The following is a 288,358-nucleotide window of genomic DNA, read 5'->3' on the forward strand; positions in this document are numbered from 1 at the left end:
CAGCAGACCGACTTGTCACACTTCCACAGCTTGCAGGCAGGCCTCCAGCCACATCCTCTCCGCCTGCTACATCCTCTTCGCTCTCGTCATCCTCCTCCTCCTCCTTGGCTGGTGCCGCGATCTCCTCTCCAGCTACACAGCCCCCGCACCCCAGGGCCTATGCTGCATGCCAGGTACGACGGTGTCAAGCAGTGTTAGACATGTCTTGCCTCAAAGCGGAGAGTCACACTGGAGCAGCTCTCCTGGCTGCTCTTAACAAACAGGTGGAGCAATGGCTGACCCCGCACAAGCTTGAGAGCGGCAACGTGGTGTGTGACAACGGCAGCAATCTCATTTCCGTGTTGAATTTGGGAAAGCTGACACATGTACCCTGCATGGCACATGTGCTGAATCTGGTCGTGCAAAGATTTGTGTCCAAGTACCCAGGCTTAGAGGACGTCCTGAAGCAGGCCAGGAAGTTGTGTGGGCATTTCAGGCGGTCTTACACGGCCATGGCACGCTTTGCGGACATTCAGCGTAGAAACAACTTGCCGGTGAGGCGCCTGATTTGCGATAGCCCGACTTGCTGGAATTCCACCCTGCTGATGTTCTCTCGCCTGCTAGACCAGGAGAAAGCCGTCACCCAGTACCTGTATCATTACAGTACAAGGGCACAATCTGGTATGATGGGGATGTTGTGGCCCAACAACTGGACACTGATGCGAAATGCATGCAGGGTCATGGAGCCCTTTGAGGAGGTGACCAAACTGGTGAGTCGCGCTGAGGGCACCATCAGCGACTTGATCCCCTACGCTTACTTCCTGGAGCGTGCCGTGCGTAAAGTGGTGGATACAGCTGTGGAGGAGCGTGAACGAGAACAGTTGCGGCAGCAGGAGTCGTGGGAGCGATTTACATCCGAACCAGATGTTTCCACAACACCTGCGGCAGCACAGAGGGGGGAGGAGGAGGAGGAAGAAGAGGAGTCGTGTGGGGAAGGAGAGGAGTCAGACTCTGATGATGATGATGAGGAAGGTGTTTCTGTGGAGGAGGAAGAGGCGGCGGAAGAAGAACAACCGCGGCAGCCATCACAGGGGGCTTCTGCTGCTCCACGTTACCGTGGTATTGTTCGTGGCTGGGGGGAGGAAGAGGAGTCAGTGAGGAAGAGCAAGAGGAGATGGAAAGTACGTCTGCATCCAGCTTTGTGCAGATGGCCTCTTTCATGTTGTCCAGCCTGTTGAGGGACCCCCGTATCAAAAAACTCAAGGCGAATGACCTGTACTGGGTGGCCACGCTACTAGACCCTCGGTACAGGCATAAAGTGGCGGACCTGTTACCAACTCAACAGAAGGCGAAAAGGATGCAGCACTTGCAGAACAAGCTGTCGATGATGCTTTACAATGCGTTTAAGGGTGATGTGGCTGCACAACGCAATCAAGGTACCACTGGCAGTAACCCTCCTCCTCCCAAGTCCATGCAGGCAAGGACAGGACGCTCCAGCGATCTCAGGGTGATGTTGGACATGCGGACATTTTTTAGTCCAACTCCTCGCCATAGTCCTTCCGGATCCACCCTCCACCAATGCCTGGACCAGCAGGTAGCTGACTACTTGGCCTTAAATGTGGATGTACACACTGCGAAAAGCAACGATGAACCCTTGAACTACTGGTTGCGCAGGCTTGACCTGTGGCCAGAGCTGTCCCAATTTGCCATCCAACTTCTCTCTTGCCCTGCCGCAAGCGTCCTGTCAGAAAGGACCTTCAGTGCAGCTGGAGGCATTGTCACTGAGAAGAGAAGTTGCCTAAGTCACGACAGTGTTCAGTACCTGACCTTTATCAAAATTAATGAGGCATGGATCACGGGGGGCTACTGCACGACCGAAGACTAAGTCAGTCCCCACACACAGCATCTCTGCCTGCAGGCCACTTGCCATCTCCGCCACCACCAACAGGGTCCAGGACTCTAGGCGGATTGCTGAATTTTAAGGGCGCTGCTAGCAGCGGCCGCTACACTAATTTTTCTGGTGCGTGTACATGTCTGCCTAATTTTTCTGGCTGCACTGCGGGCGGCTGCAACACAAAAACAAAAGGCATGTACATGTGCCCATCCCCCTTCGTGATCATTACCTTGCGGCGGTGAAGGGGCTTGCGTATCACAATGAAGCAATGACCGCCGGCTATTTGAGTGTCTCGGGTGGGACACAAAAGATAATAAGGTTGTTGCTTCATTGTGGTCAGACCAAATTTGATCAGCTGGACAGTCACTGTTGTTCTATCATTGAGCTACCACAGCCCGGCGACCATATGGGCTTGAAAACCGCCACGGCCTACACTCGCCACGGTGCGCACCAGTTCAGCACGACTGTCACTACGCAAACAGCTGTTACAGTGAGTTTGGTGTGTCAGTGTGAAGCAGAACTCTAATTACACTCCCTGATTGATGTATACATGTAAGGAAGCGCGGAAGCACAGCTGCTAGCTCTCAGAGCGGGGCGGCTGCTTCCGCATCCAGCATGGCGGAGCCGCCGCATGCCGCGCGAGCAGCGGTGAACGCGGAAAGGCCGCCGCGTGCAGTGCGGCGGCTCCCGCGGCGGACACCAGGGACAGTGCTGGTGTGGCTGGGACGCATAGTCCACCAGCGTTGGTAGTGACGCGCGCGCGCACTGAGGCAGAAAATATGATGGCCAGAAGTGAGTCAGCTGATCAAGCTGGTCAGCTGACTCTGGCTCCACTCCTCATTGGTCCAGCACTTAGGGAGGTGCTGGAGAGATACCTGTGTATATACTGCTGGCTGTTCAGTTGCTGCTTGTCTGGCGTTGTGATCACAAATGTGGGAGCACTCAGACCCTTACTCAGATCCTTAAGTGTGCCGGGACCAGCTGGAGCTGTAATCCTACACTTAGCTAGATTCTGTTGATAGCTTAAAGTACTAGTTTGATTGTGATTATCTGTTATGACCCTTTGCCTGCCTGACTATCCTCCTGAACTCTGATCTTGTGCCTTGCCATTCTGATACACTGTTGCCGAACACCGGCGCGTCCTTAGACTCTGCTTCTGCTTCCTGATTTTGTACCTCGATATATTTGATACCCTGTTGCCGAACCCTGCCTGTACCTTGACTCCGCCTTCTGAATCTGTACTTTATCTGTCCGTGTGTTTACAACCTGGCTTGTCCGACCTCAAGAACCGACCTTACTATTAGAGGCAGTTCCCTGTCTTGTCAGTGACACTTCCTCCAGAGTGTCACTCTCAGATATCCTTCCTACTCTCGGCCTGACTCCTCCCACCTTGGAGAGTTCAGGCCTTCGGGAGGAATCTGTGCAGTGCTCCTCACTGCTCTGAGGCCTAGTCCTCTTAAGTGTTACTGTTACACCAACACTACACTCTACTCAGGTGAACAGAGGTTAGCTGGTATATCGGATTATCGGTGATACTGCAGATCACTTATAATCTGGTATACATCTGTATTCCCTGTGATACTGCAGATCACCGGTAATCAGACCCTCTCTGTGCTTCACCGATCGTTACAATACACATGCAAGATGTTTTAAAGCACTTTAGGCCTGCAATTCAGCATTCAATGTGATTTCTGCCCTTAAAACGCTGCTTTGCGTCACATCCAGATTTTTCCCCGGGACTTTGGGCATGTATCCCACTCCGCCATGCCCCCCTCCAGGTGTTAGAGCCCTTGAAACATCTTTTCCATCACTTTTGTGGCCAGCATAATTTTTTCTATTTTTCAAAGTTTGCATCCCTATTGAAGTCTATTGCGGTTCGCAAACTTTTACGCGAACCGAACCTTCTGCGAAGGTTCGCGAATGGGGTTCACGAACCGAAAATCGGAGGTTTGCGACATCTACTAGTCCCCACCTTATTGCCTGATAAAGCGGGCTGTGCCTGCGAAACGCGTTGCATCTTTGGGGTACTTTTCAATAAATGTGTTTATAATTATTGAGACTGTCTTTCTTGTCTGCTTTCCAGAGGTAAGTCCACCGCTTCCTCCGAGCAAATTTTAAAAGTTTTATTCACTTTTATCCTGCTGGCGCCTCTGTTCTCTTACTGCTATACGGTGTCCACCCTTGGTGGAGGGGTGACCTACCCCTTTCTTTCCGATCTACAGAGAACGACTTCTTAATCCTGAGTGAGGACAGGTTTAATCTCCTCACCTGCCTATACAGTGGTTGCCTATGTGGTAACCCATGTTTGTGAGTATACAGGTCCTTCTCAAAAAATTAGCATATTGTGATAAAGTTCATTATTTTCTGTAATGTACTGATAAACATTAGACTTTCATATATTTTAGATTCATTACACACAACGGAAGTAGTTCAAGCCATTTATTGTTTTAATATTGATGATTTTGGCATACAGCTCATGAAAACCCAAACTTCCTATCTCAAAAAACTAGCATATTTTATCCGACCAATAAAAGAAAAGGGATTTTAAAACAAAAAAAGTCAACCTTCAACTAATTATGTTCAGTTATGCACTCAATACATGGTCGGGAATCCTTTTGCAGAAATTACTGCTTCAATGCGGTGTGGCATGGAGGCAATCAGCCTATGGCACTGCTCAGGTGTTATGGAGGCCCAGGATGCTTCAATAGCGGTCTTAAGCTCATCCAGAGTGTTGGGTCTCTCAACTTTCTCTTCACAATATCCCACAGATTCTCTATGGGGTTCAGGTCTGGAGAGTTGGCAGGCCAATTGAGCACATGGTCAGTAAACCATTTACCAGTGGTTTTGGCACTGTGAGCAGGGGCCAGGTCGTGCTGAAAAATGAAATCTTCATCTCCATAAAGCTTTTCAGCAGATGGAAGCATGAAGTACTCCAAAATCTCCTGATAGCTAGCTGCATTGACCCTGCCCTTGATAAAACACAGTGGACCAACACCAGCAGATGACATGGCACCCCAGACCATCACTGACTGTGGGTACTTGACACTGGACTTCAGGCATTTTGGCATTTCCCTCTCCCCAGGCTTCCTCCAGACTCTGGCACCTTGATTTCCGAATGACATGCAAAAGTTGCTTTCATCCGAAAAAAGTACTTAGGACCACTGAGCAACAGTCCAGTGCTGCTTCTCTGTAGCCCAGGTCAGGCGCTTCTGCCGCTGTTACTGGTTCAAAAGTGGCTTGACCTGGGGAATGCGGCACCTGTAGCCCATTTCCTGCACACGCCTGTACACGGTAGCTCTGAATGTTTCTACTCCAGACCACTGCTTCCGCAGGTCCCCCAAGGTCTGCAATCGGTCCTTCTCCACAATCTTCCTCAGGGCCCGGTCACCTCTTCTCGTTTTGCAGCATTTTCTGCCACACTTTTCCCTTCCCACAGGCTTCCCACTGAGGTGCCTTGATAGAGCACTCTGAGAACAGCCTATGGCCTTCTGGACAGCAGTCATGTCGGCAGTCTTACCCATGATTGCGGTTTTGAGTAAGGAACCAGGCTGGGAGTTTTTAAAAGCCTCAGGAATCTTTGCAGGTGTTTAGAGTTAATTAGTTGATTCAGATGATTAGGTCAATAGCTCGTTTAGAGAACCTCTTCATGATATGCTAATTTTTTGAGATAGGAATTTTGGGTTTTCATGAGCTGTATGCCCAAATCATCAATATTAAAACAATAAAAGGCTTGAACTACTTCAGTTGTGTTTAATGAATCTAAAATATATGAAAGTCTAATGTTTATCAGTACATTACAGAAAATAATGAACTTTATCACATTATGCTCATTTTTTGAGAAGGACCTGTACATATCTCGCTAATCATTATTTCCAATTGCTATCGACATACTACACTATATTGGGCTCTCGGTTTCTCAATTTTTAGCAGCTGATGTATAACTGACAGAAACTGGTTATTCTTCAGTTCTGACAAAATATTGTCAGAACTGGAAGGGATCACTGTAAGAAGAAAATGGTGAGCTTCTGAGAGGAACTGACAGGGAGATAAGTATGTAATATTCATTTGCAGCTATATCATGCGTTTATTTTAAATAATTTTACTCAGTTCAGGTTTAAGTTCAAGTTCCCTTTAAAGAGGAACTTTAACCCAGGATTGAACTTTATCCCAATCAGTAGCTGATACCCCCTTTCCTACGAGAAATACTTACCTTTTATCAAATAGATCATCAAGGGAGCTTGTGTAGCTGATATTGTGGCAAAACCCATCCCGCAGTGTGATGTGAGGGCAATGGTCCTGACAGTTTCCTATTTGAGAACCTCATTGCATCATGGCCAATAACTGCTGTTTTCAGAATATAAATCGGAGTGGAAAAATGATACAATAGGTAAACAATGACTAACTTATTTATAAAGTAATTGTAATGATCTGCTCAGCTGGCTGCACAGGCAGACAGCTGTTTGACCATTCCTTATGTCTGAGAGATGCAGGTCTCTGGAAAAGAGACCTGGCTTCATCTTGCAACTTTCAGAGTTGCTTTGCTGAGGGATTTGCATACATGCAAATTACCCAGCTGTCTCCTTTGAGGGCTGGCAGTATAAAAGCCTTCTGCTCCCAGAAGGCTTTGCTGGTCATAACGGTTTAACACACTCCTGGAGTGTCAGCCTTCTCTGTTGGATTGTTATAGTTTTCTTAGAGTAATTCTGGGGACAGCACTAGGCAGCTCCTCTAGTGCAGTTAGCTTGCTTATCTGTTTTGCCTTGCTTAGATCGCACTAGCCCCTAGCGGTAGCGCCTGTGGATCCTTCTGATCTGGTATCCTGTCCCTGTGGATCCTTCTGATCTGGGATCCTGTCCCTGAACCCGGATCGCATTCGCTCTGGCGGAAAGAGCAGTGGATCGCTCCTATCCTGTCCCTGAACCCGGATCGCACTCGCTCTGGCGGAAAGAGCAGTGGATCGTTCCTATCCTGACCCTGAACCCGGATCGCACTCACTCTGGCGGAAGAGCGGTGGATCTTATCTGTCATATTCCTGTTTTCCGTCTTTCGGTCTGTCTTGTCTGATACGAACGCTTGCTGTAGGCTCGGTGAGGTAACAGTTAAGCAAGCGCTCGCGTTCTCTGTTTAGTGTTTGTGTGTCGGTGGTTAGTTAGGGTTGCGTGCATGTCTCTGTTGCGCTTAACGTGCGGAGATCGCGCTGTAAAAGCGTTCGCTGTTGCGAATGAGTGCGGTGTTCGTGTTTAGTTAGCGTTTGTTATTTTCCTTATTAGTCTCATTGTACGTTGCTGTGCCTTTGCTACTCTCGTGCCCTGTCTTGCTTAGTCTTGTGTCTGTGGACAGGAATTTCCCTCTACAGGTGCGTTGCACATTTTGCTGGGTTCTCATAGATTATACGCTTGTGGAGGATTTCCGCAGTGTCAGCGCACATCCTGTGCACTGACCACGGAGAGAATTCCACAATCGTTACATTTATACTGTAAAAAAAAAAAAAAGACAGTTTTATTCATTACTTTATTTTCACTACAGTTTCTCTTTTAAGGTATACTGTAACGTAAACCACTGCATACATACTGTTAGTGATGGACGAACTTTCCGGAAATCAGTTCGTGCAAACAATTCCGCATCTTTTAACGAAGCGGCGAACTGCCATGGACTTCAATGGGCAGGCAAACGCTAACACCTATAGGGACTATTTCTGGCCACAAAACTTATTTGACGGTTGTTTAAAGGGTCCTACCACCTGGACAGTGGCATGCCGGGGGGGGGGGGGGGGGGTACATGGCAAAATGTTATGTATTTTACGTAGAGTCGTGTTTTAATCTCTAAAGAGCAGAAATCACATGTTTCTAAATGTGGGGATTAAAATGCTTTAAAACGTCCGGCATGTACATGTTGATTGGGTAGTGTAAGGGTTAGGCCCAGTTCACAGTAACAGACAAAACCATGCATTTACCGCACTGCAAACAACTGCAAAGAGCTTTAGTGATAACGTCAGGTGAGCAAATTATTGTTTTTACTAGTTGAGGCCTCTAGGACATAAATGTTAGCCCTCTTGGCGACAATATTTGTGTAGTAGTGATGATCGCCATGCTTGTGCGCATTGTTCGTGGGAGTGCACTGAACTGCAGTGCCAGTGAGGTCTTATACAGAACAGTACTGGAAAGGTAACAGTAGTGGTGGACACTCAGGTGCTATGGTGAACTGAATGTCACTTAACTCAGGTGACAATTAGGTTTATGCAGAAACCACAAATATATAGTTACTGTGCTGGTGAACTACATGTAGTAGTCTAGCAGAACACCACGGTCGGCAACAGCACACAGCACAAAAGCAGAAAAAAAAAGTAGGAACAATCCTAATAAGGACTATGGTACGATTTCTGGTGGTTGAAAAAAAAAAAAGCTGCCTCCAAGTATCTAAATGAGAGACCAGGAGCCCAATGGTGCAGTATTGTTTTTACATGTTAGTATAATGAAGGTTATACGTTTTATACTCACAAGGGTGGGTTGCAAAGAACTGCAACCACTGTTAGAGCTTACAGGAAAATAACCGTTCCCACTCGGTGTTCTAAGTCTGCTTAGCAGGTTCTTGTCGGTCGCACTCCTTGGACTTATTGGAAACACTAAGGTTTACAATTAGGGACCCCTAAGAGTATGAGTAGTCTAATAAAAAAACTGATGGAGGAACCCTGTATATCTGATATCAGGTGTGTATATGTTAGGAGTATAACAGTCCTACTTCCTCAAAGAACAACCCATTAGGGCAGTGGTTTCCAACCTTTTTCTAGTTGTGACACATCACACCAAGAATTCTGATATTCACAACACATCACAAATGAGTAAAAAAAACAATAAAAATGTCAGCTACTAATTAGTGGCTTCAGCTGGCACAGTAATGACTGCAACATCTGCTAGCACATTGGTTGTTAGGACCAAGTGATAGTAAGGGCTGGCTTAAGGTTCTAGGTGGGGTGAAGGTGCTGAGTGCATGTGCAGAGGCGGATAAGGGTGCTCGCTGGGGAGAGGTAGGTGACGGTTCTGGCTGGGCAGAGAGGGATGAGGGTGCAGGCTGGGGACAGGAGGGTGAGAGTGCTGGGTGGGGATGAGAGTGTGCAGGCTAGGGACAGGAGGGTGAGAGTGTGCAGGCTAGGGACAGGAGGGCGAGAGTGCTGGGAAGGGATGTAAGAGTGCTGGCTGGGGACAGGAGGGTGAGACTGCTGTGTAGGGATGAGAGAGTGCAGGCTGGGGACAGGAGGGTGAGAGTGCTGGGTGGGGATGAGTGTGCAGGCTAGGGACAGGAGGGTGAGAGTGCTGGGTAGGGATGTAAGAGTGCAGGCTGGGGACAGGAGGGTGCGAGTGCTGGGTAGGGATGAGAGAGTGCAAGCTGTGGACAGGAAGGTGAGACTGCTGTGTAGGGATGAAGAGAGTGCAGGCTGGGGACAGGAGGGTGAGAGTGCTGGGTGGGGATGAGAGAGTGCAGGCTGGGGGCAGGAGAGTGAGAGTGCTGGCTGGGGATGAGAAAGTGCAGGCTGGGGACAGAAGGGTGAGAGTGCTGGGTTGGGATGAGAGAGTGCAGGCTGGGGACAGGAAGGTGAGAGTGTTGGCTGGGGATGAGAGTGCAGGCTGTGACAGGAAGGGTAAGAGTGCTGGGTGGGGATGAGAGAGTGCAGGCTGGGGACAGGAAGGTGAAATTGCTGGATTGGGGCAGGAGAGTGCTGGGTGCGAAAAGCAGGGTAGCTTTCTAAGGTTACGGGCTGGGGCAACATATCGCTGCACAGTGCACATGACACCTCAGTTACCTGCCTCAGTGCTGTGAGCAACAGCATGTTCGTCCAGCCGGAATTATTAAAAAAAAAAAAAGTGGGCTAGAGAATCCACATCTCTGCCCCCTTGAGTGCGGTCCTCTATATTCTTTTGCAGCATCCTCCCCTGGCTCCTTCCACTGAGCCCCACCTCCATTTCAGTGATTGCTCTGAGCTCATAGAGGCGGGGCTCAGCAGAAGGAGCCAGGGGAGGATGCTGAAAAAGAATATAAAGGATGGCACTCGAGGGAGCGGCGATGAGGACTCTCTAGTCTGCATTTTTTTTAAATCATTCTGTGCCAGAGAATAGTGCAGGACCTCATGACACCACCCCGAAGCTGCCACATGAATGTGTTGCGACATACTGGTTGGGAATCATTGCACTAGGGTAAGTGTAAGTTTTTACACATGCACAAAAGACAACATGTTTCATGGGTGCTGGCCCGCTTCCTCAGATCAATACAAAAGGGCCGTAGTTGCAGTAACCACGGATGTGAGCCCTTCTTAGATGTTAAGCACCGCTAAGAGATGTGAGTACTGCTAACTAAGGGACTTTTGTATTGACTTGAGGAAGCGGTCAGCACCTGTGAAATACGTTTTTCTTTTGTGCGTGGATAAAAACATATATTACCCTAGCAGTTTGTCCTTTGAGGAGGTAAAATCTTTTTAATCCTAACCTTTACACACCTGATATCAGATATACAGGGTGCCTCAAACAGTGTTTTATAGACTAAAAAAGGACTATGGGGTTCTCTAGTCGGTGAAGTACTAGTGTCAGTCTGGCAGAACACCTCTCCAACTATATAGAGAAAAAGGGCAAACAAGTAGTCCCTGAATACTTGTCCATCTTACCCACATAAAGGATAGTGGGTGGGGCCAACCCCAACAATAATTACTCCCAAAATATATCTATACATATATGGGTTACCAGCCGCCTTAATGTGACAAGTATCAAAATGTATTATTCAATTAAGGACATACAAAATCTCTAATAATACACATATGAGAAGAGCAACCATGATTCAAAAATTTAAAATTGCGTATGCAAAGGCTAATGTAGCCATCAAAGCAGCAAGTAATGATTAGTGTTCCAGTTCAAAAGTGCACATAAACAATCCCATACATGCACACCTTAAGCATCCCGCGCTTACATACTGGTGCCATGCGAATCCTAAGCAGTTTTGGTGGGGGCCCCCCTTAATATTTCCACAATCCGGCAAGCTCCAGGCAACAACCACTAATGGTGGAGGTCAATTATCCCCTTACTCAGTGTCCATAAGGTTAAGGCTGACATGATAAATACCCCTGGAGTGATTTTAGTTCATGCTTCCATATAGGGAAAGAAAGGGTGGATCTTACCGCAGATAGATGCTGGCGTCCCTCTAGCTTCTCTGCTGCATGTGACGCTGTTTCTTCTACTGCTTGTGGGGCGGCCTAAATTGATACAAGGCCGTTCCGTTCGCCTGCTCCTCTCGTTAGTTTGGTCACCTCACCCGGATACAGTCCGGTTAGCTGTTCACTCCGGAGAGGCCATCAGCGGGAAGGCAGGACGCCAGACACTCCTCAGCGCGGAAGCGTAGCTGGGAACTCAAGCTGCGTGGCTTCGCCCACCGACGTTTCGCGTCATGTGTGACGCTTCATCAGGGTGTTGCTTCAACATACGGCAGTGTGATTAAAAACAGTCTGGAGGCCCGCCCCTTCTCCATACTCGCAGCGTAACTTGTAATCTGCGGGCTACTGGGTGAGCTGACAGTAATACATACATGTGTCGATCTCTAGTCAGCATTTGTACAGAGCAGACACAGCTGCTAAGTCCTGCAAGGGTCCATAGGAACGTCATTAGTTCACATTTAGTTCACATTTAGATGTAGAGAGGGGCAATTTGACACAAATAAACGGCAGGCACCTAAATGGATTACACTCCACTTTTTCTGATATGGTTATCAACAATTCTACTCAATTCATGAATCCACACTCCATTTATCACAAGGTCTATACTGGGCAGTCCACAACGAGGATATATAAATGGAAAGGCACACTCCCATTGTTCTTGGCACCTATCTCGCATGGCACCTGCCATTCATTGCGGGTTCACACATATCTCAATCGATCAATCATATCGTCGGATCCGCAAAAATGGGGTCAGGTCCAGTTCTGCATTTAGACCAAGTGGTGCCACCATCTTTAATTTAAAGATCCAGGATGCTTCCTTACAGTACAGAAGTTCATCAAAGTCCCCTCTCCTTGTTGATACCTTTAATTTATATATGCCCTTGACCAAAGTACCTGTTAGTTCATTATTATGACATTCTCTATAGTGTTCATATATACCCCCTACTGCTTTACCTCCTCTGATTTTACCAAAATGCTCTAGCACTCGCTCTTTCATGGCCCTTTTTGTCTTGCCAATGTACTTGAGCTTGCATGGGCACTGTATCATATAAACGACACGTGTTGTATTTCAATTAATGAATGATCGTAAATCATATTCTACACCACCCATGCTGTTTTCAAATACATTTGTGCATTCAACAAAGGGACAAAGTTTACACCTGCTACACTTATATGACCCATTAGGTACACCCCTCTGTAGCCATGTGTCATTGTTGGCACTATATTCACTCTGGACTAATTTGTCTTTTAAATTGGGTGCTCTTTTTGCGGTAAGTAATGGACGTGGGCCCACCACCTTTGCTATCTCGTCTGAGGCCGTCAAAATTGGCCAAAACGTAGACAGCAATTTACGCAAGCCCTCCCAATGGGTGCCGTAGCTGGTCACAAGCCGCATATGACCCTCCCCCTCCACACCGGACCTCCCACCGCGAGCGGCCAAGAGATCCCTTCTGTCTAGGTTCCACGCTCGTTTCAACGCCTTCCGTAGAACTGAATGTGTATATCCACGGAATCGCTCGTACATGTCCCTAGACTCGCGCCGAAAGTCATTCTCATCAGAACAGTTCCTCCGTAGACGGAGAAACTGTCCATAAGGGATACCTCTTTTTAACGAGGATGGATGGTGGCTGGAGGCATGAAGAAGCGTGTTGCCGGCTGTAGGCTTCCGAAAAGATGTGGAAGCCACTTTATTTCCATCAACTCTAAGGCGCAAATCCAAAAAGGATATCTCACTACCATATGAATATGTGAGTTTAATATTACGCTCATTAGAGTTGAGGGCAGAGATAAATAATTTTAATTCACCTACACTGCCACTCCATGCCACCAGAACGTCATCTATATATCGAATCCATAGGGCGACGTGCGCCCCAAAATCCGGGTTAGGAAAGACGTCTCTGCGTTCCCATAATCCCAGGTGCAGACATGCATATGCAGGAGCGCACGCCGCCCCCATGGATGTACCACGCACTTGGCGGAAATATTTGCCGCCAAAGCTAAAACAATTCTGGGTAAGAATCAATTGCATACAATCGACGAGGAACTCATTGTGGGCCCCCGCGGTGGGATATCTCTCATGGAGGAAGAAGTACATTGCCCGGAGCCCATCCTTATGTGGAATCGAGGTGTACAACGATTCAACATCGATTCCCACAAGGATGGACCCTGGGAGCAGCTCGGGACCAGCAAGGACACCCAAAACATCACGGGTGTCTTGAACATATGATGGTAGGGATCGTACCAATGGACTTAATTTTTTATCTATAAATTGCCCTATTCGTTGGGTAGGACTACCAACTGATGAGACGATAGGTCTTCCTGGGGGATTAGAAGGGGATTTGTGCAGCTTAGGCAAGACATATATAGTGGGGATATTATATGTATCAACCTTCAAATATTCCCATTCAGTTTTTGAGATATGGTTGTAGAAGAGACCGTCATCTAACAGATCGTTAATTCTATCTTTTATAAAGGGAAAGGGGTTTTCACGTAGAGGTAAATACGTATTTTTATCACTCAGCTGTCTTTCTATTTCATTGACATACATATCCTCATTGAGTACCACAATGTTACCCCCTTTGTCACTTGGTTTGATAATTATTTTAGGTGCTGAAGTTAATTCTTTTAGAGCCTCTACTTCACTACTGGAGAGAACACCTCTCCAACACAGCTAAAGAACTCTGGACACACAGAATAGCATTAGAACGATGCAAAGAAAAAATCTGTCCTAAAAAGGGCTATGGGGTTTTGTAGTCAGGGAAACCACTAGTAGCAGAACACCTCACCAACAGCTAAAGAGCACTGGGCACACAGAACAGCAATCTAACTAAGCTATCTCTCACTCAGCAGAGCTCTCTCCCTATTGTACCTAGTACAGCAGTCACAGGCAGAATGTAAAATTGCTGCTGTGCTCGCGTTTTTATAGGGGGAGAGGTGGTCCAGGAGGGAGAGATATCTCATTGGCTGCCATGTGTCTTCTGACTCTGGGGTGAAGAGTACATTTTTGGCTCCATGTAAATAAATGGGGGTGGATCGAACTGCACGATCTTTTCACCCAGCCAATGATTTCTGGGAACCATTCCCCAGCGAACGGTTTGGTTCATCACTACATACTGTACTCGAATATAATATTATTTGATGACACCACTTTAGTCATAGTCTCAGCATGTATTAGTCATACACTAATACATGCTGTACACACTGACCTATTCCATAGCTTAAAGAGGAACTCCAGTGAAAATAATTTAATATAAAAAGGTGCTTAATTTTTACAATAATTATGTATACATGATTTAGTCAGAGTTTGCTCATTGTAAAATCTTTCCTCTCCCAGATTCACATTCTGACATGTATTACATGGTGACATTGTTACTGTGGGCAGATTATGTAGCTGTTCTGGCTTTAACAGACAGCTATAAACAGCCATTTCCTGTGTGTGTCATTGTTACATTGTGGCAGTTTGCCCAGAGTACCGTATGGTACCAGAGCCTCTTGTGGGAGGGGTTTCAGCACAAAATCAGTCATACAGCGCCCCCTGATGGTCTGTTTGTGAAAATCATTATATTTTTCATGTAAAAGTGGGTATCAGCTACTGATTGGGATAAAGTTCAATTCTTGGTCGGAGTTTCTCTTTAAGAGGAACTTTAACCTTGGATTGAACTTCGAACATCGATACCCCTTTCCCACGAGAAATCTTTATTTTTTTTATTGAATAGATCATCAGGGCGTCTGTGTGGCTGATCTTGTGGTGAAACGCCTCCCACAGTGTGATACCCATGGTCATGAAGACAGTTTCTGGTCTGTGAACCTTGATGCATTGTGGGAAATAATGTCTGTTTCCAAATGCCAAGCAACCAGTATCTCTGTGCATATATGTGTATTAAAAAAAAGACAACCTTTTAGCCTATCACATTGTTGATGGGTGTGTTTATAGATAATGGCAGTTGGTGCTGATCCACAGGCTCATTGTGGATGAAACAACATGAACTAATTACATGGTGAATATCCATCATTTATTGATCTGTCTTTTATTTTTTAACTTCTCACTTTGCAACTTATTGATTTATTATTTTTTCCCCCTACTGCTATCTCTTGGTAAAGTTCCTCTTTAGCACCACTGTACTCCAACCTTTACTGTACAACAGCTATTCTCAACCAGGGTTCCAAACTGACACAGAACTCCTCCAGGGGTTCTGTGTCAATTTGATACTTCCGTGGGACACAACAGTACCACTTTCCCCATTTCTGCAGCACCATATAATCCCGTTTCTGTATCTGTCTACGGCATAGCAGCCGCACAAATATGACATAGCAACCACACAAAAGGGGGGACAAAGCAGAGCAAAGCCACACAAACAAGAGAAAGCAGGCCCAGAAACGAGGAACAACGCAGCCACACAAATGGGGGCCACATTTGTTAATAAGAGGAGGCACATGGGAACCATAACTGCTAACAAGGGGGACAAAGAGAACCTGTACCTGTTAAAGAGAATCTGAAGCCTTAAAAAGTACCTCGTTTTATTCCAAAATGCTCTTCAGCCTTAAAGGAGAACTGAAGAGAGAGGTATATGGAGGCTGCCATGTTTCTTTCCTTTTAAGCAATACCAGTTGCCTGGCAGCCCTGCTGATCCTCTGTCTCTAATACTATTAGTCATAGCCCCTGCACAAGCATGCAGCAGATCAGGTGTTTCAGACTTTAGAGTCAGATCTGACAAGACTAGTTGCATGCTTGTTTCTGGTGTTATTCGGATACTACTGCAGAGAAATAGACCAGCAGGGCTGCCAGGCAACTGGTATTGATTAAAAGGAAATAAATATGGCAGCCTTTGTATACCTCTTACTTCAGTTCCCCTTTAAAGGGAACCTAAACTGGAAGGGAGATGGATGTTTCCTTTTAAACAATACCAGTTGCCTGGTAGTCCTGATGATCTCTTTGGCTGCAGTAGTGGCTCAATCACAGACCTGAAACAAGCATGCAGCTTCAGTCAGAGCACCTGATCTGCATGCTTGTTCAGGGGCTGTGGCTGAAAGCATTAGAGACACAGGATCAGCAGGTGAGTCAGGCAACTGGTATTATTTTAAAAGAAAAAATCAATATCCTTCTCAGTTTAGGTTCCCTTTAAGAGCAAAGATGATTCGCTGCATCCCCGCAGCTGTATGCGGTTTTTATTTCCCCCCCCCCCCAAATTCCCGGCAAAATTCTATGACTTTCAAAGTCTGTGAAAGATTTCTGCTCTCAGTGAAAGAAGACTGAGAGGGGCGGGTAGAGGCAGCGATCGACGGTGGTTGAACGGACTGGAGGCAGAGCTACAGCTCAAAGCTCTGCTTCCTCCAGGAAAAAACGGATTTTGCAGGGCAGGGGGGAGGGGGGGGGGGTATAAAGACCTCGTACGGCCCCAGGGATGCGGCGAATCATCTTTGGTCTTTAGGCTGAAGAGCATTCTGAAATAAAAAGAGGTAATTTTTAAGGCTTAAGACTCTCTTTAAAGAGAACCCGAGGTGGAATTTCATTATGTTACTGGGGCACAGAGGCTGGTTGTGCACACTAAGACCAGCCTCCGTTGCCCCATGGTGTGCCTCCATGTCCCCCCTGCGCGCCGCTATACCCCCGCAGTGTTGGCGACACGCAGGGCGTCGCCAGCACAATGTTTACCTCTGCGCTATCAGTGGGAGGGAAGGGACACGGGTGGCTAGCACTGATGCGGAGGAGGCGGGGGAGCGGCGCTGACAGACAGCACTTAGGTAAACATTGTGCTGGCGACACACTGCTTGTCACCAGCACTGCAGGGGGTATAGCGGCGCGCAGGGGGGACATGGAGGCACACCATGGGTCAACGGAGGCTGGTCTTAGTGTGCACAACCAACCTCTGTGCCCCAGTAACGTAATTAAATCCCACCTCGGGTTCTCTTTAAGGGGGACATAGCGGGCCTCACTTAATAAAGAGGGCACAGGTGCCATACTATACAGAGGACATGGGTCCATATTTTATATAGGGAATATATACACTCACCTAAAGGCTTATTAGGAACACCATACTAATATGGTGTTTGACCCCCTTTCGCCTTCAGAACTGCCTTAATTCTACATGCCATTGATTCAACAAGGTGCTGAAAGCATTCTTTAGAAATGTTGGCCCATATTGATAGGATAGTATCTTGCAGTTGATGGAGATTTGTGGGATGCACATCCAGGGCACAAACCTCCCGTTCCATCACATCCCAAAGATGCTCTATTGGGTTGAGATCTGGTAACTGTGGGGGCCATTTTAGTACAGCGAACTCATTGTCATGTTCAAGAAACCAATTTGAAACGATTTGAGCTTTGTGACATGACGCATTATCCTGCTGGAAGTAACCATCAGAGGATGGGTACATGGTGGTCATGAAGGGATGGACATGGTCAGAAACAATGCTCAGGTAGCCCGTGGCATTTAAACGATGCGCAATTGGCACTAAGGGGCCTAAAGTGTGCCAAGAGAACATCCCCCACACCTTTACACCACCAGCCTGCACATTGGTAACAAGGCATGATGGTTCCATGTTCTCATTCTGTTTACGACAAATTCTGACTCCATCAAGACTCATCAAACCAGGCAACATTTTTCCAGTCTTTAACTGTCCAATTGTGGTAAGCTCGTGCAAATTGTAGCCTCTTTTTCCTATTTGTAGTGAAGATGAGTGGTACCCACTGGGGTCTTCTACTGTTGTAGCCCATCCACCTCAAGGTTGTGGCTTCACAAATGCTTTGCTGCATACCTCGGTTGTAACGAGTGGTTATTTCAGTCAACGTTGCTCTTCTTTCAGCTTGAGTCAGTTGGCCTATTCTCCTCTGACCTCTAGCATCAACAAGGCATTTTTGCCCACAGGACTGCCGTATACTGGATGTTTTTCCCTTTTCACACTATTCTTTGTAAAGAAATGGTTGTGTGTGAAAATCCCAGTAGCTGAGAAGATTGTGAAATACTCAGACCGGCCTGTCTGGCAACAACGACATGCTCAAAATTGCTTAAATTACCTTTCTTTCCCATTCTGACATTAATTTGGAGTTCAGGAGATTGTCTTGACCAGGACCACACCCCTAAATGCATTGAAGCAACTGCCATGTGATTGGTTGAGGTTGATTAGATAACTGCATTAATGAGAAATTGAACAGGTGTTCCTAATAATCCTTTAGGCGAGTGTATGCAGGGTACAGTACAGAGTAGACCATCACTCCATAGAAATGGGGCTCAGAGGATGGTTTGTCGATTGTGCAGTTAGGAAGGATTGGTTAGTCTATTTGTACCCTTTAGCAAATCAGCGTACAGTATATAGTAAGAGTTATCATAAAGTAACATGTTTAATGGGTGTCTTTGGCTTCAATTCATCAAGCATTACCGCATTCGGTAATGCTGAAAACAGCTGAGTTAACAGGGCACTTAAGAAAATGTTAATTCATCAAAGCTGTTACCGAATGAGAAGCTGAAATCACAGAGCAATGAGATAAATTACCGACTTGTGCTCAACACATGTCAGCAAATGTCAGTAAATGTTAATTCATCAAGGTTACCACATTCGCTAGCACATTCGGTGTTTATCTCCAGCTCTCCCCTGTCGTTACAGGCTTGGAAAGCCTTCTGTGTGAATGTTTTCATGATTAACAGGAGCAGGCAGCCAATAGAAACAGCCCCTGTTCTCCTGCAAGTGCCGCTGATAGGTCACACAAGCTTCCAGACCTCCCAGGCAGTGAGCAGAGATAACGGGACAAAAGATATCCCCAGATGTCCTTCGGTGGTTTAACCCTTTGAGTCCCTGTTTGAATATACAAAGATGCATGTGGTGAAATCACCAAGCATGACATTTGTAAAGTCTCCAGGAAGTTTATCTACGTTGTGGCAAAGAAGTAAAATGTTAAGAAACACTGATGGACAGATTCAGAGCAGCAGAGGCAGTATAAGTAACAGTAAATATAACACGTTTACATGTAAAGGGATGTCTGGATGCCTTCTATTGTTATCAGCTTGTAACAACACAGAGACATTCCAAGCTGCTCTGCACCACTCTGCCGTTATCTAACAGCCTACTTCGGTAACTTAACGAACCTCTACCACACATGGGAAAATATTGATGAATTAGCACAGTGAAGTGTAAAATACCGAATGCGGTATTTTAAGGACTGGGATTTTGTTATCGAACACCCTTTGATGAATTGAAGCCAAAGTCCATTATCATTGTGGACAGAGGGTTGATTAGTCCCTGTATACTCTGCAGAGAGGGTCATCATACAGCAAATGAAGCTAGCGAATTGTTTCAGTTATATGTTGCTGTGTGCAGCCGGACAGGATTTGTTATTCCCTGTGTAATTGGTTGGTGTTGAGAGGGTCATCAACACACAGTAATTGGGTTCAGTGGATTGTATAGAGTTATATATTGATGTGTGAACAGTACTCTGGGTAAGAGTTAGTGTACAGTACCAAACACTAGAGGAGGTTAGTAGATGGTGATATTATGGTATCTCTGTATGGCCAGAAAAGGTAGTTTGATTTTTGTGTACTCTGTAGAGTCAGTGTGCAGTATAGATGAAATACCATCACCAATGGGGGTCAGTGGATGGTGTCAGTTCCATGTGTCACCATGTGGTAAGGCAGAGGTGATTATTGCCTCAGGAGCTACTGAGTGGAGTATCAGTGTGTGTATCATAGAAAGGTTTTTCACAATATAGAAAGATGATGGCTTCTTTGTTATGTGACGGACGGTGTGCAGTTATTAGGCCGGGATGGTCACAATATACTGTGGCAGATCAGTGCATAGTATAGCACACAGTAATGGCATTCAGTGGATGGTGTCAGTGTCCCACGTCGTGGTGCGGTTAGATGCGTTGATCAGTTGCCGCTGTCCACAGTCAAGGGTGCTGAAATGCTTCTCTCTCTGCATCCTCCGTATCGGGGCTTCAAGCATCCAGTGGACAGTGCGCTGTTGGGGCACAGGTAGGCAGACACAGAGAAATAGAGGGGTGCCTACTACCATCATAGGGCCCCGGTTTTGGTCTCTGGGGTGGACGGGTCGCATACACTGCGCATGACACTGCGGATCTCATCCGGATTCTGCCCCCTCCCCACTGTCGGGGTTGTCCAATGAGTACTTCTCGGTGCGCCTGGGCGACCAATAAACGCATTCCGGGGGCGGGAGCGGCCGGTATAGACGGTGCTGGGAAAGCCTGGGGCCGGCAGAGCGGAGGATGGAGAGACGGGGCAGCCGGATGAGCGGAGGGGAATGACACGGGGGATAGGATGAGGCTCCGGAGCAACAGAGCTCGGCTGCTCTACTATGATCCGCTATGTGCGACATTTCATCACCACCGGCCTCATCATCGCTGTGTGCGCCCTGCAGGACCGAGGTGAGAGCAGCTCGTGGCCGTTTTGAACCTGTGTTCTCTTTCCGTGTCTGCTTCCAGTTCACAATGCTCCCTGTGCCGGTGACTTCACTGCTAATAACTGCCATACTGCCCCTGCAATGCTGATATCTTCCCTACTGCCCCAAGGTGAGAGCAATGTACGCCGTCCAGTGTCCGAGCTCATCTCTCCTACTGGCTATGCAGGGCTTCCCCCTGTCTACTCCACAGCCTCTTCCAGTGCAGATACCCCCTCTCTGAATACAGTCCCAATTCCGTCCCCTACATCACCAAGGTGACAAGCGGGACACTGCCTTATACATTTGTGTCCTTTCCTATCCTAATTCCCATGATACTTCCCGTTTCAATCCTAATTCCTTCACTACTGCCTCAATGAGAGCACCTAGCTGGATGTCATGCCCTTTGCCATTCTGCCATGTCCTCTACTGCCTTTCTCTGTGTCCCACTGCCCCTTATGATCTTTTTTTCTCCTGCTCAGTGTTAATTCTTCCCCTATGTGCCAGTTCAATTGTGCCATCTGCCTCACTGTCCCATCCAGTGTCCCCTGCAATAATAATATTCTACATACATCTTAGTGGGGGAATCTCTTTACTGCTACAAAATGAAAACGTTGTCCAGTACCCAGTGTCCCCACCCTACAATTTTACCATATGACATACAGCCTATTTAAATTATTTGCACTCTGCTATGTTCCTATTCATTCCACCAGCTTCTTTACTGCTCCTCCAAACCGAATTTAGTAATCTAATACCTAATTTACTACTGACTAAACTGACAGCACTTACTAGGCCAACCAATGCCATGCTAGCAAATCCACTGCAGCTTCATCCACTGACTCTTTCTGGACTGTGTTTCTAAGTCTAATAACTCTTGTGTTTCCCTCACCGAATAGGTGATAACTCCCTCAATTGTGCAAAAGTGAAAGTTCTTGTCCAGCTGTATGATGCACTTCATTCTTAGAATACCTCTTCTGTCCCACATGATGCCATCTTCCTGGTGTTTTAGCAATAGCAGCCTGTCTGTTTAGGATGGTACAGTCAAATCATCTCTTTATGTAGTAGGTGTGTGGAGGTCCATGAATGTGGCAGTATCTTCATACAGGCTCTAGATAGGACAAACGTTTTGCCTTCGTAATTGATGTGTATAGATCTTTAGATGGGGAAGTACAAGTACCTTAGTCAAGTTATGGTGGGCAGGCTTTGTCTGAACAGGTTATGTTTGCAAGTCACTGGATTTTATAGTACAACTACTTTTGTATAGCTAGTGTGTGTAGGTTCCTAGATGGTAGAGTAGAATACCGTTTTTCTATTGCTAGTGTTTGGATATCCCTACATGGGGCAGTAGGATGATCGCTTTGTATAGTTGGCGTGTGCAGGATTCTGGATGGGACTGTAGAATTGCCTGTTTGAATGAGCTATCTATATTCTGTGTTTGCTGGCAAGTATTGGGGTGATAGAATACTCTTTCTATGAGGATGTTGTGTGCTGGCTCATGGAAGGGGCAGGAGAATATTCTTTCTGTGCAGATGTTGTGTAATGGTTATATGGATGTGGCAGTCAAACTCTGTATAGTTAAAGTGTGGTTGTCCTTGACTATAGTGTTCAACTTTGTTGACAAGACAAAAGGGTCATTTGTTGGCTTTTGCAGGTTCTTTGATACAGATAGGAAGCCAGATATGCTATGATGTTTAAACTACAATTACATTTTTTTTCTTGCATAACTGTTCTGAGTCTTCAGGCATAGGGCTGCTACCAAATAGTGCAAAGGACTCTTCTCATACAGCAAGTTCATTGTATCTGAAATGTTGCATATATAAAGATGGGGAAGCAAAATACACATGTAAAAGCATCCCCTTTTGTGTGTTTGCTTTGGCTAAACTGTTGTTCAGTCACAAACTCTTGGCACCTTCTCTCCACGATTCTTCTACAGCTGACTGCTGGGTCATTGGCTGGTTGTCGTTATTTTGACTGTGCCTTTTGATGTGCATTTTGTGTAAATGGTGACAATGACAGCCCAAGGGGGTCATCAGTCATAAGTTAAGACATGGAGAGGAGAGGAAAGGTCGATAGCACTTACTGCTAGAAAGTGACAGGAAGGTGACTGTTATTGCAAGAGATGAACACTGACCAGAGAAGAGGTTGGGTGCTGAAACTCAATTCATTTTCATCCCGCCACTTGTAATTAGCATGAGTCAATGTCACAAGTCATGCAGAAGTGACAAGTAGCAGCTCTGTTGATGCTACAGAGATGTCATTCACGTTGGCCTCAGCCTTGGTACAGCAGAGAGCAGCGAGGAGGCTCGTGTTAACGATGATGTAATGTATAATTAGCGGCGCATTCATTTTCTCGCTCTGAGTTTAAACTCATTGAAGTCTCTTGGTGTGATAGCAAGAAGCTGCAGCCTGGCACCCTCAGCATGGGAGAGGGTGGGGAGCATAACCTGGTGGCATTGTTCATAGGTGGATAAATGGGTTATGTAGATGAATTATTGGGAAAAAAAACTAGGTACATCCATGTAGAGAATAGAGACATCAAGATATGTTGTTGTTCATGCCAGTAGACTAATGTCACTTAGTCTGAGGAAGTTGTCATCAGCTTGCTTGCGGTGATGTGGGAACTAAGGAGATGTCCGCACCAGATATTCCTGTGACTTTACAGTGAAATTGCTGAATGATCCCAGGTGCAGCTTTAACTTCTTCTCTGCCAGATTTTTTCTTTGTGTTGGCTGTGATAGATTTGTACGGATGCTACCATCAGAGAAGTGGTTGGTTAGATTTGTTCCAGATTAACAGGCTGCAGAGCTCAGGCTGCTGATCAATGACAGCTTGAAGTTTCCACCAGTAATTGCAGAAATGAGTCGTGATGTCAGCTGCACACGGAATTCCCCCACATTGTCCTAGCAATTAATGTGGCCATTGCTCAGAGCACAGGGAGCAGATATTAGAGTAAAGGAAAAAGCTGCATATGTCACAATACTGAGCGGATCTCCGTAGAAATAATATTTTACTGCTGAGATAATGCTGTATATGGTGAGCATTGACCAGCATGTTCTTCTGTCAGTGACATGTAGTCTTAAGCTGACTGTAAAAATGGGAGGAGGGAGCTTTACATCACCAGAAGTATAAATGAGGGCAGTGATAGAAGGCACTAGAGTTCCATATGTGTGTCTCACAGGGATAGCCCTGACAGTTCCCATGGGTATGACACTGAAGACAATTCACCATACTGCTGCTGGGACAGCAGAATTATTTTCTTATGTGTTCTGTTTGAAAACTTGCCCAATCAGAGCTCTTGAATTAGAATTCTGATCTTTTTCTGGGCACAGTGATCTACAAAAATTTTACAGAGATGGGACTTGGTTTCACCTGTTAAAATGTTGGCTGTACAAATGTCTGGCCAAACTAGAGTATGTCAACCAGAATTCTCAAATGACAGCTGCACACATGGTAATACTATGCTGTTGTAAAGTGAAGCACCACCCTGAAAAGTTAACACTAACATGTATAATATAAGGCACTGGGGCCACAAACTGGCCCTCAACCCATATTTACTTGGACCTTCATGTCACACCACAACAGTTTATTCATTCATTTGTTCACTGGTAGACTGTTCAAAAAGCATTCAATTTGCTGTCTGCCAGTGTGAACCATGAAGTATGAGTGTACTCACATTTTTGATACAAAGAGAGGAGCCTTGCCACACCCCCTGAAGGAGGAGAGGATATGGCATTACAGTCAGTATGACCTGACAGTGTCAGGTAGGATTTACCTAAACTACTGTGATGGTCAGAGCAGATGTCTGCTTGTTTTTGGTCTGGATTTGGATGAAAAGGTTCTGGATAGTGTCAGTTGTTGCACATTAGCAACCACATTATCCTGTAGATTTGTATGGGATCCAGGACTGGCGTGTAATGGGAGAAGGGTGGGCCTTGCACGACACTCCTCCAAGTCCAGGCCTGGGTCTGGCAAAGCGGGGGTTAATTGGCTCACCTGCATGCATGGCTCACTCAGTATGCAGTGGGCTGTGTGTGTGGAGCAAAGAGGCTCTTGAAAGGCTGGCAGGCCTGGGGCAGCAGGGAAACTGCTGGGCTGTAAAGTGCTGGAGGGGAGTTGGACTCCAGTGCTTGTAAACCAGTGGAAGCCTGGAAAAGGTGAGTGGCTTTTGACTGCCATTAGGCCTGTGGCAGGGTGTCACTGAAGAGCCGGTTTGGCTGTAGATTGAAACGGGTGGTATACAGTAACCCCGAAGATAACCTGAGGTCAGGGTTGGCACAGAGGCAGAGTGCTGTGCCTACAATGTGGCTGCAGAAGGCAAGAAGCCTGAGCTAGAGTTGGTGCAGAAGGTTATAGATTATGTGTGTGACTACAACCCTACTGAATACCCAGTGTGGTGTATTGTGTTGCTGTTTGGACATTGGTTGACTGACAATAAAGTGATATTGTTTTCTTTTAAACTTAAGAAGACTAACTGGCTGATATGTTGTGACCCTTGATGCTTGTGATCTCCTCTACCAATGAGCTAAAAAAACAAAATATCACACTACCAACAAAAGGCCTAATTTTTTTTTCTTATATTATGACATTGTAACGTCAGTGATTGTTTCATTTCATGTAATTTATTATGTGATATAAAAAGAGTCTTTGACATGCGCGTACGGGTATAATATGGCAGAGGTACACATATTTTCTTTTATTTGTGTTATTGTGAGCACAAATTTTGTCTAAAGGTACAAACATGTTCACCAACAGGTTTTGGGTTATATGTACAGGTCATGTGCAGGTGGACAGGAACTGACCTAATCCAACAGGATGTGATTTCTGCAAAGGTCAAAGGTTTAACTTGTGTACCTGACATCACTGTCTTCTGCTTTACAGTTCCTGTGTTCACCTAGTTTGTGTTTCAAAGTACTTTTAGCAGATGTCCTTATATGCTGGTCCGGATACTACCAGCCTCTTGCTCATTAATTGCTGTAGGTCCATTTCGGTAGTATTTGTATGAGGATAGTAAAAAATGTCAGTGCCTCACCACAGCTTCCATGGGAAAATGAGCCGACAGTAGAAAAATGTTAAAGATATGGTATGTTCCTGCATTTTCTGTGTATATAGGGATTGTTTTTGAGATTATAATGCCCTTGTTAAGATACATTACGATTGTAGGTATAATGGTATATATGGATCTATATGCAGTTATAAGCCTCACAGTGAGAAACACTTAGGTACTGTATTACATCCTTCTGTTCTTAATAACTGTTTCTTTAGATTGTGTTGTACTGAGCACCCACAGTTTGCCTTTGAGGCCTGAGATTCATGGCATTTACCTGTTCACATATTGAGGAACTCAACCCACATGTCAGATGGGTTGGTATCTATTCTGGACAATCCATTCTAACTTTAAGTGTGAGGCTAGGATAGAGAAAGGCAGGCACACAGTAGTCAGTGCACTGACTAGCTGTAGGAGAGTGGCAGTGGTATATGTGTTTCAGGTTTAGATCCCAACATGCACCTCTCAAAATGGAGAGAGCATACTGCACTGCTCATGCTCACCTTAAATGTATTGCTTCAATGCTTCAGCACATATTAGTGCATGGTGCATGTGAATACTTTGACAATATGCTTACTCACTTGACCTGGAGGAAGCAGGTTGGCGAAACGATAATCAGCCGTGTGTTCCTCGCCCCCTCTGTTTCCACCAACCCCTGGATGGTATGTGTAAGCATATTGTCCGAGTATTCACATGAACCGTGCATTAATATGTGCTGAAAAACTGAAGCAATGAATTCAAGGTGAACCTAAGTAGTGCCCTTTCCTCTTTCCAAAACTGTCTATTCTAACATCAGCCTGAGCACTTCATATCTTTATTGTCCTTCTATTTGGGTCTTGGCAGAAACATGTGTCCTGTTCCATTCTTTTTAACATCCATCTTAAGCAACCTTTCCTATGCGCCATCCATTTCAATTCTGTTCCAACTTTCCTGATGTCTTGTAGTCTGTATCTCGGATTTGTGGTATCTTCCTTGTCTGTTTACTGCAGTTACCCCCTACCATTCTCCCTTCCTACTTCCCTTACTCTGGGAGTATCTCAGGTTCTGCTCTGTATGTATGTTGTAATCCATCCCAAAGCTACTGGATATGCCACTGTGCATTCAAGATACTTCATGTCCCCTGTTACTTAAAGGGAACCTTAACTGAATGGGGGGTAAAGAGTTTCACTTACCTGGGGCTATTACCAGCCCCCGGCAGCAGTCCTGTGCCCTCAGAGCCGCTCTGGAATCCTCCGGTCCCCCGCTGTCACTTAGTTTAGTTTTTGATGACTCACCAGTCGGCCGGCCGCCATGCGTATTATTGGATGCATTCCCTACTGCAATTAGCGCTGTTGCGGACCGCAACACGTACAAAAATACACATTGCCACATTCCGCACGCGTAGATATGTGGCAACGTGTATCTTTGTACGCGTTGCGGTCCGCAACAGCGCTAATTGCGGTAGGGAATGCATTCAATAATACGCATGGCGGCCGGCCGGCTGGTGAGTCGTCAAAAACGAAACTAAGTGACAGCAGGAGCCCGGAGGATTCCAGAGCGGCTCTGAGGGCACAGGACTGCTGCAGGGGACTGGTAATAGCCCCAGGTAAGTGAAACTCTTTACCCCTCGTTCAGTTAAGGTTCCCTTTAAGGACCCCCCCCTCCTACATGGCAGAGGTTAATGTCTGATGTTCTTGTCTGTTTACTGTTACATGGGTCTTAACCACCTAACGTCTCCTTTTTCAACCACTACTACTGTCCTTCCCACATGGCAATAGAGTATCTTGTGTGTGTGTCTCTGTTTATTGGTATACCAGCCTAGGACACCTAACATCTCCCATCAATTCACTTAGTTGTGTTCTTCTTTGCTTGCTGTAACCAGTTCTCAGACCACCCTATGCCCCTGTTCATATATTGATGACCTGAGCCTAGTTGAAAGATGGGGATGCCCTAAATTCTTATTAGATCATTGCAACTTTGTCGCTAGCGGTCCCATCCATGAAGGTCCTCTTCCCTTGTGACCAGTAGGATGTATTGTGACCTATTCAGGTTTTTCCTATTTTAGAGTTAAAGAACTCTATAAAGTCATGACAATACCCAGTTTTATTTTCCCAGCAACAACAATCACACTTTTTTTCATCTAATAGGTGATACTGTGAGCCCTTTGAATGTTATTCTGTGGTTAGTAAGTCTATATTTTGTGTAGTAGCATGTCTGTGTTATGTAGCACTTCTTCTGCTGAAGGGACAGAGTTTGTGTTTTATTAGCTACATAGTGCATGTGTTATATTTTAAATAGGGTCATTGGCTGCTATGGTGATCTGTGGGATGTTGGTGGAAGATCTAGAGAGTTGTCCTGTGTAATTCTCTTTCCATTGTAATTCCTTTTCCTTGCTGGCTTCTGTTGTATCCAGCAGCTCTTCCCCTCTGTACGATCAGAACATCTCGACTGCTTTCTAAACAGCATTAAAATGTTCTCTGGCAGAGCTGCTGGCTCCAGCTTTCACCTCACTTCACCTCCCAGCTAATGCTGATGATTGGTTTTTAAAGGAGCACAAAGGGAGATGGCTCCTGGAATTACCATCTGCTTTTCATGAGGTGATGGCTGTGACCTTGACTTGAGAAAGAAGTAAGCCCTATGGATTCCATGGAGAAGGTGACTCCTTGTTAAGAGTGACCCATGGATGTACCCAAGAATAATTGTTAACTAAAATTATGTATCTTTGCATCAAGCATGTCAAAAGTGGCACTAATTGCAGAATTTATTTTACAACTATTGTTGCATTTCTCACAAAAATTGTGAGGCCACATCTTGAACAAGAGTTCAGTTCTGGACACAGGAATTGGAAGAGAAACTGTGTTTATTAACTTAAAGAAAACCTGAACTGAAAATTAAAAGTTAAAATAAACATACACAAGTCATACTTACCTCCTGTGTAGTCTACTCCTCAATCTCTTTTTCCTCTCCTGCGTCCTGTTTGTCCCCTGACATCAATGGAATTCTCCGTCCTCCATTTTGAAAATGGCCATTACACCATAACAGCTTTCTGGTCAGCACACAGTTAAACTGTAACATTGCCCACTTGAGCCATAGGGAAACCTGGACACATCAGTTCTCCTCTCAGCTGTAGCTGACAGCAACTGATATATTTCAGTTCTGACAAAATGTTGTCAGAACTGGAAGGGATCATTGTCAGAAGAAAATGGTGAGCTTCTGAGAGGAACTAATGGCAAGGTAACTATGTAATGTTCATTTGAAGTTACCTCATGTGTTTATTTTACTCAGTACAGGTTCCCTTTAAGAAAAAGAATGACATAGAGGTGATTAAGTTAATTAATACAAATATGTTTAAGGTTAATATTCCTAAGGTGATAAATAGAACAAGTGGATGTGAGTTCCATATGGAGGAAAGAGGGTTTTACCATATTGAAAAGTAAAGATGTGATACAGTTAAAGTATTGACCTATCGTGTATCCTCGAATATAAGTCGACCTGGTGTATAAGTCGACTCCAATATTTGACCCTCTTATGCTGTAATTTTTTTATTGACTTAAGTATAGGTCTACCCAGCAAAGTACGTGGGGGCCAGGAAGAATTAACAGCTGCACTTGGGAACCAGGAGGCGTTAATAACTACACTGCATACAGTATTGCAGCAATTAACCCCTCCTGTCCCTTAAGAGCAGCCAATAACTCCTCCAGGCCCCAGTATTGCAGGAGTGGGTAATGGGAAACTTACTAACATTTAAAGGATACCACAACTGAAATGTGACATAATGAGATAGACATGTGTATGTACAGTGCCTAGCACACAGATAACTATGCTGTGTTCCTTTTTTTCTTTCTCTGCCCGAAAGAGTTAAATATCAGGTATGTAAGTGGCTGACTCAGTCCTGACTCAGACAGGAAGTGACTACAGTGTGACCCTCACTGATAGGAAATTCCCCTTTTTTACCTCTTTCTTGCTCTCAGAAGCCATTTTCTGCTAGGAAAGTGTTTTATAGTTGGAATTTCTTATCAGTGAGGGTCACACGGTAGTCACTTCCTGTCTGAGTCAGGACTGAGTCAGCCACTTACATACCTGATATTTAACTCTTTCAGGCAGAGAAAGAAAAAAAGGAACACAGCATAGTTATCTGTGTGCTAGGCACTGTACATACACATGTCTATCTCATTATGTCACATTTCAGTTGGGGTATCCTTTAAAGATAATCTGTATTGGTTTCTTACAAAAAGGCTAATGCAATGAATGTGTGGCCATCAGCTTTCCCCAGCATCTGTCATTTAGCTGTGAACTAGCTGTGAACTTGAACTGCATCTCTGCTGCCTAGGTTGTGGAGTCCTAACTTCTATTAGACACACATGCTGTAAGCGTATCCGCTGGCCACCTATCACTAGTCCATGAGATAGAGCACCGCCTGAATCTAAAGCCTGCGGTTTTGGATTAAGGTGGTGCTATCTCTCATTTATCAAAAAGTTGGGGCACAATGTAAAATGTAAATAAACCAAAATGTGATTATTTGCAAACTATCCAAACTTGTATTTAACTGGAAATAGTACAAAGACAACATATTAAATGTAATTTATAAGAAAACAAGGGGCGGGGTACACCTCTTTGTGATGTGCTGCACAGGCAGATAGTGCAACAATATGAACTAATGCCCAGTTTTATTCTCCCAGCAACAACAATCCAATACATGATACTGTGAGCCCATTGTATGTACTTACATGCTCAGTAAGTCTAGATTTTGCATTGTAGTATGCCTGTGCTATGTAGCACTTCTTCTGCTGAAGGGACAGAGTTTGTGTGGTATCAGCTACAGAGTGACGCACATTACCATAGTAGCGGCCGCGCTAATGGGGTACCATGGTCGCGCTACGAGTGTATCTTATGGTAGTTACACAGGCACGTGGGGTGAATATTACCTTGAGCTTTGTAATATTACTGCACACTGTGTATGCGTGGTAAAATTACAATAATTGAATTAATCAAGTACAATGTTACACAAAGAAAAACACACTAAGTCTTTCTTTAAAGAGAACCTGAGATGGATGGTATGGGGTTATTTATACTTACCTGGGGCTTTCTCCAACCTCATTAGGTGCGTGGGTCCCTCGCCATCCTCTCCAGCCACTCCGTTCTGTTAAAATTTATCTCGGTAATCCAGCTGCCCGTGCTCTTTATTCATGCTCCGCTGCGCAACCCCCCCCCCCCCCCCTTCATCGTGCTCCCTCAGCCGGGAGTGTACTGTGGAGGCACAGAACGCTCCCAGGGATGGGAGGGGGCACGCTCAGCCGTGCCACGCATGCGCAGGAGCACGACTGGCCAGATTACCAGAGGGATTTACCAGACAAAAGAGAGGATGGTAAGGGACCCCACACGCCTAATGGGGCTGGAGGAAGCACCAGGTAAATAGAAATGCCCCGATGCCATCCATCTCAGGTTCGTTTTAAGAAATGGAAAAAGTATCTGAAATTCACAATTACGTCATCAAAAGTAAAAAAAAAACTGATGGAACCTTTCTGATGTACCTCATGGTACGCTACTTATGGACCTGTTACATAAGCTGGGGAAACTTAGGCTAGCATAAGTAAATATGGTCAGGTGACAGTTTATGAAAAAGGATAGCGGAGAGGGTGGGATGGATATTTTTTTGAATATAATAATTATCTGTATGTTTTCAATATTTTGGCTGGGCATGATTGATGGGGGCCACAAAGCCACCTTAAGAGCAATTTACAACTGTTATGAATACTGTAATGTCATTGAATGAACCTAAATAAAATATGTTTCAAAAAAAAAAACCCAAACACAAATTGCCACAAATAGGACATCCTCTGGATCACGATGCGTCAATTTTTTTTTATCGCTCTCCAATAAAATTTGTATCCTTTTTCTTAGACTTTTTTTTTCTCCTATAATAAAAAATGGCCACAACCAAGGTAGTAGTTCTGGGCCATCACGCATTCCTGAGCGCTGCGCAAAAGAGGCTGGGCAAGTTTATCCTCTCATGCACTGTGAAGGGGCTGTGAAGTAAGCAGGGAAGAAGCATTTCAGAGGTTGGAATAAGCCTGCTGTGGGTATTCCATTAAAGAACAAGCGACACCCATGCTAACCTAGAAATAAAAAAACATATATAAGTAGATAAATACTACTTCTACTTGTATAACAGATGTATTGTGCTATCCACGTAATGATACCTGTGAATTTTATAAAGGAAAAGCAGAAAATCCTATTCTAGGCAGTGGCCATCTTGCCAAGCTAATGCTGACATCATTTCCTCACTGACTCTTGTCCCCCCCCCCCCTTCTCTTGCTCATTGTGTATTCATTAGCTGCCCTCCTCCCAGAGTCTTCAGACACTCCCACTGAGGTGTATACTAGGAACTGCACTGTCTTATCCTCCAATCACTGAGTCACCTCAGCCTTGCTTGTAAACACAAGTGAGCAGAGGTGTTTCAGATAAGAAGCTAGGCAGGGAAATAAATGGAAGAGGAGGAATATATTATAGATAAAAAGAACTCCCAGCATTCAACTCTTTGGCACGGTTTGGCACTAGGGCCAGTGCTCATAAAGTATGTGATGATTACAAACTATAACAGCAGAAAAAGTTTTGCAAGTTTTGAATGCAGGATTAGCATCTTTATCACTTAATACATTTAGACCAGTTGCTGTTGAAATTTGATTTTTATGGTGAGAATACCGCTTTAAAGCAAAGGACATGTCAGAAATTAAGAAGTGACAATGCAGTGACCCAGGAGGGGCTGAGAGCGGCTCAGAGGGGACCCAGAAGCATGTGGATACTGTGGGTAAAGTATCTGTGTCCCATTTATTGTCTAATCCACCTCAGGTTCAGTTTAACTTACCGGGAAACTGTATTTGGAAAGTTTTTAGTTTTGAGCTCCTTTGGAGACCAAAACATATGTGTTTGGCTGTATGTACTGTTAATACTGCATGTTTTCACTTTATATAAATACTGGAAATGAAATTGTTCCACTTTCATCCTCCGAAGTTAATCTGTTTTTCAGACCTAGAATATGTTCTGGCCAACAGTGCTCACAGCAATACTTTATTCTCCAGGGGACCCTTCTCACCTCACTTCCACTTTCAAATCTTCTCACGTGTTGCACCAGTATTCTTGTTCCTGCTTGTCCTTCCAAGCTTCCTCCTAATCCTCTGTTTTTGAAGTGCTCCCTGAAGAGGAAAGTTTTCATCTGATCATGTTCTCTCAGTTCTCAAGCCTCACTCTGTATGCAGTACCCAGAATGCTCTTCTTTGTGTTAATCCCACAACCTTGTATAACCTCTATCTCTGCTCCTAGCTAATTACACACTGCAAAGTTCAGATGCAACCCACCTCTTTGACCTATACCACTTATTAGTCTTGCCTGCTGATTAGATTGCATGCTTCTATGGCTTAAATTACTGCCCCCTTCATTTTTTATATTTTTTTTATTTGAAGCGAACTGATTATTTTATGTCTGCCTTACATAGCTGTGCAGTGTGCTGTTTTTTTCACCATATACATGATCAGTGGCAAGAAGTAATGGTGCCTAGAATTCAGCTTAGAATATTTACTGTACATTCAATGGCAAAAAACACCAATCTAACATCATTGTGTGCTGATAAAGTCACCCCTTCAGTTTCATGTGCATCCACAAAGGTAGATTTGCTTGCTTTTCCAATTTATATTAAACCCTATCTACATGTTTTAAACCCCCTTCTCCCCCATACTATAGATGGCATGACTCCTTCTTTACTTAGCTAGGTGCCCAAAGTAGCAGTGATGACTAGGGCTTCTAGTTAAGTATCCCTTATCTTCTAGAATTGAGCTGCAGTGCCCCAATCTCCAACTGCCATGGCAGGAGGAGCTCACGTCACTCCATCCCTCCTTTCACCGCCAATTGGAGGGGAGACATGGTTGCTAAATTTCTAACCAGTATAGAGAGTGGCTGGATTCTGCAAGTCAGTCATGTGCAGGGTAAGACAACAGTGTGTGTAAGGAAACCTGTCATGCAGTGTGGGGGGTAGTGGGAGGTGGAGGTGCAGCACGAGTTGGCGCTGAAGTAACTCTGGATGATTGAAGCACGATGGATGTTCCTCCAGATGGTAAATTAAAGACTTGAGGAGAATGGAGGTGGGGATGGGGGGGACTGTTAAAGCATTAGGTTAGGTTAGTGGGAGGGTTAGCTGGACAATACAACATTGGCAATGAAAGTAGAACACCAGGAAGAGCATGAAATGCACTGGTGTAAGCATGAAATGTCACACAAATGTATATTTTACACACTTTTTGCAGTACAATATTACACGGCTCCGATATACCCTTGATGAAGCTTTCCCAACGTGCGAGATCAGTCTAACAATTAATAGGCTGTATTAAATCAATCAAAAATTGTTTAATTTGACATATCAGGGGCAGTAGATCAATGGTAGATGCCATCAAAGTGATCAGATCAGTCAGAAAAGTCAACCCATGCATGGTTAGCCTACCAAAGTCTGGTTGGTTAGACCCAAAGGAGTGGTCATCTCCAGAAGGCAAAGGCATCTGCCCAGTAACAATCCTATCATTAGGCCACTCCTATTCTCTAGATTGCATGCAGTGGTTTTCAAACTTTTCTGGATAAGTGTGCCCTTGATAAAGTAGAATTTTTTTCTAGGCACCCCAACTACCAAAATGCTGTTACGACCATTAAGGCAGCACAAGCCCCTCCCCCTAAGTAGCCAGGGACACTTATCAGGCAGAGCCACTCCTTTATGTAGCCAGTGAACCCCCCCCACCCCCATTAGGCTCTGATTCCTTGCATGGCTGTTGTCTGCTTTATTTTTTTGCTTGATATTCACGTATATGTACGTATATACATTGTCTGCTTTGACTTATTGCCTGATCTTCACACCTGCCTTACTGCTGTCTACTCAGTCCTTTCTATGCCATTGCCTGGCTGTTCAATACTCTGGACTCCCTATCTGATCAACAGTATAACACTGTTGTGTGTTCTCCAGGCACGCACACTAAAGTAGCACCCCTCTGATTGGTTTAAAGTTTCCAAATATGCAACTCATGATTGGTTACATTAGAATCCAAAAACCTCAGTAACCATGTCACCTATGGACCTCAAATTTAGGGGGTAGGAAGTAGGCACCAGAGCCACTTCTGTGTCAAATTTCAGAAAGAAACCTATCACGGAAACCAGCTTGGCAGTTCAGCACAGAAGCAGTTCAAATGGTCCCCTCCATATCGTCTAAGTTTTGGGTCCATAGGTGCTATGGTCACTGAGATCTTTGGACTTGAAAGCAACCAGGGTTGCCGCGGTATACCGGTAAGACGATATACCATAGTTTGATCGGTTTACCGGTTTTCAGGAGGCGGGGCTACCAGGGGCGTGGTGATGTAGCGGGGGGTGGGAGAGCGACGTGTCGGTGGTGCACGAACAGCGGTGGTGATAAATACTCACTTGCCGGCAACCAGGTCCGTCCTCCACGCTGTACTGGGCTTCATTGTTCTTCCTGTTCTTGCATCTCATTTCCCTGAAACAGCGCCCCCTGGGTGCTATTACAAAGGGATGAAGCAAGCAAAAACAGGAAGTAGAAAAAAGCCCAGTACACGCCCGAGGACTTGGCTGCCGACAAGTGAGTATTTGTCCCCTCTCCCTCCCTCCAGCTGTCTGTGCTGCGGCCGCCTAATTCTAGCTACACCTATCCCTGGCTACCTATGCTGCGCCACTTACCACTGGCGACACCTATCGCTGGCTACCTATGCTGCACCACTTACCACTGGCTACACCTGTCCCTGGCTACCTATGCTACGCCACCTACCACTGGCTACACCTATCTCTGGCTACCTATGCTGCGCCACCGACCACTGGCTACACCTATCCCTGGCTACCTATGCTGCGCCACCTACCACTGGCTACACCTACCACTGGCTACCTGTGCTGCGACCACCTACCACTGGCTACACCTATCCCTGGCTACCTATGCTGCAGCCACCTATTACTGGCTACCTGTGCTGTGACCACCTACCACTGGCTACACCTATCCCTTGCTACCTATGCTGCAACCACCTACCACTGGCTACACCTATCCCTGGCTTCCTGTACTGCGGCCACCTACCACTGGCTACCTGTGCTGCGGCCACCTACCACTGGCTAGCTACACCAATCCCTGGTTAACTATTCTGCGGCCACCTACTACTGGCTACACCTACCACTGCCTACCTGTGCTGTGACCACCTACCACTGGCTACACCTATCCCTGGCTACCTATGCTGCAGCCACCTATTACTGTCTACCTGTGCTGTGACCACCTACCACTGGCTACACCTATCCCTGGCTCCCTGTGCTGCGGCCACCTACCACTGGCTACACCTATCCCTGGCTTCCTGTGCTGCGGCCACCTACCACTGGCTACTCCTATCCCTGGTTAACCATTCTGCGGCCACCTAATACTGGCTACACCTATTCCTGGCTACCTATGCTGCAGCCACCTATTACTGGGCAGGTGGGGGCACATTATTTAATCTAAGGGGGTGGGGCCCGGGTCCAAATAATTGTTTTAATACTGTGTACCGTAATACCGTCATACCATGGTATTTTTTTTTTTTTGTTATCATACCGTGGAATTTCATACCGTTGCAACCCAATCGGGAGTATGCATCTCTGGAAATGTAAAACCAGTTGGAGGTGTGCTGCTTCACTGCACACACCCAGAGCGCTGAGATTCTGGGCAGCACAAGATGATACCCTTACTGCATATGTCTCCGAAAACAGCTGTTTCGAAGACCTAAAGGTTCACTGGGCAAGTGCCACAGCATATTTAAAATCTGCTCAGTTGACACTAAGGGGCCTAAGATGTGCCAAGAAAATATCCCCCACACCAAAAAGGTAGCCGTACATCTAGCAATTTTGGCGGCCGATCGACCAAAAGACAGATCCCTCTCTAATTGAATCTAATCAGAGAGAGTCCTGTTGGACTCTATAATCTGCCGGCCGATTCCCAATCCATTTCAGCATGCAATTGTGCAAGAATTGGCTCTGTGAAGCTGCTTCACTGCCCCTGGCCCAATATTTTATGTCCGCCCCCCCCCCCCCCGTTCCATCCATGCAGTTATAATTTACCTGATACTGTCCACATGTGTCCTCATAATTCCGTATTTGCACCCCCACCTTGTTGCCGGGGTTATAGCACATGACGTCACATGCACCCCATGTGATATATGTCAGTAGTCACATGGGGCACGAATGTGAAATTCGCTCAGTATGGAAGGTGTACAGGTAAAGTATAACTACATGGGCACTGGGGTGGGTGGGGGGCATAAAACACTAGGGGGGATAGCGCCGGGGTTCCGTTGCTTTCGTTGCTCATCCCGATATTGCATTACCGCTGTGTACCCGATCGAGCATGTCAGACAGAGATTTTCCAGCATGTCTGATCGATGCATGCATCCGATTTCAGCCTGAAATTGGTTTCATCATGGATTGGGCGTGCTTTTGGTGGCACTGATTTTCATCTCATTCCATTATAATTATCAAATCGCATGATTGATCAGCCACCAAGTCAAGAGATTTATAGCCACTCTTACAACACCTCCAGCTTGAACTGTTGACACAAGGCAGGACAAATCGATGATTTAATGTTACTTACACCAAATTCAGTCCCTACCATCTGTATGTTAAAGGGACACTTAAGCCAGGGAAAAAGAGTTTTACTCACCTGGGGCTACTACCAGTCCCCTGCAGCAGTCCTGTGCCCTCGCAGCCACTCACTAATTCTCTGGTCCCCCGCTGCCAGCTCGTTTTTGCCGACAGGACTGCCCACGCGTACAAAGATACGTGTTGCCGCATTACCTTCGCATAGATAGGTACCTATGCATAGGTATTTTTGTACGTGTTGCGGCCCGCAATAGCGCTAATTACAGTCGGGAATGCGGAGAAAGCTACGCGTAGCCAGGCCTGTCGGCAAAAAACGAAACTAGTTGGCAGCGGGGGACCAGAGGATTAGTGAGTGGCTGCAAGGGATCAGGACTGCTGCAGTGGGCTAGTAGAAGCCCCAGGTGAGTAAAACTCATTTTTTTTTTTCTGGCTTAAGTGTCCCTTTAAAGCTCAAATTGAGACTCATCCGACCAGGCAATGTTTCTCCATTCTTGTGTTGTCCAATGTTGGCAAGCCTGTGCAAATTGTAGCCTCAGATTCCTGTTCTTAGCTGACGGGGAGTGCCTTATACGTCAAAGTTCACAATATTGTATGTTCATAGATGGTAATGTGTATACCTTGGTTGTAAGGTGTGGTTATTTGAGATACGGGGCCTTATGTTATTCACTTTTTCTCCTGAGTTTTCTCCTTGGAGATAATTTTTCATCTTCTATTTAAAATAACTTTTAAGCATTCTGCAATTGAAAAAGTACCAAAAAGTAGTTGAAAAGGTACTATAAAAATTATTTTGAGCATTTTCTAACTTGCTGTTGTTTTAAAGGCATGTTATTGAAAAGTTTGAAAATATCACCTAGGAGAAAACTAAGGAGAAAATGTTAATTGCATATGGCCCACTGTGCCTTATCACTTTTCTCAAACCAGTCTGCTCTTTCTCCTCTGACATCAGCAAGTCATTTTCTTCCACTTACTGGATATTTTCTCATTCTTGGACCATTTTCTCTAATGAGGTGGTTGTGCATTAAAATACCAGTAGATCAGCAGTTTCATATAAACACAGATTAGCCTTTTTGTCACCAACAAGCATGCCACATAGGAATAGGGATCACACTAGTGCCGATGCACAACGGTGCATTCATAATGTATCCTGAGAGGCTGTGCTGTGTCTTTGATAGATGACGTATAGCTATTTTTGCTAAAGCAAACCTGAAGTGAAATCAAGAAGAAACAAAAAATGATACTCACCTATGGAGGGAAGGCTCTGGGTCCTATAGAGCCTTCACATTCTTCTACTGGCCCACTCATTCCAGTGCTGTCTCTCTTCCCCCCCCCCCCCCAGTAGCAGCCGAAGACTGCTCTGTGCCCCTGCAGGGGGCTTTGGGAGCCCAAGTGCTTCCGAAGACGGGTGGCTCCTGCACAAGCGTGCTCTCTCGTGTACTCACACATGCGCAGTATGGAACCGCCCATCTTTGGGAGCACTCAGCCTCCTGAAGAATTCCCGAAGCCTACCGCAGTGGGGGATTCAAACTGGGATGACATCGCTGGAACACAGGGACCGCTAGAGGAACAGGAAGGCTTTATAGGACCCAGAGCCTTCCCTCTCTCTATAGGTGAGTATGTTTTCTTTTTATTTTACTTCAGGTTTGCTTTAGCAAGTAATAGAATATGTGTACATAACAAAGTGGCTAGTGAGTGTATATTACTAGCAGAAACTTTTGTGTTCTCATTTACTGATAAAATGAATAAAGTTCACACTTCATGCAAGAGACTAAAAAGAGATGCAAAGAGGTAAAGCCGGCACCATCCAGGATGGTGCCGGCTTTACCTCTTTGCATACCTGTGGGCCCGGAGTGCTGCTGGACCTTAGCCTGGAACATCACCATTGAACTACATGAGGAGTGCTCCACATAACTCTTTTGACAGAGACTAAAGAGAGAGACACCAGAAAATATTTGAGGGGAATACTGGTGATAAAGACTATAGAAGAGATAGTGAAGTACTGCATAGTACAGTGAACAAGTTGTTTTAGAGTACTGAGAAGTGTTTTTGTTGCAATACACAGCAGAATCCACTTTCTGCACTTAGCAGCAGCAAAAGAAAATGTATGTGTACTGCGTTAGCCAAGAGAATTATGTAAGTAGTGCGAAAAGGAAAAGCCGATTCCAAAACGCATTATGCTCAAGAAATCAGTTCAACATACTTTTAATATCCATTTTTCACTAAGGTCCTTATGCAGAGCAGCAGAAGAGCTCAATAATCAGGTCATCAAAGTCAGCTACAGAAGAAAAAGAACTACTAAAGGCAATACATAATTAATATATACAGTATATGCTCAATTCAGCACCTCAAACCAATCTTTCAAAAAAGTCTACAAATGACGGCAGTATTATTCAAAACAGGATAAAGAAATTCAACAGACGGAAGCTCAAAGCTGCTCAGGGCTTAAATATAAACACAGGGGAACATTACTCACAGCCCTGTACGGCCAAACGCCCACATTTAATTAACCTGTCCAACTACAACCCGAACAGAACTGGACGTTCTGTCCAAGGGACTTTTTTTTAAGTCCACAAACTGATGAAGTCAGTTCTGAAGTAACACTGAGGGTTATTTTTTTTCAGAGATTACATCAAAAGGAATATGTGACTGCTTGAAGGGTTAGTTAAGAATCTTAACTTTGCAATCCTCGGGTGCTTAGTACAGCCCTGATGACAGCGGAAGGCTGAAACCTGGCAGGGAAGGAAAACGGGCTATCCCTTAAAGTACCAAGGACGATTCTGTAATCCTAGGGTGCACTGGATGCTGAAAATCTGTGCATATACCTTTACAGGCTCTGTGAAACTAGCGTCCAGTTTGAATGGACCCTCGATGTGAGTTATATGTTTTTAAACTTGGAACATAATAGTGTTATTATCACGCTGATACGTGAAGAGATCTAGCGTAACTAGTGTAAATCTAAGTTCTAGTGAGAAAGGCGTAGTCAGGGTCAGGCCGAAGTCGTTTACAAGAGCAGATGAGTGAAGTACAATAGAGTTAGGCAAAATCACAGTCAATTAACAGGCAGGCTCATACACATAAGTCAGATGTCAGTCGTATTGGAAGGATCAAACAGTAGCAAAGTCAGGGACAGGCCGAGTCATACACATATATCAGATGGCAGTGGTACAGAAGGGCTAGGCAAGAGCGAGGTCAAGATGCAGGCAAAAGGTCGGTACACAGATAATATACAATATTACGATATGATATTACAAATCTATAATGCTACAAAATAATAACACTGACTGACTTGAGTACATATATATTGCGCTGACGCGCAATATATGAAATGTAGCTCTCAATTTCTCACTAGCTAGGGCCACGAACCAGCGAACTGATTAGTATCAAGGCCAACGAGCAAGTGAATACTCTGGCCTTAAGTACCCAGGAGGCAGAGAAAAAGCCCAGCCCCCAGAATTCACAGCACCTCCTGCAAAAAGGTGTCAGCTGATGACATCACAGCTGACACCCCATCAGACACGCCTCCTCAGCCTATAAAGGCAGCTCTGAGCTGCACTCGTCCTGCCAGAAACACGCCGACCCACATCTACAGGGGAGGGGATGCCATCATGCTGAATCACCTATACAGGGTCCCGCGTTTGATCAAAGAGAAAGAGAAAGCTTCCTTCAGCTGCTCCACACTATCAGAAGAGCCTCCAGAGACCATACCAGATAAGTGTGTTACAATTATCTTTTGGTGTGTAAAAACTAAAAGCCTGTTTGTGGTTTATACCCTGGTGGTGGCCATGTCACTTTGATGTTGAGCACGAGTGGATGCAGGCTGCACTAAGCACCCAAAGGTTTAAAGTGATAGCGCCGAGGATTACAAAGTTATCTATCTGTCCCATGTGTGGATTGGAAACCTTTGCCTGCTTATTGGTATCCGGTCAACGCTTATATGAATTGCTTCTACAAGACTAGTTGGGAATCTGCTCAGGTCTGCAAGTTTTTAAGGTACCCATAGCAATGTATGGGCAGATTGGCCAAGATACAAATCTCTCTTTGATTGTATCAGGTCGGAGAGAGATCTATTGGCTGCCCAATTCCCAATCAATTTCAGCAAGAAATTCTGCCCACCTGGCTGTCCCCCCCCCCCCCCCCCCCCCCAACAGGAAGTGGGAAAATCTCTGCAACAGAAGCAGTGAACTTTTTATGCTCTGGCCTTGGAGCCCTGAATAACGCAGAGACAGAAAGTAAGGGAAGTTCTGATAGAGGCAACAGTAGCAAATGATTATAGATTTTAAGCTTTCCTCACTCTATTCAGTGTTAAGAAAACGTTTAAATTGCAACTTTGGTTAATTACCGTATGACTTTTTGTGTTTAGCAACCTACTGGAAACGATTGGTTAGCTTAGCTCAAAATCTCACTCATGCAGATCTAACTTCTGGCCTGAATTACATGGTCATCTCGAAGTTGCCTGGATTAATATTGCCATTCACTGTTACCTGTTATTAACTGTTATCCTGGTAGACAAACTTCATTTACTCAGTTTTTGATGGACTTTTTTTCAACTTTAACTTAAAATGCATATTTTAAACCATAGTAAACAAGCTTGACTAGCAAGGAGGAGTGTTTCTTGCCAAGTGGCAGCTATAACTCACACACCAGCCCACACAAACACCCACTCACACGCGTGTATTGATATGAAACATCTTGAAACTTCTTGCTAACATGATATCACTTTCCATTGCAGGGCCAGGAATGTAGCCAGAAGGGATTCCTGCTAAAAAGTCTTTGTTTTGACAATCGTAAAGTTTGTACTATGGAGAAATAATGCTAATGAGCAAACATTAAGCCCTAATTGCTTTTATAAAACAATTAAGTGATAATTATGCTGCCACCATTTTCTGTGTCCAGAAAGCTGCTTGCAAGTAGATCATCTCTAAAAAGCTGAAAATATCTGCATATATATATTTGCCAAAGTATTAGTTTATCCACCAGGTTGCAGTCATACTGTTCTGTGGAGTGTCGAGCTTTGCACAGACAAATGTAGGGACTGGCAATCCAAATAAATATACTAATCCTTTTTTGGTGCTCATTAATCCAACGTTTTGCGGCAATACAGCAGCCCTTTTGTCAAGGAAGGCAATGCATAAACGTGTGCACCAAAGGGGCTCCGGTGGTAACAGCAGTAGTCACCACATGCACAGAGCTCTTTTTGGTGCCTCCCTTAACAAAAGTGTACTGTGTTGCCCCAAAACGTTGGATTAATGAGCAGCACATAAAGCACATAAAGATCCGTAATTGTATTTAGAGTACCAGTCTCTACTTTTGTCTGTATACTGTGGTTCATCCAGTAACTAAGACCAGAGCACGCAAGCACTACCCTGTGTATAACCATATGGTATTCATCACTCTCTACCTTTAAGCCTTCCACACTTGCTAGATAGTTCATGGCCAAGGTGGCCAGGTGTACAGTGGCCCCCAATGCCCCTCAGTGCATCTGCCTGTCGGATCAACTCGGCCGAGGGCGTTTGTTCTCCTACATGCCCCACCCACTCTATTCTGCTACGTTGTGTGTTGTGCCATCAGTTCTCCTCCCCCCCCCCCCCCCCCTCCTTCCATAGCAATAGAACTGTGTCTGCACTGCATTGGTTCCAGAACTGTCACCCAAGGTATCCTGTCCTGATATCAGCGGGTGATAAATTGAATGTGTGTACACACCTTTGCGCTCAGATTCCAGTAACCTATGAACTCTGGTCTGAGGAAGTCAGTGAGGAAAACCTGTCACAGATCCTAGCTTTTCATTGTGAGTAAGCATAACAATCGTCAATAAATTTGTAAAATTCCAAGTTGTGTGCTCTTACATTGGCCTCACACCATACAATCTCATACCAGATAATACTGCATATCTCACTCGAGTCTAACCAGCATCTCGGTATTATACATTGATTTTGAATATAATTTAGTTTAGGTAAGTTATGTGATTGCATGATGTGTGGCAGGCATTAGCATTCTTTTTCATAATTACAGAAAGTTTTTTAGCATTTACAATAAATACCCTATACACCCGACTAGCTGGCTGCTGCTATCTCTAATCACAGGAATTATTTGCATAAGGAATCAGGATAATGAAACTGCATTATGTATAATAGCTATCACATTGGCTCATATGTCCAAGTATCTATGAAGTGAGACTTGTGGAGTAAATTGTTGGATTATACTGTGTCTGGCCCTTCCTTCTTCACTAAGCTGCTCTTATTGGTCAACTTTGAGCATCTAGTCATGTGATATTGGTAGCAAGATGAGTGCATTATAGCTCTTCTTGTACGAGATATATGATTGAAATGCAGAGCATCGTTTGTGGAGAGTATTTATGCTTGTTGCCTGATTGGTTTCTTTTTCAAACCAACTCTGTAAACCTGTTGGAAACAGGACAAACATTTTAGGGGAAAGTAACACTCATTCACACATATACTGAGGAAGGTAAAATCGCACCTTCCTCACACAATTTGTGCCACTTTGTAAGGGCCCTCATGAGACCCTTGTGCATGTTGGAAGGAGCAGCAGGTATGCTTATATGACCCCTCTGATGTCAGGGGAATTGGACTGCACCATAAACCTTTGCTTCTGTTACCAGGCACTTTAACGGGACCAGGGGTTTAGCTGGAAGAGCTTGAATGCCCACCAACACTTATTTAAAATAACAAAATCACTACATTATTAGAAAGTGCGTGTTTATGCAGGTCTTAAGCAAGCCATACACACATCGATTTATTGATGTATTGAGATTTGATGTTAAGTGTGTGGAAGGAATCAATCCTGCTCTGATCAGATTTCGATCAGAGAGATATCAATTTGACACATTCAAATGATATTGGTGTATGTATGGGCACCTTTAACTTAGTCCTAAAGCCTTATATTAGATGTGGCTGTAAAGTCTTTGAGTCACTTGGTAATGCAGAATATGTTAATTTATTAGCAACTTGTGTGAGTGTGTTAGCTGTGCACAGCTGTGCGCTTAATTAATGCAAAACTTTTATCATTACTTAAAGTACACATGAAGGCCTAGTGCACACCAGAGCGGTTCGGCAGCGTTTTCAGATCCGATTGCGGATGTGGAAACGCTTGGGTAATGTATTTCAATGGGCTGGTGCACACCAGAGCGGGAGGCGTTTTGCAGAAACGCATACTCCCGGGCTGCTGCAGATTTTGGATTGCGGCGGCGTTTCTACCTCCAATGTTAAGTATAGGAAAAACGCAAACCGCTCTGAAAAACGGCACTTCAGAGCGGTTTTGCAGGCGTTTTTGTTACAGTAGCTGTTCAGTAACAGCTTTACTGTAACAATACATGAAATCTACTACACCAAAAATGCTTCACAAAACCGCAAAATGCTAGGAGAAACGCTACAGAAAAATAAGAAAAAGCGTTTCAAAATCTGGTAGCATTTTGCGGATCTGCTAGCAGTTTTTGGTGTGCACCGGGCCGAAGTGAGAAAAAAGTTACATACCTCAGTAGTGGGAAGCTTCTAGATGGCCTGGGCATGTGCCGACCTTACTTGCGCAGGCCCAGTCCAGATGTGCTCGCTGATGCGAGTAAAATAGATATATAGACAACCTGCACTGGAAGGATGGGCTGTAAAAGGAGCCAAGAAGCTTCTGGATCATCCAAACGCCTTCCACATCTGAGGAAAGTATGTAAAAAAAAAATTTCACACTTCAGGTGTACTTTAAGAATTGGGAAGTGAAGGCTGCTTAAATCCTTATGAGATAAAACAGGTGCTACTGGCATCAAAGAAGTTTTTTCTGAATCAACCCCAATATAATGTATTTGCATACCGTATCTTCTTAATAGTGCTGACCTTTCTTTATCTTCATGAAATACATTAAAGGTTTTCTTTTACTGCTACATGGTCCTTTCACAGATTACTGGGCCCCTAAGTAGGTCTTCATGCTAGAGATCATTATAAGTCCCACCTCCCCTCACGTGGTATTGAGATTCCAGAGTTCCATTAAAGAAACAGCCAATCTGAGCAGGTTGGGGAATGGAATTCTTTGATTGGCTGCCATAGTCCTATCACCAACTGCTCATGTGACAAGACTGTGTAATGCAGGCATGTTACAGTACACGCATGAAGACAGGTGATGTTGCGTTTATTTTTCATGGCCTAAAACATGAGATCCTGTCACCAGCTTCTTTAATAAAGTATCACTGTAATAAATCCTGGTGTACAAATCTTTTTTTCTTCTATCCATTTTGGTTGAACGAAGTCTTGGAACTGCACCCACATCACCGCTTTATAATCATTGCATCGGTATTGTTCTCTGCAAAGAAAGTGATATTTCACTCACCATATATAGGGATTTTGCCTGCCTTACACAAACTACATAATGCAGGTTACTTAGTTTGTGTAGCTCGTGTTTTACACACCATGTGTATGTTCCTTGTATAGTCCTCGTTAGCGCTTTTTGGGTAGTAACGTCCAGGAAAATGTACGTGCACTGTCTGCACATGCTCATTTCACCGCAGTTTAGTGAATCTTCCCCATAGTGTCTAAAATGAACACCCTGCAGTTCTACTTGTAGCATTATATGTATAATATACTGCAAAAGTAATTTTTGTTTTGAAGATCCATACTTTCATATTCCCTGGGCTGTGGTCACATGTATGTGCCTAGAGGAAGCTGATGACTCAGATGCAAACTAGAAGAGAAAGTCACCATCTATCAATACTGGATTTTTCTCCCAGCTTGCATCAGAGTTTTCAGCTTCCTATAGGCATAATTCTGTAATTACAGCCCAAATTAATGTTATTTTCCAAAGCTATGCATTTTATGGTAAAGAGATTGCAAGACATTTGTTCTAGAAACAGTATGTACAGTCGCCATAGGTCCACTATGAATAAGACTAAAGTCTCGTACACATGCTAAATGGTTCTTGGCTGAGGCAGCCAGTTGGAGCAGCCTCTCCCAAGAATCTAGCGTGTGTATGGTGGCCTTGATGTGCTGTGGAGAGGTTCTGTGTGGCGAATCATCTAGGCTGTGTGCAGGCTGAGGGCATTGCTTTTCTTCTTAACCCTCCACCTTCATGCTGCTCTGTCATGTGCTGTGCATTGCCCTTCTTCGCTGTCCCATAGCAATAGTACTCATCACTAGTCTCTAGGCTAATGACGTGTCTGTACAACACTTGGCCCTCGACTGTCACCTAATGGATCAAATGCTGATAAAAATAGAAAAAATGTGCTGCTCTCCGGCAGTAAAATAGGCAGACTAAAATGCACAGGTATAGAAATCTGCAGAGGGCTTATTATGTGTAGCTGCTTATTCAGAAGGCCCAATTGGAGCAGTTGTAAAAAATATTGGATGCATGTGCAAAAGTATTCAGAGCATGGGGCGCCTCCATTAAACCCAACTTGGTTGGGCTTGTTCCATAGTCCTTGGGGATGTGCTATAATTTTCAAAATATTTTGTTTCAAAAACTGATTAGAAAAGGATGTTATTTATAAATGTCTTCATGTAACAGAACGTACTGTATTATTGGTTCTTATTGTTGTAACTCATCCATACCTTTATAGAGAGGATGCGGTCTGATGTAATCATATTAATGTAATCTGTTTTATGTGAAATGTTGTGCAGTGAAGATCACAGTGCTTTGAGAGGTTAGGGGTGAATCGTTGTTCTACTTTTACCCCAGACACTTTAGAATTCCCAATGTCTCAAGTGGCTATGCAAGATGATACGGTATATTTTAGATCACTGGACTTAGGTAAAAGATTAAAAAAAATTGATATTCAAACACAACTTTCAAACCAGAGTGTCTTCATGTGCTTCAACAATATTTAATTTACAGCCTGCAAAACTTTTACAAAACATGGTTCACACTACATCTAAAATTTCTAAAACCAACGCTACAGCATGTGAGCTCTTCTAATTACCCACTGTCCCCATCATGGTAAATCACCGTGTTGATCGCCCAGCTTGCGCCTATGCAGACCAACCGGTAAATCCAATCATGTCTGGACAATTGTGGGCCCTCCACCAGGCGCACACCCAAGGCCTCCTCATTCACACTCGAGCAATTGTGCACTGTTGCTTTAAGATGAAGCTTGTTTTTGTCTTCTGCTACCCCCGGCCAGTCCTTGGCTTTCCTCTAGTTTAAGTGAAAGGGAAGTCCTATCAATCCTACATCACATGGGGATATAGCCACTAAAAACACATCCACCTTCTTTCTATCTCATCTCCGTATTACCACAGATCAGGTTTTCTTCAATGCAAGTGTCATATACTGGCCAGCATTAGATAACAGTCCAATTGCTTCTCAAACCGCGCAGCGGTATATACAACAGCACTGCGTACTTTCAAGTGTAGTGATTGCCATGGGTTGGCTTGTTACTCACGACCTTCCTGCAGATATGGCGAACTTTAGAGGGAGCTATGCTCAGGGCTTCTCCTGTTCAGTAGCCGCCCAACACTCGGGTCGCATCACCTCCTTGCTTCCTGCTTAGGTCTCGTAACGTCTCCTCGCCATAGTGGTAGTGCTGCCCGGCGTCCCGGGTAGTGAGCGCTCACATGCGTCTGCCGAGCCCCGCCCACTGACGCGTTTCGCCCCGCCCACGGGGCTTTCTCAAAGTGTGTGGGGTTTGGCTCTATCAGCAGCAATGCCTCCTTATAGAGGCCATCATCCTCCGGTTCCTGGCTCCTCCCTGGTTTACCATCCACCATCTTTCTTTCAGTCAAGTTTAAGGGCAAAACGAGCTGCTGTTTTTTTCCCTTTTCAACATCAGATTGCTTTTTTCGGGACAAGTTCACTCAATCCTATTCGTTCTTCACTATATCCCCATCATTACTTTAAGAAATAAACCATATTCAAATCCGAGTTCAGGCTGTCTGGTTTTCTCGTCCCCAGACGGTAGATCCAGGTTGCTTCAATTTTATATAATTCGTTTTCAATATCACCTCCTCTCTGGGGCAATTTTTGCTTTATGATACCTCTGAATCTCAACACTGTAGGGTCTTTATTGTGAAAACGAGCAAAGTGTGTCCCCAACGGGCTGTCCTTTTCTGCTTTTTCAATATTTTTCACATGCTCCCCAATACGGGTACCTAGACGTCGTTTTGTTTTCCCAATATAGAATAAGTTGCATGGGCATTTTATACAGTATACCACTCTTTCTGAATTACAATTTATATTGTCCCTGATCTCAAAGGACCTGGTACCCTTTGCATTGGAAAACTCTTTTGTTCTCTCTACCAGTCCACACACATTGCAATCCCCACAGCTAAACATACCAAATTTTTGAGGGAATTTATTCAGCCATGTTTTTTTCTCTTTACTCACAAATTCAGATCTTACTAATTTATTCTTTAGACTGGGGGCTTTTCTCGCCGTCATGTAAGGTCTTTCGCCTACCAGATTTCCTATCCTTCTATCTAATGACAGAACACCCCAGTGTTTTTGCAACACTCTCTGCAGTGGATACCAGTGAGCCCCATAAGCTGTAATAAATCTGATGGGATCTTTCCTATCGGGCCTAATCCCACTTTTTTTACGTGGCGATCTGCCTCTTCTCACATCCTCCCTTTTTATTTCAATCATTCTTTGGAATTCCTGTTCCACCAATTCATCAGGGTATCCTCTCTCCACTAATCTCTGACTTAACTCACGACCTTCCCTTAAGAAATCCTCCTCCCGTGTACAGTTTCTTTCCTGTGCCCCAGCCTACGCTTGTTTACATCTCGGGCTGTGGGAACGACAGGATGTGTACCCCATGGACCTCTTCCGGAGGCATGTTCGCCTCTGGCTGAGGTTTATTGACGACGTGCTCCTGGTCTGGCGAGGCACTAGGGATCAGCTGAATTGTTTTATTGAAAGCCTGAGGGTAAATGAGAGGAATCTCAAATTCACCTATGAGTGGAGTGAGAATGAATTGTCCTTTTTGGATTTGAAAATTCAAAGGGATGGAGAAAGGCTGATAACCTCCACCTATAGGAAACCCACCGCTGGGAACACACTATTACATTACTCCAGCCATCATTTGGAATCACAAAAAAGAGCTGTCCCAAGGGGACAGTTCTATAGACATAAAAGAAACTGTACACGGGAGGAGGATTTCTTAAGGGAAGGTCGTGAGTTAAGTCAGAGATTAGTGGAGAGAGGATACCCTGATGAATTGGTGGAACAGGAATTCCAAAGAATGATTGAAATAAAAAGGGAGGATGTGAGAAGAGGCAGATCGCCACGTAAAAAAAGTGGGATTAGGCCCGATAGGAAAGATCCCATCAGATTTATTACAGCTTATGGGGCTCACTGGTATCCACTGCAGAGAGTGTTGCAAAAACACTGGGGTGTTCTGTCATTAGATAGAAGGATAGGAAATCTGGTAGGCGAAAGACCTTACATGACGGCGAGAAAAGCCCCCAGTCTAAAGAATAAATTAGTAAGATCTGAATTTGTGAGTAAAGAGAAAAAAACATGGCTGAATAAATTCCCTCAAAAATTTGGTATGTTTAGCTGTGGGGATTGCAATGTGTGTGGACTGGTAGAGAGAACAAAAGAGTTTTCCAATGCAAAGGGTACCAGGTCCTTTGAGATCAGGGACAATATAAATTGTAATTCAGAAAGAGTGGTATACTGTATAAAATGCCCATGCAACTTATTGTATATTGGGAAAACAAAACGACGTCTAGGTACCCGTATTGGGGAGCATGTGAAAAATATTGAAAAAGCAGAAAAGGACAGCCCGTTGGGGACACACTTTGCTCGTTTTCACAATAAAGACCCTACAGTGTTGAGATTCAAAGGTATCATAAAGCAAAAATTGCCCCAGAGAGGAGGTGATATTGAAAACGAATTATATAAAATTGAAGCAACCTGGATCTACCGTCTGGGGACGAGAAAACCAGACGGCCTGAACTCGGATTTGAATATGGTTTATTTCTTAAAGTAATGATGGGGATATAGTGAAGAACGAATAGGATTGAGTGAACTTGTCCCGAAAAAAGCAATCTGATGTTGAAAAGGGAAAAAAACAGCAGCTCGTTTTGCCCTTAAACTTGACTGAAAGAAAGATGGTGGATGGTAAACCAGGGAGGAGCCAGGAACCGGAGGATGATGGCCTCTATAAGGAGGCATTGCTGCTGATAGAGCCAAACCCCACACACTTTGAGAAAGCCCCGTGGGCGGGGCGAAACGCGTCAGTGGGCGGGGCTCGGCAGACGCATGTGAGCGCTCACTACCCGGGACGCCGGGCAGCACTACCACTATGGCGAGGAGACGTTACGAGACCTAAGCAGGAAGCAAGGAGGTGATGCGACCCGAGTGTCGGGCGGCTACTGAACAGGAGAAGCCCTGAGCATAGCTCCCTCTAAAGTTCGCCATATCTGCAGGAAGGTCGTGAGTAACAAGCCAACCCATGGCAATCACTACACTTGAAAGTACGCAGTGCTGTTGTATATACCGCTGCGCGGTTTGAGAAGCAATTGGACTGTTATCTAATGCTGGCCAGTATATGACACTTGCATTGAAGAAAACCTGATCTGTGGTAATACGGAGATGAGATAGAAAGAAGGTGGATGTGTTTTTAGTGGCTATATCCCCATGTGATGTAGGATTGATAGGACTTCCCTTTCACTTAAACTAGAGGAAAGCCAAGGACTGGCCGGGGGTAGCAGAAGACAAAAACAAGCTTCATCTTAAAGCAACAGTGCACAATTGCTCGAGTGTGAATGAGGAGGCCTTGGGTGTGCGCCTGGTGGAGGGCCCACAATTGTCCAGACATGATTGGATTTACCGGTTGGTCTGCATAGGCGCAAGCTGGGCGATCAACACGGTGATTTACCATGATGGGGACAGTGGGTAATTAGAAGAGCTCACATGCTGTAGCGTTGGTTTTAGAAATTTTAGATGTAGTGTGAACCATGTTTTGTAAAAGTTTTGCAGGCTGTAAATTAAATATTGTTGAAGCACATGAAGACACTCTGGTTTGAAAGTTGTGTTTGAATATTGTTCTAAGGTACCTGAGTGTCTCCCCATTTGGGTGGTGCGCAAATTATATTGAGGCCGCCAAATTGTTTGTTAATTGATGGAAAAAAAATTGATAGGTTAACGTGAATGATTTGTTTCCCAGATAACATTTAGATGGTGTTTGTATTAAAATGTGTTATGTCACACTTAGAGAAGCAGCGAGGTGTTATCAGTTGGGAGATGTGATCACAGCTGTATGTAGGCCATGTAATACATTAGCAGACACTCTTATAGTGGGAGCTGTGTGTTCAGCCTCCATACTTGTGTAATCTGAGAATTCTGTTACAGAAGACACATCCTTCCTGGCAGAGATCCACTCTCCCTCTACACACAGCTCAGCAACTTATTCCTGCATGGAGTTCCTTCCCCATAAACGGCTTAATGGTTATTCTTGCGTATATTTCTGGCAGTTACTATAACTGTTACAGAGAGAGGTGTGTGTGTGTGTACGTGTGTGTGTGTGTGTGTGTGTGTGTGTGTGTGTGTGTGTGTGTGTGTGTGTGTGTGTGGGTGTGTGTGTATATTCAGCACCTTGGATAGTTCCCTGCAATGATTATGGTTCCAGAGGACCCAGAGTTCAGAACCTGAGACAGTTATTTATTTATTATTTATTTATTTTATTTATAAAGGGCCAACTAATTACACAGCAGTGTACATTAATTTAGGTTACAGACAATATTTAGGGGTGACATACAGAATGACAATGCCTGAATACAAGAAAGACCAGATCACGCAGCACAGTATGAGTACAAGGTAATGCTTAGTCAGTCACTGGAGGGGAGCATGGAGATTAGGCAAGGTAGGTTCACTCAGATGCATAGCATGGGTGTACAGTAATGGAGGTGCATGATCAGGTTGGGCACAAAAGGAGGAGGACCCTGCCCAAAGGCTTACAATCTAAAGGGAGAGGTAGGGACACGAGAGGTAGGAGACCAGAGTTCAGCTGTGGGTTTAGAGCACTTGTGAGGGGTAGTAGGCCAGAGTGAAAAGGTGAGTTTTGAGGGCTTTCTTGAAGATGTTGAAGGAGGGGGCTGCCCTAATGGGTGGAGGTAGGGAGTTCCGTAGTGTTGGAGCAGCTCTTGAGAAGTCCTGGAGGCGTGCATGGGACTGGGTGATGCGGGGGCGGTTAGGCGAAGTTCATTGGAAGAGCGGAGTGAGCGGCTAGGTGTGTACCTCTGAGTAAGATCGGAAATGTAGGTTGGACAGGTTTTGTGGACAGATTTGTAGGTCAGACACAGTATCTTGAATCTGATTCTGGACTGGATAGGAAGCCAGTGGAGGGATTCAAGGAGGGGATCCGCCATGGTGGAGCGATGGGAGCAGTGGATAATTCTGGCTGCCGCATTCATGATGGACTGCAGTGGGGCTGTTCGGGTCATAGGGAGACCAGACAGCAGGGCATTGCAGTAGTCAAGGCGGGAAATTATGAGGGCATGGATGAGGAGTTTGGTGGTGGCAGAGGTCAGGAAAGGGCGAATCTTACAGATGTTACGAAGGTGGAAGTTGCAGGACTTTGTGAGGTTTTGGATGTGGGGAGTGAAGGAGAGTGCGGAGTCCAGGGTGACACCCAGACAGCGGGCTTGAGAGGTAGGGTGAATGGTAGTGTGGTTAACAGTGACGTGCACATCTGGGAGGTTTATGGATGTCCGGGGTGGGAAGATCATAAATTCCGTTTTTGTCTAGGTTTAGTTTCAGGAACCTAGCGGACATCCAGGAGGAGATGGCTGATAGACAGGAGGAGACCTTGTCCACCATGGTAGTGGTGGATATGTCAGGGGTGTGGAGGTAGATCTGGGTCTCATCTGCATACAGATGATAGTTAAAACCCATGGAGGAGATAACCGTGCCAATGGAGGATGTGTATAGGGTGAACAGTAGGGGGCCAAGGACCGAACATTGGGGGACTCCCACCGAGAGGTGGTTGGGGGTGGATGAGGACTCATTGAAGGCGGTCCCTACAGTATTTCTGAACACACAGATGGTTTATGCTGTCAGTTTGAGTAGCATTGTCAACATAACTGGTAGCATTTAGTCTTTCTAGTTATCAGGTAGCACCATGTGTCTTGCAGATGATCAGACCAAGGTGCCTTATTTCAGTGATCAGGTAGCATTGTCAGTCATGCAGGTGAGTAGGTAATATTGTCTGTATGGCAGGGTGATTAGGTAGCACTGTTTATTCTGTAACATAAAAAACTGTTGCTGAAAGGATTGGGAATTATAATTTGTGTGATTACATGTGTGTATTTCATCCCCAGCATGAACATCTTAATAAATGTGGCCAGGTTTACAGGATTACTTATGTTCCTCAGTTATTTCAAGCTTGAAGATTTTTTAGAAAACAAGTCGCTCTAGGATAGACATTTGTGGTTGTGACTTTGTATTATGTTGTAGGTGTCTGTTGGTGTGGTGCTATATTGTAGGATAGGGGGTTGTTGTTGTGACATTGTATTGTAAAGTAACTGGTTATTGCTGTGACATTGTATTAAGTAAATGATAGTAGTTGCTGTGACATTGTTTTGCAGCAAAGACAGTTGCTGCTGTGACATCCATTGTGTTGTAGGAAACACAGTTGTTGCTATGGAATTTTATTTTGGGATAGGCTATTGTCAGGTCAGCAGATGTTGATTTGTGCCACAGAAAACCATGTAACAATATACTGACAAGCCTTCTCGCTATTAAAGATAGGGGAGGTTGTAAGATGACATTAAATATGGGACGGGGGGACATAATGTTTCCAGCTCAGTCACTGCAGATGCACGCCCTATAAAGTATGCAAAGACAGCTCTGCACACACGTGTATTAATAGACAGATAATGCTGCAGCCATCGCTGTCCTCATGGTGACAGAGGCCATTGGAGTATGAATATGTCAGTGCTTGTCACTTGGAGGGGGTGTGAATATGTCAGTACCTGTCACCCAGGGTCACCACTCTCCCCCGTCACTGATTGTCTTCTGTGTGTCAGAAATATCCAGTGATATCACTCCCTTGAGCTAGTGATGTCACCGACAGCCAATCAGACTGAACTAGCTACAGCTTTGTAGCTGAACACATGTAACCCCTTCTCTGCTGCAAAGAATCCACAGAATACAGCCATCTTTTCGTTTGCAGAGCCCTCCACCCTCCTTATTGCTGAAGAATGGTGACATCACTGAGGAAAGTGATTCCAGCAATACACGGAACGAAGCGCAGCAGACTGCCCCGTGCCTGCTGCAGCTCCCGAACCAGCAGAACATTCCAAGATGCTGCAGATTGTGTCCACCATGCTGTGAATTTCCTGTTCTGCTTGTTTCAGATCATCAGCATGCACAGTATAATGATCAGATATTACAGGAACTCATTTCTAAAAGGTGGAATGCAATCTTCTTCTCAATTTCATATGAAATACTGTAGACAGCCCCACTATAAAGCTGCTCTAGTAATTCCATTTCTAATTGTCATTAGATTAGCTTCAAGGTTAAAACCTATCAATTTGGTTGAAAGGATTTTACCACAGCGTTCTTACTTCACTCTAAAGGGGGCATAATCCTTATTTTTAGAAACCAGAGAGGGACTTTTCTCAAGGTGGAACTAATAGCTTATTTTACAAATTTCTTTCACGTCATGCCTCCCCCCCCCCCCCCCCCCCTCCACATTTCACCATAGTTTATTCTCTGACTTCTGTGTATACAATACATATTCCAGAAAACAAGGGCACAATTTAGGAGTGAAATAGAGCAGAGTGTGGTGTAAAAACTGTATCATTAAGCACTGCTGCATTAAAAGTATAATGTTGTGAGAAGCAGTTATAACAGACTCTGGAAGATGAAAGAAAGTGAAAAGCAATGTAAAGTGATGGACAGTGTATCAGAGATAAAAAGAAAAATGATTGCCAGCACAATGGTCGAGTGGTTAGCAGGGCTGAGGAGTCGGAGCAATTTTTGGGTACCTGGAGTCAGGAGAAAATGCACAGACTTCGACTCCTAATGAATTTAAACTGTAATTAAAATAGAAAATATAATAAAATGTTCTATTTCTCAGATAATAGTCATCATAAATAATTTATATATACACTAATAGCCCTGCTTAGTCTACAAAAATGAAATAAACCAATCAAAGAATAGTTACACTCCCTGTATTTTTAAAGTCAGATATACATATCTGATTGTGACTGTACAGTATATATGATGTGTACACAGGAATGAATGAAATGATATATATATATATTACACATACACACACACATCTATGCTGTAAGAATAATGCCAGATGTGTAGCCGTGTCACTAATAGAGATGGTCAATGAGATGCAAATAAATCTGCATTGATGCTGATGTATGCACTCCCTTTGCTCATGAAATCAAATACTTTGATATGTTGTTAAAATTTGTTTTGGTGATTATGAATTAAAGGGTACCTGAGACGGATGAAAAGAAATGTTTTTTTTTTGATACACTACCTGGGGCTTCCTCCAGCCCCCTTCAGGCTAATCCAGGCACTGTCCTCCTCCGCCACCTGTATCTTTTGCTATGAGCCCCGGTAATTCAGCTAGTCAGCGCAGTCCGGCCGCATGCCACTCCCACAGCCACGAACATTCTGCACCTGCGCAATAGTTCTGTGCAAGTGTAGTACGATCCCAGCGGCAAAGTGTGTGCATGCACACTATGCCCAACTGGCTCAAGTACCTGGACCCATAGCAGAAGATCCAGGTGGCGGAGGAGGACAACGAAGGAATGGATTACCCTGAAGCGGGCTGGAAGAAGCCCCATGGATGTATAAAACTTTAATTTCATCTGTCTTAGATTTACTTTGTTACACAGTAGTACTATACTCTTCATATACAGAGCTGCAGGGAATCCACTGAGCATGTTGTGCACATTGAACACAGAGGTGTTGTCTATCACCCATAAACCTGGTTCAGATTGTACATGAAGAATGTGTAATAGAGGAAGAATAGCCTCATTCTCCTGCAGAGTATCTGTACATCACTCTTACATGTACCCACAGTTATATTGCCTAGGGCCTGGTCCATCTTCAGATTGTGCATGAAGAATGTGTAACAGAGGAAGAATTCCCCCATTCTCCTGCAGAGTACCTGTACATATCTCTTACATGTACCCACAGTCACATTGCCTAGGGCCTGATAGTTGTTCTTTGTTCCTGTCTTCTACAAATACTCCTACCAAGGACTAGTTTTAGTCTATGACTAAAAGTATTAGAGGCAGAAGACCAGCCGGCTAGCCAGGTAACTGGTATTGTTTAAAAGGGAATAAATAATAAATATGGCAGTCTCCATATCCCTCTCACTTCAGCTGTATTTTAAAATCCCTAAGAAGAGATGCATTTCATGTTACATACTTTCAATCAACAAAATTGTAATATGCAAATTAGAGGAGTCGTGGAATCCTAACCTGAGGAGTCTGAGTCGGTGTTTTTTTGTACAGACTCCACAGCCCTGGTGGTTAGTACTCTTGACTTGCAGTGCCAAAGGTTCAAATCCCAGGCAAGACACTAACAGCAAGGGGCATGCATGATCACCTAGAGTTTGACTAAAGGTCCGTACACACGCCGGACTTTAGGCAACGACGGGCGGATCGCTCAGAAACAGCCGTATCAGTCTGACGACAGAGCGTACACACGCCGGACTGTCGCTGGCACGCAGCATCTTGCAAAGATTTTGTCTGATGGGGAGTGCAGCTCCATAGAATAGACTGTGTAGAGTATGGCTCTCATACTACATGGAATGGGGTAAAATTGGTCTGTGATCTTGCCTTTTCCAAAGACTTTTATCTCAAGTGTGTATGCAGCATTAGGCCACATACACACATCAGACCATAGTCTTTGGAAAATGAAAGATCACAGACCAATCTTACCACCCTTCCTGTAGTATAAGAGCCATACTCTACACAGTCTTTTCTATGGAGCTGAACTCCACATCAGGAAAAAATCTTGGCAAGATGCTGCACACAAAGATGCCCGTACACATTCAAAAGATCATTATCTGCAAAAGATCTCTTCCTGCAATAGATCCATTCCTGCAAAATGCATCCATTCTGCAAAAGATCTGTTCCTGCCAAAAATCCATTCCTGCAAATTGCAATGATAGTCTATGAGATCTGCAGATCATCATACACACATGATTTAACTGACATTCATCTGCAGATCCGCAGATCTGAAAATCCATCCTGGTGGATCTGATCTGCAGATGAATGTCAGTTAAATCATGTGTGTATGATGATCTGCAGATCTCATAGACCATCATTGCAATTTGCAGGAATGGATTTTTGGCAGGAACAGATCTTTTTCAGATACTGATCTGTTGTGTCTGTACAGCATCTGTGTGTGCAGTATCTTGCAAAGATTTTTTTCTGATGTGGAGTTCAGCTCCATAGAAAAGACCGTGTAGAGTGGCCTTCTACATGAAGGGTGGTAAGATTGGTCTGTGATCTTTCATTTTCAAAAGACTATGGTCTGATGTGTGTATGTGGCCTTAGTCTCCTACGCATGCAATGATTTCCTCTCATAATGCCAAAGCCTTCTGCAAAGTTAACTGGCTTCCCTCTAAAAATTAGTCCCAAATTGTAGTAGGAACAATAGATTGTGAGCCGCCAGAGAGACCGTGGCTGTTTTACATTTTTCAATGCTTTCCATTAATTGCTGTGAAAAGTGTAATCACTATACTGTATATGGTAAATTTTAAAGACCTAGTCATAGTAAAAAATAAGTAATCGTATTATAGCAATAAAAATAAGAACATTGTAGTTGACAGTACATCACATTAAAATAAGGGATACTTGTGCTTTTTCTGTTTTTGGCACCAGCCCCCAGTCTGATGGGGAATGTGACTACAGTGTCCATCCAGCTTGATGGCCACCCCCTCGAAAACGTGCATGGGAGAAGAGCAGTGGGCTTTTATTTAACCTGTCAGTTGAAAGGGTTAAAAAATCAACACACATTTGTTGGCGGATGAAGAGGCATTATAGGGATTCCTGCGTGACACTTCAGCAGGTTTATGAGTGGCACAGAAAGTTTAAAAGTGAAGTGTCAACTCTGCTGCAGATAGCTTTGGCCACCATCTGATTCATAAAGTGATGACTGATGGTCAATCCTACAACCACCTCATTAATTCTGGCCCACTGATCTTCTCAGATCACTCCATCAGTTGAAGTGATATTGTCTGGCATAGTCGCCCAGGGTGAGCTAAATCAGAGTGGACACTCCACTTTTAAACGTTCTGTTCCACTCATAAACCTACCGAAGCAACACATAGGAATTCCGATACTCTCTTGGCATCTGTCGAAGAATGTCTGTTGGTTTTTCATGCTTACTACCCAAAAACTAGATAAAGCCCAATCTCCTGTCCAATGCCTTTGTCAAAGGATGAGGCCGTCTTTCTGTGGATGCTGTAGTCACGTTTCCCATCAGACTGTGGGACTTGGAAAAAAAAAAAAAAAGAGTACATATACGTTTTATTTATATGTTCAGTACAACTGTCTACTACATTTTTCTGACTTTTTATTGCTATATTAAGGTTACTTTTGACTCTGCCGTGTGTAAAGATTGTGGCCTGTAGTATGAAGTGGAGTAAAACGTGGTGAAATGAGGCCACATTAATTCCTGAAGGATAAATAACTTATAGACTATGGAAAGGCGAAGTACTAACACCGGTTAGAAATAACATTGTGAAAGGCAAGTGTAGTAGGCTCCAAAGGTAATAGATATAAAGTGAAGAGCAATGAAACCACGTCTAACAGGCCCTGTTAAATAAAGTGAAAGTCGGGTGAAAAGCATGTGTAATAGCCTCAGGGATGAAAAGGGTTTATAACAGGATTAAACAGAATGCCACATAGTACTAGGCAGTAGGTTTAATAGGCCCTTAGGGTGAAGTGGAGTGCAGTGAAAAGCGGTGGCACTAGGACTCTCTTTAATTAAGTGGGTTGAAAAGTGTTTATAACAGGCATCAGTGTATGAGATGTGCTCTTCCACATTTAGAATTAATTTAGAGAGCCAGTAAGTAATGAAATAAGATGAAGCTTACGGTAATTTTCATTGGGCTTTGCATGTACAAAAAAAGTTGTGGGGGGTCCCCACCACTAATGATATATGGAACCAAGCTATGCATTATGAAACATATGTCAGATCTGTATGCTCCTGTAATCTGTAAACCAAATCTGTTAACTGGTGCAAATCGCTTTTTCACTTTTCCCAGTTCTTAGTTCTTAACCCTGACTGAAAGGAAACCTGAGCTGGATGGAAAACTAAACTTTCCATTGCTTTTTTTTCCACATAAGTAATTTATAGGCTTGTATACTTATCCTGGACTGGTGATTCACAAAGTATTCAGGTTCATCTTAATTTAAAATTAAAATGTAAAAAACACAATACAGGGATAGTGCTGGGTAGGTCAGCACTGGGATGTATTGTTCAGTGCTTCCCACTGCTTGTCCCCTTAGGCCCGGTTCACATTAGCGGTCGCCGTCCGGAATCGCCGTGCCGGAGCCGGACCGCATGCAGAACGGACGGAACGGACGCACGGCATAGCAATGAAAGCCTATGCGTCCGTTCACATGCGTCCGTTTCGTCCGGATCCGGACTCCGGCATAAGACCCAACATGCGCTATTTTTTGGTCCGGCTCCTCCGGCAGCCGTATCCGGAGCGGAGCCGGACTGCACCATCCGGCCAATACAAACCAATGAGAACCGGAGAGCGCACAACACACTGGCTAAAAATCCGGATGTTCTACCCCACTTCCTATGCGTATTGTAGTGGCGATTTTGGATGGGGACACATGGGCAAGCATTTTGGAGTGGAGCAGCAGTGACTTTAAACGTGCTGGAGATGTTGGCAGTATGTCGGAGGTGGAGGTGAGTGCTAAACAGCGGAGGGCCTGATTCCACAGGTCCACCTTCTGCTGACCTCCCAGACCCCACCATTTTTATTCTATTTCTACTATCTTTTGCCAAATGGATCCGGATCGCATCCTGATGAACACCTGATGCAACCTGACCGGATCCGGATCAGAACCGTACGGTTCCGATCCGGATCCGGTCAGGTCATCCGGTCCGTTTGGCAGAGAACCGCAAGTGTGAACCGGGCCTTAGGTAGCGAGTGTGTGGACTCCTTTTCTCTCATGCATCTCTGTCCTTAGGTAGTGAGTGTGTGGACTCCTTCCCTCTCATGCATCTCTGTTCTTAGGTAGTGAGTGTGTGGACTCCTTTCCTCTCATACATCTCTGTCCTTAGGTAGCGAGTGTGTGGTCTCCTTCCCTCTCATGCATCTCTGTCCTTAGGTAGTGAGTGTGTGGACTCCTTTCCTCTCATGCATCTCTGTTCTTAGGTAGCGAGTGTGTGGTCTCCTTCCCTCTCATGCATCTCTGTCCTTAGGTAGGGAGTGTGTGGACTCCTTTCCTCTCATGCATGTTTTACTTTTGGTTTTCTTTTGGGAAAAACTTATTTTTTACTAAAACATATATTTTTTTTTTTAAAAAGGAGACCTATGTTGCACCAAGCAACCAGGGTGCTCATGTGAGTTCCCCCTTCCTCCGCCCGTCTTAAGTGTCTAGTAGTATAAGTGCCACTTAGCTGTTCCTCACCCGCCCCTACAGTGCTCACCATGCCGTCCAAGCAGATACTGCAGACCTTTGTACTGTATGGAGGGAGGTTGAAGATAGAATGGTGCTGTCTTCTTATTTGCTTGAGATTTCATTTCTTGACTTGCTGCTGTAATCCTTGGACAGCAGGGGAGGATGGGGTGATCATTCCTCTTCATGCCGGCAGCCATCACATCATTTTATCACATACCTAATGCTGCCTGCATTGGTTCTGTTCTCTTTTCAGGTCATATAAAGGTTATAACTACAGATACAGACTGAAAGACTAAGAGCAGAGCAGTGTGACTCCTGATTGTGTTGAGCACTGTCAGAATATTTCCTGGGGTCCCAGAGATCTGTTGCACAGTGACGTACATTGTTAAGTGAATGAATGAGTGATGACTCACACATTCAGTTGTACGCCGCGCTCTAGTAGTAAACTTGCATTACTGGCTGCAGCTGCTCCTGCGTGCTACTGTAGCATGTCATATGGGCTAAATTGATAAAGACTGTGAGGCCAGTGCTTCGACCCACTATACTTTCTGGACATTAGTCATGTCCCAGGCAGCTTCCTGTAGAGCCTAATGAAAAAAAACAAGCTTTGCCACACACTCACTACCTATAGAAACGATCATAAGCTTGTCAGCTAGCCCTGTTATGGTATTTACTTTTATTTTAGATTTAGATATACATACAACAGCCAGTCTAGTGGCAGTGTTTAAAGTAGGGGGCGCAGAATTTAGACCAAAAACATCTTCTAAAAGGGTCAGGTGTATAGTGCATCAAATGTTGCATCAATAATTTTCTGTTGATAAAAGCAGCGATAATATTCTGGTTAAATTGTGCAGTGAGGTCTCCACATAGTGACCTCGAGAGTTAAGGTAAAATTGTATGATCAGTGTGTACTATTTTGATTATAATGTGTGGAGGGTTGGGGGAAGGGCATTAATAGGCAATTATATGATCTTAGACTGATTTTAATACTGAATAACAACCATAGTTTACTGTTTTCCACACTGTACATGCATGGATTCCATGTATAAAACACAAATCAACCCTTGAAAATCTGTGTTCAATAAATGAACCATGCTGGCTCCAGAGATATATTATATATAAATCTGCTGTATTATTTCTGACTTTGTCTAAATTGGTGTCCTCTGCGCTTGAGTTAATAGACTCCATGAACCTAGAAAGCTGGACACTTGTATTTAGGCCATGGTTGGGGAAGGGTTTATGGATGAGATGGAAAATGGGGCCGTGTGTGTGTCTGCTTGTGTGTGTCTCTCTGGGTTTTCCGTTTTCTGCATGCCTTTTTCTTCTGTGGTATACTGATGGTATATAACAGAATATTGAAACGCATTATATAATTATATGCAGTACTTTATCAGGCCTGCCTTTTGTGTTTCAGGCGCAGGTGGTTCGCGGGAGGAGCCGCAGTTTGTGACCGCACGTGCTGGAGAGAGTATCATCCTGAGGTGCAATGTGATCCATCCTATCACAGCGCACCCTCCGCCATACGTTGTAGAGTGGTTTAAGTTTGGTGTTCCCATTCCTATCTTCATCAAGTTTGGTTTCTACCCCCCTCATGTGGACCCAGAATATGCAGGTAATTGTGTTTAATCGTTTAGTACAGTTGGTCATGAAAAGAAGGTGGATTTCATGATGCATGAGCATAAAGACACAGGCTACATTAATATCAGCAAACTCACTAGTGCCAAATCTGATATGTTGTATTTTTATATTGAGTCATCATTTCACTGTGCTCCAATTAAAGTAGACTTATTGAAGGGTACCTGAACCAAAAATACACATCTAAAGATAAATTAACTGTGGTTCTATAAGTAAGTTATTACAAGTACTTACTGATACCCATACCTCCCAACATTTGAAGATGTGAAAGAGGGACACTTAAGCCATGCCCCCTGTGTGGCCTTAAGCCACACCCCTGCTTTTGCAGAAGGGTGACAATGGGAGGAATGAGTTTGCGGAGGAGGGTGACACTGGGTGGAAAGGGGGGTGCCAGTGGGTGGGGGAGGAAGGTGCCAGTGGGTAGGAGGAGGGTGTCAGTGGGCAGAGAGGAGGGTGCCGTGAGCAGGGAGGAGGGTGACACTGGGTGGGGAGGAGGGTGTCAGTGGGTAGGAGAAGGGTGACACTGGGTGGGGAGGAGGGTGCCAGTAGGTGGAAAGGAGGGTGCCACTGGGTGGGGGAGAAAGGTGCCAGTGGGTAGGAGGAGGGTGACACTGGGTGGGGAAGAGGGTGCCAGTGGGTGGGGAGGAGGGTGCCAGTGGGTGGGGAGGAGGGTGTCAATGGGTAGGAGGAGGGTGACACTGGGTGTAGAGGAGGGTACCTGTGGGTGGAAAGGAGCGTGCCACTGGGTGGGGGAGAAAGGTGCCGGTGGGTAGGAGGAGGGTGACACTGGGTGGGGAGGAGGGTGTCAGTGGGTAGGAGGAGGGTGCCAGTCAGCAAAGAGGGTGCCAGTGGGTGGGGTGGAGGGTGCCAGTGGGTGGGGAGCAGGGTGTCAGTGGGTAGGAGGAGGGTGCCAGTCAGCAAAGAGGGTGCCACTGGGTGGGGAGGAGGGTGCCAGTGGGAGGGGAGGAGGGTGTCAGTGGGTAGGAGGAGGGTGCCAGTGGGTGAGGAGGGTGCCAGTGGGTGGGGAGGAGGGTGCTAGTGGTTAGGGGGGTCGTCAGTGGAGGGGGGGAGAATGCCCACGGATGAGGAGGAAGGTGCCCCTGTGTGGGGAGGAAATTGCCTTGGGCAGAGAAGAGATGACAGAAATGATCAAGGCGCCAGCCGCGCCAATAAGGGATGCGGGAGCCGGCTTTATTCCTCCCTCCCTTCCTCTGAATGCCCCCACCTGCTGTGAATGTGTCCCCCCCCCCCCCCCATATGCAGTGTGTGCGGAGTGGTAGGTCCTCTTACCGCAATCCATGCGCACCGGCAACTAGTCTCTTGCTTCCTGTGACGTCATGGTAAACAGGAAGCAAGAGACTAGTTGCCGGTGCGCATGGATTGCGGTAAGAGGACCTACCGCTCCGCTCCACACACACTGCATACAGGGGGGGACACATTCACAGCAGGTGGGGGCATTCAGAGGAAGGGAGGGAGGACTAAAGCAGGCTCCCGCATCCCTTGCTGGTGCCTCGATCATATCTGTCATCTCTTCTCTCCCCAGGGACTTAAGGGGGGCTTCCCGGGATAGCGAGAGAGCCCCCACCAAATCGGGAGAATCCCGACCAATCCGGGACGGTTGGGGGGCATGTGATACCCATGACCCCTGTTGTCTTTCCCATTCCCAGTTATTGTCTGGTTTATTATTTGACTACCCAGTCAGTCGATTCCTGCTTTTAGGAAGTGCCTACATCTGTAAATGAGTATACTTTATGTGCATCGGGCATGGCTGCGTTCATGAACCATGCATGACCAGGGCACGGGAATGAGCGTGCTTTTTACCAGGAAATGCTGCAGGGGGGCAACAGGGTTTATAATAGAGTACATGGACAGCTGCAAGTGTTTGTATACACTTACAGAGCACCACCCTGCCCAGCGCGTCCTTTTTCATGTTCCCGTCACCGGGAGCTTCATGCGCAGTACGAGATTTTCTTGTAGCGTGAACAAGGACGGGCACAGCCAGGGTCGCGCAGGTGCACTGGCCAGTCGCTTTAAAACAGAACTGAGTCGCGGTGGGGGACCAGAGGATCGTAGAGTACTGGCGTGGGCACAGGGCAGCTGCAGGGGGCTGGTAGAATCCCCAGGTAAGTAAAACTTTTTTTACTTGCTTCGGTTTGGGTTCACTGTAACGTTTTTCTCCTTTAGATTTCTCCTTGGTGATTTTTTACTCCTTGTCATAAAATGCCTTTTAACCACTTTACCCCCGCGGTACGGATTTCTCCGTCCCTTTTTCCACCCTTATAAAACCAAGGGACAGAGAAATCCGTACCTCCCGCGCTACCGCCACTGTCCGCGCTCCCGCTGGTCGTGCGCGCGCTCCCGCCGCTCATGCACGCCGCCGCCCGCTCGCCCGGAGATCAATGAACGAGAAAATCCATTCCCGTTCGTTGATCTAAGCCCCCGCAATGATCTGCTGCTTCTATGAGAAACAGCGCGATCATTGTGATTTTCCCAGCCTCATAGTGGAGACGCTTACAGGTCGCATGGACAAAGACTCACTGTGGCCATCTTGTGGCCAAATAGTAAAACTAGACCCTAAAGCATTTTACATATACAAATACATTAGTTTTACACCAGGGGTCTCAAACTCGCGGGCCATTTGCGGCCCTCGGTACAATATTTTGTGGCCCGCACGGGCAAAAGAAAAAAAGATACGGAAGTGAACTATTTTACTTTCTAGTTCGCTTCAGTGCTCCCAAGTAATCTGCCGCATCCCCGCCGCTAAACGAGGGTTGCAGAGCCCCCAAATCCCACGGGCAAACATCCACGACTGCGCTGAGGGGCAGAGCTTCCAGCTGTAGCTCTGCCCCTCCTGACGTCAATCGCCGCACGGATCGCTGCCTCTCCCCGCCCCTCTCTGTGAAGGAAAAGTGAGAGGGGCGGGCAGAGGCGGCGATCCGCCGCGATTGACGTCAGGAGGGGCAGAGCTGAAGATGAAAGCTCTGCCCCTTCCAGGAAATGCCGGCGGATTACCCCCCCCCACCCCCCCCGGGCGATTTGGAGGCTCTGCAGCCCTCGTTTTGTGGCGGGGACAGGGCAGATTACTTGTAATGGGAGCGCTGAAGCGAACTATAAGGTAGGACACTTCATGTTCAGAAGAAATAATTAAAACTGTTAATAATGACATTTGAGGACTTTTTTTGTGAAATCCCTTATGCCGCCCAGCCTCATCCTGACTTTGCCTCCTGCGGCCCCCAGGTAAATTGAGTTTGAGACCCCTGTTTTACACAATAAATTAACTCATTACCTCCCACACTCCCCAATTTATTTATTTTTTTGTAATTAAAAAAAAATACAAAAAAATACAAAAAAAAAAAACATGAAGGGACTGAACTTTTTAAATATTTATGTCAAGAGGGTATAACACTGTTACTTTATAAACTATAGGCTTGTAATTAGGGATGGACGCAAAACTGAAAAAAATGCACCTTTATTTCCAAATAAAATATTGGCGCCAAACATTGTGATAGGGACATAATTTAAACTGTTTTATAACCGGGACAAATGGGCAAATACATTTCATGGGTTTTAATGCATGCATTATTTAAAAACTATAATGCCAAAAACTGAAAAAAAAAATTCCCACATTTTTTCTATTTTCCCATTAAAACACATTTAGAATAAAATAATTCTTGGCATAATGTCCCACCTAAAGAAAGCCTAATTGGTGGCGAAAAAAACAAGATATATTTCATTTCATTGTGATAAGTAATACTAAAGTTATGGACGAATTAATGGAAGGAGCGCTGAAAGGTGAAAATTGCTCTGGTGTTCAAGGGGTAAAACCCCTCAGTGGTGAAGTGGTTAAGCCACTAGCAAGCAAGAAAATGCTCAGAATTATTTTGATAGTACGTTTTCACCAAAATTTGGTTAAAGTTATTTTAAATAGGAAATAAAAATTATCTCCTAGTAAATTACTAAGGAGAAAAAGTGAATTGCATATGGGTCTTAAGTTGGTTTCACACTGTAAATTGGCGATAGCGATGTGGTGCGTTGTGCCCACCGCATCACACAGACAAAAGCAGGCCTTCAGGGAAAACGGCAAAGGTTCACGGTGTTCCCTGTCTGGCATTCGGCCAAGCAGGAAGTGACGCGCTCTTGCAGTCACTTCCTGCTTCGAGTATGCGGAAGTGCACAGAAGCATATTGTAAAAATACGTTTCTGCACATTCGCGCCGCGATGATGCGATGCCAACTTCTTTAAAGAAGCCGTTGTTGCCATAGACTAACACAACTTCCGAACCGATGCAGGTTGCTGCAGGAGCTGCGCGGTTACGTAGGTATACACTAGAGTCAAATCGCAGTGTACCACAATGTGGGAATTATGAACTTCCCCACAGGCTATCATTAGCCTGCGGCAGCAGTGCAGCATTGTGCCGCAATGCCCAGCGCCAGTGTGAAAGGGCCCTGAGTATCTCATACTGTCTGCTAACTCTAGCCCCAATTCCTAGCTCCACTTCCACATAGTTTTCATTTTCAATGCTGTCCTTGGATATGTTTTTTTTTGTATCCTTCTCTCATTACTTATTCTCCTGTGTTGGTGGTTTATAGAGAATAATTAAACCAATTTCCAACATCTGAATTCATATTGTGTTATGATCAAGGAAATTTGATTTGTTTTATGACCTTACTAAAGGTTGCCACACACCATAACATTTTTTAAATATCTATTCAATTTCAGAATTGCAATCAATTTTACTGACTGATTGTAACATTTCAAAAATATGACCAATGTACCACACACCTATGTTAATTTTTTTCCTAAATTATGATAAAAATGATTGGAAAATTGCTAGGGTGTGTATATTAATAAATTAACACACCATACAATCTTTAGGAATTGAAGAGAAATATCTGGCATTCCGGATCGATTTAAATAGAAAAAAATGGGAAATCGGATTTTTCAGTAGAATAAAAAAAAAAAGCTTTTGATTCTTTCGAGAGATACGTTCGTTTTTATCGAATTACTGTAAAATCGGATCATTTTATTGTATCGTGTGTGTCCACCTTAGAAGTAAAACCCAGTGCTCAGTGTCTGGAGATCTGAGGGCCTTCTATAGTTATGTGTGCTCAACTGTTACATAAATAATTACATTTCTTCATACAATATGATTGATATTCTGTCTCCAGGCCGGGCCACCCTCCATGACAAAGCATCGCTACGCATTGACCAAGCTCGCTCACAAGACCAGGGCTGGTATGAGTGCAAAGTGCTGATGCTAGAGCAGCAATACGACACATTTCACAATGGCAGCTGGGTACATCTGACAGTGAATGGTGAGTACAACGTAAGGGCTGAGGACCTCCTAGAACAGCCTCCACCAGATGTTATAGTGTTGGTAGTTTCAATAATTTCTCTGTTGAGCAGTTGTACATGTTGTGAGCTCATTGCTGTGCTCTCTATGCACGCTGGACACTACTCCTTCTGAACTTGCACTAAGCCTTGTGGTGGCAGCATGAAGCAATAAAGCAAGGACACTTATTTCCACTGACCCTTTCCAGTGTGATTTTTGTAAAAATATTATTATAACATATTATATGTTATTGTATGCAAGATATCCAACAGAAGCCGCTAAAAGTATCATTGTGGGATCGTCAGACCTTCCAGGAAGACAGAAAAACACAGAGAGAGAAAAGTTGGAGCTCATATGGTTTAGTATGTTCAGAGCCAAATGAGTTTACTGTTATTAAGAGGCAATACCTGCCAGTGATTTGGCAATGTTCATGTAGCAATACAATGTAAAAAACACTGCGCTGGTGTGTTTCTGATACTGTTCAGGTGGTGCGAGATACCAAAAGGAATACACCAATCAATATTACATATAGATTATATCGCGCACCAACTTCTGTGAGTCTTTGCCACTATGTTTAGGGATCAAATGTTCAAAACTCTCTAGTCCCTTAAACCTCCAAGCATCAACGTGGGCATCCTAAGATGCGTGGATTCTTATGCAGATACACCTCCACCACACCCTTGAGAGTGGGCACTCACCCTTATCCACATACCCTCTGCTAGATGGGTCTGTTGCGCCTTGGGATACTCTCAGGCGATCCCCAGCCTCAACGATCCACCGCTTGTACAGTATGCAAGATCTCCAAATGTATACACCTCAAGAAAAGAGCACAAGGCCTCCCATAGCGTAAAACCATTCAAATTTTAATAAAAATATTAAGATTGCACACTCACATGTCCAAGGTAAAAACTGCGCACAGAGTTTTTTTGTTTGGGCTCTCCCCCATATGTTGGCCGTCAGGCAGGGCATAGGCTGAGATCAGGATCCCAAAGCTGTCATCCCTCACGCCATCCATATACCACGCTGGTCCACTTCCTCATTAGAAGTCCCCGCCCGACTAGTTTCGTCTGTTATGACTCATCAGGAGCATGCCCAATGAGGTAAGTGGAGCTCCTCAAGTACGCGCTGTTTCCCCACCCTCCCGTACGTCACCTCCTGCCCACTCTCCACTGCGGCATGCTCATAGAGAGATGCTGGCTGGGAGCGACTCACGTAAACCGGCGCATGCGCCCTCCTTCCACTCCTACTGCATCACGCCCCCTCCGTGTCCCTATTACGGCGCTCAGGGAGAAAAGGTGGGTTACGCCCCTCTCTCTACTACTTCATTTCTCACGCATGTCCCCATCAATGCGGCTAGCTCCTGCCACTCACCTAGCACGGATTTCACTCAGACATGCCCTGCTTGACGTCAGCCACAGGAGAGCTGCCCCCTTTACTAAAACTTTAAGACATTACTGCAGACAATCGTTATATCTTATTGTTACACTTACATAGCGATACATTTACAAGATCACAAAGCTAAAATTAAGACATTATCCTGTCATATTTAACATACTGAGGCATCATTGTACACACTTTATTTTGAACATATACCTCACGGCGGCTGAGCGACTCAGTGTAATTCCCACACCAAACAGTAAACAGCAAACATAATCTAATAACCTTGCCTTGTTTTAATACACCACTGGTACTAAACCTAAAATCATTTTTAACCCCTTATAAACCAAATAATGTATGTCAATACTATATAACAAAACCCCACATAACACTGCTTATAGCTTATACACCAAAGTCGTACAGTAAGTCGTGTGGCATCACATGCATTGATATTAAATTAAGTTCTTAAAGGTACATCTACCCATTAGTCATTACTAAGAAAGCATACAAGATCAATGTCCGCATTCATCCCTCTTGGTCTCAAGGACCCCATGTAATGTATCCACCATGTCTCCCTTTTGGAGACCTCTCTCACTATGTTTCCAAAGCTCATGCAGAAAAATGATAGGTGTAGGTAGCATTACAGTCTCTATATTGTATGTATAGAGTGGGATGCGATAATTTGGGCAACATTGTTAATTGTCATGAATTTCCTGTATACATTGTTGGTTGTTATGATGAAAAATATCAGTTAAATATATCATATAGGAGAAGTGAAATGAAGTTTATTGCATTTACAGAAAGTGTGCAATAATTGTTTAAATAAAATTAGGCAGGTGCATAAATTTGGTCACTGTTCTCATTATATTGATTCCAAAAGGTTTAGAACTAATTATTGGAAATCAAATTGGCTTGGTAAGCTTAGTGACCCCTGACCTACATACACAGGTGAATCCAATTTTAAGAAAGAGTATTTAAGGGGGTCAATTGTAAGTTTCCTTCCTCTTTTAAATTTCTCTGAAGAGTAGCAACATGGGGTCTCAAAACAACTCTCAAATGACCTGAAGACAAAGATTGTTTACCATCGTGGTTTAGGGGGAAGGATACAGAAAGCTGTCTCTGAGATTTCAGCTGTCTGTTTCCACAGTTAGGAACATATTGAGGAAATGGAAGATCACAGGGCTCAGTTCAAGTTAAGGCTTGAAGTGGCAGACCAAGAAAAGTCTCGGATAAACAGAAGTGAGGAATCGTGAGAACAGTCAGTCAACCCACAGACCAGTACCAAAGACCTACAACATCATGTTGCTGCAGATGGAGTCACTGTGAATCATTCAACCATTCGGCGCACTTTACACAAGTAGATGCTGTATGCAGAGGAAGCATTTTCTCCGCCCACAGCACAAACAGAGGCACTTGAGGTATGCTAAAGTACATTTGGACAAGCCAGCTTTATTCTGGAATAAGGTGCTGTGGACTGCTGAAACTAAAATTGAGTTATTTGGGCATAACAAGGGGCGTTCTATATGGAGGAAAAACACAGCATTTCAAGAAAAACACCTGCTACCTACAGTAAAATATGGTGGTGGTCCCATCATGCTGTGTGGCCAGTGCAGGCACTGGGAATCTTGTCAAAGTTGAGGGACGCTTGGATTCCACTCAGTATCAGCAGATTCTGGAGACCAAGGTCCTGGAATCAGTGACAAAGCTGAAGCTGCACCAGGGCTGGATCTTTCAACAAGACAACGACCCTAAACACTGCTCAAAATCCACTAAGGCATTCATGCAGAGTAACAAGTACAACGTTCTGGAATGGCCATCTCAGTCCCCAGACCTGAATATAATTGAAAATATGTGGTGTTAGTTTAAGAGAACTGTCCATGCTCAGAAGCTATCAAACCTGAATGAACTAGAGATGTTTTGTAGAGAGGAATGGTCCAAAATACCTTCAGCCAGAATCCAGACTCTGATTGGAACCTACAGGAAGCGTTTAGAGGCTGTAATTTCTGCAAAAGAAGGATCTACTAAATGTTGAATTAATTTCATTTGTGTGGTGCCCAAATTTATGCACCTGTCTAATTTTGTTTAAACAATTATTGCACACTTTCTATTAATCCAATAAACTTCATTTCACTTCAAAAATATCACTGTGTGTGTTTCCTGTATGATATATTTAACTCCATTTTTTTTATCGTAACAAACAACGATTTATACAGGAAAATCATGACAATTAACAAGGCTGCCCAAGCTTTCGCATCCCACTGTACTGTATGTGGTCAGGATTCAAGTCTACAGCTAGTTATAGGATCAGTTGTTACAGTGTGAAACTACTCATGCGATTATTTGTGTAGCATCATTCATGGGGTCATGTGTCTGTCTGGAACTCAGCCATGTCATGTGCTGTTATAGTTACCAGTAAGATCAGGTATATTAGTATAAAGCTTATCATATGATTGGGTACCGTATATAGAGTTGGTCATTTGATCCTGCGTTGCATTCTGCAGCTGTTCATGTACTCATACAGCAGTCTCAGGATGTACTGACGTGTGATATCTCTAATTTGCTGGAACCTGGTTTCTCATTGCTGCCTTGGAAATGTGTAGATTATGAGCCAGAGGTGGCGTGGGGGTGGGGACGTGAGAAGTTTGCAACTGACTGAGAAGGTAGATGTATTTAGGATGTAGATTTTCTCCCTAAGCAGGTTTTTCTCTTCTATCAATGTGTGTTTTTTTTTCTAGTCTTCTGTAATTACAGCAATGTTATACAGTGGCTTGCAAAAGTATTCGCCCCCCTTGAAGTTTTTCACATTTTGTCACATTACTGCCACAAACATGAATCAATTTTATTGGAATTCCATGTGAAAGACCAATACAAAGTGGTGTACATGTGAGAAGTGGAACGAAAATCATACATGATTCCAAACATTTTTTACAAATAAATAACTGCAAAGTGGGGTGTGCGTAATTATTCAGCCCCCCTGAGTCAATACTTTGTAGAACCACCTTTTGCTGCAATTACAGCTGCCAGTCTTTTAGGGCAGTGTTTCTCAACATTTTATTGGTATGTACCCCTTTTAAAACCCTGTACTCCCCAAGTACCCCCTAGCATAGTAAACATTGCCGCAAGTACCCCTTGACAAATATATATTTCATCATAGTACATGATAATTTGTTCTAAACAATTTCCAAGCATTTACTAATGCTTTTTTAATTAGCTAAAACACTAATTTGGTGTTGTTTAAATAAGATTTATCATTTCCTAAAACTCTCAATTTGTTATTCTTGGTTAAGTATATCAAGCCCGAGTACCCCCTGGAACCATCAGAAGTACCCCTTGGGGTACGCGTACCACACGTTGAGAACCTAGGTTTTAGGGTAGGTCTCTACCAGCTTTGCATATCTAGAGACTGAAATCCTTGCCCATTCTTCTTTGCAAAACAGCTCCAGCTCAGTCAGATTAGATGGACAGTGTTTGTGAACAGCAGTTTTCCGATCTTGCCACAGAGTTTCGATTGGATTTAGATCTGGACTTTGACTGGGCCATTCTAACACATAGATATGATTTGTTTTAAACCATTCTATTGTTGCCCTGGCTTTATGTTTAGAGTCATTGTCCTGCTGGAAGGTGAACCTCCGCTCCAGTCTCAAGTTTTTTGCAGACTCCAAAAGGTTTTCTTCCAAGATTGCCCTGTATTTGGCTCCATCTATCTTCCCATCAACTCTGACCAGCTTCCCTGTCCCTGCTGAAGAGAAGCACCCCCAGAGCATGATACTGCCACCACCATATTTGACAGTGGGGATGGTGTGTTCAGAGTGATGTGCAGTGTTAGTTTTTCGCCACACATAAAGTTTTGCATTTTGGCCAAAAAGTTCAGTTTTGGTCTCATCTTTCCAGAGCACCTTCTTCTACATGTTTGCTGTGTCCCCCACATGGCTTGTGACAAACTGCAAACGGTACTTCTTATGCTTTTCTGTTAACAATGGCTTTCTTCTTGCCACTCTTCCATAAAGGCCAATTTTGTACAGTGCACGACTAATAGTTGTCCTATGGACAGATTCCCCCACCTGAGCTGTAGATCTCTGCAGTTCGTCCAGAGTCACCATGGGCCTCTTGACTGCATTTCTGATCAGCGTTCTCCTTGTTCCGCCTGTGAGTTTAGGTGGACGGCCTTGTCTTGGTAGGTTTACAGTTGTGCCATACTCCTTCCATTTCTAAATGATCGTTTGAACAGTGCTCCGTGGGATGTTCCAGGCTTTGGAAATCTTTTTGTAGCCTAAGCCTGCTTTAAATTTCTCGATAACTTTATCCCTGACCTGTCTGGTGTGTTCTTTGGACTTCATGGTATTGTTGCTCCCAATATTCTCTTAGACAACCTCTGAGGTCGTCACAGAGCAGCTGAATTTGTCCTGACATTAGATTACACACAGTTCACTTTATTTAGTCATTAGCACTCATCAGGCAATGTCTATGGGCAACTGACTGCACTCAGACCAAAGGGTTGCTGAATAATTACGCACACCCCGCTTTGCAGTTATTGATTTGTAAAAAATGTTGGAATCATGTATGATTTTCATTCCACTTCTAACGTGTACACCACTTTGTATTGGTCTTTCATGTGGAATTCCAATAAAATTGATTCATGTTTGTGGCAGTAATGTGACAAAATGTGGAAAACTTCAAGGGGGCCGTATACTTTTGCAAGCCACTGTATCTTTAAGTAATTAGTATTGACTTACAACATCTTTTGTGTTGCTGAAAAAAACTAAGAAACTAGTATTGGTGCATGTTGCAGACGTTGGTACATACTGTAATGTAAAGATGGTAGACAACATATAGGTCATAATGACTATAACAATGTGACTAATAAAATGACAAAAAAAAGTCCTGTTCTTGCAAGCTTACAGTCTAAATCAGGGGTCAGGAACCTTTCTGGCTGAGAGAGCCATAAACGCCACATATTTTAAAATGTAATTCCGTGAGAGCCATACAATATGTTTCAAACTGTGACTGTGACGTCCCTGTTGCCTGTTGGTGATGTGTATGCAATTGATCTGCCGGGTAGCGGAAGTGTCACACGTCTCCAGCTTCTCTTGGGTTTCAGCAACATCAGCTATTTCCACGAGAGCCAGACAGGAGAAATATCAACTAACAGCTTGTACAATTAGCTAGCTGACTTGGGGGTTGATTCACTTTGTAAGCCGAGATTCCCGCACTAAGGCTGCCTGTCAAGTGCAAAAATGAAAGTGCGGGGATCTCGTTCTACAAAGTGACTTGACCTCACAGGGTCCAGAGTGAAACAGTTGAAGCAGCCGTTGATTTTGGGGTAGCGCTAGTAAGTTAGTAGTGCATGCTACAGCAGTAGCGTGCACTGCTTTTAAAATTTTACTTGCTCTGCCACACTAAGCTGCGCTGCTTGAGCAGTGTAGCTTAGTGAATCAACCCCTATTGATTTGTATGTGCGGTGGGTGCAGCCATCAAAAAAGCCACATCTGGCTCCCGAGCCATAGGTTCCCTACCCCTGGTCTAAATGAATAGAGAGAAAAATAAATGTCATAAGTAGTTTAAAACACAATAAAGCACATTGAAAACAATGAAAAAACATTTGTGCTATATGTCCAGATCCAGAAAATAAATCATTTATCTATGCTCACTGTATAACACATGATACAACTTACAAACAAAGTCACCTTACCAACAATCTCCCATAACAAAACCTATATACAGCCTGTATACTCAGAGGCATTGAGTTTTTGAATCCTATTTTGCAACAGGCAGAGTTTGGTCAGTGACTGAAGGGTATGGCTTAGGTTGGATTATATGCTTGTCTGAAAAAGGTAAGTTTTAAGGGTACACTTAAAGGTGTCAAGTTGGAGAATAACAGATGTGTTTTGGAAGGGAATGGCTTGTGGTAAGTTTTGTATATATGAATTTAAGGAGGTGATTCTTGTTGAGGACAGAAGAAGGTTGTGTGAGTGGATTTTGCAGTGTAGGTGGTATCTGACAACTAGTGAGAAGTATGGAGGATAAGCTTTGTGGAGAGCTTTGTGGGCTAAAGTTGTGAGCTTGAGGTGCATCCTCTGGTTGAATGGCAGCCAGTGACAAGCTTGGTGGAGGAAACCACCAGTTGAAGAACCAGAAAAGAGATAGATGTATTGACTAGCAAAGTTCAGTATGGATTGGAGGAATACATGTCTAGTTGGTGCATATATATATATATATATATATATACACACACACACACACACACACACACACACACACACACACACACACACACACACACACACACACACACACACACACACACACACACACACACACACACACACACACACACACACACACACACACACACACACACACACACACACACACACACACACACACACACACACACACACACACACACACACTGTTCTCCCCAGGCTCTTTTAGCCAGGTGCTCCACCCGGCTAGTTTTGGTGACCACCCGGCTGTCATCAGGCTCACCTCCTCCTATACTATAAGCAGAGTTGTACAGAGGTGCACCAGCTCTGCAATCTATCATCTCGCCCCACCCGGCTACTTTTTCATGCCACCCGGCTGTAAAAAATTTCTGGGGAGAACATATATATATATATGTGTATATATATATATATATATATATATATATATATATATATATATATATATATGTGTATATATATATATATATATATATATATATATATATATATATATATATATATATATATATATATATATATATATAATTTTTTTTTTTTACACAGTATGCTGGGTACACACTATGAGATTTTCTGGTCGATTTACTGTCAGATCGATTATTTTCAACATGTTCGATTTGCTTTCCGATCGTTTTCCGAGCATTTTCCGATCGATTTTCCTATTAAAGTGCACAGAAATCGATCGGAAAATGCTCGGAAATCGATCGAAAAGCAAATTGGACATGTTGGAAATAATCGATCTGACAGTAAATCGACCAGAAAATCTCATAGTGTGTACCCAGCATCATACTTTAAAGAGGTGTCCAGAAACTAGATGCATCTGTGTGACTGTTATGGAACTGCCTCTACTAAAGAGATACTAAAGCAACAATTTGTATTTGTATAGCTGACATTTTAGCAATGGCCATAATAGAGCCATTCCGGTCCTTTTATATGATTCATACGCTAGGGGTGGGATTTTAGAGGTAAAGAACACCTTTGCTTGATTTTCTCATTCACAGCAAAGTCACTCATTGGCCAAAGTATTCTGGTCAATTAGTAACTTAGCTGGCAGTGAGAAGTCCAGTTCAAGAAACTTACAAAAGTCTGCAATAGCGCATTATGGCTACCAAGAAAATGGTGGCTAAACTAACAGAGCTGGTGTAGTCCTTCAGATTGCAGCGAACCCTATTGAAAAGGCCTCTTCACAAATTTTCCCACAATTTATCATTTTTGTGTGTTTTTGGTTTTTCAAACTGAATACCTAATATTCAGGGTAAATTTCACTTTTACCTGAATCTGATCAGCAAACTTGTGTGCTACTCTAACGGTTCACATTAGATAATCTGTCCTGTGTTCATTGTATATAATCCTGCACATTGCATACTTACTTGTCTCCTAATCTTCTGATCTCTTTCCTGTCAGCTCCTCCAACCTTCACAGAAACCCCTCCACAGTACCTGGAGGTGAAGGAAGGCAGTAGCGTCACCCTAACTTGCACTGCTTTTGGGAACCCAAAGCCTACAGTCACGTGGCTGCGAGAGGGTGAATTCCTCGGGGGAACCTCTAAATATCAGGTGCCAACCCCACTCATTGATTTCATTTAGAATAGAGGATAAGAATCATGACTGTTGATTCACAAAACGTAACTTATGAAACCCAGTTTTGGGTGTCTGCATTGGTTTTGACAGTAGCACAAAAAGTAACACTATACATATAATGACTTCTATTTGCATGCGCCTTATTCCTTTTGGTAATGCTTGAGTTGTTTCTATTTAGATTAGGATCGCTTCGATCAGCAAACACCAGGGATCTGGTACTGTATGCTGTTCAAGTGGCCTCATTTGCTGTTTATGCTGCCTGTGGCTTTCTTAGCTTAGTCTGCTCTGAATCTGCCTGCTTTGAGCATACAGTGTCTGCTGCTGGTCATATAGCAGTTTTGCTTTGAATGCCTCAACCTTGTGGATTTATTCATCTTGGACTGAAGTTCCTAAGCTCTGCTGCCTTGCTTTACCATAGGCTTTCATTCATACGGGAGACTGTGGTGGATTTAATCACGATTCATAAACTGTGGAACTGTGTCTAATTTCATAACAATTTGAGAATCAAGCATTATTTTGTCCAGTAACATCATATATATGATGGTGCTCTGTGCAGTGTGTCTGCTGCAGTGTAGATTTATTATACTTTGGGGCATATTCATCAAGCTGCAGTAAAGTCTCTCCATGGTGTTAAAGAGAACCTATACTGAGTAAAAATATTTAAAATAAACACATGAGGTAACTTCAAATGAACATTGCATAGTTCCCTTGCCATCAGTTCCTCTCAGCTCACCATTCTCTTCTGACAATTATCCCTTCCAGTTCTGACAACATTTTGTCAGATCTGAAATATATCAGTTGCTGTCAATAAAATATCAGTTGCTGTCAGTTATAGCTGAGAGGAAAACTGATGTACCAGGTAATGTCCATGTTTCCCTATGGCTCAAGTGGACGATGTTACAGTTTAACTGTGTGCTGACAAGAAAGATGTTATGGGTAATGGCCATTTTCAAAATGGAGGACGGAAAATTCCCTTGATCGCAGGGGACAAATAGGACGCAGGACAGGAGACACTTAGGAGTAGACTACATGGAAGGTAAGTATGACTTGTGTATGCTTATTTTGACTATTACTTTTCAGTTCAGGTTTTCTTTAATGCACAAAGCTGCAGTTATATGCTGTGTGCAGGAAGCGCATGGCAATATTACCGTTACTACCCGCAGCAGGTTACTGTGAGTTATGCTGTTTGCACGTTAGTACTGTTGTTACCGTAGTAATGCTCAAGTTACTCGATTAGTGCGGGTTGTGCTAAAAGGTTAACTCACTATAACCTGCTGCCGATGGTAACGGTAATATTTCTGTGCATTATCTGCACACAGCAATATTACTGCAGCTTTGTGCATCAACCCCTTATCTGTTAATCTCCTAAATTATTCCAGTTGAGAGGCAAAATATAAATAACATGAGAACTTTTGTGAATCAAACACATGGTTTCAGAATAAAGACTTGTGGGTTACACAGTAATATTATCATGTAAGGGAACACCAAATCAGTTTATAGTGACTACTTTGGTAATCTGGTCAGTAAATTATTTAATCTGATTTACAGGAAGTGACATGGCTGCAGCATAAAAGGGTGTATTTTCTATCCTCTACCCGTTTAAGCACAATTGTGCAGTGCTGAATAATATGTTAGTGTTTTATAAGTGATAAAAAAACAACAAAAATAGCTTCTCCAAGGTGTCACTAATATGTCTATTTCTCTGTCCAGGTGAATGATGGTAGTTTAACCATCTCATCGATTGGGCGTGAAGACCGGGGCTCGTACACCTGCCGCGCCACCAGTATTCAGGGAGAAGCAGTTCACAGTACGCGGCTGCTAGTACAAGGTAACACTGTGAACTCTCTCCAGGCTTCCATGTCCCTGGGGTGTGCCCTCACTGCCTGGCCTCCAGGTGACGACATGGGCTGTTTTGGGCAGCTGAGCTAATATTTGTTCTGTCCCCAGGGTCGCCCTTCATTGTTTCCCCTCCCGAGAACATCACCGTTAACATTTCCCAGGATGCCCTGTTCACATGCCAGGCCGAAGCGTATCCAGGAAACCTCACCTACACCTGGTACTGGCAAGAGGAGAATGTCTTCTTTAAGAAGTAAGTTGGGTCATCATACAGGGGGGAGGCTACTTCTTTATAGTTTGAACCATTCTCTGCACAATATGATATAGGAAGTAATTTATTGTCTGTTTAATACTGAGCACTCTACTTGTACATTAGTTTCACCTGCTCCTGTTGTCATTGTCTATACAGTGTCTACACTGTGTCTGTTAAAGAAGATGGTTTATAATTGCTTTGTTTTTTGAATAGATGTATTATATATAATTAGCTTTCTGCTACTTTGGCATAATACCAAGCATATGACACCAGCTCTAGAACTAGCCAAAATATTTCCACTGTCTCTGAAAGAGGGGTGGAGTTAAAGTGTTTGTTTCAGACATTAGCTGCATTGTTTGTGCAGGTATAGCTTTAAAAGCTAAAAATCTGTTATCTGTATTTTGACAGTGATCTGAAGCTGAGAGTGCGCATCTTAATCGATGGAACACTCATCATCTTTAGGGTCAAACCAGAGGATGCTGGGAAATATACCTGTGTGCCTAGCAACAGCCTCGGACGTTCGCCATCAGCATCTGCCTATCTCACCGTCCAGTGTGAGTAAAATACAGCAAAAATTGGGTAGGTGGGTGAGGGGTTATAGCAAGGATAGATTGCACTCCCAGAACAGGAGCTCAGTCTGTGCATATTTATAACCTTCAGTAAGTATGTAGGAATGAGTTTGAAGTAAAACTGGTCAAAATCCTTGTAATAAAAAGATGACAGTTGTCAGGTTGTCATGGTGATCTCTCAGCCTCTGTGTCCGTGCATACTTACATGTGTGGATTAGTATTATAGATAAAGGTAGTCTGAGAGATATGTATTATGTACATGGAGGAACTCCGGTTTTATATTTTCTTTCATATACCTGTACTTTTTATTGAAGGGCTAAAGTCGTAGAGTAATGAAGACCCCAGAACGGTACCACATCTTAGGGAACATGTAACAGAGTATTTGGTTTATTTTCTGCGATGTACTGTACAAATGTGCAAGTATTTAATAATACTGTGGGGGATGTACAATATACAAGAGTAGTCTGCATTAAAAGGACCCTGAGCAGAGGGGTAAATTGATAATCTGGACTTACCTGGGGCTTCCTCCAGCCCCCTGTAGCCAGCGTGGTCCCCCGACGTCCTCTTGGTCCCTTCCGTGGTCCCTGTGGTGGCTCCGGTAATCCAGCAACTTTGGCTGAAGTCACGTGTGCGTGCCCCCGGCACATCATCACGCCCGTCGCTGTAAGCATCCAGCGCATGCAGGTTTCTTTAAAGACTGAACCACGCATTTGCAGGAGGCTTATGGTGACTAGCGTGATGAAGTGCTGGGGGTGCACATGCACAACTTCAGCCAAAGTCGCTGGAATACAGGAGCCGCCAGCTGGACCACGGAAGGAACCAAGCGGACGTCAAGGGACCTTGTGTGCTATGGGGATGGCTGGAGGAAGCCCCAGGTAAGTGCAGATTTTCAATGTACCCCTCTGCTCAGGGTCTTTAATTTATTGGTAGGTGAAGTAGCTTGAGCCCCCAAAAATGTATCTTAGATTGTGGAAGGGTCATTAGATTGTGATCTCCACTGTCAACTTTTATAAGTGTATAATAATGATATATTGCATCCGTGCTCACAGAGGGTTAGGTAATTTATAAGGGCACAGCAAGCAAGAGCAGTACTGCTCGGCACCCGGGTGGCAGTTTAAAGTTTAGGCAATTCCACAATACAACATGGGTATACAGAGGTTTACCTGTCTTCATCTTTGGGCTGTGGCTCCAGCAGGACATGCTCATGGTGGTAGAGTGGAAGAAGAAACACATTGCATATGGTACACAAGAGGTGCAGATAGGGCACTATCTTTAATGCTAGCTTATTGCTTACACAGGATTCAGCCACTATAACCCATTACAGCATAGTCTTGGGGTGCACAGGTGTAAAGAGGAGGGCTACAAGGGGAGATAGGAGGGGCACAACAGCCGCTTTGCTTAAGTGAAGCGCTTGGCCACGTGCTTGTCTTGACAACCAAATGTCCAAGCTCTTCAGTAGTACAAAATGGCTGTTGTGCCTGTCCTATCTGTCCCCCTGTAAACCACCTCTTTACACCTGTGCACCCGTGACTATGCTGTGATGGATTATAGTGGCTGAATCCTTTGGAAGCAATAAACCAGCATCATTAACAGTGCCTGGTCTGCGTCTCTTGTGTACCATAATTTATAAAGGCGTTCTGAGCTTTCAAGGGGTCTTTCATAAGGACCTTCTGACGTGATTTAGGGCTGTAAAAATACAAAAATTGTGTGTGGGTACAGGGAACCTTTTCAGCCCACGGAGGAATTATATAACCTATAAAACCAGTTTGATTACTCGGCATTATATATTTAATTCCAAACTAGAGGGAAGTATTATTATACAATTGTAATGTGAGTGGAACTATGACCTGTTCATACATAGTTGGCCTGACAAGTTGTAAAATATATGTATACAAAATATAGATTCTACATAGAAGGTGGTTTTCTGATGTGTATGAACATGATGCTGAAAGGAAATACTTCTCGATCTCTTTCATAGATCCTGCACGAGTAATCAACATGCCACCTGTCATCTATGTTCCAGTCGGTATTCATGGTCAGATCCGTTGCCCTGTGGATGCCGTGCCACCTGTCACCTTTGTGAAGTGGAATAAAGATGGCCGACCTTTGAAGACAGATAAGGTAGCTGGCAAGGAAGAGGTAGTCTAGTGAGATGTATGAATGGGGTGGAGTCAGGATGTAGTCAACATTTTACTAACAAAAATAGAGTTTTGGAATTGCACTAAATGATGAGTGGGTTATTATAGGTCTGAACCATTCAAGCCAGACCGAGTTCTTTGATTTATCAGGTTATGGAACTAGTGTACAGTTATATGATTGCAAAGATCATGGCACAGAGCAAATTAGGGTTTGCAGGTTAGGGCCCTTTTACACTGAATGCGTTGGTATGCGTTAGTGTGCGTTAGTATGTGTTAGTCTGGGTTTTTACCATAGCATTGCATTGCAAAAAAGCTTTCTTTTAAAATGCGTATGGTTTGAACTGTGCCATAGCAAAAACATGGACAATACTTAGAAAATCTGTTTTCTTTCAGTTACAACCGAGAGCATCTGATTCAGTGTAAAAGGGCCTGTTTCCACTAGGAGCGGTGCGATCATCGCACCGCGAGTATGCTGAAATACATGCATGCCAATGGAACAGTTTCCACTGCGTGCATGTTGTGCGGAGCGATCCGAGAATCTGCCGTATGCTGCAGATTCTCGCACGGCAGCAGCCGCGTCCCATCTCCTCCATTGACTTCCGCATCGGGAGATGCGGAAGTGATGTGGCCGGCGGCGAAAGTGATGCGATGCGGCTAGGTAGCCGCATTTGCATCACTTAGTAATGGAAACCGGTCCTTAGTGCAGGAACAAGTGTGTCTGTTAAAAACTGTCACTGAAAGAATACCTGGGATGGAGAGGTACTGATGGTATGCCTGGGGGTCACTGATATTGACAGTATACCTCTGGCACTGAAAGAATACCTGGTAGGGAAGGGCACTGCTGCCATGCATCAGAGGAAATGACAGAAAGATTACATTTTAGTAGAGGTAGGGACACATGGCATGCCTGAAATGAACTGGCACTGAGAAAATATCTGGGAGTGACTGGCCTAGATGGCATGCCTGGTAAAGTCTGACATTAAGCTTACACCCATGAGGGATAGGCATTGAGAGTGGGTGTGACTACTTCTGATGGCATATTGGAAAGGAAAGGAAAGCTATTGAAACCTAAGAATGAACCGTGTGAGAGGCTCAGTCCAATTGAATAAGACCTGGGAGATCTACCACCAGTGTGCACAATGCAAGCTGGATACGTGAATCAGAGGCAGCACATTTGGACCATTAGAAAAATCGAGATCTGCTCCCACACTTAAAAATCTTCCCTTTCAGTTGTCAGGATGGAAACTCTCAGATGATGGATCTATTCACATTGATGAGGCGACGGAGGAGTTGCTGGGCACTTACACCTGTGTGCCTTATAACGCGCTGGGGACCATGGGCCAGTCCCCTCCTGCTCGGCTGCTGCTGAAGGTGAGTGCTTTTCTTATCATTAAGAGCATTGTTTTGCTCTAGCTAATTCTTTATAGACTGCGGTTTATGATATCATGTTAGTATTCAACTGCAGTCAATGGTGTGTATGCTGTCTTTTTCTCGGGCCAAATAGGTTGTCTTTGGTGAGGTGGTTTTATTGTGTGTGAATGCGCTTTGAGAGGAAGAGAATGAAAAACGCCACGATTCTTGTGCTGAAGCTTCCTATGAAATGGAGCGGATTATTTTCCATTAGAGATCTGTGATTCCTGGAACGGAAGACAACATGCTAGCAAATGTCTCCAGCCCAAACAGCAGTGTGCAATATCCATTTACCATTATACACATATCAATTATGTATTAGTACTTTCCAGCGACCGCACCCTTTCCTTCCCTTCTGAATCTCCATCTATCTGCTGACCTGCTAATCCGTCATGAGGAGAGAGCTCGTCTGATTAACCCTGCACTGGCTAGCATGGTAGCTTGTCAAAGGGCACCTAGCCGAAACGTTGTGCTGGTTCTACTATGCTGTACAATTGCTTTTGTGATATGAAATAAATATGAGCATTGGATAAGCATCCACAAAGGGTAGAGTTCTGAATGGAATTTGTATGGACTTGAAACTTAGAGGTGTGATGACCCTCTTTCCCAACAGAACTCCCCGCATCATATAACCTGATTCCTGAGGCCTGCCACCACTCTTTCCATGTTCAAGAGAAGAAGGTACCAGAACACACAATGCATCACAGAATTTGCATAGCCACAGACTAGTCACACTGTCCCATGTTGCCCCCTCTACTGCTAAAAGCAGCTACAGTACCATATGATCTTTATAGATAGCCAATGGCATGCTAATAACTTTGGTTGCAAGCAAATTGTATCCATCTGGCCTAATACAGTGCCTCTTTGTTTTAAGTGACCAGTTCTTACCGGCATACAATTTGCATTAACCACTTCAGGACCATAGGCTCATAGAGCTTTCTGTTGGTGGGCTCTGATCGCTGCTGGGTTGTTTTGTTTATATTTTTTTATTTGATTGTTGTTGTTTTTTAATAAAATTACCTATTATTTATTTTATTTTTTCCCCCTCCCTCCCCCCGCCAGCCAATCACAGCGATCAGCCTATGAGAGCCAACAATCTGGAGAAAAGAAGATGATCTGGCACTGTAGCTTTAATAAAACGTGGCACGTGTACATAAAGATGAACACCGATCGCAATGAGCAGTTCAATAGTGAAAGTTCTTAGTGCTTATCGTGCCTCAGCTGGGGTGAGGGAGATGGCTGTGGGCGCCAGAGGGTGCACGGCCTTACGACCGTTTCGCTATGGGGTGAGCTTTGCTTCTTCCAAGGCCTGCGTGCATAAAAACTTTTGTGCACGCAGGCCTCGGAAGAAGCAAGGCTCACTCCATAGCGAAACGGTCGTAACGCCGTGCGCCCTCTGGCGCCCACAGCCATCTCCCTCACCACAGCAGAGGCACGATAAGTACTAAGAACTTTCACTATTGAACTGCTCATTGCGATCGGTGTTCATCTTTATGTACACTTGCCACGTTTTATTAAAGCTACAGTGCCAGATCATCATCTTTTTTCCAGATTGTTTGCTACTTTGTCCACACTATCTAGAGCACGTAGCTACTGCTGGGGGTGCACACACAGCAGCCATCTATGCAGCTGCTGACACCCACATGACCATACTCAGTGCCTGCCTCTCTTCTCATCCTGTTTATCCTATGAGAGCCGAATGCTCTTGTGCTTCCCCAGGGGACCGCTGAGTGACATGGCTGTCCCCAGTACAGCGCTGTACATTGTAAATTGACGGCGGTTTCACCGTCTAACAGTCTCCTAGCAGAGAGACTGACGACAAAGCAGAGCCCCGTCATTCAAGCGAGTATGGTGGGGATACATAGCAATATACAGTGTTTCTGATGCTGAAAATGACTGTAAAAGTGGATATCCTAAATAATTTACTGCATTTCACCATATGTCACTACAGTGCCTCTTTAAATTTTAGTGCAAGACAAAGTTATTTGCATCTAGTTCACCATCTACAGTGACGCTATGGAACAGGATGACTTGGGCTGATAAATCATATTTTCTTTTGGCCTCCAAATTCCCCAAAATATAATCACATGGAGCATATGTAGGATGTGGTGATAAACCAAGTCTAGTCCCTGGACGCCTCACCTAGCTGCTTATAGGATGTGCTGCTAGCATCTTTCTTTATTCCATATACCACTAGAACTTGGAGTCCTACGTTTCAATGACCCACAGCTGTGTTGGGGCATAAAGAGGTTCCGCACTGTATTAGGCAGGTGTTTTTTTTTTTCTGATCAGCTTATAGGCTTCTTGCAAATTTGTGTGTGCGTTTTTTATTATGTACGTCAAGCTGTTTTGTATAATTATATTGTCTTGTATCATGCTATTGTGTTTTTTTGGCCATTTTAGGACCCGCCCTATTTCACGGTGCTGCCTGGCTGGGAATACAGACAGGAAGCCGGGAGGGAGCTTCTTATTCCTTGTGCCGCTGCTGGAGACCCCTTCCCCACCATCACATGGAGAAAGGTACATGCCTCCCTTCCTCACCATCACTTGCAGAAAGGTACATGCCTTCCTGCCCTACTGTCACATACAGTACATAAAGGTACATGCCTCTCTCCCTTACTATCATATGGAAAAATGTACATGCATCCCTTTCCTATCAGCACATGCAGAAAAGTACATGCCTCCCCTCCTCACCATCACATGCAGAAAGGTACATGCCTCCCTTCCTCGCCATCACATACATAAAGGTACATGCCTCCCTTTCTCATCGCTTGCAGAAAGGTAAATGCCTCCCTTCCTCATCATCCCTTGCAGAAAGGTACATGCCTCCTTTCCTCACCATCATATACATAAAGGTGCATGCCTCCCTTCCTCACCATCACATGGAGAAAGGTACATGCCTCCGTTCCTCAACATCACATGGAGAAAGGTACATGCCGGCCTTCCTCACAATCACATGGAGAAAGGTACATGCCTCCCTTCCTCATCATAAAAGAATTCAAAAAAGAGCCAATCGCACTCTTCTGGCACGCCACCCTATGTAAAGGGGGTAAGGTGTGCAGGACTTGTCTCCGGATACCGCTGAGATTCAAGTATACAAGCCAAATGGAAGTCCGCACCGCCTTTTAGGGTAAATCCTGTTTTATTAGTATCAAAAAGACAGACACATTAACCACTTCCCGACCGCCGTATATACAATTGACGGCCGGGAAGTGCACCCCGCAAGGACCGCCGTATAGACTAATGGCGGCGGTCCTTGTAGGGGCATGGGCGGAGCGATCGCGTCATCCGTGACGCGATCCTCCGCCTGGCGCCGCTCACCCGCTGCAACATCCCGCCGGCCATACGGAAGCGCCGGCGGGATGTTAACCCGACGATCGCCGCATACAAAGTGTATAATACACTTTGTAATGTTTACAAAGTGTATTATACAGGCTGCCTCCTACCCTGGTGGTCCCAGTGTCCGAGGGACCACCAGGGCAGGCTGCAGCCACCCTAGTCTGCACCAAGCACACTGATTTCCCCCCCCCCCCCCCCCCTGCCCCAGATCGCCCACAGCACCCATCAGACCCCCCCCTGCCCACCCCCCAGACCCCTGTTTGCACCCAATCACCCCCCTAATCACCCATCAATCACTCCCTGTCACTATCTGTCAACGCTATTTTTTTTTTATCCCCCCCCTGCCCCCTGCTCCCTCCTGATCACCCCCCCACCCCTCATATTCTCCCCAGACCCCCCCCCCCCATGTACTGTATGCATCTATCCCCCCTGATCACCTGTCAATCACCCATCAATCACCCCCTATCACCACCTGTCACTTTTACCTATCAGATCAGACCCTAATCTGCCCCTTGCGGGCACCCAATCACCCTCCCACACGCTCAGATTGCCCTCTGACCCCCCCTTATCAATTCACCAGTGCATTAATTACATCTGTTCTTCCCTGTAATAACCCACGGATCACCTGTCAATCACCTGCCAATCACCCATCACTCATCAATCACCCCCTGTCACCCCCTGTCACTGCCACCCATCAATCAGCCCCTAACCTGCCCCTTGCGGGCAATCTGATCACCCACCCACACCATTAGATCGCCCGCAAACCCGCCGTCAGATTACCTCCCAAATGTATTGTTTACATCTGTTATCTTCTCTAAACACCCACTAATTACCCATCAATCACCCCCTATCACCACCTGTCACTGTTACCTATCAGATCAGACCCTAATCTGCCCCTTGCGGGCACCCAATCACCCGCCCACACGCTCAGATTGCCCTCAGACCCCCCCCCTTATCAATTCGCCAGTGCATTAATTACATCTGTCCTTCCCTGTAATAACCCACTGATCACCTGTCAATCACCTGCCAATCACCTATCACCCATCAATCTCCCCCTGTCACTGCCACCCAACAATCAGCCCCTAACCTGCCCCTTGCGGGCAATCTGATCACCCACCCACACCAATAGATCGCCCGCAGATCCGACATCAGATCACCACCCAAGCGCAGTGTTTCCATCTATTCTCTCCTCTAAACACCCACTAATTACCCATCAATCACCCATCAATCACCCCCTATCACCACCTGTCACTGCCACCCATCAATCACCCCCTGTCACTGCCACCCATCAATCACCCCCTGTCACTGCCACCCATCAATCACCCACTGTCACTGCCACCCATCAATCAGCCCCTAACCTGCCCCTTGCGGGCAATCTGATCACCCACCCACACCAATAGATCACCCGCAGATCCGACGTCTGATCACCTCCCAAGTGCAGTGTTTACATCTGTTCTCTACCCTAAACACCCACTAATTACCCATCAATCACCCCCTGTCACTGCTACCTATCAGATTAGACCCCTATCTGCCCCTAGGGCACTCAATCACCCGCCCACACCCTCAGAATGCCCTCAGACCCCAGCCCTGATCACCTCGCCAGTGCATTGCTTGCATCTATTCCCCCCTCTAATCACACCTTGAGACACCCATCAATCACCTCCTGTCACCCCCTAGCACACCTACCCATCAGATCAGGCCCTAATTTGCCCCGTGTGGGCTCCTGATCACTCGGCCAAACCCTCAGATCCCCCTCAGACCCTCTTCCGATCACCTCCCCAGTGCATTGATTGCATCTATTTTCCCCTCTAACCACCCCCTGAGACACCCATCAATCACCTCCTGTCACCCCCCTAGCACTCCTATCCATCAGATCAGGCCCAATACAACCTGTCATCTAAAAGGCCACCCTGCTTATGACCGGTTCCACAAAATTCGCCCCCTCATAGACCACCTGTCATCAAAATTTGCAGATGCTTATACCCCTGAACAGTCATTTTGAGACATTTGGTTTCCAGACTACTCACGGTTTTGGGCCCGTAAAATGCCAGGGCGGTATAGGAACCCCACAAGTGACCCCATTTTAGAAAAAAAGACACCCCAAGGTATTCTGTTAGGTGTATGACGAGTTCATAGAAGATTTTATTTTTTGTCAAAAGTTAGCGGAAATTGATTTTTATTGTTTTTTTTTCACAAAGTGTCATTTTTCACTAACTTGTGACAAAAAATAAAATCATCTATGAACTCGCCATACACCTAACGGAATACCTTGGGGTGTCTTCTTTCTAAAATGGGGTCACTTGTGGGGTTCCTATACTGCCCTGGCATTTTAGGGGCCCTAAACCGCGAGGAGTAGTCTAGAAAACAAATGCCTCAAAATGACCTGTGAATAGGACATTGGGCCCCTTAGCGCACCTAGGCTGCAAAAAAGTGTCACATGTGGTACCACCGTACTCAGGAAAAGTAGTATAATGTGTTTTTGGGTGTATTTTTACACATACCCATGCTGGGTGGGAGAAATTTCTATGTAAATGGACAATTGTGTGTAAAAAAATCAAACAATTGTCATTTACAGAGATATTTCTCCCACTTAGCATGGGTATGTGTAAAAATACACCCCAAAACGCATTATACTACTTCTCCTGAGTACGGCGGTACCACATGTGTGGCACTTTTTTACACCCTAAGTACGCTAAGGGGCCCAAAGTCCAATGAGTACCTTTAGGATTTCACAGGTCATTTTGCGACATTTGGTTTCAAGACTACTCCTCACGGTTTAGGGCCCCTAAAATGCCAGGGCAGTATAGGAACCCCACAAATGACCCCATTCTAGAAAGAAGACACCCAAAGGTATTCCGTACGGAGTATGGTGAGTTCATAGAAGATTTTATTTTTTGTCACAAGTTAGCGGAAAATGACACTTTGTGAAAAAAAACTATTAAAATCAATTTCCGCTAACTTGTGACAAAAAAATAAAAACTTCTATGAACTCACCATACTCCTAACGGAATTCCTTGGGGTGTCTTCTTTCTAAAATGGGGTCATTAGTGGGGTTCCTATACTGCCCTGGCATTTTAGGGGCCCTAAACCGTGAGGAGTAGTCTTGAAACAAAAATGACCTGTGAAATCCTAAAGGTACTCATTGGACTTTGGGCCCCTTAGTGCAGTTAGGGTGCAAAAAAGTGCCACACATGTGGTATCGCCGTACTCGGGAGAAGTAGTATAATGTGTTTTGGGGTGTATTTTTACACATACCCATGCTGGGTGGGAGAAATACCTCTGTAAATGACAATCTTTTGATTTTTTTACACACAATTGTCCATTTACAGAGGTATTTCTCCCACCCAGCATGGGTATGTGTAAAAATACACCCCAAAACACATTGTACTACTTCTCCCGAGTACGGCGATACCACATGTGTGGCACTTTTTTGCACCCTAACTGCGCTAAAGGGTCCAAAGTCCAATGAGTACCTTTAGGATTTCACAGGTCATTTTGAGAAATTTCGTTTCAAGACTACTCCTCACGGTTTAGGGCCCCTAAAATGCCAGGGCAGTATAGGAACCCCACAAATGACCCCATTTTAGAAAGAAGACACCCCAAGGTATTCCGTTAGTAGTATAGCGAGTTCATAGAAGATTTTATTTTTTGTCACAAGTTAGCGGAAATTGATTTTAATTGTGTTTTTTCACAAAGTGTCATTTTCCGCTAACTTGTGACAAAAAATAAAATCTTCTATGAACTCACCATACTCCTAACGGAATACCTTGGGGTGTCTTCTTTCTAAAATGGGGTCATTTGTGGGGTTCCTATACTGCCCTGGCATTTTAGGGGCCCTAAACCGTGAGGAGTAGTCTTGAAACGAAATTTCTCAAAATTACCTGTGAAATCCTAAAGGTACTCATTGGACTTTGGGCCCTTTAGTGCAGTTAGGGTGCAAAAAAGTGCCACACATGTGGTATCGCCGTACTCAGGAAAAGTAGTATAATGTGTTTTGGGGTGTATTTTTACACATACCCATGCTGAGTGGGAGAAAGATCTCTGTAAATGGACAATTGTGTGTAAAAAAATTAAAAAATTGTCATTTACAGAGATATTTCTCCCACCCAGCATGGGTATGTGTAAAAATACACCCCAAAACACATTATACTACTTCTCCTGAGTATGGCAATACCACATGTGTGGCACTTTTTTGCAGCCTAACTGCGCTAAGAGGTCCAAAGTCCAATGAGCACCTTTAGGCTTTACAGGGGTGCTTACAATTTAGCACCCCCCAAAATGTCAGGACAGTAAACACACCCCACAAATGACTCATTTTGGAAAGTAGACCCTTCAAGGTATTCAGAGAGGGGCATGGTGAGTCCGTGGCAGATTTCATTTTTTTTTGTCGCAAGTTAGAAGAAATGGAAACTTTTTTTTTTTTTTTTGTCACAAAGTGTCATTTTCCACTTACTTGTGACAAAAAATATCTTCTATGAACTCATTATGCCTCTCAGTGAATACTTTGGGATGTCTTCTTTCCAAAATGGGGTCATTTGGGGGGTATTTATACTATCCTGGAATTCTAGCCCCTCATGAAACATGACAGGGGGTCAGAAAAGTCATAGATGCTTGAAAATGGGAAAATTCACTTTTTGCACCATAGTTTGTAAACGCTATAACTTTTACCCAAACCAATAAATATACACTGAATGGGGTTTTTTTTATCCAAAACATGTTTGTCCACATTTTTCGCGCTGCATGTATACAGAAATTTTACTTTATTTGAAAAATGTCAGCACAGAAAGTTAAAAAAATCATTTTTTTGCCAAAATTCATGTCTTTTTTGATGAATATAATAAAAAGTAAAAATCGCAGGAGCAATCAAATAGCACCAAAAGAAAGCTTTATTAGTGACAAGAGAAGGAGCCAAAATTCATTTAGGTGGTAGGTTGTATGAGCGAGCAATAAACCGTGAAAGCTGCAGTGGTCTGAATGGAAAAAAAGTGGCCGGTCCTTAAGGGGTAGAAAGCCCTAGGTCCTCAAGTGGTTAAAAAGAACCACCAGGCAAGACAGTCCACTGTTTCGGGCTCCTGCCCTTCCTCATGTTGCCAGGTTCTAAACACATATTCACACAGAACACATATATATACAGCAGAGTAGCCAATCAGATTCAACATCCAAAGAAGAGGACCTGATGGGGAACTACTTATTTAAATATAAAACTCCACCTCCCTATGTAAACCCATAGGCTCATAGATCCCCAGTATATATCAAACATATACCAAATACATCAAATACAGATCTTATTCTTATTTAATAAAGGTCAGATCTACCTACATCAGATGTCCCCACTCATCGAGTTATCTCTCTGGCAATAGATCGCATACAAATGGACAAACTTCTCCACCGCCGGCTTGTAAACAAAAGTCTGTAGCAGCCATCCAATAAAAGCACTTCGCCCATCGCCTTCATCACAGTATATACGCCCACAGGACGCTCCCACCGGCGCCGACCAATCAGAGAAAAAGGCGTCAAATGACGCGCATCAGATGGCCGCATGGAACGCTCCAACTAATAGGAACATACAAAAGCCGCCGACCAATCATAAGAGGAAGCGTCAAATGACACACCTCATCTCGTAACGTCAATACGGCTTAATGGCCGCAATGACATGCATAAAAAACGCCGACCAATAATGAGGCAGAAAAGACGCACGTCATCCACCAGGCAAAGCATCGCCATGCCAAAGGGGAGGAGGAGCGTCACATTGTAAACAAAGAAGCCGACCAATGGTCACATAGTTCAAACCGGATGTGATATCCAATAGCCCATCCAGCAGGAATCCAATTGGACCATAAAGAGCATAAACAAAAACGGGGGCGACGCCTGACCCGGGTTCCGGTTGGACACATGACGGATTAGCTCCAGCGGACTTTGCCACATTCAGCTCCCATAGGCCCCGTCCGCACCTCGTTTCTGGCTTGAGGCCTCAGTAAGCACCCCTAGAGCATCCAGAGATGTCCCCCAAGAACAATCAGGGGAATCCGGACCCCGGAATTCCGGAACTCTTCGCTAGCAAGCAGAAGGGAGCGGCCTCCCAAGATGGCTCCCGTGCCCAGGCAGACAACTCCACGCAGGACGGTAAGTGGGCGGACTCCTCCGGGGTCACAAAAGCCGACCTCCAGAAACTCTATGCAAACCTGGAGAAGCTCATTAAGGCATCTAACGCCGAGGCTGTCAAAGAAATACGCTCTGAACTGGCAGCACTCGGTCAGAGAGTACATGAAACAGAAGTGGGGTTGGACAGGGTCAGGGCCTATTGCAAGCAGGTGGATACAGACATTGAAGAAATGCGGGCCGATATTGCTGTACTTTATGATGCTAGGGAAGACCAGGAGAATAGGGACAGACGGGGCAACCTTAGGATCAAAGGTGTCCCTGAGTCTGTCACAGAAGTCCAGGACTTTTTGCAGGCCCTGTTCCGCCATCTCTTCCCTGAGCTCCCTGAGGCGGAATTCCGTATGGACAGGGCCCACAGAGCTCTGAGACCGCAACCCAAGGAGGGAAACCCACCGAGGGACATCATTACAAAACTACATTATTACAGCACCAAGGAGGCTATTATCACTGCCACGCGTAAACTTCCACAAGTCACTTTCCAGGAGTTCAGTATCTCCATCTACCCAGATCTTTCTCCAATCACCCTGAGCAGGAGATGGAGCCTGAAACCTCTCACTACAGTGCTGGCTAAACAGAACATCAGATACAAATGGGGTTTCCCCTTCAAACTCATTATTCCCTACAAAGGCCGCCAGCTGGTTATCTCTCACTCCCAATATATCCCTGAAGTCCTGCAAAAACTGGGCCTGAAGCCGGACAAACCGCTACGCTCTCCTCCTAATGCCTCCCCACCCAGGAGATTGCCTCCCCCGCAACCTGTCTGGTCTACAGTCCCAGCAATCAGCTCAAGGGGACTCCGACCTGGCTGGTAACCCTCCAAGCAGCCCGGTCAGTTCAGCCTCCACATCTTCTAACCCAGGATGACTCTACCTGGCTCTCTTACTGGAAGAAGATACCTCTCCACGGCATCTGTTTCTACACGCGTTTCCCCTCTTTTTCTGGCTGGGTTTTTTTTTTTTGTTTAACAGCACTTTATGACTTTTCTGCCTGCACAACTAGCTTTACTACAGGTGGCACCAGTGGTTGGGGCTTCTGCTGTGTGTGTGTCCGGAGTCCGTGCGGGTGCTATAGCCCCGGACTGATCTGCAGTCTATTACTGCAGTAAAACTGATGATTACTCGAGGCATTCAGTCTTATGCCTCTCTTTTTGTTTTAGGAATCCTAGCTGTTCTTGCGGATTTCAGTTTGTTACCTTTTATGGTTATGCTGAACACTGTCTCATTCGTTTTATTGCATATCTAAGTCTCAGCCTGACCTTTCACTGTTGTGCCATTTTTTGCCATACTCCGTTATTTCTCAACTTCTGTGCCTTCTTATGTGTTTGGGAAGTGGAGGTGCGATTGGAATTATGGGCTCGAATTTGTCAGGGGGCTGATGTCCTGTTTGAGGGAGTTCCTGGGGAGAAGCTTTGTACGAGCATCCACATATACACCTCATGTCTGCTTCTCACCTTAACGTAACCCCTCCCCCAACCCCCTCCCCTGGGCAGATTAATCCCCTTACTGTGATAACTAATAATGTTAAGGGCCTAAACGCTCCCCAGAAGAGACGTCTCGCCTGTTTATACTATAAACAAGAGAAAGCAGATATCATATTCCTACAGGAAACTCATTATGTACACAACAAAGAACCCAAATCTTGGCACAAACAGTACCCGTTAACCTACTTCGCCTCATCCCCTCATAATAAAGTGGTGCAGCGATCATACTCCACAAGAGGCTCAACTTTATGGTTGAAAAAACGCTCAGAGATCCCGAGGGCAGATTCCTGATTTTGATTGGTGAGTCTAAGGGCTTACGTCTTACTCTGGTAGCTGTTTATGCACCTTCTGAGGGCCTGCGCCCATTTCTCCATAAACTATCCTCTAAGATCCTCTCACACAGGGAGGGTAAACTCATTATCGCAGGGGACTTTAATGCGGATTTGGACGGTCCCCGCGGTCGTGCAAGGTGTCCCCCCAAGTGCCTCCTCAAGTTTCTGGCTGATACTGGTACGTGGGATGTCTGGAGGGCGCTGCACCCAGGGCAGGGGGGGCATACCTTCTATTCCAACCCCCATGATACATACCCGCGAATTGATTTTGTGCTCATGGATGCTCCCTTACTCCTAGAGGTTGTTAGTGCTGAACATTCAGAGATATCATGGTCTGACCATGCCTGTGTCCAGGTTGCTTTCTCCTCCCTCGTCCCGCGCCCTCCGAGTAAATGGCGGATTAATGAATCCCTTTTGGTGGATCAGGAGGTCAAAACGCAACTAACAGCGGAAATCACCTCTTTTTTTAGAAGGAATCAGGTTGGGGACACTTATCAAGGGATCAGATGGGCGGCCCATAAGGCCACTATTAGGGGCGAGTTAATTAAAATTTCCTCCACTAGACGCAAGCAAGCCATGTCCAGGATTAATAACCTTAAAACTGAGATTAGAAGGTTGGAGCTCCAGCATGCCATGAGACCCTCCCCCACCCTTTTGGCCCAGATTAACTCGTAAGCGTATGGGCATAACTTCTCCTGCTTTCCCCATTAGGAATGGTACTAGGCAGGGGTGCCCCCTCTCCCCCCTTTTATTTGCTCTATGTATCGAGCCCCTGGCTATCAGGGTGAGGGGGTCTCCAGACATACCGGGTATTACGGTGGGGAGACTCGAATTTAAGTCTGCCCTGTTCGCGGACGATACAATCTTCTCACTGGCTAATCCCATAGTCTCGGTCCCAAATCTCTTTAAGGAGATTCACTCTTACTGCTCATACTCAGGCTTTAAGATCAACAGCTCCAAATCTGAGGCTATCCCGTTTGGGCTCTCAAATGCGCAGCAGGCATCACTCTCTCAGACTTTTGGGTTCAAGTTTAGACCTGGGGGGATTAAGTACTTGGGGGTGACGGTGTCGGACGATCACGGGGACCTTTATAGGCTCAATTATACCCTCATGCTCAGAAAACTGCATAATCTTTTGGATAAATGGCAGCACTTTCAGCTGTCCCTCCTAGGCCGCATCTATGCTGTAAAGATAACACTACTCCCCAAAATACTCTACCTCTTCCGAGCCTTGCCCATTAGAATTCTTAGAAGGGATCTGGAGGTTTTGCAATCCAGGATAACGAATTTTATATGGTCGGGTCGCAGACCTCGCATCAAATATGCTCATTTGGCCGGGCATAAATTCCAGGGTGGACTGGGTGCCCCCAGCCTATTGCATTATTTTTACGCAGCCCGGATTTCTCAGTTGTTCCAATGGTCCGCTCCCAGGGGTACAATTAGATGGGTCGATCTGGAGCAGGAACTAGTTCACCCATTCCCCATCAAGTGCCTTCTTTGGACAGACTTGGGGCCCTTACGGATGAATCTCAGTGGGAGGTCATCTTCTCCGCTATTGCCAGTTCTTCTAGACATACCTTAACCAAAGAAAGGAACTATAGGCTGTTTTATGATTGGTATAGAACCCCGGTCCAACTGGCCAAATGGAACCTAATTCCTTCCGATCACTGCTTCCGGGGCTGTCCGGCACCAGCAGACCAATTACACTGCTGGTGGTCCTGTCCCTTAGTTGCTGGATTCTGGTCCCAGTCTTTCACCCTGGCCTCGGAGGTTCGTGGGAAACAGATCCAACCTAACCCCTGGTCGGCCCTATTCCACAGGCCCATCCTGGAGCTATCCAAACACCAAAACAAACTCCTTGGGCAAATCTGCGGGACCTCTAAGGCTTTGCTGGCCAAATATTGGAAATCTCTTCCTCCTTCCAGGCCTGAGCTCATCAATAAAATTCAGCATATTTACACTCTGGAGAAGATGACCTCTTACATCAGAGAGACTATGCCTGCCTTCGAAAAAATCTGGGACCCCTGGACAGAGTGGAAGTCGTCCCAAACCTAAGACCCCTTCCTATGTCTTTCCCCACCCCCCCCTTCCACGCCTCCGCACCCTTACTATATACACTCAAGAAGGTCTGGCCACGGCAAAACTGGCTTTATGGCTCTCAGTGCTCTCTATTTTGTTTCTTTTGTTTTTATTTCCTGTTTTATCTTTTTTATTTTTGTTTAATTGTTATATTCTGTAGAACTCTGCATTGTTCCAGTTAATTGGCAAACTCTCTATAATGCTTCCAAAAGGTCTTGATGTCCCCACAGTTGTTATGGACACACTGCTGTTACCTCAGTACGGGGTGTCAACCCACGATATCATCACTGTACAATGAACAATGCTATATTTATGTGATTTGCTTTGGAAAATAATAAAAAAAAATTATTTTTTTTTTTAAACATAAACAAAAACACGATCAAATATTGCCAGAAAGATACTTACAGTAACATTAATTATAATTATACTCTAAAAAAAACAATATAACTAAGAAATCCTAGTGAACTAGAAAAACATATATACATCATGAGCAGACCAATTACCAGTCCAAGCGTAAATCATAGTCCCTATTTAAACCAGAATTGATCGTATCCAACTCTCTAATCCATCTAGATTCAACTTTCAATAATTTAGACAGTCGATCACCCCCTCTTTTATCTGAAGGAACATTATCAATAATGCATACTTTAAGTTGACTCACATTATGCCTAAAAAGAGTGAAATGTTCAGACACTGCTTGGTCTCTATTAAGATTACGTATTGCAGATTTGTGCGACGCCAGTCTGTCCTTCAATCTTTGGGTCGTTTGACCGACATAGCATTTGCCACAAGGGCATTTAAGTAGATAGACTACCCAACTGGAGTCGCACGAATATCTGCCACGTACCTTATAACTCTTTCCACTATTAGGATGTGTAAAAGTATCTCCCCGAATAAGACTGTTGCAAATGTGGCAATTGAGGCAAGGAAAAGTGCCACAACGTCCCCTGTGTATAACCTTATTTGCAACGTCCGAGTGTACTAATTTACTACGGAGTGAGGGGGGTCTCTTGTAACAAAACATTGGGGGCCGTTTAAACTCAGGTATATATGGCAATGAATTGCCTAAAATACTCCAGTTACGTTTAGTGTATTTTTCAATCTGGCGACTGACAGTGTTAGCACTGCTATAACAGCTATAACACTGTCAGTCGCCAGATTAAACTCAGGTATATATGGCAATGAGTCGCCTAAAATACTCCAGTTACGTTTAATGCATTTTTCAATCTGGCGACTGACAGTGTTATAGCTGTTATAGCAGTGCTAACACTGTCAGTCGCCAGATTGAAAAATGCACTAAACGTAACTGGAGTATTTTAGGCAATTCATTGCCATATATACCTGAGTTTAAACGGCCCCCAATGTTTTGTTACAAGAGACCCCCCTCACTCCGTAGTAAATTAGTACACTCGGACGTTGCAAATAAGGTTATACACAGGGGACGTTGTGGCACTTTTCCTTGCCTCAATTGCCACATTTGCAACAGTCTTATTCGGGGAGATACTTTTACACATCCTAATAGTGGAAAGAGTTATAAGGTACGTGGCAGATATTCGTGCGACTCCAGTTGGGTAGTCTATCTACTTAAATGCCCTTGTGGCAAATGCTATGTCGGTCAAACGACCCAAAGATTGAAGACAGACTGGCGTCGCACAAATCCGCAATACGTAATCTTAATAGAGACCAAGCAGTGTCTGAACATTTCACTCTTTTTAGGCATAATGTGCGTCAACTTAAAGTATGCATTATTGATAGTGTTCCTTCAGATAAAAGAGGGGGTGATCGACTGTCTAAATGATTGAAAGTTAAATCTAGATGGATTAGGGAGTTGGATACGATCAATTCTGGTTTAAATAGGGACTATGATTTACGCTTGGACTGGTAATTGGTCTGCTCATGATGTATATATGTTTTTCTAGTTCACTAGGGTTTCTTAGTTATATTGGTTGTTTTAGAATATAATTATCATTAAAGAGAATCTGTACTCTAATATTCTTACACTAAAAAGCATACCATTATATTCCTTATTTTCTTCTGTGCCCCTCTGTGCTGTTTCTGCCACTCCCTGCTGTTATCCTGGCTTGTAATTAACAGTTTTAGGCAGTGTTTACAAACAAACTAACCAGCTTGTAATAGGCTCATATAAGCAGAGTGTGTGAGTCATACAGAGTGTGCAGGGGGCCTGCAGAGGATGTGTATCCCTTCTAACCAATCACAAGCAGCCCTACACATTCCACACATTCAAGCATTAGCCCGACAGACACGACAGAGGAAAGGAGATGAGATTTATTACAGAGATAGTGCAATTAGGAAAGGCTGCAGTAAGCCAGAGCACATTAGAACAGGCATAGGAACTTATAGGATAGAAGAACTAAGGCTGACAAATTTGTTACAGTCTCTTTAATGTTACTGTGAGTATCTTTCTGGCAATATTTGATCTTGTTTTTGTTTATGCTTTTTATGGTCCAATTGGATTCCTGCTGGATGGGCTATTGGATATCGCATCCGGTTTGAACTATGTGACCATTGGTCGGCTTCTTTGTTTACGTGACGCTCCTCCTCCCCTTTGGCATGGCGATGCTTTGCCTGGTGGATGACGTGTGTCTTTTCTGCCTCATTATTGGTCGGCGTTTTTTACGCATGTCATTGCGGCCATTAAGCCGCATTGACGTTACGAGATGAGGTGCGTCATTTGACGCTTCCTCTTATGATTGGTTAGCGGCTTTTGTATGTTCCTATTGGTTGGAGCGTTCCATGCGGCCATCAAGCCGCATTGATGCGCGTCATTTGACGCCTTTTTCTCTGATTGGTCGGCGCCGGTGGGAGAGTCCTGTGGGCGTACATACTGTGATGACGGCGATGGGCGAAGTGCTTTTATTGGATGGCTGCTACGGACTTTTGTTTACAAGCCGGCGGTGGAGAAGTTTGTCCATTTGTATGCGATCTATTGCCAGAGAGATAACTCGATGAGTGGGGACATCTGATGTAGGTATATCTGACCTTTATTAAATAAGAATAAGATCTGTATTTGATGTATTTGGTATATGTTTGATATATACTGGGGATCTATGAGCCTATGGGTTTACATAGGGAGGTGGAGTTTTATATTTAAATAAGTAGTTCCCCATCAGGTCCTCTTCTTTGGATGTTGAATCTGATTGGCTACTCTGCTGTGTGTATATATATATATATATATATATATATATATATATATATATATATATATATATATATATATATATATATATATATATATATTAATATATATATTATGTATATATATATATATATATATATATATATATATATATATATTATGTATATATATATGTATGTATGTGTGTGTGTGTGTGTTCTGTGTGAATATGTGTTTAGAACCTGGCAACATGAAGAAGGACAGGAGCCCGAAACAGTGGACTGTCTTGCCTGGTGGTTCTTTTTAATGTATCTGTCTTTTTGATACTAATTAAACAGGATTTACCCTTAGAGGCGGTGCAGACTTCCATTTCGCTTGTATCCCTGCCTCATCATATGCAGAAAGGTACATGCCTCCCTTCCTCACCATCACATGGAGAAAGGTACAAGCCTCCCTCCCTCACCATCACATGCAGAAAGGTACATGCCTCTCTTCCTCTCCACGACCTGGAGAAAGGCACATGCTTCTCTTCCCCACCATCACATACATAAAGGTACATGCCTCCCTTTTTTACCATCACACGCAGAAAGGTACATGCCTCCCTTCCACACCATCACGTACATAAAGGTATATGCCTCCCCTCCCTACTATCATATTGCAACATAAAGGATGGTAAGTTTACCATATGTCCACCACAACATGTAGGACACAAGCTTCTCTCCCCATCAGCATGTGGAGAAAGGTTTGCGCAAATGGGGAACAATATTTATACTTTACCGCTATCCTTTTTTTTTCTAATGGTATTGGATTATAGATACGGTAAATGGAACTGATTACTGAGTATGTAATAAATGAGGCTTCAATATCTTTGTGCACGCCTTAGCACTGGCACTGCCATGCACAGTACCCTCCTGCACATGCACAGAAAACCAACCAAATGGAGGGGGGCATATCCCTGTATGTTTCTCTTCTTTACTGCCATCATTTATGCATTTGCTGCACAATTTCCTTGTTCCTCTGCAGCCATTTTCTGCCCCAGATACCAACATCATGCGGGAAACGCCTTCTTTGCTTCCATCCCCTGAGATGGAGCAGTGACACAGAGTTGCTGCTGGTTATATCTTGCATGTAGTACTATATGACCCAGATATTATAATAGGATGTACACCTCCGTAACGCCGAGAGAGCGTATGATGTACCTAGGCTTCTGGAAGCTGTTTGTCAGCCACATTCTTAGGGAGGTGCTCTACTGTTTCTACTACCTCAGGGTTCTCATGGTTTTAATCATTGGAGTGACAGACTTATTTTTGGGTTAATAGAAGTGGCAAATAGCACAGTCAGGAGATGGTTCTTCTATAGTTTAATCTGTGCTCTAGTATGTATTGCATTATGTGTGCTAGTTTTGTTGTTTACTCTGTGTCTCAAGATTGTAGTTTGTTCAGTGTTTTGAGGCTGGGGTAGTTTATGGGACAGTTTATGTCTTGGGCTCGCAGTTTATTCTGTGTCTCAGGGTTGCAGTATAGGCTGTTTTGGTATATTCTGTGTTTCCAGGTTGCATGTCTTGAGGGTCACACAGTATTCTTTTGTTAGTTTTATGTTTTATAGTTGTACTTTGTTTCTCTTTGTTGTAGTTTAGTGTGTGGCTCCTTTATCTTTTTTCTAATCATAACTTCATAACTACATTTTGATTTATTTCCAAAGGTTTTTAGTACACAAACTAATTGATCACATACTTACAAAAAACGATCAATATCTGTGAAATGAAAAGTGAAATACTTCTAAAGAATGGTAACAATCACAATACCTTGTGAGTGTGTGTGTGTGTGTGTGTGTGTATGTATGTATATATATACATTACACAGTACAGACCAAAAGTTTGGGCACACTCATTCAAAGAGTTTTCTTTATTTTGACTATGAACATTGTAGGTTCACACTGAAGGCATCCAAACTATGAATTAACACATGTGGAAGAATAGTACATAACCAAAAAGTGTGAAACAACTGAAAATATGTCATATTCTAGGTTTTTCAAAGTAGCCACCTTTTGCTTTGATTACTGCTTTGCACACTCTTGATGAGCTTCAAGAGGTAGTCACCTGAAATGGTCTTCCAACAGTCTTGAAGGAGTTCCCAGAGATGCGTAGCACTTGTTGGCCCTTGTGTCTTCACTCTCCAGTCCAGCTCACCCCAAACCATCTCAATTGGGTTCAGGTTTGGTGATTGTGGAGGCCAGATCATCTGGCGCAGCACCCCATTACTCTGCTTCCTGGTCAAATAGTCCTTACACAGCCTGGAGGTGTGTTTGGGGTCATTGTCCTGTTGAAAAATAAATGATGGTAAAACTAAACGCAAACCGGATGGAATAGCATGCCGCTGCAAGTAGTGGTAGCCATGCTGGTTCAGTATGCCTTCAATTTTTAATATATCCCCAACAGTGTCACCGGCAAAGCACCCCCACACCATCACACCTCCTCCATGCTTCACGGTGGGAACCAGGCATGTAGAGACCATCCTTTAACCTTTTCTGCGTCACACAAAGACACGGTGGTTGGAACCAAAAATCTCAAATTTGGACTCCTCAGACCAAAGCACAGATTTCCACTGGTCTAATGTCCATTCCTTGTGTTCTTTAGCCCAAACAAGTCTCTTCTGCTTGTTGCCTTTCCTTAGCAGTGGTTTCCTAGCAGATATTCTACTGTCCTGATTCACACAGTCTCCTCTTAACAGTTGTTCTAGAGATGTTTCTGCTGCTAGAACTCTGTGTGGCATTGACCTGGTCTCTAATCTGAGCTGCTGTTAACCTGCGATTTCTGAGGCGGGTGACTCAGATGAACTTATCCTCCGCACCAGAGGTGAGTCTTGTCTTGGTCTTCCTTTCCTGGGGCGGGCCGCATGTGAGCCAGTTTCTTTGTCGCGTTTGAAAGTGTTCCTAAGTGCAGTCTCAAAAACCATTAAAGTTTTCCCAATTTTTCGGACTGACTGACCTTCATTTCTTAAAGTAGTGATGGCCACTCGTTTTTCTTTACTTAGCTTAGTTTTTCTTGCCATAATTCAAATTCTAACAGTCTATTCAGTAGGACTATCAGCTGTGTATCCACCTGACTTCTCCACAACGCAACTGATGGTCCCAACCCCATTTATAAGGCAAGAAATTCCACCTGACAGGGCACACCTGTAAAGTGAAAACCATTTCAGGTGACTACCTCTTGAAGCTCATGAAGAGAATGCCAAGAGTGTGCAAAGCAGTAATCCAAGCAAAAAGTGGCTACTTTGAAGAACCTAGAATTTGACATGTTTTCAGTTGTTTCACACTTTTTGGTTATGTACTATACTTCCACATGTGTTAATTCATAGTTTTGATGCCTTCAGTGTGCACCTACAATGTTCATAGTCATGAAAATAAAGAAAACTCTTTGAATGAGAAGGTGTGTCCAAACTTTTGGTCTGTACTGTGTGTGTGTGTGTGTGTGTGTGTATGTATGTATGTATGTATGTGTATATATATGTATGTATGTATGTATGTATGTATGTATATATATATATATATATATATATATATATATATATATATATATATATAGCGGTTTGCAAAAGTATTCGGCCCTCTTGAAGTGTTCCACATTTCCACATTTTGTCATATTACTGCTACAAACATGAATCAATTTTATTGGAATTCCACGTGAAAGACCAATACGAAGTGGTGTACACGTGAAGTGGAACGAAAATCATACATGATTCCAAACATTTAAAAAACAAACTGCAAAGTCAATACTTTGTAGAAGCACCTTTTGCTGCAGTTACTGCTGCCAGTCTTTTAGGGTATGTCTCTACCAGCTTTGCACATCTAGAGACTGAAATCCTTGCCCAGTCTTCTTTGCAAAACAGCTCCAGCTCAGTCAGATTAGATGGACAGCGTTTGTGAACAGCAGTTTTCAGATCTTACCCCAGATTCTCGATTGAATTTAGATCTGGACTTTGACTGGGCCATTCTAACAAATGGATATGTTTTGTTTTAAACCATTCCATTGTTGCCCTGGCTTTATGTTTAGGGTCATTGTCCTGTTGGAAGGTGAACCTCCGCCCCAGTCTCAAGTCTTTTGCAGACTCAAAGAGGTTTTCTTCCAAGATTGCCCTGTATTTGGCTCCATCCATCTTCCCATCAACTCTGACCAGCTTCCCTGTCACTGCTGAAGAGAAGCACCCCCAGAGTATGATGCTGCTGCCACCACCATATTTGACAGTGGGGATGGTTTGTTCAGAGTGATGTGCAGTTTTAGTTTTCTGCCACACATAGCGCTTTGCATTTTGGCCAAAAAGTTCCATTTTGGTCTCATCTTTCCAGAGCACCTTCTTCCACATGTTTGCTGTGTCCCCCACATGGCTTGTGGCAAACGAGACTTCTTATGCTTTTCTGTTAACAATGGCTTTCTTCTTGCCTTTCTTCCATAAAGGCCAACTTTGTGCAGTGCATAACTAATAGTTGTCCTATGGACAGATTCCCCCACCTGAGCTGTAGATCTCTGCAGCTCCTCCAGAGTCACCATGGGCCTCTTGACTGCATTTCGCTCTTCTTGTTCGGCCTGTGAGTTTAGGTAGACGGCCTTGTCTTGGTAGGTTTACAGTTGTGCCATACTCCTTCCATTTCTGAACGATCGCTTGAACATTGCTCCGTGGGATGTTCAAGGATTTGGAAATCTTTTTGCAGCCTAAGCTTGCTTTAAATTTCTCAATAACTTTATCCCTGACCTGTCTGGTGTGTTCTTTGGACTTCATGGTGTTGTTGCTCCCAATATTCTCTTAGACAATCTCTGAGGCCGTCACAGAACACACACACACACACACACACACACACACACACACACACACACACACACACACACACACACACACACACACACACCTTTTATCATTTAAGAAACGACGATGTCAAAACTTGTGCGTCTGTAGAGCAGTCTTTTCTGCTGTGAAATACATTTTTGTGATGCTTTTATAGTTTCCTTTTGTTTCAGTGTTAGCAGAGCCCTTTTTTGTTTTTATTTTGTACTTATATAGCATGATATATTTTTCAGCACGTTACAGAGTCTAATCCCTAACAGAGTCATATGTCCCTATCACCGTTTAAAGCCACTTTGGATGGTAACCAATTAACTTATCCTGTCTGTTATGCTCCTTGTGTAATACGTGGTACACTAACAACACTGTGCAAGATGTGCTACATAACTAGCGTACATATGTGGTAACATTGCCGTGCACTGTCTGAGCACTGCAATTTTACTGATGTTACGTGAATCAACCCCATAGATTTTTATATGGAGGGGGAAATCTAAAGCAAAATGTGACAAAATATAACACACACACCGCTATTTACAGGTGTGGCGTTTTTATTTCAAGTGTATTGATAGTAGTCCTCTAAATGCCTAATGTTGAAAGTCTGAAAGTAAAGCCAGGTTACCTTTATGATTAAAGCGCACCTGAACTCAGAATGTCCTCCCTGCGCCAAAAGATACGCAACAGCATAATAACCTTTTTAAAGAAAAACATTTCTTTGTTACAGCTGATACAACTACTAAAATAAACCTGCACAGTTTCTACTTCCTGATTCATGGAAGCAGACATATTGTTAACAGCCTGTGCTTTTAAATGAGCTTATCTGCCATCTCTGTCGTCGTAGTCACGTGACACAGAGAAGAGATCAAATTACAACTTGTGATTAGACACAGATGAGGGGGAATAAAATAGGCTAAACTCTTTAAATACATACAGGGTGCATTTCTCTATTTTTTCATTCTGCCCTGTGCAAGAGTTAAGGTTCACTTTAACATAGACTTAAAAAAGAAAGAAAATGTATTTAACTCGCCAATGAAATCCTATGCAGAAAGTCTCACATTTAGGTGATGTAGTATGTCATATTTAAGTGATTTAGTATGATAAAAGAACATTATACAAAATTTCAGTTCTGCGAAATTAAAGGGAAGGTTCAGGGAAACCTTTAAAAAAATTAAAATCCATATCCACTTACCTGGGGCTTCCTCCAGCCCGTGGCTGGCAGGAGGTGCCCTCGTCGCCGCTCCAGAGGCTTCCGGTCGTCTTCGGTGGCCGACCCGACCTGCGCCTGCGCAGTACAGCCCGGAGGACGTCCGATGACGTCAGCGTGCCCGCGTGGGACGCAGAAGAGCCCGTCCTTGGAGCGCAGAAGAGCCCGACCTGGCAGCCGGCCTGGCCAGGTCGGGTCGGCCACCGAAGACGACCGGAAGCCTCTGGAGCGGCGGCGAGGGCACCTCCTGCCTGCCACAGGCTGGAGGAAGCCCCAGGTAAGTGGATATGGATTTTTATTTTTTTAAAGGCTTTCCCTGAACCTTTCCTTTAAAGAAAACCTTAACCAAATGCCGCTTGATCTCGTTTCTGCCCATGGGTGTTAACTCACAATGGAAAAAGAGACACTCCCCATCATACAGTCTATTAGGGCTCAACAATTAGATATATTTGGGCTCAACAACATATTCACTTCAAAGTACATTCAAATATACGCACATAAATTTAGAAAAGGCCATCAGTTCACGCACTTCACCATAAAACTGCCACTTAACTCTACAAAAAGCATAGTTTCCCTCCCACGGCTGATGAAGCGTTTATTAAACTCCTCCCTAAACCAGGAAAAGATGCCTTAGATCCAGCATCTTTTAGGCCTATTTCTTTACTAAATGTAGATTTTAAGATAATCTCCACGATACTGGCTGATCGGTTGTCCGATTTTCTACCATCTTTAATCAGTGACTCACAAGTTGGTTTTGTGAGGCAACGTAGTGCAGTAACAAACATTAGAAAGACATTGTTGCTGTTGGAAAACCATAGGCTGAGCCGAGGGGCAAGGCTGTCGGAGGCCTTCTTGGCTCTTGATGCCGAGAAGGCCTTTGACAGCATAGAATGGTCTTGGTTGATGCAGTCCCTAGGGAAGTTCGGATTCAAAGGGAATTTTGTATCCTATATACAGTGGAGGAAATAATTATTTGACCCCTCACTGATTTTGTAAGTTTGTCCAATGACAAAGAAATGAAAAGTGTCAGAACAGTATCATTTCAATGGTAGGTTTATTTTAACAGTGGCAGATAGCACATCAAAAGGAAAATCGAAAAAATAACCTTAAATAAAAGATAGCAACTGATTTGCATTTCATTGAGTGAAATAAGTTTTTGAACCCTCTAACAATAAAAGACTGAATACTTAGTGGAAAAACCCTTGTTTGCAAGCACAGAGGTCAAACGTTTCTTGTAATTGATGACCAGGTTTGCACACATTTTAGGAGGAATGTTGGTCCACTCCTCATTGCAGATCATCTCTAAATCCCTAAGGTTTCGAGGCTGTCTCTGTGCAACTCTGAGCTTGAGCTCCCTCCATAGGTTTTCTATTGGATTAAGGTCCAGAGACTGACTAGGCCACTCCATGACCTTAATGTGCTTCTTCTTGAGCCACTCCTTTGTTGCCTTTGCTGTATGTTTTGGGTCATTGTCGTGCTGGAACACCCATCCACGACCCATTTTCAGTTTCCTGGCAGAGGGAAGGAGGTTGTCGTTCAGGATTTCACGATACATGGCTCCGTCCATTTTCCCGTTAATGCGATTAAGTTGTCCTGTGCCCTTAGCAGAAAAACACCCCCAAAGCAAAATGTTTCCACCCCCATGCTTGACGGTGGGGACGGTGTTTTGGGGGTCATAGGCAGCATTTTTCTTTCTCCAAACACAGCGAGTTGAGTTAATGCCAAAGAGCTCTATTTTGGTCTCATCAGACCACAGCACCTTCTCCCAGTCACTCACAGAATCATTCAGGTGTTCATTGGCAAACTTCAGACGGGCCTGCACATGTGCCTTCTTGAGCAGGGGAACCTTGCAAGTCCTGCAGGATTTTAATCCATTGCGGTATAATGTGTTTCCAATGGTTTTCTTGGTGATTGTGGTCCCTGCTAATTTGAGGTCATTCACTAACTCCTTCCGTGTAGTTCTAGGATGCTTTTTCACCTTTCTCAGAACCATTGACACCCCACGAAGTGAGATCTTGCGTGGAGCCCCAGAGCGAGGTCGATTGATAGTCATTTTGTGCTCCTTCCATTTTCGAACAATCGCACCAACAGTTGTCACCTTCTCTCCCAGCTTCTTGCTAATGGTTTTGTATCCCATTCCAGCCTTGTGCAGGTCTACAACTTTGTCTCTGACATCCTTGGACAGCTCTTTGGTCTTTCCCATGTTGGAGAGTTTGGAGTCTGCTTGATTGATTGATTCTGTGGACAGGTGTCTTTTATACAGGTGACTAGTTAAGACAGGTGTCCTTAATGAGGGTGACTAATTGAGTAGAAGTGTCTAACCACTCTGTGGGAGCCAGAACTCTTAATGGTTGGTAGGGGTTCAAAAACGTATTTCACTCAGTGAAATGCAAATCAGTTGCTATCTTTTATTTAAGGTTATTTTTTCGATTTTCCTTTTGATGTGCTATCTGCCACTGTTAAAATAAACCTACCATTGAAATGATACTGTTCTGAGACTTTTCATTTCTTTGTCATTGGACAAACTTACAAAATCAGTGAGGGGGTCAAATAATTATTTCCTCCACTGTAGGTCTTATGCATGTTAACCCTCGAGCCCGTATTGCTATTTCTGGGCTTATGAGCCCAACTTTTGTGCTGGGGAGGGGGGTGCGGCAGGGATGTCCCTTATCACCACTATTATTTAATTTAGCACTGGAACCCCTGTCGTGCTCCCTCCTTCAGCACAAGATATTTGAAGGAATATAAATAGGCAAAACTAGGCTCTCCTCCATGCTATTTGCTGATGATATCTTACTCTGTATGTTAGACCCTGAGAGGGATATTCAAAAGACTATGTCTCATATTGCAGTTTTTGGCTCTTTTTCTGGGTTTGAAATAAATCCACACAAAAGTGATCTCTGTTATAATTTAAGTAGGCCTCAGTTATTGGGACTGAGTTTTAGGTAAAAGGCTTGTTCGCAGAATATACCTTTAAATAGAGTTTCTCGTGATGCAGGCAGAAGCATCTCAGTGTCTGCTTGAAGCAAATGATACAAGCAGATACTGAGAAGATGTTCCTAGTCCAAGGTCTTAGTCCTACACTGCCCCAGACAAATGGACTACGGGAACAATCAACATGGGCCATATTTATAAAACATAACCTTCTTGCAACTAGGGCATAATATCTTATTGAATATTAATCGAGTAGGTGTGTGTCCTGACATCACAAGGGATCTGAACTAATCATAGATGGCTCAGATGAGGTCACATTTAACTCTTTCTGGTTCATATAAAGAGGGAGCACGGAGGGAAAAGGGTCTGCACTCTACTTTCCAGCTATCCGGCTCTCTATGCTTCCTAGTTAGAATACTAGCTTCCTGTATGTATGATGTAAATATATGTGATGTACATAGGACATAGGAAAGACTATTTATACTTTGAAGAAATCAAACTGTAACACAAGATGCTTAATAAACCCCTTTGAAAGGTGAAGAAGGCTGTCTCCGCTCTATCTCCTGTATGCTGTCGCTGTGAGTTGCAGCTCTGATGAGTTGCTGGTGCCGGAGCTAAAGGTGATTTATTACAGTTGGTGCCGAAACCACTGTAATAATCAAATATTTAGTCCCTGTGTGTGACTACCTGACAGCCTTAGTGCTGGTCCTTATCACCTTCGGAAAGTATACAGCCGATAGCAGACTTTCACAGAATTGATCGCCAGAGCAGTTAAGAGAGTCTTTATTGTATCCAACCGGGATACTCGGTATAATCTTGGTTACAAACTTATATTGAAAAACATACGAAGCAAAGCAAACATCAGTAGGTAATAATACAGATATTGAGCAAAGCTGATTAATATGAGTGCGCTAGCTCCAGACCTGGACGGATATACCTTATAAATGGAAAAACCTCCAGACCCACAAGTGTTAACTAACCACACGCCCCGAAGGTGGGATATGGGCGAGTTCCAGATGTCACCCCTATTAAACGCTTGCTATTGGCCTATAGAACTCTGTGATTGACATCCAGAACTCTGTGATTGACATCCGTCTAGTGCGCAAGCGCGAAGCCGATGCCCTGTACCCTAAATACTCAGAAACTGGTGTTTAGAAACACCAGGCATTGTTTGGCATTGTATGGCCCTGGGCATCCCAGGCTCAGACAGCTAGTCTGCACATCCCATAGATAATGCTGCGTTCTGACCTTTTACTATTCCCTGTAATGTTCCCTCTTCTATTCCACTCTCTGCCTGGCCTTCTAGAATCTGTATAGCAAGAGAACTCTGCACATAATCTTTGACTGAAACACAGGTTCACTTTGGCTATAATAAGGGCCATACCTTGCAAGACCCTCTAAGAATCTTACAATCTCCTATTCTTTTCCAGCGAAGAAGCTAAAAAGTAACACCCTCAGATATTAAGACTAGGCATTCGCTATAATCAGCCTTTTATCACATATCTGGGAATTAAGCTCCCTAGACAGACAGACCAGCTATACAATTTAAACTACACTCCCCTAATCCAACAAATTCTAAAAGAACTCCAGGGATGGGAAAAACTTATTTTATCCTTATCAGGAAGAATACAATTGATTAAGATGTTAAGCGTAGCTAGGCTTCTATATCCTCTTCAGACGATCCCCATACTTTTAAAGTACAAAGATGTTGCTCGACTGGAATCGGCTTTTATAAAGTTTCTATAGAGGTCGGGGAAACCTAGAATAGCCATAACGAAATTAAAAACAACTATTCCCCAATTAGGACTTAACTTCCCAGACATTTGTTCTTATAACCTTTCGGCGCTACTTAGACATATTAGGGAATGGGTAGGAGACACCTCTTTTTATACGCCTATAAAACAAGAAAAAGAGATAGTGACCCCATATTCTTTTTTAGGGATTCTTCATACTCCTCTGAGCAAGTTACCTAAGCAGATCAAGAATAATATTTTGATAAGAGACACACTTATAGCATGGAGGGAGACTAGAAAATGTTTCAATCTCTCTGCTTATCTTTCCCCATTAACTCCTTTAAAAGGGAACCCCGGTTTCCCGTCTGGGGACATGCATGCGGCCTATGAACTTTGGGCAAACATGGGAATACATTCAGTGGGAGATTTTTTTGGATCAAGAGGGTAAGATTCTCTCCTGGGAAGGGGCCCTGTCGACTAATGAAATCCTTTCAAATCATGGTTTTTATTATGGCCAACTGAGAGGCTATATTATGCAAATGTCCGGAGGCACAGGGGCTGTCAGATCACACGCAGGCTTCAGCAATTTGATAGGCAATTTAAAATATAAACAATTCCTGTCATGGATATATACCCAATTTAGAGAAACGCATCCAAAGAAAAAAAACTTTTTTCAACAAATTCATAAATGGGCTGAATTATTTGAAATTCCTAAATATAAAATGCTAGACTTTCTTAAGGAAGGCTGGTTAGCAATTAGAACAGCCATAGTGGGTGAAGAATGGAGGGAAATGTATCTTAAAACAGAATTTAGAGCCTATATCCCCATAAAGGGTCCGTATCACCATGCTGGCCTAGACCCGTTAACGGTGTGTCCTAAATGTGGTAATCTCTCACCTTAACTTAACTTAAATCATATGCTATGGTTTTGCACTGCAATTCAGGGATTTTGGAAGGACACACTGGCCTTTTCCCAGGAGATGTCCCAAAAGACTAAGACAATAGACCCACTTCTGTGTCTTTTTCATACCATTGACAGATCTCTAAATGAAGAGATTCAACCGGTCACAAGATGGGAACACCTTCTTCTTTTGGCAGCCAAAAAGGCTGTCATGAAGAAATGGTTAGAGCCCAGTGTACCCTCAGTAGGGGATTTAAAATTAATTATTACTCATATTCTCCACCTCGAGAGACTGTCAATGGAAATGATAAAGCCAAAAACAGTCCCACGATTTTTGAAGACCTGGCAACCCTATATTGAGCACTCATTCACGAGAAATCAAATTGTTACATTAATGAAAACTTTTGAAGATACTTCATGGTATTTAAAGGGTAAGATTGGGGGATACCTAGGCCGATTGGAGATATAATTAGTGGGAGGAACATAACGACTAACATATCTCATGCATTAGGGAGCATATCTTTCCAAGGAAGAGGGATGGGGGAAGAGAGACAGGATTTTTATTATTTTATTTTAATTTTAAGTTTAAGTTTAATTTTATCTTTGGTTAGGGTTTATCAATACAACCTAGGTATTAGGCCACAAGACATAGATTTTGAGCCAGGCTTTACTAGAGAGTTAAAATTAGATCATGTCAGCAAGAAAGGATTCTATAGGTGGGTTATGAAGCCCTCACTATGCTGAGGGACCTGTTTATGTTTGGTTTATATCATAGGTGTAATTCAATTTTGGCGATCAATGATAAATGTCTGATATCTCTAGTTGTAATCCTTATTTTTGTGTCCTCAAAATATATGTTCAGATTGTAATACTATCGTCGCCTTGATATTGTTACTGAATCTTGTGGTTTATGTATTCCCCTTGCTGTTTCAAATAAAAAGTTTAAAAAAAAAAAAGAAAACTGCCACTTGACAAGTTTTTACGCAGTTTGTATTAAGAAAATCTAATGGTGTTTCTCAAAAATAGCAATAGCTCATATCAAATTCTTCCATTTATTCTTCTACCATTTCCCATCCTGCAAATAAGTGCTTGTGTAGAGGGTAACTTCAAGAACGTGACTCAAACATTGGAGATATATGCAAAACACAACACATACTGAGCATAGGCATAGGCCACCATGTCTTAACAGTTGTTTCACCATGGCTTCCTCAGAGGCTCCTGGTCCCTCTAGTCTAGATACAGATGCTCCCCATCTTAAACCACCATCTCAGCATTCTTCTAAAGTGCATCACCTTTCATTCACTTTCACCCAACTCTATGCTACCCAGCTAATCTTTGTCTGGAAACACCAGTACACCATGTTTTACACAAGTACTGTTGCTAAGCAACAATTGGTAAACATCCTGACTCTCCCGTCACTCCATTTAGGGACAGAAAGAGTTTGGGTATCTCATCCGCCTTGATAATTATTACATTGCCAAGCAAAGCCATGCCAGTACCTTTTCGCTTTCCCTGTCTCGTAAAAAGAGATGGGGTGAAATAGCACACACTAGGATGTATAAATGGAAGAGACCCAAAACCAGTCAAAAACTGTAGAGAAACTACCACTATAACTTACTTGTAAAACACAATTTTTTTTTTCTTAAAAGGAAGCATGCTAGATCATTCTGCTTGTTAAACCCATAAGGCCCCATTGGTAGCTGAGATTAACCTTACCTCTCTATGAAGTAAAACCTGATGCTTCTGGTGGTGGACTGGCAGACTTGTTTTTCCATTGTACGATAGTACTGTTGGACACAGAACATTTATATATCACACTTTTCTCCTGGCGGACTTAAAGCACCAGAGGTGCAGCCACTTGGGCACTTACAGTAGGCAGTAGCAGTGTTCGCTACTAATGGTCTCCTTACTGAATAGGTGCTGGCTTACTGAACAGGAAGAGCCAAGATTTGAACTCTGGTCTCCTGTGTCAGAAGCATAGCCCTTAACCAGTACAGTATAAGGTCTCCATTGCATGCCTCTTAACGGGAAAACCTGTCCTTTACTAATCATCCACCAAGAAGAACAAGGCCTACATGAATGGGAACCAAAATTTGTTTGGGAATCCAACCAAGTCTCTATCTTAATCTCCGTAAACTAATTTTGTACAATGTGACGCTGAGCCAGCCTGTGACTGGAGGGATCAAGCACCTCTGAGGAAGCCACAGCAAAATAGCTGTTAGGTGGGTGGTCCACGCCCATGACCCAGTATGTTATGTGTTTTGCACATGGCCACCAGGGCTGAGCTCTCGGATTCCGAATTTCGAGTTTGCCATCGGAATTTGGCAGTTCCGAGTAAGCTCTCGAAACCCGAAAATTCGGCAATTCCGAGTACCGAATTTGCGTTTACATTGAAGTCAATAGTGCTAAATTCCATGGTTAATTGTAAAGCCCCCTTACATGCTATCATCACCAAATTTGGCATGTATGTTAGGCAGATGAGTAGGAACATGGTAAAAAAAAAATTGTGAAAAGACCTTATAGTTTTTGAAAAAATCGATTTTAAAGTTTCATAGGAAAAATGTTTTTTAAACTGTGTAAAAGAGGTTCGCACCCTGAGCTATACCAGCCCGCATGGTCCATGGTATGGGGGGGCTCTGGAGGAGAGGGGCGGCCAACCTCCCCCTCTCCTCCAGAGCCCTTGTCCAATCCATGGACAAGGGGCTCTTCCCCACCTCCGGTGCCCCAGGAGGAGGTGGGGGCCGCCGACGTCCTGGGGGGTTCATGGTGCCATCCGGGGTTCCCCTTTAACAAGCGGTCCCCGGAAGCCGCCCTCTCCCCAGGAGAAATAAGTATAGGGGAACACGGTACCCCTTACCCATTTCAGCAGAGTTAAAAAAAAGAAATAAAAACACGACAACGAAAAAAGTCCTTTATTGTTCTAAATTAACCAGGGATACTTACCTTGCGATAATCTCATGCCAGTAACCTCAGGAGTGGTCCCACGCCAGTATCCTCTTATGACATCCCACCTCCCTCCCACACTGACGAATTCCCACCACTGAATGGTCACAGTCAGCCTCTGCATCTGTATAGCAGAGGCTGAGAACACGAAAATTTTGCCTTTAAAACAAGAAATTTCGGCAAACAGTGATGCAATCAAAATGGCCACTGGGAAATCCCCGATCGCTGGAGGCCACACTAGAGTGGCAAAACCAGTGATTTTTCACATAGATGGTGGGTCCAGGTGACCAGAGCAGGAGGTTCCCTAATCCCCTGGACCCACCCATTCATGTGAAAAAACACGTATTCTGACACTCTGAGGTGGCCTCCGGGGAACGGGGATTCCCCAGCAGCCATTTTGTTTATGACACTGTTTGCCGAAAATTCTTGTTTTAGCAAACAATTTTCGTTTTTCTAGCTTATGCAATACAGATTGCAGAGGCTGTCTACAGCCATTCATCCCCAGGAGTTCGGCAGGTGCGCGGGACCTCCTAAGAGGATAGAGGGGGGCACAGCGCAGGAAGGTGGGAAAGTGGGCACAGAGCGGCGGGAGAGGGGGAAGCCTCACCTAGGGCCCCCCCTTGCGCACTCATCCCCCCCCCACCCCCCACCTCCAGAATTCCAGCCAGCCAGCGGAACGGCTTACCGAGAGCGATAGCTCTGTGTGCCGCTGGTCTGGTATTCTGCACTGACACTGTCCAATCACGCTCTCGCAGTACTTCCTGTGAGAGCGTAATTGGACAATGCAATGCAGGAGACCAGACCAGCAGCGGCACACAGAGCTCTTCTCTCGGTAAGTGATTCCCGCTCGCTGCCGCTGCTGGCTGCAATTTTGGAGGGGGAGCACGGAAGGGGGACCCTAGGTGAGTGAGGGGGGAAGGCTTCCACTCCTCCCCGCCACTCTGTGCCCACTGCCCCCTCTTCCAGCATGGGGGCCCCCACTAACTGGTGACCTGCCTACCTAAACTGGGGACACCTATAGACCTGGGTATATCTATACTGGGGACACCTATATACCTGCCTACCTAAACTTGTAAACTTGGCAGCGAGCGGGAATCACTTACCGAGAGAAGAGCTCTGTGTGCCGCTGCTGGTCTGGTCTGGGCAAAATTTTCGTGTTCTCAGCCTCTGCTATACAGATGCAGAGGCTGACTGTGACCATTCAGTGGTGGAAGTTCGTCAGTGTGGGAGGGAGGTGGGATGTCATAAGAGGATACTGGCGTGGGACCACTCCTGAGGTTACTGGCGTGAGATTATCGCAAGGTAAGTATCCCTGGTTAATTTAGAACAATAAAGGACTTTTTTCGTTGTCGTGTTTTTATTTCTTTTTTTTAACTCTGCTGAAATGGGTAAGGGGTACCGTGTACCCCTATACTCATTTCTCCTGGGGAGGGGGCGGCTTCCGGGGTCCACTTGTTAAAGGGGAACCCCGGATGGCACCATGAACCCCCCCAGGACGTCGGCGGCCCCCACCTCCTCCTGGGGCACCGGAGGTGGGGAAGAGCCCCTTGTCCATAGATTGGACAAGGGCTCTGGAGGAGATAGGGAGGTTGGCCGCCCCTCTCCTCCAGAGCCCCCCCATACCATGGACCATGCGGGCTGGTATAGCTCAGGGTGCGAAGCCCCACGTGGCCGGGACTCCGCATTCTGGCTATCCCAGCCTGCATGGGGGACAAGGGGTTGAGGAGGCTTGGAAGGGGGGACCCCACGCTGTCTGTTTTCATGAAATGTATACAATATGTATACAGAACTCGGAATGCAGTAACCTGTTCTGCAGCAGTGTCATTTTACACAGTTTAAGGCCTCTTGCACACTGCACGCGATTCAGATTCAGATTCCGCTTTTTAATCAGTTTTTACCTCCGATTCAGATTCAGATTTGCAGTGTGCAAGGAGCAAACTGCAAATCTGAATCTGAATCGGAAGTAAAAACAGATTAAAAAGCGGAATCTGAATCTGAATCGCGTGCAGTGTGCAAGAGGCCTAAAAAACATTTTTCTTATGAAACTTTGAAATCGATTTGCTCAAAAACTATAAGCTCTTTTCACAAATTTTTTTTTACCATGTTCCTACTCATCTGCTTAATAAACATGGCAAATTTGGTAATGATAGCATGTACAGGGGCTTTACAATTAACCGCAGAAGTTAACACTATTTAACTCAATAGAAATGCACTCGGAACACGAAAATTCGGAACATGAAACTCGGTTTTCGCATGCGGTACACGAAATTTCGACGAAATCGGAATTCAGCTGTTCCGATCAGCCCTAATGGCCACTGCTGGTGTTACTTGTGTGAAGTTACGTAGTACCCTCTGCAAGATTAATTTTTTATATGGGAGTAATTGATAGGAGAAGTGGTTATATTTGATAAAAGCTCTTGCTATAAAAAAAAAATACCGTGAGATTTACTTGATATGAACTTTACATGTAAAAAGTCTTTCATCATGTGGACAGATGCTCCTACTGATATGATTATTTAAAGCAGACCTACACATACCGGTAAGTTCCAAGTTTGCATGTACATGTCATAACATACAGGAAGATATTATTTCCTAAGAAACAGAATTTTTAATTAGTTGAAAGCATCCCTAGAGTGTTTACCAGGTGACTCTGTCTAAGCAAAAATCTTAAGTTATGTATCCCAGGAGTAATAAGATAATGACATCATCTGTAACATATAAACTATGCATGGAGAGTTAGAGAAAAAATTATAGGTAAAAGTATGGGGTAATCCTAAGGCAAAAGATAACCGCTCAAATCCCACTGTATGAGTGAAATCTGTATGGCTGCCCCTTCAGTCCAGTTTATGAAAAGCTAAAATTGAACCAGCAATTGTGTGTGCTTAGGCATACAAACGTATGCTCCAAGTAATACACTCTGACTCTTATTTCCCAGTACACTATCAATAACCATGTATTTCTTAGTGCTACATCATGAATCAAATGCCATACATCTTTGTTGTAACTTGTGCTCCCCAGGGTCATTTCCTCACATCATGTGAGAATTGGGAAGCAGGCAACTTGCTTCCACATGGTAATATGGAATGAAGTGATCTTGTCAAATAGGAATCATCAATAAGGTGCAAATATTTCTGAGGTCATGCAGATTTGTGTACATTTTTATGCAAATATATGCAGCTTGAAAATGGACCAATCAATGTAAGGCTCCCTGCACACTGCAAATCCGTTTTCCGATTCTGATTCCGATTCCGATTTTCAACTCCAATTTTCCCTGAAAACATTCAACAGAAAAACGGATCAGAAAACGCAGCATGCAGTAAAGATTAAAAATCTGAATCGCAATCGGATGTAAAAACCGAATAAAAAGTTAGTTAAAAAAAAAAAACGTCCGGTCGCCAGCCTGGCGAACTTAATAGAACGCCAGGCAGGTTAAACCCCAGGTGCTGAAAAAGCCTTTTACCACACCTAACCATGTACTAAGTCTGGCTCTTCTGAACAAATTCATAAAACCTAACATTTCTACAGGTACCGCCTCTCTATGGAAAAAAAAACACTTGCAACTTAGTATTCTTTAATTGTTCTAAATATTCTGTACCTCTTGGTTGCTGTGTAGTTTGTGTTACAGAATATTCAGTGCTGCGAGACACAGCATGTTTTGTATTTTCAGAATATTTTGCATCTTGAGGTAATGGAATAGTCTACATCTTAGGTTTGCAAACTGTTCTGTGTCTTAGGGTTTTAGAATATTCTGTATATAAAGGCATTGCAGAACAGTGTATGTATTAGAAATTGTGGAATATTCACTGACTTCATGTATTTTGTGCCTTGGCATTGAGATATTTTGTGCCTTGGTATTGTAGAATATTTGTTATGTCAAGTTTATAGTATAGTCTTTTTTTAAGAGTTGCAGAATATTTTGTGCTTTGACATTGTAAAGTATTTATTATCTCAGGTTTGTGGTATAGACTCTGTCTTGGAGGTTGTGAAATATTTTCTGTCTCTGGTTGCAGTGAAGTACATCTGAGTGTTGTAGTGTTCGGTCTTGGGTTTGTGGTGTAATCTGTGGCTTGGATTTCCAGTTTAGCAGTTGCATTGTAATCCAAGGCTCTGGGTTGAGGTATAACTTGTGTCTCGAGTTGCAATATAATCTATGTCTCAGAGTTGTAAACTGAGTCTTTCTATGTCTTGGAGTTGCAGTGTAGTCTGCATCTTGAATTTTCAGTACAGTCTGAGTTGCGTTTTAGTATAGTGTATAATATGTATCTTGGGTTGCAGTGTAGTGTGCATCTTAAATAAAGTCTATATCCTGGAGCTGCTTTTTAGATTTTGTTTTGAAGTTGTGGTTTGGCTTGTGTTAAAGTTGTAGTGTGATATGTCTCTTAGGTTGCAGTGTCATCTTTAAAGTGCAGCACAGTTTGGGATATACTTTTTTTTTCCTCAGCTGTGTATCTGTGTTGTAAAGTTACTATGTTTTCTGTATGATTCACAGGTGGGAAGACCCTCATCCAGTAAGCACAGTGTGCTGCCTAGTGGCTCCCTGCAGTTCCGGTCACTCAGTAAGGAAGATCATGGAGAATGGGAATGTGTTGCTAGTAATGTTGTAACAAGTATCACTGCCAGTGCCCACCTCACTGTTATTGGTAAGTGTGCTACTGTATACTATTCTCATTAAACGGCTATATTTATGACAGATTACACTTACAGATAGCAGCTATGGAGAATGGCGCTTCATACCTTTCTAGCAGTACGTACACAGGGGGATTTAGAAATGCAGTCTCATCAGGCTCAGGTTAGCCAGAGGTCATGGGATTAGGTGCAGCCTGTCCTCATTGTACACAGCACAGAATCCACAGCAGCACCTTTCCAGTTTCTACAGATGGTTATTCTATGGGCCATTGAGGTAGGTGCAGGTTGCCATGCTTCTTTCTGCCATTTCTACATTGCAGTATGGAATTTAAGGGTAACTAAAATTTAATTTAATTTAAGGGTAACTGGTGTTTTTTTCCATGTCCAGGTACCAGCCCCCACGCCCCCTCCAATGTGCGAGTGGCGGTGTCCATGAACACAGCCAATGTGACCTGGGAGGCCGGCTATGACGGAGGATTTGAGCAGACATTCTCAGTTTGGTATGGCGCTCTGTGAGTCATCCCAGCATGCTTTGCAGCTTCTTTTTCCACTGTCTTTATGTGTCTGCCATTTTATGCCAGGAATGCCACCTGTGCATTCCTGCTAGGACATATAGAGAGCCAGCTATATGTCTATATGATGTATGTGTGTTTTGTATATACATGTGGGATGTATATATTATATCACACACATATAAAAATGCCTTCATGTGTGATAATCAGGTGATCACATATAATAAGATTATGTATGGTTTATAATCTCTATTCTGTAGTTGGGGATCCCTCACTGTGGTGTTTGTTGTGGTACATGCCAAGCTGATATATCATATATTGCTGTCACACCCTTACTTGTGCTGCTTTACCCTGCATTTTCTATTATGATTAGCTCATTTTACCACCAATACAAAGTAACACTGTAACAGCATAAAAAATGCAGTTGTTGCTTTATACTCTTCCATACAAAGAAATATGTATTTATTTTAACATTGTGGCAAGGAGGCCTCATGCCGAGTCACTGGTCTTTCACGAGTTATCATGGACCATTACTGTGCTCCTAAGATATGACCATCTATATAAAAGCTGAATTCAATTGTATATTTTCATTAAATCATTGGAAACAAGCATTTAAAAGTTCACTTCACACAACAGTCAAAACTTTGCATCAGATAAACCCTGACTCCCTTTAGCCAATACTTTTCTTCGACCCTGATTTAAGATTGTACAAATGCAGCTGCCCATCCACATGTCCACTGTCCTTCCTCATCTCAACAACCCTATGCTTACATGCTGGACTATTGATGGGAGAGATTGTATGGCAACAGAAGTATGTGATTAGGTTGCTTCTGATTTTATGAATTGTCTGGTCAAAATAGTTGGAAAGGGTATAACTTGCTAATTTTCTGTGGCCTGGACAGCATCTAATGCTTGCTACACATCATGCATTTTCCCATCAGATAGATGGGTCAAATAGATGATGTCCGAAAGGTCCGATCTGATTTCCGGTAGTTTTTCTGATCAATTTTTCAATCATTTTTATACAAAATCGATCAGAAAAATGATCGGAAATCAGATCAGAACTGTCGGGAATTATCTATTTGACGTGTCTATCTGATGGAAAATTGCATGATGTATACCAGGCAGTAAATGGGAAACTGTAAATAAGCAGTGAAGGATAGCTCGCTCTCTAATCACCTCTTCCCCCAACAACATGTCTGTCTCTTAACCAACTCTTTCTTTGATCACTTAAAGTGTACCTGAGACGAGAAACGTGTCTGGTACCATTCTTACCTGTGGCTTTCTAAAGCCCCCTTAGGTCCGCTCATCCCTCTGGTCCCCAGCAATTCAGCCCAAATGCCTGGTCAAGTCCTGCTTCATCACTGCTTTTCCCAAAAGCCACTTTTCACTACTCATTAGGCCTTTTTTCAATCTATGATCTCTAAGAATCAAAGATATAGCAGTATCTTTATCATCCTACTTGTCAGGGCACGCTTTTACAGTCGCTTACTTTGCTCAATTTTTTGCTAATTGTTGCCTTACCCCAAGGTTCAGTTCTTGACTCCTTCTCTTCATCCGTCTTTCACCATCCCAGTCTTTTCCCACTCCTTTCCCCATTTCATCCCACTCAGTCTTTCACATCCCATTCTTTTCCACTGCCTTTTGTTACTATACATGGAAACAAAATTCCAATAACCTTAACCCACCAAGCACAGTGTCTGGGTGCAATATATGTTTACACCGTATCTCAAATATTAACTCATGAGTTTATTGTATCCAGAATTTAAAAAGTACATTAGTGCTGCTAGATGAAATCTCCTAATCATTATGTGATATATACATAATCCAAGTGGAATGGATACTATATAATCACATTCAGTGCCTCCTATCTGCACCCCTAAATGATGGCCAATCAAATATTATAATATAGAAAATTAGTCAGTATCATCAAAGTGAATTGTGTATGAGCATATATAGATAGAGAGAGAGTACTATGTATAATGTATATATGGAATATTAATATTTGGCACCATTGTTGTGCTTTTTATACTTCCTTTTAGGTACAGTAAAGTTATAGTTCAATATGCGAGAAACAGATTTAGTAATGGATATTATTCTTCACAGTATTTTCCTTTTTGTTTGTCTGTTGCTTCTATACTGTCATTGCACACCAGGGTGGTGAAGTATTTGTTTGTTTTGTTTGTTTTTTGCCTTTTCTGTTGTCCTTTATGATTTTGAACTATCATTTTAGGCCCCGTTCACACTGCATGCGTTTCCAGCCACGTTTTGGAAACGCGTGCAGGTGGCTGACCCGCACGACATCAGACAGTGCATAAAGTGCACTGTCTGATGTTCACACTGCATGCGTTCCAGACCTGTGCGGTCCGGGAGCGCATGCTGCACACATCTTTTGCCAAAACGCGTGGCTGTCCCATTCACTTTTCAGTGATGGGATCAGCCACGCAACGAATACAAACGCGGATGGCGTGCGTTCGTACGCGTTGCGTTCCGCGTGCGTGCCCGTCCACGTTTGTAATATGAACGCGGCCTAAGCCTAACATTTACTCAGTAATCACATCTTGACATCCTCCTCTGTGGCCAACCTACTATAAGACTGTCTCCTTTCCAGATCATTCTGAACTCCACTAATTGGCTAATTCTCCTTCTCTCACTTCTTCTCTCTGATGCTAGCCCTCTTTTTCCTCTACATTGGCTGCCAGCCAACTTTAAAAACCTATATTTTGTTCCTGATTTCCTCATATTATCCAAACTTAAAATGTTTGCTCTGCACATGGAACTCTATTCTCCACAATGATCACCTTGTCACACTCGTGTATCTAATGGTGGCCACACAGGATACACTAAAATGATCCAATGTTAAAGAGAACCCGAGGTGTGTTTAAACAATGTTATCTGCATACAGAGGCTGGATCTGCCTATACAGCCCAGCCTCTGTTGCTATCCCAAACCCCACTAGGGTCCCCCTGCACTCTGCAATCCCTCATAAATCACAGCCGTGTTGTGAGGCTGTGTTTACATCTGTAGTGTCAGTCTCAGCTGCTCCCCCGCCTCCTGCATAGCTCCGGTCCCTTCCCCCGTCCCTTCCCTCCAATCAGCAGGGAGGGAAGGGATGCAGGCGGGGACCGGAGTTCTGCAGGAGGCGGGGAGAGCAGCAGACTGACACTATAGAGATAAACACAGCCAGCTCTGACAAGCTGTTTGTCAGCAGCGTGGCTGTTATTTATGAAGGATTGCAGAGTGCAGGGGGACCTTAGGGGGGTTTGGGATAGCAACAGAGGCTGGGCTGTATAGGCAGATCCAGCCTCTGTATGCAGATAATATTCTTCAAACCCACCTCGGGTTCTCTTTAAGGCTTTTCCATAAAAATGTAAAGCTTTTTTTTTTTTCCATTCGAGCAAGAAATCTGATTGGTCTTCCCATGTTTTTTCTCTGATATAAGTCGATCAGTAGTGGTGAATTTTTCTGATCAATTTTTATGAAAATGGAATGGGTTAGAGTAGATTGTCAATATATTAATGTATAGACCCTAGCAGTTATTTTTTTTTAGTTTTCAAAATGTTTTTTGATATTGGAAAATGAACACATGTGGTCCGATTTTTTTTTAATGTTACACTTAATCAGAAAAACTGATTGCAATTCTTGAATTGAAAAGAAATAAACAAAAAAATGGTATGGTGTGTGGCCACCTTAATATATTTCCTTGCTTTTAAACTTTGTCTGGTATTCTTCAGCCCCAAGTTGTGTTGCTCTGAGTGTCAAAGCCTTATGTATCCTTAAAACACATCATAATGTGTCATTAAAGGACCACTACCGCGAAACATTGTATTTTGAAGCACCCCCACAGTAGTTACATCATTCATACAAAAGCTTCACTGTGTAATTGTTATAATTTTTTTGCATGATCCTTTAAACATCCACATGTTACTGTCTCCTGTGTCCGTCAGCCCCTGCATCTACGCTGACGGACTTTTGTAACTTTAAATTCACAATAGGGGAAGCCTTGTCAGGTAAATGAATAACAGATGGTTTGCCCTACTCTCCATAATTGCCGAACTCACGCGCTGTATCGATTCATCGATTCATTGAAAAGAGCCGAACTTCCCATCACCACTGTTCAGAATTGATTCATTAAAAAGAGCCGGACTTCCCATCACTACTGTTCAGAATCGATTCATTAAAAAGAGCCGGACTTCCCATAACTACGGTTCAGTCCTGCTGCTCTGCCTCTGATGACGCGGCTGCCCAGTGAGCCGATGGAGCCGCTCTCCTGTCTATTCAATCGCCCCGACTCAGCTTTGTTGCAATGACGTAGGGGGAGAGCGGCTCATCCCGTGTGTCTGCGCTGACACCTGCCTCATCCAATGCCTGCAGGGCAGAAAGTACGGGGGTCCTTTCTATGCAGCAGCGCCGGAGTATAGGATACAGCGCATGAGTTTGGCAGTTATGGAGAGTAGGGCAAACCATCTGTTATTCATTTACCTGACAAGGCTTCCCCTATTGTGAATTTATAGTTACAAAAGTCCGTCAACGTAGATGCAGGTGCTGACGGACGCAGGAGACGGTGACATGTGGATGTTTAAAGGATCATGCTAAAAATTATAACAATTACACAGTGAAGCTTTTGTATGAATGATGTAACTACTGTGGGGGTGCTTCAAAATACAATGTTTTGCGGTAGTGGTCCTTTAACAATATCCAGACTATCCACACCATCCTCCCCCAAACCAGCTATCAAAGGAATTGCTGGCTACTCTGCTGAAGTTGTACTACCTTACCTACTGTCTCCACCTGTCTCTTCTAAACAGTAAGCTCATAAAGGCAGGAACCTCCTCTATTGTTTTCTGTCTAATGTAATGTTTTTTACCTATGCATGTATCAGCAATGTTGGATACTATTTTATTTTGTATTCATTGTCTATGTATTTGTATTTTAACTGTCAAAGGTTCCTATTGCACTATACATTGTTCAGTTAGTGGTAGATCAGGCTAACAATCAGTCTCTTCCAGACTTGTTAGATATTAAACACTGCTCAATGCAGTACAAAGCTATCCAGAAAGGCTATTTATTTATTTATTTGTTGTATTTATAAAGCGCCAACATATTACGCAGCGCTGGACATTAATTTAGGTTAAAGGCTAGCTATACATTCTAGTTTATTGGTTAACCACACTTACTACAGCCTTTATTGTGAACTGTAATCATTTCTGTGCTACAACAGTGAAGTTCATTAAACTGATTAGTCCCCAAATAAGATGTTTTTTATACAAACTTTTGCCCTAGCTTTCAAGGAACTATTGATCCCTTTTCTGCATTTTGCTTACCTTCAATTGGGAGTCTTATCTAACTGAGGCTTTAATTGACAGTCGAATTAATTACTTTAGGCGATGCTCCTGGCTTTGGACCTAATTATTGCATGGATTTTACGTATCTCTTTATATAGTGGATGCTAGATTGCCCCATTGTCATGATCAATTGATATACTGTAGCAAGGTGGTACGTTTAAATAATAATATTTATTACGTGCTTTTCTCCTGTCAGACTCAAAGGGGTTGAGAACTTCAGCCACTAGGGGCATGCTCAGTAAGCCACCCTAGAGCATTATGTAGTCTTGCCCTAGAACTCCTTACTGAGTCAGTATCTGGCTCCTGCCAGGTTTCAAACCCTTGTTTACTGTGTGTCTTTAACCAGTACACTACCAGCCATGCATAAATACTGCATAAATACAGCATTATTGTGACTCTTACTGTGTATATGGATCTCAAGCACCTATCCAGGCTACAACCTTAATTGTATTCAATTAAGTTTTCGTTCTTTCAATGTCGATATGTACAAACTTCTTTTTACCTCATTTGATCCTGTAAATCTTGAATGGGTTTATTACAAATTGCTTGCTATTAGGTTGAAAAAATGTGCAACCCCTTGTGGACCATAATAACAGAGCGCTGTGCATTTGCACTTATTTGCACATGTCCACAGCAAGACTATTTTAATATAAATTAGTCAGGTTTACAGGATCACTTATTTTATTTGATATTCTCCAGCTCAGCAAACCTTAATAATTTGGGCTCAGTCTTTCACAGCAGAATTCCTTGAAAAACTTTTGGTAAATCCTACAATATGGTTGCTTGTTGGTGCATCTTGGACCTGTATGTAACCAAAATATAAAGGATTCTTTTTTGTGCAAAGAGCAGTTCCCTTGCAAAAAAGCATAAGATATATGTGAGGATTCTGGGGTGTTAGGACCAAGAGCGAAAGCACATATCAGCAGACGTACCTGAACCTGGCAGACTCTGTTTATAGGGCACACAATACACACAAAACTGGCCAGAAAATGGTTACGCAACACACTAGTCACCACTGATTCCAACAACAAATAACCTGCAAATTACAGACGCACAGTAAATGAAATACAAGGCCCAAAATCCCGAGTTGCAAGCTTACAAGTCTTCACAATCCATGTTCACTTCAGCACAGGCAGTGAGCTACAAGTCCCAGAGGAATTGCATTCCTAAGCAAGATACTGAATGGACAACATGTTCTGGCAGTCCTAGTCACAAGCTTAAGGTCTCCAGGTACTGTCTGTTTTCTAAATAGATTTCTTTTGAGAGATATAAACACTTTGCTTAACTGGGCATAGCAGACAGAGACTATCAGAATTCACAATTTACAATACACCCCTTGATGAGCTACTCATTCTCTGAGAATCATGATAAACGTAACCTGCATATGCAGCCAATTAAATCACACCACCAAAGGACCTTGTAGATTCACAGATATAGAGATCATTCCATTATAAAATACAGGATAAAGGGGCCCATACACTGGTCGATTTCAGCCATCGATTGATCAATCTGAAATCGATTATTTCAAATCTATCGATTTGTGGCCGATTTCGATGGATTTGATCTATCTGACAGGATGGAAGATCTAGGTCAATCTGCTGCTGGTAGCAGATCCATGGCCCATAGAGTTGCATTGGATCTAATGGTTCAATCATGCATTTAGATAGATTTCCAATAGATTTCATTCTGAAATCTATTGGAAATCTGTTCTTAGTCTGTGGCACACATCAGATAGATTCCTGTCTCAGATTCTACTTGACAGGCATCTGACAGAAATCTATCTGATGGTCGAATCTGCTGCAAATCTATAAGTGTATGGCCACCTTAAGACTGTTGTAAACACAGGGTACACATGTTGCCTGATATGCTTAGAATTCAGCTTCAATGAAATTTAAATGCTTCACTGGTTGCAATATAAATAACCAACTGCAGGGCTGATGTCCTATAGAAAGTGACTGCAAAACCTCAGTACAAACTATATGGTAATTATACAAATACACAAATACCGGTGACATAAGGTACATGTAACGATTGTGGAATTATCTCCGTGGTCAGCGCACAAGATATGCGCCGACACTGCGGAAATCCTTCACAAACGCCTGAATAACAGAACCCAGCTGTGGTGCAATGCACCTGTAGAGGGAGAATTCCCACCGGCAGATGGAGCTGTGGAGTGCAGAGGAATAAAGCCTCTGCACTGCCACAGACGCCAGACAGGAATTGTACGAGGAGAAGCAATACAGGGCAAGATAGCCCCTAGTGAAAGAGAGTGAGCACAGAGACAGAATGTATGTATGTCCACCAATCTAGTCGCCACCCGGCGACGGTGAACGCACAACAGTGAAGACCAAGTGGGAAAGCAATCGCAAGAAATGGTGATTGCTAACAGCGACACAAGACTAAATAAGCACAGAGATAGAATGTAGTAAGAAAGACACAGTAAACAATAATGATCAAAACGCCAAAGAAAATAACAAACGCGCTATCTAAACGCGGTCTCCGCACGAGAAACGCAACAGACGAAACACGCCAACCCTAAATATCAAATGAACCCAGAAACACAAACAAACAAATAACTGAAACAAGTAAGATTGGATCCACTGCTCTTCCGCAAGAGAGAGTGCGATCCGTACACGAGAACAGAACTGAAAGGGTCCACTGCTCTTCCGCAAGAGCGAGTGCGATCCAAACAGACAGAGCGGTTTTCTGTCAGCCGCCGCCGGCGACAGAACAATCGCAACGGAAAGACAGAACGATTTGCAACCGCTGGCGACAGCGCAATCGCAAGAACAAGACGCGACAGAATAAGCAGTATAATATACACAATCCTGACTGCACTAACTAGGAATGCAAGGAGCACTCCCAAAGGTAAACTACTCTAAGCTAGCAATAATAACCAACAATGAGCAGCGGGCTGAGACTCCAGGCAAGTTAACAGGAACAAACCATCATGACCAGCAGGGAATTCTGGGAGGAAATGACATTTATACTGCAAGTCATCAAAGGAAGCAGCTAAACAATTTGCATGACAAGTGGATGCAAATTCCTCACCAGAAAAGCCACTCTGAAACTTGCAGAGTGAAGACAGGTCTCTTTTCTAGAGACCCGCAGCATTCAGACCTAAAAAATGGTAAAAAAAGCTGTCTGCCTGTGCAGACAGCAGAGCAGATCATTACAGTACACATAAATAATAATGATAAATCCAGTATTTGTAAAGCACTTTTCTCCTGTCAGACTCAAAGCGCTTTCGAGGAAGCCACTAGAGCGCACTTTGTAGGCAGTAGCAGTGTTAGGGAGTCTCGTCCAAGAATTTCTGTGCTGGCTTACTGAATAGAAAGAACCAAGATTTGAGCCCAGGTCTCCTATGCCTTGGCAGAGCCCTTAACCATTACAGACACTGCTTCACAGTGTGCAAGAATATCTACCTATGCACTAACGTGCACCTTTTAAAAGAAGGGCCTGTAAAATGATGCACAAGAAACACTGGATAAGGGATCTTTCTGCATGCTACGTTTTCTCTGGGTGTTTATTCTTGTGTTGCTATCATCCACTGAAAATCAGAATGGCATTGTGATTTGCATTGTTAAAGAGGCCTCACCTGTGGATGTGTTGGTAATATTAAGAGCGATACTCAACCAATTCAAATAGAGAGGTCAGCCTCCAGTGCTAGTGGTAAAGGGGTGTGTCCTGGTCCATTATCACTGTGTGGAGACTGCTGCTTCCTCAGAAGCTGTCTCTGATTTCTATGATAACAATTAATGTTAAAATCATTTCTGAAAAGGAGACTATTTATTTGAATAATTATGGTATACATTTTAATATATTTTTAACAGAACATACATACAATAATTTCCCTGTAGATCCACAGATAGGCAACTGAACGCTCCAAAAACTCATAGAACAATAAGCATCAGAAATAAAAGCCCACATTCACATATACCCAGGGCTGTGGAGTCGGTACAAAAATCTTCCGACTCCAACTCGGACTCCTCAGTTTATGAAACTACGACTCAGATTCCAACTCCGACTCCGGGTACCCAAAATGGCTCTGGCTCCTACTCCTCGACTCCGACTCCTTCGTCTAATACTTAACAGGGCTGTGGATTTTGTACAAAAATCATCCGACTCCTCAGTTTATGAAATCAACGACTCCAACTCCGGGTGTCCAAAATTGCCCCTACTCCGACTCCAACTCCGACTCCACAGCCCTGCATATACTAATGACTATTTGTGTAAAGCACTGAATTCTAACATAAAATCTTAATGATCAATAATGCAGATTTATTATCTCTTGTAGTCTACAACAATGAATATCCATACCATCTACTACACAGGTACAGGATCTTCTCAAAAAATAAGCATATTGTGATAAAGTTCATTATTTTCTGTAATGTACTGATAAACATTAGACTTTCATATATTTTAGATTCAAATACACACAACTGAAGTAGTTCAAGCCTTTTATTGTTTTTATATTGATGATTTTGGCATACAGCTCATGAAAACCCAAATTTCCTATCTCAAAAAATTAGCATATTTCATCCGACCAATAAAAGAAAAGTGTTTTTAAAACAAAAAAAAAAGTCAAGCTTCAAATAATTATGTTCAGTTACGCACTCAATACTTGGTCGGTAATCCTTTTGCAGAAATGACTGCTTCAATGCGGCGTGGCATGGAGGCAATCAGCCTGTGGCACTGCTCAGGTGTTATGGAGGGCCAGGGTGCTTCAATAGCGAACTTAAACTCATCCAGAGTGTTGGGTCTTGCGTCTCTCAACTTTCTCTTCACAATATCCCACAGATTCTCTATGGGGTTCAGGTCAGGAGAGTTGGCAGGCCAATTGAGCACAGTAATACCATGGTCAGTAAACCATTTACCAGTGGTTTTGGCACTGTGAGCAGGTGCCAGGTTGTGCTGAAAAATGAAATTTTCATCTCCATAAAGCTTTTTAGCAGATGGAAGCATGAACCCACTTTTGAACCAGAAACAGCGGCAGAAGCGCCTGACCTGGGCTACAGAGAAGCAGCACTGGACTGTTGCTCAGTGGTCCAAAGTACTTTTTTTTTCGGATGAAAGCAACTTTTACATGTCATTCGGAAATCAAGGTGCCAGAGTCTGGAGGAAGACTGGGGAGAGGGAAATGCCAAAATGCCTGAAGTCCAGTGTCAAGTACCCACAGTCAGTGATGGTCTGGGGTGCCATGTCAGCTGCTGGTGTTGGTTCACTGTGTTTTATCAAGGGCAGGGTCAATGTGGCTAGCTATCAGGAGATTTTGGAGCACTTCATGCTTCCATCTGCTGAAAAGCTTTTTGGAGATGAAGATTTCATTTTTCAGCACGACCTGGCACCTGCTCACAGTGCCAAAACCACTGGTAAATGGTTTACTAACCATGGTATTACTGTGCTCAATTGGCCTGCCAACTCTCCTGACCTGAACCCCATAGAGTATCTGTGGGATATTGTGAAGAGAAAGTTGAGAGACGCAAGACCCAACACTCTGGATGAGCTTAAGGCCGCTATCGAAGCATCCTGGGCCTCCATAACACCTTAGCAGTGCCACAGGCTGATTGCCTCCATGCCACGCCGCATTGAAGCAGTCATTTCTGCAAAAGGATTCCCGACCAAGTATTGAGTGCATAACTGAACATAATTATTTGAAGGTTGACATTTTTTGTTTTTAAAAAACTTTTCTTTTATTGGTCGGATGAAATATGCTAATTTTTTGAGATAGGAAATTTGGATTTTCATGAGCTGTATGCCAAAATCATCAATATTAAAACAATAAAAGGCTTGAACTACTTCAGTTGTGTGTATTTGAATCTAAAATATATGAAAGTCTAATGTTTATCAGTACATTACAGAAAATAATGAACTTTATCACAATATGCTAATTTTTTGAGAAGATCCTGTATATGAAGGTGTGTGCGCGGGAGATGGGAGTGAATCTGCCCTCCCCCCTCTATCCTTCAAAACCCCTCATTAGACCCAAATCCTCCATTCATGTATAGAATTAGGCCTACTTTGAGCCATTACTCTCAAAAACTGAGCCTATGGCGTCCAGCCCTCACAAAACTTATGTTCTTCCATTTTTGTAGGCTAATAGCTCTTCCATTTTTATATGACTTACAGCAGCAATAATCTTATACACTGCTACCTTTAAAGCGGAATGAAACCCAGCATTTCTTTACTCTAAAAAATGTATATACAACCAGCATTTTTTTTTTTACTAGAACAGCATTCAAAGGGTTACACACAGGACTTCAAGTTCAGTGCAGAGAAATCTGGATGCATCCAAAAGTGGAGATGATGTTATCTTGTGTTTACCTAATTGTATCAAGTGAGGAATGTGACACATTCTCTGAGGGCTGGAACTCACAAGAGCGTTTTTTTGAGCATTTTGGCAGCGCTGCGATACGCTAGCGTTTTGCCAAAACGCTCAGCTGATGTTAATGGATGGGGCAACTTCCACAGGAGCGTTTGCGTTTCCCAGAAACGCAAACGCAGGACATGCAGCATTTTGGGAGCGTTAGCGCTTCAATGTAAAGTATTGAAACGCTAGCAGAAACGCTCAGGAAAACCTAAACTGAACGGTTTTGCTAGCGTTTTACGGTTCAGCACACTGTAACAAAATTAAAAATAATTCACAGGACCAATCAGGATAAAAACGCAAAACGCTACACAACCGCTGAGCAAAAAAATACAATGTTGCAAAACGCGACCGCAAACGCGCATGAATCCGCTTGCAAAGCGCTCAGACAAAACTCTAGCGGTAGCGTTTTACGTTTGCGGTTTTCAGTGGGTTCCAGGCCTTACTGTGGAGAAGCTGCTGGACACAGACAGAGACTCGAAGCATTTCTGCCTTCAATACATAATGAATAAAACCAGTTATTAATAAAATGCAAAGTCCGCTCTTAAAGCAATTAAACTGTACTTTTGGGAACTTGTAATTTCTAAATGAATAATAATACTTGTGCACAAATGCAAATATAACCGTATGACATATAAAAAGTAGGAAAACGTGTTTTTATCGAATATTATGTCAGGGTTTTATACCGCTTTAATTATTCAAACCCCTGGCATATTTTGACTTAAAGTTACTTTTATTCAACCAGCAAGTAATTTTTTGATGGGAAATGACATAGGTGTCTCCCAAATTGTAACACGATGTACAAGAGACATTCTTGTGTAGGAAAAAAAAAACATTTCTCAGCTTTTATTTACATTTGAGCAAAAAGTGTCCAGTCCAAAATTATTCATACCCTTCACAAACTGTCACAATGTGTGGGAAAATTAAAAGTTCTATACCATTCCAAATAGTCCAAGCTGTTCTAAGGCATCCTAATTACACTGATAAATTAGGAACAGCTGTTTTAATCAACTCAACAGGGGAAAAAAAGCAACTCTCTGCAGTGGTTTGTGGACTGTCATGGCTAATGCTGGGTACACACTATGAGATTTTCTGGTCGATTTACTGTCAGATCGATTATTTCCAACATGTTCGATTTGCTTTTCAATCGTTTTCCGAGCATTTTCCGATCGATTCCTATTAAAGTGCACGGAAATCAATCGGAAAATGCTCGGAAAACGATCGAAAAGCAAATCGAACATGTTGGAAATAATCGATCTGACAGTAAATCGACCAGAAAATCTCATAGTGTGTACCCAGCATTAGACAAATGAGCTCTGCGAGGACCTGCGGCTGCTCATTGTGGCTGCTCACAAGTCAACAATGGTTTCAAGTTCCAGTGGCTGCTCATTGTGGCTGCTCACAAGTCAACAATGGTTTCAAGTTCCAGTGGCTATAGTGCAAAGTGTTATTATAAAATACAAAGATGTTCCGCACTGTAGAAAATGTCAGTGGACGTGGTTGGAAGCCAAAAGTGACACCAGTGCTGGCCAGGAGGATAGTGAGAGAGGTGAAAAAGAATCCAAGGATCACCACCAAGGCCATCCTGGTGAATCTGGGCTCTGCTAGTGGCAATGTCTCAAGGCAGACAATCCAATGGACACTGCACACTGCTGGGTTTCATGGATGCAGACCAAGGAGGACGCCACTTCTCCCGATAAGGCACACAAAAGTTTGCTTGGCCTTTGCAAATGCTCATCTGGACAAAGAAGAAGACGTCTGTGCTTCTGTGTTATGGTCAGATGAAGCAAAAATTGAATTGTTTGGTCACAATGATGTTTCCTTCATTTGGCTTAAAAAAAGGAGAAGCCTTCAACCCAAAGAACATCATCCCCACTGTCACGCATGGTGGTGGGAACCTAATGATTTGGGGGTGTTTTTCAGCCAATGGACCAGGGAACCTAATCACAGTAAACTGCACTAGTGGTGGTCAAGTAGATGCAAATAACTTTGAGTTAATGCAAATTTATGCACATTTCTATGCAAATAGATGCAGCTCGAAAATGAACCAATCAAATCCTGCTGAGGTAAAATTTGATTGGTTCATTTTCAAGCGGCTTACATTTGCATACAAATTTGCATGAATTTGCACCAACTAACTAAACAGCACCAGGAAGAAGGAGCAATACATGAGGATTCTCAATGACAACATCAGGCAGTCTTCAGAGAAACTTGGCATTGGGCACCAGTGGACATTTCATTATGACTATGACCCAAAACGCACAGCAAAAGTGGTAAAGAAATGGTTAACAGACAGCAACTTTAATGTTTTGGAGTGGCCCAGCCAGAGTCCTGACTTGAATCCAATTGAGAATTGGAGGGAGCTAAAAATCAGGGTGATGGCAAGAAGACCAACCTGAAAGATTTTGTATCTCATTGCTAAAGATGAATGGGCAAAAATACCTGTGGAGACATGCCAAAAGCTGGTCTTCAATTATAGGAAGTTTTTGGTTGCTGCAATAGCCAATGAAGGCTTTTTCTGTTGATTATTGATAAGGGTGTGAATCATTTTTTTCTTAGGAGTTTCTTAGGAGTTTCAAGCATGGTCAGATATAAGCATATGGTTTTATGTGTGAAGGGGTGGGGGTTATTAGGTGGTCCTTTGGCCGACTATAGCCATCACTGATAGGTGCTGAACTAGCACAATTATATGCTATTTAATAAAGATTTCTATTTTTATACTTATTATACTATTTGCAGTTAATATTTTCTTCTTTTACTGATAGTGTGCAGCAGTATACTGGTTGGTTGCTTGTGTGCTTTTTTGTCTATTGTAGTATTTACCAGGGCTTGCACCTTCTTTTTTGGTGCTGCAAATATAGATATTATCATGATTCCATTTTTTCTTATGAATAATTTTGGACTGGACACTTTTTGCTTAAATATAAATTAAAGCTGAGATTTTTTTTGTCTACAATAATGTCTCAATGTACATAGTGTTATCTTTTGGGATACACCTATTTCATTTCCTATCATTACAATTACTTGCTGGTTGAATAAAAGTAACTTTAAGTCAACATTTGCCAGAGGTATGAATAATTATGGGCAGCATGTATCTGGGACCTCCACTCTCTTCCAGTAACAGCAGCAGGAATACAGCTACAGTCATGGCCAAAATTGTTGGCACCCCAGAAAATTTTCCAGAAAATCAAGTATTTCTCACAGAAAAGTATTGCAGAAGACCCATGCATATTTCAAAGCGTTCTTGCTCTGGCTTCCTGTGTTAGGGCCCATTCAGACTGCAAAATGCGGACGGCCACGCATGCGGACCGCAACGCGTACGAACGCACGCCATCCGCGTTCGTATGCGTTGTGTGGCTGATCCCATCACTGAAAAGTGAATGGGACAGCCGCGCGTTTTTGTAAAATCTGCGTGCAGCATGCGTTCCCGGACCGCACAGGTCCGGAATGCATGCAGTGTGAACATCAGACATTGCACTCTATGCAATGTCTGATGTCCTGCGTGTCGGCCACCTGCACGCGTTTCCAAAACGCGGCTGGAAACGCGTGGTTCTGCTTAGTTTTTCCCCCAATATCTACAAGCTTAAAGTTTCCAGTGTCCTTTAGTGTTTATGATTTTATGAACCTTAGAAAGGGCATGTTAATTTTGTTCCCACGCAGATCTTAGCCCCCATTATTTCCATTAATATGGAACAGCAAAAACTGGCAAGTTGAATAGATCAGATCTGTATTGCCCAACAACCCTTAGCTGGCAGTTAGTTAAAGAGGTACTGTAAGGTGTAAAACCATTCACCACCTATGTATAGTTCATAGCCACTTCATAGGGGAAAAAACAGGCATTTCTTAAAATTACAATCAATTTACTTTGGTTTTTGTAACTTTAATGTTCAAGCTCTGCCCACCACAGGACTAGATCCGCGGCTGAATATTAATGAACCCTTCTCTGCATTGCCTTCTGGGTAGTGACGTTTGGCTACGTCACTTGAAGCTCCTTGTGTGTGTATTTTTTTATTTAACCATTAGAGTAACGACAGCTGAGCAGCTTCAGACTGCACAAGCTGTGAGTATCAGCTGATCAGAGACGCTGCTCCTCTCTGTGGTGGAAGAGGTTCTGCCCCCTCTGCAGAGGGAACAGCCAGTGAGGAAAGAGTAGCAGCAGTGCCAGCGCTTAATTTAAAATTGCAGACCACACAGGAGTTCTGTTCTCGCTGTCACACCATCTGCTGAGCTCTGGATGCTAGTTGCTGAGCTCCTTCAGGATGTGCTGACTGTGTGGGGAGGAGGATGGATGTCCAGGACGGAGAGTTCTGTGCTGAGTGGAGGGAGGCTGGAGCTAGCAGAAGCACATTCCCCTGGGGATAGGAGACACAGGACTCTGCACTTCTTTCTGCTTGGTGAAAAGAAGCAGGTCTGAGCAGTCTGCTGTACAGAGGGCCAGGGACTCCTCATTATTTGCTGCCTGTTGAGTGATTTTGTCAGGCTACAGCATAAACTGTTAGGGCCCTTTTCCACTAGCAATCGCTAGCATACACGCTGAATGCTAGCGATTGCGATTCAGCAAATTTAAAAAATTTCCCCGGCGTTTGCGATCGCGATTTTCAACATCGCGGCAATAATCGCTCAGCGGCGCGATCAAGCAAAAAACGAATTGCGGTAGTGAAAATGACCTACCGCGATTCCTATGTTAAAAAGCAAACCGTAGCGATTTGAAAATCACTAGCGGTTTGCGATTCAGCATCGCAATCGCTACTAGTGGAAAAGGGCCCATTTCCACTAGGTGCGGTGCGATGCGGCTACATAGCCGCATCGCACCGCAGGTGTGCTGAAACATGCACAGCAATGGAAGAGTTTCCACTGCGTGCATGTTGTGTGGAGCGGTGCGATCCGAGAATCTGCAGCATGCTGTAGATTCTTGCACGGCCGCAGCCGCGTCCCATCTCCTCCATTGACTTCCGCATCGGGAGATGCGGAGGTGATGCAGCCAGCGGCGGAAGTGATGCGATGCGGCTACGTAGCCGCATTCGCATCACTCCGTAGTGGAAACATGCCCTTACTGTTAGGGCAATGTACAAGCTAATCCATGGTACCTACTTGGTACAGATTCAGGTATGAGGTACAGTCCTCAGAATTTTTAAATTGATATAAGTGCCCGAAGATTCGTTTGGTCATGGAATTCGCCTAGGACTGTCTAGATTGAGGCTGGATTAGCATTGTATCACTGGAACTCCCAGAATGATAGTGGAGCAACAAGTATTTATTTATTTTTTTAGTTTTGAATTGGGTAAGAAAGATTTACAACCTCTGTTATCTTGGTGTTTTTGTGTCTGCTGGAGACCTTTTCCCCACCAAAACCTTTATTGCATACCTGTCTCTATCCATTTGTCTCCCAAATAAACAACATTAAAGTGAACCTATGCCCCATGCATCCACATACGCATTCATGTCGACGAGAATGTCCTGCGCAGTAAAAAAAAGCCTCATGCTGCATGTGCGCAGGGCGCTCTTGCCGACGGGAACACGTATGAAGAGTGCCCTCTATGACGCACTCGCACGTGTGCAGAATGGAGCCGCCTGTCTTCGGGAGGACTCGGCTCCCGAAGACTTCTGAAGTCCCCGCGGCGGGGGATGAGAACGGGGGAGCCAGCGCAGCACCGGGGGCAGCGGGAGAGGAGAGGGAAGGCTTATTAGGACCGAGCCTTCCCTCTCCTTAGGTGAGTATCTGACTTTTTTTTTATTTAAATATGGATTACCATTAGCTTTAAGAACACTATCTGCATGGAGTTTGTATGTTTTCTCCCAGTATTAGCGTGGGTTTCTCCCACACACTCTGGTTTCCTCCAGCATCCCTGTCTATAGCCAAGTTGCTTATATGGACAAATTGGTTTGTTAAAATAGAATACTTTTTACATCGGTCAACCATGTGCTTTTGGGATTAAAGGATATACAAGTTGAAAATGTATATATAAAAAGGAGTTTTTAGGCCGGGGCAACACTATAAGCGCTTTTGTGAGCGCTTGCATTTTATTAGTGCTTTCTGAGTACTTGTTAAAAAATCGCTACCATTCATTTTCATGACAATCGCAGTAAAAATCACTGCGATTGCGTACGTTTTTTGCGTAGGCAAGTGCGGCGATTTTTACATGATTTCTACTGCGATTTTCATGAAAGTTAATGTTAGCGATTAATTTTTTTTAACAAGCGCTAATCAAACGCAAGCACTCACAAAAGCACTTACAGTGTGGCCCCGGGCTTAAAGTATATCAGAGACCAGATCATACAAAAGATTTATACATATCTGGGGCTTCCTTCAGCCCCATCCGCACGGATCACTCCCACGCCGCCATCCTCAGCCTTTTCTAGCTCCAGTACCAAGTCCCGTAACTTCAGCCAGTCGCGGCTAGTCTGCGCGAGAAGTGCGCCCTCTATGTATCTCTCCGGCGGCTCGAGTGAGTTCTGAGAAATCTCTCAGGACTCCGTCGAGTCGGCCGTTGCCTCGCTGCTGTGTATGTAATGTATATGTACTGTAAGTGTGCATTTGTACATTACCCATCCTGTGTCGCAGTGCCTGGGTCTTCCACCGCTTTTCTTAATTAGCCGCATACACGCTGCTGGCAAGGCGTATAGTTGACGTCACGCGACGGCAGCGTGTATGTGGATAATAGAAGGTAGGCGGAAGATGGACGGACACCTTGACACAGGACAAGTAATGTATAATAAACGCACTTTACATACATACACATTGCGGGAAAAGCGCCAGGGGTTTCATCACACTCGTTGCAATATCTATCGCTGTTAGCAGCACGCACCCAATCTTGCAGCATGTCCGACCGATTAATGTGACCAATAACGGGCCAAAATTGGTCGCATTGTTGGTCGTTCATGCACTTGTGGCACCGAATTTCATCCGATTATAATAATCGAATAGATGATCGATCAGCCTCCAAGTCATCTGATGTATGGCCACCTTAAGGGTTGTTAACTTATCTGCATGTTTGTGGGAAGAAACTGAAGGGCTTGGAAAAACCCTCACGAGTATGCAGATACTGTCCTGCCCCAGCGATCAACCACAAGGTCATTTTAAGGTTTAAGTTTTAGTTGCAAGATTAAAGGAGTCATCAGGCAAACTAAATCATAGCTGGTTTACTTACCTAGGGCTTCCTCCAACCCCTTGCAGCTGACATGTCCTACGCTGACAGCTCTGTTCGCAGCCGCTGGCCCGGGGTCCCCGCACGGTGCGGAGGCCAATCTTGAGGTCGTCTTTACTGCACCTGCGTGAAGTGTTGCTGTCAATCAAACCCACGTTGTTCGCGATGTACTGTGCAGGCGCAGAACTGCTGTACCTGCACAGTACGTTGCAGACAACGTGGACTTGATTGACAGCGGCGCATGCGCAGTAGAGGAGGTTGGCCTTTGCACCAGGTGCGGACCCCGGGCTGGCGGCTGCAATGTGGGACATGTCAGCTGCAAAGGGCTGGAGGAAGCCCTAGGTAAGTAAATCAGCTATGATTTAATTTGCCTGATAACTCCTTTAGGCCTCTTTCCCACCAGGACGTTGCTTTTTTTAGGGGATTTTAAGGTCGCATAACGTACCCCTAACGCAACACCTGGAGGTGTTGGAGGTGGACGCCAGAGTGAGCCGCGTCGTGCGGCTCGTGATGCATCCGTGATGCGTACTTTTTGACGCATACGGCATCACGTGGTCCCGCCAGCAAATCGCTGCACAAAGCGGCCACTCCAGGAAGTAAACACTGAACGTCACACAGTGCAGTGAATATTAATTAGCCATGTGCCTGGCCACAACATTACTGAGCATGTGCAAGCAGTCTAACGTGGCTTAGCCGTGTATAACGTACTGCATGCAGTACTTTCACTTGACGTGCAGCGTTACACTGTAACACAACGTGGGCACTGTGAACAGCCCATTGATTTTTCATTGCTGTGAGATGGGCTGCGTTAACGGCTGCTCTAACGTGCGCCTGTAACGTCCCACTGTGAAAGCACACAAATTGGGTGGTAACCGTAATCAAAAATGTTATAGGGACCCTGGTAGTGAGAAGGATATGAAGGCTGCCAAATTTGTTTCCTATTAAAACATGTCAATTGCCTGAGTGTCTAGCTGATCCTTTAGGCTGTAGTGCATACATGTAAAAGGAGCACCACAGTAATTTATGCGCCAAGAAAGCTGCTAGTAGAATATCAGTAAAATTACCAATATTCTACTATTGAGCAATGGGTAATACAACAGTACAATATCCATATTTTTTACGGATATTTTACTATTGCTAAGGGCCCATTTCCACTTGTGCGGCGCGCGTCAGCGAGACGCGCGCCGGCACTGAGCGGGTAAGCGGGATCGCAGGCGAATCCCATCACCCGTGCCATGCATCAGCCGTGCCATGTATTTATGTTTGAAAAAAAAAATCTGTTTTCCCTTTTGATGTTGCATGTATAAAGCTGTCTGTACCATCAGCCTGCAAGCATACAGGATTTAAGCCGATGAAGGCTGCAAGGCCGAAAGCTTGCTTATTCTTAGGGCAGGTTTCCACTACTAAAGTGATGCGATGCGGCTATTACTCCCAACGCGGGCGGCGTCACTTCCGCAACTCCCAATGCGGAAGTGAATTGAAGAGATAGGACGCGGCTGCGGGCGGATGGGGCCGTGCGATAATCTGCAGCATGCTGCAGATTCTCGGATCGCACCGCTCCGCACAGCATGCACGCAGTAGAAACTCTTCCATTGCCGTGCATGTGTTTCAGGACACCTGCGGTGCGATGCGGCTATGTAGCCGCACCGTACCTAGTGGAAATGGGCCCTTATTCTTTTTAGTCGGACAATAAATGGTATCATTCTGATTTAAAATTTCTTGCTTCTTTCTCCTACTTTATTCAGCTACAACATTACTATTCACTACTCAGCATCTACAGCTCATCCCTGTCTGCTTCTCTTTACACATGTGCATATTACACTTCCTGGGCTTCTGCAAATTGTCAGTTAGTGAAAAAAAAAAAAAGGGTTGGAAGAGGGAGGGTGTAACAACCTTCACTGTTGGCGTGTTTTAAACTGCTAGAGTGAAGGTAAAAAAAACTTGCTATTCCTGCCAGGAGTAAACAGGGATTCTCCCACACTGACTATGGCATTTTTGCAGCACCTGACTGTCAGAGTTTAGGAGACTTGTTGGTCACTTCTTCTTATTTATACACCTACATCACTGTCATATACCGCTTTTTAAGAAATATGTTTTCCACCTTACAGTTCCTCTTTAATTAATTTTTACATCTGTTTAGCCCACTGCAATCTTTTAGGTCACTCATGCTAATTTTGGCTCATGTGGAATGGTAAAAAGTTCTATTTCAGATCACATCTCTGCTGTCTACACATCCATCACCCATATTTCCACTCTTCATCCCAGCTCTCTTGTCCCCCACCTATACTCTCACCACTCCTCTATCCTTTTACCCCACTGAGTTACCCCTTGCAACCCCCAACTACCTACCCCCATCTATCTTTCCACCTCTTATGCCACCATACATGCATGGTGTTTTTTATACCCTAACTGACCAATTATCCATAGGTAAATTAATCATAATGATTGATTGCATAGAAGGTTGCAGGTGAATTGCCTCTTGCGTATACAGCCTAATTAAAACATCATATCTTTCAATCATGTTACAAGGTTAGCATTAACGTTTTTCATTTGTAGCTGAATCCTCTGTCTTTTCTATGTCATATTTGAACCATGATCTGATCCTCAATAAAACAAAAAACATACAGCCATTTAATACATTTCCTCTTTAACTTTGCCAGGTTATTAAAGAAAACCTGTACTGAAAATTAAAAGTCAAAATAACCATACACAAGTCATACTTACCTGCTGCGTAGTCTTCTCAGCAATCTCTTTCTCCTCTCCCGTGTCCTGTTTGTCCACTGTGATCAATGGAATTCTACGTCCTCCATTTTGAAAATGGCCATTACTCCATAACAGCTTCCTGGTCAGCACACAGTTAAACTGTAATATCACCCACTTGATCCATAGGGAAACATGGACATATCAGTTCTCCTCTCAGCTGTAACTGACAGCAACTGATATATAACTGATAGCAACTGATATATTTCAGTTCTGACAAAATGTTGTCAGAACTGGAAGGGATCATTGTCAGAAGAAAATGGTGAGCTTCTGAGGGGAACTGATGGCAAGGTAGTAATGTAATGTTAATTTGAAGTTACCTCACGTGTTAATTTTAAATAATTTTACTCAGTACAGGTTCCCTTTAAGCCACCTATCCTCAAGACCCTGTACTGATTCCTTAAAGAGAACCTGTACTGAGTAAAATATTTAAAATAAACACACGAGGTTACTTCAAATGAACATTCCATAGTTACCTTTGCCATCAGTTCCTTTCAGAAGCTCACCATTTTCTTCTGACAATAATCCCTTCCAGTTCTGACAATATTTTGTCAGATCTGAAATATGTCAGTTGCTGTCAGTAAAATATCAGTTGCTGTCAGTTATAGCTGAGAGGAAAACTGATGTACGAGATAATGTCCATGTTTCCCTATGGCTCAAGTGGGCGATGTTACAGTTTAACTGTGTGCTGAACAGAAAGCTGTTAATGCCCATTTTCAAAATGGAGGATGGAAAATTCCCTTGATCACAGTGAACAAACAGGACACGGGATAGGAGAAAGACACTGAGGAGTAGACTACATGGAAGGTAAGTATGAATTGTGTATGCTTATTTTGACTTTTAATTTTCAGTTCAGGTTTTCTTTAAGGTCTTGCTTTGTAGGTAGGCACCCTACTGAGTGCCAAATTTATTTCAGGTATTTAGATCACACTCAAGAGTGTATTTACAGACTTCCCAAGGCCTAACTTCTCTTCCCTATCACAGCAACTAGGGTCTTGCTCAAATTCCTTTGGGACTTCTCAGACTTATTGATGCCCTCTTGCTCTTAAACCGAATCTGTCCTTTTCTGGCTGTGTTTTGGGGTGGTTGTCCCAGGCTTAGATCTAGACTATGCAATCTTTTGTTTTGTTTTTATTTCATGTGATGTCCTTTGCTCAATTGGTCCCAGTCTTCACCACCTAAGCCTGGTAATACTGGTGTTCTCCAAACAATATAAAAGAACTATAAAAATGGGAGGATGCAATTAACACAATGTACAGCTCGGGGCCTAGTGCTGTACAGATGGGCTAGCAACGCTTTCTGTTGCTATAGAAGGGAGAGGGGATGACAGTGCAGCAAATGACACAGCAGATGGGGTGAGTAGGAGAATCCTGCCATAATCCTGCCATTGGCCTGCACTTGGCCAAGACAAATTTTGTAGCTGTATTGTTCACTGACTCATCAAGGATTGATCTGGGGCCACTGTATACATGCTGTATTCTCAGCAAAGACGGCTTGGTTGACCACCTCACCTGAGAAGCATGTTTACAAGTGTAAACAGATTCAGAGAGAGAAGAAATGTAGGGCTTTTTGTTTGGACACATGTTCCTTATCATCACAAATCCAAACACAGGATATTTCCTCAATCATTTAGCAGTCTCTTCCACTTACAGAGTCAAAATGATTTTTACATCCTGACCCATGGTATCAGTGGAAAAGATGGCATGGATTAATAGGAGGAGATCGCCAGTATTAGGCATAGTTTGCTTGATGGAGGAGGAAAAAAAAGTAATTTTTACCACCGATCCCAGGTCCCCGTGGCCAACTCCAGCAGGAGAAGACCTACCTCAAACATCTAATTTCTTGCCACACAAACATCCTCTTTCCTGAAAAAACAGACAATACACATCCGCACACATAAGAGAACAGAGACAACCTCAACCAATGTGTTTCGCACTTAACAATCTCATTGGGAAGGCAGAGAAGACCTAACCCAGTAAAGCGAGAGGTGAGAAAACTAGAACAGTGTGTACAGCACAATACCTTCTCATTATGAAGAGAGAGAAAGCACCACCCTAACAGTGAGTGCAGCTCTGTACAGTTTCATTGTGAAGCTTGGGGAGACACCACCCCTATAGTGTATATGGCACTGTGCAGTACTGTGGTGAAGAGAGAAGAGACAGTCATAAAGTATATGCAATACATTTTCCAGATTCCTGCAGTGTTCTTGTGTAACTATTACAGAATATTTGTAATTACGATTTCTCTTATTATTTATGCGATCTCTACCTTTCCACAGGATGAAGCGTGCCCAGTTTGGGCCTCATGATTGGCTCTCTATGCCCGTAGCCAGTGGAGCCTACTTCCTCCTCATAGACTCTCTGGACTCTGAGACAGAATATCAGTTCAGTGTTCTTGCACAGAATAAACTAGGGACCAGCTCATTCAGTGAGGTGGTCACAGTGCGAACTTTAGGTGAGAGGGACACACATTTCTGAAGTTCATGTGTGAGTAAGTTGTGTGGATGAATGGTGATAGTATACAGACTTTAATTTTGCTGCCTGCATCTTCTTGTCCACAGCCTTCCCACTCACAACCCCAGAGCCACTCTTGGTCCTGACCTCACCTCGCTGCCTAGTAGCGAATCGGACTCAGCAGGGAGTGCTGCTATCCTGGCTTCCTCCAATCAATCACAGCTTTCCACTGGATCGATATATTATGGAATTTCGCTTAGCGGAGAGATGGGAGATTCTAGATGACTCAATAGCTGGAACGGAGACCGAGATCTTAGCAAAAGAACTTTCGCAGGTAAAGTATTAAGTTTGTTTCTGAAAAAGTTTCTTCTAAAGTGATATGATAAATGGTTGCACTACCTGGTAGATTTGGCCAAAGGAGAATAAGTGGGTATCCTTCAATGTGTTCCCTTGGTATACACAAATGCTTCACAAGAATTATTCCAGCTTAAAGAGACTCTGTAACAAAATTTTCAGCCTTATTTCTTCTATCTTTACCTGTTCTAATGTGCTCTGGATTACTGCAGCCTTTTCTAATTGCACTGTCCCTCTAATATATCTAATCTTCTTTTCTTTGTCAAGCCTTGGCCAGAGAGGAATGCACTGCCTCTGCTGTGATAGGGAGCAGTTATGCACACCCCCTTCACGCCCCCCTGCAGGCAGTGTGTGTGTGTGCTGTGTGTATGAGTCACATGCAAGGTCTCTGCTAACAGCCAGCCTGTCTGTGACCTTGAGAACAGCTGTGAGTGCAGAAAGATCAGTTCAAAGCCCAGACAAGAAGCTAAGGCAACAAGTGGGAGAAACATTCCAGCAGTCAAGTCACGTTTGAGAGGAGCCTCTGCAAATGGGCACCTGATCTTATAATGTATTTTCTGTTTGGCGGCCATCTTCATTGTTTACAAAAACAATGAATAAAACAGTGATTTTATCACCAAGAAAGCAGCAGGAGCAGTGAAAATGTCAGAGGGGGCTAGGAGAAGACAACAAACAGGCTGGTACTTTTATTTATGTAAGATTTTCACAGTACAGATTCTCTTTAACATACTGCATAGGAATGGCCTAACCCCAAAATGGCTCCATGCCATGGCCTGCAGAGATTATCCTATTTGTGCAAGATGTAGTAGAGACCATGCCGACCTCTTGCACATATTGTGGCACTGCCCTAAGCTATGCAGGTACTGGAATGCTGTCCTAGGTACAGTGGACAAAGTTGCAGGTATATCTGTATTCCTGGACTAGTTACTGGTTCAGATATGGCAGAACCCACACAGATTATGGTCCACCATGCACTATTTCAGGCACGAAAGCTCATATTAATGTTTTGGAAAACTTATGCATCCCCTACTGAAGATGAATGACTGTCACAGATGAATACATTCGAAAAATTTCCTGAACAGCAGTTTAACTGCCAAAATAGTAAGCTACCAGCCAGCGTCCCTACTCGCTTGCACACAATTTTGTGCAACTGCTGTTCAGGAAATGCTGTTGAAAACAAAGAAAACTCTAAGAATCCCCCATGAGGAGATGGACTGGCTCAAAACCTGTCAGTTCTGTCAGATTTTAACTGCCTACTTTTTTCGTGATAGTGGCTCTCATATATAAATCAATAATAATCAGTTATGAAGCAAGATAGAGTTCTCCACAGTATCATTCTGCTGAACAAATGCTTTCCTCTGCCTTTTCAGACAATGTATATGGATAAACTTACACAAAAGTAAGCTTCTGAAAAATGTTAAGAAACTAATTGTTAAATTTTAAGATCCAAAACTCCTTTGGTCACCTCACGGACATCTGATATTTTGTGCCACAAATCTGGGTTTAGCTCATTGTGGCCCTTATTCAATGAAGTTTTCTCCCAGGAGATACATTTTCAATGTATCTACATAATGATTTTTCAGTGCCTGGCTAGTTGTTTTGTTGGGAAGGCATGAAAAGATCTCATGTAAGAGCTCCCTGCATGATTCCCCTTCAAAATATAAATACTAGCCAGAAAGATAAAGACATTGCAGGACAGAGGCTGTACAGACTAGCTGCGTGTTCTGTTCCTATGTGGGGGAGATAAGAGCTGACGGAGTGGCACCAGAGTGACTTTGTGCTGCAGGTGCGGTGATTGGGAAGGATAATACAGCGCTCGGATAAATTAATCTACTAGACTCCTCACTGGCCAAGGTGACAGGTTGCAGCAGAGGCAGCTGTATACATGCTAGATTTTCAGCCACCTCGGCTGAATTTTATCTAGCATGTGTATGTGAACATGCTAAATTATCCTTACCCAGGATGATCCCTTGGGACCATATTGACGGAGAATCTAGCATTAGTACAGCTGGATGACAATTAGTGATCTGCTGTGGCAAATCACCAATCAGTAAGTGGCAAACAGGTGACTCCTGATGTAGCTTTCAAGCAAAACTAGTTGGACGGCGTACTCCATCCTGCCTGGCCCGGTGGACATTACTCTCCTACACATTAGGTAAGCACTTCTACTGACCTTCTACTGGCCATCTTCTAATTGCAATATTCAACCTTACAGCAACACTTTTTCCATATAAATCCATTGGCTATCTTGCTGCATGTGTTTTATATCTTTAACTGTGGCAGCTTAAAGAGGAAAGTGCTTCCTTTTTACAATAATTATGTATAAATGATTTAGTCCGTGTTTGCCCATTGTAAAATATTTGAAATCCCTGATTTATATTCTGACATTTATCACATGGTGACATTTTCACTGCTGGCAATTGATGTAGCTGCTGCTTGCTGTTTTGGCAGTTGGAAACAGCTGTAAAGAGCTATTTCCCACAATGCAACAGGGTTCACAGACAGGAAACTGCCAAGAGTACGTACTCAGAACTTCTTTGTGGGAGGGGTTTCACCACAATATCAGCCGTACAGCGCCCCCTGATGATCCGTTTGTGAAAAGGAATAGATTTCTCATGTAAAAGGGGGGTATCAGCTACCGATTGGGGTAAAGTTCAATTCTTGGTCGGAGTTTCTCTTTAACCACTTGAGGACTGCAGGGCTAAACCCCCCTAGTGACCAGGCAATTTTTAGCTAAATTGGCCACTGCAGCTTTAAGGCCAAGCTGCAGGGCCGCACAACTCAGCACACAAGTGATCCCCCCCCCCTTTTCTCCCCACCAACAGAGCTCTCTGTTGGTGGGGTCTGATCGCTCCCCCCATGTTTATTTTTTTTTTTATCAATATTTGTGTTGCTGCTTTTTTTAAAAAAACAAACTGTTGCTTTAAACCCCTTCCCTCCCTCCCACCCCACAGCCGGCCAATTACGGCGATCGGCTCTCATAGGCTTCTGCCTATGAGAGCCAATCGCTCTCTTGTCCCCAGTGCAGCGCTGCTGCTCATCGCAGCGCTGCACCTAGTAAATAGACGGCGTGATCGCCGTCTAACAGTCTCCCGAGCGGCAATAGCCATAGCTATAGCAATAGCTCCGCCCTCCGAGCATGAGATGCCCTCCGAGCATGAGATGCGCGCGCACCATGCGCGCGATCTCATGCAAAACAGAGCCCCAGGACTTTACGCCAATTGGCGCTAGGCGGTCCTGGGGCTGCCGCCGCGGCCACGCCTACTGGCGTGACGCGGGCAGCAGAAGGTTTTTCTTGCTGCCATGAGCATTTTACTGTGTTTCTCGTGGCGAAATTACTTTGTATTTTGGGGAACTACTTCCTGATCTCATTACTACTACCTCATTGCACTATATCACTTTATTGTTTTTTGGTTATATTGGCTATGTTGCTGCACATGTCTCATACTTTCAACTGTGGCATCTCATGTGTGACTTTTTCTTGCTGCTATGATGAGCACTTATTGGATTCTTCTTGTTGAAAGCACTCTATAATTTTGGGGAACTACTTTCTGACTTCTTTTTCACTACTTCATTGCACTATATCACTTTATTGTCAGCTGGAGACAGTGGGTTGCAAAAGTATTCGGCCCCCTTGAAGTTTTCCACATTTTGTCATATTACTGCCACAAACATGAATCAATTTTATTGGAATTCCACATGAAAAACCAACACAAAGGCCTCAATTCACGGAGCATTATCAAATGTTTATCAAACACTTTATCAAACGTTTGATAATTTACCTCATGGGTAAAATCTCATTTTAAATTCACTAAGGTGTTATATATTTATCGAATGTTTTACCAATAAAACGTTCAACAAATATATAACACCTTAGTGAGATTTTACCCATGAGGTAAATTATCAAACGTTTGATAAAGTGTTTGATAAACGTTTGATAATGCTCCGTGAATTGAGGCCAAAGTGGTGTACACGTGAGAAATGGAACGAAAATCGTACATGATTCCAAACATTTTTTATAAATAAATAACTGCAAAGTGGTGTGTGCATAATTATTCGGCCCCCTTTGATCTGAGTGCAGTCAGTTGCCTATAGACATTGCCTGATGAGTGCTAATGACTAAATAGAGTGCACCTGTGTGTAATCTAATGTCAGTACAAATACAGCTGCTCTGTGAGGGCCTCAGAGGTTGTCTAAGAGAATATTGGGAGCAACAACACCGTGAAGTCCAAAGAACACACAAGACAGGTCAGGGATCAAGTTATTGAGAAATTTAAAGCAGGCTTAGGCTACAAAAAGATTTCCAAAGCCTTGAACATCCCACGGATCACTGTTCAAGCGATCATTCAGAAATGGAAGGAGTATGGCACAACTGTAAACCTACCAAGACAAGGCCATCCACCTAAACTCACAGGTCGAACAAAGAGAGCGCTGATCAGAAATGCAGTCAAGAGGCGCATGGTGACTCTGGACGAGCTGCAGAGATCTACAACTCAGGTGGGAGACTCTGTCCATAGGACAACTATTAGTCATGCACTGTACAAAGTTGACCTTTATGGAAGAGTGGCAAGAAGAAAGGCATTGTTAACAGAAAGCATAAGAAGTCCCGTTTGCAGTTTGCCACAAGCTATGTGGGGGATACAGCAACCATGTGGAAGAAGATGCTCTGGTCAGATGAGACCAAAATGGAACTTTTTTGCCAAAATGCAAAACGCTATGTGTGGCGGAAAACTAACACTGCACATCACTCTGAACACACCATCCCCACTGTCAAATATGGTGGTGGCAGCATCATGCTCTGGGGGTGCTCCTTTTCAGCAGGGACAGGGAAGCTGGTCAGAGTTGATGGGAAGAAGGATGGAGCCAAATACAGGGCAAACTTGGAAGAAAACCTCTTGGATACGGCAAAAGACTTGAGACGGGGGCGGAGGTTCACCTTCCAGCAGGACAATGACCCTAAACATAAAGCCAGGGCAACAATGGAATGGTTTAAAACAAAACATATCTCTGTGTTAGAATGGCCCAGTCAAAGTCCAGATCTAAATCCAATCGAGAATCTGTGGCAAGATCTGAAAACTGCTGTTCACAAACGCTGTACATCTAATCTGACTGATTTGGAGCTGTTTTGCAAAGAAGAATGGGCAAGGATTTCAGTCTCTAGATGTGCAAAGCTGGTAGAGACATACCCTAAAAAGACTGGCAGCTGTAATTGCAGCAAATGGTGGTTCTACAAAGTATTGACTCAGGGGGCCGAATAATTACGCACACCCCACTTTGCAGTTATTGATTTGTAAAAAATGTTTGGAATCATGTATGATTTTCGTTCCACTTCTCACATGTACACCTCTTTGTATTGGTCTTTCACGGGGAATTCCAATAAAATTGATGCATGTTTGTGGCAGTAATGTGACAATGTGGAAAACTTCAAGGGGGCTGAATACTTTTACAACCCACTGTATATAGTCTGTAGATTGTTAGGGCTGGATTTGTACTTTCCAGTGCCCTAGGCCTGCTGTCACCAACCGCCCCCACACCACCACCACCAAAAAAACATTCTGTCCAACACTCTGACTAGCGATCACTGGTTTGAATGGGTTAATTTCAGTTGTGCTGCTCTGTCCCCCATTCAACAAGTAATTCCTGTAATTTGCGCTCCTGCCTGAATGTGCACAGCAGCCGATAGTGTTCTGGGCATGCATACTTGAGAAATGACGCTGATGTATGACCGGTACTTGTCAAGAATGCTTAACACTGTACCGGCCTCAGTTGCTGTGCACATCTGGGCAGGAGCAGGAAATTACAGGGGGCGCAAGTGGCCAGAGCATGCGCTGCTTCTTTGTCCTCTGTGAGACTGGCTGCAGTCGGAGCCATAAACAGGTTACAGGGCAGTGCAATGGAGAGAAGCCCATCCAAAACAGAGAACAGGTAAGTCGCAAACATCCTGTCAATCCCCACTTTGGATGTTCTGTTGTAATTAAAGTGGACCTGAACTCAGAACTTCCTCCCTGCTCTAAAATATATGCAACATAACCTTTAAACAAAAACATTTCTTTGTTACAGGTGATACAAATCCTGCAATACATCTGCAGTGTGTCTACTTCCTGATTTCATGGAAGCAGACATATTGTTAACATTCTGTGCTGTCAAATGAGCTTAGATGTTGTGGCAGTCAGGTGACACAGTGTAGAGATAAATTACAACTTGTGATTAGACACAGATGAGGGGGAATTAGACAGGCTCTCTAAATACATACAGGGTGCATTTCTCTATGTTTTTCCTCTGTTTTCCCTCTGTCCTGTGCAAGAGTTCAGCTCCACTTTAAAGAGGAACTCCAGTGAAAATAATTTAATAAAAAAAGTGCTTCCTTTTTTACAATAATTATGTATAAATTATTCAGTCAGTGTTTGCCCATTGTAAAATATTTTAAATCCCCGATTTATATTCTGACATTTATCACATGGTGACATTTTTACTGCTAGCAAGTGTAGCTGCTGCTTGCTGTATTGGCAGTTGGAAACAGCTGTAAACAGCTATTTCCCACAATGCAACAGGGTTTACAGACAGGAAACTGCCAAGAGTACGTACTCAATTTCTTTGTGGGAGGGGTTTCACCACAATATCAGCCATACAGCGCCCCCTGAAGGTCTGTTTGTGAAAAGGAATAGATTTCTCATGTAAAAGGGGATATCAGCTACTGATTAGGATAAAGTTCAATTCTTGGTCTGAGTTTCTCTTTAAAGCATCTGAATGACATGTATTTATATTTGCTGAAAAATCTATGTATCTCTTTTGAATGCTGAATGTACATATGGTGGTGTGCTCTAACATATTGACAGTATACAGGAACAAAGTCTGAAGAAGGCTTACTAGCAGAAAGCTTACTCTTTTTCTTTTAAACCAATAAATGGCATCATCCTGATTCAAAACTCTTTGCTTTCACTGATGGCTAAGATGGTACAATGCTCTACTGCTACAGGAAAGTAGGATGCCAAACCATACACACTAGCGTAGAGGTAGTAACAGCTCAGGTGTCCTTTAAAGTGACAGTTTAGCAATGAAAGGGAAGCAAACAGCATTTTGTTCCTGCAGTTCTCATAAATGGTAGGATTGGATCATCAGGTGACAGCAAGTGCTGATTGTCATAACACATCAGGAAGTGAGAGAGAGAGAGATGCCAGGTTTTGGGGAACTCTGGAATTCAGCTATTAGTGCAGGGTGCGGACTGGCTGCGCTGCGGGACCAAAAGAGATGATTTACTTTGACATATGACCTCTTCTCTCTCCAAGTCCTGCTGCCCTTCTTATCTTATCTGTTTTTAACGCCCTAGACCATGGCCTTTGTGGCCTTCCCAGAAATCTGGCCCTGTAGATCATCTTATTTCATTTTGTACCAGTGTTTTTTAGCACGTACTGCATTGTCTGTGTATATTTATAATATATCTCTTGCACTTAATGTCATTCATGGTGATCATTATATATGTTTCTTAGCTTGACGGTTGTATAGTCATTACGCCTGTAGGTTGTATAGTCAGTACTCCTAAGACTTTATGATGTATGAATAATTGATGCGCTATACCATATACAATATTATAACGTGAGTGTACCACATACATTATCCAATAACGGTTATATTTTCCTGATGTCTTTGCTTTGACCAGGACCGTCCATATTTTTACTTGGACAGTGTGGTACCTCTTATTTGAATTATCAGCGATTACTGTAGGAGGTCCCCGAGGCCATGCCTTGTTTTTATTTTTTTTATGCTCCTTGCCAGATTTAATAAAGATTATTAATCAACTGTATTTTAGTTATTGCAGTGTTCATTTTCAGAGACCCTTCTGTTATATTTACATACGGGTCCTTTTTTTTCTTTTTTGCTTATTAAATTGTTAGTGGGTCATTGACCCACTTCCCCCATTGGTGTCCCCTTAAAGAGACACTGAAGCGGAAAAAAAATTATGATATAATGATTTATATGTGTAGTGCAGCTAAGAAATAAAGCATTAGGAGCAGAGACAGAAGTCTAACATTTGTTTCCAGTACAGGAAGAGTTAAGAAACTCCAGATGTTATCTATGCAAATAGCCACTGAGTTCTATGACTCTGAAAGCTGCAGAGAGCTCTGACTTCTGATTAGGTTATCTCAGCTGTATTGTGTTTTTCTTTTGCAGAGAATAGTTCAGGACAGGTCAAAAGTTCACTGCCTGTTCTATAAAATCATTTAGAATGCTGAGTAATGTGTAAATTGCACATATTAGAGAATGATGCAATGTTATAAAAAAAAAAAAAAAGCTGTATAACTGAAAATAAAAATATGAGAATATTTTTTTTGCTACCAATGTTCTAGTAATTACCCCTACTACACAACCAGTTCATGATATCATATTTTTTTTCACTTCAGTGTCTCTTTAATTATGGTATATTGCAGTAATCTGCAAACTTGGCTCTCCAGCTGTTAAGAAACTACAAGTCCCACAATGCATTTGCCTTTATGAATCATGACTGTGGCTGTCAGGCTCCTGCAATGCGGGACTTGTGGGACTTGTAATTCCTTAACAGCTGAAGAGCCAAGTTTGCAGATCACTGGGTGTGCCAACCCATGCTCTATATTTTTTTCTTTTTGAAAAACAGGTGGCATTGGCATCATTTGTTTCCCATACTACAGGATAGTGCAAATCGAGTAGCAGGTGCCGCTAGCCAGTCTAGCACTCGATAACAGAAAATCATCCTAGTGAACAGTGAACAATTGATTAGGGCAGTAGAAACTGTGTGTATTAACCTTCATTCCCATAGCAAAGTTCAATAGACCGCAGAGAGCCCTGTGCTCTATCAGTGCTAGACTGGCTAGCGGCACCCATGCCCCCCCACTTCCCTGCACTGATAGTGAAAGAAGGATAATTGACATAACCGACAAACTTCCCCCTGTTCCACAGCTTACTGCACCTCCTTCCAGAATCCACTGTGAGAGAGACAGTAAGTGGCATACTGAAGCCCTTCACTGGTCTGTGACAACATGGTGAGAAAAGGCTTGTAGTGCATCCATCCTCAGAGTGTCATGACTGATTGCCTTGTGTTTTCTTCTTTTGCAGGAGACTTGGTATGAGTTTCGAGTTCTGGCCGTCATGCAGGATCTCATAAGTGAGCCCAGTAACATTGCTGGAGTGTCCAGCACAGGTCAGACACTTACTCTCATATATCTTTATTGTTCAAGTCTCTGAAGTTTATAATGGGTTATGTCTGCCCAGTATTACATTTTTAAGTGGTCATCTGAGTTTGTCTGTAGTTCATACATGTGAACTACAAACCCATGCTCTGTCTTTCCTCTAAATCATAGTCTGCCAGTCTGTTTGTTGTATCAGATTGCCCCCTGCTGACTTCATCCCCTATCTCCTATTTATCAGACTGAAATACTATCTCCACAGCACAACAGTTTCTTAAACAGGCAGTGAGAGCGCATGAAATATGCTGCTGCTTACCTGAAGTGTTGGCTACCATGTTGGTCCTTTGCATACTTGGTCCTTGAAGATACTCACAAACCAGGGTTACCTCATAGGCAACCACTGTAACTGCAGGTGAGGAGATTAGACCTGTCCCCACTCAGGATTAAGACGTCGCTCTCTGTAGATAGGAAAAAGGGGGTATATCACCCCTCCACCCGGGGTGGACAAGAGCCTAAAAGAAGTCTTCAGAGACCCTAAAATTCCATCATGAGACCTACAGCAGGCTCTTGCCACTGCTGATGGTAAGGGGCATTCCTCTACAATCAGAAAGAGATTGCACAACAAACCTGCATTTGAGGTGTTCAAGGAGGAAACCTTTGCTCCCTAAAGGTAGCAATACATTTGTAGACCTGGCACTGAACAAGAGCCTGCCCAATCGACAATTTCATGCTGAAATCGATTGGGAATCGGCCTAAGGTTTATAGCGGCCAACAGCCCTTTTTTTTTTTTTTTTTTTTAATCAAAAGCAAGAAGTTTTAAATCAGGATGATACCATTTATTGGCTAACTAAAAAGAATAAGAATAAGCAAGCTTTCGGCTTTGCAGCCTTTGCCGGGCTTAAATCCTGTTTGCTTGCAGGCTGATGGTACAGACAGCTATATACATGCAACAGCAAAAGGGGATACACAGATTTTTTTCACACTATTAACGATACCAAATCTGAACTCCCAGTTGCTACGTTCCAAAGGACACAGTATGTATGATCTTCGTGTCAATGCCCTGAAGGGGGTTTGAAAATGTCAAATGATCGATTAAAATCAGAAACAACATTTATAAATTGGTTCAAAGCGGTGGACAAAGGCTTGAACAAGGACAAAAACGTTTTATATTGGTATGAGGCTGAGTATATTTAATGCCAAAACTATTTCTCAGCCTTTATAGCTAAACTTGTGAACTCAGAATTTACAATGCCTCTGTGACAATCCAACTCCTAGGTCTGGTAGCATGGTGTAAACGAGGATTCTTATCTCCGCTAACAACCTCCCACCCCATTTAGATGTTCTGCTTCACTTAAGGCACCTTAATGCTTGAAAAAAATCTGTGTATCCCCTTTTGATGTTGCATGTATATAGCTGTCTGTACCATCAGCCTGCAAGCAAACAGGATTTAAAGAGAATCTGTATTGTTAAAATCGCACAAAAGTAAACATACCAGTGCATTAGAGGACATCACCTATTCCCCTCTCTCACAATTTCGCCGCTCCCCGCCACATTAAAAGTGGTCAAAAACAGTTTTAAAAAGTTTGTTTATAAACAAACAAAATGGCCACCAAAGCCGGAAGTAGTTTAATGTACAGTATGTCCACACGTAGAAAATACATCCATACACAAGCAGGCTGTATAAAGCCTTCCTTTTGAATTTCAATAGATCATTTGTGTGTTTACCCCCCGCAACTCTCATCCACTGAAGAGTGACAGGCTGATTGTTTCTTCCTGCAGACAGCTCTGCCCGGTGTCTGTAATTCCTCAGCAAGTGACAGCCCAGACAGCCAGCTCCTTTCACAGCCTAACAGAGGACGATTTATCCAGCTTGTAAAAGATAGGAGAGCAGAGAGGCTGCCTAATGTAAATAACACACACGGGAGTGTGCATAGAGGGGGCGTGCATAACAGATCAACAACACTGTCTGCCTTCCAGACACAGGGCGACAAATCTGACAGGGGAAAAATAAGTTGATTTATTACAGAAACGGTGATAGTAGAAAGTGCTGCAGTAAGTCAGAGCACATTAGAATAGGTTTAGGAACTTGTAGGATGGTAGAAAACAGGATGAAATTTTTGTTAGTCTCTTTAAGCCCGATGACGGCTGCAAACCCGAAAGCTCGCTTATTTCTTTTAGTTAGCCAATAAATAGTATCCCGATTTGCAACGTCTTGCTTTTACTGATGGCTAACACACCACAATACCCAACTGCTACTTTTTTTGTTCAGAGAGAGCTCTGTCTGTTGATTGTACTGAGGGGGGGGGGGGGGGGGGAGAGGGGGGCTCCCAAATATAGGTAATGTGATAAAGCAAAAAATAATAATACGGTGGAGGGAGGTGTCTTTACCACTCCAGATAGAAGAACCCAAACCACGGGGTCAATGTAAAAAATTACATTATTTATTCAGCACGGTTAAAAGAACAATGCGTTTCACGGGTCGCAGCCCAAGTCTTCTGGTTAATACAAGTGCCTACGAACAGAAATACATATATATGTGTATACTGGCGCTGGTAAAGGACATAATCTATTTTAAATATATCACAAAAACTATTACATCATTATTGATGGTATATGGTATATTTCAAGAGTATATGTCCAAATCTGAAAATGTGTACTTCTCTCCTGTTGGACTCAAAGGTCTCAAGAGCTGCAGCCAGTGGAATGCGCTCAAGAGGCCAGCCTGCAGTTTTAGGGAGTCCTGCCTTGACCTCTTAACTGCATTGATACTGACCCTAGCCAGGAGGACTCGAATCCTGGTCTCCCATGTCAAAGGCGGTGCCCTTAGCCAGTACACTATCCAGCCACTTTGTCAATGGTATAAGCAATATTATCTCTATGCACCATATTCTAGTACATTTTAATATTGCTCTCAAAATCCCGATTCTATGCAAATATATCCTAGAGAATTACTATGGATTGCATTATTGATGTGCTGAGTACATTCTGAATTTTTTGGAATCTCATGCAGGTACCTATTAACCTCCTTGCCGGTTATCCCGAACTCAGTTCAGGGTAACCTGCGCAGGAGGATTGCTCAGGCCCCGCTGGGCCGATTTGCATAATTTTTTTTTGTTACAGGCAGCTAGCACTTTGTTAGCTGCTTGTAACTTCCGATTGCCGCCGCCGATCCGCCGCAATCCGCCGAGCCGCCCCCCCCCCGCCCCAGACCCCTGCGCTGCCTGGCCAATCAGTGCCAGGCAGCGTTGAGGGGCGGATCGGGATTCCCCATGACGTCCCGACGTCCATGACGTCGGTGACATCATCCCGCCCCGTCGCCATGGTGACCGGGGAAGCCCTGCAGGAAATCCCGTTCTCAACGGGATTTCCTGCATACTCTGATCACCGAAAGCGATCGGAGTGGGTGGGGGGATGCCGCCGCTCAGCGGCTATCATGTAGCGAGCCCTTGGCTCGCTACATGATTTAAAAAAAATAAATAAAAAAAAAACTCCTGCGCTGCCTCCTTGCTGGAGGAATTGCACCGGCAAGGAGGTTAAAGTGCATGAGTTTTTATAAACCAAAGTGCACGTGCATAGAGGTGCAATGATTAAATAATTAACATTATAAGGGGTTGAAATAAAACAAATTGGCAATAAAGAAAAAAAAAACATTTATTTAAAATAATCTTTATTTCAAAATTGATAAAAGTGCAGACAGTGGTGAAACTCATTGCTAGAATGCACGACTTGCAGAACTGGATGTGATTCAAAATGCATGTGTGCTAGTAAATGTGATTTCTGCTATGTGTGCCCTGCAGGTATTGCTATTGTGCTGCCCACATGGTGCATCCTGGTCTAAAACCCCGATCTCCAGTACCTGCATAATTTTTAACTTTTATAGGTACCTGCATACAAAATTCACCCTGCAATAGCAGGGTGAGCTGTTTTTCGGCCCTGTGCTTAAATTTCCCAGTGCCCTTTTTACATGTATGCACATGTGAGACTAATTGTAACAAAATTAAAGCTAAACAAACTGAACCCTGCAGCACAACACACAAGTCGAAACATCCAGTTTAATTGTATTATTTTTACTCATCATAGGTTTACTTTGACCACTTGCCGACCGCCCACTACCTATGCAATTGGCTGCGCCCATCATACCCATCAGATCAGACCCTCATCTGCCCCTTGCGGGCACCCAACGACCGGCCCACACCCTCAGATCGCCCTCAGATACCCCCGATCACCTCCCCAGTGCATTGCTTGCATCTATTCCCCCCTCTATTCACACCCTGAGACACCCATCAATCACCTCCTGCCACCCCCTAGCACACCTACCCATCAAATCAGGCCTCTGATCACCCGGCCAAACTCTCACCCGCCCTACCGCAGTGACAGAATTTTTTTTTTCTGATCACTGCCTGTACGACTTAATTGTGGCTGAGACCAAACGTTATGCCACACAATACGCAACCGCCAATCCAAGAACTATTATGCCCAGCCTTTTTGGTGGAAACCATTCCAATTTTCTGAACATAACATTTTTTGGGGCCTTCTCCTTAACATGGGTCTAGTCAAATAGAATGTATTGCGGTCTTATTGGTCTACGCACCCAATACATCAAATGCCCATATTCTCTGCTGCCATGTCCAGGTCACGATTTGAGAACATCCTGCGCTTCCTGCACTTCAGTGCCAATACAACCTGTCATCTAAGAGGCCACCCTGCTTATGACTGGTTCCACAAAATTCGACCCCTCATAGACCACCTGTCATCAAAATTTGCAGATGCTTATACCCCTGAACAGTCATTTTGAGGCATTTGGTTTCTAGACTACTCCTCACGGTTTTGGGCCCTTAAAATGCCAGGGCCGTATAGGAACCCCACAAGTGACCCCATTTTAGAAAGAAGACTCCCCAGGTGTTCCGTTAGGTGTATGGTGAGTTCATAGAAGATTTTATTTTTTTGTCAAAAGTTAGCAGAAATATATTTTTTTTTTCCACAAAGTGTCATTTTCCACTAACTTGTGACAAAAAAATAAAATATTCTATGAACTCACCATACACCTAACGGAATACCTTGGGGTGTCTTCTTTCTAAAATGGGGCCACTTGTGGGGTTTCTATACTGCCCTGGCATTTTAGGGGCCCTAAACCGTGAGGAGTAGTCTTGAAACCAAATGCCTCAAAATGACCTGTGAAATCCTAAAGGTACTCATTGAACTTTGGGCCCCTTAGCGCAGTTAGGGTGCAAAAAAGTTCCACACGTGGTACCGCCATACTCAGGAGAAGTAGTATAATGTGTTTTGGGGTGTATTTTTACATGTACCCATGCTGGGTGGGAGAAATATCTCTGTAAATAGACAATTGTGTGTAAAAAAAAAAAAAATTAAAAAAATCTCATTCATAGAGATATTTCTCCCACCCAGCATGGGTATGTGTAAAAATACACCCCAAAACACATTATACTATTTCTCTTGAGTACGGCGATACCACATGTGTGACACTTTTTTGCAGCCTAGGTGCGCTAAGGGGCTCAAAGTCCTATGAGCACCTTTAGGCTTTACAGGGGTGCTTACAATTTAGCACCCCTCAAAATGCCAAGACAGTAAACACACCCCACAAATGACCCCATTTTGGAAAGTAGACATCCCAAAGTATTCAGAGAGGGGCATGGTGAGTCCATGGCAGATTTCTTTTTTTGTTTGTCACAAGTTAGCAGAAATGAAACTTTGGGGTTTTTTTTCCGCTAACTTGTGACAAAAAATGTAATCTTCTATGAACTCCCCATGCCTCTTAGTGAATACTTTGGGATGTCTTCTTTCCAAAATGGGGTCATTTGGGGGGTATTTATACTATCCTGGAATTCTAGCACCTCATGAAACCTGACAGGTGGTCAGAAAAGTCAGAGATGCTTCAAAATAGGAAAATTCACTTTTTGCACCATAGTTTGTAAACGCTATAACTTTTACCCAAACCAATAAATATACACCGAATGTTTTTTTTTTTTTAATCAAAGACATGTAGCACAATAAATCTGGACAAAAATGTATACAGAAATTTTACTTTATTTGAAAAATGGCAGCACAGAAAGTTAAAAAAAATATTTTTTTTGACAAAATTCATGTCTTTTTTGATGAATATAATAAAAACTAAAAATCGCAGCAGCAATCAAATGGCACCAAAAGAAAGCTGTATTAGGGACAAAAAAAGAGGTAAAATTCATTTAGGTGGTTTGGTTGTATGACCGAGCAATAAACCGTTAAAGCTGCAGTGGTCTGAATGGAAAAAAAAGTGTCTGGTCCTTAAGGGGTTTTATGACTGCAGTCCTTAAGTGGTTAATGAGTAAATCAAGGTTAATTTTGTTGTTTACCTGCAATCACACTACTTTATTTTCCAGAGATAAATAAAAAAACGATTTGAAATCAAAATGTGAACATTTCTTAATGAAGAACTGAATATTTATTGGAGATCACATGACTGGATATAAAACCAAGAAATCTCTATTTTATAAGTTACATCCATTTGCAACCCTTTGCCACTAATCTCATGTTGTCTCCAGTCTGTATGCTTACACCCATTTTGGTTTTGTTTCTTGATAGCGGAGGGTTTATTTTGCTATTTGTTGTCTGCAGATGTCTTCCCCTCTCCAGATCTAAGTGATGATGGCTTTGCTCGCCCAGTTCTCGCAGGAATTGTCGCCACAATTTGTTTTCTGGCTGCAGCAGTTCTGTTCAGCACACTGGCAGCCTGTGTTGTCAACAGGCAGCGGAAACGCAAGTTAAAAAGAAAAAAAGGTGGGCTGCTCTTTCCAGAATGATTGTGAATAATACTCTGTACACCTAGAAACTTATAAGACTTCTGATGAGCTTTATTATAGTTCCTCCACGTCTGCTCCACATGCCAGTATATCTCCTCCCTTCCTCCTGTGCTTTTGTCTTTACAAAAAAAAAAAAAGCTTTCCTGTGTTTGCCTTCTCTGCATATAATTCTCCATACCCTATGCTAAAATAGTTTTCCAAATATTTCAAACATTTTTTTTAAATAAACCTCTCCTTGGCTTGGCTGTTCTGCCTGAATTCTGCCTGTCTTTTGTGTTTAATTCATCTACCAGAACTATGTACTTTGGTGTCCAGTCCATGTGGCAGTCTGCAGGTCCGCTGTGCCCAATCTCATTGCCAGAATACAGTTGTCTTGAACCTAGCCCAGTTCCTAATATAGTATGTACATATGCATTCAGTTTTTGTCACCATAAGAAGAAATGTGTGTAGATATTGCTGTTTTCACATGCAGTTGGTGACATTTTGCTGTTGACTGACTTCTGTGGTGGTCCTGTTTTAACAGATCCCCCGTTGTCCATTACACATTGCCGGAAAAGTATGGAATCCCCGTAAGTATTCTTTCTTCTCCTCCTCTACATAGCCCACAGCAATATAAACCACAAAAAAATATATAACTGTACAAGCAAAATACTGTTATTAATTTATACCACAGAATAAAAGTTGGGTAACTATACAATGTAAACAATACAACAATTAACAATAGTTCACAAGACAGTGATGGATTACAGCTGATGCAGTAAACAAATCAGCTACAGATATTATGTAGGGATGGAAGATATGTATACACCTTACACATCATTAAGAGAAAAAAGGGGGTGTCAGCCCTGGAAAATCATCCTTACAGTCTAAAGCAGGGGTCCCCAACCTTTCTGGCCCAGGGACCACTTTCTGGGGGGGAGGAGGGGCTGGGGTGCGGCGGCATAGCTAGCATAGTTGCCCCAGTATAGGGAGTTTAGTTACCCCAGGATAGCTAGTATAGTGCCCGAGTATAGCTAGTATAGTGCCCAGTATATAGCTAGTAGAGTGCCCAGTATATCCAGTAGCTAGTATAGTGCCCAGTATATAGCTAGTATAGTGCCCAGTATAGCTAGTATAGTGCCCAGTATAGCGCCCTAGTATGGGTAGGTGGTGCCCCCCCTCCCCCCTTGGCCGTCGCTCCTGTTACCTTATGAGCGGGCCGCTTGTTCTCTTATATTCCCCCGTAGCCGCTCTCCTCTTCGCAGCATCTCCTATTACAGAAGCGCGTCTTGCAGCTGCTGTAATGAGGGAAGGAAGCAGGACAGCGGCTTCCTCTAGTGGGAACCGCTGCCCGGCCTCCTTCCCTCTTTACAGCAGCCACAAGATGCGCTGCTGTAATAGGAGATGCTGCTAAGAGGAGAGCGGCTACGGGGGAATATAAAGAAAGGAAGCGGCCGCCCGCTCATAAGGTAACAGGAGCAGCGGCCGCAGGGGGAGGGGGGGGTGGTATGGCGGCCCAGTGGAAATCTGCCAACGGCCCGGTGGTTGGGGACCCCTGGTCTAAAGGGTTAAGGGATAGGACAGTAGGTGAAAGGAAGCTGTGCATGAGATGAGGGAAGGAGTTCCACGGAAGGGAGAGGATCAAGAGAAGTCTTGTAAGTAGAAGTGAGGAGAAGTGACCACATAGCCAGACAGGAGATTATTATATTGTGGTTTAGCCTTGGATCAAAATTGGTGCTGCAACAAGCTTGACAAATTGACGAAATTGGTTCAATATAATGATCGAACATGCTGGGAAATCTCGGACCAACGTGGTCAATCAGTTGTGCAGCAATTACGACAAATGATGGAACTCCGGGCTACTGTACCTCCAAATGTAAATGTGCCCTCCGTGCCTGTGCATTAAAATCGTACCTGTTCAGCTGCCGCCAGTGTCCAACTGTTTCTTCTTCCCCATTTGCATCCCATGTGGCTTCCTCATATAACACTTTTACATAATGTGGTACATCAACATTCCAGGAGACAGCTGCGCAGGCGGTGTCACAAGGCCGATTCTCGATAGGTACCTTGCTGAAATTGATCGGGAATCAGCCTGTGGTGTGTGGGCACCCAACAGACCTCTCTGATCAGATTCGATCAGAGAGAGATCTTTTCCTTGGACAATCCGCCGATACATCACTAGATGTATGAGCATCTTAAATGAGCAATCCTAGATCTTACAGACATATAACCTCTCTATGATAATGGTAAACAAGCTAATCAACTGCAGTCTGACAATTGTTTTGCTCTGGTTCAGTGCATTTTATGAGACCATGTGTCTGAAGCCGTATATAAGAACGCTTGTCCAAATGTTTGGGGGGGTTGCCTTTTACCTGCCCCAGTACAAGATGAATTCCTACAATCACTGGGAACTAGATCACTTCCTGGTGTGTGCACAAATGTCCTCACAATACTATGTAGGTATTTAGCAACCAGGACGCCTCACAAATTAAATCTGCTGCCATACAACTTGCAGAAACCATCAGAGGACAAGCTGCAAGGAGTCACAAGTTATCTCCACAATAACCATACAAAGAACAAGAAATTTGCATACATCAACCTCAGCTCTGGTTGTATCAATACGATGGGCAATATAACAATAAGTGCATTTTTTAATAAGGAAAATAACCATACACATCTCACATCTTTATGTATAGTACCTGTAACACAGACCATCTTTCATTTCAACAATATACTATCCCTGGTGGTGTACCTGTGGCTTTTTACACCTTTATTGTGGACATACCATACATATTATTGTATGGTTCTGATCCAGTTCTGAAACATGCCTGAAAAAGAAAATTCGTTTCAATAGCTTGCAAAGGAATCTTGTACAGTTAGTCATTAAAGACCTCACCTAAACAACTTTTGTTGTTATGTCTTCGGATACCATACATATTACACAGCAGGTTTGAGGTTTCCTTGGAATGGACTTGTAGAACATTTCTGTATTAAATTGTACTTTGACTGTTAGTTTTTTATTACATGCACTATTGTTACTAAAGGTCCACTTACAAATCCAATGTTATTTGGCTAATGATTACCAAAATTTCCACTTGTAATATGAATGCTTACCTACACAATCTGTTCATAGCATTTAAAATCTGCTGGCCCTCATACTGCATGGAAGTGGTAAAATTGTCAAATCTTTAGCCAATCAAAATTGGATGCGAGTACTCACCCTTAAGGTGGCCACACACGATACAATAAAATGATCCGATTTTACAGTAATTCGATAAAAACGATCTTATCTCTTGAAAAAATAGAACGCTTTTTTTTTCATTCGACTGAAAAATCTGATCGGATTTCCCGTTTTTTTCGATTTAAATCGATCCGGAATGCCAGATATTTCTCTTCAATCTCTACTAAAGATTGTATGGTGTGTGTTGGATTGTTAATTTATTAATATACACACACTATCAATTTTCTCTGAGTTTCCAATCAGTTTTATCATAATTGAGGAAAAAATTGAACATAGGTGTGTGGTACATTGGTCACATTTTTGAAATGTTACATTCAGTCAGAAAAATTGATTGCAATTCTTAAATTGAACAGATATTTAAAACATTGTATGGTGTGTGGCCACCTTTAGGCTCAACACACACCATACAATCTTAGTTGTTCAATCTTACTACTTTCATGTAATATAAGAGCTTATCCAATCAATCATTCAAGGTATTTTAATTCTGTTCGCCCTTATGCTCCATAGATTTGGTAAATCTGTACAACCAAGATTGTATGGTGTGTGTTGAGCTTTAGATGTGGGGTAGATCATTATTTGTATTCTGTTTTAATTGCCCTGTTTCTTGTCATTCCAGTCTATCCTCTGGAAAGGTCAGTCCAGAGAGTGTTCGGACCCTCCATGCACCTTCAGAATCTTCAGAGGATCAGGGTTTGCCATGTAAACGGCCACTTAGTCCCGGACGTGAGAAGGAGCTGTCATTATATAAGAAGACCAAGCGAGCTATGACCAGCAAAAAGTACAGCGTCAGCCAGGCAGAAGCAGAGGTTACAACACCCATAGAGTTAATCAGTCGTGGTCCAGATGGACGTTTTGTTACAGGCAGCCCAGATCAGGAGCCAGCTCTGCGTAGTCGCAGGATACAAGGTTTTCCATTTGCTGAGGAGACTGACATGTACCCAGAGTTTCGACAGTCAGATGAGGAGAACGATGAGCCATCTGGATTAAAGTCCCAACTTACCCCACTGTCATCCAGCCAAGATTCTCCTCTTCAGCCTCCAGCCTACAGTCCCCGATTCCAGCATCAACCTTCTGAAGGAAGGCAGCAGCCATCTGGTCAGTCTCGTCCTGGCGGATACCATCATAGCCATATATATGGCTATCTTAGCAGTAGTCCTCGTGATTCTGATCCTCCTCCACCCTTCTATATGCCAGAAGTCAGTCCTCTTAGTTCAGTCATGTCCTCACCACCTTTACATCCTGAAGGGTCTTTTCCACCCATTCCAGAAGAGAATGGAGAAAACAGCTCTACCAGTACTTTGCCGCTCACTCATACACCCACTGGAGGGCGCTCTCCAGAACAATGGGGAGGGCCGGAGTTCCCCTTTGGAGGCTTAGATGCACCTCCATCTCCATCAATGTTTATTCAACACCGATATGAACCTGGAGAGATGAGGCGTCCTTTGCCTCCACCTCCACCAGATCCTTTTCCAAGAGGACGGCCACCTCCTAACTCCTTACAAGTTCCATCATATGCTGCCATATTGCCTCTGGAGCCTCACTCAGTGTGGTCAGGTCGTCTGCCTGGTCGGTACCCACATCCCCCTCACCCAGCTTCTTGGCAGGATGCAGCTATGCAACTGGCTGCTCAGGGCCAGCTCCGGCACACTAGCCAAGGGATGGGAATCCCGGTGCTTCCGTACCCAGACATCCCCGAACCAGGGCCTTTTGGGATGGATGCTCGTTGGTTTGAAAGCCGGACACGTCCACAGATGAGCCCCAGACAGCATCGTAGACTGGAGCCAAGTATACATCAGGTGGTGCTGCAACCTTCTCGTCTTTCCCCACTAACACAGAGTCCACTAAGTTCCAGACATGGTTCTCCTGAACTAAGTGCCAGAGCCAGGCCTCGGCCTGGCCTGCTTCCTCCACCTCCAGACTGCTCTGGCATTGCTCTGCAGCCTCCAGGCTTTTTACATAAATCACCTCCTTCCTCTGGATCCCCAGCAAAGAGCAGCCATGATAGTCCTAGCTACCGGCCTACCCCACCCGATACCTCCCCCCATGCAGATGGCCGCCGAAGAGAAGAGCGAGTACATGCAGAAACAGCGGTGCTGTGCACTGCAGGGTGAGTGGAATATCAGCAGTGTGAGAGTTAGCATCATATTATAGTTTCTATTGGACAGTTGCTAGTCAGCAGGTCATGTGGCACAGCAGAGTCCCCTTACAAGTGCATAGTTCCACTAGAGCACGTATCTTTTGCTCACTGTATAGACAATATAGAGTGGACACTTCTCATAAGTGATGAGCTCCAAGCAAGTCTCAGCTTTGACTTGATCGCTGAGCAGTCATAGTTCTGAGATCAGAATGCACATGCTACATACATGCTACATACAAATGTTCATACTTCTCACCCCCACACACCAGTGAAGTAAATCAGGATAGTCCAGGTTCTAAGTTACACATTAGGTGTTTCATGGCATGCAGGTAGCATACTATGAAGTATGAGTAAAATAGCCACATTCTTATGTAAATGAAATAACTTTTTTTTTTTGCAAATAATTAACAATTATATAAAAGATCATGTTGAAAGGTTTAAAATAAAATGACTAGGAAAAAGCATGTCCCCACATGGATACCCTTTACAGTACATACTTTCTCCTTTGAATTGGAAGAGTAACTATACAATATAATACAGTAAATGCACAGAAGTATTTGTAGGTGTTGCCATGTGTACATTCACATCCAGGAAATTTTAATAAGTGTTCAGCACCTGCTTCTATTAGATAAAGGACTTTTTTATTCAGTGCATAACAATAAGTGTGAGCTGACTAGTACCCTGACCAGTGGGCTTTCTGAGCAGCTCCAACACTCTACAGTGAATACAGGGGAATTCTGCTTAATAGACATAGTATATATATATTTGTTAATATGATGTACCAATTTATTCTTCTCAGCACTTTATAAAGATTATTTATTTTATATTGGTAAACATTGCCACCCTACTGAGTATTTTACTGTGCAAGAGACAAGACAGAAGATACTATGAGGTTGATTTACTAAGGTTGTAAAGCAGTGGAGAGCACTGTACAACATAAGTCATCCAAAGAAATGTAAACTGCATTTTTTGTATTTACAAAGGGTCTCCTATAATGTGACAAAGGTCCCCACTCCTTGACTGGGTCAGGTCACAGAATTGTTACAAGATTAGTTTGTGCTATTGTGAATACTTCCATGCAACATTGGCAAGAATTGGTTTAAAGTAAATCCTGGACAAGCTGGATCTATTACAGAAGAGTTCAATATGGGTACTGCACATGATAGCAGCCCTGTATTCACTAATTTACCGATCTTCCATCAGCACCACCAGTTTCCGACAAGACCCAGGCAAAGGATGCACAGTTTTATCACCTAAAAGCAGGCAATTGCCTCCACTGCCAAATCCTTTGCAAACCAACCTTTATCAGTGCTGTGATTACCTAAATGTCTGCATCTGCACCACAGGCAAAACACATATCATTAAGGTGGCTGTTTGATATATAGACGGCTATTTATCTACTGCTCCATGTCAGAGAAGGATCAACCACAAGGCAGGTGCTTGGGGCCTAGTTGTTGCCAAATAGCCCAGCTGCTACCTTCTCTGACCCCTCTCCCACAACATATTACCGAAAGGTCCATAAGAGGAAGTCCAAGCTCTACTACCTTGCCTAGGGCCCTGATTTATCTTAATACATCTCTGCTCCAAGTCTGTGCTGATGGGGGAAAGTGACCCTCTGGACTAACCCTTAATCAATTAGGTATCCAGGCATAATTTCTAGATGTCCCGTTCTCCTACCAGATTTCCTAACATAATGGAATTTCACATTGCAGAGATACAGTGCAACAAAACAGAGGTTTGAACAACTATACTAGATCTCAGAGTTGTGGAGTTATTGATTCTCAAAGTACTTTTTGTAAGCTAGTGCAACAACTCTCTCATCTGCATTCCAGTGTACTTTACACAGTGTTGAATCGTATCTATTTATGATATTTCTATCTCCTGAAGACTGCATTAGTCAAAGTTTTCTGTGCCATACTGTTCCCTGGTTAGTATTGACCTAGTTGACAGATACATTTGGTATAAATTGCACTAGTCCTAGTTCTTGGTGCCATACCTGTCTCTAGTGAGTATTGAACTAGCTGCAGGTTCTTGCACCATAGTGAACACGGTTCACAAAATGTGCCATATTCTACGTTCTATAACTTTGTGACTTTCTGTATATAATCACAGTATTATAATGACTCGTGATACATTCCTAGGCCTCATGAACAGGCAAATTGTGCAGATGTCACTGTGTTCTCTTACAGATGTGAGCTGGTACCTATGTATAAACATGTGTCACTCATGTATGTCAGTAAATGACAATAAAACCTAAAGCTGTAACCAGTGTGTCGTGTCACATGAAATAAAGCATTCTGTGCTCTCTGCAGTGATTCTCATCATTCTTTATATTTTCAAGTAGGTACCAAGGATTGATTCTTTATCTGTATGTACAACAAACCATAGGCAACCTGTGGTGAAAATATTTACAGATCATGTTCTTGTGTATATCTGATACTGCTGTTGGACAGCTTTTACCCAAAATACTCCAGGTGTATAAGAACACAAGCTGCTTGGTGGGCAGAGGTCTGATGATTGTGTAGCACAAGAGACAAAGTCCAACTGACAGCTTCCCTGCCTACCTGTACTTTGCTTGACCCGGAGAATCACACAATGCACAAATTGCAGATCCTGGAGAGGGAAGAGCACTGGTCATTTCTGAATCCTAATGCTATAGTAAAAAGAATAGCCACACATAATTTAAAAAGAGAGCAACACAGAGAGAAATGTTTACTCTGTAATAAAGAATATTATATCCATTGGTCTTGTGTGTCTCACTTCAACAGTTTCTCAGTATAGTGGCAATGGCTATTACCAATGTAACCTTTCTGTCTTGTGTTGTCATGTTTTAATTTAAAAAGTTTGTATTGATAACAGCACGAAGACCAGATGTATAAACAGCTGATTCATGTTAGTATCAGGACCTGCTTTGCAAGAACTCAACATTTTAGGGAAACCTCTAAGTACAAATGGTTGGTGTCCAACGATGTGTGTATTGACTTGCTAAGATCTATTTTTTCAAGATTATTCAAAACTTCTACAATCAGTTGATGCAGTTGTATAGTATCTTCTGTAATAGCATGCACAGCCAGAATTTAGCCCCCTTTTCACTCCACTGCCCCGAGTAACTGTGTCTATTTTTGATTGATCTCAGCTATCTGAGCAGTATTGACGTCATGAGCTCGTCCATCCAATAGGTAAGGGTGATCCATGTCCGAAGGGGGAAGAGGGACGTGGGGTGGGCTCCTGGTGGGTGGGTGAAACATGGGCCTTCCATTCCCTCTGTTTATTAATCCCAAAGTCTGCTTTAAAGGGGAACAGAGCCCAAAGTAAGAGTTCTTAGTTGAATGGGTGGGTCCACCATGCCTCTTTGCATATTAGAAATACCTTTTTTCACATCAGAGTAAAGAAATAACTGCTTTACCCACAGCAGTCCCTGTGTTACCAACAAATTTAGTATTGGTACAGTTCGACTTATCACACATATCTTCAGTAATGTTAGTGTTGGTAAAGTTCCACCCATCATACATATTTTCAGTAATGTTAGTCAGTCTTGGCACAGTTCCACCCATCAAACACATTCTCTATAATTCCACAAGAGTCAAATTAACACAGCTCAACCCATCCTACATTTCATTGTGATGTAACTAGAAATACCCAGCACTGCTCCACCTATCATATTTATCCCCAGAGATGCCACAACAGCCCAGTCCATGACAGCTGCACACATCACACAAACTGTATTGGTGCCTAAACGTTCCCAGCAGATTTCAATCACAAGCATTTCACATGCTTTTGAAATGCTCCTTCGAAGCTTTGCCACACCTTTATCATTGAAAGAAATTTGTTAGTCTTCACTTGTGCTCCAGCTTCACTTGGATTTACTTTGGTTTCAGTACAGCATGCTGTGCTGTCCTGTTTCACCCCACCTCCTAGGTTATCAATGTGTGTTACCAAGGGTTACTTGATTTTATTAATAAAGTATAACAAATTATAACAAATGTAGAGTTTTAGAAAATGATAAATCCTATATAAACAACACCAAATTAGTAGTTTACCTTATTAAAAGCAAAAGTGTGTGTGAATTGTTAAGAAACAATTACCATGTACTATTATGAAAAAATGTGTGTCAAGGGATACTTAATATAATCTTTACCCTCCAGGGAGTACTTGGCAAGTCAAGTTTTTCAAAAATGTTTTGTGTGTAACCCTACAAATAAAATGTTAAGAAACTCTGCCCTAACGCACCAATGATAATTATCAAAAATGCACTTTTTTAAGGAGGTGCTATGTTGTTTTTTTTTTTTTTTTTTTTCAGATTTCAGACTAGGTCTTTAACTGGAATTATTCAGACTGTTGATTTTTTTAAAGTAAGAAATGTGCCTCCCTCATAAGGGAAACACCATATGCATTTTGCAGCCTGTTAAAAGTCCTTTAAAACACCATCTATTAGACATATCCCACTGATTCTGGGGTGGTGGAGGCACCTACAAAAATGTGGTGGTACAAGTGGGAGAACTTATATATTAAGTCATTGATACTTGAGGAAGCAGGCTGGACCCTGAGATGCCTTGTGTGGTGCTTTGAGAAAAGCCTTTGCCAGTGTAGGCTTGTTTATTTGAACCACAGGAGCAAGTACTTCCTTACTGAAGCCCTACACTTGTACCACTTCTTTTTTTTGTGCGTGCCTCATGCACCCCGGAATTGCAAATCTGTTTTTTTTGGGGGGAGGGGGCAGCTAATTAAACAATAATTGTTGAGAAGCATCTAGAGGAAGACCTTAGACCTGAGCGGAGACAAGGAAAATATTATCTTTGAATGGTTTTAGTTGTTGCCAATGTGGCAACCTGAATCATTTAATATAATTCTGAAAACTACCCCTATTGATGAAATAATGCACTCCGAAGCTCCCGGTTCTATGGCACCTGTCTTATCAATTTTAGCTTCTTGGACATTTAAAGAATATACTCCAGTGATGGAAGGAGAATGAGAACTGGCACAGCTCCACCTATCATACAAAGTCTTGTGGTGTCACTTCTTATGTACTTGTTATACCACCAGATTCTAGTCTACAACACATCTGCACATTGTTCAAATTATATTACTATTATTTTAGGACCTCCTCAAGTCAGTACTTTCTCTGCAAGTGCCTCATAAACTCTGAAAGCAATAGGTAAACTGCTGTATGACTTTAATAGTGATTCTGTGTAAGCATTACCATTCTCCAAATTCACATTATTAAAGGACAACCACTGAGAATCATACCTGTCGTACCAGCCTGAAAATGGCTAAGACTAGTATTATGAGGAGGTGAGGGACAGCAGGCAATTAGCTTGAAGAGTCAAGGGAGCCTTTACATGGAGGAAACATTCCTCATAACTTACATAGTAAAAAAATAAAAAACAGTAAGAGATAAATGAAAAGCCTTAGTCCGTAATATTAAAACCCATTTCTAGGCTTTAGATATGCATGGCATCCTCTACCCCATAGCACTGGTGAGTGGAGAGCCTTTTTATCAGTGCATCTCCCTGTTCATAACTAACATTGCCACCATTAGAGTTCAGCAGTGATATAGAATGTTCTTTTTACACATCTGTACATATACACTGAGTTTGGAAGTATCGTACTGGCAGAGATTTTTACAGTATTTTCTCATTCATAGCACATTCCATTCCATTATCTGTTGCAACACATTAATAGTCAATTCACTGGAATCCATTTTTGTATATTAGTTCCTCATACATAATGAATGTGGGTTTAGCACATAGGCTGGCTGCTCACACCAAGAGAGCCAGGTACTAGGAATGGCGTCCTTCAAAGGTGCCAGGTTCCCCTTTAAAGGAGACCTCTGCAAGTCCTGTGCATGAGAAAGCTTTGTCCTAATGCTGTGACTGTAGCAACCTCCCCCTCCGTCTTCCTCCCTTCCTGTCATGGTGAGACCCTCATCCAGTGAGCCATCCTGGCAATACTTGCGAGTGCTTCCAAACTGACATTTTCCTCCCTCACAGCCTGTAGTAAAGTTTCTTGTTTTTGTGTGTCTGTCAGTCTTGTCTTTCAGTAACAAACACTTACAAGTGTGTCTTTCAGCATCTCTGCGTTTCATTCAATTTTGTGACATGCTTCTGTTGCTGGTGCCAGAGAAATTAAGCTAAGCTAGCTGTGATAACTCACAATGAAAGAGGAAGTGACTGCCTCCATTTAGACTGGTAGGCTACCAGAACATTAACTACAACATCTACAGTATGTAGCCTTCCAGTCTACAAAATCTACAGTATGTAGCCTTCCAGTCTACAAGGGACACTGCCCTCTGTAGTCTTAGGCTGCATGGTGTTTGACTCTTTGTGGCCCTTGACCTGGTCATAGCTTAGCCCACTTGATTTAGATGGCCATCCTCTTGTCAGTTTTAGGCCAATCAGTTATTCTGTCCCCTCCATTCTTTGGCCTAGATTCAACTCTGCTTTTTCTCGTTCCTAGTGGTTTCATTGTATTCTACAGCTTGTGTACTGTATACATGTTTTCTGTGTCCTCAGTTGGTAGCTCTTCAGGTTTTTTTTGCCATGTCTTTGCAAGTTTTGAGACGTTCAGACTGACACTAAATTACAGTGGATTTTATAGCGTTATCAGATATAGTGATCATTATGTCAAACCATTGCAAATCAGTCTATTGTAAAGGGATAATTCAAGACTGGGTGCCTTTTTAAAGGACAACTGTGGCAAGAGGCATGTGGAGGCATATTTATTTCCTTTTGAGCAATACCAGTTGCCTGGCAGCCCTGTTATTTATTTGGCTGCAGTAGTGAGTGAATCACACCAGAAACAAGCATGCAGCTAATCTTATCAGATCTGCCAATAATATCAGAAACACCTGATGTGCTGCATGCTTGTTCAGGGTCTATGGCTAAATGTATTAGAGGCAGAGGAGCAGCAGGACAGTCAGGCAACTGGTATTGCTTAAAAGGAAATAAATATGGCAGCCTCCACATACCTCTCTCTACAGTTGTCCTTTAAAGCACTGTTTAGCTGCTACATCCCTCTACTAGCAGTGGCATTTACCCTTTGTCTTAGAAATTGAGTACTCTAGTGCATTTCTCGGCTAGCCATAATGTCACTCTTACAGAGATGGTCATCACCACAATCAGTACCCGCAGCATCCATCACCACCAGCAGTAACATCTACAGGTAGTCCCCGAATGACGAATTACCTGCCAATACAAACAGCCGGAATAATGTGAAGTTTGATTCTGTGAGAACAAGTCAAAGCATTTTTTTTTCAAAAAGACCAGCTTTTGAGAACATGATGGTTGGGTGGGGGGGGAAGGGGGTCACGGGGAGAGGTGGCAAAGAGGGGGACACTGAAGGCACAGAGGTGACAAGAGGGGAACATAAAGGACTTATGGACAGATTCAGGTTAAAGGGAAGGTCCAAGCAAAAAAAAAAAAATGAGTTTTACTTACCTGGGGCTTCTACCAGCCCCATGTAGCCATCCTGTGCCCTTGTAGTCACTCTCTGCTGCTCCAGTCCCCCGCTGGCAGCTTTCTGACCTCGGAGGTCAGGGCCACATTGCATACATTTTTACGCATTCCAGCTAGTGCAGGAACAAAAATTTACTCGTTGCACCACTAACGCGTAAAAATGTATGCGTTAATGTTCCTGCACTAGCGGGAATGTGTAAAAATGTACACAATTCGGCCCTGACCTCCGGGGTCAGAAAGCTGCCAGCGGGGGACTGGAGCAGCAGTGAGTGACTACGAGGGCACAGGATGGCTGCATGGGGCTGGTAGAAGCCCCAGGTAAGTGAAACTCATTTTTTTTTTTTTGCTTGGACCTTCCCTTTAAGAATGAACCTACAGTCCCCATCTCGTTCGTTCATTAACCTGTATCTCAACACCCAGAGGGCTCATTATGCCCTTATAATAGTATTAACATCTTCATTAACTGTCATATATTTGTTGTTGGCTTCCAGTGTAATGATGCTATCCGTTCATCCACTTTGGGATAGGTGAATGTAATGCTATGTGCAAGGCTAAAGATAGCCATACATCTAGCGATGATGTCCAGATTCGACCTAGACGGACAGGTTACGTGTAGTGCACTGGGGGGGGGGGGGGGGGCATATTTGATATTATTGGGGGGACAGCACCAGGTGTTTCATGCATTTGTCGTCCCTGTATCTCTCGCCATTACCACTGCGCACCTGATCAACCACGACCACCCAGCATCTTGCAGCATGTCTGATAGACATGATGTAGCTGACATTTTTTGCATCGTTGATCAGACATGCACTTTGTGGCACTGATTTTCATCCGAAACTATAATAATTATATAATTGAATGGTCAATCAGCTGCCAAGTCGATAGATGTATAGCCATCTTAAGATTAGGGTAAATGTCTTGCTGAATGCAGGGCCTGGGATTAGGAGTAATACTATACTATGGGTGGGTTTGGATAAGAATTATGTTGACTAAACGATCTGTGGTTAAAATGCCGCTCGTAATTTTCCTTTTCCAATCCTGTGCCGAACAGTGTCCGACATTAGCACTTTCTAGAATAGGTCCAATGTTGGAAATGGTCCAACATAGGAAACCATGGTCGCCACTAGGGGCGCTGTTGGAGAATCAAAGTTTTAAAGTGGATCCGAGATGAACTTTTACTCATTGCATAATTGTGTTTGTTTCCTATTTATAGGGCATTCCTCAAGCCAAATACTTTTTTGTTTTTGTTTTAATACTTTAATTCCCTATAAACTAAACAAGCCTTGCCCACAGCTTTTCCGAGAGCCAAGGAATTTTTTATACAGTAGCAAGGGCTCATGGGAGCTCAGCTGGGCAGGAGGAGGGGGAGGTATTACTAGCCAGAGATTTCAGAGGCAGAGGGGAGGAGGGGGGATTCGTTTTTTTCCACAGGCTGAGTGCTCAAGATGCAGATAAGCTTGCCTCTGTGTAATGTTTACAGACAACATGGCTGCTGTCATTGTATCACAGGAAGAAATAATCATATTCTATTTAAGATATATAGACAAGTTACTTGTTATAGTTAGTTTTTCATCTCGGAACTGCTTTAATCATCACCAGCCCCCCACTGCGCCATGTACATTTAATATTAGTTGCACAGGAGAAACAAAGAAGGTTTGTGCTACCAAATCGGGTTTCACCTGACTTATAACTAGTTGCATAAGTGTCTCTCTACAAATTTAACCACTTGAGGACCTAGGGCTTTCTACCCCTTAAGGACCGGCCACTTTTTTTCCATTCAGACCACTGCAGCTTTCACGGTTTATTGCTCGCTCATACAACCTACCACCTAAATGAATTTTGGCTCCTTTTCTTGTCACTAATAAAGCTTTCTTTTGGTGCTATTTGATTGCTCCTGCGATTTTTACTTTTTATTATATTCAGCAAAAAAGACATGAATTTTGGCAAAAAAATGATTTTTTTAACTTTCTGTGCTGACAGTTTTCAAATAAAGTAAAATTTCTGTATACATGCAGCGCGAAAAATGTGGACAAACATGTTTTTGATAAAAAAAAACCATTCAGTGTATATTTATTGGTTTGGGTAAAAGTTATAGCGTTTACAAACTATGGTGCAAAAAGTGAATTTTCCCATTTTCAAGCATCTCTGACTTTTCTGACCCCCTGTCATGTTTCATGAGGGGCTAGAATTCCAGGATAGTATAAATACCCCCCAAATGACCCCATTTTGGAAAGAAGACATCCCAAAGTATTCACTGAGAGGCATAGGGAGTTCATAGAAGATATTATTTTTTGTCACAAGTAAGCGGAAAATGACACTTTGTGAGAAAAAAAAAAAAAAAAAAAAAGTTTCCATTTCTTCTAACTTGCGACAAAAAAAAATGAAATCTGCCACGGACTCACCATGCCCCTCTCTGAATACCTTGAAGGGTCTACTTTCCAAAATGGGATCATTTGTGGGGTGTGTTTACTGTCCTGACATTTTGGGGGGTGCTAAATTGTAAGCACCCCTGTAAAGCCTAAAGGTGCTCATTGGACTTTGGACCCCTTAGCGCAGTTAGGCTGCAAAAAAGTGCCACACATGTGGTATTGCCGTACTCAGGAGAAGTAGTATAATGTGTTTTGGGGTGTATTTTTACACATACCCATGCTGGGTGGGAGAAATACCTCTGTAAATGACAATCTTTTGATTTTTTTACACACAATTGTCCATTTACAGAGATATTTCTCCCACTCAGCATGGGTATGTGTAAAAATACACCACAAAACACATTATACTACTTCTCCTGAGTACGGCGATACCACATGTGTGGCACTTTTTTGCACCCTAACTGCGCTAAAGGGCCCAAAGTCCAATGAGTACCTTTAGGATTTCACAGGTCATTTTGAGAAATTTCGTTTCAAGACTACTCCTCACGGTTTAGGGCCCCTAAAATGCCAGGGCAGTATAGGAACCCCACAAATGACCCCATTTTAGAAAGAAGACACCCCAAGGTATTCCGTTAGGAGTATGGCGAGTTCATAGAAGATTTTATTTTTTGTCACAAGTTAGCGGAAAATGACACTTTGTGAAAAAACACAATTAAAATCAATTTCCGCTAACTTTTGACAAAAAAATAAAATCTTCTATGAACTCACCATACTCCTAACGGAATACCTTGGGGTGTCTTCTTTCTAGAATGGGGTCATTTGTGGGGTTCCTATACTGCCCTGGCATTTTAGGGGCCCTAAACCGTGAGGAGTAGTCTTGAAACCAAATGTTGCAAAATGACCTGTGAAATCCTAAAGGTACTCATTGGACTTTGGGCCCCTTAGCGTACTTAGGGTGTAAAAAAGTGCCACACATGTGGTACCGCTGTACTCAGGAGAAGTAGTATAATGCGTTTTGGGGTGTATTTTTACACATACCCATGCTAAGTGGGAGAAATATCTCTGTAAATGACAATTGTTTGATTTTTTTACACACAATTGTCCATTTACATAGAAATTTCTCCCACCCAGCATGGGTATGTGTAAAAATACACCCCAAAACACATTATACTACTTTTCCTGAGTACGGCGGTACCACATGTGTGACACTTTTTTGCAGCCTAGGTGCGCTAAGGGGCCCAACGTCTTATTCACAGGTCATTTTGAAGCATTTGTTTTCTAGACTACTCCTCGCGGTTTAGGGCCCCTAAAATGCCAGGGCAGTATAGGAACCCCACAAGTGACCCCATTTTAGAAAGAAGACACCCCAAGGTATTCCGTTAGGTGTATGGCGAGTTCATAGAAGATTTTATTTTTTGTCACAAGTTAGTGAAAAATGACACTTTGTGAAAAAAAAACAATAAAAATTAATTTCCGCTAACTTTTGACAAAAAATTAAATCTTCTATGAACTCGTCATACACCTAACATAATACCTTGGGGTGTCTTTTTTTTCTAAAATGGGGTCACTTGTGGGGTTCCTATACCGCCCTGGCATTTTACAGGCCCAAAACCGTGAGTAGTCTGGAAACCAAATGTCTCAAAATGACTGTTCAGGGGTATAAGCATCTGCAAATTTTGATGACAGGTGGTCTATGAGGGGGCGAATTTTGTGGAACCGGTCATAAGCAGGGTGGCCTTTTAGATGACAGGTTGTATTGGGCCTGATCTGATGGATAGGAGTGCTAGGGGGGTGACAGGAGGTGATTGATGGGTGTCTCAGGGGGTGGTTAGAGGGGAAAATAGATGCAATCCATGCACTGGGGAGGTGATCGGAAGGGGGTCTAAGGGTTTGGCCGAGTGATCAGGAGCCCACACGGGGCAAATTGGGGCCTGATCTGATGGGTAGGTGTGCTAGGGGGTGACAGGAGGTGATTGATGGGTGTCTCAAGGTGTGATTAGAGGGGGGAATAGATGCAAGCAATGCACTGGCGAGGTGATCAGGGCTGGGGTCTGAGGGCATTCTAAGGGTGTGGGCGGGTGATTGAGTGCCCTAGGGGCAGATAGGGGTCTAATCTGATAGGTAGCAGTGATAGGGAGTGATTGATGGGTAATTAGTGGGTGTTTAGGGTAGAGAATAGATGGAAACACTGCGCTTGGGTGGTGATCTGATGTCGGATCTGCGGGCGATCTATTGGTGTGGGTGGGTGATCAGATTGCCCGCAAGGGGCAGGTTAGGGGCTGATTGATGGGTGGCAGTGACAGCGGGTGATTGATGGGTGATAGGTGATTGGCAGGTGATTGACAGGTGATCAGTGGGTTATTACAGGGAAGGACAGATGTAATTAATGCACTGGCGAATTGATAAGGGGGGGTCTGAGGGCAATCTGAGCGTGTGGGCGGGCGATTGGGTGACTGCAAGGGGCAGATTAGGGTCTGATCTGATAGGTAACAGTGACAGGTGGTGATAGGGGGTGATTGATGGGTGATTGATGGGTAATTAGTGGGTGTTTAGAGAAGATAACAGATGTAAACGATACATTTGGGAGGTAATCTGACGGCGGGTTTGCGGGCGATCTAATGGTGTGGGTGGGTGATCAGATTGCCCGCAAGGGGCAGGTTAGGGGCTGATTGATGGGTGGCAGTGACAGGGGGTGACAGGGGGTGATTGATGGGTGATAGGTGATTGGCAGGTGATTGGCAGGTGATCAGTGGGTTATTACAGGGAAGAACAGATGTAATTAATGCACTGGTGAATTGATAAGGGGGGGGTCAGAGGGCAATCTGAGCGTGTGGGCGGGTGATTGGGTGCCCGCAAGGGGCAGATTAGGGTCTGATCTGATAGGTAAAAGTGACAGGTGGTGATAGGGGGTGATTGATGGGTGATTGATGGGTAATTAGTGGGTGTTTAGAGGAGAGAATAGATGTAAACAATGGATTTGGGAGGTGATCTGATGTCGGATCTGTGGGCGATCTATTGGTGTGGGGGGGTGATCAGATTGCCCGCAAGGGGCAGGTTAGGGGCTGATGGGTGGCAGTGACAGGGGGTGATTGACGGGTGATTGATGGGTGATTGACAGGTGATCAGGGGGATAGATGCATACAGTAAACAGGGGGGGGGGGGTCTGGGGAGAATCTGAGGGGTGGGGGGTGATCAGGAGGGGGCAGGGAGCAGGGCGGGGATAAAAAAAAATAGCGTTGACAGATAGTGACAGGGAGTGATTGATGGGTGATTAGGGGGGTGATTGGGTGCAAACAGGGGTCTGGGGGGTGGGCAGGGGGGGGGTCTGATGGGTGCTGTGGGCGATCTGGGGCAGGGGGGGGAGAAATCAGTGTGCTTGGGTGCAGACTAGGGTGGCTGCAGCCTGCCCTGGTGGTCCCTCGGACACTGGGACCACCAGGGCAGGAGGCAGCCTGTATAATACACTTTGTAAACATTACAAAGTGTATTATACACTTTGTATGCGGCGATCGCGGGGTTAACATCCCGCCGGCGCTTCCGTATAGCCGGCGGGATGTTGCGGCGAGCGAGCGGTGACAGGCGCCGGCGGAGGATCGCGTCACGGATGACGCGATCGCTCCGCCCATGCCCTTAAATGGACCGCCGCCTCTGTGGGTGAGGCCGTCCTGAAGGGCTCCACTTCCCCGCCGCCCCTGTGTAGTGGGCGGTCGGGAAGTGGTTAAAGGCACAACACATGCATATTGGATTTACAAGCCACAATATGCAGGGTCTAAAATGACTATTCTGATTGTCCCCGCAGGAGTCACCCCGCGCAAAATAATTTGCATCTCTACAGGGGCGCCTTGTGTAGGCCTCCTTTTTGCCCACATTCTAACCTCTCTCAAACATTACCCAAGGGGAGCAGCACTGGTGCCCCAAACATGCATTCGTTCCCTGGAAGCACCACCTCTGCGCCTGCTACCAAACCAGGTATCACCTGACTTATAACTGGCTGCATGCCATTTGCATGCTCTTGCAATTTGCTATCAGGTAGAGCGTTACCTGAATGGGAAGGAGGGGTCATCTGGGGATTCTTTGCTAACCCCCTTGCTTGGGGTTAAGCTCCAGAGAGGTTAGGGTGGGGGCAAAAAAGAGGACTACACGATGCGCCCCTGTTGAGATGCAATAGATTTTGCGTGGGCTGACTTCTGTAGGGACAAGCAGAATAGTCAGTTTAGACCCTGCATATTCTGGCTTGCAGATGCAATTTGCATGTACTGTGCCTTTAAATTTGTGGAGAGACACTTATGCAGCCAGTCAGGTGAAACCTGGTTTCGTAGCACACACCCTCTTTGTCTCTCCTGTGCAACACATTTAATATTACGTGGCAAATTTGTGCTCGCTGCTAGGGGTGTACGGTGTCAACCTATGTGGATCAAACTTTGATCCTCTTTAGTACTACACTGCTCTGTGTATGTTCATTAGTACACTGGCCTGCATGGAATGGGGCGATGCTACAGTGGTGAACTGAAAAAACGAATTGTGTATTCCCAGCATTGAAGGGGCACTATGGCGAAAAATTGTAAAATGTAAAATATGTGCAAACATATACAAATAATTATGTTTCTTCCAGAGTAAAATGAGCCATGAATTACTTTTCTCCTGTGTTACTGTCACTTACAGTAGGTAGTAGAAATCTGACAAAAGCGACAGGTTTTGGACTAGTCTATCTTTTCATAGGGGATTCTCAGGGATTTATTTATTTTCAAAAGCACTTGGTGAATGGCAGCCTAGGAATACTGGATGTGGTCACGCTCTTAGTGTAAAACAACCAATGGTCCTAATAGTGACACAGCCCCAGAAGGCCAAAGTATATCCCTCCAAAGTATGGTGGACAAGCACAACAGGGGAAAGAGGTGCCCAAGGGTATGATAAAACTAGGTAAAAAAAGTACAAGAGGAAAAAAAATGAGGTGGCTTACCTCAATGAAGAAAAATTCATATAAGAAGTGAATTTAATTATGTACTGGAAACACGTTTTGTAAGTCTATGCCCACTTCCTCGGGCTGATTATGTTGCCAAAGGGTGCTTTGAGCCAACAAAGGAGTGCCTGTCAAAGGAGCCTGATAAACTCCAGTAAAGCAGGCCCTATCTGCCGTACAATGTTTATCTGCCCGGACAACCCTAGTTCTACAATGTCCACCAGCTTAAAAGACCCTAGTAAATTTCAGAATGTAATACAGGAAGAGGAAACATTTTACAATTGGCAAACATTGACTAAATCATTTATAAATGTTATTTTCACTGCAGTTCCTCTTTAAGCTCGAATCATCCTAGTAAATCAGGCCCTATATCTTCTGCGATGTTTTTAAGCTCAAAATCCTAGTAAACCGGGCCCTATATGTGCTGTAATGTTCTCCAGCCTCAGTAACCCTAGCATATCAAGGCCTTATATGTTTTACAATGTTACCAAACCTGAATATTCTTAGAGAATGAGACCTTACGTGTTCTACAATATCTTCCAGCATGAAAAACCCTAGAAAACCAGGCCATATTTGTTCTACAATATTCTCCATCCTGAATAACCCTAGTAAATCAGGCTCTGTGTGTAGAACCATGTTCTACACAAGTAACCTTAGTAAAACAGACTATATAGTCTACAACGTTCTCCTGCAGATACAGGGCTTGATTCATGAAACTGTGGTGCTATAGCAGCGCAAGCTCCATGACAAGCAGCATGACCTAAATGCAGGGATGCACGCTGCACTCGCTCTTGCAACATAGCGGGCCTTCCTTAGTTATGTGTGGCCGCTACTATGTTAATTAACATAGTTACTGTTAATTACATAGTAACGATGTTTATTAACATAGTAGCGGCCATGCCAGTGAAGTATCACGGTCGCAATACTTCACAGCAGCAGGCGGCATGTAAAGGAGTGTACGTTGCTATGTAAGCAATGCGTGTAACTAAGGAAGGCACGCTGAGTTGCAAGGGTGAGCGTAGCATGCATCCCTGGATTTAGGTTGCACTGCTTGTCATGGAGCTCGCGCTGCTATAGAAGCGCAGCTTCGTGAATCAAGTCCATAGTCCTAGTAAAGCAGGACGTCTATGTTTTATAATGTTCTCCACCCTGAATAGCCATAGTAAATCAGGTCCTGCATGTTCTACAATGTTCCTTATCTAAATAACCATACTAAAGCAGGCCCTATGTGTTCTATAATGTACTCCAGTCAGGATAACTTTAGTAAATTAGGCCGTACATATATACTACAATGCTCTGCAGTATGAGTAACCCTAATTGATGCAGGTCATGTGGGTGTGAGCGGCAGTTAGAATTCGGCACCACCATAGACCTCATTGCAAGTTTGTGTTTCTGGAGTGCTGAGGAGCAACTTTGGGCATGGACACTCGGTTATTATATTGCCGAGCACTCAGAATGGTAATGAGTGTGGCTACACTGTAGTGTAGCTGAACGCGCATAGCGGCAGGGCTGGTAAGTTAGTGTGAGGGGATAGGAGTGACGTTTGGCTGTAAAATAGCCAAGCCCTGAGGGTTTCTGTTAGGCAAAAAGGTAGTGGGGAGGGAGGTTAATGTTAGACAAGCAGGTAGGAGGTTAGTGTTTGGTGTGGAGAGGTGGAAGGTTAGTGTTAGGCATGGAAAGAGGGGGGTAAGTGATAGGTGTCCACAGGGGCGAGTTTAGGGTTGAGCATCAATAACATCTCCAGGCCAAGTCACCTGCAGCAACCCTTAAGTAAATCAGGCCTATTAGGTTTGACATTGTTCTACAGCCTGAAGGAAACGCAGGCCCAGGGGCGAGCCTGGGGTGCCTGGCACCTGGGTGCAAGATTTTCTCTGGCGCCTATGGGAGTGGTTAAATTTACCGCGCCCAACCACATAACCACACCAGTGTCCTGCCTAATCACACCCACACCTTCCACCTCTTTCCGCATGCATGTGATACCCCATTCCTACCCCTCTTCCATGGGCTTGCTCCTGGCTGGCTTTGGCTTCCTGCGAGTCTGCTAGTCTCTGGACTGACTCAGGCTGAGAGGCTCTGCGAGTGCGACGCAGTCACACACTGCGTATTTATGGCTGCCTGCGGCCACCCTACTCTCGCTGTCGTAGGCTCCTCCCCCCGCCAAGCCCAAGCGTGAGGTGGGCTGCCTATATCTTTCCCGTTGCGCCGCGCAGCCTGCCAGTGTTGCCAACCTTTCACGTTATTTTTTTACTGACAAATACCTAAAAATTTACTGACAAAAGATTATTTTTACTGACAAAATTTCCCCACTAAATGCACATAAGAGACAGCTTTTCCCCATGTAAATGCACATAACAAGAGACAGCTTTTCCCCATGTAAATGCACATAAGAGACCGCTTTTCACCAGCAAATGCACATAACAAGAGACCGCTTTTCACCAGCAAATGCACATAACAAGAGTTCGCTTTTCACCAGCAAATGCACATAACAAGAGACCGCTTTTCACCAGCAAATGCACATAACAAGAGACCGCTTTTCCCCAGCAAATGCACATAACAAGAGACCGCTTTTCACCAGCAAATGCACATAACAAGAGACCGCTTTTCACCAGCAAATGCACATAATAAGACAGCTTTTCACCAGCAAATGCACATAAGAAGACAGCTTTTCACCAGCAAATGCACATAAGAAGACAGCTTTTCACCAGCAAATGCACATAAGAAGACAGCTTTTCACCAGCAAATGCACATAAGAGAGATTTTCACCAGTAAATGCACATAATGACAAACAGACAGTGTCCCCAGAATATATAGCCAGGGATATATGTCCCCAGGATAGGTAGCCAGGGGGTATATGCGCCCAGGATAGGTAGGCAGGCGGTATATGCGCCCAGGATAGGTAGCCAGGCGGTATACGCGCCCAGGATAGGTAGCCAGGGGGTATATGCGCCCAGGATAGGTAGCCAGGGGGTATGTGCGCCCAGCATAGGTAGCCAGGGGGTATGTGCGCCCAGGATAGGTAGCCAGGGGGTATGTGCGCCCAGGATAGGTAGCCAGGGGGTATGTGCGCCCAGGATAGGTAGCCAGGGGGTATGTGCGCCCAGGATAGGTAGCCAGGGGGTATGTGCGCCCAGGATAGGTAGCCAGGGGGTATGTGCGCCCAGGATAGGTAGCCAGGGGGTATGTGCGCCCAGGATAGGTAGCCAGGGGGTATGTGCGCCCAGGATAGGTAGCCAGGGGGTATGTGCGCCCAGGATAGGTAGCCAGGGGGTATGTGCGCCCAGGATAGGTAGCCAGGGGGTATGTGCGCCCAGGATAGGTAGCCAGGGGGTATGTGCGCCCAGGATAGGTAGCCTGGGGGTATGTGCGCCCAGGATAGGTAGCCAGGGGGTATGTGCGCCCAGGATAGGTAGCCAGGTGGTATCTGCGCCCAGGATAGGTAGCCAGGTGGTATCTGCGCCCAGGATAGGTAGCCAGGTGGTATCTGCGCCCAGGATAGGTAGCCAGGGGGTATGTGCGCCCAGGATAGGTAGCCAGGGGGTATGTGCGCCCAGGATAGGTAGCCAGGGGTATGTGCGCCCAGGATAGGTAGCCAGGGGGTATCTGTGCCCAGGATAGGTAGCCAGGGGGTATGTGCGCCCAGGATAGGTAGCCAGGTGGTATCTGTGCCCAGGATAGGTAGCCAGGGGGTATCTGTGCCCAGGATAGCTAGTGAGTGACAGGAGCGCCCCACCGCCGCCGCCGCCGCTCCCTCCTCCGCTCCCCCCTCACCTTTCAGCAGCCCTTAGTCAGACCTCAATCAGCGGGCGACCCGACCAGGAAAAGGGCGCAGGACGCACCCGCTCTGTATGCGGAAGTGATGTCACTTCCGCATATCAGTGCGGCGTGCTAGGTCCTAGCGCCCGCCCGCCTGATCGAGGTCTGACGTGGCGGCTAGAGGGAGGGAGCTTGAAGCGGCGGCGGCGGCCACAGGGGGAGAGCGAGGTCGGGCGAGCGGGGCCGGGCGGCGCCTCTCAGAGGCAGGCGCCTGGGTGCCTTGCACCCGCCCAGGCTCGGCCCTGCCCAGGCCCTTTATGTTTTATAGTGTTCTAGAGCCTGAATAACCCTAATAAACCAGGACTTACATGTTATACAATGTTCTCTAGCTCAGACAACTCTGACAGACAGGCTCTGGCCTGGATATACTCAGTAAAGCAGCATCACTAGATGCGAGCCGAGGTACTTCCTAACCAGTTACTGTATGACCAACACTGGAATGGACCAGCTGCTGACAGGAAGACTTTGTCCCGTTCACAGTTAGCGCAATGCACATATAATCCCTGCAGCATTGCTTCCCCAAGTGTGATGTGTGCTCCAATCTCTTCTGCCATTTGTGATAGACAATACTCCACTCCTAATTCCTTTAGTACCATCTGGCAAATTGCTATAGTAAATAACACAAGGGATAACCTTGTAGGAGGAGATTAGTAATAAAATGTAACTTTTAATTAAGTACATTTAAAATATAGGAACATAGAACAATAAATTGCTATATAGTACCATGGATGTGGGAAGCGCTATTTGTCAGAGAGTCTTAAAGGAATTAGAACCCTCAAATGTAAGTGTCACGTGCCTTTCTAGATTTGTTTTTTTTAACAATAGAAACTCGTATGGATTTTTGCTGCGTGAAGCCTCTTTGGTTGTTTTTATCTTCGTACATGTGAGAACTTGTGGGCACTGAGGAGACAACAGATGAGTGGAGAATTGTCTATCACAAACAGCACTTGGGGAAGCAGCGCTGCAGTGCTTATATCTCCATCCCCAGTAAAGAAGACCTTATGTATTCTGCAATTGTCTTCACTGCAAATAATTTTAATTGAAGCATGATGAATAACTAATAAATGAGAAAAAAAGGTGCTCAGTGTGTATCAAACAAGTTAATACCAATAAAATATAGACAAAAAGGGAGGTGGTTTACCTCAAGGGTGACACAATAAAAAGTAAGTAGAATACACTTTTTTTTTTACACTATTGCAGTGTTCTCCCCAGAATTTTTTTCCAGCCGGGTGGCATGAAATAGTAGCCGGGTGGCATGAAAATATAGCCGGGTTGGGCGAGATGAAAATGCAGGGCAACTCTGCTTACAGCATAGGAGGAGGTTAGGAGGTGAGCCGATGACAGCCGGGTGGTCACCAAATCTAGCTGGGTGGAGCACCCGGCTAAAAGAGCCTGGGGAGAACACTGCTATTGTGACTCTTTTGGTAGAATCAGATGCCCGCTTCCTCAGGCCAATATTCAGTGCCAGCCATGGCTTCAGCCGAGTTTTGAGAGCCACTGTTCAGTTATTCTGAATTTTCTACTAGAGAGTGATCACAACCCAGAGAAAGTCTGGTTTACCTGAGTGGAGACAGGTTTTCTCTATATGCCTTATCAGTTAGTTGCCTTTAAGCAACCCAATTTTGTGAGTATTCAATGAACAGTTGATAACTAACATCCAGAGTTATTAATACTGCACCAGTTGGGCTGCCTTTGTGTTTGTGGATTTTTGTTTGTTTTTTGGTTAAGGTGCTGATCCTACAATCTTCTCCAGCTTGAATGACCTTACTTAATATTGCTTTATAACTCATACAATGTTCTCCAGACTGAATAATCTTAAAAATCAGGCCCCATATGTTCTACAAGGTTTTAAATGTACAACCCATAGTCAAGGCCCAGTGAATAAGTTGGGATTCAGATTGGGATGTTATCCATGGGTCTGGAATATATGGACACGAACCTTCCAGATCCACAGGAAAGAAAATAGGAAAATCTTTTACAGGGCCTGGCACACCCTTCACAAGACATTTTTCAGCAATTACAAACCTTTCATGCAAACCATTTGTTGTTCTCTATATTGTCCTTCCTCCTATCAATTCAAATTTCATTTTATATGTTTGGCATAAACTGAAAAACACTTAGGCTGCATTGAAAGTGGGACGTTGCGTTGTAATGCAACGTTAGTCACAACGCAGCATTACAACACAACACAAAAAAAAGGTGGTAATGCACATTAACGATGCGTTACCGTCACATATAGTAGGTACAGTAAAGCATACAGGCAATGCAATGAAAAGTATGCTTTCCTGTACCTGGTAACGTGTGCGTTTAGAGTTAAAGCACTGCAAGCAGTGAGTTACCGTAACGCTACATGTTACAATTAGAGATGGCCCGAATGGTTTACCACCACACTTCCGTGGTTCGCGATCGCGGCGAACTGGAAACTTTTTCCAGAAGTTCAGTTTGCCCCCATAGTGCATCATGAGGGTCAACTTTGACCCTTTACATCACAGTCAGCAGGCACATTGTAGCCAATTAGGCTACACTCCCTCCTGGAGCCCCACCGCCCCTTATAAAAGGCAGGCAGCGTCAGGCAGTGGACTCACTCGTGTGCCTGCAGTGATTAGTGAAGGGATAGCTGCTGCAAACTCTCATAGGGAAAGCTTAGTTAGGCTCTTGTAGGCTTGTTAGCTTGCTCCTGGCTGATTGTTATTGCCAAAAAAAGCACCACTCAACAGCTCTTTTGAGAGCTAATCATGTTCTTGTGATCTATTTTCTTTTTTTGTGTGTGGCCCACTTGCATTGTATACAGCCCTGTCTGTCAGTGTCACCGTGCCTGTCTGTGTGTGACAGGTGCACATGTAATACCCATCACTGCATATACCTACTACCTGTTGTTCACTTCAGTGCACCCACCTACCTACGTGAACGCACACAGTGGGATATACCACTCCGTGCATACCTGTTCGAGGTCGCGCTGTCGTGATTTTGTGCGGCCCGCAACCAAAGTACAGTGTTCAGAAGAAGGCAAGTACCATCAACCCCCAATACTGTCAGGACGTAGTGGACTATTTAACACAGAACACCTCATCTTTCTCAGCTTCCGCAAGGAAGCGTTACATATCTTCCTCCTCCTGCTCTGATTCTGGCACCCCACTTAACACTCAGTCGGCTGCCACCACCAAAGTGCCATCAACCCAGGGCTCAGCGGTGTGGAAATTTTTTGTGTGTCTGCCTCAGATGAGAGCAATGCCATCTGTACTCTCTGGCTGCCACCGAAAATTGAGCTGTGGAAAGACCAAGACCCACGTAGGGACAACTACCTTACGAAGGCACATGATTACAAAGCACAAACTGCAATGGGATGACCACCTGAGGGAAAGCAGCACACAAAAGCAAATCCACACACCGCAGTGGAAGATATGCAATTATTTCTCAAAAAAGGCAATACCCATACTGTACCGTGATGTTGAAAGGCAAGTGGTGTCATCTCTGGTATACATCGTTGGGTCAAGGGACCATCTGACCACGTGGTCTGCAAAGCACGATCAGGCCTGCCCGAAGACTAAGTCAGTCCCCACACACAGCATCTCTGCCTGCACGCCGTGTGACTGCCTGCCCCAAGACTTAGTCGCTTCACACACAGCATCTCTGCCTGCAGGCCGCTTGACTGCCTTCTCCGCCACCACCAACAGGGTCCAGGGCTCCAGGCAGATTGCTGAATTTTTAAGGCCACTGCTAGCAGCGGCCGCAATAATAATTTTTCTGGTGCATGTACATGCCTGCCTAATTTTTTTGGCTGCACTGCGGCACCCAAGATAATAAGGTCGTTGCTTCATTTTGGACAGACCAAATTTGATTAGCTGGACAGTCACTGTTCTGTCATTCAGCTATCTCAGCCTGGCGACCATATGGGCTTGAAAACCTCCATGACCTGCACTCTGGCCATGGTGCGCACCAGTCCAGCATGGCCATCACTACGCAAACAGCTGTTTGCGGTGCGTTACACAGTGAGTTTGGTGTGTCAGTGTGAAGCAGTACTCTAATTACGCTCCCTGATTGATGCATACACTTGCAAGATGTTTTAAAGCACTTTAGGCCTGCAATTTAGCATTCAATGTGATTTCGACCCTTAAAATGCTTCTTTGCGTTAAATCCAGATTTTTTCCCCGGGACTTTTGGCGTCTATCCCACTCCGCCATGCCCCCCTCCAGGTGTTAGACCCCTTGAAACATCTTTTCCATCACTTTTGTGGCCAGTATACATTTTTCTAGTTTTCCAAGTTCGCCTCCCCATTGAAGTCTATTGCGGTTCGCGAAAGTTCGCACGAAACCGAACTTTCGCGGGGGATTCGCGAACCCGGTGCGCGAACTAAAAGTTGGAGGTTCAGGCCATCTCTAGTTACAATGCGACACTAACGTTGCACTGCGAACATCCCATAGGATTAGACTTTATAATGGAGCTCCGCAATGTCCCTGTGTGAATGCAGCCTCCAGTTTGCCTCAGCACACCTCACTCATACTAGTACTCCAATAGATTCTGATTGGTTGCCGTGATACTGTGTCATTGAAGAAGCCAATGGTCTTTTAGGGGATGTATCATATGCTGCCCCATTTAAAGAGAGCCTGTGCCCAAATTCTTGTGAAGTAAAGCAAGCCTATGAAAACATACATAGTGCCATGTTATGATTGGTTTATCTCTGGCTTCCATGTTATTTTCTTTGTTCTGAGACTACCTTTTTATCTTGTACTCCATGTGTATAGAGAACCCACTTGCTTCACTAAGCAGTGGCCAACTGTTACCATCTATACTTATTATACAGCTTTAGGGATTGGGGTATTGGTCTTCATTAAACCTAGAACGCCCTTTTCTGTGGAAGAGCTATAGCGGCAATCCTGGACATGAAGCGGAAAGAATTTAAGCTTATTACCCATACCAATCAGACACAGTGCTTGTTTCCTTGTTGATCAGCACCATAAAATGATAAAAGCAGAATAAAATGTTCCAGGGTAGCCATCGATTTGTGCTTCATCAGAAATTAAAGGACCACTATTGCAAATATTGTCAAATTTAAAATAGATGTAAACACATAAAAATAAAAAGTACATTTTTTCCAGAATAAAATGAGCCATAAGTTACTTTTCTCCTATCTTGCTGTCACTTTCAGTAGGTAGTAGAAATCTGACAGATACAACAGGTTTGGATAACCCATCTCCTCATGGGGGATTCTCAAGGTTTTCTTTATTTTCAAATGCATTTAGGGAATGGCAGTTGCTCAGTCCAAGTGCTAAAAAAATGTGTACAGCGAGCACAGATGCTGGCCAGCAAGATGGACTAGACCAAAACCTGTTGGTTCTGACAGATTTCTGCTACCTACAGTAAGTGACAGCAAGATGGGAGAAAAGTAATTTATGGTTCATTTTAAAGTGGAAGAAATGTACTTCTTATTTGTATGTGTTTACATGTTTTTTACATTTTACAATTTTTCGTGATAGTGGTCCTTTAAAGACATGAATTAAAAAATATGTAAACCAAAAATAAGTGAACAGTCAATTCTTTATTTTTAGCTATTGTATCTGTACATGCATTAAACTTATCAACATTAAATTCCACCTTTACTGAGAAAAAGGCAGTTTCTTCAGTTCATCTCTGTACATTGCAGAGATTAAAGGTGAAACTTATTTCAGCTTCTTCAGGGGTGTGTTCACGTTCGGCGTGCGTGTTGCATCTTTACATTTTTACATTGTAGCAGAGCACACTATCCAAACGCATTGCATTTTTAGATAATGCGTATTAACCAGCACATTACCGTAGCAATCTTCATGCTACTAAACATAACTTGCTGTGTGCACATTGCATTGTGCCCCTCTTGCAGTGTGGACAGCATGCAAAGCTTTTAGTGTGAACTTAGCTTATAGGTGCATTCACATTTATGTCTGTTGCATTGTGCAATTATTCTGTATGTGAACTCGCTGCCTATATGGTTTTATGGGCTTATTCACATCTCTGCATTTTAACAATTATTCTAACTTGCTGCATGGGGTGAGTTTTTGGATAACGTGTACGAATATGTGCACATTACAGTACATAGACATTACCCAGGCTTTAAAATATTGTGTGTGTGTTAGAACGAGCATAGTGTACATTGCCCTACCTTTCATTAATGGCAATGTGCTGCACTGCATAGTGCCCTTAAATGCATTAATGGAAACCTGCTGCACTGCAAAGGGCACTTTGATTCATTAATGTGAACCTGCTGCATTGCATAATGCATTCATGAATAGGAATCGGCTGCAAAGCACAGAACACAGGACCAAATTTATCATAGCATTACCAACAGTTTTTTTCTTCTTAAAGGGAACCTGAACTGAGTACAATTATTTAAAATAAACACATGACGCAGCTGCAAATGAATATTACATCCTTACCTCACTGTCAGTTCCTCTCAGAAGCTCACCATTTTCTTCTTACAGTGATCCCTTCCAGTTCTGACAATATTTTGTCAGAACTGAAATATACCAGTTGCTGTCAGTTATATATCAGCAGCTGTCAGTTACAACTGAATGTGCAAGGTAATGTCCATGTTTCCCTATGGCTCAAGTGGGCGATGTTACAGTTTAACAGTGTGCTGACCAGGAAGCTGTTATGGGGTAATGGCAATTTTCAAAATGGAGGACAGAGAAATCCATCGATCACAGTGGACAAATGGGACGCAGGAGAGGAGAAAGAGATTGAGGAGTATACTACATGGGAGGTAAGTATGACCTGTGTGTGGTTATTTTGACTATTTATTTTCAGTTCAGGTTCTCTTTAAACAGTTCTAACCAGCAGGGAGAACAGTTCTGCATGATAATAAGAAACTTCTTAAATTCTACTTAATAGCAGCAGTTTAGTGTGAATTTTTAAAACTGCACTACAGAAAAGTGCAAATCTATACCTAAACTGTCGCAGAATAAGAAGTGCTTTTGTAGCCCTTCTACAGATTGTGCAGCAGTGTAGGGTAGACATGATTTGTGAAGTGGTCCTCCCCCTGCTAAATTACTCACTCAGAGCCTTCTGGTATCAATGCAGCAGAACAGCAGAAGTATTGGTTACCTCAGCAACAGAAATTTCCCTGACACACTGCACTGTTTTAGGGACCTTCCTAACTTCTCCTATTAAAGAAAGATGTCTGAGACAGTTCTGCATGGATTCTAAAAACCTACCAAAATTTTGTCTCAGACACTCTTGATAACAAATGTCTTCCTGAACCTCATTAATGGGAATCTGCTGCTCTGCACAGTGCACTGGACTTTAATAAAGGGAACCTGTCACACTGCTCCTCAATAATGATCCACCACAATGCGCAGTGTGCTACATTTAATAAATTTGAATCTGCCATACAGTACATTAATTTGAACCTGTTACACTTCACAGTGCCTTGCATTTCATTAATGGGAATTTTCTGCAAAGCAAAGACTAACTACATTTTTGGAAATCTACATCACTGGACAGTGTGTTGCCTTTTATAACTAGTGCACTGTCCTTTGAATGAATGGAAGCCTGCAACATGGCACAATGTGCTGCACTTCATAAATGGGATGGCGTGGCACTGCAGAGTGCATTTTATTAATGAGAGAAAATCCCTAAATGAGCCTCTAGGACAAAAACACAGGGACACGTGATAGTCTAGTATTTTCTATATATAATACATGAAAAAAATTGGCACATATTGCTAAGCAATCTCTCACTAAATAGGCTTGTGGGGAACACCTTCACAGGGGTATCACTTAAGACCTCTTTCAGACGGGCAGCTGATAGGCGGTCAGCTGCTCTCCTGCACCGGCCAGGGTGATTGTTAGCACTCGGTACCAGCGCTAGACAGGTGACTCCCCCCATAAAGTCGCCGCTGCAGCCATGATCAGATGCGGCGTGGTAAAGCCACTGCGTGTCAGCACTTGACATGCGTGGTATTGCAACCGTTGCTATTCGGCGGCTGTACCTGAATTGCACTGACAGGTGGCAGATGTGACGCTGAACTGCTCAGCAAGCACGCAGTTCAGTTGTCTATCTGAATTGTCGAACTCCAGGTAACCATATAGTTCAGGCAAACAAAATATTGACCTCCCAACACAGGCAAACAAAATATTGACCTCCCAACAGAAGTTAGCACTAGACAAAAAAAACAGTAGGAGGCGCCGAAATATATATATATATTAAAAAGTTGAAAGCCGTGTAAAAAAAAAAAAAAAGTCCCAGAGGTGCTCAAAATTTAATTCAGGCGCATAATTTGCATGGTATTGGACCTCAGGAAGCAGGACATGGCCCACAAAATGTCCTCCGCCATTAAACATTTTCCACCCACACTTCTGGTGTACAACATCCATTATTGGCCGCATCAGCCGACTTAAGTCCAGCATGTATAAGAGGTTTAAGAACTATTGTTCTGTTTTCAAAAGTTTTTATTGAAAGTTTTCATTTAAAAATGTACAACAGTACAGTCTGAAAAAGGAACCAGAACAAGGATATAAAGGGGGGGTTACAATCCTTGTAATAGTTAACATTGTAGGAAGTAGTAGGAAGGACAGTAGCAACTTTTAATAATGTATAGCCAAAATACAATTAGGAAACAACAATATGCCATAAGATAGGATATGCCCACAGAGGGTATAAAAAGGCGGAACTATCTGGGGCAATGCAAAAGGTGGTTTAGGGGAAAGAGAGTCCAAGTTAACATTGGACTAACAAACGTGCGATCTTGTGCACCTGTCGTCCACCGATAGACAGGCCCAGTGGGAGAGGGTGATAACCCTTTGCGTTGTGGAAAAGAGAAAAGAGTGAACAGGGAAAGAGGAGAAGAGCAAGGAGAGACTAGAAGAAGAGACAAGGAGGGAACAGGGGGTCCACCTTACAGTCGAGATATCAAAGAATCCTCCATAGAGGGATGTTCCAATTGGATCCAGCGATCCCAGATTTTTTCAAACTTTTTATGGTTGTCCTTTAGGATACTGGTTAACTTTTCGTTAACCATGAGCGTGTTTATTCTGGATTTTACTTTGTTAATAGAGACAGAGGGTTTCTTCCAATTGCGTGCTACCAGATATGCAGCATATCTCCAGGTAGTCTACAACCTCGGAAGCAGAATGGATTTGCTGATGGAAAGACTTTAGCAACACGAACTGGGACTAGGTACCAACGTGTCATAATTTTATAGGCTGATTTCACTATATGTAAATTGCAGGAGCAGCTAGAAATTCTGTACCAAACATCGAAACAATCCTTCCTATCCTTAATGGTGGCAAGATCAGACTCCCATTTTGAGGCATATGCGAGTGGTGCAGGGGATGATGGCCGTGAGAGGAGAGCTTAGACCGTGGATAACAAGCCTCTAGTATTAGGAAGGGAAGGTAAATATTTTCATAAGGTGTGTTAGTGAGAGGGAGGTTTCTATTTCGAATTAGAGAAAAGATCCGATGTTTAATTTGTAAGTAGCTGAAAAATTCTCTTGGGGGAGCTTGCTATTTCTCTTGTAAATCAGATCAAGAGTGAATGTCACTTGAAGTAAGTAAATGGCTAACTTTAGAAAGGCCTTTTGTCTTCCACCAAGAGAACGCTGCTGGGTCGTCTTGATCAGGAGGGAATAAAGGGTTATTGACTAGGGGTAATAGAGGTAAAAAGGGAGACTGTAGGTTAGTTGAGTAGCGAACTCCATCCCAAACTTGGAGACAGTGGACCATCGGGGGGCTTAGGGAGGAAGGTCTCATTTTTAGGGGAAGCCAAAGAAGAGTGCTAGGAAGAAAGTGTAAGAACTATTGTTCTAAAGCAGGGGACCCCAAACATTTTTGGTCAAGGGCCGAGTCAACATACTTCAGACTGCTAGAGGGCCAACACATACAGTACATAAAATGATTGAATCTACGTATTGATTCCCCCCAATCATGCCCAGAGGAGAACTCCAAGCAGCAGCCATTCAATCATGCGGCGTCTGAAGAACGTCTTTGTGCACCAGACAGTGAAGCATACCCAGGTGACAACCTGCCGTCCAGTTGGACAGCAGTGTCACCAGATACAAAATTGAATTGGAAGCCAGCGAATGACTGCTCACTGGCTTCTGCAGTATGTGGATGGGGTGTGCCAGCACTGCTATTCTATATGCAGGCCGCCGATATTTAAAGGTGCAGTGGGCCACATCTATCAGTTATACAGTTTGTGCTTGGGGGCCAGTGAAAAAGCCTCGGAGGGCCGCATTCGGCCCACAGGCCATAGTTTGAGGAGGACTGTCGTAAATGTCAAGACTTAGGTGGGAATTACCCCTATAGTGTTTCAGTCTATGCCTTATTAATGAGCAACCACCTCACTATACCGTGCTCTGGACAAATACACTTCTGGGGGTTTAATGCACAATTGTTTCTAAAGGCCACCAATAATGCTGATATGCAAAGAAAAAGAACTCCAAATCTCATCTTCACAAAAAGACACTGGGTTAAAGCAGAAAGCCAGAGCAAGGTTCCCCTCAAACAATTTTATTTTCTATGCATTTTAATAGGAAAAAGAGGAAATAATTGAAAAAAAACATTTCTCGGTTTTACCTGTTCCAGTATAAAAATTGCTAATGTAGATAAAAAACACAGTTTGTTTGGCTATTTCTACCGTTTATCACAAGATTTAGATTATGTTCCTGTCACAATTTGCATATTCCCTGTAAAAACTAGTTTTGGGCAACAAACATTTATCTGTAATACATAGACGTCCGGAACACAAAGGATTCCATAGCATATGAGGAGGCAGGGAATTAGGAGGGAAACACAGCCAATCTGTAGACCAGAGCCGGTTCTAGAAGGCACATATGAGGGGGCAGTCAGAAATGTGAAGGGGGCATCATGTTCAAGCACATTTTTATTTATCAATGTTAGTGCGGCGCGCGAAGCATGGGTGTGGTCATGATGTCATGTGGGCAGGGCTAACTGTAATGTAACACATAACAGTGAGGCGGCAATGCAAGAACTATTACCTCCAACACATAAAATGCAACAGCCATTATCTCCGACACATGAAATGCAAGAACTATCACCTCTGACACGTGAAATGCAAGATCTATCACCTCTGACACATGAAATGCAAGAACTATCACCTCTGACACATGAAATGCAAGATCTATCACCTCTGACACATGAAATGCAAGCAGTGCAGCAGTGCTTCACCACAAAATAATCATAACACAGCAATGATTCACCATAAAATTATCATAATGTGGCCAGCGTTTCACCATAAAATAATCATAGATGAAGTAGTACAGACAGGCAGGAGAGCAGTGTCTCATGTACAGCTTAGCGACATGTAAGATGGGACACGCACCCTGCTCTCAGTGCACCCAGGATAACAAACCCCCGTGTTCCCAGCCTCTCTTCAAAATACAGATTGGCCTTGGACTTGCCAGCCCATCCATCACTGTTATCTAGACTGCATCAGCGCTCTGCAGGAGATTCCTGGGATGGATCTACAACACTTGAAAAGTTGAAGGACCTCGCTCCCCTGCCCTCTGCAAGCTGTCTCCTCAGCGCCTGTTTCCCAGTGATTAACAAAACTACATATTTCAGTCAGGCGCTGAGGAAACAGCCTGCAGAGGGCAGGGGAGCGAGGGCCTTCAACATTTTAAGTGTTATAGATCCATCCTGGGAATTTCCTGCAGAGCGCTGGTGCAGTCTAGATAATAGATGGGCTGCGATTGTTCCTCTGCCCAGGCGGGACACAGGGGGGGGGGGACACGCGGAACAAGCCCCCCAAAATCGTGAAGGTCGGACACTTGGGAGATTTGCGCTCTGCCCGATTGAGGGGGCAAGACATTTATTTGAGAGGGCCCTGCCCCCTCTTGCCCCACGCTAGAGCCAGCTCTGCTGTAGACCTGTGCACTGGAAGAATTCAGATCTAAGATGAACAGAATAAAGCCATATGATTGCAGACATTGAAAGGTCACCTATCTAAGAGCAGTTTAGAAAACTAAGGTCTTAAGATACTGCAGTAAACAAAAACCGTTATTGATAGCTAGTCATCCCTCACTGGTTTTACTTTAGGAAACTAAGGTTGGTTTAGCTACTTTGGGGTCCCTGTGATGTACTCTTTCAATTACTTTATTGATCAGCCCTGTGTGTGTTGAATGTAGATGGATAGTCCTTCAATAATAAGCAGATGTAAAAGTGCACTTGTTTCATCCTTCCAGCAATTGTTGTTTGTAGTTATGAGAATGTGGATTGGGGGTTTATAAGCGCCTCAGCCTTACTGCCTGCTGTATGGGCACGGAAGAATTTACATGATATGTATTTGAGAGCCCCTCCCTGCATGCCATGGTGGAGAGGTTTGCAATTGGCAGAAGAGGACTTATTGTTTTCTGTATCTCACTGACCTCTGTTATGTCATCCATGCAGGCTTGGGTTAGCTGCTGTACCTGAGAGGTCTGAAGTCATAGATGATCGCATCCATAAGCCCAAAAAGTCTAGCAAGGGCAGATCGAAGTCCAGGAAGCATTCTGGTAAGAGATTAAAAAATCCACCGGTGATTCCAAAAACCAATGTATATTACTGCACAAGGGAAAAATATACTTATCTGCATGGCTATTTATTTCATACTTTACTTATTCAGTAAAGTTTTGGTGTTATTTGTGTTGCACATACAACAAGTACATAGCATGATTATTTTGCTTAGAACACAGTCAAAATAAGAGTTAATGCACTGTCTGCTTTTACCATCAGATGGATCCACCTCGCAGGTCCTCCAGCAGGCCACAGCCATGTACACGGACACTCGCTGCATCCGTAGGAAAAAGCGTCCAGTTCGACAAGACCCCATATCTCGCCTGTCTGCTTTGAGGGATGAGATCTGCCACCGTTCCCTGTCTGATGACCGGGCTGCCATACTGACCAGCACCGAGCCTGAAGACTCCAGCGGCCATGCCACCCTTCTGTGATCATCCTTAGAGAGAAGTCTGGCTTCCAGGCCTCTTTCTGTCTCTTGGTGCTGACACTACCCACCCTCCTTCCGATAAAGCGCGAGCAGCAAGTTGTGCGTTCATTCCTACCTCACCAACAATGTGTGTGCGGAGGAGAGACTAAGCCTCACATTGGGGCACTGTACAGTGTTACCACAGCTGGATGGGGGGCACATACTGGTCATAGCTTGGCACTATGTATCATGTGACTTTAGCACATGTGGCAGTTCTGAGAACAAGGCCACGTCTCAGTTCAACACAACCAATGGTGTTTTCTATGTGAACGTACCGGAGAGTAGTGGCTTGGATCAGACTAGGTGCATCATGCTATGTGTGTACATTTATACATGACCTGGAGTGTCTGTATATATGTATGCTCACATGTATGTACCTGCAAATGGATGCATCTTGACTACACGGTACATAGAGAGAATATATATATATATAGATCATATAATATATTTTACCGTGTAGGGACTGTACTGACTTAGATGTTTGTATTACGGGGGGTGGATACCACTTGAAGCTGCTGAAATTGGCATTGATGTAGTTTGTACTACCAGTTCATGTGTGATAAGATTATTCTTAGGTATTTATTTTATTAGCTTTTTCTATACCTGGCTCTCCAGATGCTCCCTCTTGTACTGTATCCCTCTTTTCTTACTCTGCTTCCACCTCCCTCCCCTCCACCCACCAAAGGCACAGAGGAGTGCACCATCCCAGAGAGGACTGCTTCCTGTTGTTTTGGAAGGTGGCATGTCTGCGTGTTGGGTGGAGACAGGTTGGAACAGTCTAAGCACATGAAAAAGTAGTACAAGCCACTTATGTAATTACTTTTGTTGGTCTTTATTTTACTTGAAGGCAGTTTTTATTATTTGGTGATGATGAAGAAGCCCAGGGCTGGCCTTGTAGAGTGGGCACCCCTGTTTTATTTAGTGTGCGGTCCTACTCTGTAGAGTGGGCAGGTATACTTTGTTTAGTGGGCGGTCCTGGGACCCTTTCCACACAAGTAGCATGTGAGGTTCACTCTAAACTGAGGTATTGTGGTAGCTCAGATGCTGTTTGTGAAGATTTGAGGTAATAATGTTGGGTATCGTGTAAGCAATAATTTATAGAAACTGCTGCAGTTATTTATTTATTTTTTATTTATTCCCTACTCATTCCTATACCTCCTTACCCAGATTGGATAGAAAGTGAATGTCCTGATGTCACCAGATACTGTAATATGTAGGTACTAATATGATTTAACACTGTAACAGCTCAGTGTTTTGTTAACCAGGTGACTGGAAACATAGGGAGATGATGTGAACCCATATTAGTGCCAATAATGGGTGAAAGAAATTCTATTCCTCTTATCGGCACAGGAAATAATCTGTCTTCTGGTCTGTGGGGCTGTTTCTGTTGCTGCACAGGTTTGTGCAAATTAGCTTGATGTGAATGGGAGGAGTACTTGTGTACACACTAATCTGGTAGCCCTATTCTGGGATGACCTGGAATGCACCAGCCTTACTAATGACATCACAGTTCCTTATTTAACTAGACCTCCTTCTACGAGATGGCTGTTTTAGATACCCTTAACACAGTTTAAAATGTTCATTGTATTTCATAGTACGACATAAGGCTTTTACTTTTAGGTTTGCTGTGTATATTTATTTATTGGATGAGAGTGCAATAATGACACTGTTTTCCCATATGTATTTATTATCTAACACAGATTTAAACGGGCTAATCTGTGTAAGAGCAGCAGATGCCTCAAGCACAGTGCTTATCATGATCCTTCTCTTAAGCTTGGCCATACATCATACCTTTTGAGCAATGGTGTGTAGTTTTGCTACATACATGAAAAATAAGAAGCAGCAGGCTGGAAATACTTTAAAAAGAAATGCTGTCATACGACATGGAAGTGGTAAAACTGGACAATCAAGATTGTATGGTGTATGACCAGCTCAAGTAGGGATAATTACTGCAGGCAGTCAGGGGGGGGGGCAAATTTAAAGCAGATCCGTTAAAAAATATTAGCAGAGTGAATTGTCTGGGGGAGATGATCAATCTGCATATTGCCTTTCGCCAATGTATGGTGGGCATTCCGCTGATTTCTCACCTCATTTGTATGGGGCTACCATGAAATTGTCTTCATCAGATGAATCCATATTCTCCTTCCTTCCCTTCAGACTGTTCATGCTGTATCTAGTATATAGTAAAGTTTTAAATTAGCTGATGGACAGTTTGCACTAGTAGGAGGATCAAGCTTTGAACATTTCACAAAAAGTTTGACATGAATGGTGTTTACGAAAAATAAGCACTTCTGATATGATGGTTTTGATTGGCATAAAATATAAATATGGTCAGATAGTTGTTCCCACTAACTTTAGTGGCCATTTATTATAAGGACCCAGATTGGTTGGGAATTCTCTGGTCAGTGGCTGGACATTGATGGGAGGCTTTTGGTGACAGACACATAACAGTCTGTCTTCCATCTGATCCTGTCTTATCTATCCATTTATTACCATACTAACTACCCTAATAAACTGTAGTATTAATCAGCACCGGTCCTCAGCCGGTAACCAGCAATAATGTATCTTCCATGTTATCTGTCCAACTGCTGGTGCTCGGAAATAGATCGTTACTTGTTGAATGAAGATGTGAAAGGTTATGATGAGATTATGAGGAAGGAATGCTATCAGAGTGAACTGACCACTATCCTGCCATACTTTGGAAAAGAGATTGGATTGCAAGTTTAACTTCTTCCTTATCAATGTGTGCATGTTTGGCCAGCAATTCAAGTTACTGACTTACTGGCAGCAGAACGTATTTATTTGACATGGTCCGGAAGCATTCGGTCTATATGTAAAGATGAATGAGACATGGACCACTTTAGAAAATATCTGATGTGTAATCTATCCAGGGAGTCTAATAGACTTACCCAGCTCTACAGTATATGTACATCATTAAGGACTCAACTTTGATGCTTGGGAAATGTTCCTTATTTTATTTATGAGCATCATAGCAAGTAACATAAGGAATATTTTCGTCATCAGGTTTGAATTCTAGACACCTCATTCACTGCACCAGAAGCTTTCAGTCTGATGGCCTAATCACAGCTACTTTTTACGGATGCTGGAGGAATGGGCATAACATTTTCTGGTCTTAAATTTCCAGACAAAAATTCTTTTTATTCTTTTTACCAAAGTGTTTCCTTTTGTCTGGTCTAATTTGGATTCATGATAAATGTTCTTGTCCGAATGGTTTCTGTCCATAGACAGTTCTGTGATTTCACTGCATACAGTTTTATAGCCAGTTCTGTGTGTATTGTTTATACATACCAGAAATTGTTCTTTCTGCAGTGGATACAGATACTGGTCCAGAGTCAGTTCTGTGCATACAGTGCATACAGGTTAATTTCTGTACTTGCAGCATGTATGTGTACAGGTCCATGTGTGCAGTGTGTATGGTTCAAGTTTCTGTGAGCATTTATTGCACACAGATACAGTAACAGGAGTAGTTCTGTGCATGCAGCGTGTGCATTTTCACATAGAGTTTTCTTTGAGTACTATACAGGATCTTCTCAAAAAATTTGCATATTGTGATAAAGTTCATTATTTTCTGTAATGTACTGATAAACATTAGACTTTCATATATTTTAGATTCAAATACACACAACTGAAGTAGTTCAAGCCTTTTATTGTTTTAATATTGATGATTTTGGCATACAGCTCATGAAAACCCAAAATTCCTATCTCAAAAAATTAGCATATTTCATCCGACCAATAAAAGAAAAGTGTTTTTAAAACGAAAAAAGTCATTCTTCAAATAATTATGTTCAGTTATGCACTCAATACTTGGTCGGGAATCCTTTTGCAGAAATGACTGCTTCAATGCGGCGTGGCATGGAGGCAATTAGCCTGTGGCACTGCTCAGGTGTTATGGAGGTCCAGGATGCTTCGATACCTGCCTTAAGCTCATCCAGAGTGTTGGGTCTTGCATCACTCAACTTTCTCTTCACAATATCCCACAGATTCTCTATGGGGTTCAGGTCAGGAGAGTTGGCAGGCCAATTGAGCACAGTAATACCATGGTCAGTAAACCATTTACCAGTGGTTTTGGCACTGTGAGCAGGTGCCAGGTCGTGCTGAAAAATGAAATCTTCATCTCCATAAAGCTTTTCAGCAGATGGAAGCATGAAGTGCTCCAAAATCTCCTGATAGCTAGCTGCATTGACCCTGCCCTTGATAAAACACAGTGGAACAACACCAGCAGCTGACATGGCTCCCCAGACTATCACTGACTGTGAGTACTTGACACTGGACTTCAGGCATTTTGGCATTTCCCTCTCCCCAGTCTTCCTCCAGACTCTGGCACCTTGATTTCCGAATGACATGTAAAAGTTGCTTTCATCCAAAAAAAGTACTTTGGGCCACTGAGCAACAGTCCAGTGCTGCTTCTCTGTAGCCCAGGTCAGGCGCTTCTGCCGCTGTTTCTGGTTCAAAAGTGGGTTCATGCTTCCATCTGCTGAAAAGCTTTATGGAGATAAAGATTTCATTTTTCAGCATGACCTGGCACCTGCTCACAGTGCCAAAACCACTGGTAAATGGTTTACTGACCATGGTATTACTGTGCTCAATTGGCCTGCCAACTCTCCTGACCTGAACCCCATAGAGAATCTGTGGGATATTGTGAAGAGAAAGTTGAGAGACACAAGACCCAACACTCTGGATGAGCTTAAGGCTGCTAGTGAAGCATCCTGGGCCTCCATAACACCTGAGCAGTGCCACAGGCTAATTGCCTCCATGCCAAGCCACATTGAAGCAGTAATTTCTGCAAAAGGATTCCCGACCAAGTATTGAGTGCATAACTGAACATAATTATTTGAAGGTTGACTTTTTTTGTTTTAAAAACACTTTTCTTTTATTGGTTGGATGAAATATGCTAATATTTTGAGATAGGAATTTTGGGTTTTCATGAGCTGTATGCCAAAATCATCAATATTAAAACAATAAAAGGCTTGAACTATTTCAGTTGTGTGTATTTGAATCTAAAATATATGAAAGTCTAATGTTTATCAGTACATTACAGAAAATAATGAACTTTATCACAATATGCTAATTCTTTGAGAAGACCCTGTATACAGGTCTAATTCCAGAGATAGCTTTGTGGATTCAGTGTGTGTGCAGGTTCCTGAGACAGTTATGTGCATGTAGTGTGTACATATTTAGTGCCAGGTATAGTTCTGTGCATGCAGTGTGTACAGATTTAGTACCAGGTATAGTTCTGTACATGCAGCGCATACGGATTTAGTTCCAGAGACAGTTCTATGCATGTGCTGTATGCAGATGCAGTTCCAGGGACATTTCTGTGCCTGCTATGTGTACAAATTTAGTTCCAGGGACAGATCTGGGTGTCCTATGCATTTTGGGTATTCCATGTGTACAGGTGCTGTACCAGAGACAGTTCTGTACACTGTGTGTATAGGTACATTTCTAGAGATAGTTCTGTGCATGCAGTGTGTACAGGTGCAACTCTAGAGATAGTCCTGTGCATGCAATGTGTACAAGAACAGTTTCAGACATAGTTCTGCACATGCTGTGTGTACAGGTGCAATTCCAGGAATAGTTCTGTGCACGCAGTGTGTACAGGAACAGTTCTGTGTATGCAGTGTGTACAATTACAGTTCCAGAAATAATTCTGTGTATGCAGCGTGTACAGTTGTAGTTCTAGAGATAGTTCTGTGCATGTGGTGCGTACAGGATCAGTTCTAGCGATAGTTCTTTGTATGCAATGTTTACAGTTCCATGGACTGTTCTGTGCATACATTGTGTATAGTATCAGTTCCAACAATAGTTCGGTGTATGCAATGTGTACAGGTACAGTTCCAGGGACAGTGCTGTGCATGTGGTATGTACCAGAGTAGATCCAGGGACAGGTCTCTGGAAGCAGTGTGTGTAGGTGCAGCTATGGAGACTGTTGTGCACAGATGCACTTTATGGTACAGTTCTGTGCATGCGGTGTGTACAGTTGTAGTTCCAGAGACAGTTGCGTGCATGCAGTGTGTACAAGTGAAGTTCCAGCAACAGTCTTGGGCATGACGTGCACACAGATGTAGTTCCAGGACAATGTTGTCCATGTGTTATATGTGGATCCTTTCCAGAGATAGTTTTGTGTATGCAGCACATGCAGGTTCAGTTCCACAGACAGTTGTGCACATGCGACACATATAGTATGTGCAGCTCCAAACTGCAGATTGATGGATGTTCATTGTGATAACTAACAGTATCCAGTCCAATCCCACTTGGCATGATTGCCAAACAGAGGTGGTCACTTACCTAGAGTTCCTCTTGTACATACCTGTTATTAAGTAGCCCTTGGGAGCATTTTTCTTCTTTTTCATGGCCAGAGGTGTTCTTGTTGTTTCTATGTGCAGATAATAAAGTCTACATATAAGAATATTATATAAATCTATATAGAGAATTATATCATGAGAGAAAGGAAATGATTATATCTATAGATAGTATGTTTTATTTTTGTACCAAGATGCTGGTAGCCACAGGGCCAGCTGTGATTGGCCTATGTGGATGGAGTCTTGCCTTTCCTTTTGGAGATTTCCATGCCGCCTCTAGCTTGGATTGACTGTTGGTGCTATAGATTACTGGCTATCAGTGCAGTAGTTTTTGTTTGCTGCATAGCCAGATAGGTATTAATATTGCAGTGATCTATGGCTAATACATTTCTATATTGTGCTGTATCACAGTAAAGTAAAGGCTGCGCTGTAAAGCTCTGTCGGTGCAGATATTATTGGGGATTTGGGGGAGGGGTCACCTGACAGATGTGCATAGGCTGTCTCATACAGAACTGAGATTATTGCTGATGTACGCCCCCCTGCTTGTAATGTTACTCCTGTAATTACCAGACACATTAGTGCTCTTCATAACCCGGCAATGAGTGAGTGCTTCCACCTACAGCGTAGGTGGATGGTGACCAAAAAGATCAGAGATGCTAAGACAGCATACATCGGGGGCCCTGGAATTTCCAGTCCAAGAAAGTGGTAGTCTCCAGAGGTGTTCATCTCTTTGACAGAATCATTTCAATTGTTGGAGGGGTTGAGCCGTTGGTGCCCATTTTGGTGCCTTATTGTCATCAGAAGCACATTAACCTGCCTAGATGTAAACTTTCTGCTGCTTAAGCTTACACCTGCTGCTGCGTTAGCTTGTCAGCAGAGAAGAGGTGATAACCTTAGGATTGTCTGAATTTTAAGGGTGCTATTTATTATGGGCAGACATAGTCTGTCGCTGCTAAATCTAGCGACTTTTCTTCCAAAGCTTCCAGTGACCAATCTCTGACAAAATTGTGCCAAAGGTTTTCAGACCACTAACTCCATGTTTTCTACTGAATGTGTTCACTGAATGGCACAATATTACCTACAGGAAGTAGCAGCTATTTAGCCAGCAGATCAGAAGTTTAAATTTGTGCTAATGTATACAACTCCTCCTTGGGGAAAATTTAAAAAAAAAGTTCCCCTTTTTCAGTCATACAGAGGAAATTACAGGCTAAAATAAAGGTTCCCAATACAATTTTAGCATTTTCTCAAAACAACATTTGGGAACCACCTTGTGAATAAGCTGCAAGGTTACAGTAACTTTTTATGGTACATATGTATTAGGCAGTCTACCAGTGTCCTGTATTTCCCCCACCTAAAAACTCTAGTGTCCGGTCGAATAGCACATGAGTCGTCACAAAATGAACAGCTGAACTATTCCACGAATCGCATCTCAGTGCTGTCTGAGGTGCTGAGACCCAACAGGAAATACTAATGAAGCCACCAGCCACATATGTTTAGTCAAGTTGCACAAGCAGAGGTGGTAGCCGAAATGATCCCTGTACCCAAAGCTTACTCGCTGAAAGCAACTGGCGAGGGTCCTTGTGTGCAATTTTAGAGGGTTTCTTTAGAGCACTGAGCTGCCATACATGGAAAAGATCAGCTGCTCATATTGTGATAAATCAGCTGTTTTCGTACCTGACACGGTGCGGCTGTTGGTAGACAGTCTAATACGTAAGTAACCTTTTCAAAAATAAATATTTTCATTAATAATTTATTACTGCCCTTCTCCTCCCCCAATATTTATGGCCGTGAAATGAGTATCGCAGTACCTTGATGTCACATCTTTTTAGTATGACCATAGCAAAATAGTAAAGGCAAGCATTCGTGACCATGTCAGACACCATTTGCATTGGCAAGGCTGCACAGAGTTGCAGTTAAAAGGCATTTTCAATGTTTTAAAGTAGTAGTTCTTTCAGAAACAGGTTTTCACGTATGGGCAAATCTCTGTGTGATCTAGAGCTCATCATTCAAAGCTTCCACCATATCTGTGCAGGTCATGCACCTGCCAAGCCTGGGAAATCACAGCAGAAGGTTGTACTGCATGAGTGGTTCAGAGACAGGTAAATGTCTCGGCCCTGGTCACCCTCAAGTGAGATATTTGCCCATCCATAGCCACTGTTGTGGCTGGTATAGTGAATGTTGGATGTACATTACAATATGGAGATCAATGACTGTGTCCATGAAGCATCATAATTAGACCTTCAGTAGCCAAGGCAACCATTACATGTGACTATAATAATAAGATGTCAATAAGATGCTAACTACTTTTTCCATCTTGCATGCAAATACAATGCAGTTTGTGTGAACCTTGGAATGGGTCCAATCAAATGCACTCCTTTGGCCTTGGATTGGCCAGATTCCAAGCTGCATTCATTTGCATTAAATTTGCATGTGAGTCAGAAAAGTTAGCATCTCATTAGCATTCTCTACTCATGGCATAATATATAATAGGATGTATTAAGCCTCTTCCCTACAAGAGGTAAAGAGGAGGTTTTCAATCACTGCAGTCCGGTCACTAATTTATACTGCAGCCTCTTTCCCCCAGGCCTGACACAAGTGTGATGCATTGCAAAAGCTTTATAGCCAAATTCCACTTTTGTCGAGAAAAAAAATGTTAAACTTGTTATAAGCATAGATTACTGTAGTTCTTTTTGCAATTTTAATGTTTTAAACATTTTCTGCAGTTATCCATGAATTTCTAAAACCAACAGAAAGCTCAACCTGCTTTTTGTTTCAGCCTTAGCACGGTACTGTCCAGGCTTTATTAGGAGTAAAGTTGCTATTAGCAGGTCCAGAAATTTCCATGCTATCAGCACGTGGACTAATCCACTGATATTGCGTGGGAATTTTTGCCAAAGTCATTTTCGAATTGAAAATGCTATTTTCAATTTGGAGAAAATACAATATGGATTGTATTTTCGTAATATGATAAAAGGAAACTAATTTTTCTTTCCGGCTTAAAAATTGGTGGAAAACGTGTAAATATTTTCTGCTTTAAAAATTCACAATAAATTTGAAAAAAATGACAAACTTATTACAAAATGATTTTCAAAGTCGAACTGTACATTAAGTTTGTGAAAATTAATGTGTAAAGAGTATCAGCATTTTCGCTCATCACTGCTGGCAACAAACTCTGACACCCTGATCTGCCAGAAACACTGTGGCGTGCTTATGTTTTATATGCACATAAAACCAAAGTAACCATGTTGAAAAATTGTTTGCCATTAACCAGATTGAGCTCTAAACTGAAAACATTAGTTTTTTTTTCCAACAAAAGTGGAGTTTCCATAGGCACCCTGCGATGACAGGTCCACATTCTCCAGCTTGTTTCACCATATTCAAGAATGAATGTCTTCACACAGTGAGGGTGGAAAGTGGGCACTGTGATGACACGGTAATGAATATAGCACTTAAGCTTTGTGTTCTTGCCAGTGATCAGAGAAATGTGACCATTTTGCATTTTTCCCTGTGAACACAAGCAACGCACCAGTCACACTCACCCACAGAGTGACACTGTCAGCACCAACACACTTTGTAGTTACTGACACCTGAAATTTACTAGCATTTATCCGCTGGCTGTGTAAGTAAATCTAGGGTACAGGCATATACGGTGTCATCCTGTCCTCAACTACCCCAGAATATTCTCATGCCTGCTTGGGAGTATTGAAGAAGAAAAAACAAGATAGAACTTCACTCTATTTTTCTGTCTTATAACACAAGGGGCTTGATTCACTAACCGGAGCTAAGTGTTAGCGCAGGAGTGAAAAGCCTCTTAGTGCCCCATAAGTAGCTCTCCGCGCACTAACGGCCGCGCAGAGCTACTTTGCGCACATCCCCGCTCAGTGCGTGCGCGCCGTGGCTGGCTGGTATTAGAGTGCGGTGCGACGATAATGTCGCACCCGCTGCCCTGTAAACGTTGCACCCGGTGCGACGAAAGCGGCGCATCGGGTGCCCTGTAACAGCGCATTGATGCGCTGCTTCAGCGGGCACCCGATGCACTATTTTCGGCGCACCAGGTGCGACGTTTAAGGGACAGCGAGTGCGACGTTATTGTTGCACCATGCACTAATACCGGCCAGCCGTGCTGCGTGCGCACTGAACGGGGCTGAGAGTGATGTGTGGGCGCAAACTACTTAGTGCTGTGGTTTGCGCCCACTGAGTGATAGGCTCACTAACCGGCTTAGCGCCAGTTAGTGAATCAAGCGCAAGGTGGGTCTCTGACTATCAGAACACATAAATTGGAGCATTAACTTGAAGCAAGCCCGAGGTCAAATAAACATAAAATGCAAACTTACCGAAGAAGAGGGAAGCCTTTGGATATCCTATCGCCACTGGCTAGAGCCCCTTTTTAGTTTGCGTCTGCTCTCCCCTTCTTGCACAAGCATGACTATACTGCGCCTTGTGAACAAGCAGCTTCGGCTGGGCAGGCACAGTCATACTCACCCATGCACAGTACAGCCCCGCTCGTACACGGCTGGTAGTGCGACCACAACAACATATCCGACAATCTCTTGTCAGATATGTTTACAGGATCCATGCTTGGCAACGGTGGGGTCATAGAGGACACAAGAAGCCTCTGGACTACCCAGAGGCTTCCCTCTACCCGAGTAAGTATCTGTTTCTTATTTCATCTTGAGTTCACTTTAATCAGAGTGCATGCTCTAACCCACTGTATGTGACATGTCATAATTCAATGGATTATACAAGTCCTCTTCTCCCTCTCCACTACTTACTCCAGGAAATAAAAACTGTCGATTCACCCAGAACTGATATGTTAGCGTTTGTGTGATCTTGGTCAGTTTAAACCACAAAGCAGTTTGTTTTCTGGGGAAAGCTGGTGATGAGGTCTCGGTACCTAACAGGGCAGTATGTCTTCTCCATCCATTACAAAGGTCTCCTGTTCTCCATGCTGGATTATTATTATCTTTTATTTATAAAGTGCCAGCATATTATACAGTTGATCATTCATGTATAGTATGGAGAGTGCAAAAGGTGGAGAATTAACACCCAAAAGTAGGCAAGAACAGAGCTAGCAGCAATACCAGGGAGACCTCAGAAATGGAATGTCTAAGCGATGTCCTAGGCCCCTGAGTTAGTCAGTCCACTTCTCCCCCTGTAACAGATATGCCACTTTTGGGTTGAATCATCCTGTTTCAGGTGCTGATGCTGCACAACAATTAGCCACTTAAACATAGGATGGGTTCAGCAGTGCAGAAAATAATGCCAGTTATCAGGAACATAGGGATGCACTGGTGTTCTGGCTGCTTGCCCTTAATGGTTTTCTAGATATACATCCGCTATACACACAACCCAGAAACCTTACATTGGTGCTTGATACATTACGGAGCAGAATCTGGGTCTCCGATTTTATCAGTCATTTGAGTAATAAACACCTCACACCTAGAAACCAGAGAGAATCATTTTCAACAAATATTTGTACAAGTGAATGCATATTTAATGAAACAAAGAAAACTCTTACAATAAATATATGAAATCTGTTTTATATTCCTCACTGGTGTGTCTTCATTCAGTAATAAGGAGAGCTGCTTTATGTCTAGCAAGAAGATGGGTTGGCCATTGGTCCAAACAGCCTAGAAAATATCAAAACAATGCAGTGACTGACTAGACTTAGCTAAGCCTGAGAACAAGATTGCATGAAAGGCCATTGTATCCTGAAACAATGCTCCTGTGAAAACTACACTGTGACACCTCAAAGAATAGAACATACAGTGGTATGTATAACAATTACCAAGTACATTATGGTAAGTACAAAAAGTTCGCCAATATAATAGTCTATTCACATTATGCACAGTTCAGAATATTATAATATACATTCTAAACTGTTAAAAGACCAGTTATAATACAGAGAGTTCAAAACATTCTACAGTAAAAGTGTTCGGTATTTATCTCCAGCTCTGACCAGCTGGTAATTTATTGTCTATGCGGTAAAAGTTGACAGAAGTAACACACAGCCAATAGGGAGAGCCACACAGCCCTGCTTCTTACACCACTTGATCCGATGCACTGGCAGGGGAGACTTAGGTAGGACAGAGCAGGAAACGTAGACATTTAAAAAGGCTTTTCTGTATCCCTTTAGATGTACATATCTGTGTCTTGATACACAGAAGAGCATCCTCTAGCCAGCATGTATGCACATCTTTTCTTTGCCCAGTTGGGGATGAACTGGGCAAAGAAAAATCAATGGCTTATGCACACCACTTGTGGGAAGACTCTGTCTCCTGCCAGACCTACTCCAGTGCTGGTGAGACTTACAGAGCAGGACTTAGTGAATTAAAGCATTTGGGGGGGGGGGGGGGGTAATATTATTGAACTTCTACCACATGCAGGAAATCTTAGTGAATTTGAAAAAAATTAAACCTAAATCATTTTACCAAACTGCCCTTAGTTAATTGAGACCTGTGTGTAGAGTGTTAATGAGAAACTTCTGAGTACTGGATATTAGAGTTTGGTGCACAATGCAGCAGTAATATTGCTTTGCACAGATAGCCCATGCCAATATTACCATTACTACCAGAAGTGTACAGCCCACGTTACTGCAGCAATGCTTGCATTACTCAGGTACTGTTGCACTAATAGCGTAACTCAAAGTACACCGCTGGCGGTAGTAATGGTAATATTTACCGTGCGCTGTCTGCACACAGCAATATTACCGCTGCTTCATGCATTAACCCACAAAGGTCCTGCCTATTCTCCTGTCTCCATAACCTGCTGATTGCAAAAAGAGGGCTGGTAACCAAATGTTAACCTCCTCCTGACAGTTTTATATCCCCTTAGAGGCTCATACCGCGACAACAAACTGACAGGAAACGATGTTGCATTGGAAAATGTGTGCAGTGTTACTCCATGGGGCAGTTTTATTGTGTGTGTTTCATGCAGATCAGTTCCGGGAAGAAAAAAAAAAGACAGTGTGCTGCATTTTTTACATCATGCAGTGTTCCGCATGCAATTCACATCTAATGAAAGTGAATAGTCCCACATTGTACTGTACTTGCATTTTTGATATGTAAAAAAGCATGAATTATTAAAAGGAACAAAGGAAAGGAATAGGAAGTGATGTCATGCTGCTATGGATGGGAAAAAAACGCATGTGAAAAAAAATGCATTCAAAATGTAAAAAAAAATGGATGCATTTTTACAAATTTGAATCCAAGATACATATTTGCATCCGTTGTAAAACTGCATGCAGACAGCTCTCATCAGTGATAACAGGACCTTAAGCCCTCTCTTGTTGGCAATTTCATCCTTATTCTACAGAGACCAACTCAAACTCTGATTGGGATTGAAAGAGACCAAAAGATATACAGGTAGTCCCCGGTTAAAGAATGAGATAGGGACTGTAGATTTGTTCTTAACTTGAATCCGTTCTTAAGTCAGGACGTTTGAAACCGCTTCTTCAAACTTCCCCCACGGAAATGACATCATCGCGACGGGATCGGGGCGTTCGTATTGGTGGGTTGTTCGTAAGTTGGGCGTCTGTAAACAGGGGACTACCTGTACTCTATTATGCCTAACTGAAGCTGGATTGACACTCAACCTACTTAAAGGACACAAATAAGTCAAATTCAACAGCGCTTTCTTATTTCTTTTCCCAGAAAAACGCAGAAAAACTGGTTCAGGAAAAAGTCTGTAAAGCAGGGAAAGCTTACAGGCCTACCCATTTGCTTTGTTAGGGAAAGTAGATGGGAAAATTATGATACTGAAAATAAAAGAATTTCCTAAGTTCTTGTAAGATCTGGGCATAGCACTAAAGACGTTTCAGGTTATAGCGACACATTACAGATACCTGCTGTCGTGGTAAGAGAGTGCAAACAAAAGGGGTATATAAAAAAAGAAACAGAAGGCACCTTATACCTACAGCCAATTCAAGTAATAGGACAAAATGTTTTGCCATTACCAATTGAAATTACTACTCTATTACAATGCTTAAGCAAAACACAGATGATGCCACTAGATTTATATTTATTAAAAGGAAATTCTGGGGCCAAAAATATACATTAGCTGTTATATTTGTCCCAAATATGCTCCATGTAACATTTATATAAATATACATTTTGAGAATAGAAGAGACTCCAGGAGCAACTCGCCACATGAAAGCTTAAAACTTCTCCAACTTTAATTCTTATCTTCATAAAAACACCAAAGCATGAAAGCAATATGTTTGTATACTTATCAGAGCAGGAAGCAAAAGGTAGGTGCAGAGGAAGATCGATGATCGTTTCGCCCTGCAATAAGGGCTTTCTCAAGACTTTCTTAGCATACTGTACCTCCCAAAGGAAGCCTAATTGGTGGCAAGAAAAACAAGATATAGATCATTTCGCTGTGATTAGTAGTGATTAAAGGGACTCCGAGCAGTGCAGAAACTATGGAAAGATGCATATCATTTTAAAGCTCTCTTTCTCCTCTTTCCAATGATATATAAACCGCCACCCTACGCCTTTTAGTTTTCGATATTTTCACGATTGAAATTGCCGTGGACGCGATTTCAATCGTGAAAATAGAGAAAACTAAAAGGCATAGGGTGACGATTTAGGTGTCGCCAGAAAGAGGAGAAAGAGAGCTTTAAAATGATATCCATCTTTCCATAGTTACATTGTATTACACAGGGCGACTTTTTCCTAAAGTCAGCAGCTCTATTCTGCTGAATGGAGCTGCTGACACTGGGGAAAGTGTCGTCCTGTGTAATACAAGTAACTATGGAAAGATGGATATCATTTTAAAGCTCTCTTTCTCCTCTTTCTGGCAACACCTAAATCATCGCCCTACGCCTTTTCGTTTTCTCTATTTTCGCGATTGAAATCACGGCCGCGGCAATTTCAATCGTGAAAATAGCGAAAACTAAAAGGCGCAGGGCGGCGGTTTATATATCATTGGAAAGAGGAGAAAGAGAGCTTTAAAATGATATGCATCTTTCCATAGTTTCTGCACTGCTCGGAGTCCCTTTAAGTTATTGGCAAAAGAAAGGGAGGCGTGCTGACAGGTGAAAATTGCTCTGGTCCACAAGGGGAAAAACGCCTCAGTTGTCAAGTAGTTAAAGGGAACCTAAACTGAGAGAGATATTGATGTTTCCTTTTAAACAATACCAGTTGCCTTGCAGTCCTGCTGATCTCTTTGGCCGTAGCAGTGGCTGAATCACACACCTGAAACAAGCATGCAGATAATCCAGTCTGACTTCAATCAGAGCCCCTGATCTGCATGCTTGTTCAGGGCTATGAATAAACGTATTAGAGACACAGGATCAGCAGGAGAGTCGGGCGGGGCAATGATGGAGAGAAGACGCGATGGAGAGACGATGCTCCCCCTCAAATTGGTTGCACACAACAGAAGTTAAGCTTACAGGTCTATAATTTCCTGGATCTGATTTTTTGCCCTTCTTAACCATTTCCGCCTTGTGGACTTGACTTTCACGTCCAAAAGGTTGCTGCTGGGCTGCTGCGCGCATCTTTGTGCCACCCCCGGTAGCCTGGAAATCAATGAATGGGAACAGTGTTCCCATTTATTGATCTAAGTCGCCAGTAGAAAAAATGATGGCTTCTTTTCAGAGGCCGCTGTCTTTCTGACCCCCCAAAAAATATCCTGCTTCCTGTAAGCGAGCACTTTCGCTTACGGGATGGGAATTAAACAAAATACCTGTGGCCATCTTGTGGCCAAATAGTAAAGCTACATGCACATACATTTTTTTCACACAAAACACAACAAAATTACATTTAAAATTAACTGTTTACCTGCCACACCCAAAAAATACCCAAATACATTTTTTAAATTAAAAAAAAACATAAAAAGTCACCTAAGGGTCTGAACTTTTTAAATATGCATGTCAAGAGGGTACATTACTAATATTTTTTAAATTATAAGCTTGTAAATAGTGATGGACGCAAAGCTGAAAAAATGCACATTTATTTCCAAATAAAATATTGGCACCATACATTGTGATAGGGACATAATTTAAATGGTGTAATAACCGGGACAAATGGGCAAATAAAATGTGTGGGCTTTAATTATGAGCAATATTTGTTATGGAGTCGCACTCACTTGGCACCCATCAGTCTCAGATGGTCAGGTGTGCAGATCAAGTAGTCCCGGACACCATGGGACTTAGACTGTAGTAAATGAAGAGAATGATCTGCACCACCTTCAAAGCTTAGTCTATTTTATTGGAATAAAGACATACAAATTTGAAAAAGAACTGTAAGGCAGGACAGTCCGCTGTTTCGGGCTTCTGCCCATCTTCATGCTGCCTAGTTCTGAAATGGCATACAAACACACCAACATATATACAAAGAAACAACCAATCACTGATAATATACTAATTAGAGGACCTGATGGAAAACAGCCAATTTAAATATCTAGTCACACCTCCAACAACCCCATTGGTGGATCCAATCAAGATCCAAACTTTCAAAAAATGACAATAAATAAAGGCTAAGAGAGTGATCAGGCATACCTCATGAATGTAATGGCAGAGGATCTGCCAGGTCGCCATGATGGCATAAGCTAATTGGCCATAAAACATCCAAAAAATAACATTTTGCTAAGATAACAAAACGCCAAAAAGACGCATGAAAGTGACGTATGTACTCGTCCAAACGACGCAACGTCGCATGCCCATAGATCGTCCGCATTAAAATGACGCAATTGCGCATACCGTCTATCTGAACCATAAGCGGCCAAAAGTATGTATCAAAATGACGTACTTACGCATCAAAAACGACGCTCCAAAATGACGTATACAAACATACGCCTGAAAGAGACGCATAGACGCGGCCCAACAATATGTAACTATGGCAACCGAAAGTACGCGTCAGGCGCATGAAGCCATGTTAAAAAAATACAAAAAAAATAAATAAATATAAATATAATGCCTAAAACTGAGAAATAATGTTTTTTTTTCCATGTTTTTTTGAAATATTACTGTTAAAATGCATTTAGAAAATAATAATTCTTAGCAAAATGTACCACCCAAAGAAAGCCTAATTGGTGGTGGAAAAAACAAGATATAGATCAATCAATTGTGATATAAGTAGTGATAAAGTTATTGGTGAATGAATAAGAAGGTGAAAATTCCGCGGATGCATAAGGTGAAAAATGACTGAAGGCTGAAGTGATTAAATAATGGGAAAACGTGGGCTGTTCGGCAATCTACTGGAACTCTGCCAGTTGAAAGAGTCACAAAAGATAAGTGAAAGGGCGAAAGGAAAAGTGTAAAACACTAGAAGGGAAAAACACAGAGACAACGGAAGCCCAGATGGTGCAGTATGTAGTTCATGGATGTATCAAAAGATAGAGCAAGAATACTCACAGAGGTGGGTTGTACAAGGGTGCAACCGACCGCTTCAGACAGGTGACAGGAGATGTATAACCCCGACTCCACTCTGGTTTTTTCGAGGAATCCTGGAGGTGGTCGCTCTCTTTGGAAAAAAAATCACATGCACACTGATCACCCGTTAGGTGGTGGTTCCACTTTGGGTCAGGTGTGAGAAACTCCCCTCACTGGGGGGGAATGAGACACAGTAAAGAGGGAAGATTCGCCCAATGGGAATAAAATATTCTAAAATCAATAATAATAAAATAAAGAAAGATGAGGTGGCTTACCTTAATGATAACAAATTCACATGAGATGAACTATTTATTAGTACAAAAGCACAGTCAACGTGTTTCGTGGGAACTCGCCCACTTCCTCAGGCCAAATAAAGTGCCTATAAACATCAAGAGAGGCGCTTAGTGCTACAGTGATAGCAGTGTATCTAACACATATATAAAAATATGGATCAAAATATAGAAACTGCAAGTAGCTAAGTTCTAATTGATATAAGGAAGTATCCTACCCATGTAAAATATCGACTGGTGATCTTATAAGAAAATCTCCATATATTTTAAAATAACCTTCATGGTAGGCATGTTCAAAAGATTAATATATCTCAGCTTAAAGAGACACTGAAGCGAAAAAAAAATGATGATATTATGATTTGTATGTGTAGGTAGCACAGCTAAGAAATAAAACATTAAGATCAGATACATCAGTGTAATTGTTTCCAGTACAGGAAGAGTTGAGAAACTCCAGTTGTTATCTCTATGCAAACAAGCCATTAAGCTCTCCAACTAAGTTAGTGGTGGAGAGGGCTGTTATCTGACTTTTATTATCTCAACTGTTCCTGGACTATTTACTTTTCTTCGGCTAGAGGAGAGGTCATTACTTCACAGACTGCTCTGAAAGACTCATTTTGAATGCTGAGTGTTGTGTAATCTGCACATATTATAGAATGATGCAATGTTAGAAAAAACACTATATACCTGAAAATAAAAGTATGAGAATATTTTCTTTGCTGCTAATCTTCTAGTAATTATTCATAGTACACAACCAATTCACTATATCATGTTTTTTTTCGCTTCAGTGTCTCTTTAAATTCGCTACATACATGAGCAGATATCCACATACAAATAAATAAATAATAACTTCATCAAACATGTGAGCCTATATATGTTCACATCCATACCATCCCATAAATTTGTAACAGGAACATGCATACCATATAGGCGACATATAGATAGAAACTATGCATAAATAGTAAAACACAGATGGAGAAAAAATTACTCAAATACCATAATATAATAACATATAATTCTACACAAAGACTAGGCATATTGCGTGAGCTTCCTCCAATCGAAAGCTAAGCCGCGACCTGGCTTAGCTTCCAATTGAAGGAAGCTCATGGAGGCGGGGGGGGGGGGGGGGGGGGGGGGAGTCCATATACAATGACAGGCTGCAGATAAATACAAGGCTAGCGACAAGCAGATTGTCGCTAGCCTACCGCTTTTTTCAAGGGGGCACAGCAGACCCCAGGGGACCAGAGGCGGCAATACAGAGACACAGAGGCATGTGATTATGCACAGGACATGCCTCTGTGTTCTCTTAAGATTCAAATTACCTGCCTCGGGTTCTCTTTAATCCCCTTAGGACCAGGGACGGATTTGTGGGCAAGCCTTATAGGCCGGGGACTAGGGCAGAGCCTAGGGAAGGGCGGGTTAACAGTGTCCCATCAGCTGCTATGAAATCCCCCACAACAATGGCAAAGTTTGTCTGCAGCCGCCCCTTGCTTTGCTCTGCACATAGAAGCACGTCTGTGTGTGCAGACGGGACAGGGCGGGCAACTTTCCTAATGTGACAGGAACAGCGTCTGCATCATTTCAGCTCTGCCTGCTGTCATTCAATAGCTCCTCCAGAAGCCTGGCCAATAGCAACACTGCAATCCATTGTATCCCCGCCCTCCTCCTTGCTCCTGCCAATCGGAAATTCGGAGGGGCGAGAATACAGGCGATGGTTCAAGCATTTCTTTAGCCTCCGAAGCTGGTAGGAAGGAAGTGAAAACTAGTGCAAAGTATGGTCTGCCTTTATAGATGCTCGTTCTCTTTGTGTGTCTGCTGGAACGTGTCTGTAACGTATGGTTACAAACACTCCCCTGCTTCTGTGTGTCTAGCCACGATTGCATTCCTCTTCTCTGGTTATTAACGGCTGCTGTTCCCCAGAACTTCCTCCTCATAATCCCAGGGCAGAGGTGGTAACCTCCATGAAAGAAAAAGTATGTTAAAAATCTTCTGGGCAGGAGGGGAGGCTGACAGGACAGCACACTGCTCAGGTGCTGATAAGAAGTTGTGTGACTGTCATAAGCTTTAGGAGATGTTCAGTGTTCCCTAGATAGATAGATATTTATATTTACTGCACATTAGTCACCATTATTAAATAACCTTATGCTGCCCAGGCTTTTTTTATGCTGAGGCCTTGACGTAATGCAAATACGTTTGAAAACCAGCAAGTGACACCACTGAAACCCTCTCCCCAGGGGCGTAGCAATAGGGGGTGCAGAGGCTGCGACTGCATCAGGGCCCTTGGGCCAGATGGGCCCTTCCTCAACTGCAGAATTAGCTATTAGTCCTGTGTGCATAATAATCACTTCTACAGATACTTTGAATAGTGGTAATCATTAACAAGCTGTTCCCCATCCCCTTCTTGCACCTCTGACACTGTAGTTGCCATTGGCAGGTTTTGGTGCATTGTATCAATTGTTATGTATAGAGTGCTTGGGGGTCCCAATCTAAAACTTGCATCGGGACCCACAGATCTTTAGCTACGCCACTGCCTCTCCCTACATTCAGAATAGCACAGTGAAGCATGGTATTCTAACTACTCCAGTGGCCAAACAGATCTAAACTCTCCTGTTCTTTATTGCAGCGAGGCGCTTTAATGCTACATACTTCTGTCAGGTGCCATAAAGAGGTATGCTGCAGCATAGCACCCCTCTGCAGTGAAAGGGAGTGTAAACCTGACCCACCACTCAATAACATGATCTGTTGTGCTACTCTGCAATTTTATCTGAGCTGCAGCTACAGGGCAGCACTGGAGGAGGGGGCTTTGGGATGCAGGAAAGAAGTGCTTCCTCCTCACAGAGGCTATGCCCCACGATCTGCCTGAAAGTTGGACGGAGCAAAAGGAAGTGGTACAAAACAGCTAAAATTTAACTACAGACAATAGCGGTGAATATTTATATATTTTGCCAGGAGCCCACTGCAAAAATCCAGATCAAGTGTGGTTTGCCGGGATGGGGGGTGGGGGCGGCCATGGAGGACAACAGGCCTTGGACGGTTAAAAGTACAAATCCGGCCCTGCTTAGGACCCGAGGATGTATGCCATCCAGGCCTGGTGCCTTGTCTATTTTTAATTTATTTATTCTTGCCTTCACTTCTTCCCGCATTAAGTATTTACTATTACAATTGGAAGATTGAGAATCTTCTGCATCTGTAATTTGCAACAGTTTCCCTTGTGAAGACGGAAGCAAAGAAAGCATTTAATAACTCCGCCTTACCTTGATCATCCACCATTAAGTTCCCACCCTCATCCTTTAGGTCAGTCAATCTTTATTTTTTTAGAGTTGTACTCTAGTACTTGTAAAACTTCTTTGGATTAGATTTGATATCCTTAGCGATTTGATTTTCAGCTTCAATCTTTGCCAGCCTAATTTATTTTTTTACAACTTTTATTGCACTCCTTATAATTGCTTAAAGAGAACCTGTACTGAGTAATATTATTTAAAATAAACACATGAGGTAACTTCAAATGAACATTGCATAGTTACCTTGCCATCAGTTCCTCTCAGAAGCTCACCATTTTCTTCTGACAATGATCCCTTCCAGTTCTGACAACATTTTGTCAGATCTGAAATATATCAGTTGCTGTCAGTAAAATATCAGTTGCTGTCAGTTATAGCTGGGAGGAAAACTGATGTACCAGGTAATGTCCATGTTTCCTTATGACTCAAGTGGGCGATGTTACAGTTTAACTGTGCTGACCAGAAAGCTATTATGGGTAATGGCCATTTTCAAAATGGAGGACGGAAAATTCCCTTGATCACAGTGAACAAACAGGACGCAGGAGAGGAGAAAGACACTGAGGAGTAGACTACACAGCAGGTAAGTATGACTTGTGTATGCTTATTTTGACTTTTAATTTTCAGTTCAGGTTTTCTTTAATGCAGCCTCGGTCCCCTCCTGTGTTAGGGCTAGAGATGGCTCAAACCTCAGATTCTGGGTTTGCGGACACAAACTTTTGCAAAAGTTTGAGTTTGCGCGAACCGCCATAGTCTTCAATAGGCAGGCGAATTTTAAGACCTACAAAGAGTGTTTCTGGCCACAAAAGTTATGGAAAAGTTGTTTTAAGGGGTCTAACACCTGGAGGGGGGCATGCCGGAGTGGTATACATGCCAAAAGTCCCTGGGAAAATTACATATTTGACGCAGAGTTGGGGTTATAATCCCTAAAGGGGAGAAATCACATTGCATTCCTAAATTGGAGGCAAAAAGTGCTTTAAAACATCTTGCGTGTGTATACATGGATCAGGTAGTGAAGGTAGTGTACTGCTTCGCACGGACAGACCAAACTCACTGTTTAACACACTGCAAACAGCTGTAAAGGGTTGTCATTCGTTGATCTCAGGACATAAATGTCAGTCCTCTCGGTGGCAATGTTTGTGTGCAGGCGATGATGATGAAAATTGAAAAATACTGGTTTTGGTTTTTTTTTAATAATTGAAAATTGCAAAGTTATTTACAAAATTCTACAATGTTTATTTTTCCTGATATGTTGCTTTGATAAATGTGGTAATTCAAGAGCTAATACCTGCCGATGAGCGCTGACCTGTATGGTGCCATAAAGAACTTGTGCTGTGTACAAACACCTGTGTCTTCTAATCTAGTTGTGAAAGTGAAAGCAATCTCTAATGTATACCGAAGGGCTGAGATTAGGCGTTGGACTAACGAAAGTCCACATGTCCGACATCACCATCAGATCGCTAGAGTGTCCTGTCCTTGCCTGCGTGGACATAGGAGGAGGTGGAGGTTTACTGGCACCTTTTTTCCGTTGTGCTGTGACATCACCCTGAAGCATACTTGCCAGCTTGTTGTGCAAATGCCACATCCTTTCTGCCTTCTGGTAATTTGGTAACATCTCCGCCACTTTTTGCTTATACCAAGGGTCTAGTAGCATTGCCACCCAGTACAGGTCATTCCCCTTGAGTTTTTTTATATGGGGGTCCCTCAACAGGCTGGACAGCATGAAAGACCCCATCTGCACAAGGTTGGATGCCGACCTACTAGTCATCTCCTCTTGCTCTTCCTCAGTGATGTCAGGTAAGTTCCCCTCCTTCCCCCAGCAACAAACAATACCACAGGAAAGCTGAGCAGGAGAAGCCCCCTGTGATGCCTGCTGTGGTTGTTCTTCCACCTCCTCCTCAAAGCCACCTTCCTCCTCTGACTCCTCTTCCCCAGACGACTCCTCCTCCCCCCTCTCTGTTGTCGACAAATCTGGTTCTGCTGATGATTGTTCCTCCTCTTCTTGTTAGACATGAGGAGCGTTGAATTCCAGTGAGTTAGACTATTGCAAATCAAGCACCTCACTGGCAAGTTCTTTCTCCGCTGATTATCGGACAAGCGTGCCATGGCCATGTAGGAACGCCTGAAATGCCCACACACCTTCTTGGACTGCTTCAGGACCTCCTGTAAGCCTGGGAACTTACATACAAATTTTTGGATTATAAGATTCAGCACATGTGCCATGTGAGGCATATGTGTCAACCTGCCCAAACTCAAAGCTGAAAGGAGATTGCTTCCATTGTCGCACATCACGTTGCCGATCTCCAGTCGGTGCGGGGTCAGCCACTGAGCCACTGAACTTGTTTGTTCAGAGCGGCCAGGAGTGCTGGTCCGGTGTTGCTCTCGGCTTTGAAGCAAGACATGTCCAAGATGGCGTGACAGCGTCGTACCTGGCATGTGGAATAGGCGCTGGGGGTGTGCAGTTGGAGAGGAGAGCGCAGCAGTAGAGTAGCACTCAGCCGAGGAGGACAACAGCGAAAAGACTGTAGGAGGAGAAGGAGAGGAGATGGCAGCAGGCCTGCCTGTAAGCCGTGGAGGTGTCACCACCAAGTCCGCTGCACAGCCACGTATTCCATGCTTGCCAGCGGTAAGTAATACACCTGCCCTGACCGTGCTTTGCAGACCAGACATCCGTGATCAGATGGACCCTTGACCCAACGCTTTGTGCCAGAGATGACACCACTTGCCTTTCAACATCACGGTACAGTTTGGGTATCGCCTTTTTTGAAAAATAATTGCGGCCTGGTATCTTCCACTGCGGTGTCCCAATCACCACAAATTTTCGGAAGGCCTCAGAGTCCACCAGCTTGTATGTTTACAGCTGGCAGGCTAACCGTTCCGACAAGACAGCTGTCAGACACAGGGCAAGGGGGTGACTGGCAGACGTCTTCTTCCGCTCAAATATTTCCTTAACGGACACCTCTCGCTACAGCAGCAGACAGAGAACATGGCCGCTGCTGCTGCATTTTTATGGAGGGGGGTCGGGGGTCCAGGAGGTAGTGCAGCCTGTTTGGCTGCCATTTGTCAGCTGACTGTGATGTAGAGGGTCGAAGTTTATCCCAATGACGAGGTCGAACGCACTATGTCTTCGATACCCGCCGCGGACAACTGAAATCCGCGGAAACTACCTGCCGGGCGAACTCTTTTTTTTTTTTTTTTTTTTTTATTTAAAACCTTTATATTCATCCATATAGGCCTTTTTTATTCCTAGATGTTTTGTTTCCATATGAGATATATTTACTACAATATTGATTAAGAATAATTTTAAAAGTTTGCCATTTCCCTTCCGTGTCCTTCCCTTATAGTACATTATCCCAGTTCACCAAACTTAGTGCCTGCCTGAGTTGATTGAACCTTGCTTTTCTAAAATTCAGTTTTTGTTGTCCCAATGCTCCATGACCTATCAGTCACCAGATCGAATGTTATCATGTTGTGATCATTATTTCCCAAATGTTCTTGGACCTGCACATTTGATACATTATATGGTCTATTTGAAATGATCAAATAGACCATGTAATGTATCAAATGCTGCTGCTCTACTCCAAGCTCTGCCTCTTCAGCTGAATTCACAGAGCCAATATGTGAAAGGAAGAGATCCAGCAGTAGGGAAGGACCAGCCAGTGTAGGGCACAATGAGCATGCTCTCTTGTAGACCCAATCAGATTGAGGAAGAAAAAGACAGCTAGGCCACCGCTTCCCAAAAGTCCTTAAATTTAGCTGGGCAGAAGCAATGGTACAGATCAGTGGGGGTGACAGAGCCTGACAGCTGTTTCACAAGCTTAGACTTGCTTCGTCAGAGGCAAGTTCCGATTAGGAGTGAGCTTGTGTGAAGCTGCACACACAATCCAGGAGACTATGAAATGCTGTTGCTCTGCTCCAAGCTCTGTCTCTCCAGCTGAGTTTACAGAACCAGAGACAGCTGCTGCTGCCACTTCCGCACATCCATTACAGCCTCCTGGCTGTCAGTGTATTTCCAAAAGGGCTACGCTAGTCAGAATTAACACTGTAGAATAAACCCTGTTCTTTATTGATTAATTGAAAATTGAATTTTGAGTAAATGATCGTATATGGCCAAAAGATTGCAAGTAAGCAATCCTTTTTAAGTGAATTTGCTTTTGCACAGATGTGATCATTTAACTGCCAATGAATGATGACAATTAAAACTTGTGTGGCCAGTGTAACATCATTGGGGTGTACACAAGTGTTTCCAAACATGATATAAAGCAGATGAACAGAACACATTCTACTTAAAGGGGCACTAAAGTGAAATTTAGGCTACTGGGATTACTCTAGAAGCATGTTTCTAATAGGAAGAGCAACACATAGGGGTAGATTCATAAAGCATTACCGCATTCGGTAAAGCAGAAAACAGCTGACCATGCACTTAGGAAAATGTCAATTCATAAAGGATGTTACCAAATGAAAAGATGAAATTACAGAGCAGTGAGGTAAGTTACCGACTAGTGCAGTAAATACCTCAATACATGTCAGTATATGTCAATTCATAAAGCCTACAACATGCGGTAAAGGTACGAAACAATACTGTACAGTCTGCTTTGAAGTGGTGAAAAGCGTGCAGAGTCTGTGTGAGTAGACTGTGCTGGTAGCCATGACTCACAAGCAGAGGCAGCTGTGACTGACAGGAGCAGAGAGCCAATAGAAACAGCCCCTGTTCTCCTGCAAGTCTGAATGATGGAATCTGATAGGACCCGCAGCCTTCGCCGGGGGTACAAGCTTTTAACCCCCCCCCCCCTCCCCCCCCCAGGCAGCAGCAGAGCGAAAATGGAACAAAACAGGCTTCTCCTGAATACCTTAGGCTGTGTGACTGTTTAACCTCTTGGGTTCCTATTTTGAAGATGTGTAGATCCTAGTGGGCAACATAACCTAAGCATGGCATGTGTAAGTTTCTTGAAGTTCTTCTAAGCTGTGACAATTAAATAAAATGTTAATAAAGAGTAATCGATTGAAAGCAAGCAGAGGCAGCAGGGCCGCCATCAGAAATTTTGGGGCCCCTCACGCATCATCGGGCATGGGCCCCCCTCCCCCACCCCCCCTCGACCCAGCATTAATACTGCTGCGCTGATTTTTGGGTCTGTGGTAGGTGATAGCCAAGGGAGCAGAAGATGGGGGCCCTGGTGGAGGTGGAAAGGAAGTCCAGGTGCCCAAGCCTATTTGGGATCAGATGAGCACTTGTCACAGGAGGATGGGGGGCAGTAACTTACAAAGAGGTGACACATGAAGGTTTTAAAGAGGGGCATTGTGATCTGTAGGAACACCCCATAGAGCCTAAGTAAATCTGTAAAAGATAGAGACAGACATATAGAGAGAGCTAAGAGGGTGTGTGTGTGTGTGTGTGTGTGTGTGGGGGGGGGGGGGGGTCGAGAAAGAAGAGACAGATAGAGAGAGAGACACAGACAGAGAGAGAGAGTGCCTTACTACACAATTTGCATCTCCCTTATACAATGAAGTGGTGGCTGAGCCTGAGGCCCCTCGCTCCTTGTTTTTGCACCAGTGTAGCTCTCCTCCAGTCTCCTCTCTTCCCCATCCAGTGGCAGGCTGGCTTCACTCGTTTTCTCCCCCTCCTTTCTGTCTGCCAGGCTGCATTCCTCTCTCATCTAGCTCTTACACACACAGCTGCAGGAGCACACTATCTGCGTGTGCTGATGGCTGGTCTCGCCTCCTCACCTTCTCACTGTTGTCACTTCTGATCTGCACGCTGGTTGCACGCTGAATGATAACGGGAGACTGTGGTGCAGGCTGCAGTGAATAGAGGTCTCCTGACCTGGGCAGCTCAGAGGTCAGCAGCTGGTGTGGTCTTCTCCTGGGGATGGGGACTTCGCAGAACACGCAAAATCAGCAGGCAGGCCCACAGGGATACTGTCAGTCGTGGAATTGGCAGGAATGGCAGAGAGTGGGGATACCTGGCTACACTGGGATTTCTCGGCAACCAGATTTCAGCAGCGCTTCTTTTTTAATTACCTCATAGCCAGTGGCGTAGCTACAAACCTCTGGGCCCCGATGCGGAATCTGGATGTGGGCCCCCCCCCGGCAACAACAGCCCCCCCTCCCCCGACAACACCCGACGGATGCACACACATATCAAAATCCCTATAGCCAGCAATAGGTACCCCCAGTATAGGTAGTCAGGCATAGGTAAGCCAGTATAGTTGCCCCCGGTATAGGTGAGATAGGCAGGCGCCGCCGGTATAAGTTAGATAGATAGGTGCCCCCAGTACAGGTTAGCTAGGTGGGTGCCTCTAATATAGGTAGCCAGAATAGTTGCCCCCAGCGTAGGTTAGATAGGTAGGTGCCCCCAGTATAGGTTAGTTAGGTAGGTGCCTCCAATATAGGTAGCCAGTTTAGTTGCCACCTGTATAGGCTAGCTAGGTGCCCCCAATACAGGTTAGATAAGTAAGTGCCCCCAGTATAGGTTAGATAGGTAGGTGCCCCCAGTATAAATTAGATTAGGTCGGTGCCCCCTAGTATAGGTTAGATTAGGTAGCTGCCCCCCAGTATAGGTTAGATTAGGTAGCTGCCCCCCAGGATAGATTAGGTAGCTGCCCCCAGGATAGATTAGGTAGGTGCCCCCCAGTATAGGTTAGATGAGGTAGCTGCCCCCCAGGATAGATTAGGTAGCTTCCCCCCAGGATAGATTAGGTAGCTGCCCCCCAGGATAGATTAGGTAGCTGCCCCCCAGGATAGATTAGATAGCTGCCCCCCAGGATTAGGTTAGAATAGGTAGGTGCCCCCCAGGATAGATTAGGTAGCTGCCCCCCAGGATTAGGTTAGAATAGGTAGGTGCCCCCCAGGATAGATTAGGTAGCTGCCCCCCAGGATTAGGTTAGATTAGGTAGCTGCCCCCCAGGATAGATTAGGTAGCTGCCCCCAGGATAGATTAGGTAGGTGCCTCCCAGTATAGGTTAGATTAGGTAGCTGCCCCCCAGGATAGATTAGGTAGGTGCCCCCCAGTATAGGTTAGATTAGGTAGCTGCCCCCCAGGATTAGGTTAGATTAGGTAGGTGCCCCCCAGGATAGATTAGGTAGCTGCCCCCAGGATAGATTAGGTAGGTGCCCCCCAGTATAGGTTAGATTAGGTAGCTGCCCCCCAGGATTAGGTTAGATTAGGTAGCTGCCCCCCAGGATAGATTAGGTAGCTGCCCCCAGGATAGATTAGGTAGGTGCCTCCCAGTATAGGTTAGATTAGGTAGCTGCCCCCCAGAATAGATTAGGTAGGTGCCCCCCAGTATAGGTTAGATTAGGTAGCTGCCCCCCAGGATTAGGTTAGATTAGGTAGGTGCCCCCCAGGATAGATTAGGTAGCTTCCCCCAGGATAGATTAGGTAGGTGCCCCCCAGTGTAGGTTAGATTAGGTAGCTGCCCCCCAGGATTAGGATAGGTAGGTGCCCCCCAGGATAGATTAGGTAGCTGCCCCCAGGATAGATTAGGTAGCTGCCCCCCAGTATAGGTTAGATTAGGTAGGTGCCCCCCAGGATAGATTAGGTAGCTGCCCGTCCCCATAATGGAGGGGGGGGGCCGCAGCCGCGGGGAGGGCAGCCCGACCTCTCCCTCCCTTCCTCTCCCCGGCCCCCCCCCCCCCCTCAGATGCAGAGTAAGCGGCTAACGGAAGCACTATAGGCAGAACTCACCTCCGTCCCTGGTTCCAATCGCCGCTGATCTCCTCTCTGGCTGGCTCTGCATAGATGCTTACACACGCAGCTTCCTGTTTAGCCGGAAGCTGCGTGTGTAACAACATCTATGCAGAGCCAGCCAGAGAGGAGATCAGCGGCGAGTGGAACGCAGGGAGGTGAGTTCTGCCTATAGCGCTTCCGTTAGCCGCTTACTCTGCATCTGAGGGGGGGGCCCGGGGAGAGGAAGGGAGGAAGAGGTCGGGCTGCCCTCCCCGCGGCTGCGGCTCCCTCCTACCAGCGCGAACGGGCGCATGGCCCTCCAAACGGAGATGGGCCCCCCGGGCCCCTCCCCCGCCTCCTCAGGAGCCGGGCCCGGTCGCCAAGGCGACCGCTGCGACCACGGGCCCTACGCCCTTGCTCATAGCAGTGTGAGTCATCATCATGTGCTGCAGCAGCCACTCGCAGTGTGAATTATCATTACGCTCACACATGAGAGGTGACATGCTGGGAGCAGGGGGCCTGTAGCGGAGCCGTAGTGAGTGAGCGGGCCCCCCTGGGAGCCCGGGGCCCGTCACAGTTGTGTCATTTGTCCCCCCCTGATGGCGGCCCTGAGAGGCAGTATAACAAAACATGTACATCTAAAGGGATGTCTGAGATTCCTCTTCTATTGTAATGCTGTCTCTGCACGGAACAGCTTGTAACAACACAGACACACTCCACTCTCTTCTGCTGTTACAAACAGGTTTTTGTCAATGGGCTTCCGCAATTCACTGAACTTTTACTGCACCTGTGAAAATTTTTATTAATGCACACAAAAGTCTAAAATGCCAAATGTGTTCAGTTAAGCTGTGATTTTAAATCTCTCCTCTCCTTGCTGTGAAATCAAAGCCCGTTCTGGTAATGAAGGCTCTGTCAGCAGCAAGTACTATCGTGCTGAGGAAGTTGCCTGTTTATTAAAGATTTCAGTACATTACAAGAAAGGGATTTGTCATAGCATGGAGAGGAGAGATATCAGCTGTTATCATAGCCTAACTCAGGGGTAGGGAACCTATGGCTCGGGAGCCAGATGTGGCTCTTTTGATGGCTACATCTGGCTCACAGACAAATCAGTAGGGGTTGATTCACTAAGCTACACTGCTCAAGCAGCACAGCTTAGTGTGAAAGCGCAAGTAACATTTTCAAAGTAGTGCACGCTACTGCTGTAGCATGCACTACTAACTTGCTCATGCTACCCCAAAACGAACAGCTGCTTCAATTGTCCCACTGTGGAACCTGTCAGGTCCAGTGACTTTGTAGGACAAGATCCCCGCACTTTGATTAGCCCAATAGGCTACCTGTTACTTGCCTGGCAGCCTATTGGGCCAAAGTGTGGTGATCTCGTCCTACAAAGTGAATCAACCCCCAAAGTCAGCTAACTGATTGTACAAGCGGTTAGTCGGTATTTCTCCTGTCTGGCTAAGTCTCGGGGGAATTGTTGTTGTTGCTGAAACCCAAGAGAAGCTAAAGACGTGTCTTACACTTCCGCTGCCCAGCGAATTAACTGTATACACATCACCATGGCAATAGGGACGTGAGCCCTCTGCTGTGCAGTTTCAAACATACTGTATGGCTCTCACAGAATTACATTTTAAAATATGTGGCGTTTATAGCTCTCTCAGCCAAAAAGTTTCCTGACCCCTCGCCTAACTGAACACAGTAAGTTGCTTCCCTATAACTTGCTTCTTTGTTACTGACACCAGGATATGTACGTGTGCTATCAATTATGCTATCCAACCGATCTTTCTAAACAAAAACACTACCTAATATGTTTTGCCATTCTTATTTGCAACATGCTACTAGGGTAAATTTTGCTATAGTGCTCCTTTAACTGCTGTTTATACTTTTCTTAAAGAGTACATGAGGTGATGTGTAGGGGAGCAGATGGGACAGAGAGGCATGTTAAACATCCCTGCTGCAGAACATGCCTCGGAGTCCCTCTGGGCTGCTCACTGCCCCCACCACCACGCTATCCCCCCCCCCCCCCAACAAAAAAATTAGCGACCGACAATGATGAGGGTAAGGGAGGAGAGAGGTATTGCCTGCCTAACCACTTCAGGACCACAGGCTTTAGAGACCAGGCTATTTTTTTGCAAAATAGGCCATTGCAGCTCTAAGGCCAAGCTGCAGGGCCGCACAACACAGCACACAAGTGATCCCCCCCCTTTCTCCCCAACAACAGAGCTCTCTGTTGGCGGGGTCTCATCCCTGTTGGGATGTTTGTTTTTCTACAAATATTTTTTTTATTTATTTTTAAATAAATTTAGCTATTTTTTAATTCATTTTATCCCATCCCCACCCTCCCTCCTCCCGCCAGCCAATCACTGTGTTCGGCTGTCATAGGCTTCAGCCTATGACAGCGGATCACTGCCGAAACTCTGGAGGGGACAGCCGTGTCACACGGTTGTCCCCAGTACAGAGCTGCTGTAGATCGCAGAGCTGTACACGGTAAATAGACGGTGATTTCGCCGTCTAACAGTTTCCAAGCGTCTATCGCCACTGGGAGACTGAAGGGGGAGCGGAGCTCCGCCTACCAAGCAGGAGATGCATGCGTGTGATCTCCTGAAAAACGAAGCCCCAAGACTTTACGCCGATCGGCGTTAGGTGGTCCTGGGGCTGCGGCCAAGCCCATCAGCGGGACATGGTCGGCAAGCGGTTAAACATTCCTGCAGGCCTTTCAAAGCTGCCATTGGGCAGCTCTTTCTCTCCCCTTGCTGCTCCCCCACCTCCCTACATGCTGCTCTGTGAGAACAGCTCTTCCAGCGTCGTGACTAGAGATGTCGCGAACCTCCGATTTTCGGTTCGCGAACCGGGTTCGCGAACTTCCTGAGGAAGGTTCGGTTCGCGGAAAAGTTCACGAACCGCAATAGACTTCAATGGGGAGGCAAACTTTGAAAAATAGAAAAAATTATGCTGGCCACAAAAGTGATGGAAAAGATGTTTCAAGGGGTCTAACAACTGGAGGGGGGCATGGCGGAGTGGGATACATGCCAAAAGTCCCAGGGAAAAATCTGGATGTGACGCAAAGCAGCGTTTTAAGGGCAGAAATCACATTGAATGCTAAATTGCAGGCCTAACGTGCTTTCAAACATCTTGCATGTGTATACATCAATCAGGGAGTGTAATTAGAGTACTGCTTCACACTGACACACCAAACTCACTGTGTAACGCACCGCAAACAGCTGTTTGTGTAGTGACGGCCATGCTGGACTACTGCGCAACATGGCGAGATTGCTCTTCCTCACTCAGTGATGTCAGGTAATGTGTGACTTCCTTCTCAACTTTCCATGGCATTGTTAAAAAGCTTACGTTTTGTTTTTAAATTACATTTTCTACTTGCTGTGTACTTGTTCAGTACCGCTACAATGAGAATCCTGTGGAGGCGGGCAAGTCTGCCATTGTGACCCCGGGTAATGGCCGGGGAATGAGGGGTTTGAATCCGGTGTGGAGCCTGAGCAACGGCTACCACTACACATCCAAGGAGTGCAGCGGGCAGGCATGCACGCCCGCCCCGAGGTAGTGACCAAAAATAACAATACAGGAGGAGGACTTTCGAGGCCCTGCTCTGTATTTGAAATGAATGTACTTTAAATCCTTTAACGAGAACCAGTTATGGCGGGCAAAGATGACACCACATTCCCTTCACGAGAATCATATGGAGGCGGGCAAGTCTGCCATTTGTTACCCCAGGTAATGGCCGGGGAATGAGGGATGGAATCCGGTGTGGAGCCTGAGAAACGGCTACCACTACACATCCAAGGAGGGCAGCAGGCAGGCATGCACGCCCGCCCGAGGTAGTGACCAAAAATAACAATACAGGAGGCGGACTTTCGAGGCCCTGCTGTGTATTTGAAATGAATTAACTTTAAATCCTTTAACGGGAATCCATTATGGAGGGCAAGTCTGCCATTGTCACCACGGGGAATGGATTCCGGCCCGAAGTGAGAGCCTGCTGAGACCCATGCTGTAGCTGCCCTGACCGTGCTTTGCAGACCAGGCATCTGTGGTCAGATGGACCCTTGAGCCAGCGGAAGACAAACCAAGTCGAAAGCATTTGCCAAGAATGTTTTACGGAGGGCAAGTTTTTTTGCCCTTTTTTTAAATTTTTGGAAAATGATAGATGGTTGTATTTTTAAATTGTTTGAAAGTTTAGATGGTTGTATTTTTAAATTGTTTGAAAGTTTAGATGGTTGTATTTTTAAATTGTTTGAAAGTTTAGATGGTTGTATTTTTAAATTGTTTAAAAGTGTATCCATTCTTCCTCCCCCCCAGCCACGAACAATACCATGGGAACGTGGAGCAGCAGAAGCCCCCTGTGATGGCTGCCGCGGTTGTTCTCCGCTGCTTGTCTTTTGTGGGGTGCTGCTTTTCCTCAGGTGTTCTTGCCATAGCTGTTTGGGCCTTCTCTCCAGGTGCCTTCATAAAGCACTTGTCCCTACGTGACAGTTGGCCTTTCCACGGCTCAATTTTTGCTGGCAGAGACAACAGGTGGCTTTGCTCCGATCTGAGACACACACGTTAAAAAAATTTCCAAACCGCTGAGCCCCCCTGGGCTGATGGCGCTACGGTGGCATCAGCAGCTGACGTTGAAGGGCATGTTGGCTGTCTGGCCATAGCTGGCTATACATGCCGCCGGACACTGCCCCCAGCTGTTTCTGAGGACGAGCTCCCTCTGCTTCTATCATGGAGTCGTCTCCTCCTAGTCCTCTCTGAATCCTCCTCTGAACTGTCCCCCCTGGTCATCTCCTATATCGGGAACATATGTGGTATCTGTATAATCGGCATCATAATCCTCCTGGCCAGCTGCGCTTTCCTCAGAAACCTCAACTGCACCAACTTCAGGTGGTCCATCATCCACATCCACACACGTTACGTCCATACTATCGCCACCTAACTCAGACGTAGGAGGTGGTGTACCTGCGCCTTCTTCTTGTTGTTGCAGTAGTGGCTGTGAATCGGTGATTTCACCACCACCACCACCAAATAACTCCTGCGAAGTGTCAAATGCAGTGGATGTGGTGCTTGTTGTAGCGCTGGTGGCTGTGGGAGATGAGGTGTTCTGTGTTAAATACTCAATCACCACCTCACGATTTTGGGAAGTGATGGCACGTGCCTTCTTCTGAGCACTGTACTTTGGGGCAGGTCCGCACGAAATCACAGCAACACCACCTCGCACAGACCTGCCGGTGCCTGGTGGCCTTCCTCTGGGTCTGCCTCTACCTCTTCCTCTACCTGGTTTGTCCATTTTGTTTATCTCGGGGGGATGCTAGGTATATGCAGTGAGCTGGGTTCACTCAACACTACAGGTAGTTATGTGCACTGATGAGGTGGGTTAAGTAAACACAACAGGTAGTAGGTATATGCAGTGAGCTGGGTTCACTCAACACAACAGGTAGTAGGTATATGCAGTGAGCTGGGTTCACTCAACACTACAGGTAGTAGGTATATGCAGTGAGCTGGGATCACTCAACACAACAGGTAGTAGGTATATGCAGTGAGCTGGGTTCACTCAACACAACAGGTAGTAGGTATATGCAGTGAGCTGGGTTCACTCAACACTACAGGTAGTTATGTGCAGTGATGAGGTGGGTTAAGTAAACACAACAGGTAGTAGGTATATGCAGTGAGCTGGGTTCACTCAACACAAAGCTAGGTATATGCAGTGATGAGGTGGGTTAAGTAAACACAACAGGTACTGGGTATATGCAGTACTGGGTATTACAATGTGCAGCTCCCTGTCACACACACAGGCAGTCAGTCACTGAATGTGCTGGGCTGCTGGCAGTGGCACACACACACTATCAATTAGCAAGGCTGTGCATGCAACAAAAGTGTCAGTTTGACACACAGTAAAAAAAAAAGTACAGGATGAGCTCTGACGAGCTAGGGTGCTATAAAAGCAATAACAATCAGCCAGGAGCAAACTAAGCAGCCAAGAACCTAACTAATCTGTCCCTAGAAGAACAAGTCTGCAGCAGCTGTCCCTTTCCTCTTACTAGCAGGCACACAAGTGAGTGTAATGGCCGCCGGACCCTGCCTTATATAAGGGGGGGGGGGGCTCCAGGGCTTACTGTAGCCTGAATGGCTACAATGTGCCTGCTGACTGTGATGCAGAGGGTCAAAGTTGACCCTCATAGTGCATTATGGGGCGAATCGAACTTCCGGAAAAGTTCGCCTGGCGCAGGCGAACGCGAACCCCCAATGTTCGCCTGGAACCGTTCGCTACATCTCTAGTCGTGACCCCAGGGATCATGGAAATGAAACGTAAATGACTGCAGGGCTCAGGAGCGGAGGAGAGCGACATAGATGGTGGCTACCTGATCCGCCCAGCCCCCTGGATCATGCAGTACTATTCTTTTTTTTACATTTTCATCCCCACCTCGGGTTCTCTTTAACCACTTAAGGACCACAGGCTTTATCCCCCCTAGTGACAAGGCAAGCCACAGCACACAAGTGATCCCCCTCCCTTTTTCTGATCCCTGCCGGCAGGTTTTTTTTTTTTTTTTTATATATATACGGTAAACATTATTATTATTTTTGTAAAAAAAGGACATTTTTCTTCAATTTCCATTCCCCACCATTCCTTCCTCCCTCCACCAGCCAATCCCAGCGATCGCTCTCATAGACATCAGCCTATGAGAGCTGATCACTCTCAGAGTCTCCCCAGGGGACAGCCGAGTGACACGGCTATCCCCAGTACAGCGCTGCCGTAGATCAGAGCGCTGTACCATGTAAATAGACGGCGATCGCTGCTGGGAGACTGATGACCGAGTAGAGATGCGTGCGATCTCCTGCAAAACACCGCCACAGGATTTCACACCAATCGGCATTGAGTGGTACTGGGGTTGCCACAGCGTCCCCGCCAATTGGCGTGGAGCGGTCGTTAAGTAGTTAAACACCAGTGTATACCTCCAACAGATTAGCCACACCATAAGAACTTTGAGGAACAATCTTCTGTTATTTGTTTCTTTAAGTGCCTGAAATAATTCATATTTGACAAAGAACTAATATTACTAAGAGTTATAAGCATGCAATTTTTATTCTTCAAACCGTAACCATAGTAACCAAGGAATGTCCTTTAGTACAACAGTGAAGAAAGCCACTTATTACTGTTCATGAAACAAATTATACCTGACCTGAGGCAAAGCCACCTAAGGTAAGCACAAACATGTTCATACTGGATCCATGTCTTTTCCGTTTCCTTTTCCTCTCCTTGTTCTCAATCCTTGAAAAATGTGACTGTTGGCTAAAACATTTTCAGAAAGAAAGAGGCGGAATTGCTGTTTCTTCCCATTACCCTCCTATTCTCTTTTCTTACATTTTTTTCACTATCCCCTTTACCAAATACAAAGGGCTCGATTCACAAAGCGGTGATAACCCAGTTAAAGACTTTAGGCGTGATAACCATTTTATCATGCCTAAACTCAGTTTAGGCATGATAAGTTTAGGCGTGATAAGTTTAGATCGCAAACCCGCGCGCAAAGCAGCGCCATTAAACTCTATGTGACGTTTCGTGCTCCAGACTTTGCTAGCGCAAAACTTTTGATCAGCTGTGCACTGCGGTGCTAGCCCAGTTGGTGCTATAGTTATCATGCCTAAACTTATCTCGCCTAAACTTATCATGCCTAAACTTATCATGCCTAAACTGATTTTAGGCGTGATAAGGGGCATTTCACCAGCATGCTAACAGTTTGCACCGCTGTGTAAATCAGGCCCATAGAGTAGTCTTAACTGACTACCATCTCGCAGTTTGCAATCTTGCTCACTTCTATTTTTCTCAGGTGTATATTACAGGATCTGTTTACAATCTTTTAGGTGGTTCCTTGCTAGGCAGTAAAAATGAAAGAGAAACTTGCATCTAAATAGAGCCATTGTGAACCAAACAGGCACCCTAAAGAAGTAATCAGTTTGTTACAACTTACAGTGATGAGATGTTGCCACCTTGTGGAAATTATTGGGCATACACGACTGTGTAAAGGATACATCCTGTTATCAGGTCCTAATGGTAAATTATTATGTATTAGTGACACACTCACTGAGCCCCGTATTTAGAGCATTCTATTAATACCGGATAGGTCCTTCTCCCTCTAAAGTCTTAGTTCTTCAGAGTAGTCCACAAGATGCTGGAAACAATCCTATGAGAGTCTGGCTTCTGGTCATGCTGGTACAGGGCAGTTTCTAGCTTAAATTGCACCCAGGGCAAGGGTGTAAAAATTGCTGCCTCTTCCCCCCCACCGTGGACTTGCAAACCCTTACTCTTTAGGGACAGTCACACAGCCACAGGTGACAAGTAGATCTACCTACCAGGTCCAGTTCTAGACGGTATGATGTCTGAGACAACCTTGTGAGGATGCCCCCCCCCCCCCCTGAATTGAACAGCACCCGACAATTTGCACCACGTCATACCTGTGTTGAGCCCGCTAAAAAACCACCCTCAGTATAGGTAGGTAGCCAGTTATAGGTGCCCCTAGTGTTGGTAGCTAGGTACAGTTGCCCCCAGCATAGGTTGGCCAGGCACTCTCTTTACTTCCTGTTTCTGCCTGGTGCTGCCCCCAGACTTCTGCCACCTGAGGAAGACGCCTCAATTGGCATCATGGGCGGCCTGCTGCCTACTTACTAGTGACCAGCCACTCATCCAGTAGGAAGCAGGGACCAGGAAAAGAACAGCGAAGAAAGCCTGGAAAGCCGAATCCTCGATGGGTGCCACGCACTGACAGCCTGCAGTATCGCTACAGGACATCAGGTGTCATCACACTGTGGTGACGTGATGATGACATGATGTCGGAGGCAAACAGCCTAGGAGGAGTCAAGGAAGGTCAAGGAAGGTGATCGCAATGCTAATCTTCTTTCTTCTTCCATTTGGCTGCACCCGCACATCAGCTCCCTAGCAGTTATGGCCTTCTGCCTTCGCCCCCCTTTTTCTACCTGCTGGTCTGCGCTCAGGGCGGTCACCCTACTGCACTGCCCAAGAAACGGCCCTGTGCTTGTATGATAGCATCATGCAGTATCTTTAGATGGGTCACCAGTATATTTATTTCTTGTTCTCTTACAACTACCTCCAGCATAGATTGTTAATACAAAGCAGGCTGTATCCATATCCACCGCAGAGACTGTAGTGGAGAAAATTCCAGTGGTTTTCAAAATACAGAAACACTCAAACGAGGTCAAGATTACATTTCTCTCCATTCTGGCGTTTGATGGAAACATTATAGTGCACCTTAGAGTTACAGAAAATATGACTTTACACTGAATAATTACATTCCCCATTATCTCATTAATGCAACTGATGTGATAAGGTAATCTGTTTTTCTAACTGTGACATGTTTACGCTTGCTGGGCTGTAGAGATTCCAGTGAAGATTGCACAACAAGGCAGAGATCAGAAACGTGTTTTCTCTGGCACTTGCCTCTTTTTTTTGTGACATATTAATATGACACAAAGCACAATACTGTAGAGTCTGTTCTGTAGTTACTGCTAAATAAATAAAAGTAAGGAGACTAGTAGTCCACAGTTTATCCCCCCCAAAACAAGAAAGAGCTCCTTGGGATTCATCCTTAAAGGACAACTATTGTAAAAATGAGTAACATTTAAAATACATGTGCATTAGTTGAACATTTGTCCCAGAGTAAAATGCACTATAAATGTTCTTTTCCTATGAAGCTGTCACTTAGCTTGTACAAATTTGACAGGTTTTGGACTAATTCATCTCTTCATGGGGAATTCTCAATATTTTCTTATTTATTTTCAAAAGCACTCCCTGGAGTGCTAAAAGTCCAGTTTTCTTTGCACACCATTCTGGTAGATGGAACGTGCCACTGTCATCTAGGAAGTACTTGTACAAATAAAGCAATTTCTTATAATTCTCTGTGAGGAGATGGATTAGTCCAAAATCTGTCAGATCTGTCACGCTTCTACTGCATACTGTAAGTAACAGGAACATAGGAAAACATAATTTATAATCCATTTTACTCTGGGACAAATGTGCAACTAATACACATGTATTTTACAATGTTCACATTAATTTTACAAATGTTCATGATAATTGTCCTTGACCAAACCTGTGCTCATTTTTCTTCACTTGATCTAATCTCTTCTATGCTATACATATCTAAATCATATTATTTACTAATGCACATGATCTAACTTCTTTCATCAGAGCTGCAGAATGTGTTATGTCTGTGTCATTAGGGATGCAAATTGCCATCTGCAAGCTGTGAAACTAACATTACCTGCATCTGACACTCCTTTTTTTACTATGAGCAGAATGTCTGCCTCAGGATCTCTGAGGTGAAAAGAAAAATGTATTTTTCAGATTTGTTGATCCTTAATCAAGCAGGGTCATGTAACTACAAAGATATCAGAGGAATGACAAGAAAAATGGCCAGCACTAAGGGCTCTTATAGACTTTTTCGCACGGGTTGTGCACTCGTTTTAACACTTGACTGCAAATGGCCATAACAAAGCATTGATTGCATTTTTGCATGCGATTTTGCATCGCGGCGAAACACATTCGATTCTTCCAAATGTCATCCCTGTCTGAAAGGAGTGCTGCTGGGCATAACTCATGCCATATTTGTCGGCATATAAGACACCCCGGACTATAAGACACACTTAGATTTTGAGAGTAAAACCAGGGGGGATACTAAACCTTGTGCGTCAATGGTCCAAAAGCATCTTGTAGATTGTAGATGTTCTCCCCTAATTATTCTGTCCCCCTTGTACCTCATATGGCCCCCATGCCCATGTGTCGTCCTCCGTTCCTTTTGTGTTCTCTTGTGCCCCCTTGTGTGTCCTCCTGTGTCCACCATGTGTGTCTTTCTGTCCTCCATGTGTGTCCTACTGTCCCCCATGTTTCCTTCTGTCCCCTATGTGGATCCTTCTGTCTACGCTGCTCCCCCCACGTGTCTTCTGTCCCCCATGTGTCCTCTGCGCTGCCACTTGTGCCCCCTCCACTGCCCCCTGTGTCCTCTCTGCTCTGCATGTACCGTTACAAGCAGCAGCATCGGCTCACCTGATCCAGTGGCGATCACAGACCTCTCTTCTCCCACACTTGTGTGTGTTATATGTCGGAAAATATAGGGGAAATTAATTGTACAGAAGAAAGCATACTAGATTGGAGTATCTTAATATGAAAAATAGGTTCTAGATATTTCAAAGAAAAAGAGAAGTTATGTAAAGTAATAAGTGCTAGTCACTGTCAGTTTAGAGCTTTGATTCTGGAGCTGAGAATTTTGCTAGTTACAGCCAGTAGATGGCAGCAGATGTCCAGGAAGAAGTTTGAAATGCTGTTTGTAGCTGTCCAGAGTGCTGAAAGAAGAGTATGGTCAAGAAAATCACTTATGCTGTTACTGCATGGAAAACTAAAATTACTGATTAGTGAGATAAATTGCAGACTTGTTAGGTAAATACCTCAATAAATATGAATTCACAAAGAATTTCACATGCGGTAAAAGAAGTAAGATGTTTAGTACATAGCCTCCAGCCTTGAGCTGTCGGCAAGATAAACAGACATTTGGAAAATTACTGAAGGGAGGAAACGTAGCAGAAAAAAAGCTGAAAATAAGTTTAACTATTTTGATAAATAAGAAAGTTAATAATAAAAACATGTTTCCCTAATTTCACTATAATATGCAGCAATTAAAATCGTTAGTGAAATACTAATTGTTTTGAGCTGATACAAATTTTATGTTAATTTTATGCAACTTGGACTGGCACTTTTCTTGTCAGTATAATGAAAAGAAATGGTATCTGTACTACAGTTTTCATTCATTCTCCCTGCACTGCAATAATCCAATAAATAAAATGCAGCATGATTCCTAAAAGTGGACACAAGGCGATATGTGACAGGATGAGATAAACATGTGTATGTACAGTACAAAACATACACACATAAATAACCAGGCTGTTTTATTTTGCTGCCTGAAAGAGTTAATTTCTAGACGTGGAAGTGACAGCTTGTGTCTTGTTGGTAGCTTATGGGGAATATAATAAATATTATTGATGATGATAAGCAAATTACAGCCATTCCCAGGCAGAAAACAACTTCTGAGGGCAGGGAGAGATAAAATCCATGAACTATTAACCTTTTTCTAACTCTGGGATGCTTTATAGGTTGCCACTCATTAGAGACTGTAAACCATCCAACCTACTTTGTAAATGCTTAAATATAAAAGAAAACCCTGGAATACTTAAAAAAAAGTCATTTTTAGGCGTAGGAGGATAAACACAGTGGTTTATCTCATCAGGGTTCACTTTAACCTACCAAATAAAATACTGCACGAGGTAAAACTCTTTGTGAATTGTCATGAAGTTTTTTTTAGTAACCAAACTACCTCACGTGTGTTAGTTACAACTAGTAACCAAATTACCTCGCGTGTGGAAAATATATATTTTTTACCAAACTAAATTTGTACCAAACAGGTCTTGGTGAATAAGAGGCAATGTATCTGCTTGAAAATTAAAGACACCATAAAGAATGCCAAACCTGAGAAATATTGTCTTAGGAAAAATATACAGTATGCTAATTATGTATTTGAGACCTGCTTAACCACTTGAGGACCGTGGGCTTTACCCCCCTTAAAGAGAATCTGTATTGTTAAAATCGCACAAAAGTAAACATACCAGTGCGTTAGGGGACATCTCCTTTTACCCTCTGTCACAATTTCGCCGCTCCTCGCCTCATTAAAAGTGGTTAAAAACAGTTTTAAAAAGTTTGTTTATAAACAAACAAAATGGCCACCAAAACAGGAAGTAGGTTGATGTACAGTATGTCCACACATAGAAAATACATCCATACACAAGCAGGCTGTATACACCCTTCCTTTTGAATCTCAAGAGATCATTTGTCTGTTTCTTTCCCCCTGCAGCTATCTTCCACTGAAGTGTCAGGCTGTTTCTTCCTGCAGAGTGCAGACAGCTGTGCCTGTATGTAATTCCTCAGTATGTGAAAGCCCAGCCAGCTCAGAGGAGGGTTTATCCAGCTTGTAAAAGATAAGAGAGAAGAGAGAAGCTGCCCTAATCTAAATAATACACAGGCAGTGTGCAGAGAGGGGCCTGGAGGGGGGAGATGCATCACAGAACCACAACACTGAAGAACTTGGCAGCCTTCCAGACACAGGCTGACAAGTCTGACAAGAGAGAGATAAGTTGATTTATTACAGAGATGGTGATAGTAGAACGTGCTGCAGTAAGCCAGAACACATTAGAATAGCTTTTGGAACTTGTAGGATGATAAAAAACAGGATGCAATTTTTGTTACGGAGTCTCTTTAAAGAGAACCCGAGGTGGGAATTACTTTTACTATTGGGGCACAGAGGCTGGTTGTGCGCACTAAGACCAGCCTCTGTTGCCCCATCGTGTGTCTCCATGTCCCCCCTGCTCGCCGCTATACCCCCCGCATTGCTGGCGACACGCAGCGTGTCGCCAGCTCAATGTTTACCTTGCGCTGTCAGTCAGCGCTGCTCCCCTGCCTCCTCCGCATCGGCGCACCCGCCCGTGTCCCTTCCCTCCCGCTGATAGGAGGGAAGTGACGCGGCGGGTGGCGCCGATGCGGAGGAGGCGGGGGAGCGGCGCTGACTGACAGCGCAAGGTAAACATTGAACTGGCGACACAGCCAGCAATGCGGGGGGTATAGCGGCGAGCAGGGGGGACATGGAGGCACACGATGGGGCAACAGAGGCTGGTCTTAGTGCGCACAACCAGCCTCTGTGCCCCAATAGTAAAAGTAATTCCCACCTCGGGTTCTCTTTAAGGACTGGCCACTTTTTTTCCATTCAGACCACTGCAGCTTTCACTGTTTATTGCTCGCTCATACAACCTACCACCTAAATTAATTTTGGCTCCTTTTCTTGTCACTAATAAAGCTTTCTTTGTTTCAATAATTTTTATTGGGTTTTATAAAGCAGGATGTGTACAACAATTATAAACAGAACTTCAGTAACATTCATGAAGAATAATAATCAGACAAATTGAGTGTCTAAATTAGAATTAGACTAGAGTGAGCAAGTACAAAGGGGGAGGTATATCCATTGAGCGCCTGTAGTACAGAACATTTATGATCAGAAACACTAAATGTACCAAAGGACCATAATTATAGCGTAATTTATCTAGTGTTCTTGCATGAAAAGGCTAGCTGATGTGTATATAGGGTAAACAAAATATCTCTCACCCATTCATTAAACCAGAATTCTGGCTGGGTGGGAGCTTATTTCGTTAAGGTATAGTGGGAAGCTAATGTTACCTGACTCCCAGTGGAGGCAGGGATGGGCTGCGGATATAGTCCGCCTCTTGTGCTTAATACGATAGAGTACAAATAATTAGAAGGTGCTTCCAGAACGAGGGAAATACAGGTAGGATTAAACCGAAAGAGGGAGCAGAGAGAGATAAGTAAGGGGAAAAGTATGGAGAAGGGATTGAGGTATGGGACGAGGAGAGCCAACAGCGTCAAAGCTCAGCTGGGGCAAGTATGGCTTGACCTGGAATCCAGGGCGGGGTTAGAGATTGGCGACTCTGGTGCTAATGTCAGTCCCCAAAAGGTACTTTATGAACGGAGACCATATTTTGTTGAATTTAGTCATATTATCCTCAAGCCTAGCTCGCAGTTTTTCGAAGAAAAGAGTGCGGCTTAATCTATTTTAACTAGGTCGAAGGAAACCGTTTTGGAGTTCCATGCAGCTGCTATCGTCAGCTTAGTAGCGGTAAAGATAAGGTTAACTAACTTGTTTTGTGGTGTAGTAAGGTTTGGATAGGGGAGACCTAATAAAGTGTGGACAGGATTTCTAGGTATTGGCTGATTGACTAGTGAAGAGGCCCAAGTACACACCCTTAGCCAGAGTCTGCGAACTTTAGCACATTTCCACCAAACGTGGTCATGTGTGCCAAGAGAGTTGCATCCCCTAAAGCAATTGGGGGAAATATCTTTATTAAACTTAGCCAGCTGGGATGGGACCATATACCATCTAAAAAGTAATTTGTAATTTACTTCAACTAAATCAGCATTGATAGAGATTTTGGGAATATTGGTCCAGATGTCTGAAAGATCTTCAGGATCTATTGAGACATTTAGGTCTTTCTCCCAGCCCGTGATATACTTTGGTTTGTGTTTAGATTGTTCATGGGATAGAGATTTGTATATAGATGAGATGGTACCTGGGGCATGCGGGTCTGAGGCGCAAGTATGTTCAAATGGGGTCCTAGTTAATGGGGAGTCCGAATAAGAAAGGTGCGCTTTAACGAAATGGGAGATCTGCAAAAAGCGAAAGGTTTCGGTGGGGGGGGAATCGTTTGTGTTCCCGTAGGGATGCCAAGGACTTCATTCCAGTATCAGTGGAAAGGTCATAGATTTTAGTGAGATCTGAAGTAACCCACCAGCGGAAGCTGGCTGGGGATTCTAAAGCTGCGGGGAAAGAGGGGTTACCCATAAAGGAGGCCAACGGTCTGTGAGGGGAGAGGAGATTCCCTGAATATTTGCAACTATCCCAGACTGACAGTGAATGTTTGATGATGGGATTAATAATTGAGCCTCTATTAGCGGGAGTGATCCAAAGAAGATTGGAGGGCTTGATTGGGTTAGTGAGGGTTTCTTCAATATCAACCCATGAGGGTCTATTGGTGTCTAGATGCCAAAGGGTTAATGGGGAGATTTGTGCTGCCTTGTAATAGTACTTGAGGTAAGGAACGCCTAGGCCTCCGTCATGCCTTAGTCGAAGTAAGTAGAGGCTGCGAAACCTTGGCTTTTTGGAACCCCAGATGAAGTGGTTAATCTTGTTTTGAATATTGTTGAGAAAGGAGGCCGGCAGTGGGATAGGTAGCATGCGAAAGGCGTAAAGAAGTTTTGGGAGAAGTGTCATTTTAATCACCGAAATTCTACCTAACCAGGAAATAGAGTATCTCTTCCAACATTCTAGGAGTTGGAGCAGTTCTTTTGCTAATGTTGGATAGTTATGGTGAAATAAAGTTTCATATGAGTTTGTAAGGTTGATACCTAAGTATGGGAGTTTATGTTGCTCCCATTGGAACTCGAAGGTGTCCTGAAGAGCTTGCATAAGTCTGTGTGGTAGCGAGATATTTAATGCTTTAGTTTTATCGGGGTTTACCCGTAGGCCTGAGAAAGTGCCAAAGGAAGATAGGAGCTTATTGAGGGCAAGGAGAGAATTCGTGGGGCGGGAGATACAAAGGACTAGGTCATCTGCGAATAGATTAACCTTGAATTCCTGTTTTCCGATTGGGATACCTCTAATATCTTTTGAGTTTCTAATTCGGATGGCTAGGGGCTCTATTGCAAGGGCGAAAAGTAGGGGGGATAGGGGGCAGCCTTGGCGAGTGCCTCTTGTGATTTTGAAGAAGGGAGATCGGAAGCCGTTATAATTTATAAAGGCTAAGGGAGTAGAATATAGAGCTCTTATCCATGTAATAAAGTGGTCTCCAAAACCCCATTTTCCTAGTATTGTAAATAGGTATTTCCAGGACACTGAGTCGAAGGCTTTCGTAATGTCTAAGGAAAGCAGCATAGAGGGGATATGAGAAGAACGTGCGTGATGAATGATTTGAAGGAGGCGTCTTACACTGTCACCTGCTTGCCGATGGGGCATAAACCCTACCTGATCCTTATGTATGAGGGAGCAGATTTCCGTGTTGAGTCGGGTGGCAAGGATTTTGGCTAAGAGTTTAACGTCTATATTTAAAAGTGAAATTGGCCTAAAGTTAGACCAAAGTTGGTTATTCGTATTGGGTTTGGGGAGCATACTAATGGAGGCGGTAATAGAGTCAGAGTGGAACTTGGCCCCTTTAAGAATGCTATTGAAAGCATTAACAAGTTTAGGGGCAAGAACATCCCTTAATTTCTTATAATATATTGCTCTAAAACCGTCTGGGCCAGGTTGCTTATTTAACTTAAGTTGTTTAATTGCCAGTTGGACCTCGGACAGTGAGATTTCCCGGTCTAGTAGTTCACGAAAGCCAGTGGGAAGGTCGGGAAAAGATAAGTCCGAAAGGAAGCCAGACAGTTCTTCTGGAGGGTGGTGATCGGGCGAGTTATATAGTTTTTCTAAGTTGTGGCAAAAGATTTCCACTATGGTATTGGGATTAGAGGAGGTTAGACCCGGTCCCTTTTGTAGGGTAATAGGCTTATGAGAAGGGTCAGGTTGTCGAAGGCGTCTAGCCAAGAGTGTGTCTGGCTTATTACCTTTGAGGTAATATTTAAATTTAGTATTGGAGAGCTGGCGTTCCGCAGAGTCAGTTAAGCTTAAGTTGAGTGCGGTTTCTGTACTTAAAAGATCATGTTTGTTCTCGGGTGTTGGGTTGTTTTGGAAGTTGGTGTGTTTTTCCAGATAGGTTAGTTCTAGTTTGTGGAGTGATTGCTGTTTCTCTTTTTTGCGTTTAGAGGCTAATTGGATTAAGATACCTCTAACTACCACTTTGTGGGCTTCCCAGATGGTGAGGTCAGAGATATCTTCAGGGACATTCAATTCAAAGTAGTCGGTCAATTTAGCTTTAAGTAGTTGAGCCGTGTCCTCATTAGTTAACAAATATTGGTTCAACGTCCACCGAAACTCGGAGGGGCGTTGAATCAGAGATGACAGAGTTACAATATTCATGTCATGATCTGACCATGGAGTGGGGTGGATAACTGCTGCGCTGACTAAGGGTATTGTTGAAGAGGAGACCCAACAGTGGTCAATCCGAGAGAAGGATGCATGGGGATTGGAGTAGAAGGTAAATCCCTTTTTGAGGGGATTGAGTTCCCTCCAGACATCAATTAGCTCAAGAGATTGAAACGCTGACTTAATAGTGGCAGTTTGTTTTGGTGCCGTGTTTGAGGAAGAGCTATCAGAGGATTGCCTGTCCCAGAAGGGGTTCAGACAGTGATTAGTGTCTCCTGCCAAGAATAATGTTCCTATGCTATGTGTAGAGAGGACTTGAAGAATATGAGATATAAATGGCGCTTGTTTATCATTGGGGGCATAATAAGACATAATTGAGATAGGTTCATCTTGGATTTTTCCTATTAAAAGGATATATCTACCTTCAGGATCTGCGATAGATTTAGAGAGAGTGAAGTTGGTGGAGTTTCTAAGGGCGATTAGGACTCCTCTTTTTTTAATTTGCGCACTTGCGAAATATATTTGTCTATAATCTTTATGGAAGAATTTAGGTTCTTTGTTGGCGATGAAATGGGATTCTTGTATACATATAACATCAATATTAAGTCTTTTGAAGTGCTGAAAAGCTTTGGTTCTTTTTAAAGGGGAGTTGAGGCCCTGGGCGTTGATGGAAGCAAGTTTAATTGGAGATGTCATGGCGGTTTAAAGGCGGACAGCTGAGAGGCACCCCTCGTCCCAAGGAGCAGAAGAAGGGTAAGAAGGGGGGGAAGAGGGGGAAGAAAAGAAGAAAAGAGAAGAAGTAGCAAAAAAAAAAAGAAAAAAACGTTGCATAGGGTATGTAACTCAGGACAGAGCTACTCTTAGCAAAGTACATAGACACCTCAGGGTGACTAGGTGTTGGATTCCCTGATAGGATCAAGAACCCCATAAGGGAATAGTGAAGAGGCATGAGAGGAGCACGGGACATCTGTGGCAAAACTGTATGCGTAGAAGGGTCCAAATATAATTACCTAAATAAGGTCTGGCAGAGGAGGGAGGGTGCAGGAAAGAGGAAGGAGGGGCCCATTGACGGGGTCTCTAGTGAAAGAGACCGGGGAATAGGCCGATGGATAGGGAGGGAGGGAGGGAGGGAGAGGGAAGGTGGGGGGGAGGGAAATGGGAGGGGGAAGAAAAAAAAAATCTCTAACAACATCGGGTAGCATGTGAAATTGGAAGCAATTCGGAGGAGACCTGCAACCCCCCTACCCGGTGTTCTGGTGACCTCTGGTGAAAATTAGGGGCCACAAAGTGGTCAGCGATTTTCCAAGTGTTAGGTAGTAGTAGTGAGCAGTTGAAAAGAGGGCAAAGGAAACTGGTGTGTGTTGGGAGTTATAGGTTAGGGTAGAGGGAGAAGGAGGGTAGTAAGGTTGGGTGGGTAGGATGAGGCAGAAATGGGGGAAGGAAAAATGGAGGGGAGTTTAATAGGAGTATATATCCTCTAACAAGGCCTGGAGGGAGGGAATCTCGCAGAGTATTCCCGTGATACATGCGAGTTGAGTGGAGACAAAGCTTGAGAGTCTCTGGGGGTGGTTGTAGTGATTCTTGGTTTGTTTCTAGACCTTGGGTGAGGTTTTAAGTTAGCAGAGGGGTCAGATGACACCTTGCTGTTCTGGAGGCAGTGGTAATTAGAGTATAATTTTTAACAGACCATGCGGGTTGAGAGTCATAACCTGGTATTAGAATACAGTCTAATAGATGAAATGTGGCACCAGTTATTTTGATTGAGGCTGAATTGCATGTATCAACTGATTACTATAGACAGAAACATGAAGTGGATACCTTGTGCATTGGTGCCCTCTGGTGGAAGCCAGTAGTAATAGGATGCTCAGTGAACTACCCCGTAAGCCATGTGGACGGCATTAATACCATGGATCGAGAACTGAGGGATAAATGAGAAAAGGGTAGATATGGGGGTTGGAGGGAGGGAGGACGGAGCAGGGGGGGAAAGGACGGGTGGGGAGGGTTAGGGTAGCTGGGTAGGAAGGGGGGGGGGTGATAATTATAGATGCATGAAATCGATGACACAGAGGGGAGTCCACTGAGCACCCCTAATCCTCTGTGGATCGATTGAAAGGAGCATTGTGGGGAAGCGGATATAATAGTTCCAGGTATACATGGCTAAACGTAAAATAACTAAAATATATGAGGAAGTTTGAGCCTAAAACTCAGCTATGAATGGGATACAGTGACAGGAGGGTGACCATATGATTAGCATTTGCAGAGACCTGTAATTACATTAGCAATATAAGATAAGCATTAAAGGGTTTCCTATAAACGTAGCTGTAGATAACGAAGTGCCAGTCCGTTGCTAAAATAGGAGCAAGCTGGGACTTGGGTTCCGGTATTGAGGTGAAGTGGCTTAGGTGTATGTTTATAGAAGGAGAATCACTAAGCGTCCCAGTTCACGGAGGAGTTGAAGAGGAGCAAAACAGTAGTAGCAGTTCTAGGTGTACATAGATAGCCACATGGGTGGCAGGGTGTGAGAGTATATCCAGAGGTAACAGTTTTAACTTAGGGAACCGGTAGTTACAGAATTTAGTAATAAGTCAATTTATGCAAACATTAACGTAATGAGAAAATTGTAAATGCATCAACCTATTAACAGAGGCTGCCGAGAGATTCTTAGGGACCTGCCGGCTGACCAAGGGTTAATTCCTCTTAGGGTAGATTAGAGCCGACACATTAGAAGGGGCGAGGATAGGACATGAGCTCCGTTTTTAAGGTAATGTCTTGTGGCAGTAACTGCATATAAATGAGCAAGTGTCAGGGTCAAAGTGCTGATCGGCAGTAAATTATCTTCTGGGAATAGGGGGAAGGGAGAGACAGTGGACATGAACAATGGGAGGGCGGTGACTCCGAGTGCCTCTGAGGGGAAAGTTATTTGAAAAAAGCGGGATGGCTGACTGCCAGTTCTTGGTCAGGAAGATCTCGGCCGTTTTAACGTATAGAGGTTAAATATTAAACCAGAAATAAAGCATGCTTAGACTGTCAAAAGTAACTATACGGGCTCCTACGGGAGCTTAACAGGCAGTCTAGAAAAATCCTGATGTAAGGCTGGCCTGTTCCTCATCATAAGAGGAGATCGCCTGGGGAATGACCAAAAATAAAGGGGTACTTATCTAGTCAAGCCGGTTGAAATACTTGGGATGAGAGCTCACAGAGTGCAACCGATCTTCTCTTCAGCCTCTGTTCTTTAGGGCTGTCGACGAGTGGTTGGGAGCCACTTTGGATGCTGCGCTGGGAGGGTAGAGGAGAGGTAGGCTTCAGAGAAGAAGATGGTAGAGTTGGCAGTGGTAGGCTCAGCGCTTGGAAGTGTTCCTGCAGTTCCCTGACAGAGGTGGCAGAGAACTGGCGGTTGTCGATGGAAAAGGTGAGGGCAAAGGGAAACCCCCATCTATATTTATGTTGCCGTTCGCGGAGTATTTGGAGATAGGGCTTCATCTCTTTTCTTTTTAGGAGTGTTGTTTGAGAGAGGTCTCCGTAGACTTGATAAGTGTGCTCTTGAAAGGTGAGGGAGGACGAAGATCGCGAGGCAGCCAGGACTGCTTCTTTAGTTTTATAGTACAGAAACTTCATGATAATGTCGCGTGGGGGTCCGTTTTCAGGGCGCCGGGTGAGTGCTCTGTGGACCCGATCTAGCTCAAGGCGCTCAACAGGGATGTCAGGTACCAGTTCCTGGAGCAATGCTGTTATGAAACCCGGCAAATCGGTTACAGTTTCGGGGATTCCCCTAATACGGAGGTTCACCCTCCTGGAGCGGTTCTCGCTGTCTTCTGCTTGTGATTTCAGGAGATCGACTTTATTTTGTAGTTTATGGATGTCCTCCTCGTGTCCCTCAAGTACTGTAGTGGCGTTGTCCATACGGTTCTCGAGGCCTGTTGTACGCTGAGAGAGAAGCCTCATCTCTCTTAGAATGTCGCAGCTAAGCTGTTTGGTGGCGGCAGTAATTTCTTTGCGGACAATATCCCGAACTTTCTGTAGCAAGTCCGGATTAGAGCGGGGAGGTGGTCTTTCAACATCAGAGCAGTCTCTGCTCTCGTCTGAGCCGTAATCCTCCAGTCCCGTGTCAGCCATAAAGTCCGTTATAGGCGGTTGTTGTGGGCCACGTGTCTTGTCCGTGCCGGAGGATTTGCCTCTCCTCTGGCTTGATTTGGTCTTGCTGTTGTTAGCCATTATTCCAGGAGTGACCCCCAGAGATTCACACAGCCGTGCCTGGTGAGTTAGGAGGGGAAGGGGTGCGATGACCGGTGATAGACTGAATAATTGTCCCGTGCTCAGCGCGAAGGCAAGGTTAAGCAGCCATCACCTTCCTCCGCGCGCATGCGCCCGCTAATAAACCTTTTTTTTGGTGCTATTTGATTGCTCCTGCGATTTTTACTTTTTATTATATTCATCAAAAAAGACATGAATTTTGGCAAAAAAATGATTTTTTTAACTTTCTGTGCTGACATTTTTCAAATAAAGTAAAATTTCTGTATACATGCAGCGCGAAAAATGTGGACAAACATGTTTTTGATTTTAAAAAACCCCATTCAATGTATATTTATTGGTTTGGGTAAAAGTTATAGCGTTTACAAACTATGGTGTAAAAAGTGAATTTTCCCATTTTCAAGCATCTATGACTTTTCTGACCACCTGACATGTTTCATGAGGGGCTAGAATTCCAGGATAGTATAAATACCCCCCAAATGACCCCATTTTGGAAAGAAGACATCCCAAAGTATTCACTGAGAGGCATAGTGAGTTCATAGAAGATATTAATTTTTGTCACAAGTAAGCGGAAAATGTCACTTTGTGACAAAACAAAAAAAAAGTTTCCATTTCTTCTAACTTGCGACAAAAAAAAAATGAAATCTGCCACAGACTCACCATGCCCCTCTCTGAATACCTTGAAGTGTCTACTTTACAAAATGGGGTCATTTGTGGGGTGTGTTTACTGTCCTCGCATTTTGGGGGGTGCTAATTTGTAAGCACCCCTGTAAAGCCTAAAGGTGCTCATTGGACTTTGGGCCCCTTAGCGCAGTTAGGCTGCAAAAAAGTGCCACACATGTGGTATTGCCGTACTCAGGAGAAGTAGTATAATGTGTTTTGGGGTGTATTTTTACACATACCGATGCTGGGTGGGAGAAATATCTCTGTAAATGACAATTTTTTTATTTTTTTTACACACAATTGTCCATTTACAGAGATCTTTCTCCCACTCAGCATGGGTATGTGTAAAAATACACCCCAAAACACATTATACTACTTCTCCTGAGTACGGCGATACCACATGTGTGGCACTTTTTTGCACCCTAACTGCGCTAAGGGGCCCAAAGTCCAATGAGTACCTTTAGGATTTCACAGGTCATTTTGAGAAATTTCGTTTCAAGACTACTCCTCACGGTTTAGGGCCCCTAAAATGCCAGGACAGTATAGGAACCCCACAAATGACCCCGTTTTAGAAATAAGACACCCCAAGGTATTCTGTTAGTAGTACGGTAAGTTCATAGAAGATTTTATTTTTTGTCACAAGTTAGCGGAAAATGACACTTTGTGAAAAAAACCAATAAAAATCAATTTCCGCAAACTTGTGACAAAAAATAAAATCTTCTATGAACTCACCGTACTACTAACAGAATACCTTGGGGTGTCTTCTTTCTTTAGGGCCCCTAAAATGCCAGGACAGTATAGGAACCCCACAAGTGACCCCATTTTAGAAAGAAGACACCCCAAGGTATTCCGTTAGGGTTATGGCGAGTTCATAGAAGATTTTATTTTTTGTCACAAGTTAGTGAAAAATGACACTTTGTGAAAAAAAAAATCAATTTCCGCTAACTTTTGACAAAAAATAAAATATTCTATGAACTCGTCATACACCTAACAGAATACATTGGGGTGTCTTTTTTCTAAAATGGGGTCAGTTTGTGGGGTTCCTATACCGCCCTGGCATTTTACGGGCCCAAAACCGTGAGTAGTCTGGAAACCAAATGTCTCAAAATGACTGTTCAGGGGTATAAGCATCTGCAAATTTTGATGACAGGTGGTCTATGAGGGGGCGAATTTTGTGGAACCGGTCATAAGCAGGGTGGCCTTTTAGATGACAGGTTGTATTGGGCCTGATCTGATGGATAGGAGTGCTAGGGGGTGACAGGAGGTGATTGATGGGTGTCTCAGGGGGTGGTTAGAGGGGAAAATAGATGCAATCAATGCACTGGGGAGGTGATCGGAAGGGGTCTGAGGGGGATCTAAAGGGTTTGGACGAGTGATCAGGAGCCCACACGGGGCAAATTCGGGCCTGATCTGATGGGTAGGTGTGCTAGGGGGTGACAGGAGGTGATTGATGGGTGTATCAAGGTGTGATTAGAGGGGGGAATAGATGCAATCAATGCACTGGCGAGGTGATCAGGGCTGGGGTCTGAGGGCGTTCTGAGGGTATGGGCGGGTGATTGAGTGCCCTAGGGGCAGATAGGGGTCTAATCTGATGGGTAGCAGTGACAGGGGGTGATTGATGGGTAATTAGTGGGTGTTTGGAGGAGAGAACAGATGTAAACACTGCACTTGGGAGGTGATCTGATGTCGGATCTGCGGGCGATCTATTGGTGTGGGTGGGTGATCAGATTGCCCGCAAGGGGCAGGTTAGGGGCTGATTGATGAGTGGCAGTGACAGGGGGTGATTGATGGGTGGCAGTGACAGGGGGTGATTGATGGGTGATCAGTGGTTTATTACAGGGAAGGACAGATGTAAATAATGCCCTGGCGAATTGATAAGGGGGGGTCTGAGGGCAATCTGAGCGTGTAGGCGGGTGATTAGGTGCCCGCAAGGGGCAGATTAGGGTCTGATCTGATGGGTAACAGTGATAGGGGGTGATTGATGGGTAATTAGTGGGTGTTTAGAGGAGAGAATAGATGTAAACACTGCGCTTGGGTGGTGATCTGATGTCGGATCTGCGGGCGATCTATTGGTGTGGGTGGGTGATCAGATTGCCCGCAAGGGGAAGGTTAGGGGCTGATTGATGGGTGGCAGTGACAGGGGGTGATTGATGGGTGGCAGTGACAGGGGGTGATTGATGGGTGATTGACAGGTGATCAGTGGGTTATTACAGGGAAGCACAGATGTAAATATTGCACTGGCGAATTGATAAGGGGGTGTCTGAGGGCAATCTGAGCGTGTAGGCGGGTGATTGGGTGCCCGCAAGGGGCAGATTAGGGTCTGATCTGATGGGTAACAGTGACAGGTGGTGATGGGGGTGATTGATGGGTGATTGATGGGTAATTAGTGGGTGTTTAGAGGAGAGAATAGATGTAAACACTGCGCTTGGGTGGTGATCTGATGTCGGATCTGCGGGCGATCTATTGGTGTGGGTGGGTGATCAGATTGCCCGCAAGGGGCAGGTTAGGGGCTGATTGATGGGTGGCAGTGACAGGGGGTGATTGATGGGTGGCAGTGACAGGGGGTGATTGATGGGTGATTGACAGGTGATTGACAGGTGATCAGGGGGGATAGATGTATACAGTACACAGGGTGGGGGGGTCTGGGGAGAATCTGAGGGGTGGGGGGGTGATCAGGAGGGGGCAGGGGGGGGTAAAAAAAAATAGCGTTGACAGATAGTGACAGGGAGTGATTGATGGGTGATTAGGGGGGTGATTGGGTGCAAACAGGGGTATGGGGGGTGGGCAGGGGGGGGGTCTGAGGGGTGCTGTGGGCGATCTGGGGCAGGGGGGGGAGAAATCAGTGTGCTTGGGTGCGACATAGGGTGGCTGCAGCCTGCCCTGGTGGTCCCTCGGACACTGGGACCACCAGGGCAGGAGGCAGCCTGTATAATACACTTTGTAAACATTACAAAGTGTATTATACACTTTGTATGCGGCGATCGTCGGGTTAACATCCCGCCGGCGCTTCCGTATGGCCGGCGGGATGTTGCGGCGGGTGAGTGGAGACAGGCGCCGGCGGAGGATCGCGTCACTTATGACGCCATCGCTCCGCCCATGCCCCTACAATTTGTCTATACGGCGGTCCTTGCGGGGTCCACTTCCCGGCCGCCAATTGTCAATACGGCGGTCGGGAAGTGGTTAAAACCAGTCGGGGCAGACTCAACAACAATCTAGAAACTTAATAAAAAAAACCTGGCAGAACTTAATTAATTTGGCTAAAGTAAACCTGGGGGGAGGGGGAGTGTTAATATATACTTACCTCTTTAACCTATAGGCCGATTAGGCTCCTACAGACTCCTTACTGTGTCCGGCTTCCCCTACGTCTGCATAAGAGCTAGGGTCTCTCAGAAGTTGGATGGAGAGCAGCATTGCTCTTTGACACACTACATAGGCAAATAGAGTTTGAGAATAATATTCCCCAATGTAAAACTATAATGCTTACATGCATCAATTTTCCCCCTTGATTCTTGGCAGGTTCGATCACTGATGGAATCGTCTAGGTTTGCATAGCACAACATGCCACATTGATCAGATGGAAAATTTTGATTGATTGGGGGTGGCAGAGGAGCAGCGATAACTTATTCAGTAAGGTGTCTTTTGGCAAGACTCCCTAACACCGCTACTGACTACCAAGTGTACACCTAGTGGCTGCAGCTTTCAAGCGCTTTTAGTCCAAGAGGAGAAAAGTACTACAGTATAATCTTGTTATAGTAAACACTCTGGTATAGTAAATTACCTCCCCAGGTCCCGGCCAATCTCCATTATAAGTCTATGGGATCCCGGATATAATAAAAATTCTGTTGTAGTAAACATGTTTTTTGGTCCCTACATGATGCTGACTCTGGATATAGTAAACAGTGGGCGGTGCATGTGTCCTATGTCAGTGTGAAGCTCAAAAGTCGGCTGCTCTCTTCAGGCTGGTTACAGGTGAGTTGATGCCTGATAACATTTGTTAGACAAGAAGTATGGCACCGGCACTGGTTATACAGTACTGTACAAATAAGCAGCCTGGGGAAAATGTGAACGTAAACAAAAGAGGATGCGGCGTTTCCACTTTGCAATCACCAATAAAAGAATCGCCACAGTCCTTCCATGGGATTGTGCGCACTCACGGGGATCTTTACCCTTGTTATCGATGAAGATCCTGGTAGAGCTTGGAGAACAGTACAGGCTACTTTCACTTGTAGTGCAGATCAGAGTGGGCCTACTCACTGCAAAACTAAGGAGAGAGGAGAGTGCCAAGTCCTGCCCGCGGATGTATCAGAGCCACTCGCTTTACAGATACGAGTGGCTTACCATGATTGGCTAGATTTTGAAGAGAGGCTTCTTGATTGACTCAAGCGTGAGCAGAAAGTTTTGCGGGACACGTGCTGCAAGTCCCACCCATGGAGGTATCGGAGCCACCCACATGAAATCAGTGGATGCCTCTATTCAGTGGAGGCTGACATTTTTAAGAAGCCCTGGATACTGTACCAGCAATTTGTCCAGTCTGGCTATGCAGCTCTAAGGTATACTTAACCATGTAGTCCACCAAATGTGCAAGCGCTTGTACTGTAACTCCAATGGGAGGACAGAATTGGTCTTTTGCAGCAGAGAATGTACCAGGACATGCTGGGCCATTTCTAGGACAATTTCTGATATTGTACATTTCTGATATAGTAAACCACTTTTCCTGGTCCCTTGGCGCTTACTATAACAACATTATACTTGTATACAAATGTTGGAATTATTATATAAATCCAAAATAATGCATATTATTGATCTATGTAGCACCAACATTTTTTTTGTGGCTGAGCACAAATAAATATTTTGCAAAGAACTTACATTAACTAAAAATGGCGCTGCTCAACAAAATACATCTTGTACACGTGAATAGGTCAGTTATCAAATCCAGCAATACCAAGATACTGACTAAGAGGTTAAAATCTATGTGCCTGATGCAAGACTTAGCTGAAGGCATTGGTAGTTCAGTAACCAGCAAAATGACCTAGGTCAGATTATATGTTTGCCTTAGGTTCACATGAAAAATTACTGTTTCTATGCTGTCCATATTGAGTAAAAAAAAAAAGTGAGGACATGAAGGCATACTTACCATAGTTTTTTTTTCTTTTTACAATCAGAAATGCAAGACTTTAAAGAGAATCTGTACTGTAAAATTCTTACAATAAAAAACATACCATTCTATTCATTATGTTCTCCTAGGCGACTCTGTGCTGTTTCTGCCACTCCCTGCTGCAATCCTGGCTTTTAATTGCCATTTTTATGTAGTGTTTACAAACAAAAGACATAGCAAGTGATAGGCTGAGAGTAGCTCAGTGTGTGAGTCATGCAGAGTGTGCAGGGGGCCTGGAGAGGGTGTGTATAGCTTCTATCCAATCACAAGCAGCACAGCACATTCCAGCCTGACTGCCTGAGCATGACAGACCCGACAGAGGAGAGAAGATTAGATCATATAACAGAGATAACACAGCCACTATGCAACTAGGAAAGGCTGCAGTAAGACAGAGCACATTAGAACAGCTATAGGAACTTAAAGAGAACCAGAGATGAAGCACCCTCTTGTATTTTACCTTATAAATCAGTGGGAACAGGACTGTAAACACCTAATCTGCCCTTTGTTTCATTGTTCTCTGTGTAATCTGACTGTAATCACCTCTGATAAGAACCCCCGACTGAGAAGTCAGGCTGCTCCGTCTAGCTTTGCTACAGAAAGATTATAGCTAAGTCTGTCTTCTGTGGTGTTATTTCAAGCCCAAGCCTGCCCCCTTGTGGCTTTGCTATAATGACTCAGCAATAATCATTCCCAGCAAAGCCAGATTTAATTGCTCAGTCTGGGATTCTTGTGACTGCTGATAACAGACACTTTTAGCAGTGAGGGTGAAACAGAGAGCATGGTAAGTGTTTTCTCTAATGTTCTTACTGATATATATGGTAAAATACATGAGGGGGCTTCGTCTCTGGTTCCCTTTAAAGGATAGAAGAAAAAAGGGCCCTTTTACACTTAATCAGTTGCTCTCAGTTAAAACGGAAAGAAAACTGATTTTTTGTTATGATCTTGTCTGCAGCGTTTACTGCTGGCTGCAGTGGTATTGTAACCCAAGCAGTTCTGATGTCATTACATGCATTTTCTTGCATAGTTTGGTTTGCACTTAAACTAGTTGCTGATTCCATCTGCAGTCACTCTGAAATTAATGACAGTTTAACATGCTCTTGTGTAAACAAACATTGTCTGCTGCAGTGGAGGGGCAGTCCCTTTCCTGCAGGCTGCATATCATTGTCTGCCTTTTCCTGCTATCAGCCTGTGATTAATTACCATTCACTTGTGTGGGAATCTGCAGGTCTGCTCCTATTGGATGACCTCAGTATAAAGAACTGCTTCCTGCAATGTCTCATGGGCTACCATAGTCTCAGATCCTGTCTGTTACTCTGCCCGTGCCCCACCTCGTTCCTAGTCCGTGTGGACTGCGCTGACTCCTGCGAAGGGGTCAGCGAGTCCTCCTAGTTCTGCTCTTGTTTCTAGAAGTTGTTACTTTGCTTGTCTTGTGTCATATATTGGTTCATCGCCAATATATACGCATACTTGCACGTTTATTATTTTCCTTGTATTCGTGTTACGTTGATACATCAGTGTCGCTGATATATACGTACACAAACTGTTTATATCCTGTATTCCGTTAGTCAGCGTTCCAGCACGCTGAGCTAGTTATCCTGTTCCTGGTCCTGTTTGTGGATTGCGTTCATCTCTGCGAAGAGATAGCGAATCCTTCTGAGTCCTGTTCCCTGTATTACTCTAGTCTTAGTCAGAGTTCCTGCTTATGTCATATATCGGTTCATTGCCGATATATACATATATTAGTCAGACGTTACAAATAGTTTCATTGATAGCTGTAATTGTAATACGCTAGGAAATCATACTTATTGTATATTTATCTGTGTTACGTTCATCTATCTTGATCCTGCTATTTTCTGACTATCCTGTCCTGTCTTTGTGAGGCACGCCATTGCTGCAAACGCATTGGCTGCCTCATTCCAGTCTGTGTTATTGTGGACGCTTGCTGTCACTAAGTAGTGGCTAGTTTAGCAAACGTTCATTCTGTTTACCTGTCCTGATCTCCTCAGTTCTGGTTTGTGCGCTCAGCGCTACTTTGCGCTGAGACGTTATAGCGAAAGCATTGTTTGTGGCTGTCAGATCTGCACCGGCTCTGTGCGCCACAATCTCCTGTTGGAGTCAGTCCTCCCCTCCACTAAACTGGGGATATCCTGATTCCTTGTGCTGGTGTGTGTACCTCCTTCACGTCAGCTTATGCATCACGAGCTGACCGTGGAGAATACACCTCCAAGCGTGACATTATGGTAGCCCCATTACCAATCCCTATTGTGGGGGGAATTTCCAGAAATTATGACACTGTTTGTCAGGGGTCCTGCTCCTTTAAAAAATTTGAAAAGCTTGGTCCTGAAGTTACAGACAAATTTATATCAGAATTGGTTAAAGTTCTGGCCAATCCCGACTTTCGGGCTTCTGCAATTTCTACCTGGTCTGATTGGATCGTTTGTGCTCTTTTTAAGGGCAAACTTTTTGATTGGGCAATCGATGTCTTAGATCGCACTCAGTTTAGACAAAGTCCTTTGCAATTTATAGCTTTTGTAATTCACAATTGGTTGCGCATAGATCCATTGCCTTTTCCTCTTAATGAACTCCTGGCAGCAGGCCAATCAGCTGCTCCTTCAATTGCTTGCAAGAATGAGCAGCAAGCAGAAAGTGTTATTGATAATTTCCCTGCAGCTTTGAATAAATCACCAAAAACAGCAAGGTCAAAGGCAAAACGCAAACGTTCTAAGAAACGTGTCCAATCTGCAGAATCGTTATGTTTAGCGACTGCGCATCAGACCTGCAATGAGATTCTGCCATTAACAGATAATGAAATGCAATTGTCTTTCAGGGGAGTTAAATGGACTTATGAAACTACTAATGAACTTTCATCACTGGCTAGGGAAAATAAAGATTTTTGTTTAAAAGAATTATCTGAGTATGATTATGAGGATATATTACAGAGTATTGAACAAATCAATCTATTCGTGCAGCAAGAAAAATTTGCATACACTACAGTCCAACACTTGCTACAGGTATTGGAAATCCTTAGGAATAAGAAATCTGCCAATCGCCTGTTAAATAATCCAATGTATGTTTCTGCCAAAACCACATTTGCAAACTGTGATCTGCCTGTTAAGTATGCTTGGAATCCTCCATTTGAGAAAGGAGAGATGGAAGCTCTGGTCGATGAATGGAAGAATGATTCAAGTTCATTTTGTCAATTTTGCAGTGCAAAAAGTGAATTAGTATTGAATGCATGCATTAAGTCTGCCTATAACCTAATAAAAACTGGTGTGTGTGGGTATGACCTTGTGGCTCCATTGATCGATGTGTGGAAAATGATTTTGGACGATTTTTATGCGATTCAATCAGTTGATACCAGGGAAGACACACTGTCAATTGGAGACTGTCCCACTTCTCCAGTTACTGAGTCCCTGCCATGTCTTGTGAATGTTCCTGTAACTCCACCCTGTACCATGGATAACTCAGTGTTACTTCCCAGTAAAACAAAAGCCACTGATACTTTCTTAACTTTGCCCTGCACAAATTTCTCAGCAGAGAATCCAGAGGTCCTGCTGACTTCTGAGTCCAGCCTAGCCAGTACTCATGAGTCTTTGTTCAGTGAAACAGACACCAGAAAAATCTTGCCTGTCTCTGCAAACACTTCTGCAGAAATTACCTGTGTTAATAAAGTTCAACTCCTGTCTGATCCAGCAGATGCCAATAGATGCACTACATCAGTTTCCGAGTCCCAGCAATCCTGTCCAGAAACCTCAGAACCCCAGCATCTGAATTTTCCAATTTCACAATTGAATGGTGATTCAGATGCGCAAACATTGTGTTTTTATCTTTCTGTTTCTACACCTCACTCTAGTTTCATGAATAACTCAGAGCGTATGCTATGTGAATCCGAAATCGCAGAATTATTACCGTGTTCAGAAAATGTTCCAGTGAACTTGCCCTGTACCATGAATTGTGCAGTAGATCTCTCCAATGAAACTCAGGTCACAGAATCATTATGCTGTCCAGCAGGTGCTTCCATGGTTTTGCCCTGCAATATGGACTGTTCAGTGATCCTGTCCAGTGAAGCTGTGGTCACAGAGTCTTATGCTTCACCCAGTACTTTGGATACTTCAAACCCTCTAGCAGAGGAGTCTGAGGCACTGCTTACCTCAGTTGGTGTTGCAGTAATATTCACTTGTCTAGCAGCTGTTTTGGAATTACAGTCTGCTCTAATAAAACTTGATGAATTTCTGCCCAGCGAAGCAGAAGCCATTGAAATATTGTCTTCGTCAGCAAGTGTGTTAGATACCTTGCCCTGTACACAGTCTGATTTAACCAATGTTGTTGAGTCCCTCTCCAGTGTTGTAACAGCCGAGGAACTCCAGCCCAGTCCTCTGAATGTTTTAAAAGTCTTGCCCTGTAACATGGATAATTCTGACTCGCTGGAAAAAATAATAGAAATCTCAGAATTTCAGTCCGGGTTAATGAGTGTTTCTGAAACCCAGCCCTGTATCCTGGAAAATTCTGGTTCACTGGCCGGTGTGGCAGAAGTTCCAGTGTCCCCTTTCTGTCCAGTGAGTTACTCAGTTTTGCCTAGTTCAGTGGGGATTGCTGCACTACTGACTTGTTTTGCAGCCCTTCATGAGCTCCAATCCAGTGTATTTGATGAGTCTCTGTCTAGTCCAGAAGAAGTTATGGGAACCCTGTCTAGTTCGGTGCATACATCAGAAGATTTGTCCTGTCTTGTAAATGCCCCTGAACATGATTTGTTAATAACCTTGCTGGAATCAGAGACATCTAAGTCTGATCCTGCATTTTTTAGTGAGAATCCAGTAACTGTGAAGTCTAGTCATGATGATTTTTTTTTGCCCAGTCCTGGTTTCGGTCCTGCCTTGACTGACTTTGAGGTTCGCAGTTCCTTGACATGCCCAGAAGTCTCTCTTGTGCCGGTGTGCCCAGATGTGCTTCGTATGCCAGAGTGCCCAAGTGTGTCTGTGTTGGCGTGCTCACACGCTTCCCTAGTGGAGACATGTTCTGATGTTGCCGGTTGGCCTGCATGCCCGGAGATGGTTCTGGTCCCTAAAAACCCTGATCTTGATGTTTGTCCTTGTGACCCTGACTCTAGAGTTGCCCTGGGTTCCATAGGGGTTCTTGATGGTTCTCCATGTGAGCCTAAGGGGCGTTCTGACCTGTGGGGATCTCTTTGGAGCTTCCAAGTGTTCTGGGAGATCTCTGAGGAAACTTGTCCTGGTACCTTGGACTGGTTCAACGGTGGGTTTTGTGTTGGTAGGGACAGTTCCGGTGGGCATTGCAAAGGCTTTGGCGTTTTTGGACAGTCCCGGGAAGGCGGTGGGTATCGCTCAGAGAGTTTCTGGGGGCTTTTTTCTGGAAGTCGTGGTTCTGATGGGTATCACACTGAGGCTTGTAGTGCTGACGGGCATGGTTCTGTAGGTTCTGGTTCTGATGGGTCCAGTCTTGTGGGGCCTGATTCTGGAATTTGGTCTTGCCGGGCTGTCCCGGTCATCATGAATTATCAGTCAGATTGTTTTGTCGGGAATTTCAGTTTTGAAAAGCGTCTGGTATCCTCTTTTAAGGGGGGGGGGGTTATGTTATGATCTTGTCTGCAGCGTTTACTGCTGGCTGCAGTGGTATTGTAACCCAAGCAGTTCTGATGTCATTACATGCATTTTCTTGCATAGTTTGGTTTGCACTTAAACTAGTTGCTGATTCCATCTGCAGTCACTCTGAAATTAATGACAGTTTAACATGCTCTTGTGTAAACAAACATTGTCTGCTGCAGTGGAGGGGCAGTCCCTTTCCTGCAGGCTGCATATCATTGTCTGCCTTTTCCTGCTATCAGCCTGTGATTAATTACCATTCACTTGTGTGGGAATCTGCAGGTCTGCTCCTATTGGATGACCTCAGTATAAAGAACTGCTTCCTGCAATGTCTCATGGGCTACCATAGTCTCAGATCCTGTCTGTTACTCTGCCCGTGCCCCACCTCGTTCCTAGTCCGTGTGGACTGCGCTGACTCCTGCGAAGGGGTCAGCGAGTCCTCCTAGTTCTGCTCTTGTTTCTAGAAGTTGTTACTTTGCTTGTCTTGTGTCATATATTGGTTCATCGCCAATATATACGCATACTTGCACGTTTATTATTTTCCTTGTATTCGTGTTACGTTGATACATCAGTGTCGCTGATATATACGTACACGAACTGTTTATATCCTGTATTCCGTTAGTCAGCGTTCCAGCACGCTGAGCTAGTTATCCTGTTCCTGGTCCTGTTTGTGGATTGCGTTCATCTCTGCGAAGAGATAGCGAATCCTTCTGAGTCCTGTTTTACTCTAGTCTTAGTCAGAGTTCCTGCTTATGTCATATATCGGTTCATTGCCGATATATACATATATTAGTCAGACGTTACAAATAGTTTCATTGATAGCTGTAATTGTAATACGCTAGGAAATCATACTTGTTGTATATTTATCTGTGTTACGTTCATCTATCTTGATCCTGCTATTTTCTGACTATCCTGTCCTGTCTTTGTGAGGCACGCCATTGCTGCAAACGCATTGGCTGCCTCATTCCAGTCTGTGTTATTGTGGACGCTTGCTGTCACTAAGTAGTGGCTAGTTTAGCAAACGTTCATTCTGTTTACCTGTCCTGATCTCCTCAGTTCTGGTTTGTGCGCTCAGCGCTACTTTGCGCTGAGACGTTATAGCGAAAGCATTGTTTGTGGCTGTCAGATCTGCACCGGCTCTGTGCGCCACAATCTCCTGTTGGAGTCAGTCCTCCCCTCCACTAAACTGGGGATATCCTGATTCCTTGTGCTGGTGTGTGTACCTCCTTCACGTCAGCTTATGCATCACGAGCTGACCGTGGAGAATACACCTCCAAGCGTGACATTTTCAAAGTAATGCCCATGTTTTCCTATGGCACCTTTCACACTTAACACGTTTTAACTGAAATCTTCTTCCCAATGCACTGCTATGGAAGAAACGCGTACTAACGCACACTAACGCATACCAACTGATTAAGTGTAAACGGGGCGTAAGGCTCAAAATTTTGTTACAGAGTCTCTTTAAAGCAGAAAGACCAGGAGATGGGAGACAGATATTAGTATTATCTATACATAAATTAATAAATGATGCAGGAAACCAAAGAGAGCTAACAGGCTTGACAAAACCGTAGATGTAGATGGTGGAAAGAAGAGGCATGAACCCTGTGATACGCCAACAGAGGGAAGATGAAGCAAGGAGATGGCATTAGATTAGGTAACACTGTATGTCCTTCCACTGAGATATAAAGAAAGCCATAAGAAAGCACATACCTGAATGCCTGGAGAGGATCTGAAGTAGAAAAGGATATTCAACAGTGTCAGAAGCTAAAGACAGATCTAGAGATATGAGTACATAGTAGCATTCTTTAAATTTAGCAATTAATAAGTAATTTTCTACTTTCGGGAGGCTGGTTTCTGTAAAGCAGTTGAGATGGAAACTAGACTGAAGCGTTTTTTTATTCTTTTTGCTCTGTGCTCAGATTAGCAACTAGCCTGCTAATTGTTACATCTGGCTGCTAACCTTTTGCTAGAAAATAAGCTCTTTGTATGGCCAGGAAAAATGTATTCGTATTGTAATTGAAATTCACCATTTGTATATATTATGCACATTTAATAATCAAATTTGACAATATTTCTATATCACTTTCTTCTGCTTATTTCTACAGTGCTCAGCATAAATGAGTACACCCCACTACATTTAAAACCTTTTGTTTCCTTTCAGTATCAACATTTTCTATGAGCGACTGTACTACAAAATACTCAAACAAATGTGGGCCATTGATTGCAAACAAGGTTTATTAATTTGCACACACAAAAATGTGATTTTCCAAACAAATTCATTCAAACTCATTGCAAAAATGAGTACACCCCAATTATAGTCTTAGGAGAAAAGTCACACTTAAGACTACACAATTCTAATTAACAGGCATTTAACCACAGGTGAGTCTAATGATTCATTTAAGAGGTGTCTGGCAGACAGGTGACTATAAAAGGACATTACTTACATTGTCAGCAATGACTCCACATGGAAGAGAAATGTCAAATCTGAGAAAAAAAAATCATTACGTCACACAAAAAAGGTGAGGGCTACAAGAAGATCAGCAAAGCTTTACATAGTCAAAATACTGTAGCAAAAGTGATCCAAAAATGTAAGAAAGATGAAAGTGCAACCATCTTACAGAGACGTCCAGGCCGTCCACGGAGGTTAACATCTCGACGAGCATCTTCTGATGAGAATGGTTGAAGAAAAGCACCATGCAAGTTCACTGCAGTTAGCTAAAGCAGTAGCCAATCTCTAGTAGACGTTTCCTGTGAAGGCATATGGCGTACACTGCAGAGGAATGGCATGCATGGGTATTGCCCACAAAGGAAGCCCCTGCTAAAGCAATGCCCAAAAAAGCACACCTAGAATTTGCTAGGGCCCATGCTCAAAAAGATGAAGACTACTGGGACTCTATACTCTGGAATGATGAAACTAGGGTGACCATATTTTGATTTCCAAAAAAGAGGACGATCACAACAGCATGTGGGCGTGGTCATGGGTGGGGCCAAATATACAAGACCTTAGCAGTGTGCTGTTCAACTTCGTGGGCATGGAGGGACGGTTTTTTTTTCCCAGACCACATGGTGGAGGGCCGGCCAACCACAAAATGCAATCAGATTCGCAGAAGAATTTCCCACAAAATGCAAAATTTCTCCCGGAATCTCCCAGAACCTTTTGAAGCTCCACAGAGATCCCAAGAGGGCAGAACAATCACCAGGCTCACATGGAGAATTACCAAGAACCCCCATGGAACCAATGACAATTCCGGATTCAGAATTACTAGGACACCCATCAAGATCAAGACTTTCAGGGACCACTTCTGGGCATGCAAGCAGGCAGGCCATATCAGGGCATGTCTCCACCGAGGAAGCATCTGAGTACGCTGGTAACCGAGACACACTTGGGCTTTCTGGGTCACAGAGCACACTGGGGTACACCAGCACAGGAGAACCCTCAGGACATGTCGGGGAACTGCCAACCTCAGAGTCCAGCACGACAAGACCAAAACCAGTACCGGACAGAGAATCATCATGAGTGGAGGTCACAGGCACTGGACTTCCAAAAGAAGACTCGGATACAAATTCAGAAATTTCTGTGACAATAATATCATCTTTGACTACATATGAGTGAAGCTCCATCAGAGCTGAAAAGGTAGCCAGCAAGGCAGCAATGCCTACGGAAGAGGGTAACCCCTCAGAAGAACTTGGGGGGCAGGAGACATCTCCTACAAGTTCTGCACCCTTTGGGAGGAACTCGGAGACCTCCAGAACATCCAACAAGACCTCAGGAGCATCATTTTTCAAGTTTTCTAAAAATGATTCTGAACTATCCATGTTACAGGGCAAAACTGGAACTTTATTTTGTGGACAGGGCAGATGTCCCAGGAATGGTTCCACCATAACCTGAGACTGGATCTCATCATCATGAGGGGAATGTACAGGTATATTTACTGGAACACACACTGACTCCCTAACTTCATTCTCACTGTACCCAGAATTCTGTGTGGCAGTCAAACTAGCTTGTAACTCCAAAACTGCAGAAAAACAAGTAAAAATAGCAGCAATACCTAGACGAGCCTCTAGGGGCAGGGCAGGAGATATTGTACAAGGCAATGTTGACTCATCCAGAGTACAGGGTGGAGAGTCAAAACCTCCCTCAGAGCAAGAAAGGGACTCACAAATGTCAGTGTGATTGGACATCATATTGTTATTCATGGTACAGGGCAGGTTCAGAGAAAGCGTCTCTGAATAAGGCAAAGAGGGTTCAGCATCAGATTCGCAAAACCGAACCGCTGTCTCACTCTTAGATTCGGCTAACAATGTCGAATCCGAGGAATCAGAACGCAAAACCTGTGAATCAAAATTCACTTTAGGTTGTGAAACTGACGCTTCTATAGCGCAAACCTCCGCGATCTGCGGAGCAGACTGCAAGGCATCTAGGACCGAAACGCTGGAGCAACTGTCCCCAGGCAACGGGCCCTTACAGGTGTGAACAGGGTGAGACAGAGACTCATCTGCAGAAGAAATAGTGACATCAACAGGACAAGCTTTATAAGGCATATTAATTTTACTTTTGACGCTGCACAGTCGAGAAACTTTCCCCATAGCAGGGTCACAGACGGAAGATCTCAAAGATCTGTTTCTAAATGACAAAGGATCCCACACATCCTTGAGGAAACCGGCAGACTCATGCCGATCACAATCTGCAGGAACATCCGAGAAACAGGCATCAGATCGCACAGATTCAAACTGCACACTGTCAGGAGCGAATACTTCAGGATTCGCACAGGAATGAACCACAGCGGCACACTCATTCATTTCAGATTGCACAAAGTCAAGACTCACATGCTTTACCCCAGAAAGGCAGGAACAATCATCCGACAACGATGTCTCTTTATTGGAATCAATTGGTTGGTGTGTGTGCAACTCATCCAAAATCGTTTGCCATACATAGATCACCAGATCCACATCATCCTTGTCACATTCATCGGAATCAATCAGAAGGTACATAGAGTCAAGACAAGCATTCAAGACATCTTCGCTTTTTGCGATGTAAAAATCGCAAAAGGCTTTCCAATCAAAATCGAATTCCTCCAGCAAGGCCCCAACATCCCAGGAAGCAAATGGGGGTTCAAACAGGCCAGTATCCAAATAATCTCCATAGGGGTGGAGTTCAGGAACAAGAACAGATTTTTTAACTGCTTTAATGTAGTGTGCGATCCTACCTATAGCAGGATCCACATAAGCTTTGGATTGGGGCAGAAAACCTGGAAACTGATCAGCAGATGCATTATAAACATCATTATCATACTGCATGGTTTTGCCCATTTCAGACTTGACAGAAATAACCTCTCTATCTGTGGTTGCCATGGGCAACGGATCTTTCCGCTGGGAAGCCTTCCTAGATCTTTTACGTTTAGACTTAGAGGCTTTGGATGGCTGCTTTATGGATGAAAGAGTAGATGGAACAGCTGATTGAGCTGCTGACAACAACTCATTAAGGGGGTATGGTAATTGAGGTAATCTCAGCCAATTGTGAATTAAAAAGGCCAAGAATTCCAGGGGTCTTTGACTCAGGGTGGTATGATCTAACACATCATAACCCCACATTGACATTTCGCCCCCCAACAGAATGTAGACCATTTGGGGGGCCCAGGTAGACACTGGGGTGCATTGGAATTCAGGGTTCGCTAACAGTTTCGTACACTCAGACAAAAATTCGTCTGCTGATTCAGGTTCAAGTTTTTTAAATCTCTTAAAGGTACAAGAGCCATATTCGACAAAATCGTACAAATCGGAAATTCCGTCTACACTGGGGTTTTGGGTTGGGCTGGTCATTCTGTCACGATTGTGGAACTTTCCCCGTGATCAGCGCACAACGCGTGCGCGACACGGCGGAGATCCTCCACAAGCGTATAATTTGCAGGAACCCAGCAAAAGGTGCTATGCACCTGTAGAGGGAAATTCCTGTCGGCAGATGGCGCTGGGGAGTGCAGAGGAACCAATCCTCTGTACCTCCACAAGTGCCAGACAGGAATTGTACGAAGCGCAGAACGCAATCGCAAGAGAGGCGATTGCGAATGAGATTGAGCAAAAGGGATAGGTTGTATGTGTGTGCGCCAATCCAGTCGCCACTCCGCGACCGCGCACACACAACAGCAGATACGAAATAGGAACGCGATCGCGAGAGGTGCGATCGCGAGACGTGACACAAGGCAGAACAGAATAAAATACGAGGGTAGCAAAGGCGCAGCAAATACAATAAGGAGATACGGAAAATAACAACCGCTAGCTAACCGCGAACACCGCACTCATTCGCAACAGTGCACGCGGTTATGCGCGATCTCCACGTGATAAGCACAATAGAGACAAGCACGCCTAACTAACCATAAACAGACAAACATGAAACAGGGGACGCGAGCGCTTGCTTAACGGTTACCTCACCGAGCCTGTAGCAAGCGCAGCGGACAAGACAGACACACGAAAAACAAGAACTAGGCAGAAAGGATCCACCGCTGTTCCGCCAGAGCAAGTGTGATCCAAGCAGGAACACAGATCAGAAAGATCCACAGCCGCTAACGCTAGCGGCTAGTGCGATCTCAGCAAGACAGAACGATTCGCTATCAACCGCCGTTGGTGACAGCGCAATCGCGACCGACAAGACAGAACAGAAGGATCCCCAGCGCTCGCACAAAGTAGCTAGCGCGATCCCAGGAAACAGAACAGAAGGATCCCCAGCGCTAGCACAAAGTAGCTAGCGCGATCCCAGGAAACAGAACAGAAGAGATAGCTGGCAGCAACCGCTGCACCAGCTATACTCCAAGAACATAGATCAGAACCATTTCCTGTCAACCACCATAGGGACAGGACAATGGCAAACAGGCAAGACAAGACAGAACAGGCAATACAGATAATACAACCTGACTGGGCTAGAAGGGGAGCCTAAAGCAACCCCCAGGAATTAACTATACTAGATAGCAATGGCTGACACTCCAGCAGTGTCCATCAGGAACTGAGCATGGAAGGGAAATGACCAGCAAAGCATTGTGGGAAAGACATAGTACTTATATAGTACACGCCTCCAATGAATGTGGCCAGGCAATTTGCATGACAACGTATGCAAATTCCTCTGCAAGCACAAGCTGCAAAACTGACAGAAACTCTTCTTTCCAGAGTCCTGCAGCATGCAAACTTACACAATGGTCAAAGGGCTGCCTGTCTGCACAGGCAGCTGAGCAAATCATCACAGGCTCGCTGTATTCGGCTCATCTCAGCCTCAGTGGATCTCTGCAAGCAGTTCTTCTGTCGCTGGCTCACAGTGTTCGGCTCATCTCAGCCTCAATGGATCTCTGCAAGCTGTTCTTCTGCCACTGACTCGCAGTGTTCGGCTCATCTCAGCCTCAATGGATCTCTGCAAGTGTATTCGGCTCTCCGGACAGATCAAATATCCGGGAGGACAGCCCGGACAGGTCTGAAAAAGTGGACCTGTCCGGGCAAAAGAGGACACATGGTCAGCCTAATGAAACAAAGATCACTGACCAGACGCTGCCTGCAGAGTCCCTGCTCCATACAATACTCCCTTCCCCCTGTGCAGTGCAGCATACCTTTTCATGCCAGGCTCACTGCACTGCCTGTCCTGCAGATCTGCGTGGCTCTCCTCCATCTCCACTACCACGATGGGGTGGGCAGATCTGTGTTCCTAGAGGAGGGGGGATATGGTGCAGGCACAAGAAACTTATGTGCTGCCCAAAGCCCAGCCAGCTGTGCTAAAGTGAGACACAGTCATCCATATCTTCTACTCTCCTTCGAGCTCCACCGTCCTCAGCGTGCTTCCTCCTTCCTGTATAAGCCTTCAGAGCTCAGTGCAATCCTGCCTGGAGCTCCCCCTAGTGGCGCCTCCTCTCTGATCTCTCCCCTGGACAGAACAAGCAACTTCGCCTGTGTGTATCCGGTATAGGGACACACGCCAGGCAGCTACAGCGGCAAAATATGGGTGCAGGCATGGCGCCCATAGTGCAGGGGGGCGCCCATGGCTTTAGCCATGCCTGCACCCTTGTAGATACGCCTCTGGGTTCAGGTCAGGAGAGTTGGCAGGCCAATTGAGCACATTAATACCATGGTCAGTAAACCATTTACCAGTGGTTTTGGCACTGTGAGCAGGTGCCAGGTCGTGCTGAAAAATGAAATCTTCATCTCCATAAAGCTTTTCAGCAGATGGAAGCATGAACCCACTTTTGAACCAGAAACAGCGGCAGAAGCGCCTGACCTGGGCTACAGAGAACCAGCACTGGACTCTTTTGCTCAGTGGTCCAAAGTACTTTTTTCGGATGAAAGCAACTTTTACATGTCATTCGGAAATCAAGGTGCCAGAGTCTGGAGGAAGACTGGGGAGAGGGAAATGCCAAAATGCCTGAAGTCCAGTGTCAAGTACCCACAGTGATGGTCTGGGGTGCCATGTCAGCTGCTGGTGTTGGTCCACTGTGTTTTATCAAGGGCAGGGTCAATGCAGCTAGCTATCAGGAGATTTTGGAGCACTTCATGCTTCTATCTGCTGAAAAGCTTTATGGAGATGAAGATTTCATTTTTCAGCACAACCTGGCACCTGCTCACAGTGCCAAAACCACTGGTAAATGGTTTACTGACCATGGTATTACTGTGCTCAATTGGCCTGCCAACTCTCCTGACCTGAACCCCATAGAGAATCTGTGGGATATTGTGAAGAGAAAGTTGAGAGACGCAAGACCCAACACTCTGGATGAGCTTAAGGCCGCTATCGAAGCATCCTGGGCCTCCATAACACCTGAGCAGTGCCACAGGCTGATTGCCTCCATGCCACGCCGCATTGAAGCAGTCATTTCTGCAAAAGGATTCCCGACCAAGTATTCAGTGCATAACTGAACATAATTATTTGAAGGCTGACTTTTTTTTTTGTTTTGAAAACACTTTTCTTTTATTGGTCGGATGAAATATGCTAATTTTTTGAGATAGGAAATTTGGGTTTTCATGAGCTGTATGCCAAAATCCTCAAAATTAAAACAATAAAAGGCTTGAACTACTTCAGTTGTGTGTATTTGAATCTAAAGTATATGAAAGTCTAATGTTTATCAGTACATTGCAGAAAATAATGAACTTTATCACAATATGCTAATTTTTTGAGAAGATCATGTATATATATGTATATATATATATATATGTATATATATATATATATATATATATATATATATATATATATATATATATATATATATATATATATATATATTGTGATGCGAAGATTGTTACTGAATTTCTTAAATATGAAGCATTGTGCAATCAAAGACGGCCGACAGCATAAGAGTCATTGCTCTGATAGCCACATAGCAGCTCTTTGTTTGAAAACAAGTTTAAACCTGGTTTTAGGACTGCTCATCAAAGTGTAGTTTTCATGTGGCCAGACTATATAGAAAGTACAACTCATCCTTCCCTCTAGCCAATCACAAAGCAGGGAAAGGGTGGGATACCGGTATATATATATATATATATATGTGTGTGTGTGTATATATATATTTTATTTTTTTATTACGTGTAATTAAACATATGTATGTCTAACTATCCCTAACTTTGTCGGGTGCATCATTGGCATGTACACTACCAGCTTATCAAGTATCTGTGGCATTAGCGTCGTCATAGTAGTGTGACGTAGCCCCCTGCAGCTCAGCTGGAGGTAGGGAGCCAGAACTTGTGCTATTAGTCCCAGGCAAATTTGCCTTAATTGTGCATAAATTATATAAAACTATATAACACTTTGAAAAATCAAAATGTGAATTACCTCTGTACAGTATGTACAATGGGAGATATAGCAGCCAGCGGTCTAGTCCTGGGAAAAGAGGTGAGTGGACTCACCCGAAGAACCCCTGCACCACGCATAGTGCAGCGTGCCAAAAATTAGCATGGTCAATCAATGTGGGCGTGGTCATAGGTGGGGCCAAATATATATGACCTTAGCAGTGGTGTAAAAGGTCTGCCGGGAAGTTTGAGCTCTGCCGTAGTGTAGCCCCCCAAAATAGATGTAATCTGACAGCATTTCACCAAAAAGACACGTAATCTGGCAAAAGTTTCTCCAAAATACAGACAATATGGCAGTGGTTACCCCAAAATAGACAATCTGGCAGAAGCAGTTCCCCCAACATACACACAATCTGGAAGCAGTTCCCCAAAATATGCAAAACCTGGCAGCGGATCACCCAAAATACATGTAACACCCAAAATACATATAATCTGGCAGCTGTGGTCCCCCAAACATACACAATCTGGCAGCAGATCCCCAAAATACGCATAATCTGGCAGCAGCCGTTCCCTTAACATACACATAATCTGACAGCTGTTTCCCACACTTAATCTGTTAACAGCGGTTCCACAAAAATACCTGACAGCAGTTTCCCCAAAATAGGTACCCCCAGCATAGGTAGCCAGGTCTTTAGGTGTCCCCAGTATAAGTAGCCATGAGTATAGTTGTTCCTAGAATAGGTAGCCAGGTGTATAATGTCCCCAGAATAGGTAGACAGGTGTATAGATGTCCCCAGAAAAGTTGGTCAGGTGTATAGGTGTCCCCAGTATATGTAGCTAGGTGTATTGGTGTCCCCAGTATATGTAGCTAGGTGTATTGGTGTCCCCAGTATATGTAGCCAGGTCTATTGGTGTCCCCAGTATAGCCAGGTCTATAGGTGTCCCCAGAATAGATAGCCAGATGTACCCACAAGGAGGGGAGGCAGCGCAGAGAAGAGGGATCGGTGGGCAAAGCGGCAGGGAAGGGGGGACGTCCCCCCCCCTTCCCTCACCTTGGGGCTCCCCCTTCCTCCCTCTCCCCCTCCAGAACTAAAATTTGCAGGTGGCTGGCAGCGGGCAGGACTTATGTCTTCCTTGTTCCAAGCGCCGGGTAAGTAGTGATGTCCGATTCATTTGAGCCGATTCTTTCCTGTGAGTTGAGTGATCCGGCTCATCACACTGAACCGAATCAGTTCAGTGGATGAGACAGGAACTGCAGCTGCACACTGTGTTCAGCTGCAGTTCCAGTCTCATCCACTGAATTGATTCAGTTCAGTGGGATGAGTTGGATCACTCAACTCACAGGAAAGAACCATCTCAAATGAACCAGACATCATTACTTACCCGGCGCTTGGAACGATTCCATTGGCATTCATTGGAGTCAGTTTTTCTGCATCAGTTCTGCATCCAATCTGCGTATAGTGGAAATAGGCCCTTACCATCCTACATCCCTCCCCTGGCACATTGTGGCCGCATGACGTTACCAAGTAATTACTTTACCCCTTGAGTTGTGGCTACTGAATGGAGCCAGATGATGTCAGCATACAGCATGGATCCTGGGAGGAATTGGAGACCTCATAAAGCATATGGCCAATTATGTGAACATGGCCCTGATGTATGAAGCTGCACTGCTATAGCAGCACGAGCTACATGACAGCAACACAAGCTAAATCCAGGGCTGCACCATACGCGCAGTCATGCTGCATAGCTTGCCTTCCTGCAACGCTCATTCCCAAGGGCGTAGGGCCCGTGGTCGCAGCGGTCGCCTTGGCGACCGGGCCCGGCTCCTGAGGAGGCGGGGGAGGGGCCCGGGGGGCCCATCTCCGTTTGGAGGGCCATGCGCCCGTTCGCGCTGGTAGGAGGGAGCCGCAGCCGCGGGGAGGGCAGCCCGACCTCTTCCTCCCTTCCTCTCCCCGGGCCCCCCCCTCAGATGCAGAGTAAGCGGCTAAGGGAAGCGCTATAGGCAGAACTCACCTCCCTGCGTTACACTCGCCGCTCATCTCCTCTCTGGCTGGCTCTGCATAGATGTTGTTACACACGCAGCTTCCGGCTAAACAGGAAGCTGCGTGTGTAAGCATCTATGCAGAGCCAGCCAGAGAGGAGATCAGCGGCGATTGGAACCAGGGACGGAGGTGAGTTCTGCCTATAGCGCTTCCGTTAGCCGCTTACTCTGCATCTGAGGGGGGGGGCCCGGGGAGAGGAAGGGAGGGAGAGGTCGGGCTGCCCTCCCCGCGGCTGCGGCCCCCCCCTCCATTATGGGGACGGGCAGCTACCTAATCTAACCTATACTGGGGGGCAGCTACCTAATCTATCCTGGGGGCAGCTACCTAATCTATCCTGGGGGGCACCTACCTAACCTAATCCTGGGGGGCAGCTACCTAATCTAACCTACACTGGGGGGCACCTACCTAATCTATCCTGGGGGCAGCTACCTAATCTATCCTGGGGGGCACCTACCTAATCTAACCTAATCCTGGGGGGCAGCTACCTAATCTAACCTATACTGGGGGGCACCTACCTAATCTATCCTGGGGGGCAGCTACCTAATCTAACCTATACTGGGAGGCACCTACCTAATCTATCCTGGGGGCAGCTACCTAATCTATCCTGGGGGGCAGCTACCTAATCTAACCTAATCCTGGGGGGCAGCTACCTAATCTAACCTATACTGGGGGGCACCTACCTAATCTATCCTGGGGGCAGCTACCTAATCTATCCTGGGGGGCACCTACCTAATCTAACCTAATCCTGGGGGGCAGCTACCTAATCTAACCTATACTGGGGGGCACCTACCTAATCTATCCTGGGGGGCAGCTACCTAATCTATTCTGGGGGGCAGCTACCTAATCTAACCTATACTGGGAGGCACCTACCTAATCTATCCTGGGGGCAGCTACCTAATCTATCCTGGGGGGGCAGCTACCTAATCTAACCTAATCCTGGGGGGCAGCTACCTAATCTATCCTGGGGGGCAGCTACCTAATCTAACCTAATCCTGGGGGGCAGCTACCTAATCTATCCTGGGGGGCACCTACCTATTCTAACCTAATCCTGGGGGGCAGCTATCTAATCTATCCTGGGGGGCAGCTACCTAATCTATCCTGGGGGGCAGCTACCTAATCTATCCTGGGGGGAAGCTACCTAATCTATCCTGGGGGGCAGCTACCTCATCTAACCTATACTGGGGGGCACCTACCTAATCTATCCTGGGGGCAGCTACCTAATCTATCCTGGGGGGCAGCTACCTAATCTAACCTATACTGGGGGGCAGCTACCTAATCTAACCTATACTAGGGGGCACCGACCTAATCTAATTTATACTGGGGGCACCTACCTATCTAACCTATACTGGGGGCACTTACTTATCTAACCTGTATTGGGGGCACCTAGCTAGCCTATACAGGTGGCAACTAAACTGGCTACCTATATTGGAGGCACCTACCTAACTAACCTATACTGGGGGCACCTACCTATCTAACCTACGCTGGGGGCAACTATTCTGGCTACCTATATTAGAGGCACCCACCTAGCTAACCTGTACTGGGGGCACCTATCTATCTAACTTATACCGGCGGCACCTGCCTATCTCACCTATACCGGGGGCAACTATACTGGCTTACCTATGCCTGACTACCTATACTGGGGGTACCTATAGCTGGCTATAGGGATTTTGATATGTGTGTGCATCCGTCGGGTGTTGTCGGGGGAGGGGGGGCTGTTGTTGCCGGGGGGGGCCCACATCCAAATTCCGCATCGGGGCCCAGAGGTTTGTAGCTACGCCACTGCTCATTCCTTTAAATTCTGGGTGGTGCTGCTGTGAAGTCCAGCCGCTACTATGTTAATTACATAGTAACTATGTTTATTAACATAGTAGCAGCCATGCTAGTGAAGTATCGCAGGCCCGATACTTCACAGCCGCACCCAGCATTGAAAGAAGAGCATGTTGCCTTTTTTATACCCCATCTTGCTTTGTATAAATAACGGTACACTTGTTTAATGCTTTTCCTAATCTCTTCAGCTCTAGTTGACTATTTTTTTTCTCATGGGTTATTTATGAAATTGTTCCAAAGAGTTGATCTTTCTTATTACATTTTGATCGCTTCTTCACCCATATCTCTTTCTTAATAAAAATACCTCTCAGAAGTGCTTTATTTATCTCCCACACTGTGAGCTGGTAGATGTCCCATAGTGTTCATTTAAAAAGAGACATTTAGTCTCTTGACTTATTTTCAAATCTAAATTCTTTATTTTTACATACATTTTTGTTTAGTCTCCATTGCCTGTGGAAATTCCTCTCTATGTTCCCATCTTCTTTAATAATAGCGCTGGTGAATGGACTGACATGGTGACCTATTTTCAGTTGTCTACTGTAGGATAGTAGATCATGTGAAACAAATACATAATCAATATGAGAATATGTGTTGTGAGAAAAAGAGACAAAGTATAATATTTTGTTGTAATGTTTAACACCTTCCACGCCCATGTCCAATAACTCATTCTGTAATCTCTTTATTTTTTAAAGGGAAGTGAGAGAGAAGATGTTTGCTTTGAAGAGTCTATGGGATGTGTTCAGCCAATCACGGTAAAACTTCCATGCACAGATAGTGCGCTGCAATTTTACTGGTTCTAACAACAGTACATACAACAGTGATTACTGTGAGTACTACCATCAATTAGCATGACCGGCGTTACCTTGGTAGGTTAGTGATGTATATGGAACCTATTGGAAAAATACATGATTTGATCAGGCCCCATAATCCTTGCCCTGTGTGCTCAGCTTTTGACCTTTATCACTCGTAGTGGCAACACTGAATATAATTTGCCTCCTACCTTTAGTAGGAGGGCTTTTCGATCTTTTAGCCCCTTATTCTTTCCCAGTAGTTCGGGGTCAACATGAGCTATCTGGATATTCTGTATTGGCAATGATTGCTCTAGGACAGCCAGAGTTGCTCAGACCAAGACACTTTTTTTGTCCTTCTGTCCTCTCTTCCGCCTCCCTCTACTTTCCCACCACCACTCACTCTTCCCCTGCATTCCCACCGTGGCCCTGACTCAAGCTCATGTAACAAGAGAATTTCTATATTTTAATGTCCCGTTGCCCTTGCATCATGCTTAAGGTAATGGCTAATGAAGTTATAGAATTAATAATTCCAAAGCCATTGTAAATTCTAAATTGCCTGGCATGTTAACTAATTTTATGTTCAAAGGTTTTTACCCCTTAAGGTTCCTGACATAATTTAAACTTTAGCTATGTTGCTTTTGCTACAGCCGTTACTTTTTAATTACTTATACCATCTTAGTGATATACGGTATACCAGTATTTAGCTTTTGCAGTACAATCTAGGTTTTCCCTGGGAAATATTTTTTCATAAACTAAAAATTCAACCATATATGGCCCATTTCATTACTAGCTGGGCATGTGGTGGACAATTTTCCCGGTCTGCATGTCTGTAGGGATTGGAGATGTTTGCAAGGGTGACAGTCCAGAGGCCCCATTCCTTTACAGATGCATCACTAGGCAACAGCAGTGCAAAGCAGCTGTAGAGCATTGGGGCCTCAAGCTGTCATCCCCTAGCAATACAATTCAACCGCTCTAGGTGGCAGTCATTAAATGTGAATAAATAGTTATTACAGGGGTTAACTAGGGGTTAATAGGCTGGCTGGGCTAAGTAGGGGTTAAAACTTGACTGGAAAAAACACTTGATTTTATTGAGACCTTGTCCCTTTATTTATTTTTACTTGTACAACTTTTTTTGCCTAACTTTATTGAATGATTGTTGCTATTTGCTGTAGCAGTAATCATTCACTTTTACACAGGATCGTGCACAAGCTTTTGATTTTGGGCATAGATTCTATGTTCAAGAACCTACAGCAGCACTTTTTAAGACATACAATCTACGTCCAAGAACAGCAACCAGTTAAACTACTTTTGGCCAAGTGCTGGGTGATTTCCATTGTTTTGCTTTAGCATCATGCATCACTAATGAGTACATTTGAAATTGGCGCCGATAGACTTGGGCGCAGGATACAGCGGTATATAGCTGATCCTGCTTCTGCACAAGTCCGGGCCGTTTTAATTACTATTCCCCCTCCAGGCCGACATGGATAGTGGGGGAATGAAATAATTCGGCTTCCAGCGATTGCTGGAGGCCGAATTATTGTGTTTTGTAAGCAACCTCGGCTCCGTCTTCTGACGGACCCAACGTTACTCACTGAGCGCTGCAATAGGAGTGATTCCTATTGTAGTCTATGGAGGCGCCGGCTGCGCCCAAATCTAGCAGCGCTGAAAAGCACTGCTCCGTCACTAATTGCCTTGGAACACTATTTTGTATGTTTAATTATTTTTCTAATTTACATTTTTTTTTAAATAAACAAACATGGCAAACACCCCTTCTCCAGCCCCTTTCAAACCATAGTCTTTTATGAAGAGTGGTATTGTCAGAAAAGCTTAGCCAGCCAGTGTGGGCTGAACAATAGGAACCCACTTGGCCTGTGATATGAGGGTGTATAAATATATCATCCCCACCCCTTCAAAGCCACTTCCTCTGCTAAGGACAAGGAGCTCATCACCACCTCAGTGCTGACTCAGGGAATTGGGGTAACTATCTTCACACAAGTAGTGAAGTAGGCCTTAGGTAGAACTTATTTCACAATTTGGGAGTCCCCTTTAATAATAAATAATGACAGACCAGTCTGTCTCCTACCTGGTTAATAGCTAAATTCAGTGGGGATAGTCAGAATCGCTGCATTCCGAATGTGACAAAATTCAGAAATTTCACATGGAAATCCAAATTACTTCCTAAAGTTTCAGATTTGAAGTTTGCATTACAACACTGAAATTTATTGTGAATATATTGCCACAGTAACCATTAGATTAGTTATTGTTAATGCAAATTTGCAACAATATGTTCACAGTAGGTGACAATTTTGCTTCGAATTTTTGCTTTTTCACATAGACTTTTCATAATTTTCTTCATGTCTCCTGAGCACAGATGGAATTCATAATTCTGTAAAATCTGTGTGCTCATCCCTAAAAAAAGCAGTCACTTTTTAAGTATACAACTAAAAAGAGTAAAAAGTACAATAATGGCAAATTGTCGGCTTTTGTTTCAAAACAATAAGGACGATTCACTGAGTTAACTACTTAAAGGGGAACTGAAGAGAGAGGTATATGGAGGCTGTCATGTTTATTTCCTTTTAGACAATACCAGTTGCCTGGCAGCCCTGCTGATCCTCTGCCTCTAATACTATTAGCCATAGCCCCTGAACAAGCATGCAGCAGATCAGGTGTTTCAGTGGTTCAGACTTATAAGTCTGATCTGACAAGACTAGCTGCATGGTTGTTTCTGGTTTTAATCAGATACTACTGCAGAGATATAGACCAGCAGGGCTGCCAGGCAACTGGTATTGATTAAAAGGAAATAAACATGACAGCCTCCATATACCTCTCTCTTCAGTTCCCCTTTAAAGTGAACCAGAGATGAAGAACCCTCATGTATTTTACCATATATATCAGTGGGAACTTTAGAGAAAACACCTACCCTGCTTTCTGTTTCATCCTTCACTGCTCAGTCTGTTTGTTACCAGCCCTGATAAAATCCCCAACTGAGCATTCAGTCTGGCTTTGCTCAGGAATCATTATAGCTGAGTCTGTCTTCTCTGATGTCTTTTCAAGCCCAAGTCTGCCCCCTTCTGCCTCTGCTATAATGACTCAGCTATAATGATTCCTGAGCAAAGCCAGACTGAATGCTCGGTCTGGGATTTTATCAGGGCTGAAAACAAGCAAGCTGAACAGTGAGGAATGAAACAAAGAGGAGGGTAGGTATTTCCTCTAATGTTACCTCTGATATATATGGTAAAATACATGAGGGTGCTTCGTCTCTGGTTCACCTTAACCACTTGAGGACCCACCCTTTACCCCCCCTTAAGGACCAGCGCTGTTTGAAGGGATCTGTGCTGGGTGGGCTCTGCAGCCCCCAGCACAGATCAGGGTGCACGCAGAGCGATCAGATCGCCCCCCTTTTTCCCCCCTATGGGGATGATGTGCAGGGGGGTCTGATCGCTCCTGCGTGCAGGCATTTAGCGGGGGGGGGGCACCTCAAAGCCCCCCTCCGCGGCGACATTCTCCCCCTCCCTCTCCTACCTCTCCCTCCCGGTGATCCGGGCTGCACAGGACGCTATCCGTCCTGTGCAGCCAGTGACAGGACGTCCCCTTTCACATGGCGGCGATCCCCGGCCGCTGATTGGCCTGGGATCGCCGATCTGCCTTACGACGCTGCTGCGCAGCAGCGCCGTACAATGTAAACAAAGCGGATTATTTCCGCTTGTGTTTACATTTAGCCTGCGAGCCGCCATCGGCGGCCCGCAGGCTATTCACGGAGCCCCCCGCCGTGATTTGACAGGAAGCAGCCGCTCGCGCGAGCGGCTGCTTCCTAATTAATCAGCCTGCAGCTGGCGACGCAGTACTGCGTCGCTGGTCCTGCAGCTGCCACTTTGCCGACGCGCGGTATGAGTGCGCGGTCGGCAAGTGGTTAAGGACCACAGTAATTCAAATCTTGTTTTGATGATTACCTGGCTGCCAGGGCGTAGATTTCAATTCACCGCAGATGCGCGCATCTGCCGTTTTCGACGCTCCCGCCGCTATCTCCCCACCGTATCTCATCGCAGTTCACTTACTCTGCCTGTCTCTATGACGGCATAGCCCTGTGAGCCGGTTAGGAGCCGATGTCATTGGCTCCTGCCCGTGTCTATCAATGTAAGCAACTCCCATAGGCTTACATTGATAGACACTGTCAGGAGCTAATGAAAGCGGCTCCTAACTGGCTCACATGACTCTGCCGTCATAGAGATGGCAGAGTGGGTGTTCTGAGGATCCCGGCGTGAGGTGTGGATGGCGGTTGCGGGGGGTATATGCGGCGATTTGTCGGTATTCCGTCGTTATTGTACCAGTGGTCTCTGGTCCTTAAAGTGAACCTCTAGACTAAAAATCTACTAAGAAGCACTGAAAAGGCTTCGTGTTTCTTTAACAGTTTCACAGAATCAGAACTTTGTATTTCTTTTCCAAGCCTAATTTTTAGCTGCACAGAAGAAAATTTCCCCTGATGTTGTTGTTCTGCTGTTTCGGTGCAAATTTTTTTTTTCTGAATTTTGAATTTGAGATTTGAAGCCTAGGGCACGTAGCTGGGAGGGGTGATCAGGACACAGGACAATTGGTACTGTGTCTCATGCTCCCTGTCACCTCCTTTCAACCACAAAGATGGCTGCCCCCATGAAAAAGATAACTGTCTCCATGAAATCACAAACATTTGCCTGTTCTTTTAAAACAGGGTGGGTAAGAGATTATATTACCTATCTATTTTAATTAACATAACTAATGTAACTTTACGATCAGTATGTTTGTTTAGGCTGAAGTTCCCCTTTAAGGGGGCAGAGACTGCTGGTACTTTTAGTGGTTAAAAAACATCTTGGGAGTGGTATGCTTGCTATGCGGGGTTGTGCTGTGTAGCATGTCTTCCTTAGTTATGCGTGCTGTTTACATAGTAATGTGTGCTCCTTTAAATACCGGTTGCTTTGAAGCATGCACCTAGACAGGGCCGGCGCTACCATTAAGGCAAGGGGAGCAATTTCCCCCGGGCCTCAGAGCCCACAAGCCTGACTCATCTTCACAATTTAAAATTGTAATTTCTCTGTCTGGGCTGCCAGGTACCGCGGCTGTTAGCTGTGCAGGCAGGGGAAGGAGAGAAGGCCTCCCTGAGTGCCCCCCCAAATAGATTGATACAAGCGGAAGCGACAGTAAAACTCACCTGTCAGCGCAGTCGGGAACTTCTGCAAGTCTTCTCCTCATCGCACAGTTCTGTGTCTCCTCTCTGCTGCCCCTAGTGGCGCCTCTCATTACTGTGCCACTGGAGGAGTCAGTGAGTAGTCACAGCACTGTGCGACGAGGAGAAGACTTGCAGAAGTTGACGGCAGCGCTGACAGGTGAGTTTTACTAACGCTTCCGCTGGCATCACTCTGCATATTGGGGGGGGGGGGGGGGGGGGCGCTAGCTAAAACAGTAGGACATCTGGCAATCTGAACTAGGGGGAGGCTACCTACCTAATACTTGTGGGTACATCTGGTGATCTGTACTGGGGGAGGCTTGTGGGCATATTTTTTACTGTATGGGACTATGTAATCCTTGGGAGGGGATCTGGCTATAATGGGGGGGGGGGGGGGGGGGGAGCTACCTAATACTGTGGGCACATCTGACTATACTGGGGGGCTGCCTAATACTGGGGGACATCTGACTATCTGTACTGGGGGGGGGGCTACCTAACCCTGATGGCACATCTCGCTATCTACTTGGGGGCCGCCTACTACTAGGGACACAGCTATCTATACTGGGGGTTACCTAATACTGGAGGCATATCTGACTATACTGGGGGGGCTACCTAATCCTTGGGGGCACATCTGACTATCTATACTGGGGGGAACGAGCGAATACTGATAACACATCTGAATATACTGGGGAGGGGGTGCTAATACTGGGGACATACTTGTGGGCACATTTTGCTATATGTACTGGAGGGGGCTATGTAATCCTTGGGGGTGCATCTGGCTATAATGCTGGGAGGCTTTCCAGTCCTGGGGACACATCTGGTTATATATCCTGGGGGGACTGCCTAATACTGGGGACACATCTATCTATACTGGGGGGGGGGGGGGGGCTAATTAATCTTTGGGGCCACATCTGACTATACTGGGGGGGGGGGGCTACCTAATCCTAAGGGCTATATCTGGCTATCTATACCTGGGGCAGGAGCAACCTACGGCAGAACAGTGAATAGGGGGGTGTCAGAAGGGCCCCCAAATTACTTTTGCCCTGGGGCCCCATAGGAGCTAGAACCGACCCTGCCCCGGAAACAGTGCGAGGAAACAGTGCGTGTAACTAAGGAAGGATTTATGTTACCTTTTTAATTGGGAGGTGAGCAAAAATCTGGGGATCTTCTTATTATTAAAGGGTACTCCCAGACTCCCTCCCTGAGGCCTACCTCCACATGCAGGGGGCAGTGTTGCCAACTCATCCCTTTAATTACTGACACATATGAATTATACAGGTTTTGTGGCTAGGTAGATGCAGTTAAGGCACTGATTATGTGCAAATAGCCCCAGAACCTGTATAACTTACGGTAGATGTGTCAGTAATTAAAGGGATGAGTTGGCAACACTGGCAGGGGGTAGTTTCTTCCAAAGTCTCCTGGATAGTGGAGATGAGACCATTGTCTTTGACATAGATAAGGGAGCTTACAAGATGGAGGAAAGATTTCAGCCCCCATCTTACAGAGTACAGAGTTTTAAAGTTTAATAACGTGAGATAACATATATTCATATTCTACTGAATTCATCTAATGAAGAATTGACATGCATTGACAACAAAATAAGTAGTGATAGTGATAGTAGTGATAATTGATAGTGTCAGTTTCCTCCTTAGCAATAAACACCAGTAGGGCTAATTTTAGACCTCCTTGAGAGGAGAGACAGTAAATATTCCCAAATGTCTCCAAAGGCATGTGACTCTCTAGCTTTTAGGAGGGATACCTGGCAATGAACCTGATGCAACACTTATAGGCAGAGGCGGCCTTAGAGTATGCGGGGCCTGGGTGAGTGTCACATGTGGGGCCAAGAGCCATAAGTGTAGGCCATGTACCGTATCGCCTCGTTCATGGGCTTGTCTGCCTTTAATGCAGTATTCCTTATTATTATTGTTTGAAAACAATTATGTCAGGTAAAGGCCACTAAGCCAACCAATATAAAAACAAACATTTGCATGGTGGTTTTAAGTGTGGGGGTGGGGGAGCTCATGCTTCAATTAATTTGGAAATTCTAAGGTTCATGTTCCACAAAATTCACATTGTTGTAGTAACTTTTGTCTTGCAAAATTCAGCAAATTCAGCAATCATGAGGCCCCCAACAACAGTCAGGGGTATATGTCCCAGTATATGTAGCCAGGGGTATATGTGCCCAGTATATGTAGTCATGGGTATATGTCCCCAGTATATGTAGTCAGGGGTATATGTGCCCAGTATATGTAGTCAGGGGTATATGTGCCCAGTATATGTAGCCAGGGGTATATGTGCCCAGTATATGTAGCCAGGGGTATATGTGCCCAGTATGTGTAGCCAGGGGTATATGTGACCAGTATATGTAGCCAGAGGTATATGTCCCCAGTATATGTAGCCAGAGGTACATGTGCCCAGTATATGTAGTCAGGGGTATATGTCCCCAGTATATGTAGTCAGGGGTATATGTGCCCAGCATATGTAGCCAGAGGTATATGTCCCCATTATATGTAGCCAGAGGTACATGTGCCCAGTATTTGTAGTCAGGGGTATATGTCCCCTGTATATGTAGTCAGGGGTATATGTGCCCAGTATATGTAGCCAGGGGTATATGTGCCCAGTATATGTAGGCAGGGGTATATGTGCCCAGTATATGTAGCCAGGTGTATATGTGCCCAGTATATGTAGGCAGGGGTATATGTGCCCAGTATATGTAGGCAGGGGTATATGTGCCCAGTATATGTAGTCAGGGGTATATGTGCCCAGTATATGTAGGCAGGTGTACATGTCCCAAGTATATGTCCCCAGTATATGTAGGCAGGGGTATATGTCCCCAGTATATGTAGGCAGGATTATATGTCCCCAGTATATGTAGGCAGGGGTATCTGTCCCAGAATAGGTAGCCAGGTGTGCCCCCAGCAGGAGGGGAGCAGCGCAGAGAAGAGGGAGAGCTGTGGGGACAGCGGGGAAGGGCGGACGTTTCCCCCCCCTTCCCTCACCTTAGTACTCTCCCTCCCTCGCTCTCTCCTCCAGAACTAATGTGCGGTGGCTGGCAGGCAGCGGGTGGAACTTACCTCCATCTCGATGCAGGGCCGGCGCGGAATGGATTTCTGGTCCAGACCAGAGCGGCGGCACCAGAACTTCCGGCGCTGGAGGGAGACGGAAGGTAAGTTCCGCCCACTGCCAGCCACCCGCACATCTGTTCTGGAGGAGAGAGCGAGGGAGGGAGAGCACTACGGTGAGGGAAGGGGGGGGGAGATGGCCCCCCTTCTCCGCCGCTGGCCACAGCTCTCCATCCACTGCGCTGTTCTCCTGCTGGAGGCACGGGCACGCGGCTGGGGTTGGGGCAGTGGGCGGTCAGGTGGCGCGGGGCCTCTTCAAGCGTGGGGCCTGGGGCGATTGCCCCAGTTGCCCCCCCCCCCCCCCCCCAAAGGCCGGCTCTGCTTATAGGAAAGGAGAAGGCAGTCAACTGGCTCTTAAACTTGCGTTTATCGAATCAATAAGCAATTACACTACATGTTTCGGGAAATCCCCTTCATCAGGTGTAAGCAAATATGATAATTGTATGGGTTATAAAAAGTAGGAAAACACATTTTTGTTGAAAATTTTGTCAGAGTTTTAAACCGCTTTAAACTTGAGTTTATCGAATCAATAAGCAATTATGACATGTTTTGGGGAAATCCCCTTCATCAGGTGTATATGCTTCCATCAATTCACAGTGTTTAAATAGATAACCAAGTGAACCCCACCCCTCATTGGACCACCTCTTCCTTGGTCAGCTGACCAAGCTAACAGTTCATTAACCCTTCAGTGTCCATATCAAAACTTCCACAAATTCCCAACAGGGGAAATACAGGGCACTACAAAATGTCCACCCATTGAACCTGACAACATATCATACATGCTACATTTCCAAGGTATCAACCTAATACTTTTTTTTTTTTTATCATTCAAAAAGTTTTTATTAAGAGATAATAAAGTTGGTCATACAAAGTAGATAATCTGTGCCAAATCCTTAGACAACGGTTTACACATGTACAATACATACAGCTTCAGTAACTATATAAAGGAACAATATGTATCACATTTGTACAATACAGGTAGAGTCCAGGGTTGCCAACCGTCCGTATAAATACGGACAGTCCGTACTTTTGACCCCAAAAAGCTGCTGTCCGTTCCTGTCCGTATCTGCGAGCAGCTGTCCGTCTAATTACAGCGATCATGGCTATCTGCGCATGCCCGCTTCGCTGAATCGCTGTACACGGACTGCTCATGCGGCTAAGTTTCTCTCCTCTGTCCCTGGGCCAACCCCCTCCCTCCCTTCCTTCCTCCCTGGCTCGTGGCACCCTCCAATAAAAAGAATGGCCAGCGCCTCTCTCCTGCCAATTAAAAGAGAGAGGCAGCTGGGCCCGCCCACATATCTCCGTCCAGCGGCAGCTGCAGGAAAGTGAGTAAGCAGTGCACCACGTGGGACTGAAGGAACTCAAAGTAGATCCACTCCTCTGGGGGTAAGTGGCGGGGATGAGCTGACCAAAGTTAAAAGTTTGCAAACTTTGTTGAACTGTGCTGAAAGTTTTTTTCTCTAGTGCTGGTCAGAGATGTGCATTAAAAGCAGAGAAATTCTTGTATGCTTATCTCGCTAGCTGTGTAATTTACATGATGTCATGATGATGCCTTTTCCTGCATTGTTATATCTGCATGACTGTCCCTTCTTCTGTCTGCAGAGTCCATCCTCAAGTTAGTCCATAGAGCTCCTTACCCACATAATGTCAGCCCAGGGTGTCTGTTATGTGTCGGCTTACTTTGCCGGGAGGCTGGGAGGAGGGGGCAGCTGTCACATTACTGCATGTCAGATTGCTTACAGCCAGGGATCCCTGACTTATCTCCTGTGTAGTAATAGAGCCATGTGACTGTGCAGAGAGCTGTCAGGGCAGAGATGTGGTGCAACGTTCAGTACGTGTGAGGTATCCATGCTGGTGATGTCACTGGCTGCCTGACTCCAGACCAGGAGTCAGAGGCAGTGGGCAGGCAGATTCATCCTGCACTATCGACACCCCCAACTTTATCCCCCTGCTACTGCTGGCCATAAGCTGTACAGCCACAGGTGAGAAATGGTCTTTATGTGCCCCCTGCACCTTGTGATCTCTAGTCTATGGGAGAGTGAGTGGTGGTGGGAGGGGGATGTGTGCGTCTCAGATTACCCCCATGTGCACTATGGGGGGGGGGGGGCAGCGTGATCTCTATGTGCCCCTGGCAGCCCTCTGTACTATATAGAGGGGCAGTGTGATCTCAGTGTGCCCTTGCAGGAACATCATAGGGTGTAAGTGATGTGTCTCCCACTGTAGAGAAATGATGATGCTGCTGAGCTCTGCAGAGAGGAAATGACTTCTGATTAGTAAATAGAACACTGTATCCATATTGCTTGTGCAACAAGCAGCACTGTGTGTGGCAGACCTCTGCAGGGCAGCACTGTGTGTGGCGGACCTCTGCGGGGCAGCACTGTGTGTGGCGGACCTCTGCGGGGCAGCACTGTGTGTGGCGGACCTCTGCGGGGCAGCACTGTGTGTGGCAGACCTCTGCGGGGCAGCACTGTGTGTGGCGGACCTCTGCGGGGCAGCATTGTGTGTGGCAGACCTCTCTGCGGGGCAGCATTGTGTGTGGCAGACCTCTGCGGGGCAGCACTGTGTGTGGCGGACCTCTGCGGGGCAGCATTGTGTGTGGCAGACCTCTCTGCGGGGCAGCACTGTGTGTGGCAGACCTCTGCGGGGCAGCACTGTGTGTGGCAAACCTCTGCGGGGCAGCATTGTGTGTGACAGACCTCTGCGGGGCAGCACTGTGTGTGGCACTGGCAGGCTTCTGCAGGACAGCATTGTGTGCCAGTTCAGTAGGACTGTTTCAGATGAGCCTTATGCAGAAATCACCAGCTTTAGCTATGTTTCTCTGCTCCCAAAATTCACAAGAAGTTTCCTAAAAAGCCCGCTAATGACCCCGCCCCCTGACTCCACCCCCTGTCCGTCCAAACCTAGGGGTGTCCAGATTTTTTTACCATTTTGTCCAGGAAAAATAAGAAATTGGGTTGGCAACCCTGGTAGAGTCTAATATGGTATGTATTTGCTGTTAGTTGGATGAAAAATAGTATAACAATATGGGTTAAGGCCCTCTAGGATAGTCTCTTGCTTGGCTTTACATTACCCTTGGGGCAGCCAGGCAGAGAGTATCTATCATTTGTGGAGATACTATGTATTCTAGTGGTACCAGTGGGCCAGAACGGACCCTCACTAGAACATTAATTTGAGTTCTGATTTTGTACAACAATCTAGCTCAAAGTGGTTATAGTCTGGAGGAGTATGTTAAGTGTAGGTTAAGTATGTCCGGATCGGCAAGTAATAATGGTGAACTAAGTTGTTGGGTTTTAACAGCAAAAACAGCAAAAACATGAACATAAATACAACCAATAGTTGCAGACCTAGAGTTTGGAAAAAGGGCTTAACTAGGGAACGGTCTCATTTGGCACTCTATTTTGTTACTCTGAAAGTTTCTATACATTATGTTGTCTAGGGTGGGAGAGGAGAAACTCAGGTATTATTCATTGGATTGATCAATCCAACTTGTAGGAATATGGAAATTAGAATAGTCAATCGCTAGTCTAGCTCTTATTTCTTGTTCTACAAGGATATTATTTTTCGTATGTGAAAGGAGCAGGTAGGGTGGAATTTTTTCTTGGGATTTCCAATTACTTGTTATTAGATGGAGTGCAGTCAGTATTAGGTGGATGATCGGGGGGCGTATTTGTGAGGGAATCGGCTCTTCCTGTATGAAGAGAAGGGCGAAGTTTGGATTGAGGATAAAATCTGGTTTATGAATTTTACGAATATATTTTTCTACGTGGTGCCAAAGATGAGCTACTAGTAGGCATTGCCAGAACATGTGTAGGTATGTACCTGTGGATGAGTTACATTTCCAACAGATTGGAGAATTAGTTGTAGAAAATGTGGCTAACTGTCTAGGGGTTATATACCATTTAAATAGTATCTTCTTTGCCATTTCCCAATGTGAGTTACATTGAGAGATTTTTGATACAAGGGTGTTGGCTGTTATTAATTTGGTACCCGAAATTTCGCTATTGAGGTCTAATGACCACACTGTAGCATATTTGTTAAGAGGGGAGATGGGTCCGGTCGTGAGGTGTTTGTACCAGACAGAGATACTGCCTTTGAAGTAACCTGAGAAATTTAACATGTTCAGAATGGAGGGGTGAATTTTTGGGGAGGAGATTTTGTCCTTTTTGATTGCATGGAAGAGTCTATTTTATGTGAATAGTTGGGGTGGTGGAAGATTGTATTGTTTTTGTAGGTCTGAGAAAGGCTTAGGCTGTGAGTCTTGGAGAAGATCTTGTAATGATGTAATACCTGAGTTTATCCAGGGTCGTAGGTTGATGTTGGTGATATAATGTTCAAGGGCTGCGAGGGTAACTGGTAGGGTGGTGGATTCGTTAGATGGGGGTGGGTGTTTAGTGAAATATTCCCAGGATCTTAAAGAGGCTTGTCAAGATGGGTAGGGGGACTGAGGAGGTTTTGCTCCTATATATATACTGGTTAGTATAGCTCTTGGATTTGATCCTAAGAGGATCGAGTCAAGTTTGACCCATGGTTTTTGTGAATGTGTATTCCACCATTGTTTTGTTAATTCTAAGTTAGCTGCATGATAGTATCTTTTGATATCGGGTAGACCCATGCCTCCGCGGTGTTTCGGGAGTGTCATTACTTGAAAGGAAGTTCTGATCTTTTTCCCTTGCCATATGAAGGTATTTACAGATTTCCTCATTTCTATAAACCATGACTTAGGAATTGGAATTTGTAAAGTACGAAGTGTATATAAAATTTTGGGTAGTAGGAAAAGTTTAAAAGCAGCGATACGGCCCGACCAAGACATCCAGAATTTTGACATAGAGGTGCATTCCTCTTTAATTTCTGTTAATAGTGGACTGAAGTTGAGTCTGAATAATTCTGATGAGTTATGGGAGAGCTTAATACCTAGGTATGATACCGCTCCGTCTGCCCAAGAGAACGCGAACATCTTTTTAAGTTGAGATATTGTTTCAGCGGATAAATTTAGGGGAAGTACGAATTATTTGTTGTGGTTCAGTTTATAAAGGGAGACTTTGGAGAAGGAGTTCAGGTCTTCTAAGAGGTGTGGAATTGACAGTGTTGGGTTTGATATGAGTAAAGCAACATCATCAGCGAACATACTAATCAAGTGATGGGTGCTATTAATCTGGATGCCTGATACTAAGGGATTCGATCTGATTTTTTGGGCGATGGTTTCCATGATTAGGACAAAAATAATAGGGGAGAGTGGGCACCCCTGTCGTGTACCGTTGGTAATGGGGAAGGATTTGGAAATGAAACCAGCCGCGTTCACTCGGGCAGACGGAGCAGCATAGAGAGCCATAATGGCTGATAGAATTGTACCTGAAAATCCAAATTTAGTCAGGGTGGTCCTAAGGAACTGCCAGTGAACTCTGTCGAATGCCTTCTCCGCATCCAAAGTTAGGAGCAGAGAAGGCACCCGACAGAGCTGTGCGTATTTCAATACCGTAGTCACTCGTCTGGTAGCGTCCAGCGCTTGGCGACCTGGAGTGAAGCCCACCTGGTCTTGGTCTAACAGATTGGGTGTATATTTCATTAGCCTGTTAGCCAACAACTTTGTGTACATTTTTGTGTCGTTATTTAATAATGAGATTGGCCTGTAGTTAGACGTTAACGTTTGATCTTTTCCAGGTTTGGGAATGACCGTGATGATGGCCTGTAAGTGTTCTTCTGGGATTACACCTGAGGTGGCATAATTATTGAATAGGTCTGTGAGTAGAGGTGCGATGCTTTGATTGACAGCTAAATAAAATTCATTGCTGAATCCGTCAGGTCCTGGTGTTTTGTTACGCTTGAGTGATTTGATTGTGGAGGTGATTTCTTCGATTTGGAACGGTGAGTTAAGATGTTCCAATTGTAAGGGGGTGAGAGAAGGTAGATTAATGGCGTTTAAGAATTCGGAAATAGAGTTTTCAGTGGGTTGGTGAGTGGATTTGTCAGATTGCAGGTTGTATAGAGTAGCGTAATAGTCACAAAATGCATCTGCGATTAGTTTTGGGTTAGATATTTGTTTATTAGAGATGGGGTGTCTAACTGAGTGTATTTTTGTTCTAACTTGTTTTGATTTTATAATTCTGGCAAGATATGATCCTGTCTTGTTGCTTAAAGAGTAGGTATCTAGGTTTAATTTCTGTCTTAGATATTCATATTTAGATTGTAGGATAGTGTTTAGTTCTTGTCTCAGGTTAAATAATTGCCTTTCTCTCTCTATGGTGGGGGATTGTTTATGTTTTTTTTCCTGTTCTTGAATTTGTTTTAGCAGTGAATTATATTTCTCTGTCCGTTTTCTTTTTTCAAAGGCGCCTTTTCTTATTAGTATACCTCTGGTATATGCGTCATGGGTCGAATAAATCGTGCCACTGTAGTTGTTTATCTATAGTAGCTATGTGGTGGCGAGCCTTAGAGGTTGTATCAGTAGGTGAGGGGCAGGCATTAAAGTCACCTCCTATCAGTAAATGACCTTTCTGAACTGATTTAAGGGGCCCATACACTCAGCCGATTTTCTGGCCGACCGATCGATCCCGATTGATCGATCGATTGATCGTTTGCAAATCGGTTGGCCAATCGACCGATCGATGGCCGATTTCGATCGATTTCGATGGATTTTCATCGAGCTGGCAGGATGGAAAATTTAGGTCGATCTGATGAGATTGCTTATCAGTTTGCATTGGCCTTAATGGAAATCTGATGGCAAAAAAATGCCATCAGATAGAATTCCAATAGATTTCAAACTGAAATCTATTGGAATTCTATCCTGGTAAAAAATGTTCTAAAAACGCATCAGATAGATCATCAGATGCATTTCTTATCTATCTGCTGCCAATCTGACGAGTGTATGGACACCTTTA

General features: G+C 44.1%; 1 protein-coding gene across 5 annotated transcripts; it reads left to right on the plus strand.

Annotated features, from left to right (window-relative positions):
- The first annotated feature begins 19,877 nt into the window (after positions 1-19,877).
- IGSF9B (immunoglobulin superfamily member 9B) lies at positions 19,878-196,587 on the plus strand. Of its 5 annotated transcripts, none has more exons than XM_068240421.1 (20): positions 19,878-20,032; positions 62,095-62,292; positions 67,484-67,630; positions 76,650-76,801; positions 78,536-78,653; positions 78,773-78,914; positions 79,323-79,468; positions 81,462-81,604; positions 82,852-82,992; positions 85,435-85,551; positions 118,596-118,746; positions 119,121-119,244; positions 143,140-143,315; positions 143,422-143,648; positions 152,756-152,840; positions 159,439-159,600; positions 160,147-160,192; positions 163,460-164,950; positions 195,957-196,060; positions 196,281-196,587. In XM_068240421.1, the coding sequence occupies exons 1-20, from the start codon at positions 19,885-19,887 to the stop codon at positions 196,493-196,495; spliced, it is 4,233 nt and encodes a 1,410-aa protein (XP_068096522.1). In that variant the 5' UTR covers positions 19,878-19,884; the 3' UTR covers positions 196,496-196,587. The 5 variants fall into 5 exon arrangements, with proteins under 5 accessions (XP_068096522.1, XP_068096523.1, XP_068096525.1 ...); XM_068240422.1 differs by having other exon boundaries at positions 119,121-119,232; XM_068240424.1 differs by lacking the exon at positions 196,281-196,587 and adding an exon at positions 168,117-168,159 and having other exon boundaries at positions 195,957-196,028.
- Positions 196,588-288,358: the final 91,771 nt, after the last annotated feature.

This window comes from Hyperolius riggenbachi, chromosome 6 (genome assembly GCF_040937935.1).
Source record: "Hyperolius riggenbachi isolate aHypRig1 chromosome 6, aHypRig1.pri, whole genome shotgun sequence".
NCBI lineage: Eukaryota > Metazoa > Chordata > Amphibia > Anura > Hyperoliidae > Hyperolius > Hyperolius riggenbachi.

Bases quoted from the DNA above. Each gene is read 5' to 3' on its own strand.
- IGSF9B (XM_068240421.1), top strand. From the start codon at position 19,885: ATGGTGTCAGTGTCCCACGTCGTGGTGCGGTTAGATGCGTTGATCAGT. The intron at 78,654-78,772 runs GTAACACTGTGA...TTCTGTCCCCAG, and splicing joins TACGCGGCTGCTAGTACAAG to GGTCGCCCTTCATTGTTTCC. The intron at 82,993-85,434 runs GTGAGTGCTTTT...TGGCCATTTTAG, and splicing joins CTGCTCGGCTGCTGCTGAAG to GACCCGCCCTATTTCACGGT.